The sequence below is a fragment of the Melanostigma gelatinosum genome (assembly GCF_949748355.1).
Source record: "Melanostigma gelatinosum genome assembly, chromosome: 14".
NCBI lineage: Eukaryota > Metazoa > Chordata > Actinopteri > Perciformes > Zoarcidae > Melanostigma > Melanostigma gelatinosum.
The window spans coordinates 14,164,427-14,389,003 of NC_136647.1; the positions used below are offsets into that span (position 1 = coordinate 14,164,427).

Sequence of the window (224,577 nt, forward strand, 5' to 3'; positions counted from 1 at the left end):
CTACAACAAGGTGGACTTCCGTCATTATTATCTTGGAAAAAGCAACTTCTTCAATTTCCACAGGCATAAAGTATATGATGTATTGAATGAAAGCAGTTTCAATGTTATTGATTGGCTCCAGGTTGCAGGAATGACGAAAGAGAAAACTCAGTGGAAGGAATTCTTGGAGGCAGTGAGTACTCTGCAATGGGTGATATCCTTTGTCACCTTAGGTAAGCTCCAACGACACTTACTGTTTCTGAGTTTGTAAAACACGACACGAGAAAGTATGTCAAATGATAATTTTTGCTAGTTACATTAGCTCACCTATTAATTCACAACTGAATCTGTAAAACAACAATGTATTCATTTGTACCTGCGCTAATCTAAGACGTCTCTTGTGCCACACATGGACTCTGGTACTGTCCAACACGGCACAACACACTACAGCAGTGGCCTGTATTATCTTGATGGTGTGCCTTATGTTTACCTCACTGTGGCCGCTCCCCACTCTGTACTTCATATGGATGGTGGTGGACTGGCAAACCCCTGAAAGAGGTAAAAGAAAATACGTCACTCAAGCACCCACAAAAAAATGGAAGAATCCCATACATGAACTATTTTCCCATGATGCATTTTTTTCAGTTGTTCCTCCATTTCCTTTGTGTGTTGCGTAGTGTATACACTGTTTTCAGTTTGACATTTTGTAGTGTAGGCTGGAGTCACAGCCTATGTTGATATTTTTTTTGTATACTCAGTAAAAACAGTATCCTACGACAATAAGAATATAAGGCCCTCTGTGAACAGTTAGTGTGTCGTATGACATTTCTAATGTCTCCATCAGGGGGCAGGAAAAACACATTTGTGAGGAAGTGGAGGGTCTGGGAGCACCTCAGAGATTTCTTCCCAATCAAAGTAAGTATCCCTTTGTATCCAACGCATTTGGTGTTCTCATCATCTGATTTGATTAAATTTGGTTGGAACACCACGGGACAGTGATTCAATGTGGCTGGCCAGCAGCATGACTGTCTCGAAAACAACTCTTGCAATTACCTGCTGCAATTCGTTATCAAGGCAGAATCACATACATGGCACCTTTGTAATGAGCATGTGTTTTGTAATTTTTTAAATCTTGCAATAACGACTTAACATTCAGTGGAAATAGGTCTGTTAACTCTGTTAATTCATTTTCCTTGTTCAGCTGGTGAAGACGGCCGAGCTGAATCCAAAGAAAAACTACGTCTTAGGTTATCATCCGCATGGTATCATGAGTCTTGGGGCCTTTTCCTGCTTCGGCACAGAAAGCTGTGGCTTCACCGAGGTGTTTCCTGGGGTGCGAGCCACCCTGGCGATACTGGCAGGACTTTTCAGGGTACCACTCTTTCGGGAGTACGCCATGTTTACAGGTATTTATACCAATGTTCAACTAACGAACGGAACTATTGACACCAGCCATTTCAAACCTTTGTGAAATACAATTGAGACTGCAAATGGAAGACAAAACAACATCTACATGTGATTGTTACCGTCTTACTTTGTCTGATCAGGCCTTTGTCCAGTCAGCAAACCAAGCCTTGGCCACGTCCTCTCAAAGAGAGGCAAGGGAAATGCATTGGTGATTGTGATAGGGGGCGCTGCCGAGTCTCTGGCGTCCTCTCCTGGAGTCAACACGGTGGTAATGAGGCAGAGAAAGGGATTCGTCAGGGTGGCTCTTGAGTTTGGGTGAGAGCACAGTAAGAGCTTTAAGTGGATGTCGATATACTCACCGGACACGCCGATATAACCTCTGATGATGTTCCACAGGGCTGATCTGGTGCCCGTTTACTCATTTGGGGAGAATGATCTCTTCTGGCAGGTGGTTTTCTCAGAAGGCAGTCTAGGTCGGAGGTTACAGGACCTGTTTAAAAAGATGATGGGTTTCGCCCCGTGTCTGTTCGTTGGCGAGCGCTTTGCGTTCCTGCCCTACAGGACTCCAATCACCACCGTTGGTGAGTGTTTCTTCATACTGCAGGTGAGCCCAGCTTCCTGTGCTCTGCCCGTTGTATTCTAACGCTGCGCTTCTTTCAGTGGGAAGTCCAATCTCAGTGCCATGGCGCCTCACGCCCACTGAGGAGGAGGTCGACCACTATCACGGGCTTTACATGGAGTGCCTGTCCAAGTTATTCCATGAACACAAAGTCAGCTGCGGACTTGCTGAAAGTCACAAGCTCCAGATCATTTAGACATTTCCCTTCCAAATGAACTGTGAAGCTGTCTTTAATGATGAACTTGATCTTCAATAGATGGATCCTGCAACTTTCTTTGTTCATACTCTACTGTATTTGAAAATATTTAACATGAACATGTGCCTTTAATAATCAAGACTCCCAGTGTGTGGGATTGTGAGTTCACAAAGCACTGAAACAATGTCTTGTTACGCTGTCCTGTCATGAAGTTCACAACGTATTTAAAAGTGTCGTGCATTTCTAATGTGATTTGACAATCGCTGACAACGTGCGATGAAAAGACATGCGTGAAATAAAAAATCCTTGCTTGTGTTGAATTGTATTAGCATGTTTGCTCCAAGTAACCCCGCCGGTTCATTATTAAATTGTGTTGATGAGATCCTAACAAAAGTGAGACGAGATAGTATGACAGAACCAACTTCAGAATGACAACTTTCCCATTTCATTTGTAATTGGATTAATCATACATGGCGCTATTTTTCTTCTTGCTTAAAGGAATATTGAATATTGTACCACTGCAAGGCTTCTGCAGGTATTTTGTAGTTGGCAGCTGTTTAAAACGAGATGGCCAGTGTATGTCAATGGTTCACCCAGTAGAGGGCGACATTTTACATCTGGGTTCTGGAGACATGAGCCACAAAGAAAATCATGAGCAAAAAAGCACATTGTCAGATATAAACTCCCTTGAAATAAAAAAAATGAATGCGTTTTCTTTCATTGTACAAAACGTTATCAGCGCCTCTGTTACCATTGTGTTCAACGTTAACCTTGATCTGAAGTTCTTAAATGCCAAACACTTCCTGACAAATGGCATCACTATCTTGTCCTTTAAAGTCGGACTCGCTGCATTTCTGGGTCATTTTGTTGCTCCAATCACACAATTTTATTTGATGTATCATTAAATGCATATTAATGTAGTTTGATCACAACTTTATTGAGGAAACAATTTACAGCGGACGTTTGTTCTCTGGTTGCACAGTTATCACAAAATAAAATATTTAAGAAAAGAAAAATTCTAACCACTACAAAAAAAGAACAAACAGAACACAACACTGGAAGAGAGAGACGACGGAAAGGACCAAGTGAACCTTCTAAAAGAAGTCCATGTCATCTGGAGCATCCAGGTCACGGTACTCAACGATGTTGCGGGGATCACCGCGGGACATTCTGAGGTGGTTGAGGGTGCAAGAGACAAACAAAGACCCGAGGGAAAAAGACAAGAAATGATCATAAAAAAAAAAAGAGGTTCAATATTCTCCAAACGCAAAATATAGAGACAGCTCATAGCAAAATAAAGATCACACGTACAGTGGTCTCACCTGAGGTTGCGTGGCTTCCCCAGGTAGCCACCTTGTCCGCGGAAGTTGTCATAGTTGCCTCTGCCTCCTCCATATTGGTTGGGAGGGTAAGGAGGTCCGCCTGTTGGAAAGGAGGACTTTCATTTGTCTGATTGACAAACATCTCCACTGCAGTAAAAAAAGAACAGACAGAGAACATACCACCGTAGCCCATCAGTGGTGGACGAGGCTGTCCAAAGCCCATTGGACCCTGAGGACCTTGAGGAGGAAATGGCATGCTGGGAGAAAGCAAACCTGGAGACAAAACCAGAGAAAAAAAGAGTTCATATTATTGTGGACACAACGTGATTGATTATTTAAGCTCCGGTGCACCGCAGTGAATCGATTCATTTATTCAGTCTTTGTTGAAGTCCTAAAATCTTTATTCGGCGTGTGTGAGTTGTTCCTGACCTGGGCCTGGAAGAGGAGGAAGTTTCATCTCAGGCAGCGACGGTCTCTTGGCGTCCATCAGGAAATTATTGAAGAACACCACTTCCTTTTTCACTTCGTCAATTTTGTCCCCATGTTTGTTCAGGATGTGCTTTCGTACGAACTCGGGGCCCTTGAAATTCATTTGAAATGCAAAAAAAAAAAAAAAATACACATTAACAATGAAGCAGCGAAACAATGCAGTATATCAATTAAAACATGTCAAACCTTTGAAGAGATTTTGTCAAAATCAGATAATAAAACCTCAACATGTTGTTTAACAAGCACTCACCTTAAATTTCTTGCCACTTAGTGGGCAGAGCCATTTGTCCTTCCCCAGCTCTTGCGTGTTGGCGTTCACAAACTTCTCAACCTCCTCCTCGGGGTCCTTGCGGCCCATCTTCCCTGCCTCGTCCTCAGACAGGATTTCTTTTAAATTGAACAAAGGACTCAGCTTCTCCTCCATCATCTTCTGCCATTGTTGCACTGTAGAAAAACAAAAGTACAGTAAACAAATATGCATTTCAACTCCAAAGGAACACACATTCTTCGTATAATAACCTGCTGACCTTCTCCATGTGCGATGCGGTTCGGAGGAATGGGTCCACGTACATGGATCATGCCACAGCGGTTGGGCATTTCATCCTCACTGGGGTATTCACAGGTGTTGTAGTAGTCGATTGAATGCACGACACGCAGGTACAAGATCAGACGATCCAAAACCTGGAACAAAGCAGATGCCGGAGAAACATAAAATTATAGATCTTATTCCGTAATCAGCCAGCCATCTGAATGACAGACATACTAACTCATAACTGCGAGAGTCAAACCTTGGCTAGCTTGTCATCCCTCTCCACTGTCGTCTCCGCTGGGTTGCCTTCCTTGGTGCTCTCCTCAGAACCCATCCCGCTCCCTGATCCCAGGAGCTCCTCCTCCTCAGCGCTCACCTCTTCTATCAGGTAATCTGTGATGTTCTTCAAGATGGGGTTCTGAGCCGGCAGCTGTTTCAGCACACATACGCGTACGATTCAGTTACAGCAGGATCATTCGCGAACCGATCGATTCAGATTGTAATTGCCGACCAGCGGCGTACCTCTGCGCGCTCCCTGCGCCTCTCCGCCTGGGACTTGATGCTCCACAGGTCTCCTTTCTCGTCCAAGGCGTGAATGAGTTTGGCAGCCAGCTTGATGTCGTTGCGGAGCACCTGCTTGTGCTGAGAGATGCCGTTGATATTACGCACCCTCCGAGCCAGGTCCCTGTTCACCCCTGGTGCCAGTTCACAGTCACGCAACTGTTAAAAGGTAAGAGAGCAAAACAGAGGTTTAACAGCCGCAACTGCTATTTAGGAGATTAGTAATACAAACAGGTGCAAAGGACTATGCAAGGCTACATTAACTCCAACATTTTGAGATGAGTTTAGAAAACACAAAACCTGCTGCAAGTTATTTGACACTCTCTGCAACACACACTATGCTGCATTTTACCATCTCTTGAAGACCGTAGTGTCAATATCTGAGCCCGGCACACTTACTCGAATGTTCTGGAGGTTCCAGCAAACCTCTTTGATGTTGACGCTGCGGTCAAACGTCACCCAGCAGCGTCTGAAAAACCTGCAACGGCACAAGGTTCATTCCACCATTATTGCGCAATCGTGGTACGGTCCCTTGCTTCACACTAAAAATGAATCTGACAAACGTCATTGTCAGATCAACAAGTTAAAAGAATGTTGTTTTTTTAACCGACCTGCGCTCTGGATGGGGGTCAGACAAGCACACACGCAGAAAGCCAGGGTAACGCCGGCAAAGCTGAGAGAGGGAAAAAACAAAACATAAAAGCATATCGAGTTCAAACAAAGACACAAATTATTGAGCGCCCTCAGTGATTCGACACGTCCCGGTCCATTAAAACCAACCATCTGCCATCAACTCACAGCAATAATCTCCGCCTTTGAAATAGTGGGAGCGATGCTCCTCATGAACAGAGAGCAGGTCCTGTGGAGAGGCCGCGGCCTGGGAGAGTCATCTTTGGGTTTCTTTTCTTCTTTGTTGTCTGCTTCAGCATTCTCCTTTGGTTTCTCCTCTTCAGCACCAGATGGGAGAGAGCAGATCGGTAGGAGAAAAAAAGAAAAAATGAATTGCAAATACTGGGAACATAGACACTGTACAGTCTACCTGGGGAGAAAAATCAGACACTGTGAATTTGACTCCTCACCTTCACCCTCCTCTTCCTCTTCGTCATCCTTGTCTTCCACCTCTTCCTTCTTCACGGGTTTATCAGAGCAGTTGGAATTTGAGTCTGAATCCGAGTCGGAGTCGCTCTCCGAGGCACTGGCTTCATCATCGCTGTCTCCGCTGCGCTTTCTCTTTCTTCTCGGCTGATGAATGAATAAGAGAACGATCGTGGGCTGTTTGGTTAGCTTCTTTCTCTGGTTCGCAAATCATTTTAAGAATGGAAGCAACACTCACTTTCTTGGGTTCAGGCAGCTCTTCTTTGGCGGCTTCTTTCTCTGCCTCCTCTTTCACACCCTCCCCTTCTGCTGCAGCAGCTCTTTCTGTGCCGGCCGCGTCGCTCTCCTCCTGTGGCACAGTTCACCGTCATCAACACAGAAACCTCGACCGCCTGGCGGAGACTCACAGAGAACAGAACATACCTTCTCATGTTTCTCTTTCTCTACTGAAGGCTTGCGATCGCTGTCCAAGGATTTGAGGTCTTCTCTCTTGGGAGGTTCGGCGCCTGCCCCCGAAACAGACGCCGACTTCTCCCTTTCTTCCTCCTCTTCAGATGGCAGGTCCAAGATGCGAAGATCATGATCCGTACCTCCCTCCATCTTTATCATAGCTGAAGGCAAGCAAGAGGGTATAAGGCTCATGTTAAAACTGATGACGGGGAGGGGGGGCTTTTCATGAGGGATTAGTCAGTTATTACAGTCTCACCTGCATCCAGAACCTTGATGATGACCGGGGTCTGTTCAATGTCCAGGGAGACATTATCAAACCAGCTGTTCTCCATCAGGAACGTGAAGACATTGAGGCGGTTGTGCAGGGCACTCTGGGCCTCTGCCTTCAGCCGGCTGGCCTCGTCGGGGTGATACTTGGACCTGAACCTGTGTCCAGAGTCGGGGTCCACAAAAAAGTTGGGAGGGGATGACGGGGGTTGGGATGAACGAGGTGCAAAAGTTAGAGAACAAAAATGCATATTATACATCTATATTGCAACTGTGTCACAAGATTCCAGAAATATGATTTATATGCACATTATAATTTCGTTTTTTTACCAGATGTTCAAGAAAAAAAAGCATTTATAATTTTGTTTGTTGGGAATTTAAATATCTACACAGATCACAATTAAGATTATGATTTCTGTATTGCCTAGTCCTTGTGTTAGGTCATTCAGTGTATGCGTGATTATTATAGCTAATTATTGTACATTTGACTAGATTAACTCACCAAAAAAATAAGGGAAAAACACAACAGAGAGATTATGAAATGAAGCATTCACATTCAGCATTTCACATCAAAAATGTTGATCATTGAGTGGACTACAGTTACCTTTTGCTCTGCCAGTTTATTAACAAATAAATACTGAGAGGGGGGGTCTCTTCTGTGAAAATGCGCTCCACTTCACCCAAATGGTGTGTCTGTATGCACACAAATTTGGTTTTGGGATTCGATTTGATCCGAACAGAAAAAGAAAGCGTGGAAAAAAAGCATAAAAGAAAAAAAAAAAAAAATCTCCGTGCGCGAAAGACTACTTGACTGTCTGAAATGCCTGGTACTGTGTGTCTAAGAGCAACTGCATTGTGCGCAGTGCCTGCCCTCGCTGTCTAACACCGATTCTTGCGGATGAGTTGCACTTTTTCTCATCTTCGAAAAACCGTCGTCTACGTAGTAGTGGGAGGGGAAGAAAAATGGGTTATGGCAAAACAGAATATTTTTGCATGATACCTGTGAAATAAGTGTAATAAGCATTAACAGGCAATTTTAAAACTGTGTATCTGGGAAAGCTTAGTTAAAACACGAATTAGGAAAAAGAAAATCCACCCAAACAATGAGGATGACTTTTAGGTCAAAGCTACATGTAACTGAACAAAAAACGTTCACAGGACTGTGAATAGCAGGGTTGTTACACTGCCGTAGATATACTTTATGTAGGACTTAATTTTGTCAAACAAAGGTTCTCGAAACACCCATGAAACCCTCTGTTCAACCTCTTACAAAGCATTTATAATCAAACTAAACAATTATATGTGCACGAAGGTTGCATTTGGGTCGATTTTCTTCTTCTATAAACTGCACGTGTGACAAATGTGATTGGTAACAATCTAGTGTTAGCCTGGTCCAACTACATGGGTGGAACTGTGCCTGGGCAACTGAAACATGCCAAAAAGGGTTGAGTGGGGGGGTAATGTTCTCTTGTTACAGCAACTATTCGACTTATGCGGCACCAAATAAATATAAGTACCTCAATTCCCCGATGATACACCAACCCTTGGACCAGGCCCATACTATTAGATTGTTATCAGAAAAACAATTATATCTAATGCAATAATGATGTAAACTTTGATGACGACAATCAGAGAATGACTACAGTATACTTCCTTGATAAGAATGACAATAACGCGGCTACATTTAAAGCTACTAATATTCATTATTAGTAAAGGCAACTGATTTCGTACCACTCTTCATCTTTATGAGCCAAAAAGAAGTCCTGCATCTGCTGCCGGCGGAAGTCGATCTTGTACTCATTGTAGCGTTTGACCGCCTCAGTCTCCTCCACTGAATCATCCAAGGACAACAGGAACTCTTTAAAGCTCTTCATTAAGGGAGGGGGCGGACCCAAATCCATGTCATGGATGTTACCGAGCCTGATGGAAAAGAGACACAAGTCGGATGGAGTTTTGAGCGGGCAAACAGAAGTAGTAGCTTTTCATATTCTATGCATTAACTTGTGTGATGAGAGAACAAAAAACATATCGGCATTTTGCTGAATGTATTTTCTCTCGTCTTTCATTCTAACTTCTGTACTTCAAACTGTTTGAGGTTTGACTTACTGTCAAATCTCCGTTTTCTTCAGGCTGTTGTGTTTTGTTAAAATGTCATTAACATTCACGAACGGACATACATAACAGGTTGCAGGAGTTATCGAAAAGTTTAATATTGAACCCCTAAATACGTGTAAAACAACATTTAACTCACTCAACCCCTGGTTCCATTACTCACCTCGCCTGTATAGGGATGCCATGATGAGGCTGCATGAGGTGCAGGTCAGGATGACCCCAGTGCTGTGGCGGGCCATAGCTGGGCCCTCCTCCTCCTCCCCCTCCTCCCCCCCCTCCACCTCCTCCTCCTCCTCCTCCGCCTCCACCACCACCACCATAACCCAAATCGTACCCCCCACGGTAAGGTTCTCCGCCATGATCGTCCCTGCCGGGGATAGATAAAAGACCGTAAGAACAGCAGGTAACAGTTGCAAAGACTGTTAATATTTGTGTTGCAGGTAATCTCACCAGTCTCTTCTCATGCGTTTCTGCTGGGGACTCATGTCATGTCTGGGTGGGGTGAATCTCTCCCGGCGCCCCCTGTCATAATCCCGGTACTCTCCGCGGCTGCGTCGTTCCCTGCCCCTATCCCACTCTCTGGAAGATTCATTTCAGGAAACAGGACAGAAACATTCAAACAAATATTCTCAGTGTGAGAGGGCACCAGACAGCCACCATTTAGTTGCATTTTGAAATTAGTTGGAGTTGAGATGTCTACATGGGCTTTAGCTGAATCCCCGCATCTCTCCATCTTACCTGTCGTTCCAGTCATCTCTGCGTCTGTCTTCTCTCTCTCTTGAACGGTCATAGTCACTTCTCTCCCGTCTGAATTTGTCCCGTCTCCTGCGATCGTACTCATCGTCACTGTCTCCCATCTCCGCGAAGAGAGGGGGGGAAAGTTAATTTAAGTCACGATTTGGTCTGGTAGGATTGTTGTTAACATGACTGTGAGCTTAGTCGCAAAAGCTAACGTTAACTTACACAGACACAATAAACATGCGACCATTCTCTGATCTGATCATGTAGCTACACGGCTGTGGAGGAATTGATTTTTAATTGGGAGAAACAAAAGCTAGAAGGTGAAGACATTAAGGCCCACACGGCTAACGTTTTAAGTCTGTGTCTTACACAACAACATTTACTGATGGAGTTTGACATCCAAATTACCAACAACTGTGAGATAAAAAGCTGCTACACATGTGTGGATAAAGGTGTGGAGTCCCACGTCGAAACAAAGGGAGAAGTTGTTGTAGTGCGGGTTAGCTAACGTTAGCTAACAGGCTACGTTAGCTAGCTAGAAAATAAACATCCTCGTCCGTTTTATGCAAGAGACTCTTCGTTTATTCGTTTTCTAAAGAAGAGAACGGTAACTCTTCTGTTAGTTTAACCACCCTTTACACAGTACAAACGAGCACATCGATACCTTAAGATTATTATTTTCTGGGGTGATGTGCGTGTTCTTCCCCTCCTTTTCTCGTTCCTTGTCTTCTTCTACATGCGTAAGCGGCGGAAATCAAACAACAAAATTGCGCATTAGCGCCACCAACTGGTATGAAGTGTGGATCAGAACGTTATTAACTTCCCCCTTAAAGTAACGTTATTCCACACTGTCTGCAAGTATCACATAATAATTCACTGTTTCCTCTGGGAATTAATATGTTTACACTGACATTTTTAACCCAATAAGCGTTTTTTTAATGGCTGCACCATTTCATGAAATGTAATTATTTAATTTTTTTTGTGGACAATGTTGTGTTTCTAATATCTGACTCAGTGGTGTTTAATATGTTGAAGCTAATAATTGTATTATAATGTAAATCACAGATGTGTGCATAAGATGTATGTATTCATATCAATAATAAGATATTCACTCTGTTCAAATATATGAACCAATCAACAATATTAAGTATATGTGCACTCATGAAACATTGTATTATTTTAAGTCACAGATGAAGAAAAGGTTCACTTTATGGAGACAACAACTTGAGCACAGAGTGTGCGGGGTTGATGGATAGATAAAAATGGATCATTTAGAAGAAGTACCCGAGGTTTGCAGCCTGATCTCGTGCACAACCCCTCTCCGATAAGAATGCCAAAGATGTGTTTTCCTCGCCATCCGTGCGCCGTCTCCGTCATTTCACTGTTCACTTTGGGGATATCTGATCAGCAGAGGGTGCGCAGCGGCCAGGGTTATGGGTGATAGCTGCACGGGGGATACCCAAGAAAATAGAAGGAGCAGATGTGTGTGAGACTTCTAACAGGTCACTGTGAACTGAGGCGGGAAGCAAAGGAAGACTGTTGGGCAGGCAACTGGTAATTAATCAGACAACTGATTCAGGAGTCTAGAGGCAGGGATGCAGGGCTGCTGCATCCCTGGGTTGTTTTACAAAAAAAACTCATTTCAGACGAAGATCCTGCGGTAGCCTATGAATTCATGAATCCAATCAATGAGCAAGAAGGATATATTTTCCCTGACATTTAAGCGAAAATTAAGAGAAAATGGAAATTGAAAAAAGAAAACACGAGTCACAATAATCAATTATTATTTTTACTCGACAGCATGAGCCAGAATTAGATATTTAAAGCGTACCTTTGAATTTGAGCATTTTCCATTAGGTTAAAAGATGGGTTGACATTTTTCCAAGGCTATCTTCAAATAATAATCACATGTGTACATTAAAATAGTTATCACTGGTTGCTGTAATATTCTTCCTGCATACTAAAGTTTATCCAAAGACAATATGAGGCTTCAGCAGTCGGAGTTAGTCCAATCAAATGAATATTTTACAGATCACACTATTCAGTAAAAAAAATCCCTCTTTCGATTTCTCCACACAATGCGTGTTTGCTGAGCCTCGAAAGTGGAGGGAAAGTAACAGAAGGAGAATTGTATAATTTTGGAAGACTCACACTTAATTGATCAAACTCAGACTGCCGAAGCCCTCTGTCTCCCACATCTTATATTAGAATCACCTTCTGGAAGAATCTCTTCAGGTCATTTTCAACCCCTTGTTTTATGTGCATAACATTATTATCTTCCAGATTAAATATTAACAGCAGATGAGTGGTATTGTGGAACACGCGTAAAATAAATAAAAGAGTGAAGGATTTGGTATTCACACAATATTTTAATAGATTCAACTCTTATACTATTTTATTTTACTTTCATAATCTAATAAACTGCTAAACACATCTTTTTTTCGTGGTTTTCTTTGTCCTTCCTCTGAATTTTGAATGGTGCGTCATATACTCCAACAATTGTCGTGGCCACATTCGTGTAGATTCCACTTGTGGGAATGTTTGGCCATCCCTGGATCCAAATGCAAAGTCTCCTCCGGATGTCCCACCGGCCTCCAAAGGACTGGAGATAAGGTGTGGTTGGGAAGAACTATCCGAAAAAACCTATGAACATGAAAACAATTATTACTTGCTCTATTGAAGATACATTTTAGGAATATCAAAGGGCAATACTTGACAATTTAAACTTGGTACTGACAATATGCTTTGTCATTTGACATTAAAAAAACTTTTAATGAAATGATATCTCACGTTTGTCAGAAAAATGAATGATTCACCATTTCAAACTGATTACAAAACAAGAAGTCCTTGTCAAAATGTAATGTCAGTTGTTATGGTATGTTTAATAAATCATATGATTGCATTTTCAACGATGAGAGTCAGGTGGCAAAGGCAAATTAAAGGGATGGATCAAACTAAAAGTGTGAACCTTACCTCGTTGTAGTCTTGAGGAGCTTCTCTGGAATCAAGCAGCACGAATGAAGATACAGTCAAGAACAGCAAGAAAGACGATGTCAGCACAGAGGAGCATGACGGCAGGGATCCAGGCATCTTTACTTACGACTGCATTTGTCAGTGCAAAGAGAGAAGGTCCAAATATTTCTAATGCTTTAAACCCAAAACGCAACACGCCAAAAGCAAACTGAAGAATAACTCTTTATAGGTTCTTTTGCTTCAGTCGATCACAATCCATGTCCACATGTCTGGTGTCTCAATATTCATTTCTCAGCTTGCATGGAACAAATTTAAAGAAACACACTAGCCTATAGGCCATAATCCAGCCAATGCACAACTCACACATACCGTATCTAGAGGTTTATTCAGCTCACACATGAATTGTCTTTTCTTCAAAGCAGCAGGTGACGTGATTAAAGGCACATGAAGTGGTGAAAATGAAAAGACATGAAGCTTGTTAGGAGGGATTAAAAGGATTGAATTCATGAACTGTGGGAAGTCTTAATCACTACAACTAAAGACAGGCGACTATGGACTGTGGAATGTATTTGATTAACCCAAAGACATGTGGCCTATGACTCACCACCCACTGCATTAACATATTGGTTCATTTAGAAATAACAAAGACATATTTAAGATCATAGGGTTAACTGTATTCACTGATCAGAGTAAAAGAACCTGAACGGCTCTAAAATCAGCAGGGTGTCCATGCTCAATGCTAATTAGGCACATGCCAGTACAATCAAAGACCTGCAACATTTTATGAGGTGAGTCATGCTTTTACAAAAGCTTAGTCTTTTGGTTATTACTAATGAAACCTCCTGCAACTTATGGCTCAGCACCCTGGGGTCAGAGGGTGAAGAAGATATTGAAACTACATCTAAAGCCGTAAATCTTTATTCATCTTAATGGAGAGTATTTCATTCTATAATCAGAACAGTATGTATTGGAATTATACTTTATTCATTTCAGCTATTATATCTATTTATAAATATTTAAGAAAGGTAGAAGATGTGCACGCAACATACCCATTTAGTAAAATGTGCTTTATAATAAACCTAAATGATCATGTCGGACACTGGAAGGAAAGTCCTACTTTTTACTTCGCTCACCTAAAGAAAAAAGTGTCAACAGTCCCGTTTCAATATCATTTAATCTTCCACAAATCACACATTAAATGCAGTTTCACAGACTGTGTTCAGACATGATTCTCCAACCTGCTTTATACATGAAAATCATACTCGACTGTACAATTTGTATTTGTGTGTGATACACTCGGCCCATTCTAAAAGAAGAATAGAAGAATTAGTTTGGGGATTGTATTTTTTCATTTGTCTCTAAAATTGTGACATATAGAGCAAAAAAAGAGAAACGAAACGCACAGTACAAATAATATAAATAGGGAAAAACTGTTCTATTTTAAACAGTATTGCTAACAAGTCCCAATCAAATGTTGACAGTGTTTAGTCTTTTAATCAATCCTCAGAAAAATATAAAGCTGGAATGTTATGACTTCAGAGTCCTACTGATTCCCCTCCAACACTAAATGCAGCTTATTGAAACAATCAACAGAAGGTTGCATCGTGTGCAGTGTTTCCTCCGTTATCATATGCAGTCGTGGTGTTTGGACGGATAGGTTTGGTCCGATGTGGTATAGTGTGTGGTATATTAAAAATGTCAAATTCTTATCATAGTGGACAGTTACCCTAAATGAAAATGACCGATTTCAGATTTTCCCTGATGCGGTGGAGCAAAGACAAATGAACACAGAGGAAACACATCTGTATCATCCCATCGAGGCGAATAGGGAGTGTGGGTTAGTTTGTACTGTGCTTAAAAATGTCCACACCCCGTACGGTAATTAACAGTGAAAACAAAAACCCGGTATATTTACGACGTTGGATCAAGGTATCAACATTTATTTGGAGCAGCGAAACAGTTTGGCTTGAACGTTGTTGTTTTTTTTAACGGCTCTTTATATAATTCAACAGTGTGAACACCATCCTGGTCATTTCATGAAATAGAGAAACAAAACATATCGTGTGTGACAGCTGCTGAGCGCATGTAAATATTGAGGTGCAAATCAAACGTGTCTGAGCTGGCTCTCGGTATTACTAAACATCACTAAACAGCACTAAACATCTGGAAACACAGGCCGCCGCGGTCCTGTTCGTCGCTACAAAAAGAAAAGTGGAGCACATTTACTGACAAGGGAACAAAATCAAAGCTTTCTAACCAGCAGCATTACATTCTAGCAAGACAAGAGGAAAACAAAAGGAGTGTGAAATCTTTCCCTTCAACTTCCAAACAGTCAACATACACATGTACAAGAAGGCCAATGTAAGGCAATGCTCATTTTTCCTAAAAACACTTGCAGGGTCCCAGGACTCAAAACGTTATGATTCTGTCTATATAAAAATGGAAAAACAGCCATTAAATATGAATCAAGCTACATCTTACTGGTTCAAATGACTAAGACAATTTAAAAGACCAAACCCTATTAATTATCATTTTGTTATGAATTTACAATACGGACTGACCTTCAATTTGTTACTAAAAACCTGAGTTTGTTCAACTTGACAAACTGGAAAAAGCAAAACATATGTTCCTTAAACTGATCACACATAGTCATCAATAAGAATTCACAAAGCAGCAGAAATGTATAACATCTTTGCAATATTATATTATTGCACTAGTCACGATGGAATTTGAGAACTGCAATATAGCTTTAAAAATGTCAAAAGACAGTTACCGGCATTAAAAGATCAAATAAAGACAAACATGCCCTCCACATGCACATCCTTGTTAGGAAAAGATGCAAAGCTGATAAAAGAAAAAAGGGCTGTCAGACATAAAACTATTGGGATTAAAACAGAGAACCTTCAAACTGCACTAACCTCACCATAGCCGTACACAAGTGTGAGCACAGTATTCATTCTGTTTAGCAACACAGGCTGAAGCTCACACTCTTAATTATACCAAACATTAGATTCCAGTGGCCCGTTCTTTTTGTGCAGCGCTAGTGTTTGGGTCACGTGGTCAAGTTACGGATTAAAACATGCATTAAAAAAAAAAGAAGGTCTACAGTCAGATAAAGGAGTCCAGGAGTGAGAGTGTGTGTATAGATGAGGGTTTTGGTAAGACTCACCAATGCAAGGGCTTCATGTGCTTTGACACTAACAAACAGACCTCCTCTGGTTTCTGGGTAAAAGATTCTGTTACAATAAATGTCGAGCTAACCACAAATCTGCAAACTATTTAAACGCACAGTGTGACAGCACGCCCGATGACACAAAGACCCCCTTCAGGTAAAACTAAGTAATCTCACTGCAGCCATGTTCCAGCCATCAGACCTCCACTCCATCCCTACCAATGAGCTGAGCGGTGTCGTCGTCATCAGTGTGAAGCCTGTACTCTCCCAAAGCAGCGTCATCACTTTCTGAGTCCGTGCCCTCCGGGGTGGAGTGGTAGCCGTCATAACCCAGGATGGGTGAGTCGCAGAGTACGGGAGAGGCGAGGCACTGGGCAGTAGTGGTGGCTGAATAGGCCCCTGGGGTCCCCGAGGGAGACCCTGGGTTGGAGGGTCGAAGCAGAGGAGTGCGCTCCGTGTCTGCTCCGCCCTCCCCTCCTCCTTCCTCCCCACGTCCTCCGGTTTCCCCCTCAGACTCGGACTCGGAGTGCTCCGTGGGGTTCCGAGTGACGCGCTGTTTGCACACAGGGCAGGTCTTCTTGGTCTGCGTGAGCCACGGGTCCACACACTTGCAGTGGTAGGCTGACAAAGCAGAAAGAGTGGCAGTGAGCAACAAGGTCTGCAGTGCAGTAGGAAGATTGGTCATTTTTATGCCTTATGAACATTTTGATCACTTGGGAGTACACTATTGTACTTTTGAAGATAAACTAGGTAGCGGAACAAGTGTTGACCAGCAAGAAAGGGCACATTCATTGTGTTCAAATAGTACAAAAGCTTGCAGCTGCAAGTGTGGCAGATGTACACATTCTGTGAATCAGTCGAGGTGTTTTGCACTGTAATATACACAATAACATGATAAGACCACATAGAATATTTACCATGTGAACAAGGTAAAACTCGCAGCTTGTCTCCTTCTTCATAATCATCCAGACAGATTGCACACACATCATAGTCATCCCCTACAATAGAGGAGAAACATTGTCAACAACTTTAATAATTGAAATTTAAGGGACACATTATCTATTTCGAATCTTGAGTGACATTTTGGCACAAGAACCTGTTCTGCAAGTAAAAAGCTCCACAGATCACAGAAATAAAATTCCCAAACAAAACTTTGATCACAGCAGTTGGGCCTTAATGTTCCTAAAAACAATGTAGTTGTAAAGGACCTCTGAGAATGTGTCGTGTATTTAAATAGATTGTTCCTTTTTTATGTTTTTATTTTGGACGTTTTGTCACTGCAGTCGGTGCATTTCCTGTTGCGCTTTTATTCTGAAGGTATAAAAACCGGAAGTAAGACGCCGCTAGAAAGCCGTTAGAAAAGTCACTAAAGGGACGGGAAAAGTGTTTGAACAAGGAAGCTGGATACGGTTTTATTATTTTAGCACCTGGCCGATATAGGCACAAGTTCTTACGGTGTGTTCAAGGTGTGTTCAAGGTGTGATTCATTAAAGACTTATGGACCATCAGTTCAAGACTACAGACCATGGAGTGGTCTCGTGTGACGTCACAGTTTAGCTGTCGGCCATGTTGGAGTACACACAAAGCCACTGGCATGCACGGCTGAGTCGCATAACCTATCGATGGTGAACTTTTGTGATGTCTTTGGTTGTGGCAGCAGAGCTGATAGAGACAAGAAATCATTCTTTCGTTTGCCAGCGGTCATTACACATCAAGGAAATGACACGAAGGAGCTATCCAAGCGACGTCGCGAGAAATGGCTGTCACGCATCTCTCGAGATATAAAGGAATGGAATTTGGCGTACACTAGAGTATGTGCGGATCACTTTATAAGTGCTCAGTGATTTTATTTACAAATTCGTTTGTGAACAGTATTTAATAAAGGAAATATAAATTAAACTTTTACATGAGAAGGTTACCGAAGCTTCATCGGCCCGTGACAGCAGTCGGTGCCAGAGACGTGTCGAGCGTGTACAACAGGCGAAACACATAGATGCAGCCTCAGCATTGCTTGATATGAGTTTAACGTCGGATCATATATATATGTATGTATATATATATATGTGTGGGGGGGGATGAAGTTAGGAGTTAGTTGAAAGTGAATTCCTACACACACGCACACAATGACGTGCATGTACAATGTAAACAAACACACGTGTCTGTTTGCGCTGAGTAAACATTGAATATTGCTAAATATTTGACCAGATCTGTATATATTTACCCTCCCAATGACGAGATGAGAATTCCCGACGACCGTTGCTTTGACGTCTCGGACCCATCCACTGACAAACTGATTATAAGCGTCGAGCCCTTTGTAGCACTCCAACTCGTCTTTTGTGTAAGGACTGGGGGTGTTCACGAGATACGCGTAGATGTTGCCGTAGTTTACCGATGGAAGATAAGTAGGATCGGCACTGAAACCATCTGCACTCATCGTATAGGGATCCAAGTTACCAATAACCTTCAATTTGGCCAGGTAGCGAACCTTTGATGCACTATCCAGTGATTCAAAGTATGGTATTTTCGCCGCACTTCCTTGTTTACGCGCCGCCATGTAGGTTCTGTATGTACTCCAACATGGCCGACCGACCTCGTAACTAAGGAGATCGTGACGTCGGTGAGACCACTCCATTATTCAGCCGGGATGTTACAGTCGTAAAACATCTTCTTACCTTTACAGAACCTGTGGATTGGAATCCGCTTCAGTTGTTCCTTGGACAAACGATTTTTCCTCATCCTTTTTCTGGACTGCACACATCGTATAATCTGAACAAAACAAAAAGACAGTGTTGCTGATGACGCGAGAATTACACTGATACTCAACGTGCACGGATGGGTTTGTTTTTTTGAGTTCCTGTAAGACACCACTGGTCATAGTAAGTAAGTAAGTAAGTGGTCACATCATATGCATACTTACCAAGACGACACCCATCACAATCATGATCATGCTAAATACTCCAGTGAAGGGAATTAGGTAGTACGAGAGTGGAAACGCAAACTCCGGCTTGAGGATCACGTAGGCCCTGCAGAAACCAACATTACCAAGCACCGAAAAGGTCAGTACATCATGCATTGGTCCGAAACATTTAATGCTAAATAAAGAAGAAATAAATAAGAAAAGAAAAAAAATGTTGGAATGGTTTTACTTACCCTTGTTCTGGAATTATGAAATTCCTGAGAATTTGAGAGGCATAGTAGCTGGTGAATACAGACGGGATGGCAATCTCCTCTGCAATAGTCTCTGGAAAATAAAGAAAAAATATTTACAATGTTGCCATTTCAGTGAGATGTAGTGTGAGTATGTAAGATGTTTTAAATATGTACAATTTATAAAAAGAGACGTACCATTGCTGTAGTTCATATTGAGCAGCCTGTCCGAGTACATGTTGTGAACGATCACAGCATTGTATCCAGCTCGCTGTGCGTGCAAGATCTGAAAATCAGTTCCTCACATGAGAGCAGTTCGCTTCACGGACACGAAAACATCTTCAAATGTCACTCAAACACGACTGACCTTTATGTCAAAATTGCAGTCGTAGCGTCTGATGAAAGCGATGAATTTGGTGGTGTTGGCATCAAAGGACGGTGGCAGTGGAGGAGGAGGGTCTATTGCTGTACAGCCATTCAGTGGACGGGACACCATCAAAACTCCCTTTTACACACACACACACACACACACACACAAAAAAGAAGTAATTTTAAGGACTATGGCCCGTGTTTTCATATATGCACCCTTTCTCCAATACTCTGCTCTCACCATTAGTCCATCCTTAGGAAGAGGGGAACCAAAAAAGGCAGGCAGGTCCTCAAACAGCATGGAGGTCATATTGCTATAATGCTGCAAAAATACCAAGAAATACATAAGACCTCACATAAACTCCAGCGGAATCGAAGGAATCATATTGATAGTTAAAGCTTGAAGATTACTTACAGCGTAGATATAGGCCTGTGAGGGTGAGGGAACCAGTACGCTGCAGAAAACCACGACAAGGACACTCAGTCGAGCTCCTGCACACCACACACCATGGTGAGCCATCCTCGGTCGCTTACAGTTGCACTAAACTGTGCCAAAGATAGAACAGCAACACATCGCAATCTAGAGTGAGTAATCCGTCACAACCAGGGGGGGAATGCTTCTGGTTGAAGCTGACCTAGCAGTTTGGTTACAGCCTGGCATTAACATGATAATGCAAATAGACAACTCAAGTGGTAAACCTTTGGAAATAAGCCAATGGTGATGTTAAAAAGGGAACCGTAAACTGGCTCCCCGCTCTCTTGTCATGGAGTAGCAGAGCAAACCTAAGCCACGTACTTTTAAAAGTGAATTGCAATGCTGTTACTTTGTGAGAATACTAATGTCCTCTCGAGCTCTTTTAACTGTAGTCTGCACAGGTTTGATCAATCATCTGCAAAACAATACCTTTAATTTTTTTTATCTGCAGTTGGTCTAACAAATCACTCGAGTGGTTGTGGTCAAGTGGAAAAGTTTAAACATTTGTTTATCTTGGTGCTAAACTGATATGAGTTTACTCTTAAAATGAAGTCTTGAACCAACCAACGCATCTGGATCCTTGTTGTTAACCTGTTATTGGAATCAATAAAACACTTAAGAAACGATTCTGCTCAATAACGTAGCAACGCGTAAGAGACACAGATACAGATTGTCAACAAAGCAGATTGCTCAAAAAACTAAATAGGGAATCTCTTTGTTTGCTTTTACAATTATATCTGGAAAAAAACTATAAAAGGATGACCAACACAATAGAGTGCAATACACTGTTTGACCCCCGATCTTGCTACTTTCAGCAGGTAAAATAAACGCAATCCTGGTAGGCAAGGTGTTAACACAGAGATCATAGACATGTTCTAGGGCCTGTCCTGTATGGAGCTACTTCGTGGCACTAGACAGCAATCAACCCAAAGTCCTGCCTCTTGTTTGTAACGTTACGAACATTAAAAACACGCTGAAATCTACTGTTCGTAAGTAACGCAACACCAAATGTTGTTGCAACTGCCTACGGGACGTTAGTGGAGGAATAATCTGCTGCGGTTGCTTTTCTTGCAATGCTAGTTATGTAGCATTAGCGAGCTAATGTTTTCTTCACACGTCCTGAGAAACATCACTGAGCTAACGTTACCGCTACTCCTGGCAGGCGATTCAGCTATTAATAGTGACTATTCTGAAGCGCTGGGCTGTCATTGGCATTCAGGTTAGTTACCGTTATTACCGTTATTACTTGTAACCAACGTCCCACGCAAAATACAAAAGAGCACAACAAAAGTTATCGGGGTAGTGTTATTGTGTGTAACTTTGTTAGCGACATACCTTGGTCTCCTGCGAATGTCGGCACCGTGAAGATTATGATGTGACGTTAAACCCAGTCGTCTCACCTGCGTTTCTCACATGCCACTGTGGAAAAACGATCAACGTTAAATTTGTTATTACTTACAGCATCGAGCTACTTTTTCGATGACCCTATCATCCCACTCAAGAACGACAAAGACAGGGAGGATTACCGCTAGCTGACGTTTGGCTAGTACGAGCAAAGAGCAGTTAACTACGTCTTCTTTGTATCATACGCAGTTAGTATGAACCAACAATCTGTGTGTCCACCGCAAAGGACACACTTTGCCTGTGTGATCAGATGCGTTAGCTTGCTGTTAGGTTTGTTTGTTTATTGCTTCTTGCTCCCAGGCTCTTCTTCGTGTTCTGATGGCAGATTGACTCTCCAGCATACTGGCCCACAGCGCCACCAGCGGCCACAAGAATGAACAGCAACGAACTGGGTGCCCGCGAGGCTTCATGTTCTCCCAAGAAAGCCATGCACAGTGCGTGCTCTTGGCTTTCCATGGTCCATTTCTATTTGTATTACATAGAAACGGACGCAGACAGGGACAGACTAGTTTCACGGCATTCAAATAAACAAATCATTCAGGCTCCTGTATACACACCAGCATCGACAGGTGATATGAGGGCATTTCCTGTTACTCAGGCAGTTGCAAGAGATTGGGCCCCTGATACAGTGAAATAAACTTTAAGTAACTGTAGCAAAAAATGAATAATGCCTGTCAATTAGGCTGGATTGACCATCTGGATCTATATGCTCCTCCTGGATGACATTTGCAAGTTTAAATTGATGCAAAGTCGCTACAAACAGTGTTTCTATTCTCGGCTTTTTAGTTGTCGATTTTGGAGCAGACAAATTTAACGACACACACATTCATCATAGATGCTACTGTGTCTCAGGCAGGTTTCGAACCCACTTCCTGATGTCGCCGGTTGGTTTCCTTAACCAGTGAAGAAAATTCATCTTCATCATCCTGCAGAGAAACAAAGTTTACAAACACGTTCACACTGAAACTTGTTCACACTCAAACATGTTCATCTTGACAAACCGTCAAAGTCAAATTCTTCTCAGTGAGTCACTTTATAGCTCAGCAAGTAGACGGACTGATTCAAAGTCTGAAAGTTATGGGTTTGACACCATCCTGCACAGTTTGTCTTTTCCTTCTGCTGCTCCTTAAACAATGCAGATAATCTATTAAAAGCCCTTAATAGGAAACATAGGATTGGCTCATGTTAAGAGACAGAAAAAAACACATTTTTTTTTTTTTTTTTTTTTTAAACCTTAAGAGATAACCAAACAATATCATTTGATATATTGTAATACATTTATTTGACCATTTTTAATGGATTATAGTTTTAGGTTTTTAAGCGATAACAATCCCTTATATGGATTTATGAGGATGGTTGTCTTCTTTTAGAAGACAACAACATGTACAATAAAAGGTCGAAATATGGAATTGAACCTAAGACTTTGCAGTTAAGCAGCATGTGCTGTGACCATTCAGCTACCAAGCAGCTCTAAGTGTCTCCAATTTTGGGATCAATTAATAATATTATTCTGCTTTTTGTCCAAAAGATCTTTGAATAAGTTTAAAGTATTTACGTGTTTCCAAAACATCAGTGTGAGCTCCTCCAGCAGCTGCTGACAGGTTCAAACTTCTCTGCAGCTCTGAGTAACTTCAGCTGAGGTATGAGTCACTTCACAAGTTAGGAAAGTCGATCAACTTTTTTAACTCTCCATCCTAAAACAAGAATGTGTCACTCCCACAACTTTTGTCCAGTTGGGATTGATTTCCTCCTTTCAGACGTTTTGATGAATTCAAGCTCTGATCAGTTCTGAGCGTCTTCATGAAACATCCCTCTGAGCCAGGGTGCACAGTATTCGGACGGCATGCAGCAGATTGCATTGGTCTGAAAGAAGCTCTCAAAACATTAAAAAATGGGGGTAAAAAATGAATCAAAGCGAAACACTAAACCTTTTTTTGGAGCATTGATTGTTTCTGACAGATCCTCAGCTATCACAAGGCTGACACTGGAGCAGGATAGACCGTGTGAAGCTCTGTCCAGTCGTGTCCATGATCACTGCATGCACAACCTGGTCTCACTCCCAACTCATCAAATACAGATGTAAAAGATGTACAGTAAAAGTGACATATTGCCACATGAATCGGTGGTCACCCGAGTTGTAAGTTATTCAAGTTCAATGACGCTCTTTTCCAAACCTAACTAAGTGCTTTTGTTGCCTGAATACGGACATTTATTTTATAAAGACAGGTCCCTGACATGTCCAAAGCTGACGCTAGAGCTTCACAGTTTGAAGCTTAGGGACAGTGACCAAGCGTCAGTGTTTGACGTGTTGGGAGTGAGAATGTGTTTGCAAACAAGGCAGGATTACCTTTGTTTATGCCCTCTTTTTTGTTCGCATCGTGCATCCGGCCATATTCTATTCTTGTGACGGGAATTGTATCCTTGTGCTGTGCTTTGTTTTGCACTTTTGTTCAATAAAGTTCAATATTTGATACATCCCCGACCTGGGGACCATACACTAGATAGATGTTGGAACAGGGAGATTGAACAGGGGCTTGCGCCGTCCACTCTGCCCAACGACCTGGTATTGCAGTATCTCCAGGCTGCACCACTCTCAAAACATTGAATATAAATCTCAGTCATGTCGCATACATGTTAGGTAAATGACATACATTTTGATTGTTGGTAATAGTAAATTATCAACATTTCAATATCAATCAAATTCAATTGCAGAAGTCTGATTATGTAAAGCAGCTGTACAGTAAAGTGATGGATTTGATATGGACGGCCATCATTGCTGTAAGGTGAAAACCTTTTCCCGTCAAGTACCTCTAAACTGATACAAATTAAACCACAAACACCTGTTTTATATGATTTTTTCCCAGGGTGAAGTTGACAGTTAGAGCCTAGACTATTTTCTCCTTTCTCAACTCATTTAAGTCAGATGTGTCCTTAATACAAGAGTGTGGCCTCTTTTTTAAATCACTACAGAGAGTGGGAGGAGTTATGGCCACACAACATTAATATATGGAGTGGATAAAATAAACAAAAATGGAGTTTACATCTTAATCAAAACGGTCCAGTCTTGGTGAAGGGCAGCACTGCCGTGAGAGATGGTCGAGCACTTTGAGCACAAATTACTTTTATGGGAAAATATTTTAACCTTTGATGGCTTTAACAACAAAAATGTCATGACCTGCAGTTCCACATGCTAAATAGGGCCCCATTAGTTGTTGGGGGAGATTATAATTGTATTTTAAGCAGGAATGATAGGAAAAGAACAGTTGGTAAAACATCTGTGCTATTACAGGAATACTGAATACTATGAATCAACTAAATGAATGTATGGAGGCAGATAGTTCATAAGCAATGACACATCGTTACATATTCATATTCATTGTACTTTTTACCATAGCTTATTTGCTTTGATCCATCATGCAGGGGTCATCAATAGTAACATTTATGGCAATCTATCCATTTGAATTTGATATTACTGCTTTATAAGTGGACATTTTGGTCTCACGGCGGCGGTAGAGGGAAGGTCAGGAGCACAACCAGAAAAGGATTCATCTTTGAGGAACCAACAATATCTGATTGCTAGTTCACATGATACCAAAGCGTTGGTTGGGGGAATATTTTATCAAACTTCTGTAGCATATTAAAAGTCAGGAAATCCTCAATCATTTTCATCTTTTCCATGAATGCTTTGTCAGAAGATTAAAGTCTAAACCTTTGAGTGACTGAACACTTTCCCCATGTGCTTCATTATAAGGGCAGTGTCTTTGTCTCAGCAAAGTGAACAGTGAAAAACTATGTGCTGTCTGAAAAGCTTTAATCTACCAGGTTTGTCGACATTTACCCCCAGCTGAGTTTGTGGGTAGCCTAAATGTGATGAAAATGTGAAAATCACATAATTAGCTTCCTCTCAAACATCCCAGCAAAGAGCTACGTACTGGCCTTTAGGAGTTATAAACCTCCGATGAGGCTACATCCAAACTAAGAAAGTGAGAGTGAGAGTCAGCTCCCAGAGCTATAGTAGACCCTGACCTATAGGGTCCCACTGCACCCTTTCATAATAATCATGTCACTAAATGAATATGCATTTATGCAATGGCATTATGTAAAAATATATTCTTATGGAATACAAATAGAAATGTCATGTTGACTTATAAAACTCACACACAATTATTTTTCTTCCTCCTTTTAGGGCTTTTCTGCAATCCTTCTTTAGCAATACAACTCAACGAATATGGATGGTTATGGTTGCTTTCATCAAAACCTCTTGTGGACTATTTTGCGAATGCAATTAGAGTAGCGAGTGAACTCAACTGAAGTCAGAGTTATATTGTTGGATTACATCTAAGGTCATGAACTGATGGTGAATGATAAAGATCAACCACTGGTCCTTTTTGCACAGCAGGGATTGCAATGCACTCTGAGCCATTGGCCTGTAAAGAATGCAGCTCTAACGAGTCTCTTATTGTCTCTTGTGCATCATTGAGTCTGTCTTCCAAAAAAACATGCATCACCTTTGCTTTCTATTATTCAGACAAGTAAACCAAAGTTACATGTAAAAAATACAAAACAAGCAAGGAAATTGAATGCCATTTTTTTACTCCATCTCAGCCATTTCAACTGCATTAAAAGCAACAAAAAAACTACAAGCAGTTCATTTAATAGTCCAAAGTCCACCCTGTTACATCAGCATTAAAATCGAACGATGATAATTTACAACAGCGTCATCCGTCAGTCTCATCTTGATGCTTTACAAGTCTGCTAGAGTGGCAGAATGACATTTTTCAGGACTGCAAAGAGGGACCAGGCATTCATTCCTATCTCAAGGCATTCAGCTCTCACAGAAAATGAGACACACAGCACCTGGGAATAAACAAGTAACAATGTATTACAATCAGCATCAGCAAATATATATGTTAAAATTTTGCATCTGAACATCAAAACCTACAAGAAGCCGTTTCCGCAGCCCAGCGGTCCAAAGAAGAGTTCTGTTGGGAGGCAAACCTTTCTACACACTCCACTTAGACTGGGGCAAGACCAAGGAAAGGATGCAGCCTCATTCTCCACAACTGTAATGATGGGAAACATTGAAGCTGTGTTTAACATCAAATCATTTTGCAGTAAAATGATCAATGATCTCTGGAAGCGTAAACATGCAGATTAGGGCGACAAAAAACGTGCAAAGATGTTTCATTAAGACTTACCGTTAAGCAGCAACACAACCAAGAGCGCCAAAACAACCACGCGATAACAAGACATCCTTGGGTCTGATACTGTTGCTCCAAAATGAGGACTAGGTCCGCTTGTATTTTGGTCAGTGGGGTGGAGTGAAGATAATTAGAAGCAGCATACTGGTCACAATCCTAAGGAGGGCATGCTTTTCTTAATGACATTTAAGAAACTTGCAGCACTGTGCCAAACTCGTGACCACATGTTTGTCATGAGACAAGAGACCAACGTTCCCAAGAAGCTGCTTGTTTTCCATCTGATTTAAAACCCATGCACCTATTTAACCCTCATTGCTTTTTGAGATTTAGGACATAGGCTCCACTTACAACTTCAGCGAAGTAGAATCTGTTTTTGTGGAGGGGAGCGCGTGTGTAGAGGAGAGCATTTTGTCAACTGCGTTAGCATCTACATTTCAGGTTCAGCATGTGAAACAGAAAGAATCATCATCATCAAATATGCTCAGTTTCTGTGTGTGCATGTCAACGCAAATGAACTGCAATAAACAAAAGCGATGAGTACTGCACCATTGGAGACCTACAAGAGGACTCAAGAAGCAAGGGCGCTGGAGAAAGCCAAAGCTACTTGGGTTCAGTTACGACGCGTCATTCCTTTGGAGACAGCAACTAACGACACTTACAGTATATGATGCACCCTGTAGCCGTCAATTTCCTCACCATCGCCAACGGCCTGGATGTTCAACCCTGCAAGGCCCCCATAACACAGGCCACCACCTTCCTTGTCAGTGGATTATTCATGGTACAGGGTGTGCATGCAAGGGTGAGCCCACTAACTAATTGACCATGTCAAACAGTTGCCCCCCCCACTAACTCAAGGTGCTGACATCAAGATTGACCGCTTGAGTTCGCCAACTTGAGGACTGTGGCCTTTAATTTAGCCAATGGTTAGTTTGAGGACTCCTTTGAGGGTCGCAAAATTACCATTAAAATAGTGACGCATTTAGTTAATCAAGTTATGATGAAGTCTGATTTTGAGCAGCAGTCACTGCCTCAGTGTAGAAACACAGTACTTTTGGTTAGAAACAAACCGAACGCAACAAAACCACTAGCAATCCCTTACACCTCACACCGCCACTTGATCGTATTATCAAACCCAATCCAGAATACCACTGCTTCCACAAATATTGTTGCTGTTTTAGGGTCACCAGTAAAGTAGAGGAGCTGCATCTGAATGGAGTTTTATATCACACGTAAAATACTAGTCTACAAGGTTTGGCTACCATCTAAGGTTGCCATACAATGTGTAATATGTTCAACAGGGTGTACACAAATACTCATTCACACACATTGGGGCCAGTATCTTGCCCAAGGACACTTTGTCATGCGTCTGGAGAAACTGAGGATCCAACCGCCGATCTTCCAATAAATTGTCAACCCGCTCGTCATCCTGAGCCACAGCCACCAGTAAATGTAAATGACATAAATTTGTCACCACAAAATTGCAGGTGTAAGTATGGTCGGGATTTGAAAAGATACACAGAAATAAATGTCTGAACAAATTATCGGTGCGATTTGCATTCGCTCCAAGGTCACGACCCCTCGGACAGGTTCATCAGTGTTGCATCAGAGTTCTCCCAAGGGACGTCATTAGTGCTTTTCCTCTCATCCCTCGTCTCTATTCTCAAGGTGCTGTCCAATGAGGTCTCACCTGACATGTGGCAAAACAATGTTGTCTAATTGCTTTGGACAAGTAACCTCTAATGAGTGTGTTTATGCACTTATGGCTTACATCATCGCTGCTGGAAAAATACATTCTGAAGGCATTTGTGGTATTTGAATTAGCGGTAGATTATATTCTGATTTATGTGATTGGTAGAGGTCACACAGAAAAGTTTTGAATTTTAGGGAAATTTTAACATTTGTAACACAGTAAAACAAAAGTACTACGACAAAATATGACATTTTGAACACACAGTGCTGATATTCAAGACTGCAAAGGGCTGTTACACATAAATACACACATCACTTTGACACCACACTTTCATTTTCTGATACAGAGTCAGGCATGAATGTCGAGCAGTCATTTTTGTAACTTAAACACATTGTGAAATGCTTTGTAGTGCAAAGTCTCACAACTGCCTGGCTCAGTCCTCTAGTTTTAGGAGGCCTTGTCTTGCCTGAATGGATGGAAAGGCCAGATATTAGTTCTGGTGAAGCGCTTCCTTAATGGCATCAGTGGAGGAATTCAGGTTCATCGCCATCAGTGCTGCATTTGTTGGGATGGCAGCTGAACTCTTTAACTGAACTATTTTTTGTCCCGGTTGACCTCCGATGCAAGCTTTCTGACTTCCCTCTCACAGGTGATTTGGAAAATACCTGCATTGATTGTGTCTAGTGTGTGCGTTCACATGTTTTGCAGAAAGCACAGCCTTCTCACTGAGAGTATGACTGCAGCGGCAGCCATCTTTGAGGCCGTGCTGTGACCTAATGTTTGCCTCTAGTTTTTCCTTTCTTTTCGGACCCCTTTTGGTATGTGGACAATTTTGGGTACTGCTACTTTAGGAGAAGTTGATGCCACTCTCTGCTGGTCTGGTAAAGGTTGAGTTGTGAGTTTTTTTCTTGGATTAAACATGGAAATTGGTATTTCACCTCTGGGTAGCATCAGAAAAGTGTTATGGGCCACAAGTAATGGCTGGTTAACACACATACACAAACACAGGCGAGGTGGACTGCTGTACAACGGGCACTTTGGTAACTGTGGTAACAAATGAATAACACGCCACTGGTCTACTGTGAGCAATGTTTAAAGGGAGCCCAACCTTTAAGCTGCACACGCTGCGTAGAGACGACGGTCACGCAGGTAACTCAAGAGAGAGAGAAGACTAACTGTTTGTTTCTGTACTCTGAGCCAGTTACTAATTACTAAGCAAGTACCTGTTGCAGTTTATAATTACATTGGTTAAGAAATGTTTGCTTGCCTGGTGATTCTAAGCTCAAATGCTTCATAAAAACGGTCAGGTTTGGTTTAAATTAGGTGATGTTTGCTGCCAACCACTCATTATTAATACCATGTTCAAAATACCTTTTCTGTCCACAAAATGTCTGTTATAATGCATTTATCTTCTGGCAAGTAAAATTGTGTTACATTTCAACATGTCTGTCTTCTCAGAATTGATACATGGACAATACAACAGTTCTAACATTCACAATGACTGCATACACTGTCATGGATAACTACAAACATGGGCTGTTCACTATATTCCTCCTGCTCTACTGTATTACTATCATTTTGAATTCACTGCTCATTACTGTCATACACCAAAACAAAGCGTTGCATCAACCTATGAATGTGTTCACATGCATGTTATCCATCAATGAAATATATGGCAGTACTTCGTTGTTACCTGCAATTATGGTTGTGCTCATGTCTGAGACGCATGAAGTAATTGTGAAGTGGTGTATGGCTCAAGTCTATTTCTTACACACATACGCAGCTGCCGAGTTTTTAATTTTAGCCGTTATGGGTTATGACAGATATGCTGCCATCTGTTTCCCACTACATTACCACAGCATCATGTCTAATTCCAAGGTAGCCACGCTTGTGTCATTAGCAGGTCTATACCCACTCATTGCGTTTGCATGTTTTTACTCACTAACCTTGCAGCTGAGCTTTTGTGGAAAAGTCATGCCAAAATTATACTGTGTGAACATGGAGCTGGTCAAAAATTCATGTTCAAATGATAGGCAATTGTACATAAGTACGTTGGGACTTGTACTTCTTCTGTTGTTTGTTGTGCCTCAGGTTGCAATGATTGCTTTCTCTTATGTGAAAATTTCACGAGTGTGTATGAATTTATCAAGAGAGTCCCAGAGAAATGCTCTTAAAACATGTATCCCACATTTGTTGTCTTTGCTAATCTACACCATCGGTTCATTATTTGAATTGATCCAAACTCGATTTGACATGACTCGTGTTCCTTTTGAGACACGAATCTTCATGTCCCTGTACTTTGTCATCATTCCATCTATTGCCAACCCGGTGCTGTATGGACTCAGTACTCAAATTGTAAGAATTCATATACTGAATCTGTTTGTTCGATACAAGATCCTGCCAACAAACTTAGCAAAGCCGGTTGTAGCTTAAATACATACACATATAATTATTAGTGCTTCAGACGCTATACTGAGGGCAAAGCTCTCATGTTAAAATGTGTAACAACATTTCTTAGTGATGTTTTTCATGAAGTGGTCCCTGTCCCATGGCCATCTGTGTTCCCATAACCTTTTTTTCTTGCCTTGGAGTCTTTCCCTTTATTTTCATGATGCTAAAGATAAACTAAATTAAACATCTTGTCACTCAAAGCCGTGGTTCAGATTTGGAAGCGATGAAAAGCCATATTTGTAAACACTTGAATATATTATATACTATTGTGTTAACTGATATTTATGGAAGTAAACACTGTGTCAGAAATAAATGAAATATGTGTACAGTATATCATTTTTCATTGTACAGGATTGCATTTACTTTGTCACATTTATAAAGCATGATTGTGGAGACACATTATCGACCCTCCCCTTACTAAGTTTAACATTATATTGTCAAAAGCTTTTTTTAGACCTTTAATAAGAAGAGGCAGACCGTTTTAAATGAAGGCGAAGACTGGCAGACCTAACACAAACAGTTGGAATCCCTTGTCCTCCTAATTTCATGAGTCATTTCTCATAACATTTGCTTATAATTTGTTGCACTGCATTCGTGTGTTAATTACAATTGTGCACTGTACCAGTTTGTTTTGTCATTAATGTCAACAGAAATAAATCTGAATATCATAAGAATGTGTGTGTTTGAAGAGGAAAGACATAATCAAAACTATATTTTGTTTGAGCATCCAGTTGTTCAACAATGAAAGAGTTATTTAAGATGATCTGTAGCCGCAGTTAATCGAGTTGAATGAGATCTTAATTTGCCAAACAACAGTTTTAATCCTCTAAAATCAATTGTATGCAGGTTTAGTGTCACACTGCAAAGCTTTAAAACTGCAAAAACAGTTTCAGCACAAGGCATGTCTTTCATTTATGCTGTGTTCATACCCGTCCTATAGTTAAAGCCTAATTTGTTGAGTCTGACAACGCCTGCCATAAAGCATTATGGTCCAGGAAGTTTAACACAGGCTCATGCACTGTTGGCATCAGGTACTGCCACGTTTTCAAGGTTGTTGCATGTTTGTCACTGAACAAGTCTAAACATTCTGCAGGAACCTTTGCAGCAGCTGCAGCTGTCTCAGAAAACATATCACACCAACAAACTGAAGGGGAAGCTAACATACATTTCCTGACCATTTAACATTATTAATATTATAAAATAATGAATGAAGCAACAATAAACTGCACAAATCCCAAACGTAATTCAGAGCCAAGTGGAGTGGCAATTGAAATTCAGAGGGAGGGAAGACAGGAAAAAGAGTAAAACCACATTGTCAAATTATTTTCAAAGCCTAGTATTCACTCGTCACTCAGATTCAATAAATCAATTTCAAATATGACATGTGGATAATACCTACAACCAAGAATGTACAGCACTGGATTCAAGGAGAGAGTAGCTGCTGTCAAAATATTGTAAAACACCCAAATTATACTATTGCACTCAAAAATACAGACAAAGTATTCAATATGTGTTCATCATTATGTTTACTTTTGTATTTGTGTTAGACCGGAGCATGAAAGTCGTGACAGTGAGTGAGAAAATGAATTGAAAATTGACTATACATGAGGATTTCCGCCTGTTTGGATGACCTGTGCAGCATTATCGAAAAAAAACTGAAGGCTTATTGGCCTGTGACCAGAATCTCTGATCAGGGTTTGACGTCTCTGCGTCCAGAGTGTCCTGCAGCACACGATGTCAGAGGGCTGAAGGGCATCATTCCAGGGCCTAAATTTGAAGTGACGTAACTAGCTGGTTGTGTTAATGGGGTAAACTTGACACGTCAAAGAATACGCCCAACATGTCAAACTAAAGATCTGATTGGTTGAAGACTATGCCAATCAACAATATCGTCCCCATTCACTTAAACTGCAAAGGCTCTCTAGCGGGCATCGGGCCTCTCTCCTTACATAGAGACATAGGCGCTGAATCTGATTGGATAAAAGCTCTCTTTAAAACAAGCTGTGATGGACAGAAAAAAATAGAGCTGATTACGTAGAATAATAAAAAGACACTCTGGGACACCTTACAATGATCAGGATGCTCATATGTATGCAACTATTTTATGTGATTTCTCATCATGCTTTGTGCAAACTATTGTTTGTCAACAAAGGCATGTGTAAAAACATAAGTTACTGTAGCTTACAGCTCTTCCTCTCACACTGAATCTTCCCACACACATAATCCTGGTAACCAGAACCACCGGCTATCATCCAGAAATTCAGTTGACCTTTCCAACATCTAAATGCACTCATTCAAAGGCAATGGTGTGCTGCATGTGCTGTTTCAGCCTTGAAGACATGTGTAAATGTCTGAGGCCATGAAAAGGTAAACATGTCTTCTCTTTGTGTTAGTTATACGTGTATGCCTCGCATGATTCAGTTATTATTATTGTCTCTGGAGTCAACCTTATATTACAGCACTGCAGCAAATTCTCCACTGTTTTTAAGTCACCTTTCTGCATCTTAAACCAGTTGAAGTGGAACAATTTATTCCCATTTCACGCCAACAGGTTTACTTTTTGTAAATATGAGCTTCCATCATGGATATTTGTGTACATACTTACACGGTTTCCTGTGTTGATCCTCTTCTGTGTTATTCTTTGTGAATCATCATCATATCCAGATAGGAGAGCTTGGGGCTTCATATACACTGATCGCCTGTGTATTATATTTGCACACTATTATCATCCTTTGTCTAAAAACAGTCAATGTGATTATGAGACAAAACATTTCACAACGGGTCTTACTTCAGTGTGCCCTTGCCATACTTTATTCAATAAAAAAGTAACATAGCTACAATATGGCACACTTGTGCAATGTCAGTCAATTTCCAATGGCATGGTAATGTGTTTTAGTTATACAAAGCATGCTTGTACATTAAACACTTAATAAATACAGTTACTCCTCTTAACACTTAAAAAAAAAAATCATCTTCTTGCAATTTTAAGGGGCAAATTGTAAAATAAGTGTCAAAAACACAACGCGGTGAAGGAAAGGGTCGACACCAGTACTCTCCAGACCGAACGCACTTAGAAATACAAAACTGTTTTACAAACAATTAGGTAGACGGCATGCATACAAAAATAGACAACTATTCTGATCATTCCTTTGTAATTTACAATACTAGTTCATTATTGCCAAGCATTTATTTGTGCTCCTGTTTTGAGGAATAGCTTGCTTTCTACATCTTCTCTCATCTCTCTTGGAAAAGTACAATGTACATTCACAATCACTGAGGCACAGCACTTGATTTACAATTTGTATAAGTACCCCAAAACATTGTGTAGTCACTGTTGTTGCAGTAATGTAATATTAAATATGTATATATGCTTAACACCCTGTACACTCATAGAACAAACACACCCTTAAATCATACACACATGCATAACAAAATGTTGTGTACACCCAAAATAGCGTTGCTTTTAATTCCTCCGGCAGACGTTACAGAGCGGCTGTACACAACTCCAGCATAAAGTTCAAAACGAATCAACAGAAGCGAGGGGAGGCGGCCATGCATGTGAGCGATGGATTACAAAGCTCTCCGACACGTCCTTGACACGGACACAAAGTGCTTATTTGCCAGTCGTAAACCCTGTTATTTTATCATTGTAAGAGCCCTCATCTTTGAAATTGGAGAGGGACAACAAGTCTTTATGCTCCTGCATGGTGAGCAAGGTTGAAGGAGCTGTAAAAGGGAAGGAGATGCAGAGCCGAGCGGGTAAAGGGAGGTTTTTTTGGTGCCTTTTAGCTCCAGCTAAGGGATGCCAGCAGTGTGAGGCACAGGCAGAGGCGATTGGTTTGAGGTTTAATTAGCACACTGATCCTCACAGTTTACCCTAAAAAACCCAAAGACCGGTTTGTGTCTTGAAGAGGGACATTCTGTAATAAAGAGAAGGTATCAATTAGAAATTAGCCAATAAATCACACATGGAGAGACACAAATGCAAAAAAATAAAGTTACCTTAAGGGAGCTGTTGAGGATCCGGAGACGATGAAGCTTGTCATTGAGCAACGGGTCATTTACTCGGCGGACAAATGAGCGCTTGTACTCCAGGCGGTTGACTGATCTGTGGTCAGCCGATGTGGACAGACTGCTCTGCTCCAGAGCCCTGTACAAGTCTCCCAGAGAGTCAGACTGCATCCTGCAGTCCCGTCCATGGCCTGGTAAGAAGGACAAGCAATCATCAACAAAGATTTTACTTTGAACTGAAGTCAAGGATGAGATTTATTTTTTTACAGCAAATTATAAATTAATAACCTGCATACAGAGAATTATTCTGAATTATCTCCTTTTTTCACACTTCAGAGGTATAACCTTTAACAAAATAAACTCAGCAGTGAATGTGGCCCCACTCCACTATGTGAAGATTAGCCAAATTCATTCACAAATCTCTTGGTGTCTCCCTCTCTTTGGCTTCTCCTCTATCAGCCGATTACAGGCATTCACTCTGAAGTTAACAAACCAGATTCTGCCACGATCTCCCGAAGCCAATCACATCGTTGCTGTCAAATTTTAAAAGTATGAAGCGATGCGACCGTCCTCCACCCCATTCACCTCGAGTCTCCATCATATCCAGGGCCGATCCTGCTCCTTATCTCATCATCAGATATTCAGCAACTCCCTTCACCACCACAAACACCAGTGTCTAGACTCCAGGTAGGAATATTCCTGATCTAACCACAGCGTCACTACCCTCTTTAATATACCATGTCACGATGGAGTCTAATCACCAAAGACTGGGCTGCAACTACTGGCAATTTGGATGAATCTGCCAATTATTTTCTTGATGAAAGGAAAGTTGTGTAAAATACCGTCACAATTACTAAGAACTAAAAGGACAACTTCAATATATATATATATATATATATATATATATATATATATATATAGAGTCTTCTTTACAGGCTCACAGGTACTTTTCAGCTCCACATTATGAGATTTTTAGGGAGAAGTGCACAGCTTGTACATCATTCTAATAAACTACAAGGGCACCTCTTGTCTCCCGTTTACATACACTGCCCTCTGCTGGCATGATACTAACACTACACTAGTGCCAGGTAGTCATCACTCTATTTTGTGGTTGGGAAGCAGGGTGATGCGTTCTGAAGCTCTGGGGCTGTGCTTTGAAATGTATCATGCTTTATTTGCCGCCTGTTTTGTTTTTCTTTCTCGTCTTTACAGGCAGTGATGGAGAGCGCGAACGGCAGAGCAATAGATAAATGAGGACAAGAAGAAAGGACCCTTAGGCGCGTTGCTTGATCCTGTTCAGAATTCAACATGAGCTGAAAGGATTCCTCCTCGCTTCACCATTCAAATATTGCAGAGAGGCACAATGACATCTCGATCGAGCAAGAAAAAGAGCGAGAGAAAGAGTGTGTGTGAGTATGAGTGTGAGTGAGTGAGAAACTGCCAAGATAAATCACTATCAAGTCAGATGCTAAAATTCATCTCACTTAGACAACCTGCCCTGGAGGTGTTTGAGGGAAGGCAAATGGGCTGGCTTCAAAATCAATCCAATAAAGCGATAATAGCAAGTATTCAACCTCTGACATTTGCTGATTCCGACTGCCTATAAGCAGCTTCAATATAATAACCTATGACAGAACGCTTGCTCAACACTGTGCAGAAGAACAGACTGATATGCATGTAACAGTGAGCAGGAGAGGTCCCCACATGTCAGGGTGATCTCAGTTACTGTATATTGTTAAGTGTGCGACACCTTGATCTCCTCTCATGGCCTACTGCAGTGGTTCCCACCCTTATCTGTGAAACGCATCCCCACCGCCCTCAGATTAGCTCTAGTACCCCTTCATTGACACCCAACATCTTGTTCCAAATGTACTGATCCTAAACAGGCTGTTGCCTAACACTGTTGTTGATGTAAAAAATGTATATTGCCACTTATTTTTCCATGCAAAACATAGTGATCCGGAAATTGTCCTAGTTTTGAATTTTCAGTTAAGTTTGTGTTCGCTTCAGTACCACTTGGAGTGGCAGAAGCTGGACATTTCAACCGTTTATCTGTTACTTCTTTCGACTTCTCTGCTCACTTGCAGCTTAATAGTTGTTTTCACGCAGTCTCAATCGCAGCTCGTGGTGTTAAGCTTCTAGAAAGTGGCTCAGCTTGGTGGGAAGCTTGTCCTGTGCAGTTGGTTCATAATAAATGTCAGCCAATATGTAATCCTATTTGTGTGGTAGTTTCCTCTTGAACACAAATATGTGAATAAAGGTTTTTGACAAATCAAATTTTTCTAATTCGCTGAGCTACTTTACATTCTTTCCAGGTATTCTGTGGCAACTGCGGGGGTAAACCTTGAGTTACACGTACGCACAAACAAATGTAGGGTGTCGACTAATCATTATTTTTCTATTATTTGTCTGTTGGTTATTTTTGGCAATTAATCAATGTATCCTGTTGGTTCAAAATTTCCATCACAGTTTCCCAAAATGTCTTTTTTTTGGGAATTGATTATCAAAATGTTTCAATGGATCAACTAACTGTTTCAGTTCTAGTTTGATGTAATATAGTATATTCTTAAACCTTGTTATAATCTTAAAGGTCTGTGCTTGAGGTTCATGTGAAAAGATGTAAAACAGAGATGCTGTGTGTCTGACCACTGCCTCTGGCCCGGTCCAGCGGGTAGTGATGGGGCTCTCTCTGATCCGATGCAGCTGTGGTGGCGGCCAAGATAGCATGGAGCCCGCTGTCCCTGGGTAGCGTGAAGCTGCGGGGTTTCCCTCCTGCATCTGAATTGATGCTGGACCTGTGGGGCAGAGGCAGGGCTCTGTACTGTTCTTGCAGCAGGCTGCGCTGTGTGGGCAGGGTGGACTGCCTGCGGTACTCCATCGCCAGTTGGTCTCTGTCCTCAGATAGCAGGGTCTCCTCCACCGGAAACGTCTGGAGGTAGTGCATCCTTGCGTTGTTTTCCATCTGGTCCTGCCATGAGTTTCGGTGGCTGGTCGTCTTCTGGCCGGAGGAGACGCCGTTGTTGCTGCCGCTACCGTCCTGAGGCTTAGAGTGGAAGTCGTCATGAGAGGAGCGGGACTGGAAAGTGTCGGAGGAGGAGAGGTGGCCACGTTTCGGTTCCAGGTAGGGACTCACCTGAACAAAAACAGACAGTTAGCAAGAAAAAAAAGAGAGGTTTGCCACATCTACCAAACTACGGGCTGCTAGACTCACTGAGGATGCTCTGGGGTAGGTGTCATAAGGTGGTGGCGGACTGTCCTGTTTGGGCATCGAAGGCATCTCCATTTCCTCATGATCACTCTCACTCCAGTAATCTGTCATGAACAAAGATTGTGTCATGTTTTTTTCTCTTTTTAAAAAAAAATCTCTACTGCAGAATCAAAATCAAGCTCTTTAAATGCAAATAAACTTTTGTCAAAACAAAGCAGTTACACTCACACCTGTATCAGAATCTTCACACCCGGACTTCGGTAGCTGGTAGTTTAGAGAGGCTGAGGTTCGCCATGGCTTATGAGACTTTGGTGCATGGTTGTAGTCGATACAAATAATACATAAGTACAATTTATGATGGCTTTATAAACTGTTGCGTAAGTTCATGTCCCATGAATCAGTGTTCTGACAGGTGTAGCTGCAGTGTAGGTGTTCAGGTCTAACTGTTGCGGCTGAATATGGAGACGGATGAATCACGAGCGCTTCCTGTTCAGTCCTCTGGAGGTGTGGAGAGTCTAATTTAGCAACTTGTCTGGGAAGGAAGAAGCCCCCCTCTTCATAAAACCAACGACAAACCTGATCTCACCCGCCCCCACCTTGGCAAAGTCTCTACGTAGGCTCCTCTGAATAGCACAAAGGTTGGTTCCATCATTTCCGGTCCATTCGCGTGACAAACCAAATAACAGCAGAATATGGAAATAACAAGAACGCCTTCAGCCCCTAAAATGAGCATTTATATTCAGCACAAAACAGAGATGCTTGAATCGGATACCAAGGTGAAGTGAAGCTGGAAAGAGGTGCTAAAAAACCTCTGGCAACAATGTAAAAATAAAACGTATTTATTGAATTCTCATATTTGCAGCATGTATAAGATGGGGCTGAAGGAGCAGACACATTGTGATGGAATAAAGACCTCGCCAAGAGGAGACTAGGCAAAATTATTATTCATGCGTACGTCATTACTTATTATAAACACTGAGATTGAGGAATCGCATTTAATAAGTGTTGACCAGCAACATCTAACAGCCGGCGGTTCACAGTGAGCAGCCTGTGACTAATCTCACCTTGGTCTTGGCGAATTTTCTCCTGCTCCGAGTAGCCTGCTACTGCCATACTGAGACGACTCAGCCACCTGTGGGCAGAAAATAACGGTTGTATGCGTCTCCCTGTTTGACCAATCACCCTCATAAAACTGCTCTGTTCAAGTAGAGTGGGCAGTCCTGTAGGGGGATTCAATTTCCGGGCCGGCAGGGGTATGAATGTGGTTGCAGATGTGGGATCGGGGGAGTTTACAGCACGACTATCACAGCCTCGTTAACTCACCGCGACATGTCATCTACATTTTCCGCTGCAAAGTAGAACGTCTTTATCTTCGGATGGCAAGCCTTGAAAGCACTGAAAGGGAACCAAGGGTATTTTTAATGATATGTAAGCACAAGAACGGAGACGTATAGAGCAAATTAACATATCAACACAAAAGACCGCAGAGATAAACAGGCACCCAGTCTCACTCACACACACACACACACGGCAAGACTGCTCATAAACTGCTCTGCTTATTTTTGTGAGCAGTTAGTAAGTCTGAGGCAGTTTGAATTAGCATGCATGCAAAACAATCCAGAACAGAGTTACATACATACATACATACATACATACATACATACATACATACATACATACATACATACATACATACATACATACATACATACATACATACATACATACATACATACATACATGCATGCATACATGCATGCATGCATACATACATGCATGCATACATACATACATACATGCATGCATGCATGCATACATGCATGCATACATGCATACATACACAAAGCCATGTTCATGAAACACAATGCCTTTATGATGATTTTTAAAACCTCTGAATTTGATTTTAACCCATTAGTGAACAACAAATGCATTAAATGTGCTCACAGTTATTTGCCACAAAGTATATAGTATAAAGAAGCACATTCATTACCTGAACTGTCTCTGTGGGATTTTGCAAAAAAATATTTTGGGTTTCTTTAAAAGCAAGATCCTTAAACCAGATCAGATTTAGCTGCTGATGATCTAAATATTTCATTTAAAATCTTAAAGCTGAAAGGTTCTCATGGAGTTTTTTTTAATTTGTATTTATTATCTCTAATAGTGCTCGGGAGCTGTTTTGCTATGAGTGGGTGTCCGTTTAGTTGGTCAGCTTTGTAAATGTGTTATGTGGAAAGAAATGTCTTCATCCCATTTGTTAGAGCTCAAGGATACACGCAATGTGTTTTCGTGAGTAACACTGAACGAAAGCTCAACTTTTTTTTGTTAAGAAGTTGAATCAGAAGGGCACATTTATATCTCGAGCCTTCTTTTCTCATGTAGCAAAGGAATTTAGGTCAAGTTACCTTTCTTCGCTTTAGCTGGAGAACATAAAAACAAATCTGTGTCTCACTCTTTCAGCGACGTTATAACTTCTCCACATTACTAAACCTACTCCATCAGCATTCAAACTAAACAAATGATCAGCCATCCCTGTAGATACTAACCTCAGGTCCAAAAAGCATGAATCAGTTAAATTATCACTGATAAAATGTGATCGACACACTTCTAGTTTTACACTTTTAGGTGTCTAATTTTTTACAGATATATTTCATAATATTATTGTACTACATACTGGTAATTTCAGTCTTCTGCATGCACTATTATATTATATATTTCTATTCATGATCTCAGATTTAAATTAATATCAAATACAAAAATTATAATAAAGCCATAAATGTGTTAACACTAAAATGTTACTGGTGCAATGTGCACTATGTGCACAATGTGTGTTTGTGAGTCAGACGTCCTCTGAAATTGTCCGTTTTGCATGGTCAATTCGCTAAATTATTCAATATCTATGCCAATGTTTTTCCTGCCAAAAAACTATTTGCACAAGGTTACCTCTGCACCGACAATACATTTGTAGCATTGTATCTTAATATGCAACATGAAGTCTCTGCTGTCAGCTTTGTGAGTGGTTTTCAACAAATTTGTTTCTAGTTTTATCCAATTTTGAGGCTAAATGGAAAAGCAATGCAAATCTAAGCAGCTTGATCTCTGGTCAGTACTCACTACTTCCGTCTGCATTCAGTGGCGCGATCAATCTTGAACTCCGGGAGGCTGACAAAGCCCTCCGCCTTCTCATCCTGTGAGGAGCAAACACAGAGTTAATTCACAGTGCCACATCACAGATCAGGGCGGAATGCTATGAATTTCTCTTTTGTGAAATTCATCATATTCACCTCCTCGTTCATGTACCAGTAGAGGCATGCGTCTTTCAGGATAAACCAGTACTTCTTCCACTTCTGTGAGAAATAGGTTTTCGCGTCTTTCTTTTTCCACAGCCAGCCCTCACAGTCGCCCTGACCCAAGTCTCTGCAGGAAATCCGCCGCTTGCTGATGGAAGACATTGGACTTCCAGCTGCAGGCGCCAGCAGGGGAGCAGAACAGACGAGGGGGTCAGAAAACACTCCCAGAGAAGCATGTTTGGGTTTGAGTGCATGCGAGGACTCAAGTAAAACTCTTCAAATGAATGCTCATACCTTTACTCTTCTTCTTTGACCTCGACATCAGCGAGGATCGCTCAAACACCTGCAAAGTAAACAGGAATGATGACATGCCGATCCCACGGTTGCTAAAAGCTCCCGCTTCCACACTAGCTTACAACAACAACAACAATATGAATTTTCACAGACATAAGGGACTGACATGGTAGAGGGAGGCAGAGTCAGAGCTGGATGTGGACAGGGAGACTTCCATCTGGAGGGCGGGGCCGAGCGTGTAATGGGTGGGGCTGGCTCCGCGCTCAGTCTTCCTCCTGTTCTGACTCAGGCTGCGTCCCAGCAGGAAGTCCTCTCCCGGGGTTTTATCTTCACTCACAAAACGCAGCAGGGAATTCTCTGCAAGGACACAACAGAGGCAAACTCAGTGCTACACACAATGTATGCCATTTTACTTACACTAGCTTACATACTAAATGCCTGTACAGTTCCACTGAATGTGTCTAAATTACAAGACGCTGCATCATTTTCGTAAGCTCGTTTGTCAGTTATTAACCTAGTCAAGTCATTTTACATTGACTATGAACTTTTATGTTGTTTTCTTTATGTAATCTGCTCAAAGACTAGTCAGTTTGCCTGTCATCTAGATCTCTCTCTTTGAGATCAGTGAATGCTGACGTTTCAAAAGACTTCCGAAAGAGGAAGGCTGTTGTCAGGCAGGAAGGCCTCAAAACTTCCAAATAGTGTCTGTTGTAGATAAATATAGCGTCATCACTTCTTTTGAAAAGCCCAAAGGAGCAACATACTGAATCGACAACGTCCCTAGAGGCAACAAACGCATCTCTCGAGTCTTTCTTTGGGACTGAAATAAAGCAATCCAGTCTCCTCCCACTCCATTTACCACCGAGCTCGACAGTCACCAACAAAATGTGAAAATCTCGGGATATATTTCCACAGTTGCCAAAGCAACGGTGTACTTTTTATATCCAAACCAGAGGGAAACGGCAAAGCTGAGAGCGAGAAAGAGAGGGATGACGGGAAAAAAGGAGCAGTGACAGATTGTGAACACATGGAGGAGATCGAGGCACGAACTGATATCCAGCATGTTATCGGTTTTGACGGGCAAGCTGATCCTTCTGCTTTCTGGCTCGGAGATCTGAGAGGGTGAGGATATTATGAGAAATCCACCCACTCGCCTCAGCTCCTTCTGTCCCTCTCTGTCTCCCTCCTTTCTCTCCCCCCCCTTTCTTTTTCTCTCTCCCACTGCCTCCCACTCACCTCTCCTGCTCTCTCTCTTCAGCTTGGCCAGGTCTTCGGTGTCTCCCACCCAGTTGTACTCCATCGGCATTGAGATGGGCCTAAGCCTGCCTGGAGCAAGGAGGCGCGGGGAACGTCAATATTACACAGCAGCCCACACACACACACACACACACACACACATCAAACAGCTGTAGACGTCTCAAAAACATCTCGAAAGCATACAGACGTCACATTCGCAGGGCTTTGAGCTCTTGGCTCTCACGATTACAGCAGAGTCTTTAGATGAGATCAGGGTCTTACCATAGGTGGGAGTGCTCCCCCTGCGGACTGATGACACCTCTTGGTTCTGGTCGTACTCGTAACAGCACAGTATCGCATCTTCCTCCACCAGAGGAAATTGCCGCTGACACTCCTGGTCCAGGTAGGAGTTTGGTGACTCAGATCCCTCGGCGATAAGGACGTCCGATTGAGGATCGTCACCCGACAGGTTGCTCTTGTCATCTCTGTGGTAACGGAAGGAAGGAAGTCATTTTAATGTCAGTGAAGATCTTGACTAATATTAGAGAAAATAAATAGCAATGCCACCAACAGAATATATGGTGAAAAGCATGTAAACCAATCATGTGTTAGTCCATCTCTCAATACTTTCTCACTTCTCCGGGCTCTCAGTCCCAAGCCCATTCTTTCCTATGTATATTTTTAAAACAAGATCACAGATATATAATTAATTATAGAAGAAAATATGTGTATATATATATATATATATATATATATATATATATATATATATATATATATATATAATTTACAGTCACTGAATAAATTACATTACAACAAGCCTAAATAGGAGTCTACCACCACGCTACCAGTGGGTGCTTTGAGATAACTGCTACCATCAGCATGCTCTCAGTGGCAGGTACCCCGTGGGGTTTTTCTTCGTTAGTTGTTATGTTTACATTCAGTGTTTCTCGCCTAAGTGGACCGTGTATTCATGAGACGTGACAACATGTCGACTGCATTTCCCTCCTCAAAAACACTTGCAGAGCCTTTTGGCAATCTTTTTTTATTTTAATTTTAACTCTGGCATTGTTTACGTCCATGTCTGCCAGCTACGGTATCCGTCTTTGTCTTCAATGCATTTGTGAGTGCAATACTACACTTCTTTGTGTTTTACCGCCACCATACTGTCAAAGGAGTAACACGAAACCGAAGGCAGGGATGTGTATGTGTGTGTGCTCGTTCAGGTGCCTGTGCGTCCTTGCACCCGACACAATTAAAACACTTTTAATAGCATTGCTCCACAGCTCCACTACTGGTGAAAAACTCCACAAGGTCCCTTAATTTGGTAAAACACGCGCTGCTGGTGAACTGTGTGTTTTACGTGTAAGTGTGAGTTCACCTGGGGGTGTAGGGCTCTTCAGGGGGAGGCGGGATGTAGAGGTCCTGCAGAGCACAGCTGCTCCTCCTGGATGGCGTACTTAAAGTGCTGGTTGGCGTGGCGACACTGCTGCTGGGGCTCTGAGGGAAGATTGGCTGTGTGTGAGTGAACGTGTAAGTGTGTGTGTGTGTGTGTGTGTGTGTGTGTGTGTGTGAGCATGTGCAAAAGAGTGAGAGAGACAGGCAGACAGGGAGAGACAGCAACAGTTACAGGGATTGACACACAGACAATTTCACAGCAGTCCAGTCAGTCAGTCAGTCAGTCAGGGACCATTTGTTCGGTTCAGGCTGTGGTGCTGAGCATCTCAACCGTGAAATGAGCAGCCTGCTGTACGTCGCTGATGCTCCAGTTCTAACTAGTGCACACCAGACGACGGGTTGGTGTGCAGTGTAGTTGTCCCTCACATTCAGGTCAAGGAAAACCTGGTTCTAGCCTACGTTGTCTGTTAAATAGTACATGGAGATTGCTCCTTGTTTATTCATGATGCCTGCATAACAAAATATGTAACTAATATCCTTTATATCACCCTCTAGTCATCAACTCAACTTGAATAGTGAGAGAGAAGTAATCCAATCACAAGATGCCTTTCGCAGGGACAACAAATATATTAACAAGCTTATTAAATGAGTGAAATTCTTGTTAAATGACTAACTTGTCACTGCTTAAACTATGCTAATATCTTGTGTAACTCACAGCTGACAAATCAGATATGTGCTCCATCATAAGACCGTTATGTGTGTCAGTGCTACTGCAGGGCTTCCATAGCACAGCGTTCTTTTCAGTAACTTAACAGACTACCTTGACATTGTTCATTTTAGTCGCAACTCAGGGCAGAAAACATTCTAGGTTATTTCCCCCCCCCCCAAACCTTTCTGTCCTGAAAAATGCCAGCAGGAGAGCAAATTCGATTTAGGTAGAGAAGAAGAAGAATGAGGATGTGATGTGAAGGGGAAGGAGGCTGAGCAGGACTGTGCTTCAGGGCCTCAGGGGGAAGAAAACATTTTCTCTGGCCTCGGACTCAAAGAAAGGCTGGACTACATTAATACACATCCCTCTCATTTCCACCCAGTCTGGCTCAGGCACAGTGTCCTAAAAATGGGGCTGGTTTGGCCGAAGTAGGACAACAGATGCCACTGAGGTCTGAAATGTCAGCTTGTGAATGAATGATGCTGGAACCGCCAACCAATTAGTAGCAGGCTGTGGTAGATAAGGGAGGAGGATGCAACAAAAGCAATACATTGCAAACCCCATAGCAACAACATCTCTCTGAAAAAGGTAGGTTTTTACAAAGTTAATGTGTTTTTCAGGAATGTTGTATTAGATTGCATCCTATTGTAAAAGCGCTAATTTAATTCAACCCCATCCTCACTTTGCACTCCTACATTTGGGTTTATGCGTGTCTAGTGTCTAGAGTCTGTGCAGTCGTATTCTTAACAGACACACAGAGATACACACACACAAATACACATCTACACACAAACATATCTGCAGAGGATGAAATCAGTCATCGTACTTGCAGAGCCAACGGCTTCCATCTCATGTTCTTGAGCAGTGCCGGGGTTGATGTCAGCGTGCTCTGTGGGCGTTTCTTCAGCGTCAGGGTGACACCTGCAGGGTCGTCACGCAGCAAGTTCACCAAGTTCTTCAGCTGCCAGCCCACCTAGCAAACAACAACAGCGTGATGAGGGTTTCCCCAACACACAGGCGTCCCCATGACTCAACTACAGAAATAATGAGCTGATATTTCAACGTGAACATGTAGTTAGTGACTAGAACAGGGATTCATTGATCCTTTCTCGCGTGATTTGGAAACGCCTAAGCCACTTCTGTGCTGTTGTGGTCGTTATTTTAATTATACACGTGCATTCTGATGGTTTGTAACTGAGGCACAGCCTCTGAGACTCATGTTGATGACGATGTCAAATGCAAAGTAGGACGCCAAAGGGCATCTTGTACACCTCCCGTGATATCAATCTGCAGGCGCTGTCATGACGCGGTGAGCCCCGATGTCATGAACAGCTGCAAGCCTTGTAAATAGTCTTTAACCAAGTTTTAATGACATTTGGCACAAGACGCATCCCGTCCAGAGAAGCACAGTCTGCAGCTGAACCAAATATGCCAGGTCCAGTTTGAGGAGGAGATCTCCTCTCTTGCTTGGCTGACTGCACTGACTTTCTGTACATCTAGTGTTTTCCAAGCAGCCTGAGAAACCCGGCACTTTTCAGGCACTGACCTAGCAATCACTTTGTTCCTTTCCAAGTACGGTCATTTTACACCTTGACAGCCACTACACAGAAATTCTTCACGCAGATTAAAGAGACAGACAGGCTGAAACAGATACTTGTATACTCCAAAGCCTGCTTTATTCTATGATAAGAAGACTGTTTTACTGTATATTTAAAGAAGTAAACCCCATCTTTTTTTTAAAAACTTTTTTCAATTATCGACTGCTTTGCCTTGACATATAAATATTGTGCTTTATGGTGTTTCTCATAAACTGTCAGGCCATTGGTTCCTTCTTTTTGTCTCATATCCTTTAGGGGACTCTTGGAACGCTCTCCTGTGTTAAAATCTACTGTCCATTTTTATGTGTCTGAAGCCTTCACCATTTATTGACCTGCACCAGAAATTCAATCTATTCTTGCTGCCTCCAGTTATTTATGTCTGACACGCTGTCATTGGTTTTTTTTACAGCCTTCCAATCTTGTGCTCAATAGCACCAAATAAATTGCCATTTCTTTCGCTTATCCCAGATGTGTTACAGTCAACTTTTCAAATTCAAAGATTTTTCCCTCTTCACTTTCTTTTGGTTGGTGTAACTCCTTTGCTTTCGCAGCCTTGGTAATGTCTGCGTCTCATGGAAAAGGGTACTAAAATCCAGTCAACTTTGTTCTGTGTCTGTCTGCTGAACTTCTCCCAGCTGCTTTAATTATAGATCCCTGAACTGTTTCAAGCATCTCTTCTCTTGATATTGTGGTTTTTTTTAAACCTTGATGTTTGTTTGTTGTCTCTCAGACCTGAAGATGTTTTTGCTTGCTCTACTGTTAAAACCTGTCCTGTACTTTTCTCCTCTGGTTTATAAAGTTCGTGTGTAAAGAGATGGTGCAAAGAATCCTCCCACCACAGACGCATCTAGTTCAATGCGGTTTGGTTTCAGCGTGGCTAATGCCTCCTCTAATGGGATGTTCATGAACAAACAATCAACCGCCATGGCTTTGTTCTTAACTATGGACCACACTCAATTAAATGTATGATCAATGTTTAAGCTGGTTATGGCAGTCGGTAGCAGTACAGTTTTGGATCAGCAGACACGTCAACTGAGTTTACATATTGCCATCACCCACTTAAGCTGTCACACTCACTCAGCTGCTTGACAACAAAATAAACTCTGTATTTGCACTTATTCTCTGTTAAAAAATGGCTGCATTCTGTGGGTTCGTTGACCGACTGAAATGAACCTGACTTGAGCCGTGTAATTATCATACATCTTGCTGTTGCACACACAAGTAGCAATTAGTTTAGACAAAGGGTGCTTTATTTAAATTGTGCACCACTGCATTTTTACAATGCTATGTACAAAAGCAACAAAAGATTTCTGCAGTTTAATCTCTTACAAAAAAAACAGTGCAAAGCAAATTATATTGGCTGGTTAGTGCTCTGATCAGGTTGAAGCTGGGCACAGCTGAGAATGATATGAGGTCCCTAAACAGCTTTTTCAAAATAAGGATAAACTGCTGGCCCAGGGATTTAAGGAGACAACCACGAATGGCACCAGCCAAGACCCCAAAAAACATGGAACACACAGTTTGTGAGCTGTCCCTCTCCAACAACTGCAACACAACTACTTGAAATGTGAGGAGGATCAATCAAGCACAGTCTTGTCCTGAGGAGAGTCTAATCAATAAATAAAACACCTGTGTGGATGCATTACGAGTGTTTAGGAGTTTAAACGCCACGAACAGAAATCACAGTGAAAATGGTGTTAACAGTTTGTTAAGGGCCCTAAGCAGGAACCTCCTGATTGACTGAAGGCCTCTAGTGAGCATGAGCTCAACAATTTCAATTGACCATCCAAGTGACCCTGTGACGGGAAAAGAAACATATCCAGTCCTCAAAAACAAACCTACAAGAGGCCCTAGAGCCAGCCACTTGGCAAATGGCAAATGTGAGAAAAGTGGTCTTACCACTGTCTGATGATTGACCTGAATGACTTCATCTCCAGCATGGATTTTCTTACAGCGGTCAGCCAGAGACTGATGGATAGACGGAGAGGCAGAGTCAGTAACTGCGGCTCCATTTCAGTGTCATGACAGAGCTTACTGTGATGCAAGTGACACACCTGACTCTACATATTACACCACGAGCAAACGGGCAGCGAGGCCAAGATCAACAACAGACGTAAACACAGAGAGGCTTGTACTTACTCCTTCTGTTGTCCCGGTGATTACATGCAGACCATCATATGTTGATTTGATATACATGCCCTGTGGGGAGATAGCAAGAATTTCACATCACAAAGCAAACTTTAACATGAGGCTCTTTTAACCGAAGGCATCTTGACGCAGCCATACAGATTTGCCATACAGACCAGGGTCATAGCATTATTGCAAATCTTAACATTTGTTTTAATCTGCTCGCAGTACAAAACGGGAAGGAGTTTGGATTTATCTCAATGATTTTTTTAGCAGCAGTGAATGACATAAGTGTTTTTCATATTGAGCTCAGATTTGCCTAATCGGACAAATGTTCAAATGACAGCAGCAAGGTCCTTACATACCATGCGTACGCGGCACGGTCTGAACCGCTGTCATGTAGTAGGTCTCACTCAAATGCTCCTTCGAGCAGATCGAATCAAACATGGGGGATTATGTATCTGCAAATACTGTTCATATGTTGCAGAAAAGCTAAAACTCAAAGTTTTCACTAAAAGGGGTCTAAAGGGCCTTACAAATACACACACACCCCGACACACAGATGTGCATGAGTACAAATGTGCCCTCACACACAGATACACAGAAGCAGCATGCCAGTCTTCAAGATGACTATAAGAGGTTTATTTTTAGGCCACTTGGCCCACTGTTGTGTTCAGGTTTTACTGAACGGATGAGAGAACTTCCATGCCCCCTGTTAGTATTTGTGTGGGGGTGGGGCTTTTATTGTGACCCCAAGCAGGGCGCTCGTGCCTGAGTGTAGGTCAGAGCGAAGATGGAGTCCGACCAAGTGCTGATGGTTATACAGTGGCGGCAAAAAATAAGTGTCTTCCCTGCTACTTTAGGTCTGCCTATAGTTTGTCCCCAAGGTAAATGCATAGACAGTCATTCGTTGCATATAATCTGCAAGTTAAGCATTTTGTATTTTGTTCATTTTAACACGGACATTTGTTCATTTTAACACGGACAATGCCATCTTTTTTATGTTGCTTTTTTACCAGCTGACTCATATGCCCACGAGCTCAGCTAAACCCAGTTTTGGGACAGCTACAATGAGCCTAATAAGATACTAGCAGCACACGGTTTTCATGTTTTACTTTAAATAAATAGCTGGGTCCCTTCATGGTCCCAAAATACCTACAGAGGAAAGAGTTTAAAATAACTGCGATATAACTGGAAGGAACAAATCAGGCAAGGTTAGTAATAGTGATTAAGCAACTGAAATAACATTTTTGAGTGCGATACATGCTGCAAGATAATTCGCACATGCCATATTTGGATCAAACAGACGTCACTGAACTGTCAGAAGTCATGCTGTTGTGATTTCCGTAATTAGTTTCACCATCATCCAGCATTATTAGTAGTTTTGTACTTTACTATTTTTTGTAGCTTTTTCCTGTGTTCATTTCGTCAAACCTGGAAAACAATTTAACATCTTGATATTTTCAGTATACTAAACCATACTGTGTGATGGAAAAGTATATCCAAAGCTAGTTTTTGTGAAGTGCCACATGTGTAGTGGGGTGGTTTTGGGCTTGCAGGCTTTTTACATATTGTTGTGTTTACGATGAAAGAGAGTCTGTGTGTGTGAGATTCTAGCTAAACCTATTTCTTAATCCAGATCTCAGTTATTGAATTTCCTATTATATCAATATTGTCGGGGAATTGTTAAGTTATTTTGTTGTAATTACTATGTAATTAAGCGGCCTGTAGCCCTTTCTCAAATGACTGGGTAGGATGACCAATAAGAAACTCACAAAAAAGGAGTGTGACAGAGAAGACTCAGCCTTACCAGTCCTTCAGTGGATTTTATGTTAGCCAGCTGCACAACCTCCAAATGTGCAGCCTGGGACACCATGGGATCCGAGGACAGAGAGATTATGTGGTCGCACACTTCGGACAGAGTTTTACACTGGGGAGGACATATTAGGGATGAGTACAACCTTAAAGTGAGCTCATTATAGCTTCATTTACATTTCGAGCCAGTGTGATCAAGTCAGCAACTCACCACATTTAGGATTTTGTTTTCTGTTTCGTACACAGAGCAGTCCTGGGGAACATTCAGAGAGCACTGTTACCTCAAGAGAATGTGTCAAAATGGAGTTATTATTGGCATTTCTGCTGTAGGTGGATATAAGCAAAACCGAGCAGCTTGGCACCTATAACCCCCCAACACTCCCACACAGGCATGCACAAACACAAAACAAATGAATCACCAATGCGGAGGCATGTCTCTCTCTCTCTCTGCCAGTCTTCCTCTCTCGGCACTCGACTCTCTCCCTATCGCCCTTTTTCACTCCCACCTTCAATTTTTCCCACTTACATTTTTCTATAAACATTATTCTCCTAAGAGACTGTCCTAAAACCTATTAAGCATCACTTCTCTCATTATTTACTGATCTTTCAGGGTCGTACAGGGCTGGTTGTGTTTGTCATCATGTACAGGCCAAACATGAATACACTGATATTAATATCTAATCTGTGATACATTTCCAACATTTCATCTGATCTGATGCGTCTTTAGTTTTGAAAATATCTGAACATGCATTTCAACTGTAGCTGTATGAGGAGAGGCTTTAAGTGACAGCATGTATGACGGGTGAAAAACGTGAATGTACGTATATGCGCACTGACAGTAATTCATAAAAACCAGAACCTTTGTGCGTAAACAGAATGGAGTTCTAATTCCCATATTAGTGATCAGCTAACCTCAAGTAGTTTTATGAAATTATTCAAGTTAAAGACATTTTAACAGTTGCAGAACTTTGTTGTACTTCATGTATATCTGCTGTAGTTTAAACCTTTAATATTTTCTCATGTTTGAACATATGGATGCAATATTTGGAGGAAAAAAAGAATAGGAGCTGTTAAGGTATTCGAGGCTCTAATTGGATGTGTATGAAAATAATTAAGTGAGATGATGCTTCAGTTCTGTATCAAGCATAAAACAAATTATTTACTGAACCTTCAGCTTCGAACAAAACATATGCACATATACAGTATATACATATAACATGCACACTTTAAGACTGAAACAAGGAGTAATGCATGTTGGCGTCACCATTATACTTTTATGTGGGAAATCAGGTTCTCGTCTATTGGAGGTATTTTGATCGTGAAATTGAAATAGAATGAAAACTTAAGCTACACGACTTATATACCTGTTGCACAATCGTAGTGAGCTCAAGACACAGCTGGATCACGTTGTTTCGTGTCACGGAGTAATCTGCCACTGCAGCAAATGGGGACCTGAAAAAGAAGGAGCACCTGGAATGAACCATTAGATCATTCCTCCTTTGAGACAAAGTCTTTGGTAAATGTGTGGGAACATTTACAAACACACCGTCGTGTGCATCAGCACACATACACACGCATTAAGACCGAAGTCAGATTTCAGAGAATAATATGAATGTTCTTTGTGTGTACAGTATAGCATTCACGTATAAAAACAATAATAATAAACAACATTAAATGGTTAGTATAGATGCCATTATGAGCTGATCGATCATTGTGACTGTAACTGCACACAGCCTAAAGATTACTGGTATATTTTAATTTCCACATTTTCTTCTCTGTACTCCAGAAAACATTAAACATAACACCAGAGTCCTATTTAAATCCCAAACCAGTAATGTTGTCAACAACAATGCATTCAAACACGAAAAGGAAACAGTGGATATTGAATTTTAATTAGAATAGACGCTGTGGATTAGGACTTTTCTAAATGGGAAAAGAAACGGCAGTTTACTTTGTTATTTCTGTTAAATGCTGTCTGCTTTGAACTTCCAAATTCATCAAACACACACACACACACTCGCACAAACGGATGCCACACACACACACACACACACACACACACACACACACACACACACACACACACACACACACACACACACACACACACACACACACACACACACACACACACACACACACACACACACACACACACACACACACACACACACACACACACAAAGGGATAAAGCAACATATAAATAGACTTGCTCAGTGCCTTCTTTGCCACCCTGTCAAAGTCTACTTATATAAGGCCTTTACTCATCTTTTCTTGTCAGCTGATTGGTCACGGACATAACATTAAAAACTGGTCTGTATGTGTTAAAAACACACTAGAATTCCCAAAACACACTACATGATCAAACGCTTGATGCCAGATAAAGAAGACGGCCTCATTCCATTTTGAAGCCAGTATACATAGATTCTGCTGAAAGTTATTTTGTAAAATGTAAAGAAAATATAAAATTCAAATACTCCATCATATCGAATTAAAAATGCAGAAGTATGCATCATAGATTACCTTCAGGGCTTTGAAAGAGGTGCAAAATGTGAGACTATATTAGGCACAACTATAGTGTTGCTACGTAACCTCCCAACGTCAAGACCTACAGGGAAAACGTGCGTGAATGTGTGTACATGAACATGTGGGTTTAACGTGATTAGGTGTATTACAGGGGCACCTTTTTGCAAATCTTACCTGTCCAGCCACGCCAGAAGGCTTTTGGCTGCAGCGATCAGGTCCACCACGGAGGTAAGAAAGTCGTTGGGCAGCTTGTGGGTGGCTCGGCCATCGTAGTGGCCGCTGCGCCGCCGGTCTGTGATGAAGTTCTGCAGGTTCTTGGCAGATGCGTTCAGCTTATGAGAAAGAGTCTTTAGATTCTCAGTCTCCAGCCCATAATTCTAGAGGAGAAAGGAAAGTAAGCTCACTCTGTTTGACCAGTTTGTCAGTGTTTGTTTTAACTGTGACGCAACGCAAGAATTTCTCCAGTGTGGAGACTGAAACCGAGTGTTGTCATGACATCGCTCTGTGAATAAAAAGACCCACCTTGTCACACAATAGAGGATGTTACAAACGCAAAGAGGAATGAAACCACTGACCCATCCGGCCTGCTCCGCTCCATCTGTCACGTTGCGTGTCGAGGGATAGCAGATCTCTCATTACTCCGTACGTCGCCTAATGCACGTGGAGGCCTGTGGGTGTCTGTCACGTTAGAGTTCCTTGGGAGGGGAGAGCGCGGCAAGAAGGCCGCTAATCATATTCAATAAAGCAGGGCCTGAGAGACTTTAAACTAAATCCCAGTTACATAAGGAGCTTTGGGGCTGAAGCAAGGCCCCCGTGCAGCGATGCAGGATGAGAGGACTTTAGATTCAGAGTGCATCTGTGACCTCAGTCCACTAAATCTCCATCCAGTCTCTCTCTGTGTCTCTAGGGCCAACGAGTACCCATCTCTGTTCCACCCGCTCTCCTTCATTCCTACTTCTCATACATTCTCTACCATCTTCTCCTTTTCCAGTTCCTCTAGCTGTTCACCTTTAACACCGCCACGGATGTGCATTTTGACAGAGGCAGCAAATAGCAGGTTATTAATTCTCGGTATTGACATCCATGTTTACTCTCCGATTGTCCCCTCAGTGTGCAGATAAATAAATATAGATAATAATATAAAGGAAAAAAAGTCTGAATTGATCAAACTCAGAGAGTCTTAAGAAATGATTAAGCCGAGCACAGGTGGATGACACACCTACAACCAATTAACAAAATATCCCTCAAATACAAAAGAGAGCTTTACATTTGCTTTAATTAAATTGCACTTGTTAACAGCTGTGATAAATACAATTCCTTAACTGGGATGTTAACTTCTCACACAAAATATTGTCTTATAGTTCCCCCTTCTCCAATGTGAGGATCTGATGCTGTTTTATATCATTGTAAACACTTAAGCTCTATAACATTGTTTGATATTTCCCCCTATTCTCTGACATTTTATGCACCAAATGATTAATTGACAAAATAATCTGCTGATTAGTTAGAGCCCTTATTAGATGCAATATGAATTTTGAACTTTTATGAGCCAACAGGCCGAAATCAACTAACAAACATCCCAAACTATAAGAAGGCAGAACGCAACATACCAACGAATAATTGAAAAAAGCAATGAAAGAAAAGTTTTCCCCTGAACCTGCAAATTTAAGGCCCGATTATACTACAGTGAATGCATTTAAATATCAAAGTTTGGAAAGAAATATATTTTCATGGACAAAAGATCTCTAGAATTTTGGTTACCGCTCTCCTCTGGGAGAAAACAAAGATATTCTACAAACAAAGGTGTTCTACATTATTCTACCAGAAACTACTGGGTTTCACTGGAGGAGGAGACTCTGAACAGGAAGCTACATCGTCATTGGTTAATCTTATGTCATTGTGATACTGCTGACCTGCATCAAAAGTTAACACAGGATTGAGGAGGATGGAGTGAGTTTTACAAGCTGTATGAATATCAGGCTTTCACTTCTTCAACAGCCTGATAATCACAGCAGCAGTCGATCAGCAAGAGAGTCGTTTCTTGTGAGACTAAGAGCACAAATCACTCCAGGAGGAGGCTGTAGTCCATGTCAGCACTAGTGACAGATGTAAGGTTTGCCTGTAGAGGATACCAGATTATTATCTCTGGTAGATTTGCTGTGATGTTTGAAACGTGAGGCCTAAAGCATTTTCCCAATCAACATTCCCCTATTTACCCATTTATTTTGTTAACTGATAAAACAGATTTAATGAGAGAGCATTAATAACTGTCAGTTGAAATGTTATATGTTTTTTAGGACAAAAAAACAACAACCTTATTTTCTATCTTGGGGGAAATCCAGTGAATTTTAAAGTATTTGAAAAGCTGAGACGGCACCAAATGCGCAACAGAAACTTCATCCAACAGCAGAGGTCTGAAACTCTTCGAGGAAGACAGCGTGGGACGCTTGGACTCACCAGAGCACAAAGTAAGTCCACAGCCTCCAGTATGAGCTCCTGGTGGCCGATTCTGGACACTCCCAAATCCTCCAGCTCCTGGTGGGTGATACGCAGCAGCTGGTCCCCCCCTACTTTCTCTCTCTCGAAGGTCTTGATGTACTGCTGCAGGCAGTCGTCCAGGCCTGAGGGACGACAGGGAAACTTTCTGTACAGCTCGACGACATGAAACATTTGTTTGCTGGCAGTATCAGACTTTCTGATGTCTTATGAAACATTTATTTACCTTACGTGTTCTAATAGGGCTTGATATCCCTTTTCTTGCCAGAATATGTGCTGCAAATCTGTAAAACTTGAGCACAGGTTGTATTTTGTTGTGTCTTAAGTGTGAAACCGTCTGCGTCAAGCCAGAAATCGGACAGATTCCTCCTCCTCAACAGTCCTGAGGTGCCGTTGCAGCTTTAAAGCTTTCAACTAAAAAGGGGCTTCGTGTCTGTGCTCAGCTCGTGTTCCATCTTTCGCTGCTGCAGCAGGTGTGAAGTATTTCAGTGACGCAGTCGATGAAGTGCAGGAGACTAAAACAAATTGATTTTTCAGCTCCATCAACGAATTTCAACTCATCAACAGAGGTTTAGCACTGTCTCACAGTAGGGGGTCGAGATACTTTATCAAAATAATTAAATCCAAAACAAACTAAAGATTTACCATAAACTTAAATGAACCCATCTTCATAAATTGCATGTAGTCTGCACACAGGTTATTTTGGAAGAATTGCATTGGAGAGCATTTTCTACTGGTGTTGATGACATTGTGTCCACGCTCTGTCTTCCTACCACAGAGCTAATGACAAAAAAATGATGTTGAAAGCATGTACATTGTGTGCTGCTCCAAATAATTTAACAGCAAATACATTTTGCTCTGTAAATATTTTATAAGAGGTTTCTTGACTCTAGAATTGTATCTACAGTTTATTTCTCCTTTATATCTAGCACACACACTATCTGAAAAAATAATTTAGGGGCAGCTTTTTATTATTTTTATTAACAATTAATTTGCTGATTATTTTCTCAATTAACTGATTAATTGCTTGATCTATAAAATATCTGAAACTCGTGAAAGATGTCCGTCGATAATGTCGTAGAGCTCAAAGTATGTCTCCAAATTGCTTGTTTTTATCCATCCGTCCAACACCCCAAAGATATTAATTTCACGATCGAAGACCAGAGAGGCTGGCATTTTTTCGCTTAAAAAAAAAAATAGTTGCCGAGTCATTTTCTGTTGATTTCCAAAGCGATGAATTGTGTAATAATTTCAGCTGCAACTCATTTATAGACGTACATACTGTGTGTCGGCTGAATGTCACCAGTAAGTGCTCTGAATGCTAACTGGCTGTCCTTTTACCATTGCAAACAGAGAGAGTAGCCTTTGTGAGGCTTTTTCTATACACTCGGTCTCAGTAAGAGAGGCGCACACACACACACACACACACGCACACACAACTCTTTGCTCATCTGGTGTTCTCATCGCTGCGGACCAATCATATACATGTGTCTCAGCGCTGTGCCTAAACCTGATCAAGCATTCTGATCGGGTTTAGCTGGCAGCTAAACGGTGGAGAGGAAACAGAGAGTTTCATGGTTTTGCATACAAGTTAAAGGCTTAACTAATCGGCCTCTTTACCAAGTTAATTGAGACTCATTACGTCAATGAAGTATTCCCCACATTGCCATAGAAACCATGAAGCAGGATTTTGGCAGGGATTCTCCCTAACCGCAGGACCAAATAAAGAAATACGGAGAGAAGAGAGGAGATGATGCCTTCCAAAAGATGGTGGTAGCATGAGACATAGCTGTCTGCTGAGTTCAGCAATAAACTCTCATAATATTTAAATGGTGTTGAAAAGCATCATGGAGCACTATTGTGATGCGTATAAATAAAAGGTTATGACTATAATTTTAAAAACTCAAGACACAAAAAGACTAAAACTGAAATGCCGTCTTGTTTCTTACGTGTCCTCTTACGACAGTAGCATCACGTAATAGATGGACTACACTTCGCTGGCTGTACTAAGTAATCTCCGCTACATCAATGTTCCTGTCCACGTCATGTACGGGGTCAGATTATGAGGCACGCTGAGGAGAAATTAAAAGTGCAGCACTGACACATGGTGATCTCCATTCTAGATAATCCACTGGTAATGTGAGGAGAGATATTATGGGCTGTTAGCGTTGTTTAAAATGGATTCCTGTTCATCTGACTCTTCATTGATCACTGCCAGTGGCTGACACTCTGTGCAAGACGGACTGAAAGAGAACAAATATAAAGCTGACGTACTTCACAAAACATGAATCACGAGAATACATACTGCCAGGAAGAGTAGAGCGATTACACTAAGCCTGCTTTAAATCTGTGCCTCAAAACACACACAAATCACAAAAACAATACCGAAGATGTTCATATGCGTTTGTGCGTGGTAGCGCACTTGTTTAACAACACATTTTCAGTCAAAGCTGGAATTCTTTTGTCTATTGTGAAGGAAATCTCTTCATCAAAGCTTTGTCACAGCTGGGAATAGGGCGTTTTGCTCACACAAAACACTACCGGGGGGGGGGGGATTGTGGGAAGGTCACAGGGTGCCCCTATTTGGCCTCCAGTGACATCAGGGAGCGGTATGCTAATAATGGAACCTGCGAGTGCTCACGGCAAACGCTACCAATCGTCAGGAGCCGAGAATGGATGAGAGACAAAAATGAAACCCCCTCTCCGTTTCCCCTCCTCAGTGTCTCTCAGCGCCGCTCTGTCCCTCACTTTAAATTACCATTACTGGGCTCTGGGCACACAATCGTCTCTGCTCCACTTGTCAGATGTGGGACACTGAAGAGTCCTCTCTCATATCCAATATTTGCTTCTTGCTCTCTATATTTCTCAATTGCGCTACAAGCTTATTTACTGGTCAGCTGAGATCTCGTTTGAACTGTTGTGGCCGTTCAGTCTTTGCCTGTCTCCACATCCTATCGCCGCTGTGTCCGTTTGAATCCTCCATGAAGCTATACACTGTCTTCACTCTGCCAGCACACTCACAAAAACACCCTGTTTAAAAGGCAGCATCAGATCCAGGTATTTGTAACACACAACTCATACTAAGACAGGCCTGATCCATGCAATCATAATATGTCTGAGGCAGCAGAAAAAGGCCGACAGACTTAGAATTATGACCAACAGCGTGTGTGTGTGTGTGTGTGTGTGTGTGTGTGTGTGTTGAGGCAGTAAAGATGTCGGCCTATGCGTGTGTTTAATCTGGAGCATCTCTGTAGGGCAGTGGCCTGACACGTGACCACGTGGCTCTGCAAAACACATAATACTGAAACAATTAATGCATTGACAGACAAATAAACAGACTTGGAGAGCATCCTCTTACGGAGTTCACCATCTCCTCCACCTCCACCGTACAGATTTCACAGCAACAGACCGCCAGCATTACTTTTATCATGCAAACAGACAAAAAGCAGCAAATCTGTTGACTTCGCTGCACCCCGACTGCTGGTCTGTCTTGAGCAAACAATTTTCCTCTGAGGAACTTTTTTTCATCCAACACAGCTACCAAATCTCATTAATGGTGAATTGATTTTGACAACTACATATGAGGCTTTCCAACTTAAATCCAGCCCAAGCCTCCCTTATTTGAAGTTCAGTTTAAAACATCTCTCTGTCGCTCTCTCTTGGATTGCAGTTGGCCTTAATAGTGCTTCATTAACAAACATGGCTCCCATCTGTGAGTCATGTGTATTTGCACCTCATTTGTCTGCAGGTTGTTTCCCAAATTTGAAGATATGTTCAGATGTACCCCATAAAATGCTCTTCTGCCTGAATAAATGCATAACGTGAAGTGAGAGCTAAATGGAGCATCGCCTCAGGCTTCGATGCACTATGAGGTTTTAAAACTATTTCATCTTATATAGTTGTCAGCCGGGACCTCTTCACCATAACTGAGAACATCTGTGGATCAGGATTTGGCACAGATGGCTTTAAGCTCTGACTTTGCAAAGCCATGAAAGCTCTTATTCTACACATTGCACACATCGGCTAAAGCGTGGCCAATAACTTGAAATACAGAGTCTGACCCCAGATCCCGTGAGAAGAGTCATAATTCGTGTGTAATTACTGGGATGTCCGCTATATGTTTCCCAGCCTCCCGCGTTAACAATACCCCCCCCCCCCCCCTGCATGACACAATAGAGGTTCGAATCCGCGTTGAGCTATTTGAATGTGTGGCTCTGGAGAACATGCTGGTCTGAAAGGACAAATCGTCTCCACATTGTAACAGGCTAGGGGGGGAAAAAACGATCAAATGATTTGAGGCTGTAATTAAAAGCCTTTAGCAGCCGCGTGCCGATGAGGCAAAAACCCGAGGCTCAGCAGGTGTTTTGTTCTCCTTTTTGGCATCTGGAGTGAATCTGTGTTGAAATGCGTTGATGCACGCAGCGCAACACTGTTCATTGAAACATCGCAGTTTGGCGGTGTCAGTTTTCTATTTGGCTGCCGTCGTGCCTGATGCCTTACCTTTCATCCAGTCAACCACTTGACTGGAGCTCCACTTGCTCACGGGCTCCATCACCAGTGCCATGGTAGAAGTTTGTCTTGTTCACGCGTGACAAAAGAAAAAAACAACACACCCACAACAAATCCAACACCCCACCCTCAAAAATGTTTTACAAAATAAAGAAAAAACAATAGAAATGTAGGTAAAATTAAAGGACAGTCTGTACTCTTCGCTGCTGAGTTTATAAACAAAACGAGGTAGGTCCAAAACATCCAAAATATCGCTGCGAGAACGCTGAGTACAGCCCGGCAGACTTGCACATTCCTGAGCTGTTTGCTCGCGTGAAAGAGCTCTTTTACTTGTGATTCATGTCAGGCTCAGTGGCGGTAATGCCGGTCGGTCGCTACTGTCCCACTCCCCCTTCCAAAATATATCCCAGTACCATCCAGAGCAGGGGAGAACAAGTCACTTCATACTGGGGTCTGGAAAGGTTGGGTTCGCTCTGAGCATCCTCCCTCATTCACAGACATGGAGTCACATCCCTCACCGTGCGAAGTATGTATGGCGGGTGATTAGTGCCACACACCAAAAAAGGGCAGGAGATGGGAATTAATGGCGAGAATAAGAGGAGTTCATGTAAAGCGTGGCTGAGTGGCAACACTTACATGAAGAAGCAGATATTGGTAGGACAGTGCTGACTTTTATTAAAAGAAAAATACTGTAATTGAGTTGTTTTTTTTAGGTAATTTGGGAAGTAGTGGTGGGAATACATATATGTTAATTATATGCTTCTACATCATTTAAGAAATAAAACTCTCCTCCCTACTGTTGATGTGGGTAACACATCAGCAGTGTGGACAACACACTGTTGGGCAATGGGCCAACATATAGGCACCACGCCCATTGTGGAAATGGCAATGCGGTTGTACCAGGGCCCGTGGTTCTACAGGCCGTCCATGGGCCCAACATGCATGCACTCACAGCTCTTAATTGGTTCGATCAGATTCAAATGTGGTTGCACTGGCTGTCCCGAATAACATTGTTGGTGCTTCGAAGCTTCAGCGAGGAATATTCGAATAGGTTTGCGTTATACACATTGCAGAAATTGCGTCACCAAAAGTTACAGGCCGGCTCACTGTAGCAATCTCTCTCACACAGTCAGTCACCTCTCACCCGTCACTTTGTCAGTCAGTAAGCGATACAGTTCAGTCAGGAGTGCCAAACTAAATTTGATTTGATTTATTTCCACCCGAGTCTCCATGGGCCCTTTTACGTCATCAGGCCATCGGGCTTGAAGCCGGGTAAGCACATGCATTTAAATGCCGGGGCGACGATGACAGCAACAACACAAGCTGTACTTTCCTCAAACTTCAGGCCATTATTTAATTATCGTGTACTTTACTTTGCCATTATTGTCTGAGAGATGGGAACACAAATTGGATTGGAAATTCACGGATTTTCCTATTTATTTAAGCGAAAACTGCAAAACAAAAAAAGGTGAGATAATCGCATCTAATAAATGACAGCAATGCCCATGAAAACAACTTTATTCATTTGTAGAATAAATGAATAAATTGTAGAACTGATGAATAAACTAATAGAGTGTAGCCTATATGCCAACATCCAAAAAAAAAAAAAAAAAAGACTTGGCAATGCTGAGACCATCTATCAATCTCCTTCACTGCATTTCAGTGGCCGGGACAGCGCTGAAACAGCACACACACACACACACACACACACACACACACACACACACACACACACGCACACACCCTCTACACACAACAAACAGCACACTAGTCTAAGAATAACTCATAGTAATCAATGCTGATGCATAACAAATAATGTGATTATTATTCCTTATTGCGTGGGCTATTCTAGATTTCTGGAGTAATGCACAGGCTATATAGATAAAATAAATGCATTTTGACATTGATTACCATGGCAATGGCAGAAACATCCAAGCATTCAGGTCAGTCTGAGGTTGCACCCAAGCAGGTTGTTTTTATGTCTACAAATAAATATATTTATGCAGTACATTTCCAATATCTGTGTGGATATTCATGGTGAGTCGGCTTTTTTGGCCAATTTCAGATTCGCCGCGGGGACTTAAATCCATATCACAATCTTTTGTTCATTAAAACTCTGATAGTCTGAAACCGTGATCCCATTTCTATGCAAAAATGTAGAAAATATCATCTTTAAATAAAAAGGAACAAAACCCGCTCATGTCTGACAGCCTCAAAATGGCTTTGGCCCACTAATAAATCCAACACAATGGCGATCCTGCGAATGATTCTTTTCTTTCTCCTAAATTCCTTTGGGCACTAATCATCCCTCATACCCTCCACTGTTTCCTCCTGCCGTCTTTGTCGCTGCTCACGCCTCCATCACACAAAGCGCAGTGTAGCGGTCACTAACGAGACAAGGAAGCTGACATGCGCCTCGCTTTTTTCTTGTATTGGTAAACAGCCTCAGGGTCTCAGGCTATATTCACTGCGTGGACACTCGTACAGCGAAGACGAGGCCTACATCTCAACTGAGTCTCATACCAGATCAGAAATAAATAGGCCTAGACTGATGAGCTCATGCACACTTACAGAATAACTATATGATTCTTACACAGCACAAATAAATGATGAAAAGTGTTATAGTCTGTATTGCAATTTTTAACTCTCAGGAAAAAAGCAACGAAATAGCATAACGTGATCAATTAAGAAAACTGTCAATCACCCCAGCAGTGCGAACTGACATTCAACATAATCAATAATCATAAATAAATAAGAAAGGAAGCCAGCAGTGCAACGTTTATAATATAACTTGATTCCACCTATAATTTGAAAGTAACATATAAAATGATGAAACACAAGCACAGGCAGCTCTAATAAAACACCATCTGCTGCTTTTTTTTACTTTTATGAATCATATTTTGCAGTAAATACCAACCAGAAGGACATTCACAGTACGCATTTGACACACAGTATCAGCATCACAGCAGTGTCATACCTTAAGATGAAAAGATGTGTCTTGTCGAGGTATATGCAATAAATATGCAATGGATTGCATTTAAAAAAAAGAAGCTAAAACATACATTCTCCTCATTAGCTAATGTTGAACAGATTTTGACATCGTGATTGTCATAAAGATATCTTTATGAATTGCCACACAGACAAGCGCTTCAATTACAAAGAAAGTTGAAGGAGAATTCTGCCGGTTCAACACATTGAGTTGGTTTGGGAGTGCTACTGGACATGTCAAAAAAAAAAATTGTATAAAGCAATTTGTGTTGACAGAGTTGGTTCAAGTGATGCCAGCTGAGCCGGCGTTGGTGGTGCAGAAGACTACAGGTTTGAAAATTTAAAAAACAAATGGAGGGTGTAGAGTTAGAAAGAGGTGACCTTACCTGGCCTCTGTGGCCTGCTCCTCATCTCTACGTGAGGTTACTGACTCGAGGAAACATAATAAACTCAGCTTTAGTTGCTATCATAGGCTGCTACTTTCAGCAGTCGAGTTGTATTGTGGGTCAAATGTAGCAAGACGAGTTGAGTAAAGTAGACAAAAACTCTGGTTCAGCTAAATCGATTATGAATATTATAAATTCTCTTTTTTTAACTTTATTTATTTTGTTGATTGTGAGACAAACAATGTTATAGGAGTGCAATGCTGAACGCTTTCAAGCTGTTCAAGTTCTTTTAGTTTTCACATAGGCTACTGTTCTGAGTATTTAACATGTTTGCCATCACAAACACAGAAGGTATCAGCCACTTTTTTCACAACAACTTCTACAACTATTGTATGACTTTATATTCATGGGATGATGAACAGAAAGTGGGGAAAACACATTTACACGCTGTTTACACTGTTCAGCTGCGTCATAGACCGTATAAGAAGATTGCATGTTGTTCACACTTCCGGCCTCTAGGTGGCGATATAGTCTGACTTGTATTGTTTCGCTACTCACGCGATAGGAGAAGAAGAACTGTTGACTTCCTGAAGTGAACTAAAACGAGGGTAAGTTAAGGTTATTTTTTGGCATAAACCAGAAAGTAGAAATAATGTATTTATGTAAATACATTTGCGTTGATTTTAACGTTTTGGGCCATTGTGAAAGTAATGTTATTGAGCGTAAAATAAAATAGCTTGCCTTATCTCTGGGTTGAGCCCTCCTGTTGCGACAGTTTGTCGCTGGGATGTCAACGTATTTTTCATTCCTAAATTCAGAATTAACGTTCACCTTGAATCATAAACGCATCTTAAAATCCCGTTGACATAGTCTGACACTGACATGTCACGTGTGGCGAAGTCAAGTCGGAAGTTTAAATAATTGGCTATAGCCATGACCAAAAGTCAAACTAGGCCATTTATGCCAGCTAAAGCTGCTTCTATTAACATGATCCATCAGTCAGACTGGACGATATACAGCCTCAGTTTAAAACATGTGAATACATGAGACATACGATGAAGGTAGACGCACTTTTCTCCAGAGCGAGCCAGAGACTTACAAGCGTCTTAACTTTTCATTTTAGCTTCCCAATACAGCACCTTCAAGTTAAAATGAGGTAGTGAAATGACTGTGTAACATTAACCCAGGGGTAATGACCCTGTTAACGCCACGTGTCCTTCAGACCTAAAGCTAGGTTATTACAGTGGTTACCGACCTGGGAGTAACATTTGAAATTGTAATTTATTTTATTTTGAAAGGACATTTCTGTTACCTTGAATGTAATGTGCTTGTTACAAGTTAAATGCAGTATCATAACGTAGTGCAGAAACTGAATAAGCGTCTTCTCAGTATAGAAACCTGAAAATCTGGTTTGGTGTAAAGTTCCTTACTATACGCACTCTGATGGAGAATTTGAGAACTGATATATTGCATTGTCCCATGTTCTTCTGCAGGTACAGGCAGGTTACCTCCCCGAGACCATCCCTGGGAAAACAAGAAGGGATCTCGTCATCTTAGTTGTTTGCTGATCCTTTCTGTGACATGGACGACAGTGAATTGGAGGCGATGGCCACACCGTCGGGCTCTTCCCTCGGGGATGCAGTGTCCGGCAGAGGACAGAGTATGTCTGGCGAAGGCGACGAGCTCTTCTACATCCCTGAGAGAAGACCCTCTCTGGACCTGGGGCCGAGTCCGATGGATACCAGCCACTGGTAAGGAGATTTTTGTAGGGTAGTGAAGCAACTACCCATACTATCGTTTGCTTTCTACACATGGTACAGTACAAAGTGGAACAGATATTACCTACACCTTATTATGTGTAACAACAAGGGTGGTGTGGCAGCTCAGCAGTTAAATATAGGGGTAATATAGCTGATGTAATACAGCTGAATTTAATGTGATAAATGTATATCTACTCTCTTTTTTTTTAGGCAGTATGTGGACCAGGCCTCTTCTCCAGCTCTGGGGTACAGATCAATGACAAGTGAGGACGACTCCATCCACATGAGTGACGAAGATGGATCCCCCACAAGGTACAAACAAGACGAAGTATTCAAAGCTTAATTAAGTCTATAAATGAATGCATTCATTCCTGCTTGTGGTATGTACCTTTCAATATACCGCACCTTGTTGTCACTTTCATTTTAAAGTTGGAAAACGGCAATCAATCTTGTAGTTAAATTGAAAGTAGTTTACGCCCTCTTGTCATCCTTCCTGGTTTTAGGGTTCAGCTGAACGGAGCAGATTCTTACTCTAGCTGCTACTCATTGGACAGTGACGATTGTGAAAAGATGATCCCCAAGTAAGAAACAAACCCATGTCATGACCACTTTGACGTGTTAAAGTGTTTGATTACACACTGAACTGACAGTAAAACGTGTTTTTAAATCTCTCCACTGCACACCAGGCTTAAATGCAAAGATGATACCGTCTCAGAGCTTCCTGTCAAACCTGAGTTTTTCCAAGACCCAAATGAGCCTAGGCATCCTTCCCTGACGGTGGCCTTCACTTTCAAGGTTAGTTTGCTTTTCCCGTCTTGTCTTCATCAGTTTTAAATAAATGATATAGAAGACATCCTCTTGTTGACAACGGCAGCATTGAATTGAATCTTTTCTTTGGAATCAGGCTATTTCTAACACCCTTGGGAAGCTATCTGAGTCAGACATCAGGGACTTCAAGATGCTGCTGTGGAAGCATTACTCGCACTCATTCAACACTCATCCCCAAGGCTTGGACATGGTGGACCTTGTGGACCGCTTGCTCGAGTGTTTCAACCTGGAGTTCTCTTTGCAGATCACCAAAACCCTTCTTCAGGACATTGGGCAAACAAAGATGATTGATTACCTCGAGACTTTGTGCATCAAAAGTAAGTAGGCTCTTGTATGTCTGACTGTCTGATCATTTAATCTCCACAAAAGGGATTGATACATTTACACAAGGCAAAGGAGATAATGATCAAAGTGCGTTTGGAAGAAAAGAGAGAATCTTACATATTGAGATGCACATTTTTCTTTTTTTTCCAGATGAAGTACATCATGATTTATGCGAGAATCTGAAGAAGAAATTCGGCGAAGTGCGCGAGGATGCTGACCCGCAGGCAGAGAAGAGACCCTTTGACGACGTCTTTACCGATCTTTACATAAGCTCAACATGTGACAATGGCCCAAATATTGACCACGAGGTCGTGACCGTAGAAAAGCTCGACAGCAGCGATAAAGAAGAGAAACTGCTTTCTACCAAGGACATTTTTAGCGCTGAAAGGATGAAGCACATACACTTTAAGTTTATGCTGGTCACAGGAGTGGCCGGGTCAGGGAAGTCTATGGCAGTCAGAAGGTTGGTCCTCGATTGGATTGAAGGGAAGTCCCACCAGCACATATCCTTCTTGTTTCCTTTGTCGTTCAGAGAACTCAAACAGTTTGAGAACTCTAGGATCTCCGTGGTGGAAATATTACAAACACTCTACCCAGCAACCAAGAAACTGAGGGATGAAGATTACAGTTGCGACGACGGCAACATGATGTTCATCTTTGACGGTCTGGATGAGTACAACGGGGAGCTCGACTTTCAAAACACTTCCATCCTCACGGACCTCAATGATCCCACCACCCTGAACGTCATCATGGTCAACCTCCTCAGAGAGAAGCTGCTCTTCCACAGCCTGTTGCTGGTCTTCTCTCGGTCGCAGGTAAGGAGCCGCCTCCCTTACGATACGCACTACGAAGAGATAGAGGTGCGCGGTTTCCTCGACCCTCAAAAGGACGAGTACTTTCAGAAGAGGTTCACGGACCCGGATCAAGCAGCTCGAGTTATTGCGTACATCAACTCCTCCAAAACCCTCCGCATCATGTGCCACCTGCCCTTGTTCTGCTCACTGGTGGCGGATGAGTTCCAGCCCATTTTTAGGAATCAGGCGACGCGGGCAGAGCCACCCAGGAACATCACCCACATGTACACCAAGCTGCTGCTGGCACTCATCCGACCGCATCGCGCATTTAGGGCTCCAACTCGTAGCCTAAACGACGAGAGGGACTTCCTCATGAAAGTTGGAAAGTTGGCCTTCGACATGCTGGAACGAGGCAAGTTCAAGATCTCAAAGTACGACTGGGAAGAGACTGGAGTCAATGACGTGGAGGTGGTGATTAACAGTGGCCTCTGCATACAATACATGAGGAGTCCACTTGTCTTGTGTTACGAGAAAGTCATCAGCTTTATCCATCCTACCATGCAAGAGTACCTGGCGGCCCTTTATGTGTTTCTCTACTTTACAAACCAGGGGAAGAACATTTTTGAGCAGCAGCTGAAAGACCGGTTCAAGGGGATATTCAAGGGGCACACGCCGATCGAGCTGTACAAGAGCGCCGTGGACACCAGCCTGCGACACGACGATGGGAAATATGACATTTTCCTGCGTTTCCTGTTTGGAATGGGTCTCAAGACCAACCTGGGACTCCTGGAGCCGTTCTGCACGTCGACTGTAAAGTGGCCAACGCTCGTTGAAGACGCTACTGCGCTCATCGAGAAGAGGATCAGAGAAAATCAGTACCCCGGCAGGAACGGCAACTTGACGCGCTGCCTGGAAGAGCTGAAGTCGTGAGCCTCAGAGACTGCATCCGTTTGAGCAGACTCTTAAAACGCTGATCAATGTGCAACATTTAATTTTGATTCAAAATAACTATGAAGGCTTCCAATGGAGGAAAACTCTTCGACATGTGCCTGACACGTTTCTCTCCTATTCAACCAACATACACTAATGAAGCCAATCGCTACTTAAGTTACACAGATGTACCAAAGACGTGGAGACGGAGTCTTTCAAGAGAACGCAGATTCAATGTGTGTTCATATGGATTTAAAGAAGCTTAACAATAATAAGGGGCCTTATTTTGAGAGTTCAATTTTTTCCTGTTTTTATACAATCAAATCTTTTTTTGTGATAATTATTCATTTTTTGCTTGTGTTGCCAGCTTGTGCTCGATAATGTTTTTTGACATTTATGTGTGTCATGCAGTATATTCACATTGAAGAGCTGAGAATCCTACATAAATGAAAAGTATCGCAACTCTAATTTCTCTCGTCGCTGAAAGTACTGACAACCGTTGGAAAACAACTAACAATAAATCTAAAGGGAAACAACCACAGGATTCCATCATACTTTGTCTCATCATGGAGTATATTTTTTATACGTTTCAAAAGTTTACACATTTAACACGGCAAACACAGACACTGGAACGATACACAAACATAGTAAATACCCTAGAAATTAAATATTCTATATTTATTCTTTAGTCATCTAAAATACATGAATCTAGGGTGCATTCAGTTCCACATTAAATGTTGCCTCTGGATTTATATTAGAAAGAAACAATGTGCTCCAGTTTGTTTGCTTTCACCTTTTAAAGTGCTTCCTTCCCAGAGTATCACAATGAGTCACTTTTGGCATCATTGATGGGAAACCATCTGAGAAAAACCGACGTACTCCAAACGCATCTCAAGTTTTTCACATTTCTTCATTTGATTGGCACAGTTCTCCCATCAAACAGTATAACGACAGTACATTCACAGATGCATTTGATTCTTGTAAAATATGAGTTAATTGGCAAGTGAAACATGGCACAGAGCATCCCACAATTCAGTGTCTTCTCCTTTTTCCTCTTGCCACTAACACTATGTTCTTTTGGGCCATTCCGGCGGCGTTCGTCACAACGCAGGTGAAGGTGGATTTGAGGTCCTCTGACGTGACATTCTTCAACATCAAACTCCTCTGTAGGATCGCACCGTTATCCAAAGTCGATCTAAAACAGACACGGGTCGTCACAGCTCGGCTCCGGGATGTTACATCAATCACTACTTTGTCCTGCTTTCTAACAGCAGAACTTTGAAAGGAAATGCACTTAAATGGCTAAAACTGTATGCTCTGTTAGGGTGAGTTCCATGAAAGTAAAAACTCTTTAATACTCACTCCTCTGATTCTAATATTCTGCCGCTGCTGGGCAGGTCTTCGGGGAAAGAGCCGTTGACGAGCCAGTAGATGAGCGTCACATCCTTACAGTTTGTAAACGCTTCACAGTGAAGAAACAGTTGCTCCCCTGTGAGTCAGAATACAACCAGACCCATCACACACAGAAAGAGCTTCACTAAATAATACCCAAGAACAAAGAGCTTCACTAAATAATACCCAAGAACAGATTCTGTCAGCTGTCAAAACACTTGGTGGTGATGTGCACAAGTGTTACCTGGATGAGCTTTGACTTTGACGCGATGTGGCCCGATGACCTTTGGAGATTCATCCTGAGGAACTGAAGAGCAAGTTTAAGTTAGCAAAAAAAAAACATTACATTACATTAAAATAAATCACTGTCACCCACATGTACTGTACCTGGAAGTCCATCTGCAAGCAGCAGACACAGATATCCCAAAGCTGATGCAGAGATACAACATATTCACAACCGATCCCACAGTACAGTGAAAATGACTGATGTTTGGTATTACCGAGTATTATTACCTTTGACAACCGGAGACAGCTTCATATCGACTCGTCCAGTGAGAGCTTTCTGCCGTTGACTGCTGTTTGGATCTACTATATATACACACAAACATAATTCACTTCCCTACGCCCACTTAAAAAAAAATGCATGGACATTTAGTACATGGGGGTTTCCTCAAAACTAGTCCGTACATGTTTGTTGACACACACTGGTTACTAAAATCAAACATGCTGAGTAATTTACAGCTCTCGGTCTTGTGATTCAAATTCTCTCTCCCCCTCTATATGTACATATGTCATTCAGTGGACAACAACTTGAGTTAAAGTGAAAAATAAACCTCAAGAATGCAAAGACAGATACAACCCAAACCATGTGACATTTATTAACCGATCAACAAAGCAAAAATGATCATGTTAGCCTCGTTGTACACGGCCCCTTTTCTGTTTGAGTTGGTGGTCCAAGTGAGAGAGTTGGCATGTACTGTGTACCTGCACAAAAAATATAATACAACCACCTTCCAGCATCTTTGGACAGTTAGAAAATACATATAAAGGGGCCTTGGCTTGAACAGATCACATGAAAATAAGACTGGAGTCATCAACACTCACCAAGTTAAAGGATCATTCTACAATGTGTTTGTTTACCTCTTCCAACCATTTGTAGTTCGAACAGTCAATAGTGTTAGTTAAGTTACTAACTGGTATAGCTTTGGTTTGTGCTTCCTGGTTCGCCCCAATTTCAGGACAGTTTATGTTCACCAATATTTAACAACAAACTTTGTTTTACTTACCTCTAGTGGTATTTAGCCTATGCAGATAGTTTGGGTTTTAGAAGGCAGACTTTGGCACATCTCTGAGATTTCAGCTGCCACCACAATATAACAAAGGTGAGTTCAATTGAGTTAGTGCTAAGCGTTAAAAAAATTACTTAAAAAAAAACAACCCAGCAACGTGTCACTCCAGGCATCTAGAATAATCTACAGAACACACACGTTTTACAGGAACCGTTTCTTTTGTAGAAAGTAGTTCCCAAGAAGAAAAGCTGCCGAAAACCCAGAACTATCAACAAGACAAGATACAACCACAGGTGGACTCACAATTTAAATACAAACAGTGAACCGTGGGAATGAAAACAGAAGCGCTCGTTTGGACACTGACATTCCTCCACTCATAGAAACTAGTGACACAGATATAGCACAAGGGTCAAAGTAAATCTGACTGTTTCTCCCGTTGGTATAGAAGCGTGTCCACAAAGACAGTGATGTCATTTTGAAATCCTGTAACAGTTCCTTTTTATCAACTACTCTGAGGAATTCTCTGTTCAACTACAAATAGCACTTTTGTTTCCCACGATGACGATGCATGACGCTTAGGAAACTCACTGTCGTCACTCGAGTCCGTACGAGTGATTACATGATACACACAGCGGCAACGTGTCCCCCATCTGTGGCCACTGTAAATGTACTTTGGAGGCCCAGGGAGCAATTACTTGCGTTGATTTCCATTCAATCTTTATTACTCGTGTGTGAGCGTCATCAGACAGGAGGATGAAAACCTCCAGCATGACCCTTGAACTAATAATTAACAAACACGTAAGACATAAATCAGTAAAAAGCACCTCTAATGATTTTTAGAACCACTTTACTCGGCCAGAAGTTGCACAAACCAATCAAGGTGTAACGCTGTGTGAAGCAAATCCTGGGAAATTGATAAGACATCCAAATTCAGGTTACCAATAAAATTCAAATGAACTGTAAATACAGAGAGTATGTGCCTATAAATATATACAAAAAAGTATAGACACTTTTAATTGGTGTTTTAGTTCGATGTTAGGCACTCAGTCTTTTGAGCCAGTGCATATCATCTCTGCATGGGGTGTGTGTCCATGTTGTGACAGTCGCAGGTCACTCCAGACCCAGGACGTAGTTGATGCCTTGCACAAAGCCAATAATAACAGGCTGCCAGGCCACCAAGTACCGGAGCCAGTCTAAAAGTTGTCCATACATGACGTGTGGCCTCTCCCAACTGAAACAAAATGGGTTAAGGACTCAACAGCAATCAATACCGGTTAATAAAAGGGTTCCAATATAAAAAGCCTTGATAAACATGCAGCTGATGGCACACGGCCAAGAGGAGGTAGAAGCCACTTTCACTTTCTGGGGCATTACCGGTACATTTATTACATAGTGGTACCGCTGTCTGAAGCGTAAACTCTGAGCCACAAAAAGGAACGGGAACTTGGTGTACAACCTATAAATGTTTCATGTCTCGTTCCAACTAGTCTACAATGACTACAAAACTCCCCGTTACAAGAAAGATGTCTCTCTCCTGTAACGTGGCATGACTATGGTTGCCCAATTTAAATTAGTTCCGTCCTCTATTCAGTCTATACGTGCACATTACTATCTGTGATTTATAAAATTACAACAATTAACTCAGGAATCGTTAAGATACTCACGAAATAAACAAACAGTGAGATAATGCAGCAGAGAAACAAGGTAAATTGATTAAAAAGGATACGGGTTACTGAACATCCTCTTCAGATCCACCTTCTCTTTGCAGTACGGGCACATCTGCTTCTTTCCGACGATGCACCATCCCCTTATGCAAAACTCATGGAACCTGGATGTGGAGTTAAGGCTCGGCACTGTATTGTAGAGCATCACTTCAAATGCTGGCTTAAATGGCATTGCATTGAAAACGCGTACTTTTGGCCAGCATTTGAAATGTGAAAATGTATTAATATAGTAGCCATTGTGCATCAACCTGTTTGATCGTTAATATGCAAATAAAAAAGAAAGAAAGGAAAACAATCATATTAGCACCTTATAAGGACAGAAAGAAAACAGGAACTGACCAAGCAAACAAGGCACTTACTTGCAAATTATGTTTTTTCTTGCATTTCTTTGTATAGTATTCCATTATATATTATATTATTAGTAAGTTGCTTTCTGAAGCTAGAAACAAAAGCATTTCACTTCACCTACTGAGCATGTGACAAATAAACAGGATTTGATTTGAAATTCAACTTTCATGGAATGACATAAATCCAACAATTGTGGATTTATGTCCATATTTGAGGGATATAAAAAAGACTAAACAATACACTGGCCGATATTTGTTTTTAGCAGAATTACAATGTTGGATTTGACAGGAACAGTAAATATCAGAGAGCAGCTAATTTTGAACAGTTAACTTATATGGGAATAACTACAACAATCTACACACAAATATCAAACCTAAAATATGTAAATGAGTTGCAAAATGACCAACCTGCGGCCTACAATATTCTACTGAAATATGTTTCCTATCGGCCTTTAACTGGCATATCAGCAAATTATAGCAGCCTGCAAATGTATGATTTGGGCTCTATAGTTATTACTCGCAGCATGAAATTCTCTGTGCTAATCTGTAAACGGTTGCGTGTTATTTACAGTGGACATGCCCAGCAGGAGATTTCCATGGGGAAGTAATACAAATTTAGATGAACAGGCTGTCATAACATCAACAGTCTGACATAAAGGTCAAGTTAGATAACTCCGCCAATTCCCCTTTAAGCAGCTATTTGAGTACACAATACAGTTCCGACACAAACAAACAAAGATGACTACGCATTTTATAGACGTGAAACACTCGTTTAGCTCAACTTCTCTTTCACTGATAAAAAAGATAGCATCATAAAACTACGTCCCACAGGGAAGGATACACATGGTTGCAGGATAACCTGTACGTGTTCTCTATAATCCCCTCCTCACTGACATCGACTAGGATGGGCTGACCGCACACAGCACAGATATTGTCAGAGAGGTGCTTGGTTGGCATGCCAGATGCACTGTAATACTGAAAAAGGAGACATCAGCCCAAATTACGTATTTTACAGCAGTTACCTCCAAAGAAACAGGGTCTGCCATCTGTCTACTTACCCCAACAGTTGAAGCCATGGAGTCTGCACACATCTCTGCAAAGTCCCTCCCCAGGACCCCGTAGTACAGTCCGTAGAACAGCAGTGAAACGCCAAAGTCCATCGCGTCCTCTGGTTTTATCCTGGACAGAGAAGGCACTGAATGAAGGGATCCGGCCTCAGGTGATACGTCTGCTTTATATTTTCAGTGTACAGCAAAAAAATTACATTTTTGGAAGATACCATTCATTTGCTTTAAGTTCTTGTATGTTGGTGTAAAGCTAAAATATTTTGTATCAACCAAAACACCTTTTTACACATTTGTCTGTGCATATAAAAGCTAAAAAAAAAAATCTGTTTTGATGATCAGCTGTTGCAGGAAATTGAGAAATCTAAATGCAAGGAAGTATTCAAGTTAGGGGGCATTTCCATGTAGGAAGTGGAAACTTGACCATCAAATAGGAAGCGTTTCGCTACTTTCCTGTGAGTCCATTTTGGATTATGATCAGGAAAGGTCCTCATTTTGAATGAACTGTGAAAAATTGTGCATATGTAGCTCTTCATTTAGTTTGAAAACTGTCAATAAAGAATCAGTTTTTAACCAATTAGAAGGTGCAGCTTCCCTAAACTAATGCAGCTAAAATAGATTGTTAGTTTCTTTGTCAAGAAATGAATGACCGCCTAGTAGTTGCATAACCTGTAAACACAGCCCTGAGGCTTCAGTGAGAGGACGACCATATTAGGCTTTTTTTTAACACTTCCTGTGTCAGCAGAAAACATAAAGCTCTAATTCCTCTGACCATTAGGAACAAAGAAAAGAGACGTTTGCCCTTTCCTTGTCTAAAGGGAAGTTTCTATGATAGATATGCATGTTTGTATGTCATTGAGAATGACAGCATGTTACAGTGACGGTGTTTTAAACTTATCATATTACTTCTCATACAACCAGTTTACCTTTAAACACGTACACCTACGCTCAGCCTTTATGTAAACACCATGAAACAGGCAGTCAAATAGTGTCATTTCTTCTTTTTAGTCTAATTCTATCATCCTGGTACGTGCTGGATCATAGCAGTGCTTTCGTGGTTAAAAAGACAATACTTCTAATAGAGAACGAAACGAGTAAAGCACCGATCAATTCGGGATTCAGATAACTGGTGGATGTTGCAGGAGCAGTGATGATCAAAAGGGATATGAAAGATAAGCAATACACGTGGAAGGAGACAAGGAAACTGAACTTTATACATCCTAAACTGGCAAGATGGAAACGATGACTACTCCTGTCAACAGCAGCCTGCAGTTTTGAAGGGTTATATTTTCAATGGTGTAAGTCAATATCCACCGAAATGTTTGGTTATGGTTCATTTAGCGCCACTGAAATAACATGGAACGAACAATACATACCTGAATATTAGGTTTATACCAAAAAGTGTAAACATGACGACACTGTAGCCAACTATTCCCGTGGCATAGCTGATCTTGTAGAGCAGGAGGAACCACTTATACACCAACCTACAGACGCCAAAGAGAAGGAATATGTGAAGAGTGTGTCATGGACAGTTCAATTTACAGCTCTGGATTATGTGTAAACGACGGTTGTACCTCGGCGTGGTGCAGGCTAGTGGCTTGCGAGTGGCACGGAAAGAGATGTACGCTGTGATGACAGAGAAGATAAACCACGTGGTCAGGAACCTCCACCAGTGCAGTTTGGTGGTAAAGTAGAGAGGAACTACCCACATCTGGAACAGAGTCACCAGCTACAAGACAGCAGAGCACACACATGTTAGAACAGCCGTTCACAAACAACATTGGTGGGCTGCAGAGCGCCATCTTGTGGGCTGCGGCGCTACTGATGAGGAAAGATGACCCTGAAGACAATGAAGTTTCATTCATAATGGCAGGCAGTTATGGGTGAGGGTAAGCAGATTATGTATTTTGGTCATTACAGCCAACACATTCATAGCCCACCAGATTTTTTCACCTATTCTTATTAAATCCTATATTTTTCTTTGGAAGGTGATCCTCGGAAATGTTTAAACAATCACAACTGGACACAAGTGGACGCTATTGACACCATTTCATATTTGGATGGATTGGGACAAGAAGGAAAATAACAAATTCATCCTGAATTGAGGAAATGAGTATTGATATCCATTAATACGATACACCATGTGTTGACTCACGGACAGAAAACAAACGCTGTGCTAGTGCGTGTTCTCTCACCCCCCCTTAATTATGAGTCTTCACATGATGGCATTTCCAAACTTCACATAGAAATCTCAAACAAGTGGATTTATGTGTCTTACATTGTATGACTTTGGATGTCTCTGTTTCCATTGCACGAGGACTAGCTGTGCGACAACAAGTGTGACGATGAGGATCAGCACCATCTCTGCGTGCATGGCCTCGTGACCTTTGTGTTTGGCATGCATTTTTGCATGCTCCACCCTGTGGAAACAGAAGAACATACTCAACTAATGTCACGTATCTAGGAGCAGTTTGTTGTTGTTTTTCACAACAATGCAGGATGGGCGTGCCCTTAAAGGTGTACTGTAAAGCTTTGCATGTTGGTTCCTCCTAATGGTAATCTGAACTGGTTGAAACATGTCAACTTTAACACATAAAGTTCTCCATTGGGATATAAAGAGTTATTTTCTTTACCAAAAAACTTGTGTATTAACAAATGAAAATGCCTACAAATGTTACTCTGCAAAAACTGAATTTTGTTGTACAGATTAATGGTCCGTCTATTCAAATGCATCTCAGAGAGAAAATAATCATTATAATACATTACAAAAATAAATGCATTATCCATTAAAGGTGTGGCAAAGATACAAACCTCCACTTCTCTTCTGGTGAAAGCTTGGACACATCAAACTAAAGAAAGGAAATGAGACAAAATAATGACCATGACAACAACAGAAACAATAATACAATAACACCAAACCACTGTGTCGAGCGTCACCTCTCGCCCAATTCTAAACCCCTATTCCTTACATTGCTTACCAATTACACAGCATTATGAAATAACTATTTGAATTGAAACATTTACGTTTTGAGCAGCGACACAAGATGGGTGTGCGTCACAGCTGCGTGCACACAACCCTCCCAAATATCTGTATTTGTCAGAACTCACCACCTGCATTTAGCAAGTCAGTCCCTCCCAAGGCATTGGGCTTGTTTGGCTACTTTAACCTGAATGAAACGAACATGTGCCAGCAATGTTCTCTTGTTAATAAAGCTGCCTATCTGCCAAAACAGGTATCCAGCTACAGGTTCACAACTATTTCTTGATCAAATCACACATCCTGCTGCCATGTGTGTGGCAAATTCCTGTTTGAGTCATCATTTGCCTCTTTTTAAAATTTCAACATATGCAAGTCTCTTCACACTTGATTGACAAATGCTTTTTTGAGTAATACACTCTAACCACTTTGCACAAGAGGCAAAACAACATCAATCATCAAGACATATCAAGTTCACTAGTTAGTTTTCCATTCAAACCCTTAAACTTGAATTACAAGTGAACCCAACATTAGGATGTGATGTGTAATTTGTCAGCCTATTGTGAAGCCAGCCATGCAGATATTCTGCACATTAGGTAACTACACCTACTCATGACCGACTGTCATAACTTTTAACTCGTTTCAGTTCACTTTATGGAGTTTCTTTTACACTGACATCAGTTTAACATCCAGGTTTGGTTTGACCAGAAGATTGAAACCCCGCAGGGAGTGGTTTGGTGTCCTTCCCTGTCTTGACACTGATACACACCTCTTGGCCCTTAGCACAGACACGGCACCACGTGACCTTTGACCCTGTCAGCCACATCAGCTTTATTTGTGAAGCTCATTTCAGAGCGTAGCAGTGAATATACGGGTGTGAAAAATATCTAAATAAATGCTAACTTTATTTTCAAACAACAGCGCCTGAGCTACTTTGAACAAATTAAAGCTACGAAGTTGAGTTGCAGGATTTGAACGTTAGCCGGTTAGCTAGCTTAGGATAGCTAACGCTCTCGGGGCGTTACTCGCTTGCACTGCTGTTTTTGTCGAACAAAGCACACGCAGTTACGTACAATGGACAACACATTTATATCTAGACGCCATGCATCTGCTTGGTTACAGATCGCTGAACAGTAGCTAGCTGCTTACGTTACGCTAAACCCGGGAATAAACCCTGCAGCTAGAACTCCAGTATTAAGTCACTGTCGTCTCTTGAATCTGTCACAATGCCTCGCTGTAGCTTACAGCTCTCACCTGGTGCGGTTCATCGTGATGCTGTGACCCATGGTTGTGGTGTTGTAACCCATGATCGTGCTCTATACCATCAACCTCCACCTCAAACACCCCGGCCATCTTCGGAGTGCTGATTTACAGGTCCGGGCCATTAGCATTAGCAACAAACCTAAGAGGTTCACATCCGGTCTTCTTTAGGTTTTCTTTCTTCAAAATAAAACTCGGAAATAATGTAGTAATAGTAAAGCTGTGACTTTATGTATTTGTTCGTCGATGTGTCTCGTCGAGCTATAACTTGCAAGTTGTAATTAGTGTTGGATAGTCATAAATAATCAGATTTTTACAAAACTTGAATACATCAAACTGTACTTGTGAGGGGGTTAAACAAATGAATATCAATATCAGTGCGACGAGTATGCTACTCATGCTGTCCTATTTGCTGTGTTTATTGTTTCATGTCATTTAATTTTTTTACATTTCTTAAATGGTGCAGGACGTAAAATTGATTATTATAGCTGTAATGGCTGTAACACCAGGGGTACTGCTCGAATACCTTTATTGAATATTACACATTATGTATATTCTTGCTATTTTGCTTATATTGCAGTATTGGTATCTTAAAATGTATGAGTGTCATCATGTAAGGAGGGAAATACACATGATTCTGTGAGTCACACCTATAACTTATGTGACACTCATATGTGGTTGTTGGAGATTTGTATATTGCAACACACAGCACATATGAAGCAAACCGTATTCTGCTGCTGCAATAAGGGAGGATAATTACATGCTATCAAATCTGTTGTTTTGAAATATCCAATGTCCCACCAGATTTACCCGGAAACTGCGGAAGAAGTAAATATCACTGATCGTGATGTGATTGGTTCAAAAGTCTGAGTCTCCTCTGATTGGCTGAGCCGCTGACACGCCGTCGTGTAACTGGTTCGTGGGTCGTTGGCGCCCTCCGTTTAAGATTCAACTGTGTGATTCAATTGTGCTCAGTGTAATAACCTGCTACAACAACTAACGTTATACCACAGCCGTTTTATTTGTTTGGAGGCTGAGAAGATAACATTAACAAATGCTGTCTGAGGAAAGCAGCTGCTTTGTTGCCAACATGCATGTCATTAAGAGAGGTATAGTAGCTTCACTTTTTAAGTAGTGTAACGTTACACGCGAATACTCGAGTAAATGCATTGTTACGGTGCTGGGGATGTCGAGGTCCTGGAAAAATAATTAAATGTTTTAAAGATGCGATACATGTTAATACAACAAAGAAATACTGCACATTAGTGTTCAGCTCAGTTTCTGTCATGTTTTATGTTTCTTTGTGAGTTGTGTTTTCACACCAAACAGACTTGAGTTATGAGAGGACAAAAGCTGACACTTTATCTGTCTTAGTTTGCAGGTTGGTTGCCAACTTTTATGTTGAATAACGTTTCGCATATAACGTTATATATTTAAAAAAATAGAAACAACACCGTCACAGCCGAGACTTTAAATTTAATATCACTTTCATTGTTCTCTGGCCTTTGATGTTTACCGCCCCCCCCCCCTATTTTTTATAGTAACGTAAAGGCGTTGACAACTTTCCTCTTTAATGAATGTGTAAGTAGAGTATTATTTTAAACTTGTTTGGCATCTCTGGTATTGGCGCGAAGTAGCAACGTTGGTCAATAACTGACAGGTGTTGAGCGCGAGCTTCATCTGAGATAATTGATCAGGAGAGGGGGTCAATACAACAGCTAGGGCACGGATAGTTATTGTGTGTTTACTAATCGTTAGTTATATTCATCAACTATCCTCAGAAATGAACTCAGAAATTGACTGAATAAGTTTAATAATAACAAATAATGTTTTTTTATATTTCAGATGGACGCCAGGAGGGAGTTACTTTTGATAAAATCACATCTCGCATTCAGAAGCTTTGCTATGGACTCAACTGTGACTTTGTGGACCCTGTGAGTTCAAACCACTCTAAAGCTAACCATCAAGTTCAAAAAGAAAAGAAACATCAAGTAAAGTAAACGAGCCACTCTCCAATTCAGTGATATTCTACCACATGCCCTTTTTCTCGGTTTCTGCAGACCCAGATTACAATGAAGGTGATCCAGGGTCTGTACAGTGGCGTCACCACTGTGGAGCTGGACACTCTAGCAGCAGAGACTGCTGCCACCCTCACCACCAAACACCCCGACTACGCACTCCTGGCTGCACGGATTGCCATTTCCAATCTCCACAAAGAAACCAAGAAAGTATTCAGTGGTGAGTACAAGTTTGAAGTTACCATAGAAAATACGACGCTCTGATGCAAGATGTGTGATTTTTGTGTATGTAATAAATGTGTTTATAAATATGACTTTGCATTTAAAATAAAAAATAGCACCATTAATGCACTATATATTCATTTAGCCAATCTTACGGTAAATGATGATGTTGCACATTGTGGTATAGCGATTCCCTCTGTACGAGAAACCCTGACATGATTGATCGTACATTGTTAAAGTGTTGAAATTATGAGTACTGGTATTGGGAACTCTCTTTGCTTGTGTAGATGTGATGGAGGACCTCTACAACTATGTGAACCCCTTAAATAAACGCCACTCGCCTATGATCTCCAAGGAGATGCGTGCCGTTGTACTGGAAAACAAGGGTGTAAGTCACATGCTGTGGCATTTTGTTCATGTTTCTTTTTTAATTTAAAGTCATTGTAACTATGTTAAGCATTTTTTAACATAATATATCTTATCTTTTGCAGCGCCTCAACTCAGCCATCATTTACGACAGAGACTTCTCCTACAACTTCTTTGGCTTTAAGGTAATTTATTTAATTTTACATTCAACATCTCGAGCAGATTCTTGAATCATAAACCTAATTCGGCCCTTTTGCTCCAATAGACTCTTGAGCGGTCGTATTTGTTGAAGATTAACGGCAAAGGTGAGAGTTGATTTCCCTGTAGCTTCTTGAGAAGCGTGTTTATGTGCGCAGAGGCTCAAGAAATGTGTTTTGGGGATATTTGAAATAGTTAATTTGCTAAATCTCGTATTTTTTTCTGTAGTTGCCGAGAGGCCCCAGCACATGCTAATGAGAGTGGCTGTCGGGATTCATCAAGGAGACATTGATGCAGCCATTGAAACCTACAACCTGCTGTCAGAGAAGTGGTTCACCCACGCCTCCCCTACTCTGTTCAATGCTGGCACTAACACGCCACAGCTGTCAAGGTAACGTAAGCCAAGTCGAACAAATTTCTGATGCGTTCTTTTGTTTCCCCTCTCTAATCTAATGCGTTTGTGTTGTTGCAGTTGTTTCTTGCTCGCCATGAAAGAGGACAGCATCGAGGGTATTTACGACACGCTGAAGCAGTGTGCCCTCATCTCCAAGACAGCTGGAGGTATTGGATTGGCCGTTAGCTGTATCAGAGCAACGGGCAGCTATATAGCTGGGGTGAGTTAAATGCACACCGCGGGGATTCAAATCAAACAGACATAGAGGAGCTTTGTTTTTTGTTGTTGTTATTTTTGTACGACTTACGGTGATTCTGGGTTTTCAGACGAATGGCATTTCCAATGGGCTGGTTCCTATGCTTCGAGTCTACAACAACACGGCACGTTACGTTGACCAGGGTGGGAACAAGGTAGAGATTTGCAGCCCACACTGTAATGGAGCTTGGCGTTGTTGCTCTGGAGAGACCTCTGGTAGCAGGTTTCATCACCTCGCCCTCTGCGTTTGCTTGTTCAGAGACCCGGGGCCTTCGCTGTGTACCTGGAGCCGTGGCACTTCGATGTGTTCGACTTCTTGGAGTTGAAGAAGAACACCGGTAAAGAGGAGCAGAGAGCCAGAGACCTGTTCTTCGGCATGTGGATCCCTGACCTGTTTATGAAACGAGTGGAGAGCAATCAGGTGAATAGCTGAGGGAATAACCTCCCTGACTCACATCTCACATCGGTTACAGTTTGAATGAAGCTCTATGTTCTGTAATACAGTGCATGTTTTCAGGTGGCTGTGATAGTTTTGAAGCTCCTTGAACATTACAGGATGGAAGTCTCATTGTTCCTCTCCTGCTCTTGTAGGACTGGTCTCTAATGTGTCCCAGTGATAGTCCTGGGTTAGAGGAATGCTGGGGAGAGGAGTTCGAGCAGCTTTACACTCGGTAAGGCCGGCACACCAACCTCTGTTTTTAACAAACGGCTCACTTCTTAGGGCTGACTAACCTGTCCCATGTGTCCGGTTTGTCCTCAGGTATGAGAAGGAGGGCAGGGCTAAGCGCGTGGTGAAGGCTCAGCAGGTGTGGCACGCCATCATTGAGTCTCAGACAGAAACCGGTACGCCATACATGCTCTACAAGGACGCCTGCAACAGGAAGAGCAACCAGCAGAATCTGGGCACCATAAAATCCAGCAATCTGTGCACGGAGATCGTAGAGTACACAAGCAAAGATGAGGTGAGCGGCGGGAGACCTTGTTTCTGCAATATTCACATTAGCCATCACGTTACTTTCTTAATGCTCATTTGTTTTGTTCTTCCTTCAACTCAGGTGGCCGTGTGTAATCTGGCATCTATTGCCCTCAACATGTATGTCGCCCCAGAAAGGACCTTTGACTTCAAAAAGCTTGCAGCTGTCACCAAAGTCATCGTCAAGAACCTGAACAAGATTATTGACATCAACTATTACCCCGTGATTGAGGTATGCTCTCTTGTCACGTGTTGCTTCTCTACGACCGGGTCTCATGTGCTCTGTTAACGAGTGGCTCCTCTGTCCTGCTTTACAGGCTAAGAGGTCTAACAAGCGTCACAGGCCGATTGGAATCGGTGTGCAGGGTCTGGCTGATGCCTTCATCCTCATGCGTTATCCCTTTGAAAGCCCAGAGGCCCAGTTGCTCAACATTCAGATCTTTGAGACCATTTACTACGCCGCCCTGGACGCCAGCTGTGAGCTGGCAGTGGAGCTCGGCCCGTACGAAACCTACGCTGGCTCTCCCGTCAGCAAGGGAGTGAGTAGTTCTCACAATGTCTCGACTCCATCCTGGGGATACGGTTTTGTAGTTTCTCACTCCTTTTGTTTTCCAGATCCTTCAGTATGACATGTGGGATAAAACCCCAACAGATCTCTGTGACTGGGAAACATTGAAGGCGAAAATTGCCACGTAGGTCTACCTGAATGTCTTCCTTGTTGGTAGATCTGCTGTGCTGTATGTGGAGATTGTGGCTCATCCCTGCTTCCCCCTGTGTGTCCTCAGGCACGGTGTGAGGAACAGTCTGCTCTTGGCCCCAATGCCCACAGCTTCCACCGCCCAGATCCTGGGAAACAACGAGTCCATTGAGCCCTACACCAGCAACATCTACACCCGCAGGGTGCTCTCGGGAGAGTTTCAGGTCAGCACTTCTCTTCTTTACGTCTCAGAAGTTGTGTGTCCATAAAGGGAAATGTTGCTAAGTGTCTTTTCTGCGTCTTCGATAGATTGTGAATCCTCACCTGCTGACGGACCTCACAGACAGAGGACTGTGGAGTGACGAAATGAAGAACCAGCTGATTGCTCAGAACGGGTCTATCCAGGTAAAGGATCACACTTAAAGGAACAGTGTGTGAGATTCAGTGGCATCTAGTGGTGAGATGTAGATTGCAACCAACTAAATACCCCTCAGTGTACTCCTCCCTTTCCAAGTGTGTTGGAGAACTATGGTGGTCTTCAGGCACGGAAAGGTATCTTAAGGATTCTGTTTCTACTCGGTTTCACTTTCATTTACATGTTCGTGCTTTTTGCACAGATGTATTGATCAATTATCGGCTTTCATGTCAACTCGAGTGTCCTTTAATAATTTAGCACCGGGACCCGTTTAAGACGGAGTTTCGGCACACATCCCTACCTTCAGATGACGTAAAAACGCAAAGGCTCTCGCTGGAGCTCGAATTAAGTTTGTCCGTTCTGGGCTGCTGTAGAAACATAGCGGGGTCGTAAGATGGTAGAGTCCGTGGCATCGGACACGCTCCCTATGTAGATCTAAGCCAACAAAAACACGATTCTTAGTTTCAGGTGATTATACACTGATTAAAATATAGTTATGAGACCATACACTCATGTTTTAAAGATTTACTGAGGTAATAAATCAACTAAGAAGTTGATTAAATTATTCAGTGACATCGCTCTAAATGTCACAAAAATGTTTTGGTGATCTGCAGCGTCTGACTTGTCCTCCACAGGATATTGAAGAGATCCCCGATGATCTAAAGCAGCTGTATAAAACCGTGTGGGAAATCTCCCAGAAGACTGTCCTCAAGATGGCAGCAGATCGTGGGGCCTACATTGACCAGAGCCAGTCCCTAAACATCCATATTGCCGAGCCAAACTACAGCAAACTGACCAGCATGCACTTCTGTGGTTGGAAGTTGGTAAGTTAGGACTGAGGCACTACAGGCGTGATAGATGCTGTATTAAAGTGAGAAGAAACAACGTCCTAATGCCGGTCTTCTTTTCTCTGCAGGGCCTGAAAACCGGCATGTACTACCTGCGGACGAAGCCTGCTGCCAACCCCATCCAGTTTACCCTCAACAAGGAGAAATTAAAGGAAGCCCGGTCAACCAAGACCGACGAGGAGACCAAAGAGAGTAACGTTGCTGCCACGGTGTGTTCCTTAGCGAATAAAGATGATTGCCTGATGTGTGATTCCTAAGTGAAGTGTGGTTTCCTCAGATAAACTCACTTCCCCTTAATCACCAGCTTCCCCATTAAAGATATATTTTAGGAAACACCATGTTCTTTTTTTTATATGATATTGTAATCAGGGTTTTACATACGACACGGTCTTCAAGTCAGTAATATTTGCTGTCTGTATTAAATATTTTCACGGGTTTCTTCATCAATTGTGTTGAATTTTTGTATAGAATTAATTAATAGGCGACAAATAATTAATATTTTCCCTTCGTGTTTCTTTTGATCAATACATTTTTATAATATGTTTATAATAAAAAAGAATATTAATGAATTTCATGTTTGTACGTTAGTGTAGGAAATTAAACCTGTTGTAAAATGGTCATAATTGAAGTCTCATTATTTATTATTACACTATTGTTGAGAATATGTGAAGCTTTTGTTCCACCTCAGAACCTGAGAATATACTGCTATTATACATGTGAATCCTGCATTTATTGAGGCAAAAACAGTAATTCAGCATTACATTTACAAAAGTAAAATATCTGCATTCAGAGAGAACATAGCTAAGTGGCAAGAAGCCAGCCCGCTGTTCTTTATATGTCTTGGTTATTAGGAAGTGAGAGGCAGGGGGATAGACTCTTCTGTCACCAGGGACGCTCTAACAGGATGGAGATTATGATTAGTTTAGCGAGGCATGTTCGTCATATTTTTAAAGATCTTGAAGGCTTTTCTGTCAAATGACATAAAGTGTGTTTTAATTATCTGTGGTGAAGCAGGCATGTTAGGACCCAGGTTAACAACACCAAAAAATGAAACTGGTGATGGCGTCAATCACGCAATAGTGCAACAAAGGGCTACAAGCCAAGGTGTTTTCGACTCTTGATAGGTTGTGTCTTGGGACGGGTCGATGCTGCAGGTGAAGAATTAATGAACTGCTGTGTTCATGCATGCGATCTCACGGGAGCAGTAAGTGTAAAGCAAGCTGACACCTGATCTGTCACACTGTAGCAGGGTGTTGGTCTGCCGCCTACGAAAGAAACAATAAAGCAGCACTACTTTATAACCTCAGTCTGCACAGAGTTAATGTTCCCCGAAGACTATGTTCATACAATACAGAGACACGGAAATAAACGGGATTTCAAGTGTTTTAATTGTGTTACAAAGTAAGTTAATTGAACACAAGGCTACTTTCTTCTGATATTTGAATGTAAAGAGAAACCAACAGAGGCCATTTCCTAAACAGTACAGTTTGAAAGATGGCAGTGAGGAGGGACACTCGGCACAAAACAAAGTTGCTAAAATTGAGCCCTAAATTGAACATGCAAATACGAAATATGTTAGGCAAGTGTAACATGAAGAGACGCACAAAAAAGCCTCTTAGAGGTATGCCGGAAGCCGAACAGGAAGTAAGCTATTCTTAATTCAATGTGCCGTTTTAGCGGTTAACAGGCACCATATTTAAATTTCTAATTTTACCATGTGATGAGAAGATTGTAACAACATGATCTCTGTCTCAGCAAATATGAAGCTACGGCTAGCAGCTGATTAGGTAAGCTTAGCACAACTGGGATCAGGGAAAAAGCTAAACTGTCTCTGTCCAACAAAACCCTCCTACCAACACCTCTAAAGTAAGTCAAGTGTTTGTTTACTAAGCACAAAAACCAAAGTATAAAAAGGAAAATCTGCTGTTTTACAAAAACATGGAACATTTACCTCTCATCAGATGTTGCATAATGTTACCAAAGAGCCAAGTGCTGAAAAAGTCAGCGTGGTCCTTTAAATGGGACACCACTACGATTACGGTCTCACTAACGTCCCGTCAATCGATCCCTCCCCTTCTTGGGAACCAAAGCCTGTGTCCTTGGAGCTGCTGCTGCCTGTTGGCGAGGGAATGGTATTCTTGGCTCCAGGTTTTGCATTGCTCTCCCTGGAACCAGACTTCTCTGCTACATCTTGCTCACACGTTCTACCCTTCATCCATTTTGCCTCCACTGGTTGTTCTTGCAGCTCAGTGTCTCTGAACGTGTTTCCTACTCTCTTTGCGTCCGTCTTTTCCTCGTTGACTTTGATGCTCTCAGCTTGTTGGGAGGTCGTCTCTGTGTGTTTTCCACACACCTTCGCCACTCTGAGTATCTCTCCCTCTCTTCTTTTTTCTGCCTCATCCTGTGGGGCCTCTGCTTTTTGCTTTTCTTCTACATGATCAAAACGTCTCCCTGCCACCACTTCCTCTTTCACTTCACTTTTGTCTGCCTCCACCAGCTCGTTTTTCTCCGTTTCCTTCTTATCTCCGAGCTCTATTTGAATTCTGCCTTCCTCCATTTTCAGCACATCGCAATCTGCTACCTGCTTTGATCCCTCTGCTCTACATTCGCTGACCTGACTCTGTTGTGCGTCTGACTCTTGTTTTGTATCTGAGTCTAGCTTTTCTTCATCGACACCTTCTTCGCCATGGTGCACTGTCACTTGAAGTGATGCATTTCTCTCATTTTGTCTCATGTTAAAACCTCTGAAATTGTTCTTGGCACCAATGATGTATTTCCCCAGAAAGGAGGAGCCATCTTTGGTCAATGCGTCGCTTACAGTGTGTCCATCGTCCATCAAAACCTGGTTGACCTCTTTCATATCACCGTGCATCCTGGTGACCGTTTTGGTCAGCAAAGTGATCCGATTACCGACATCTGAGGGAAGAGAATACAGCATGCAGGTGAATAATGCACAAGCAATTCATGTTTGAACATCAAACATGTTGTGGTGCCATAGCTTACCGACCGTATCGCAGTCCTAATGTATTATTCCAGACCACTGGTACGCATAACATTTGTATAATTCATAATGTTAAGACTTTTTAATCTGATAGCCAGTAATATTGAAGATGAAGGAAGGCAGAGCTGCATTTTAAATGCTTCCATTTGGCAGATTAATTCACAATCATAAGATCTCAGTCCATTGTTATACTGACGACACGCAACTCCAAGTGTCTATAAAACCAGGATCCACCAACAGACTGGCTTCTGTAACAACCTAAAGTCTCAAAGATATCAAATGCTGGATGTCAAATAACTTCCTCCAACTCAATGAAGAAAAAATGTAAATATTATTATTTGGGTCACTAGACATCTTGTCTTTAGTGATGCAAGGCAAGGCAAGTTTATTTGTATAGCACATTTCAACAACAAGGTAATTCAAAGTGCTTCACATAAAACCATTAAAAGCATCAAAACATAAGGCAAAAGAAAAGGAGATTTAAAAACAAGTAAGAACATTCATTAAAACATTAAAAAACAGTGCAAGAAATAAAATGCAGTAGTAAAATGCAGAAATGCAGGAAATTGATTAATATATTAATTGAATGTGGTTCAATTAAAGGCAGCAGCAAACAGAAAGGTCTTCAATCTTGATTTAAATGAGCTGAGGGTCTCAGCAGACCCGCAGCTTTCTGGGACTTTGTTCCAGATATGTGGCGCAAACTGAACGCTGCTTCTCCATGTTTAGTTCTGACTCTGGGAACAGATAGTAGACCGGTCCCAGACGACCTGAGGGGTCGGGATGGTTCATAAGGTAGCAGCAGATCAGAGATGTATTTTGGCCCTAAACCATTCAGTGCTTTGTAAACCAACAGCAGGATTTTAAAGTAAATTCTTTGTTGGACAGGAAGCCAGTGCAAAGACCTCAGAACTGGAGTGATGTGATCCACCCTCCTGGTCTTAGTGAGGACTCGAGCTGCAGCGTTCTGAATCAGCTGCAGCTTTCTGACAGACTTTTTACAGAGACCTGTAAACACACCGTTACAGTAGTCCAGTCTGCTGAAGATAAATGCATGGACAAGTTTTTCCAAATCCTGTTGAGACATGTTGATTTGTTCAATGCAGTTACCTAGCCCTTGTATGGGATTATAGTCCCCTGGTGACATAGTTATGTAGATTTGTGTGTCGTCTGCATAATTATGATAACACACTTTGTTGTTTTCCATAATCTGAGCAAGTGGAAGCATGTAGATGTTGAACAGAAGAGGCCCCAGTATTGAACCTTGGGGAACACCACATGTCATTTTAGTCAGCTCTGATGTGTAATCAGCTACAGACACAAAGTATTCTCGGTCCTTCAAGTAGGATTCAATCCAGTTAAGTGCTGTGCCAGAGAGTCCCACCCAGATGTTTAGTCTTTCTAGGAGTATGGCATGGTCGACGGTGTCGAACGCAGCACTGAGATCCAGTAACACTAAGACTGAACTTCTCCATTGTCTATGTTTAAGTGGATGTCGTTGAAAACCTTAACAAGAGCAGTTTCAGTACTGTGGTGCTGTCGAAAGCCTGACTGGAAAACATCAAAGCAGTTATTTACGGCCAAGAAGTTGGTCAGCTGTTGGAAAACAGCTTTTTCAATTATTTTACTTAGAAATGGGAGGTTTGATATTGGCCTATAATTTTTCATCGTTGCGGAGTCTAAACTAGCCTTCTTTAGGAGCGGTTTAATAACTGCAGTTTGTAGGGCTTGTGGGAAGACACCTGAGAGAAGGGATGTGTTTACAATTTGTAAGAGATCAGTGGTCATGCAGTTTGAAATATTTTTGAAAAAGTGTGTTGGTAGAATATCCAAGCAGCAGGAGGATGACTTCAGATGTTGTATGATGTCTTCTAGGCTTCTACGGTCGATTGAATGAAATGGTGTCATGATATTTGAATGGATGTTATTCAGAGATCGGGACAACAAATATCCTGTGGTTGGTGTGAATTTTGTCAGTAAAAAAGGAGGCAAATTGATTGCATGCACAGGTGGATTGGAGCTCAGCAGCTACCGACACTGGAGGGTTTGTTAGCCTGTCGACGGTAGCAAATAAGGCGCGTGTATTGTTCTTGTTTTTGGTTATGATGTCAGAGAAGAATGACTGCCTTGCATTTTTAAGTTCCAAATTATAATTGCGAAGTCTCTCTTTATAGATGTCACAGTGAACCTGGAGATTAGTTTTTCGGCACCTGCGCTCAGCTTTCTGACACTCTCATTTCTCTATTTTGACCAGCGTAGCATTTCTCCAAGGAGATCTTTGCTTACCTGAGACAACCTTCACTTTAGTGGGTGCAATGGCATCAATAATATTTTTTACTTTAAAATTGAAGCCATCTACAAGCTCATTGACTGAGAGGCAAGAGAGGGCTGGTGTGGAGGAGAACTTCTGCAGCCTAATGATAGAAAGTTAGGATTCCAAGATCATTTTTGATTATCATGCCAAGCAGGTAGTTCAGTCTTATTTTTAACAACTTTGAATGGTTTTCAAAAATTTGATCATTTCTATTCTTTATTTATTATACTATATTGATACCGGAAGGGGAAATTGTCTCTGACTTAGTAAAAGTTATTCATATGTCTATTTTCATCAACAATAAAGCACATTCACACCTTTAAGTTACACAAAATGCTGCAGCCAGACTGTTCCAGTTAATTTCAGGATTGACTTTCAGGTTTTATTAAGGTAATTAAGGTAGTATTAGGAGATTGTGCTTTGCGACATGTAACAAGCCAGGTTTGTGAGCAAACAAGACTTTCGATGCATTCCTGACTGTTTGTGTCAAAGTTATGCTTACCTTTCCTCTTGGTCTCCTCGAACTCCCTGCGTGCCGATTCGATGTAGCGTTGCACCAGAGCTCGGGTCACCTGCTGGCGGTAAGGCAACTGGCTGTCTTCAGATCCCTTCATATCGGTCTTGAAACACACAACATCACACATTTCAGTACACAGTGTGTAGAAGATGATTTACTCTTTACTCCAGTCACACTAACTCCTGCATGCGATCATTAAACACATACTTACCATTGAGGCTATAGCGGGATATTTGTCCTCAGAATTACAAGTGCAGCAGCAGCAGATTTGTCTGAAGATAACCCTGGAACACAATTATTTTAAATGAATAAATAAAGATTTGGATACACAATGTGGTGACTTTGCAAGTTAAAGCTTTTTTGGAGCTCACCGTAAGATGTAAAAAACAGCTTTGGGTGAGGGGATGATGTTGAAGGGTGCAGGAATGGTGAGGCCCTCTCTGAAGTAACTGAGGTACAGCTTCGATCTGGCAAATTTCCACTCAACATCTGCATCGTCCTGAAATACATATGTCGAGATGTCAGGTCCGGTCTTTGTTGTTGTTTTTTTTGCAGCAGTGACATAGAAATATCTCTTTACCTCAATTTTCTGAAAGGAGTTGGTGATCATGGCAATAAGCATGTTGAGCAGGACGATGACGATGACGAGCGTGAAGATGCCGTACAGAATCCTTCCGACAAACTCTGCCAACACAAACTGCGGCATGTCCACGTAGTCCTGGTTGGCCACGCCGAACATGGTCCAGAATAAGAAGTGGAACGTCTCATTAAACCTGCAGCAGAGCACGATGAGACTCTATTCATACCTTTTGTTTGTCACCAACAACAGTGATGTATACTGTATCTATTCTCATTATCAGCAGATTCCATATTCTTACCTGCCAAGATGTGGAGAGACGACATAAGGAACATAGACATTGTTGATGCCACAGAGGAAGGCTGTTCCAATGATCATCAAAATAAACATAAATCTAAAAAAGAAAAACATCATTTACTCCATCATGTGCTCTAAATTCTCTTCCAGGGATTGATAATATAGGAGGCCAGTTGAAAAGTGCTTTTACCTCATCATGTCATCAATCATCTTCGCTATGGAGATCTGCAGAGTTCCCAGAGACTCGTGTGCGGGCAGGATGTACGCCAGCCGTGTGAAGCTCAACATACTGGTCACTGCAAACAGCACCTCCGCAATCAGCTGGGGGTCCTCCTGAAGCCAGTTCTCACGCACTGCGGGACGATTTTTTACCACAACCAAACAGGCCCGTTCAGCATTGAGTACCTTTGAGACCACAGACAACTACTTTCTTTGAATGATGTGATCATTTCCTCACCAGTCTGAGTGAAGTAGACGCACTCCTCTTTGCCGTCATAATCGTGGCAGAGGATGTGGCCTTTGAGCATTATAAGCACACGTAACGTGAAGGACGCCAGGTACATGCTGAGCACCATCACATCCAGGCAGTTCCACCAGTCCCGGAAGTAACTCCGCAGCCCCTCGATCCACACTTCCTTACACTCGTACCAGAAGAATCCTACATGAGACAGCAGGGTATGAAGCTTGAGTTTTCTCTTTCAGCGTTATGGAAGGGGAGTCAGAAAGGAGAGGGGGAACCCACCGACCACCCACACCATGTGGAAGGAGTTGTGCAGGATGTTCTGATGCCGGGATGCAAATTTGTCTCGATAAATCTCCATCGTTATCGATTCTCCGAGTAGCGTGATGAGAAACCACATATAAGAGGCAGCGTGGAGGAGAAACTTGATCACAGGAGTCTTTAATGTCTTCCCTGCCTGGTGAAAACACAAAAGACGAGGACCTGTCAGGGCCAAGACACAAAGTGTGTTCATCCTGTTTTCTGAATTGATTGTCTCCCGTGACACGTCTGTGACACTTTCTTTCAGAACATGCATCTCTACGTTTAGAACATTTTCGTTTGATGTGACCTTTGACTTTGGTGCGATCCAGTAGACGAGGCAGAGGACGGGCATGGTGAAAAAGATCCCCACAGAGACAAACAGCTTCCAGGCCGTCCTGCTGCCTCTCCAGCCTGCCAGGTTCCCACACCAGATAGATGACAGCACCTGCTGGCAGATTGGGTGGGCCACAAACTGCACAAAAACACACACACACACACACACACACACACGGAGGGTGAGACATCAAGTTCATTGTCTTCTTTTGAATGGCAGTAGGTCCTGCATCCAGCTACCTGCTTCTGGTTGTAGTTGACAGCAAGCCGCAGACGGGACAGATTGGGGATTCCCTCCTCAAAGGCCTGCTCCTCTAAGGAGTCCTGGCTCTCGTCCCCACAGCTGTTCAGGATGGTGGTCACCTCGCTCTGGTTGCGACACATGCCCAGCAACTCAACGGCAAACTCCTGACAGAGCTCCTCCAGGCCCAGATACTGAGGCTGCAGGAAGAGAGGCACCACAGCAGAGTGAACAAGGAACGACACAGAACGGGAACAGTAAGTGGGCACATGTACGAATCTCACCAGACCTTGAACTCCGGCTCTTTCTGCGAGAGTTTGCGGAGCTCTCTGCTGAGGCTGAAAGCTCTGAGCATGGCATCCTCAGAGGTGACGGACAGGTAGGCACGGCTGGCGATGCCACGGTAGGTGTTGATACGAGACAAGGAGAACTTCAGGAGGTCGTACTGCCGGCCGTTACGACACTCCAGACAGGCACAGGATATCTTATGTGGCCACGGGATGACGTGACCTTTTTGGTTGAGCATGCTCACTATGTCATACAGGTCTTTCTGGCAGGCTAACGTCAGCGGAGTCACACCAGGGGCAAACTGGGAGTTGTCAATAGAGTGGTCAAAGATGGCCTGAGAGAAGGAGCGCACGTCCATCTTGTTGCCTTTCTCCTGGTCCAGGCGGTCCAGCAGGCGCTTCACCACTCTGGGCTGGTTGGTGTCCACGGCGACTAGCAGGGCCTCGTGAATCTGCCGGAAGTCAAACTTGACCCCCTGCAGGAGGGCGTCCATGCAGCCCTCGTTGCCCAGGCGGATGGACAGGTTGAGGGCCTCCCTCCACTGCCGATCCTCAGACTCATCCAGCTGGCGGATGATGCCGTCGCCGGTCTTCAGCAGTGCACACAGCAGCTCTACTTTCCCCTCATGAATGGCACTGATGAGCTCCGGAGGGAACTGCAGCTTCCTGTTCATGATCTCGCGCCATTGCTCAGGCTGAGGGACGGGCGGGACAGTCAACAGATGTCCGTTCACCACATTTGAATTAATGTCAGATAACAGAGAAAAGGTTAACTACCAGTTAGATTTCAGAAGAGAAATTTCAAGCTTAAAATTAAAGGACGTATACAAAATAAAAAGCATGGCACATTCTACAAATGAGTGCACGACGGGACGCATTTTATGACATCAAGTAAAACAACTTTCCTTAATAAAATATACAACATTTTTGTTACAAAACTTGAATATACGGAATGACAAATTCTACAAACCTGGTCTGAATAAGACTTTGCTTACCGTGAGGTTTTCCATCCCTGATGAGCAGCAGTGATCCTAAAGCAAAAGCACAATCACATTCTCTGGAGAAATAAATAATATTTTTTGGCAGCTATTTTGAGCTTCAGAGATGAAGATGAAATCAGTAGATTGCACCAGCAGCTCCAATAAGAGAGAGAACTGAGGACTTTGGTGTCCCGCGATCATGTGTGCTGCCGGCTGACTGCATGGAATCAGCACCCACAAACTCAATAACACACTTCCATCCCCCATGGGGTCCAGGCCAATTAAAAACGTTGCCAGTTCAAAGTGTTTCATGCTTGGCTGCGCCCACACCAAACTGTTTCTGCGTTCAAACAAGAATTAACTCTCGTCTCTCCATTGGAAACAGTGCCATCGCACAATTAAGGTCGCCGTTACTGAACAGGTAGCAGCTGTCATCGTTTCCCCCAGAGAAGCTGGAGGGACTTCACAGCCGAGGGAAAAACAAGGAGCTGCAAGTAAAAGATGAACTGATTCTTTTCACTACTCTCTCCTCATGCAGTTCCACTATTAAAATAGTATTATTATACTTTTGCACACGCAACATTTTCAAATGTACAAGCTGAAACGATTGGCAGAGGAATCGATAATTAATTGGTAATTATTTTGACAATAGTAATGCCATTTTTCATGCTTCCAGCTTCTCAAATGTGAAGATTTGACGCTCCTCCTTTCAATTATTTGAATTCATTTTAAATACTTTGAACGACCCATTGGACGTAAGAGGCGTTGTGAAGGTGTCACTTTGGGCTCTGGGTTGTGACGGCATTTCTCACTATTTTCTGGATGTGGCCAAAATACATTTTTCATGGCGCAATTCTGGAACAAATGTCAATTTTTAGTCAACCACAGCCAAAGATGACCATGTAACTCAAGAGTTACTCCAACAGTTGATCAGTCCTTGTAATGATCTGTAATCGTGTGTGGAAGTTACGCCTGACTGGCTACCGACTCCTGTGAGCATAACTGTGCACAGCAGAGGGAGGAAAGGGACCAGTGTCGGCGTACAGCTCTTTGCTGTGACTGCAATTCTTATTGAGATACAGGAAGTGATACAGGAAGTCTGGTATCTGTTATTGGATCGTAATCACAGCTTAAGTATTCAGTGATATTGTTCTGCTTGGTCTGAACTGACATTGATTTGTTTTCATTTATATATAATGAATCAACTTGAAGGTGAAGAGTATTTAAAAGTCATAAGATCATCTTAACCTTCAGATGGGAAACAGGTCGCTGACACTAGCTTGACCACAGGAAATGACAAATGTGGCCGTAAACCGTGAGAAAAGAGAACTCAACTGTGTCGAGATTCTGTTTCATCACCAACACTCCAATTGTATTTTTCTCCAAAAACACCTGACAGCATAACATAGTATATAAAGCTGGTAGAACACATAACAGCCCTCTCGAAAAGCAAAACAAACAGCATAACTCAACATGATGACAACACTTCAGTGCATCAGCTGGTACATCACCGGATACTGGCATCGATCACGGTTGGCCTCAAAAGCAACTGATTAACATAGACGATGATATGACATGTAGGCACGTCTATGCAAAGGAATACAAAAACAAAATCAGTTTTTCAAAAGAAATATTTACCGTACTACATTTTCAAGGAACTACTTCAATAAAGTACAATATAAACACATTTTAATAAAAATAAAAAAAACTCTGCTAACCGACATTTCTAGCAATGCATCTGACCGTGGTACACTTTCCTGGAGTAAAGTTGACATATTAATGCTCTATGTGGTGCGCGTTCATCGCTGTAAGCTAAACCTCCCGGCTCCAAACATCAACAAACGTATCCGTACAAAAATGTGAGAACATGAAAAATGTCTTCTAATTGAAACACGTGAGGAACCCTCAAAAGTACAACAAACGTTTCTATAAAACTATACACACAGAGAAACATTACCCGTCAACCAAATCCTATGAAACTACATGGATTTTGGTTGAGTGCAAATTATATGCTATATCTTTTTGTTTTATAATTCTCACTTTTCCAAGCCGCTCCGAGCAAGTTCCCGAGTCAAATATCACTTTAAAAGTAAAACTGCGAAAAGACGATTTCCCTCTGACGCTGACATTTATTCCTTTTTGAGAGGAGAGATCATGATTGAACTGAAATGTTGCGTCATGATTTGAAACATTTTAAAAGAATGTCACAAAAGAAAAAAGGCCAACGTATGAAGGTGGTGATGGTGGTAAAACAGTCAACCAAGTATTCAACAAGGAAAGCAGCAATGGGCATCCAACGAGAGCAAAACTAAAATAAAAGATGTCTTTAACACCCACAAATTAATATCACTCTTAAAACCAAACATACTAAATCTTCAATGACATCAATCATTATTCAGGTAAAACACACATCAACAAAAAGAGAGGAGAAAGTCCTCTATATTCACATGTTACTCCTCAACGTTAAATACAAACTAAAATCCAATGCTAAATGCGAAGAGAAACTCGTGTTTCACTTTGTGCGTGAACAAAAGCGTCGCGTTCACGTTGTGATAAACAGTGCAGGTCAGCTCAGTAGGCTTTAGAGTTACTCCTTCTTTGATTCCGCGTCCTCCTTCATCTTCTGCTCCTGCATGCGACTGCGAGTGGAGCCTTCACGAAACAAAATCATCGTTATGTTAGAGCAACGTACATCTACAAGCCGTATGATGGACAGTAAGGAAACATGAAGAAGAAGAATTGGGAATATCGAAAGATAAAAGCGGAACTTAGTAAGTGTTTCACTTACTCATCTCTGCAAGCTTCTGTATCAGCGTCGAATCTCCTCCAGATTTGCTGCAAATTAAAAAAAATATGAGCATAATTTAAATATAAGTATAAATGTGTAATAAATCCGGGCGCTGGTACGCTACGGTAAATATCACACCATATTCATGACCAACCTGCCGTCGGCTTCATCTTGCCCGTCCACATCGAAGCGTAACCTCTTCAGAGGCTTCGGAGCCGAGCCGAGATCCAGAGCCCTCTTGAAGGAGCGCTCGCCGCTGTTCACCATCTGGTTGATCTTCTGGAACCGATTGGACAGCTGCAGATGAAAACAAAACGGAAACGACAAGAGTGAGCGAAGGCAAAGAGTCACTGTGATTCTAGAGTATCCTTTGATCTGCAACAACGCAAACAAAAAGAGGCTCGTACCCCGAAAGATTCACCAATCGATACCAGCATTCTGTGAAGGCAAAGAACACCAATGAGAAAAAAGAAAGTGCAAATATGCTTTTTCTTCCCACCATCAAAACAATGTAACGGATCATGCTACTTCACAGGTGAAGGTTTCCCAGAACTCACCTGGAGCGAGGAGTCATGATACCCGGGGACATGCGTGAGCTCTTCAGAGGGGAGATGTACACGTTGTTGCTCCCAGGCACACGTAGAGGTGAATTGGGGAACTTGTAGGGGCTTCGTGGGATCTGTGGGATTGGAGAGAGGGTGGGTGGCTACCAAAAACAAAACAGCAACAGTGAGAGGGTTTAGTCACGGGAGCATTTATCCGATTGTATAAAAAGCCAAACGGGGTCTCACCCTGGTAGACGCATACTGCAGGATGTTGGTTTTCAGCTTCTGCATGAACACTTGGTTGTAGAAGACGATGATGGAGTCATAGTGGCCCTCGGTGATCAACACATGCTTAAAGGTCTGCGATACAAAAACACGTTCAAAATAATTCAACACGCAGTGCGATTACAACAGCAAAACAAACAGCCTGAAGGATGAGAACAAGAGTTGTAAGTCTTAGACGGCGTTACCTCCTGGTTGGTGTTGGCCATGTTCTTGTACGCCGTGACAATGGTCTTGAAGCGCAGATCAACACTCTTCACTTTACAGATGGCATACATGGCCGACATCATCAGCTACAAGAACAACGAGAAGCAGTTTGAGATGCCGAGAGACAAATGGAGTGAAGACAAAGCGCAAGGCCATACGAGTGGATGACCGAGTGAACGACAGGGAGCGGTGGATCGTTACCTGGTCGAGGTGACGGTCTCTCATCAGCTCGTGCTCGTGCTGCAGGGTGTGCTGGAACAGGGTCCATATGATGGGCTCCAGTTCAGGGTGGGAGGACAGCAGGTAGGAGCAGAGGATCTGCAGCCTGGTGTAGGCCAGCCGGTACACTACAGAGAGAGGAACACCACAGGAAAGAAACCCTGAAGGACTCGAGTTCTGAACAGAGCAAGCAGAAGAAATACTCGCTGTCATCTTTGAATACTTTCTTCAAGCAAATGCAATGACTCGTGGTACTATTTTAGTCCCAGTTTATCATGAAGTCAAATTGGAAATCCATCCCTGACAAAAAGTTTTTTTTTTTTTTTTTAATATTACTTATTTTGCAAAGTGGGGCTGGCCGTGTTCATCCACACATCTGGTATTATACATAAGTGGCATAACCAAAATAAACAATGTGACCGGGATCTTACATTTTTTATAGAAGAGGCTGAGCGAGTTGGACTTCGGGAGCCGTGGAGTCTGGCCGGCAGGCTGGGCCGAAGGCTGAGAGGAAGCCTGAGAGCCGGGCGTGGGCGGAGACTCGGGGGGCAAGACACGGAGGCCTGGACGCATGGGGGACAGGTATCTGTAAGGACAATGGAGAAATGGAGAAACCCATCAGTTACACCGTCAACATTAAAGTGAACAAAGGAAATTTTCGGTTACATTTACACCACAAATCACAGTTCATTCATTTAGAATGAGGAAGAAGAACCGGTTCAAAGCCACAGATAGGGACGGCTCATAAAGCCATGGAAATTAACAGATGTCGTTTTATTAAATACCACGATGCTGAGCTGTTGCTTCACCACAGAGACGAGCTCTTTCACTTGTGACTCACCGGGGTTTCACAACGGCTAAAGAAGGCGAGTAGACGGTCACTTAGCTGCTGCGTACACAAACACAGACAGAGACAGACAGACAGACAGAGGGACGTCGGACTCACAGGTCAGCTGCGGTGTGGTTGTGCTGCAGTGGTTGGCTGAAACTGGCCGGGGTCTCCACCTGATCTGCTGCTCCGCCTCCGTGCTCCTGCTTCAGCAGCTCAAACAGCGGCGAGTCCTGCGGAGACACAAGGGTGATTTTCATAATGAATAAGTTGTTTAAAAGAGAATACAACCACAGATGATGTCATTTATTTATATCAACATATATACACCTTATCTCAATAACTTCATGAACAGCCCATCGGTTTGTTTTTTCCCAGAGCAACAAGTGTAGCAATAATAAAGTATCAGTATGAATATTGTTTGTATTACATTTTACACAGCTAATTTCCTTTGCAAAAACCCAACTGTCAAATTATAACTGTGGGCTGATGTTACAGCTGTTTCTCATTTGATGGTGATCCAATGACACTCCCTATAGTATCCAATCTGATTGTAGAGATTGCCACAGAAATCCCCTTAATCTGAAATGAATCATTAATCCCAATAAAAATCCCCACCTACACACCTACACACATTATTATCCTCGTCACTTGTAAAAAAAACACATTTAAACTCAAGACTTCTATTCAGGCAGACCAGTGGTGTGCGGGAATCTCAGCATTACACAAATGTGTGATGAGATCATACAAGGCAGTGGGTGTGGTTTACTACACATTGACTGCAGGTACGGACTTGCTAATAGGAAAGTCTTCGTGCCACACACGCCACGCCCGTCTGACGCCACCTTTCACAGGGTACACTTGATATTTGATTGTCCCAACAGCATTCAGTGACGTGTAATGAATGCCACCACTGCACTGTTTCATGTTTGTCACGTCTAAGGTGATGGGAGGTTGATCTAAACACGCTATATTTCTGAGGATGACAATAAAAACCAATGTAACTTCTGATTGTGTCATTATTCAAATAAGAAGTAAGTGCAAAAACACAAAGGGCCGATAGGAGGACTTTGGCCCCGGTGGAGGCTCCGCCCTCTGTGTTCCAAGAGTCCGGTGAGTTCTTTGTGTTGGAGCCTGACTTGCAGCCTGCTACGATGTCCCTGTATTACAATCAGGGGCAGAGTAAAACCCCTGGAGCAGTAAAGTAACAATCAACGTGCACTCCCCCTCCCTTACTTCATCCCTCCCTCCCTCCCCCCCTCCTCCTCCTCCTCCCTCCCCCCTCGGTTGCTGCAAGAACAGACAGGAAACACAAGAAGGGAAGAACCACTCGACTGCTCGCAGAGTTGAAGAGAGGCACATGACTCTTCTCTCAAAGGGGATAAACTCCTCAACTGGAAAAGACTGAAAACTTAATTTCTACGAGGATTACTGGATGTGCAGGACAGCCTTCTTGTACAGAAAGAAGGGACTTTGGATACTAATACAGGTATTTTGTGGAGTTGCTGTATACTTTTCCAGTGTTTTCACAACAAGAACCACACAACCTGGTGACTCCTGGCGATTAACAAGCTGCACATGGATTTTTGTGACTGACACAAGCAACCGGGTGAGGAGAACCTTTGAACTCTGTATACGTTTCAGACGTATCAACCCGGTTTCAAAATGTTGAACAGCACGACCCAAACTTTTAACATCACTCCAAATAACATACTTTGCAACAAGACTGATGACTTCAAGTACCCTCTGTATAGCTCGGTGTTCAGCGTGGTGTTTGTGGTTGGACTCTTGTTCAACATGGTGGCTGTGTACATTTTTGGCTGTACTCTGAAGCTGCGGAACGAGACCACGACATACATGATAAACCTGGTCGTTTCAGACTCTCTCTTTGTCCTGAGCCTGCCCTTTCGGATCGTTTACTTCATCAAAGGCAAGTGGCTATTTGGCAGGGTGCTCTGCAAGATCTCCGTGGCCCTGTTCTACACCAACATGTACGGCAGCATCCTCTTCCTCACCTGCATCAGCATCGACCGTTTCCTGGCCATTGTGCACCCGTTCAGCTCCCAAGCTATACGTACTAAGAGGAATGCCAAACTGGCCTGCTGCGCAGTATGGGTGATGGTTCTTTCCGGAAGTGTACCCACTGGGTTCCTTTTGAACACCACCTCCGTCACAAATGTCGAAGCCTCCTCAAACTACTGCTTTGAAAACTACTCTAAAACCCAGTGGAGGGCTGAGCTGTCCAAGGTGGTGGTGTTTATTGAGACCGTGGGCTTCATCATCCCGCTGATGCTCAATGTGTTCTGCTCGGTCATGGTGCTTCGGACGCTGAGTAAACCCCAAACCATCAGCCGCGGAGGGTACCTCAACAAGAAGAAAATCCTGAGGATGATCGTCGTGCATCTGCTCATCTTCTGCTTCTGTTTCATTCCCTACAACGTCAATCTCATCTTCTACGCCATGGTCCGCAGCAACATCCTAAAGGGGTGCGCCGCAGAAGATGTGGTCCGAACCATCTACCCCATCGCTCTGTGCTTGGCAGTGACCAACTGCTGCTTTGATCCAGTCATTTACTACTTCACTTCAGAGACCATTCAGAGCTCCTTCAGGCGCAAGTCCACCGTGTGGCACGCCAAGCTCTTCGACAGGCTACAGGTGGACAACTCACAAAGCAGTCCGAACACGACACCCAAAGACCTGACCCTGACCAACCTCAGAACGAAAACGCTCGACAACAACGAGTCTACGATCTAGCGGCGACTGTGTTTATGGGACATGATTAATGATTCACTGATTGCTGGTGGAAACTCGATTTGAATGAGGACGTAGGTGGAAGCAGAGTGACCTTGACGATCACAACACATAAACAATGGTTACTAAGGAGTCACTCCCTCCTGCGCTTGACACCACCGAGACTTAGGACACTGATCCATTTACAGTCAACAGAAGAGTGGGACACGTCAAAGAGGAAACATTTAAAGTGTGTTGCAGCCTAAAGACCCTTTTTCAAGGTGCCAACTCACCTCATGAGTTTATGTGTATTAGTGGTGCCGACGGGTGTCGAAGCCGTGGTCGTGTGCACGGTGCTGCGAGTGAGCATCGGCCTTTGTGAGACATTGTAATTGTAGAGATTCTCACTCAGAAAGGCTTTGGCAAGTATTACAACAATGTTTTATGGAGTGTACTGTGCAGTGTCGAAGTAGCTGTGGCAGCATGTTCAATAACCGCTTTACCTGTTCTACTGAAAGCAAATAAAAGTTGTTAACTTAAAAGGTTTTTGATTTGAAATTCACTACTCATTGTGAAATATTTGACATTAGCAGGGGGCCTGTTGTTCTTTGGGTGATACCAAAACATCTGTCTAGACTGATTAGTCATACAGGTGCCAACAACAGAGCTACAGGTACTGTGCCATGAATGCACAAGAAGTCAATGTGTTTTAAAATGTAGATTACAGGTGTGGTCAATATTTGACGGCTGCATTGCACCGGCCAACGCTGCAGTAACACTGCCAGTGGCCTTATCTAAATAAGTGGACGTATCTGTGAAAAATGCTGGGACTTTAAAAGACGAGGAATTACAGAGAAACACATCGAACGTTACTGCAGTTGGATGAGAATAATCGAAGTGAAAACACACATCTCGTAGTGTGATATTCTGCAGCTTGATTGTGTTCAGTCTTGTAAGAGATGCATGCTGCAAGACCGAGCGCTACTGCATTCCTGCTGAGAGGCCGAGCCCGAGGGTCTGCGCTGACTCGTCACGGCACGTAACGAAACGTAAGCAGGCGAGCAACAACATGCCCCATGAGGGACGAGTAAGTTTACAAAACAGAGCACATGGGGGGGGGGGGGGGGGGGGGGTTGCTGCAATCTTGAGACAGCTCTGGTGCACAATGCAGGGTGTAAACTCAAAACTGGCACCCTCGAGACAAGTAAAACAATTAGCCGTTACTTGAGTCTCGCCCTGGGCTTCTAATCAAGATGCAGCTGGACTTCCTCTATCCAACACCAATCAAATATTTGTGCCTTTGAGCAGAAATTACTATGACTCAAAGCTGACATGATAATCACAAAACCTTGTAATATATCAATAACAATAATAGTGATCATGATATTCGTACAACTTAGTGTATTGTTCAAACAGACTCCACCCTGCTTCAATTACATCCCAATTTGATTGTCAGAAAATCTAAAGTGGAGAACAGATGAATTACTTCTTGTCTCAGGTGCAAACACTAACATTTTGACAGAACACACATTCTGATCATTTGTATTCATTGTGACTCGAGGACGACACACACGGTCGTGTGATTATTACAGCGCCTTCTTTCAGTGAATTATTCCTCTACCTGCGTAGTTAATGATCAACTGCAATCCCTTGTTCGGGTTTTTAAACAAGCAGCCATAAACACGACGATAATGAAACAATCTGTGCCCAACTGTAGGATGATCAAACTAAGTTGAATGTGAAAACTAGTTGGTTAAGACCAGATGACTGGCTATCCTCGAGCCAACCTAGTGACCCGTACACTCATATTAAAGGCATAAGCTCATTAATCATAAGTGGTAATGAATACAAGCCACAAGAAGTGTGCGTAGGAGTGGAGCGATGGGGGGGGGGGGGGGGGGACCCTGGCCTGTGTGCGAGTGTAGGCGTGAACGGCTCCGGTAGCATGTTGCACCGTTACAGCCTCCTAACAAGTCATCCTGCTGCTGGACACCAGCTCCGTCACACCGCCATCGATGAGAAACTCAGACCGGTGAGTGATGCTGTTTTCTGTTTCAGTATTCTGCTGTTTGAGTTTTACACGCACAGCAGAGCAACACATGGAGCCAGCAACAGACTGTACGCATATATTATCATTCAGGTTTATCTGAAGACAAGATGTGGAATCATGTTTATTTTATGCAATATTTGAGAATTTCTTGGGCTTTTACAATGAAGGGTTATGTGATGACTTAATGATTTCACAGAAGTTGTGTTCAGATCACCAAAGCACACAATAGCTTAGAACGGTTTGAAAAAAAAAAGAAGTTTTCAATTCCTTGTCATCGAAATAAAATGTCTTATCAAATAAATGTCACTGAGAATAAAAAGAGAACAGAAAAGGACAAGCTGAATGCTGACTGACAGTAAGAGTATAGTGAGGATCAGCGTTCTTGTGTTTTGTGTTGTAATTGTATTTTTGAAATGAATGTTCAAAAGGTAGTGTTTGGAGAACAGTGGGAGCGCTCTAGTAATTCCTCAGTCAGTGGTATTGTTTCAACTCAATGCTCATTTGGTGTCTTCAGTGTGTGGAGTTGTTTAAAGGCCGAAATTCCTGCTGAATTGGTCACAAAAAAAAGTATAACAATGTAAAATTGAGGAAAAAGTCCCACAAATCCTGTTACCAAACATCAACAATTGGTAAAGAATACTTAACATTAGACTGTCCTTAATAATTTAAGTTATTGTCTGACATGCGCTTAACTGTATATTTGCTTACCCGCCACAAACTACAGTCAAAAAATGACAATCAAGTTAAATCAACACTTTATAAACTTCACTAAATGTGAATTTACTGCAGGGGCCACAGTTTTACAAGGCGAGGAGATTCTTTTTTCCCCACTCTGCATTTAATGAAACCAAATGTTTGCTTGTTTTACGAGAGCAGGAAGTGGCAGTTAAAACCTCATTGACAGATGCATATCTTCTTGCATATCAAATGTAAATTGAGCTATGTTACCCGTAGTCGTGTGTTTATGTCACCTCAGCAAATTTACATTCCATAAAACAGCAGGCATCTTGAGTTTATTAACTTTTTACTTTCCACAGGTTCAACTCCAGCAGAAGCCACTGAACCTGTTCCTTCCTCCCATCTTATATTCTCTTCCACCAAACTAATTTCCTCCAGATGTGAGAGCGACACAGTGATTTAAAGGAAGCACATTATCTTGGGAGATGGAGCTGTGGAATACGACTGATGTGCCAGCCACGCCCTTCTCTCCTCTGTCTAACTGCACTGTGGACACCAGCTACCGCTTCACCTTCTACCAAGTGTCCTACGGCATCATCTTCCTGCTGGGGCTGGCCACCAACAGCCTGGTTCTGCGCAGACTGTGTGTATCTCCCCGCACCATGAACAGCACCGCCATTTACATGCTCAGCCTGTCGGCTGCCGACTTGTTCTTTGTAATCTCTCTGCCGATGAGAATCTACTACTACCACCAAAAGGCCAGGGCCTTGTCCTCCACGACAGGAGACCCGTCTAGTTGGACTCAGGGAGCGGCATACTGCCACCTCACTTTCATCCTCAAATACATCAGCCTGTACGGGGGCATCTTCTTCCTGGTGTGCATCGCTGTGGACCGGTACTTCGCTGTCGTGCACCCGCTGGCCTCAACGCTCCGCAGGCTGCGTGTTGCACAGCTGGTAAGCGGGGGGATCTGGTGCCTGGTGCTGGGGCTCAGCGTGGGTCTGCCTCTGCTGCGCTTTGCAGCCGCTCGCCAGCACCAGCCCTGTCTGCTGGACGCGTCCTCGCGGCGCCACCGTGCCGTCATCCTGGCAGCCCTGGGCGTAGTCCTGGGCTCATTTCTGCTGCCCGCCGTGCTACTCCTCTGCAGCTACTGCAGAATCCTGAGCGTGCTCCGCAGGCCGAGACACCGCGGCTGTCGGCACACCCTCACAATTATCTACTGGGTGCTAGGCATCTTCCTGTTGTGCTTCGTCCCCTATCACGTCAACCTGCTGGGATACACCCTCACACACGTGGGGCTGCTGCACCACTGTGGCCTGGCCAAGGTGACCAAGGCGGTGCACCCCGTGGTGTTATCGCTAGCGAGCTCCAATTGCTGCCTCAACCCGCTCGTCTACTACTTCTCCAGCAGCCTGGTGCACAGGGAGGCGCCTGGTAGTGGAGGCAGTGGCAGCCAGTTACATTAAAAGCACTGGACCGCTTTATGGAACAAATTCCAGACAACCAGGACTTTGTATATTCATAGACAGTATCCCATAACCCATACTGTGCGCACTTCTTTCAAAGTTAAACTGAAGAGAACTCCCCATGTGTAAATAAGTGATCTGTATTTTTGGCAGGAAGGAATGTTGAACAGGATTCATGTATTTGTTCATTTTAGCGCATCAGCCTGGGGTTCAGCACCATGCTAAGAAGCACACTGTATGCTCAATCATTTTGTTCAGTATAATTCGTCACTACAACTTCAATGTGTTTGTGAAATATTGAAATGCAATGACATTTATTTATATGAATTTGTGAGGAACCTGCCTCCTTTGACGACTAGAACTACGGCCTCAGTCAACCAATCAAGTTGCAGTTTATATTCATGTCTGTCCCAACTGTCATCACTTTATCCTCTTAGACATAAAGTGATGACAACGTGTTGTTTTACGTTATTGAGTAGCTTATATGTTGATCTTATAAATCATATATGTAACTGTAGTAATAATGACTACATAAAATAACCTGCTGATCTTTTTTTCTGGTGCTATAGAACGTGTGTGTTTTTAGTGTGAGTTGTTATGTTGTGTACGCATAAACCTCATTGACGTGCCGTGACACTAGTACCGGCATACTGTCGTGGCGATGAGAGATAAAACTGACCGTCCTCCAGGCGATTCTCTCCATGATGAGGTTCTCGCAGGTCTCCAGGTGTTTGACGATGTCTTTGCTCAGAGTGGGCTCGGCCTTGATGAAACTCTCGATGACTTTGTAGAAGTCAAAGGCGGCCAGCTCGACCACATCCAGTATCCAGGGGAAGCACAAGTCGGTTTCACCTGCGTCACCGGCACCACTGTGGTTGTATCCTCCGGTCTTAAAACTGCTCTCTGATCAGGAGGAGACGACAACATTATAACAACTTACTGCACATCTACAGGAAGTGTTGACCTGTATAACTGTTATTTCAGAGTTAGTTTGTGACTGAAGTCTGTTATTAACTCCTAAGAAGATTACAGCACACACCTCCATACGTCGCCATCACCACCTCCAAAGCGCAGGCCAACAGTGACGTGTGGAATGTGGAGTCATTGAGGAGTTTACTGGAATGGAAATCACATGACTCAGCTGAAGGCAAATCACACTTCACTACTAATTAAAGTTTCCCTCACAATTAAAACAACAAACAGCACGCACAAGTAAATACGACAACACCATTGACTGACTTCTTAACTGTGATTAAAATAAATGAAAACTGAAAAAAACAACAAACCTGAAATTTTGTACAGACAGTCGCTTCTCTTCCTACAAATTGGGAAGTAAAACCACACGAGTGAGTTATTTCAGAAGTTTATGTCATCTACAGTTCATGTGAGTTGCTTCCTATTCAGATATTTTTGATGTATTTACTGTTACGTTTAAACAATCCAGAGCTTATAAATAAAATAATGTGACATCATTGAATCAAACTGTTGAAAAATAAATAAATAAACAATCTAACAAGTACCGATTTCAGCATTGCCTCCATGATTTTGTAATACAGTCTGACACCGAGTTTGAATCTCTGAAAGACAAAAGAAATATACAAGTCAGACACAATATGAGCAGAGTGAGTATCGCCATTGTTGCTCGTCGTCTTCGTCGGTGTTCATTCGTACCTGCAAACCGAGTACGACACAGTGCGGGCCGACCGCCTCCCCAAACCGCCGGCTGAACGCCTGTCCGAGTGTCTCCAAACGCTTCAGCACATCCTGCGTCGGGTCCACGGTGCAGTTCTGATCGCAGGAAAGAGGGGAAAACGGGAAATAGGTCAAATTAAGGTGCTACGGTGCAGTCTCATGGGACATTTTAATCCGTGGCAACACTTGTAGAGACTTACTTTGAAGTACGTAGCCAGGTTAGTCGATGGCTGATCGCCACTGGAGATGAGATCGCCCCTCAGCTGCTGAATGGAAGTCATGGCCGCTCTGATGAGACAAAACAAAACACAATTAAGATTTTCACATCATCTGTACAGGTGATATGGTAGTATTTTATATTTTGGAAACAGTTATTTAAAACTGTGGGTTTATCTTGATCTTTTGTGTGACAAATGTAGTACATCTTCTGGTTTTCATATTTAAATGTTTGGGTACTTTGCATGTAAAAAAACAAACAGAAATAAATTAAAATTTTCATCCTAAACACTTGTCTGGTGATTTTTTCAGACCTTAAAAACTACGATCATTCACTTCAATAACTTCCAAATGCACCAGTTGACAGCTGAGCAGCCCACCGTGTGTACAGAGTCTCAGGTGAGAAGGTTTGAAACGGTAGAAATGAGTGTGAACAATAAACAGGTGAGTAGCTGCTCACCTGACTGGAGTCTGGGGAGGAATGAGTGCGTCTTCATCTGACTGGTTCTTCTTCGGGGTTCTTTCCACCTGTGATCTGAAAACAGGAGCAGCTCATGAAACACTTGTCTGTGAATTATCTTTAACAGATGAGCCCGACCGACATCAAAACACTGAATTGTGAAGAAAAGAAGAAATTACATCTCAACTTTAGGAGCAAGAACAGTCTCATCTCCGTCAAAAAACAGCCGCCCATCGATGTCTCTACTCTTGAGGTAGTGTTCGTCGTATTGTTGGTTGAGGTCTTTCGCCTGTGGGGAAAATTACAGGTTACCCGTTGTGCCTCCTTTATAGAACTGTACATGCAAGGTTGTTCAACAGAGACTGAAGAGTTCTCCATCAAATCTGATCTTAATCCAAAAGTGCTGAATGCTAAATTGTACTCAAACAAAAGCAGTGCATGGTGCCCTTCCTACATGAGCTGTTCATGTCAACAGTGCCAGAGCCTGTCTGTATCTGATCACATCCCAATCTGAAAAAGATTAACATCTCTGAAATGAAGCAACGCTACAACTTTCCTGCAGAGTCAGTTTAAGACTCAGGCCCAAAATCCAATTCACGGAATACATTGGTTTTTTTCCCCCAGGCCCCTCACAGGTCAGATCAATTAACTGAGTAGATTATTTACACAAGACACCTCTGTAAATAATGCATAACACCAGCTGTCCTTTAGTTGGGTAAAATAAATATGTCTAGTATCCTTCTTCGAAACGTGTGTCAGTGTCGCAAACAGTAGCATCTTGTGTCCTCTGTTTTCATAGCTGCCTCTGCAATGTACCACCCTGAGACACCACGATGGATCCCCTGCTTGAGCACACATTTCCCTGACACCTTGTATGTGAAACCAAACATGCACGAGCAGTAAAGGGAACAACCGACAGCTGCCAGACACTCAAAAATTCAAAAATAGGAATAGCAAGCAGGAAGAGGTAACTAATGGAGACAGTGGGTGAAGTGCAGACAGTGAAGCCAAACAGCAGAGCAGGTGGCCGCCCCTACCTGAGGGAAGTCTGGAGATCTGGAAAGATCCAGTGAGTCCAGGAAAGCAGAGAAGCTGGTCTGGTATACGTTCTTCACCTGCAAATACGGTTTGCATAAACAAATGAGGCCAAATACACAAAGGGCAAACAAATGTGTTTGTACGATGACTGTAAGCACTATAAGAAAAGGGGGCTCAGACCTCTTCTACATTGCATTCGTTGTCTTTGCACAAGGTTTTGAGGAGCGGCAAATCCACCTCTGGCTCCAGAGGACGGGGTTTGGCTTTGCTCTGGCTGCGGCGAGATGTTCGTGTCGGAGGGCTCTGAACTTTGCTGATGGCTGATTCTGAGAGACAAACAGTCACGGAATTAGAAAATCTCTGAGAGTCACACACAATAAATCCTTTCATGACACAGAATATTGAGATAACGGTTTCCATTCATCATTGTTTTTTTTATGTGTAAGGCAACAACCAGGCTTTACTTCAACTTTTGCATCCTAACTTTGACACGGGAGCTTACTGTAAAGAGGTTGCAGAAGGTCCGGAGGACAACGCTTGATGAATAACTCCAGCGTACAAAGCAGCAACTGGAACGATATGACCAGGTCATCCTCCATCTGCAATGCCCTGCCTGCAAGCAGCAGAGACGCAGCACATGAGAAGCAGCCTCACAATACCACCGCTGCAGACCAGAAACAACCGAACTGCAACCGTGAGGAAAAACATTCATTTGAGCTCTGCGGCCGAGCACCAGAGGAAGGAATGATGGAAAGTAGAAGATGGAGTAACATGGAATATGTTCCATCAAGTGTGTTAACAGCTTGATCCTACTTGTTGTTGTTAATATGTTTAAAGGCTCGAAGTGTAACTTTGCTGTTTTTCAACCTGGACCCTATTTCCCATGTTTTTGTGTCCAAGTGACTGATGGGGGACAACGCTGTAAACCAGCCGCCGCAAAACGAGGCATAAAGAGCAAGTGAGGAGCATCAGCGTAATGTTACGAACACAAAGTGCTCGTTTCTGCCGCCGACAGGCTCAGATTGTTATTTTCAGTTTCTGACGACTTCATGTAATGGACCCTTCACTTAATCCGGTCTGCTTGTTACTGTATCAAAGTCCCGCGATAGGAGAAGTCCTCATCCTCATTGTCTAAATACTTTGAATATTTAGCCATGACATTGAAAATCTTTTAAATAAATCCCAACAGCAGCACGCCACCTCGCAAGATTTCAGAGCAAGACTTCTCCTTGAGCGAGACTCTTTTCATAATGTTGTCAGATACTTATAACGTCTGCCATGGCAAAAACAAGCACTGTCAGTAGACATAAAGTACTGCGCCAGCTTGCCCCAATAGGATTACATTGAAGGCCAGGAGCAGCTGCCATCTGAAGTGTTCTCGCTCAATACTGGACTAGTTCCAGAAAGTGTTGTCCATATTAGTCAGTTAGTTTGGGTCCAGGTTGAAATGTAACTAAATGTATCCTTTAACTTACCTTTCGCTAAAAGAAACATTGTCCAGCAGCGCCGCATGGTCTCCCTCTGCCTTGCAAAAGAGACACTGAAACATTAGTCATGAAGCTGTATCCTATCTTCTATAACAAGCACTCAATTATCCAACACAAGTTCACACATGTGGTGAAGAAGTCTCCAACTTACTGATCATCAGAAGCCAAAGCAAAGATATTCTTGCACGTTCTGAAACAAAAGAAATGTTGACATCGATTATGATTTTGCCCGAAACTGGTCGACATGAGTGAAGAACCTGTGCTGTGTTGATGAGTTCACTCACTTCTCGAACCGCTGGTAGAGAGCCAGCGACACGTCGTACTTCTTCTCCAGCCGTGTCAGTGCCAAGTTCACCTTGGTGCTTATGGTGTCCAGGTTCACATCCAACTTCCTCACCAGAGACACAAACTGCTTTACACTACAAAAAAACAAGTTCATAACGTGTGAGACGTAGAAAATAAAAATGCATGGACCTAAACAATAAAATAAAATCTGAATTTCTTTCTACCAAACCTTGTATATGAACCATGGTCAAAAGAGCAGCCACGTCGATTCTAATGACTCATACCACATGCATTGATGTGTGCGAGTATTTGCCAATAACGTGCGTCATGCATCAGCAGTACTCACTTCAGACGGACTGCTTTCAGAACCTGAGTTAATGTGAAACAGGCGACGTCCACCTCTGTCCCCGACACAAACAGACAAGCCCCCCAGACCCTTTTCTGAATGTCCTGAAATGAAATGAAAAAAAACAAACAGTGTTTACAATTTATATACAACATGCAATATTATTTGAGTCACAGTTATCCTGGAAGGGAATGCTAATACCATATTTGAAACATAAATGTTATTCTGTCCACCTTTGTTATAGTTTAAATGTCCTTTAACAGAAGGTAAGGAATAAAACTGAAATAGCATTTGGACTGTGTGCTAAAGACAAGCTTGATTTTAAGAATTGCAGAAAGAGAGTTTTGTCCAACCACCACATGCCAAGAGCATCACACACTACACACTGTGCCACATCACCAGAATAGTATAAACTGACACGTTGGCAACACTAACAAAGATAACAACAGATCTCTCTTGTGACACTGCTTATTATGTGCAATGCATCTGAAAGAAATGCACTGCACCTTTGAGTGAGGGCATGGTCATTTTAATGGTTGTGGCCTGGATGCCAAAGTGGGCATTTTATTCTGATCAGGCAGTATAAACAGAGTGAAGTCAGAAAAGTGAGCTGTGTTCAAAAAGAGATACTTGTGTTCTCAATTTCCACTCATGCCATTTCCTTTGTTCCAGCAGGACAGTCAACATGATCACAACATTGCAAATGAACGGACTCGTAACTTATAAACACATACAGCGATTTCATCCATAGACTCTTGGACGGTTTTCCACAGCGCCCAGGCACGGTCACACACCAGGTCCGTCACGTGAAGGCTCTTACACAGGGTCACAAACTCAGCATCCTTGTCTCTGTGTCTGGAGGATGGAGGCCATACGTCAACATTATGGAGAACACATGCACCGTTTACAGGACATCAAAACAAGCGCACCGTTTGAAGACAACCTCCGTTAGCCGAAGGTGTGTGTCAGACTCAGAGATGCATGTTGTAACAGCGTTACAGCTCATTCTACACGAGACTAGATAACGCTAGTTATACTCGAGACGTTAAAGCTCACTAGTATTAGCTCTAAATGACGTTACAGGCCTGACTTAGTTCAAATAAGCTAGCTAGTCAGCCACTTGCCAAGCTAACGTTAGCAAAATAGCTCAAACTAGCTAAACACCGGGGTTCAGTGTAAACATACGTTACACAGTAAACAACACACGTTAATTCACTGACTGCTGAGATTGTAATGCGGCAAAAGATAACGTCTTACTTTTTAAATGATAACTCTGGACCCTCCTTGTCTGGAGAGACACTTTCAGCACTTTTCACCTCCTTGCTCTGTGTCTGAGTGTTGCGCTTTTTAGGTGGCATCTTGGTGCACGGTCACCTTATAGGTAATATATTTATTAAAAAGAGAACTATGTTCTGAAGGGCAGTAGATGAGGTTTGCTGAGTTTAAAGCCCAGTGCGCGAGCTCCGTGGCAACAATACAACAAAACTTAACTGACTTCCTGAAAGCGTTTTGAAGTGGATGTTCGTTTTGTATCACAGCTGTGCGCCGCGGCGTGCCGGAGCCGCCAGAGTCTCCGGTTTTAGACGCACAACCCGTCAGTGTTTACTACTCCGTGTATACTAACCAGCCCACTGGGTGTATCTGCTCGTATGAGTCTGTTTAAACCGGGCACTGGCGACAGTTTCATGAGATAACCGGGTTACAGCGTTATACTTTTCTTAAACTCCCTGTGAGTGTCCTTTCACATGGATCACGTGACAGACCACAATCGAACGAACCCAAACCCACCAGATGAAAACGCGGGAAAATATATACGCAACATCCGCTCATTAGCATTTATCCCGCCATAACCACCACCCATACTGTAAATGGAAGGTATGCGGTAATTTCAGCTAATTAAATGTAGGTGTAGTTGTTATTTGATGATGTAGAACGTACATGTCTATTCTACTGCCCCTGCGCCCCCATTTAATTTTTTTGTTTGTTTTCACTTCCTTCTATATGTTATTACGCACTGATGTTTTAACTTTCTTAATTTATTAAGGTAACATTCATATCAGCATTGTCAAGTAGGCTTCAATCAGTTCTCTTTGTAACAAATGTAAAACACATTGGATTAAATGTGCCTACTCTGCACCTTAATCTTTGTGCAACCATTGCCCTCTTGTGGTAATAATCACTAGTGTTACTATTTATTTTTCAATAAACCGACAAAAAGGGACTCCGAAATAACCACGTAATGATACCGATTTTTAGGCTACTGGTCTTCTCAATGGAGCTGTGATGGATCGGTGCTAGGCTATGCTAACATCGTAGCAGCTCCACCAGCACTCAATTACGTCATGTAGACGTAAATACGGCAGCGTCTATTCATTGTTTGTACCGTATGGTTTACACACACACACACATGTATACGCATAGTTTGGTCCGGTCTCTGTTGATATGAGGTATCGTAGAGCTCTGGGTGAACACAGACGGCTACAGGATTTATTTCCTGATTCAACAACGGCAGGAAGTCAGTGATGACAGGGGGAGCAACTCAACGCTGATAGGCTATCGCGCCACAGCGTCACGCGATTATTTCGCAGAAGTTGAAAAATTTCAACGCGTTGGCGATTTTGCGGCGTCCGCCGCGCCATCGCAAAATCGCGGCGCGCCATTCTCATCGCGTCTGTGCACAGACTTTGTATGTAATCTCGACGCGCGTCAAAAAATCGACGCGACCGGTGTGAACGCAGCTTTACACTTTGTGTCACAGACAAAGAAAACATCCTCTTTGTTACCTCAATTGAATTCCATTTGAAATAGCCAATGTTTCCCTGAGAGTATTTGTTGTGTGTATCCTTTCACCATATGATCACCATTAGTTTATTGTTTCAAAACTAATATTATATAGGGAACTCTGCAAACTCAATATACAATAAATACAACTGATGTTGACGTCATACGATCATCTCACAATTAGTTTTCATCAGACATCTTTGAAAGAAAAATATCCAAAAGTCACAAAAAAGGAATACTAATATTTAATCATTGTGCATATCAATATGCAAGAGAATGGCAACAAGGTGTATGAAGGCAAAGAGATTTGCTAAAATTAGAGTTTCATGGCGTGATCATACAATCCTAAAACAAAGGATATTAACATGTTCATCGAAGGTTTAAAAATATGATTCTGCTTTCAATATGCTCTGAGAGAGAAAACAATGATGCTTATCATAAATACACACAAATCAAAAGTTCCATGTGACTGAAAGCATTTAAAAAATGCAGGTATTGCAGATACGACAGGTTTCTTTTATCAGTCATCGTCCACTTAGTTGCAACAAGACACAAAGCGCATATGCCCTCGAAAACAGTTTTATCTGACACTTCAAAAGATAAACACCTTCATGCGACTGATGTGAACAAGTCTCATCTGGGTGAGGTCTTCTTGTAATTCTTCATATTATTTTAATTTCTTATCTATAATACTTGTTGTGATCTTGTTTGTCTTATTATGATCATACTATATGCTGCTGTAATCCTGAAAATGTCCCCGCTGCGGGACTAATAAAGGAGTATCTTATCTTTTTATCATATTATTTCCTTTATGTCCCAAGTTTAATATCATTGGGCTTTTCTAGCATAGGGTCTAATAACATTTATAAATTAAATAGTTTGGGTAATTTGCAAAATAAATAACATTCAATATGATGTTGATTTCTTCTCGAAGCAGGTCCTCAAATCAGAGTAACATTTGCGCCTTCAGAAACTTGTGAGAAATGTAAGAAAGATTGATACAATGACAATAATCACGTCCTCAAAATGGGTAATACATTCAACCAATGAGTGTCCCTCCAAGTAATACATGTAACCAATGCTAAACAATGATTAAAGGAGGGCTTTGTGCTTGTAGCAGAGGGGAAATTGACAATGAAGAACTGTCAAAGCCAAGTTCCCGTAAACATAGAAAAAAAACAAAAGCCTTCTTCTGTAGATACTCACTGACTCCATCAATTTATTTTTGAAGGAAAACAAAGGATAGCTAGACAGTCCCACTTAAAAGCCTGTCTACATTAATAACATAGAAGGTAGTTTTAAATGTGATCAAATCGATTTATCCTGAGCAAGAAAGTCAACTGATGGCTGCATTTTCTGCAGGAACTGGCAATTTGAAATCCAGATGTTCAGCGAAGGCATATGGAAGCATGGACTGTACCTAATAGTTCCTTTAATCATTCGTTTTTGAAAATATTCCTGACTCGGTGCAGCATTTATTCTGGCAGGCACATGTTTTGTGGTCACCTTTCCACGTCCATCGTGGTTGTTGAAGGCAACAGTCTAGAGACACTGCACTTTTTTGCCCCTCCTCTTTGTACATGAGGATATGACGTCTGGTCCCTTCAGCTGCTGTTGACTGCCGTCAGTGAAAATTCATTGTACTATGCTACTATGATAATTAATATAACCAACAGATACCCTTCAGGGTCATTGCATCCAAATGTCCTGATAGAGTCCTATTATACCATCTAAGATAAAGATGATCCAAACTTTACAGTTGTAACTGTACATTCAACACAATGTAAAAAAAAAAGTTACATTAATATAATTCCAACATACATAATAGTATAAATAAAGCAACAATCCACACTGCCCTGCAGGATACACAGTCTGTTCAGACACGGCAACCAGAGCCTAGCTGGCGCGAATAACATAAAAACAAAAAATCATAAATTCGTCTGTCTCCTGACAACGTAGTTTGTTCATCACAGCTCTTTGTGCTGTCACGCCTGGCTTCCCATCTCCCAGTTCATCGCAGTAAAGTCCATATCCGTGAGCGTGACGGTGAACGGAGCCTCCACCCTCTCGGGCTCCATGCGCTCCTCTACTCTATTGCTGCTGTTCAAGTTGTTCACCCTCCAGGAGTTCAGCGGTCGAATCGATTTCTGGAAACGCTGCAAAAGAGAGGCAAGAGACGGCGGTCATGAACCCTCATACACAGGTCATTTCATCTACCAGTGTTGCGCTGTCTGTTCAAACGGATACAAGCAGTGACAGTGACAGTAGGTGTGATCATGGCAGAGGTGCAACCGGACCTTCCAGTGACAGAATGACATAGTGCTGCTACGGACCTCTTTCAGTGTTCCAGTTTCCTTGCTGATGGCCACAATGGCCCAGATGGGGATCTGTAGGCAGCAGGTCGCGCCCATGCACACTCCCAGCGCTTTACCCCAGCGTGGATACACATAGGACCCGTAGTGGAGCGATGTGTTGTACATCTCAATGAAGATGTAGGTCAGGATGAACTACAGCCGCAAGGGGGAAAGGCACAGGGTGAGCAGAGGAATGTTGTCATCCAAACAAAAAAGCCACAATGGCAGCAGAAGAGTGAATGAGAAGGCCAGCAGAGAAATGCTACAGGGGGGGGGGGCTCAGATTGAATGTCAGTTTCTCCTCTTGAATTATTCACAACTGCTATTGTGGACATTCCAGCACAGTTGGCTTCATTTCAACGTAGTGATGCCGTTTAAGTTTTCTCGGTGGAACTTTTGCAGCAGTTGGTAATTGAGTTATCGTAACTGTGTTCTCCCTCAGTTAACGATGAACTCTTTAGTCATTTAATGGGATGTTTTTAACTCACTGGGACAGCACAGGGTTTCACCCCGTATCAAATTACTCTTTGACTGTAAGTGAAACAACACAGTACATTTAAAGGTTGCATCAAAAAGGTACTTCTATATCAAGTATTGCTGTAAATGGTAATCCTGCTTCTAGAGCGGCAGAAATATTAGAGGGAGTGACGTAACATGGATTGTGCAACTGACGCAAACCAACAATACTGAAAGGCTAGAATATGAGCTTTAGTAAACTAACTTTGATTTCGAAAACATTATACAAAACCTATTAATGTCAGTGCATTTTGGATTTTAGAAATAGAGATCAGATAACACAATACGCCAACTGCATTTATGATGTCTTAATAGATAGATTGTAAAAAGGCATTTGTCATACTCATCATGGATAACCAATGTGGATGTCACATTGTCCCTGCATCTACTAACAACAAATATCACCATTAATACTCGTGCGCTTACTCACCAGCAGAAGAAATGGAGTGAAGAAAGCCCAGCATGCTTTGAAGTAAAACAGCACTTTGATGCACCAGCCAGGGCAGGGGCAGATCATATCAATGATGTCCTGACAGAACTGGTTGACTCCTAACAGAAACGTTCATTAAGAGTTGCGTGTTAGGAGAAGATATCATCGGGACAACACAGCATAACAGATCACGTGTTCAATGTGTTGACAAATTGGTGGACACTGATACAGTAAATACAAATAATAGAAGGGCACTCGGAGCGATGATGTGGTGTTAGAGGAGTTTGATGAGAAGGTTAGTGGTGTGTGATGGGCTACCGTAGAAGAAGGAGATGCCAATGCACATGAAGAGGGTGATGATGATGAGGCCGAAACTAGTACTGAAGGAGTCAATGAGAGTGAACCAATAAATCCCTCCCTGTGAAGACACAGACAGCAAAGGTGAATTGGGAGAGGGATCACATTTAAAGCCTCATGCATCACTTACTCCAGCGTAGCACACTCACATTAGTCACTAACAGGAGACCCATGAGGTAGAAGCAAAAACACAGAGCGCCCAAGAACAAAGACTTGTGCAGCATGTTTGCTCTGAGGTGCGGGAACTCATCCAGCACGGCCGTAGTGATGCCCTCCATGTTGCCAAACTGTGAAAGCAGCAGAGCAGAAGGTTTGAAACGTACGGGGACTCGTACATCTTTATTTCTGCTAATGTCTCTGCGTGTGGTATGTGGCCTCACCAGCGTGTCGACCCCCAGCATAAAGAGCATGAGGAAGAACATAATGGACCAGAACACAGAGCCTGGCAGCAGAGCAAGGGCCTCTGGGTAAGCAACGAAGGCCAACCCAGGACCTGACGGCAAATAGGAATACATCAGGGTCAAAGCAGGCGATATATGCGTAACACAGAAGTTTAATACAAAATGCATGAAATTATTTGAAGTAATTAACTACCTGAATCTGCCACCTCCCCGACGGGCACTCCCTTCTTCCATGCCATGTGACCCAGGATTGAGAATATGGCAAAACCTGCAAAGAAGCTGGTGCCGCAGTTTCCTCCGGTGATAATCAAAGTGTCCCTGAAAGCCGAACGAACCACGATTAAGAGACTGAACCCGTCATGACCGCAACAACGGAGCAAATGGTACGTCAGAGTACAAACTCACCTGATGACATTGTTGTCAAACTTATTGTAAGAGGCCATAGAAAGCAGCCCTCCAACGCCAATACCTAAGGAGTAAAAGACCTGTGAGGCCGCGTCATTCCACACCTGCAATGCATCAGACAGAAATACGCGTTAAACAACGGAAATATCTAGTTCTTTATAAACAAATCCGTGTCACTGTTCAGCCTCATATGTGCCCGTCTACCATCAGAAGTACCTGTGCGTTGGCTAATCGGCTCCAGTCTGGTGTGAGGTAGAAGGCAATGCCCTGAAGAGAGCCCTCCAGTGTAGCACCTCTGATGATCAAAACAATGAGCACAACGTACGGGAAGGTAGCCGTCACATAAACCACCTGAAAGCACAGGCGGCACAGACACATTAGACACGATATGGCAGCAAAAGGGCAGGATCGTGTGTGCGTGTGTGTGCTTTGTGGGAGCTGACAATGACAACTTTGTGTTGATTCACCTTGCCAGAGCTGCGGATGCCCTTCAGTATACAGAGGAAGATGATGACCCAGGCAGCCAGGAGGCACAGGGCCAGCTGCCACCGGACAGGGCCCGGGTCGTGGAGGCCCTCGCTGTTTACCACACCCAGCACCTGCTCGCTGCAAGACACACAAGTCAAGCACAAGCATGTAAAACAGCACACCACTTACCATACCTATTGGAACACAATGTAACGCATTGACTGACGCGCAGTGAACAGGGCCCGGCCGTTAAGCTGGATCTATTAATAACTGAGTGGGAGTGAAGAAAAAGACCATTGTTCATAGCGCTCTATATTATCCATTACTTGGCAGATTTCTACATATATATTCATGAACACCGTCATGTATTACACAGTGCTTTACGGACTGATACACTATGAGGGGAGGAGAGGGATAGACATGAAGTCAGGTATTTCTGTCGTTGGAAGCATTCGAACGCAATTCACTTGAGATGCTCGACCAACAAGCCAGTGGTTTCTGTTCTCTTTGTGCCGCTACACCTTTGCTCAGTTCAATTCAATAGAATCCATTTCCTTTGACTAATCCGCGGTATTCGCAGCAGAGCACACATACACACGTCAAGTCAGTATGTGCGAAGTGGAGCTGGACAGATTCATCAAGGGGAGAGTTGCCTTTCTCAAAGACTCTGAATGCCTGCTTTGCTCTGGTGATTGGGTCAACAAACTGCCCTAGATATTGTACCTTGCCTCTGTATGAACCATTTGGTTTGTTTGCCATACATCAACAGACCCTTACCTTTACTTGAAACAGACCATTGAGGTACTGTGGCTGCTAAATGTATTCAGAGATCTGAGGAGTAACTGTGATACTTAACTATTAAGGTCATAAGGCCTTACAACTGTTGTTATAAGAACACAAGGATTTATATTGGCAAATTGGAAGTTTGAAATATATATATAGTGTAGGTGTTATGACTGTGTGATGAAATATATTTCCAGGCATCATATAGGGGGTTGCTGCAAAGTCCTGAGTACTAACAGCTGAAAAGGTGACAAAACAACCAGTTTGATGTTTGTAGTATTTGATCAGGGCGTGTCCACAGCATGCTCGAGCTATTTACAACTCTGTCAAAAAGCAGTGCAGAAATGTGTAATATAAAATAACACGACATATAAATAAACATGAAGCAGCATGAGTCATTTGTTTCACAACAGCTTGCATAAACCTGTAGAGGAGGCCTTTTCACAAATAAGAACTTACTTCCAGAATTTTTCTGTGGGGCTGAGTCTGTGACCGGTGGAGCCGTTACCCGCGGTGGCGTTTCCACAGAGACCCACATTGGCTACAGCGTCACAGGACCAGGGCAGAGGGCTCTGCAGCGAGCTGGCCAGGTAGTAAAACGTCCACGCTATAATGATGTTGTAGTATAGACACACCAGCGTGGACACACAGAGCATCCCAATGCCAATACCTACAGGGAGAGACGCAACCTTTAATATCTCAGAAGAAATATGGATATGCACTCTTATGTAAGGACACCGTTTCAGTATTCAAGTAGCTATGAACCCCCTGTTGTATAAAGTGGTAGAAGAAACAAAAATATATATAATGAACACCTCAGAGTGTATCACTCCTTCCAGTTAAAAATAAAAATACTGCTTTTGATAAAAAAAACCTTTCTGGCTCTATTGCTGGTTCTTTATCAGATGTCTATATTTAGCAGCTGCAGAGCTCTCAGGCATTCTTAGGGCCACATGATGCATTTTAGTGAGGTGATGCCGTGATGTGACTCAGCCAGTTATTTTCCTTGACTGTACGTTAGGCTGGGCTGACTGGTGTCACGGGCATATTGACGTCAACTTGAGATCCTGCTCACTTCAAACCGGAGGATCAAGATTCCAGGAGAGTTAATGTAGAACTGTGATGCAATATTTCTATTACATTTAACACCGTCTTACTAATTACATCGAGTCACCACCATGACATGATTATCTCCAAAAGGCTTCAAGGTTGTGCCACTGAATTGCAGCGTCTGTAAGTGGGGTGAATACATGGGCTCAAAAGCACGACGACACAGGAGGGGTGTTACCTTTGAGCAGAGGGCAGCATTTCCACACAGTGATGGGGCCGGCCGCTCCGTACTGGCCTAAACTTAGCTCCATGAGGAACAGTGGAACACCCGTGACGAACAGCATAATGAAGTAGGGGATGAGAAACACGCCTGCGAAGAATACAAAATACGGCAGGTTGAGGAAGGGCGGTGCTTGGGGAGACAATGGCTTGTTTAGTGCAGCAACATATCAGACGGGCTGTAGAGGCAGGTTCGCTAACGACACTCTCCGTCTAGGTGGCGCTTCACAGGCCGATGTTATTCAGCTTTACTGTTAGTCAAGCTCCAACATGTTTCAGAAGGGGATGCACAGTGCACTGGGCTGGGTTAGACAGGCGGACCCTGTGTCTGGGGTGTAATCAAGGAAAACCTGAAGGATTAGCAAATGTTTTGGGCTGCCATGGAGAGCTCTAGACCGAGTGTGGAAAGTTTGCCGGCATGAATAGGAAGACAGTGCACACCCAAGGGCGGGGCTGAGAGGGCCTCTTGCCCAAATGGGTGTAACAAATCATGACAGACAATACGGCATTTAAAGCATTTGAGACTTCAGAGGCAAGGCAAGGCAAGGCAAGTTTATTTGTATAGCACATTTCAACAACAAGGTAATTCAGCGAACGTGCTGGTAGACTTGCTCACCTCCTCCATTGCGATAACAAAGGTACGGGAACCGCCACACGTTGCCCAGCCCCACGCAGTACCCGATACAGGAGAGCAGGAACTCGTACTTCCCTCCCCACTGCTCCCTCGGGATAATCACTGGAACTGGATCAGGACTCGGGGCTCTGGAGTCACACTCTGGCTGAGGTGAAGGCGTAGCTGTCGAGTTGTGGGCATTTTCAGTGACGGTATACCCGTTCAAGTGGACTGAATTCTAGAGTAAATAAATCAAGCAACGGGGAATGAATCAATGAGGATTCGAATGAGTCATTATTGTTTGAGTACATTACCAAGTAAAAACAACAAACATTTGCTGGTTAGAATGTAAGTATGACATCAACTAGATTAATTCTTCCTCTTCCTTCCCGCAGGTCGTCCATCTCTAAAGAAGAGAGGAACTATTTTCTCATGTCAGGTCTCAGGGAGGAAGTCTGATTAACAGATAACGGCCGGACTTCTGCTTTATGTGCTGTTACCGTCATTGTTAAGTGTTTACAGATAGTTAATCAATTACTCCAATGACACAAATACAATAACCATAGTTTCATTAAAAGTAATGCATACGTTTTTAGTCATCCAAGTTGTGATGTCTTTCTGAGATTTGTTTGCATATCTCTATTTTTCCCATGCACAAAGAGAAAATGTTAACATATGGAGGCATAGAGACGTCAAAGTAGGACACAGGAAGTTAAAATGCTGCATAATGTAGTTGTCTTGACAAGATGACTAAACAGAGGAATGTGTCAAACCAATTGCAGTAACAAGAGAAAACCAAGAAGACTGAATATGATTCAATGAACAGCATCAAAGGCTGTGCTAAACAGCTTACTAAACATATAACAGACTTGTACTTATTTGAGAAGCTGGAACTATAATGTTTGGTGTTAATGCTTGAAAAACAACTGCAACAATAAATCGATGATATCAATTGTAGTCTATTACTTTTCTGTCCATCAACTAATCAATAGGGATGCACCAATACCAACATCAGGCCGATACTGACTCAAACAGCTGGATCGGGTATCGGTGACAATGGGGCCAATCAATTCACTGACATGTTTAAATAATATACAGATTATGAACTGGAATTTGAATTCAATTCATTGATTATTTGTTACATTAGGAAAGCAATGTTTACATCAAGCCTGATGCCAAATAGTTGGAATGCTTAACAGCATTCCAACAATTATTCAGTCACTTCCACACAGTGAGGGACACAGTTTATTGATTAAACACCGGCCGATCCGAGGCCCAAAGCCCAGGTATCGCCATCGGGACTGGAAAAAGTCAGATTGTTGCATCCTTACTAACTAATTAAACAACTGATCGTTGCAGCTCTATAAAACAAAACTAAATGAAAAATTCCTTTCACTGAGGACTTTCTATAATTGCAAAAAATGTATTAAATAAAAAATGACAAAATCCTGAATCTTGTAGGAGGAACGCAAATACTGCGTGAGGTCTGGGTCAGCATTATACATCTAATTGGCACAAAGCTCGAGCGAAAACTCAAATCCACAATGTCAACATGCCTTATAGTGTTAAATGCAAGTGTGTCTGTTGTGTAAAGACTTGAGAAGAGTCAGGACAAACACAGCTGCTGCTGAGTACACATGGTGTATCTCTACCGTCTACAGTGTGACTGTATCGGTACCGGAAGACTATCCTGAAAGGTGAGCGCGCGATGTGGGCGGACTGGTTGGACCGCTTCTTATTCTAAATACACCTTACCTGCCCTGTGACGACCAGTAACCTTCACCCCTATTGGACCCCTGGAGGGTAACATTCCCCCGTAATGGAGTCCCACAGTCTAACACGAGACGAGTCTTAATACACACAGTTGATGTTTGTTGAGGACCTCCGCTCCTACCTGCGCTGTGGTCGCACTGTGTACAGCGGGGCTCCCGGGCTTGCCGTTTTCTTCCTGCATTTCCCCCCAAAGTCGCCGGCCGGCACAGGCGGTACTTTACTTTACTGGTTTATTTGCCACTCGTTAATCCATTCTTCTTCTTTTTTTTTTTTACAAGGGAGAGTCCTCTTAGAAGCGCTCCATGATGCTGTGGTTTCTTTAGTGGCAGTTTAAGAAGTACAGTCGGTGTTTGCCGAGTGTTACCCCAGGGAGACGTCAGCGATGACGAGATGAGGAAGCAGGCCGGTGGGCGGCGAGGAGGACACTAGAGGCGGTGAATGAGGCAGGGAGGGAGGGAGGGAGGAGGGTGAGGAGACACCTCCTCCCTTACCTGCGTTGCTTTGTGTGAGATGACGACAGAGTTGACTCGTTGACATGTTTTGGAGGGCTGTGTTCCATTTATTTTGAAACCAAATCATACATTTTCTTATGAAAATAATATTAAGTGTAATGTTTTGTTGTATCATAAAAGTATGTGTAGGAAATCTTTATGGACCCTGGGTCACACCACCAACAGAATCAACAACATTAGTAGTCTACCAGGTAGAATGTTACTTTAAAAGTAAGCCTATACTTTGAGGTCATGAACAGGTACATAACGCCATACCTAAGAGTTCATTCTTGACAATTAGTTCTATACAGTAGTAAAATGTCCCATCTGTCTATTCATGTATTTTTAAAAGTTTGAGACGAGAGATCATTATTAAATAATGATATTATTAATACATTGATCGTGTTGGCTGCTGAAAATCTGAAATATAGCGATGAATATTCGTCTGAAATGCCAGACTTCGTGTGTGAAAAGTACATGAACTTTATAGATGCTCAACATTCTGCAGCTGTCCAGTAGTCAGTTAGTTTAGTGTCACTGGATTCAACATAACTTTATGTTTGTGGTTACAGAAAACAAAACAAAACCAGAGCAGCATTGCACTTAATGGGGTGTCGGCGAGAAAGGAGGAGAGTTTTAGGTTTCACATGGCTGAAAGGGAAGCTCAACATCTTGTGTTCATCTGCTTGTTTGTGTGTGTGTGTGTGTGTGTGTGTGTGTGTGTGTGTGTGTGTGTGTGTGTGTGTGTGTGTGTGTGTGTGTGTGTGTGAGAGCGAGAGAGAAACATTTCTGACCACACTTCTCAGTACGACTTCCTTGGGTGTGATGAGTGAGTCAGGTTGGCTCACATTTGAAAGCAATCAACCTCAGACATTCAGCAATAGCATTTCATATGCGAGCCGCTGCACTGGAAACAATAGCTCCTCCCACCAAAATGAACATAAACTGATATATTAAAGGCCGTATCGAGGAGAAAACACATCTTATCTACGAATTAACACTACAGAGGGAGACATTTTACATGACTCAACCAAGGTTTTTTAATAGCCTGTTGTCCACAATAGCTTTGATGGTGTGATGTTGAGTGGCTCTTTTTCTTTCTTAGTAGCAACTCGTGGACTCTTTAATCCACATAAGCTCCTGATGCTTCTCTAAATCCATCCAATCTGTTGGGTGTCTATACTTAACAGCCCTACTCAACAAATCTGGGTCGATGGATAGTGTAGTGAACACTGTTGCTGCTGCTGGTGCAGAGCAAAATTACCATAGTTGGAACTTTAAAGAATCACATTGTTGACGATGAAGATTTAGCCCACTTTGATCGGATCCTCGTTTGGCACCAGCCAACATACTCATTGTGGAGGAGTGCGGCGGAATAGAAACATAACTGGACGAGAGCTTGAAGAAGTGAGAAGAGGATTGATTTCATTGAGAAAAATGGATCTCCAAAACCAATTGACAGGCGATTGGAGCTCGTATTTTTCCAATCAGCCACCAGTGGGGTTCGACACAAGTGCAAACCATCATCTTCTCTGCAGTGAGTTGAGAGGCAGCTCTGTCAGGCTGGAGGACAATTCAGATCCATACTGCAGCATATGGAAGGAGGCAGAGCGAGCAAGAGTCAAGAGTTGTAACAGTCGGTCATTTGCCATGGACGCTAGAATAAGACTCAATCATTTGAAGTCAGGGTGTAATTCACTTTTGCCTTGCTGTGCCACAGATGGGATGTTGTATAACTGTCAAAAAGACCTCTGGGAAAGGGAAGAGCCAGAGGAGGAAGAGTCTGCTTTGGACTCGGTGGAGCTCCTTGATGTAGAGGACGATGTGCGGGATGAAGAGAGCTGGTAGGTGCTATCAGATCCACAGAAATAATGTCTGAGAGTGGGACTTTGGGCTAAAAAAGAAAAATTTCCTTCATATTTAATGAACAGGTCTGTTCTTGTAGTGCAGGAGTGAGATATGTTCACAGCGAGCAAAGTGTTCCTCACAGGTTGTACGAGCCTTCAAAGAAGCAGGTGTTTGTGGAGAGAAGTGATTCTGCTCTCAGATGGTGCCGACACGTCCTGGATAACCCCAGTCCTGAGATGGAGGCGGCCTGTCGCTCACTTATAAATAGACTGGATCAAAGTAAGCAAGCAGCACAGACTCACCCACAGATTCCTCTGAGTGTGATTGGTTTGGTCACAGGTTTCCCTAACTCCCACCCTCTGTATTGTCAGGATCAATCTGTCAGTTCTACAGAGCTCCTGCAGTTTTCCATCATAATGTCGGCTCCTTTACGGACAAAACATCTGTCAGCACAACACACAATATCTCTGACAGGCCAGGTAATATGATAATGCAAGTTTTACTCAACTTCCTGTGGAAATATACTTCTTAAAGCCAAATAACTTCTACATTATGACAACCTTTATGTTCACCCTGCCCCTAAAATGTAGTAGCACTTGTTATATATTCATCAATCTGCACAGATGACTCCATAACCACAAGCTACAGACTGCAGAACATCACAGATGTCCACATTATGGCTCGTCTACAGGAAGCCAGTGAGTAGAGAGGGATGTTTTCAATGATCCAGAGATGGATTGAAATAACCGTGGTCCATATTTTTCAGGTTTAACACAGGACTATGTTTCAACGCCTGCCGGGAGAAGCCCCGAGTCCTCAGTGATGTTTCCGTCTTATTCTAACAACACTGTTGAAAGTATTGGGGACTTTACTCCAGGAAATACAAATGAGGCTTCACCCTCCTCTTGTTGGCAGCATGGTCAACCGTCACTGAGCTCTTCCCCTCGCCAGTCACCGACATCAGTAGCTAAGCAGGGCTGCCAAAGTCCCAAACTGGCCAGACTTCACCAGCAAGTCACCCAGTTCAAGCTGCTGAAACTCACTCAGAATCAAGGTCCACAGCAGTTCTTCTACTTTATCTGTAGTTTTTGGTCTGACAGCTACAGACATTGATGATATGTTTATTTATGTTTTATATCTTATAATGTGAGGAAGAGTGAACTTTCTGTTCGTCAGTAGAAATAGATAAATCACTTTCAAACGCATGATATTAAATGTAAAAGTATTTTTTTTTTAAAATTAGCAGCACATCAACAGTACTTGTAATTAAAATTGTGTGTGTGAACTGGACATGCCCCTGATGTGTTTTGCAGCAGCATCACCAGGCAGGACCAGGTCGCCCATGAGGACCAGCCTCCGCTCCCTCCAGGCTGTTAGGAACAGCCGAAGTCTAGACACTGACGACTGCCAATCTGCTGACCCAATCGCTTACCCACCATCCGGTCTGTTTCCTAACATTAAACAACAAGAGAATACCAAGAAAATTATAATTTGAACACCTTATATGTCAGTGCAAGAAGTACAAATTGGTCCTAAATTGTTTTATCAGGAGCATCATCTGTCAATAATGGGTCGACTTGCTGGTCTCCATCACAATCTGCAGCGCCCATGAACCATAACAGCTTGTTGAACTCAGTGAGCGTCTCCTCCGACAGGACCACGGCTGTGGAGATCTTTGCCTGTTGTGCAGATAAATCCACCCATCTGAGATACTCTGAAATAATGGGAGTGAAAAATAATTCTCTGTACTATCAGTAATCATAAGACGCCAGTAGCTTTGCAAGCATATTGGCACAATTTGAGAACTCAAAGATTAACAGCGTGGGTCATAAAAGTGACTTTTGCAGATTTCGATCGCTGATTTGAATGTGGAAGTGCAGTCAAAACTTCGCTTCAGAGCGGCGGCTTGCAGAATAGGCTGTTGTCACAACAGGAAGTGTGCAGTTTGCCGTCATGAAAATAAAACGAGACAGGTGACTTCTGCACAATAGGAAGCGTGCTCGTGACTAAGAAAAAGACAGAGGTGTGGGTTTGGTTCCTTCCTAATACACATGCAGTGGCACTTGTTATGCTGTTGACTTTGCCGTAGTCATGAACCTTTCTTTGATTCATAGCAAACCCACCAAAAGTCCGTATTTGTTCAGCTTTCTTTGATCTTTAGTCTGCTATTTGTGCCTGAATGAGATCCATTAACATGCAGCACACATGAAATGTTCAATGATGTCATTGCAGATGTTTATTCAGGGGAATCGGTAAAGAAATCAGAGTGGGTTAGTTCAGATGATACATGTGACAACTTATAACTTATAATACTCAAATGTGTTCAGTGCAGAATACTATTACAACAGAGACATTTGATAGTCTGTATACCAGCAGTGCAGTTTGGTGTTAGAGTACCCTCTGCTGTTCATGTTTATGAACATGCTTGAGTTTTGATTATGAATTGATTCAGTGATCCATAAAACTACTTCAAACTCATGAAAACACTAGAAAAGAAACATCTGCTTATCCTACACTTACCATTTGCTATTCGTTTATAAGAAAGTGATGATAATCAGCACAAGAAAAGCTCGGGTGTACCCAATAACATCACTGATGGCTCCATTCAGTTTAAGAGTCCCAGTGAGAAGAATTACATATTTTCATGACAAATAAATAGTTTTAGCTTTGCTCTGTTTGTATCATTGTAAATATGTTTGGGTTTTGGATGGAAACATTGACAAATAATAAGTGATAGATGAATCAATAGTCAAAATAATCCTTGGTTGAAGTTCAGTCCAGCATGCCCAACAGGGCTCTGAAGCGGGTTCATAAATGAAATGCAGCCACTCATTACGTACACCTGTGCTTTGTCCTGTGATGCCATGTCAGAATATCTGGCATGATTTTCAACCACAAACCAAACTCAATAAAAATCCTAAATACCTAACCCAGTCATGTTTTAACCTCTAATCTTTAACTGTGGTTTGTTACCTCACCTGCACACAAAGCATCTGTTTCAATTTGCTTTTATGTTTTAATAAACTAATCTCACGATGGTAAATCTCAACAGAGAAAGAAAAACGTGTTTTATGATCTCTATATGATTTTATGTTTCTTTGAAGAAAGCGCTGTCTGTTATCATTCAGGGTGTTTATTCTATTTTTCAATCAGGAAGTGGGATAGGGAAGGCAGACTTGCTGAACTACTTATGAGTGCAGGATATGCACGAGTTAAAACATCTGTACACATACTTCCATGTCAAAAAACATCACGGTACTTGATTCAACATATAAAAAGGCAAACTGAGATTTACAATGTGCTGTGTGTCACAACAGAGCTTTAAACGGTCATTTACAAAATTACTATGTACAATATGTTTTCCTTTTCCATTTTAAAACTGAGATTATTAACAATGTTTTCTAAATACTGTGGATAAAAAAAGAAAATTGAACTAGATGTCAGAGTCCATGTCGCTGTCTCCCCCAATAGATCGGAATTCTTCGCTCTCCTCGTCTTCACTGAGCTGGACCTTGGGGAGAACAGCTGGGCCTCTCCGCCGTGCTTCATCTTCCTCATCGTCCTCCTCTTCCTCGCTGATGGCGTAGTCTTCTCCGTTTCCCATGCTAATGGGCTGCAACTGACTCCGGCTCTCGGTCTCCTCGTAGCTACTGTAACTGAGACAGAAGAGAGGGAAGTCAAACAGGAAGCCCAGATGTGTTTAAGTTATAACATCAAACCCTGTTTTGGGCATTTTTAAGCAACAGCCATTCAATATATTTACATTCTATAATTAACTCTCTCTATAGTAGTTTTATTGTTAGTGGTGGAGTCTGTGATTCACACGCTGGATACAAATCACCTACCTACACATTTGGGATTCATAGGAAACAATAACTGCAATCCAGCCTCACGGTTTGTGTTTTTAGCTCATTGATGTTTACTGTTCCCCTCTTAACGCCGTATTAAAGCTCCATCAAGTCGCTGCTAATACAATCGGATGATTTCCTGCTGCTGCGGCTTCACATGAAGTACAATCTACTGATGAAACACGAGGTGGCTTTTCACAGGACACACAATGGATCTGTGTAGCTGCTCAAGGAGTGTTTGCTGTAGTATTTAACTGCATTGTCTGGTACCACCAGGACTGAAAGCTTCTTTCGAACTCTCCAACCAGAGCCGGTAATTGTGGAGACTTATATTTAGTTTCTGTTGAGTTTGAATGAATGATGTTCTCTGACAATCGGCGAGGCACCATTGCGGTTTCTGTCAATGTCTGGTGGCTTTGAGGAGAGCATGTTGATTGTATGTTTTCTACGTCATTACACTTTAATAATTGTCCAAATTCCTGTTGATTTTATTGATTATATTTTCACTTCGATGCGAAAATTAGCAGGTCCAACTGTTTGTCAGGCTTCCATCACTGCCGATCGGAGCTGGGGCCGACAAATAACCGTACGTACTGCAGGGTCATTTGTCCCGGGTATAAATGCTGATTGTAACCTTTCCCACTGAAGACAAAAGCCGGATGTTAGTGGATGTTAATGGGTGTTTTTGTCTAGTGGGAAAGAAGCTTGACATTAATATATAGTGTATTGGCTCCCGGGCCACTTGTACCTGATGTTGCTGTCTTCCATGTGAGGCTCATCAGGCCCTTCCACTTCATATGACATCATGCTCTCATCTTGCTCCATGCCCATGCGGGCCGTCTCTTGCACTCTCTGTGGAGGTGCAGGTCGTACATCCAGTTCTCTGTCAGAGTCGCTACCACTCTCTGACAGTTGTATGGCTGGAGGGGACACACGACACAAAAGACTAATGATTAATGTTTGCTCACTGTCAGTTATATCACATAGAAAGAACATCAGATTTACACATTTTACAATGTTTTTGCCATTAAGTGAGTGTTTGCAGCACAATAATGCTGTCATCTTATATTCTACATTCTATCCTGCAGCTGGGCTTACAGGAGAAAGGGTTGTCGCCCTCCTCTTCACTGGCGTCGTCCTCTCCGTCAGACATGAGCAGGTCCTGGTACAGCACGCTGGCTTGAGGTGGGCGGTTAGATATTCCGTCCTCTTCCTCTTCCTCCTCCTCCTCCTGGTCGTGCATCCGTCTGCGAGGCGGCAGCAACATGTCCTCCTCATCATCTTCATCCTCTAGGTCTCCATCCGCATCCTCTGCCTACAAAGACAGGACAGACAAGATTTGTCATAGTTTAATAAGTAAGAAGTACACAAATACATAAAATGACAAATATGAAACAACAAACAACACAAAGAATTGTACAATCAAATAGTACAGGAGAATGTTTGAGAAGATAAAGGTGTGGAAAGATTTTACAACTGTTTCTTAAGAACAGTGCGAGGATTAAATAAATCCACGATGAATTAAAAGAACACCCCACTTCAACGCAACCAGGCCATCCAACTAAAATCATGAAAACAGGAGAATCGTAAGTATGTTCTTAAAGTTTGTAAAATGAGAATTTTAGGCCACACAATGGCATGACCTGAAATTGGTCGTGCCGTTGTGCTCGCTAGTTGGTACGTTTTCATCTGTGCATAAATGCACAGCCGCAGTGACCTCACAATCATCTAATAATCTTTTTCATAAATCTGTCTTTCTTACAGGAGCAGGAGTTTTGGGTTTGCCATCATCATCCTCCTCCTCAAAGCCTTCAATGTCCACATCTGACTCTTCCTCCCCGGGTCTTCTGCCGTGGCGACCCTGAGGGGGCAGTGCGATAAAAGTCTGACATCTCTTGCCAAAAGACGGAGCCAAGAAGCAAAATAACTACACTCACTTTTATGCTGTAATGTTATCTGTGATTGTCTGGTGTGAGGAACAACTTTAACTTGAGGTACAACAGAAGCCTGTGATCTAGCTGGGTGTTCTGAGGGTAGTTTGAGGAGAGGTGGCATGTGGTTGCGAGCCTTATCTCTGTCTCCCTCCGTACCTGCCGCCCTCTCTTCTCTGGAGCAACCACTAGAGGTCCCTCAGAGAAAAGGCTGCTGGGCTCTCTGGGCAGACTCCCTGAGGCCCCGCTGTCAAACAGATCAGCCGGCTGGCCAACGCCACACAGAGCGGCGCGCACACAAAGGGAGAGACGGGGCAAGACGGCAGGGACGACGGAGAAAAACAGGGTGGGAGAAAAGAGACACTACGGTGAAGCAACTAGAGTAGAAAGATGAAACGTGAAAGTCTGGAAAGGAGAGTTAGTGCAGAGAACGAGTGAAGGAATACAAGGGCTAGGAGAACTACAAGGAGTGGAAAGGAGACTAAACGGCACGGAGAAACGTTCAGACTACCTGAAGTGGCACTTTACACACAGCTGGAGGCCTTAAGTCTTTTATCGATGTAACAAGATACCCAGGAAACCACCATATACCGAGCAAGTAAAACAAAACCGGGCCCTGAATGCTCTCCTACCTGCGGCGTGTACGGCCCCGGAGTCATTGGGTCCAGACACTCCAAGTCTGCTGCATCTAGAGCGGCCTCTTTAGCGGTAGAGATGTCCTTCTCCAACTGGGTCAAGTGCTCATCATACTGGAGGCGCAGAAACAGGCGGTTGAAACAATTTGGCAGCAATTTAATAAAAGATGTACAGGAATACCACTGTGATGTATGATTCTACACTATGCCTACATTGAATATATTTAATCATTTTCTACAATAATAGGGTGTGTGTGTGAAAAACAGGAGGGTAAACTATTCATTAGACGGGAAAAGATGTATTATAAATCTACATTTTAAAAGGCAAAGACTCAACATACCTCTGCCAAGGTTTGCTTGCACACATTGACAATATCCAGGGCTGTCTTGGTGTAAGGACTTTCTGCACCTGTGGAGGACACGCAGAGAGATGCGTGTGTAACGGTGCTTCAAACAACATCTTGACTGAACGAGCGACGGTCACAAAAACAGCGACGTTGACACAATTACCATTGTACTTGATGCTGTTGGCGTGGATGTAACTGACGTCTGACAGGAACACATCTCGGTTCTGGTATTTGTGTTTGGAGATGTACTGTTGAACCATGAAATAAAAGCACACAAAAGAGGCTCAGTTTCTGTAAAAAAAAAAAACGAGTATTGCTGATATTCAAAATATCAAACGAGGATAGTTTGTATGACTCTCACCTTGCGAATGCTCTCGAGATCCATGGGGCATACGATCACCTTATAATAATCGGGCACAAACTTCTTGTTGACGGGATGGTGAAACGGCCATGACTATAGTGAGGGGGGAGGAGTTAAGGGATGAGATCGTTTACGTTTTCCTGCATGTGAACTGATCAGTGCTCCCATATTGATGAGGGTAAGAAAATGACAAGCGGGTGTGGACTCACATCGGGAACTACCATCATTTTCTGGGTCACAATGTTGTCGAGGATGAAGGAGAAGGCCACCTGATCGTCATCATCCAGCAAGGGGTTGATGGCTTTCTCCAGCCTCACCAGCCTGTCTTCCTTCTGCACACACACACAGGTTTAATAGTGAATAGGAAAATTGGCAAAAAGGGCAGGAAGATGATTTAATAGGACAAACTATTTAACACTCACCTCTTTCAGTTTAGCATCACACAGGTCCAGCATGGACTGCGCTACCTGTGTTATTGGATGTTTTGCCCCTAGTGCGACAAAAACAGAGAGCCGCCTTATAACACTTTGACGTGGGTTTAAAATGAAAGTCGAACTGAAACCAGAGTAAGACTTAAGTCTGTTTTTTCGAGAGAGGAGGTTAACTTACCGTTGTAGGTGGCGCTGTTTTTGACGATAACTTCCACGGCTTCACGGAACTCGTCCCTTGATGGGTACATCCGCTTACGGACGTTCTCCCTCAGCGTCTGCAGGTCCATGGGCCGCGTGATGATCTTATAGTAGTCCTTCACAACCTTGGCATTCACTGGTGTGTGGAATGGATACGTCTACATAGAAGAGGCAGAAGAAGTAAACAAATGGGGCAGTAAAGCAGGTGACTGGACACAATGAAATGTTGTTGAGGTGGGTGCCTGCAGATCTTACGTTGGGGTGATCCCGCATGTCATTGATGATGCTCTCCAGCACGGAGGACAATGTCACCATGGGGTCCGTGCGCCTGCGGTGGATGGCCTTGTGTGGTTTCTGTGAATGTTACGAAGCAAAAGCAGAAGGATCAGCTGAAGGCACGCCGAGTACAACATGTTTTAAGAGAAGCTGTGCAACATTGCCTACATTGAGGTAGTCGCAGTGCACAGCGTTGCCCACGCGTCTCTTCTTCTTTGGTGGGAGCTGTTGCTTGGGGAACTTGAGCACTAAAGATTTTCGGCGCACCTCATCAGCACTGCAGGAGAGAAGAAATGTGAGGAACTGCAGTGGGTGGAGGCTACGGACCATTCATCTAAAAGCACCGTCTCTTGCTGCCCCATGGACCCACATTTAGAAAATGATCAGTTACCTCTCGATGAGCTGCTTGCCCAGCACGATCTTGGTGCCCTCCACCGTGATCAGTTCCTCGTTGTCGTTGTGGATGACGGTCTTCTCCAGCTCCTCCTCCTGCTCCTCTGTCATAGCAACTGGGTTAGAAGGCGGGGCGTTGGTCTGATAGTACAGCGGGCAGAACTTGTTGGTTCTCATGTGCCCGATGGCTCCACATGCGCCGCACTTTAACTAGGAAAAAGACATGAAGGAACACGACAATTAATCTGCATGTGGTGTATGATCGTAATAGAAGAAGAACGTACACATTATCTACACCAATGGAAAGCCATTGCTTTGCATTTAGCTGGTGAGGAAAAGGAAAGTAAAAGAGGAGTACTGGATCGGTGAGCTTACTTTGACCTTGAGGTCTGGTCTCTCCTTCACCTTCTTGGCCTTCTTCTCCGGGGGTCCCTTGATCTTGTCTTTCTCTTGGTTTCTCTTTAGCCTCCTCAGCTGCTCCTGAATACGCCGGCGCTCCTTCCTCATCTCTTCTCTGTGCTGCTCGTCGAAGAGGGCAAACTTTCGTCTGCAACCGCAACGATACACACGACAGGCTGTTTCACATTCGCTGGCTCAGTTGTGATGATGGCGGTGGCCTAGATAAGGGTCATTTCTACGATATTTCAAAAACGATTTTTGGAACCACAACATCCTCAGATGTGAATAATCTTAGCCTGACATGGTGACATGGATCAAATACACACTGAGACGTGAAAGAACACAGTTTGATTGGTGAGACCCACATGAAATCTTCATCCTTGGTGGTTCTGATCCTGGTGTAGGCGTCGATGACGGAAGCCTTGCGTACGGTCTCACATCGGACATAATCCTTGCCGTCCTCGTCCCTGAAGGTGCGATAGATCTTGAGACGCCGCCCTGTGGCCGCCGAGTTTAGGCTGGTGACGGAGGACGTGTCGTCGTCCTTGTGGGAGCCGGTGGATAAGGAGCTGGCTGTAGAGTAAAGGGAAGTAAAGCTTACAGTTTAGAGACATTTTTCAACCTCACAAAGCTAATGCAGACGTGTCCTCAGAGCACCATCAAGATATCTGACTGTCAGAAACGTAGACTCACACAAGCCTTTCCGCCGCTCCTTGCGTCCCTTATGGTCACGATCGCTCTCCTCGCCCATCAGCATCCTGTGCAGCTCTTTCCTCTCCTGCTCCTCCCTCTCTCGGGAAAGCTGGGAGCTGGTCTTCTTGTTCTGCAGCATGTTCTCGATGTTCTTCCCCATCTCCTCAAAGTCACTGTCCTCCGCCGAGCTGCTGTCTGTGTCGGTGGACAGCACCTCTGTCGACTCCAGCACTCTGTGACGAGGGTGCGACAAGGAAAAGGACTCAAGGTGTGCTCGGACAGAATCCCAAAGAACACATGCAACCCTGAATAAGCGTCTCACTTGTTCTGCAGGTCAAAGATCCGCTGGCACTCTTCCTTGTAGCGCTCCTGGTGTTCCGCGACGGAGAACCGAGAGCCTCTGGCAAACTTGCTCATGGGTCCCTCGCCCGAACGCGCCTGCTCCGTGGACATGGTTCTCACCACGTCAATCACCTCCCAACGCGAGAGCTTCTTGATCTAACACACATACAGACGTGCAATGACTTTAACAAGCCTGAGAGGAAACACCCGAGCAGAGTTTTTGCAGGAGACCACTCGGCTGTCCTTGCCTCAGCCACGGTCTCACCTCTTCCTCTGGAACACCAAACTTGCGCAGCAGCTGCTTGGCATTCTTCAGTGAGAGTCTCCTCAGGTCAGCGTCCGTCCCCGTCACCGTCTTCTTGGCAGGCTGTGGCTCTTTGTCGTCCTGAAACACCGCACAGGTTCAAAGTTGTCACCCTCTATGCATTTACACAACGCAGAGCATGGGGTGGCAAATGTGTTGCTTTTAAGACAGTCAGACCTTCTGTTGAGTGGGCTTGTTGGGCACTTTGACGTAGGAGAAACCCTCTCCACAGCCCGTAGGATCCGCCACGCCTGTAACCTCCAACAGGCATTTCCCCTTCATGGCAGAAATGAAGGCTCTCGTTGTGTTCCAAGGAGCGGTCCGCACCTAAGATCAGTTACACAGGATCAGCATGGTGTGAATCTGAAAAGTCTTTCTCAAGTCATACAGACTTAACTTGATCATGAGGAGGCACATACCTCGTCGTCAATCTTCATTTGAAAGTCCTCTTCGTTCTCCTCCTCCGGAGCAAAGAAGGACTTCTCACCATATCCAGCATCCTAAAAGGTGTAAAATAAGCAGTCGCTTGTGTGAAAGGGGTAGACTGGATGTTTTAAAGTGGGGTTGTATGAGCTACTGATCCAGAGTCAGTGTATCACTAACAGTGGATGGCTGTCGGTACGCCTCTAGTTTGTAAAAGCAGACAGAAGATGACGGAGACTTTAGTTCTCCGTCAGAAAGTGCTGTCTGACAGAAAGAAAAACATATTTAAACAAAGTGTACACTTAAACTGCTATTGTTTTTTTCCCCAGTAGTCACTGTATGCTGCTGCCCCCGTCCAAATCGGTCTGTTTTTTCCAAAATGTGAAGCTGTTAAGCGGCAGATACTGTTACCTTGAGTCTCTGCTCTGCCACCAGCATGCTGTAGTAAGCGCAGCACTGCTCTGGAGACACCATGGCCCTGATCTCCTCCTCTGTGGGCAATCTGAAGTCAGGCTTCAGCACCCACCAGTTGGAGTCCATACCTGGCATGAGGACGGGACACTGTTAGACATTTCCTCGCATCTGCAACCTCTCGAAACACAGTAGGCAGTATCATAAGCAAAAATGTCACGAGTTTCCATTATAGGGATGTGTATTTTAGACATTGTAGAAAACCATGACTTGCTGATTGTAAATACTAAGCATTTGCACCCTGTGTCCTTATACTGTCCTTTAACTACATCTTACCTTCAGAGTAAACTCCACAGTTGGTGTAAAAAGCTCTTTTCCTGTCCACATCCCTGTCTGTCAATTCAAGGCACACACACTCCCGAGCTCATGCACAGTACACATCTGTATAACCTCAACATTGCCCTGACACAACACACTGGGTTAGTCCAACAAAAGATGATGATCACTGAATGGTGGGCGCACAGGGTTAATGAATGAGCGTGGGCTACCTGTACGTTTGAAGTCCGCACAGAGTTTTAGCCGTTTCCTGATGCTGCTCTCGGAGTGCGAGGGGAAAGCTTTTTTTATATCCTCCATGCGGATTCTGCGGGGCCGGTCCTTGCTCTTCCAGAACAAGCGGTAAATGAACACCTGTAGAATACAGACGTGACACTTCAGCATTTGCAACAGCAGCTCACGTTTCTGGGAGAGTTCAGGCAAATAAATATATACCTGTAGGAAGTCTCTGATGTGAGTGTTGGCTCGTTTGGAGTTGGGCCCTGGAACCTCGAATAAGGGGCACTGCTGACCAACTACGACCATGTCCACTAGCTCTCTGATGTAGAAGCCGTGTCGAGTTCGTAGAACCAAGAAATCCGTATCTGGCATCTTGTGCAGGTAGATTGGAGCACGGAAGAGGTTGTTTTCAAATGCCTACAAGAAAAGAAGACAATCATATTTGTTTGGCATGATGACAGAGCAGTGATGCTTGATATATTTACCTAATTTGAGTACTGAATATTTGAGCGGGAAGGTGCTGACCTGGAGCAGCTGTCCAGGATGAAGAGAGCCCAGGAAAGGGGACGTGTGGCAGTATACGGTCTCTCCATATTTACAGTCCGGTGCGCCAGGATCCTTTCCAGGTTTCTGAAGGACAAAAGGAACAACGTCATAATGCTGCTGCTGTCCAACAAAGTAGACAATATGGAGTCCGCCATTATCTGAAATTAACACCATGAGGAAATATCAAACAATTCTGCAAATTGAAATGAACATGACGATCAAAATGTCTTGGCTAACAAAATGCAAAGTCACGAGCGGAAAACAAAGGCTGGACTCACCCTTTTGTAGTAGTTTTTGATCTTCGTGGCCAAGCCAACTTGCATGATGAGAGGGGCGTATTCTTCACTGTACTCTGCCAGGATCAGATCGCCATCTTTACCCGTCAAGTCCTGCGGGGTCCTCATGAAGAACATGTCTCCTCCCCCTGACGCTTGCCGCTCCTGCTCTCGCATCTTTACAAAAAAAACAAAAAAACATATGCACTCGATAATTCACTCACATACAAAAATTTGCAAAACACTAGAAAGGTCATGCGAGTGTTCACAGAGTAGTAGTTGCTTGTGTTGAACAGGGCTCCACCTTGGCCTTCTTCTTAATGTGTTTGAGCAGTGGCTGGACAGCGTGGGGACCTGGCTGAGCCAAAGCGCCAAATGAGTACTTCTTCAGAGTCGGTCGATGAAACTGCCGCAATTTCATGGGCCCCATGTGAGTCGGGAAGAAGGGCTGCCTCAGCTCCAGCGCCGGGATGGAGTGCTGTTAAAGACACAAAATGTACTTAAATTATAACATTTCAGCTGCTTTGAGCTTATTTCACTGGTTAGGAGTCTACTTTATATGGTTGATGTTCAGTAGAAAAAACTATTTAAAGCATATCCTTGTTGCTCGTGTGTAGTGGGCTTTATCTGTATTTTTGCTGCTTACCTGAATGATGTTGCCACCGAACGTCCCCCTCAGGCCCTGCTGTTTAGGATAGTAGAACTCATCATTGGAGAGGTTCCAGGGGTCCTTCACTTCAGGCTGCGACATGTTCTGAGATGAGAGAAACCACATTGCCCACTAAAAGTAATGTCTTTTAAACCTTTTCCATTTTTTTTTTTTACTGAAATGTGAGCAGACCATTGTCCTTACGGCTTACAAATAAATGGCACTTTGCAAGAAATTTGCAGCCTCAGGTGCAAGTATTCGGTCACTTTCATTTCATCATTTTATCCTTAATTATGTAGCCTTGGGCTTTCTTATTTTACCATTTTCTGTTTCAAATGACTCACATCTCCACTGTGGAAGCAGACCGTGTAATCTTCCATTTCACATCATCAAATGTGTGCCTTTGCGTGCCCCGAAGAGGCAGCTTACCTGCTGTGGCTCATCTTTTATCACCCCAGTCTTCCCCAGCAGGATGCGGCTCTTTTTGATTGCCGTTTCCTTCTTATTCTCTTTTGACGGGGAGTGGGAAGTCATCTCCTCCTTTTCAGTCGGGATCTCTACAAGCGACAGCAGTTTGTCAAAAATAAGCAGACCACCTGCTGACATCGTACACTGGTTTACAGGATTTACTGACAAACTAATAGTGGATGCTCTGTTAAGATGATATAAATTACACACAAATGTATGAAACATGTATGCATAGAACAGATATTTTTTGCTTTCTCCTTGTTATTGTGATTATGAAGCCTAATCGGACGGGAATTCTGAATATACCGAGGATGATATTTTCATCATTGGGATCCAGTGTAAGAACGGGTGGCATGAGCATGCGATCCATCTCCTGGTCATCCCAGATGATGTTGTCTTCCCAGCGTCCGTACACTAACTCCTCGTTGTCAATTGGGAAAATGGAGAACCACGGACAGTCTTCTTCATGATAGGCTGCGGAGGAACAAGCACGAATGAGGATGAAACGGTCTGGGGAATCTCTTATTTGTATTGTGACCTAAATTCTCAAAAACTCACCTTGATTATCATGGATGGTTTTTTCCCGCTTCGAGCCAGAGATTGACGAAATTTTGGGCATGGGTGGAGGCGGAGGTTGCACCAACTGTGAATTACTTCTTGTGAGACCTGTCAAATTAAATATACTGTTATATTGCTTTAACAAACATGAAATGTTACAGCCTTTGCGTCACACGCAAAAGAGCTACTTCTGTATTTTTTGTGTGTCTTACCCTGCTGTGCATTGTAGGCGTTTGCATTGCGGGTCATGCTAGAGGGCAGCCATCCTGCTAGGCTGGCTCTCTGAGTCTTTGTGCCCTTATGTTTTACGTCCTCCCCGTTCCAGATAATATCATCCTCCCATTTCAGCTGCGTGACCATCAGGAAGAGCTCATTCTCAAGGGCTGATCGTTCCTTATCTCCATCATCACTGTCTTCATTGTCGTCGTCCATCCGCCTCGGAAACTAGAGATATAGCATACCCAATATAAGTAAAACAACAAGTATGATTTTCATGTTAAGGCTGCGGACATCCACTGCGTACCTCATGAGCAGTATCTGTTCTTTTTTCAGGCCTGTCCTGCTGCTGAGGCTCACTGGTCTGCTCTTCTTTCAGCCTGAAGCCGTAGTTGAAGTTGCTTCCATCCTCGGAGACACCTATCATGTCGTACCAGAGCTGCGCTGGGCCATACCTCCATTCTGCTACTTTAGGTCGAGACTCTGCCTCCTTGTCCCCGTCGCCACACGTTTGTGAGAACTTGGATTCTATTGGAGCCATCATAGTTATCTGGGCGGTGGCACAGAAAAGCATGTTCAGTGCTGGATACAGTGATAACTTGCCAGGGTACTACCAGCTGACATTAGCGCATTCAATACCCCGCAACACTGGACGTTTTACCTCATCGTCGGAGAGACACTGCTCTGGGGGAGGAGGGGGTGCATACTCATAAAGCCATCCGGACTTCTGCTCCTGGCTTTGCTCTGTTGGCTTTCCCTCGGGAGGAGGTGTCCCCGGCTGATGGTCGCGGTGCTTCCGCTTCTTCTTCCTGCGGGCACTCCTCCAAACGGATGGCATGTTCTTTCCAGGACCGAACAGCCGTAAGAATCTAAGCACCTGGAAGTACATCCGGCAGACAGCGGGTGTCAGTGAACACAAATTATGATTATAAAATAAACTTTTAGGATGTGTAATGATGAATCTCAGTCGACAGTGGCTGTAAAGACGCTTTACCCTTCCAGGCCTGAACTCTGGGAAGAGCTCTGTAACACCCGGCAGTGCTTTGGCAGCATCTTTCTCCATGATCCCAGCAAGAGGGAGGTTGAGCATATCTGGGGGGCCTCCAGCCCCCAAGCCCTGGCAGGGGCGGTCAGTTTCTGACTCGGAGTCTGAGGAGCTGCTGAAGTCGCCCTTTTCAGCCGTAGAGGATGGCGCGATGATGGAGGGCAGGATGATGCCATCACCTTCTTCCCCAACTGTGTGGAGAGATAGTGACAGGTCACATCAGCATCAGATACAATCAAACTTCACTTGAGATATTTGAGATACAAACAATTGAACCTAATCTAGATTGCTTTTGAGTTTACTATCTGATCAAGTGCACTGTATGTTCTTCAGAGACAATCTAAAACTCACAATAACATGAACTACCCTGAGCAAATTCACTTGCTTACAGACTCCAGAGTTGCAGCTTAAACCTCTGTGGAAGAAGACAAGCCACACACAATCATTATGAGTGAACATGTCCTTACCGGTTGTGCTCTGAGCGGACGGCTCCTCTTTCTTAGCAGCTGTAGGAAGACTTGGTGGTGGCGGAGGAGGCATGAGCTTTGAGTCAATATCCTCGCAGTCAGCGTCATAGTCATCGTCATCATCTAAGTCTAAAGAATTTGAAAATGTTTAAAAATATTTATCATTGAACAGTCTGAAAGCACTTTCAAATCCTTTGTAGGGTTGAATGAACATTGAGGTAAAAGCTACATGGTGGAAAAAATAACCTCAAGTGAAATGGTGTCATATGACTCTAGGGCGCTGTTAGTTGATCACCTGTATTCCTGCTGGGCTGCAGAGACCCCATGGCCTGACGGTACTTCTTTGTCTCATCCTCAGCAACCTCACTGATGTCAGAATAATCAACTGCATCTTCTGTACTTTTTACCCAACCTGGAAGAGGAGAAATGTTGAAAATGTCATTGCAGCCTGTTCCGAGCTAAATTAATAATACAAAAGTTCATTTTTAAAAGTTAAACCAACCGTCTTCGTCCACACTAACAGTCTCTCTGCTTTCCTCTGGATCATCCTCTTCATTGGCAGTGATCTCTGTAATAAGTGAGCCCAGGCCCAGTGAGCCCAAACCAGCCAAATGCTTTTTGGACTCCTGGGTGAGGAGAAACACAACAGATAGTTGCAATAAGCAGTAAAAAAATAAAAAATACTAAATAACTAAGATCTAAAAGTTTATAATGAAAATGATATATCATATAAAATGTCCACCATTCATTGAATCAACTTTGTTCAAATGATATGCTCTTTATTGAAGTAGAAATCCTTGAAACACCCACACTGTCCAGAACACTGTCATCCTCCAGCTGTCCATCTTCGTTGATGTTTCCAAAGAGGAAGCCAGTCAGAGAGAAAGGCCGGTCTTGGTCCTCGTCACTGTCGGAGTCCGACATACTAAATGGACAACAAGAGAGATGCATTAACTTTTGACTGATTTTGACATGTATTTGTAAACATCTAACGTTACGTCTTTAATATGCGCAACTGATGTGCTGTGACGTTGCACATACAAATGTATATTTGTTTTATTTTCAATAGGCGTATGCTAATCATGCTCTTATTGTAATACTTGTGATGATGCTATTCTTAATTCAATAAATACCAACAAAGTGCTTAACTTCCAATTTTGCGCTGAAGCTTTGTATCAGACTAACCTGATGCTACAATAAAGTAACGTTACCACGTCAGCTAGTTGCGCTCGTTAACGTCAGCTATATCGCCAGCAATATGATGAAAACTAAATAAATGCCATGCACTCACCTCTCGTTACCGAACTTCGGATTTGGTGAAATTGGGTTTCGGCCAGCTTGCTGTATTTGGTAAATGCTAAAGGCTAACAGTAGGCTAGCTAATGTCAGCTGGACAAAATAACTTGCAACGTAACGTTAGCTAACAGGTTAGCGTTAACTAACTCATATCTATGTGAAGATCATTTCTACGTGTCACAAAATCACAAAAATACATTTAATTCAGTCTTTACACAGCCAGCTTCAGTAAAAAACTTTTGTTTTTATTTGTGGAACAGGCACCACAAGCTAAGTAAGCTCGCTATTTACTTAGCGGAACGACCTAGTCACCCGGATGTACAGGGTGAGGCGTTCAGGCACACCCTGTAACGTGGTTAACTGTTGTGTTTGGCAAAATGAAGCGGAATCTTCATTATCCAGAAATAAATATGTGGCAGTAGCAATGCAAGTATGCATAACAGAGCGCGGGTGCCTTTCTATAAGACTATTATATCGTAGTGGATTGAATTTTATCAAATTGATAGATAGATAGATATACTTTATTTCAGACTCAGGATCCATAGAGACAAATACATAAAAAGACAGACACAAACAATAAAAGTACATAGGCCTAGCAATACCTTACAAATAGACAGCTGTACCAATGTCGCCACAGCTGGGACTGGTAGCGTCTGGTACTGAACCTTATGCTGGTTAAAACAACTATGATCTCATTTTCAGAGTAATTTAGTCGACAGATGAATTTATACATAAGCTTTCTTAAAACTGTTTGGAAAGTATTGACTCGTGCAGCCACAAACATTTCACTATCACTACTCCATCTCGGCCTCTTTAAAAGTATTCTCATGGCGTCATTGTACGCTACTTGAAGTCTCTGTAAACGTTCTTTTGTAGTTTGACCACAAGTGTGCAGTGTAGAGTGGTGTATATCAAATTGAGACTCATGGCCCTTTAAAGTTATATTTTACCCTGTTGTTACTGCTTGAAGCCTTCCTTGTATTTGCAAACCGTTCATGTTCAATGTTGTTATTAACCTACATGCATTGTTCATATGAATAGAGACATTGTGTCTTATTCTGGCCTCCTTTTGTTTGGGCTTCTATTATGGAGTATGTGGCTCAGTACTTGCTTCATCCCATCCACTCGTTCCATTTGGTCAGCAGGCTTAATGAATCCCAAAATCTGACTTTTATCAGGGGGGATTTTGTTACACTCACCAAACAAACATCATTCCCATGACAGGATGGATTGTAAAATACCAATAATGTAAAGTGCAATACGTAGTGGACAAGCTTTCGTGGTAAAACAGGCTAAAACATATTATTTTACCTCACATATGATGTCATCAGTTCTCCAAATTAGGTTGTGGGGACCGAACTGACTTTTTAAAAGTTAAACACTATTGTGGTTAAAAAAATAAATTAAAAAAAGTAGTAAACACACAGAAACAGTTTAATAGGTTTAAAACACTTGGTTTGGAAAAAGTACAAAAGTGATCCTGGACACCACAGTATGAAACCAGCCCAATAATGCAAGTTGATAGTTGTGTTCCTTTAAAAAGCATCTTCTACAGACATGTTAATTTCAACTGGCCTTACCATACACATACTGTACTCACTAAAACAGATACAAGCAATATTTTAAATACAATGGCTGACCCCAGTAATACATTTACAAGTGATTCTTAAAAAACGAATAAAGGGAGGGGGGGGGGGGACAAAAGAAGTCTGACCACAATGCCACCCGGTGTCTGGCAGTAAAATCATGCATGTATTACAATCGTTCCACAAAAGAGAAACAGCAAAGCACTACAGCTATCACACAGTGAGAAAGAGGGCAGCCAAGAGGTGTCTCTCCATCAGACAGACGTTTTAAGTGTTCATTGGTTGTTTTATGAATCGTTACTGAGAGGGGGGGGGGGGTCTCTACTGTTGCGCAGCAGCTCAGTGGTCCCCCTTCCCCAGTTTGCATACATTGTAAAGTTTCTCCATTGAGGAGAACTTTATTTTTTCTTCCACGATCGCATAAATTTAGAAAAATATAACTAATTGCTATTGAAGAGAAAAAACCCTAAAATGTGGAATATTCTCTGAGTATGTTGTGAAGAAATAAAAAAGCTAAGAAACACAGTTGAATAAATAAATTGCATTACATCCATAAAAAGTAAGTGGATACATTTGATTTGACAGAATGCTTTCCACATATGCACACCATGCTTTTTTTTGTTTTGGCCCGGCAGTGTTAAAAAACGAGGGCTCCGTCCTCCACTCCACTCCAAAGTCACATCCTATGAGCCAGTGGAAAAGTCGCCATAAAATATCTAAAATATGCTGACATTTAGAGAATGGTTTCTTTCGATTCAACAATTGACCTCCATGTGCAACATGGTCGCTGGTTTTACCAGTTAAGAAGTTATCGATGTTAATGGCAATGAGGAAACACAGGAGGGAGACTTTCACAGTGAAAACAATGAAGCCGCTCTGTGTCGTTACCCGTCGGCTGGCCTATTGTTAGGGCAACAGCAGAGAACTCCCCGTCCGGTCAAACTTCTTTCCTTTGGAGAGGGCTGCCACTTGTTTCATCAACTCCCTGTTCTTGCCCTGTGGAAACAAACGATAGAGAGTGTTAGTATCTTTTTAAACACCTTAGTGGAGGCATTTGAGAAAATCACACTGCACATTTACATGGCAATTTATCTGAAATCTGGATTTTAATGGCAGCAAACACACTTGCTGGCTTTAGGACACGGTGGTGTCAAAGCATTTACTATTATTACTTATGTACTCATCATTCGTCTGGTGCTACAAACGAAAGGGTTTTGCTCAACATGGGCTACCTTCAACTGTTTGGACTGTACTGATAAAAACACCTTTGGTGCATCAAACAGGTCAGCAGTCAGAGTCACACTTATAAAACGGCACAACAAAATAACACCACCACCAGAGTTTGACAGGAAATGGCGCAACTGCAGATCGTAGCCATAACAACAGGCACACTGATGCAACAAGTGAATCATCCCGGGCACATACCGTATATGACACACGGACACAACATGGGTCTGATTAGCAAATCTGAGCAATTCATTCACAATGGTGATCGCTATTTAACCCGGATATATATATATATATATATATATATATATATATATATATATATATATATATATATATATATATATATATATATATATATATATATGAATAAACTAAAATGCTATTGTGTGAAAGTATTTAGATAGAACCGGTATGCAGGACAAACTGATGTTTGATAGCTTCTAACAATATTACTGATAACAGACTGGTTGGCAAAATGACAAAGAATGTGGTGTGTACTCCCACGCATTGTTCTGTCGAGTACACGGGAGATACTTGTACATTTCCAATCGTGATTTTTTAATATCCAAATAATAACGTACTTGAAACAATGATAATCCCGGGAATGGAAATTTAGGTGGGACTGGTTTTGCTTGGTTATTTCTACTTGGCTTTCAGAGGGAGATAAATAAAGCTGGTACTTGAACTGATGAGATTCAATGGACAGGACTAAAATATAAGACACGCTTTAGTGAAGATTATATCACATTATTATATGATCACACCTCCTGCACATCAGAACATTGAGACTCTGTAAACCTCTTCAAACCCATATGACCTCTTTAGATGCAACACTAAGTATAAAAACAAGTGTAAAGTACATATAAATATATTTATGAGTGAGTGTTTTTGTGACATGTCACTTGTGCAGAGATAGTTTCCCACCTGTTGGTGCTCCATAGACTCTTTGTGCGATTTATCCATTTGGTTCATCTTGACTCTCATGTTGGATTCCTGGTACTGAAAGTCTGCTTTGATCTCTGTGAGCTGGAGGGAAATTTAATTATCAATACATGAACCAAAAAATCCCAATCAGCAGTGATGTGACTTTGGCTCATTGGCGCAGGAGGTCGGGCGAGGCTGATGACCAACCTTTCGCTCCTTCTCGAGAATGGTTTGATCCCTTTGCTGCAGAAGTCTCTTCATCGACATCACTTCCTCTTTCAGCTGGCTGATGAGAATGAAGTTGTCGGTTCCTCCGGAATCCATCGACTGGGTGATGGAACTGCTACTGGGAGAAAGGAGAGAGCATGAGGCCAGTACCGGCACAAGTGGTTCACACGTGGAAGGAAAAGCATAGGCAGGATGTTGTTGTTTTTTAGATGAGCCTTTCTTTTAAGTGACTAAAATACATTTTGTTGCTTCCCCCGTCCACAACAGTACATTGCTTTGCTTCGATGGCCATCTACTGTAGGCGATACACTGACTACGTATAAGTACTTTGTAAAACCCCACTTCGAAACCCTTTAATGCTTTCCCCAAACAATGACAACACTTATCATACCTGTCCCCGTTGGATGGCTTCATCTCCAGTTTTGGTTTCTTCTTTGGAGTCTCCTTCTGGATTGAAGACGATTTATGGCTGCAAAGAAAATCAAAATAACAATGTACAACTTGGGCCTAAAACCAAAATCAATACATTGTTTTCTGATATATTATGCAGTTCAAATGAGAAGGAAAGTGTCACCTCTGCTTCCACAGTCCCTGCTCCTGCTCAGGACTCAAACTTCCACTCAGTCTGCAAAAGATAAGTTAGCCGTCAGTCGGCTGGACCCAATTTAACCATGTAGTGGCAGCAACCTCACTATTCTCAACAGAGGACGTACTTGTGATGAGAGGTGCTGTGTCTGTGTTGGTGGTGGTTATGGTGAGGCCTGGAGTGGTGGTCTTTCTCATTCAGGGATGAGGAGTTGGAGGAGCCGAAGCCCTTCCTCTGCTCCTTGGTCTTCTGCAGGACACGGCGGTAGGACAGAGTACAGAGCCAGCACAGCAGTTTCCCGTCCACCTGCGAGACAAGTAGGAGTCAGTAGTTTATAAGAAATTCTGTTACGCATTCACTGTCAAAGTAGACTGTAGGTACCGGTATATAGGGTTCATACCTTTCTCCTGCCCTCCTCCTTACGGTCAAAAGCGCACTGCTGTTTGCACTGCTCACAGGTCTGTGGAGGTCCATATTTCTTCTCTGAGTTAGTACAACGCTGGCACTTTGTCCCGATAAAAGCTGCAATGATGTTACAGTACTGGCAGGGTTTGGGCTGTAAAGACGGACAAAACAAACAATGTTAAAAGTGTATTCACACATGAAAATAATAAATGTACACTCAGTGCAACTAGAGGAATACAACTGGAGTTCAAGGCGCTTAAGCAATCAAACTGGAGAAACCTGTTACTCACCGTTCCAAACTGTTTGACGTTCTGAGCACACTTCTTGCAGATTGTATTGGTTTTACTGTAAAGAATAAGACGTGGGGTTTTACGGCCCAAAATAAATGCTAAAAAATGCAAAGACATTCAACTGTTAACGCCACAAATAAGCAGTGAAATTCATCACAAGGAGCACATTATCTCACCTTTCCTGCTGAAACTCAGATCTGCAGAATGTGCACTTCACTATTGGATGTGCGATGCGACACTCCTATGGCGACAAATCAAAGAAATGTTCTCACGAGTGCGAAAATGAATCTGTGCAACAACAATGCACACAGCAGAAGACGAGACTGACGCAACTCGCTGTGTTTGGCAACACACCTTGAGGTTTGTTACACATCTCTTGGCGACATCTGTGAAACCAACACCCGACTATGTGGGTGCATACGAGAAGTGAAGACTAAAGTGTACTGTAAATGATTTTGTATTGTAACTTTGTTTCGTCAACCCAACACGTTATTGCAGTAGGGCACCGTTTACCAGAGCCATTGTTGGATAACTGTGGGTGGCTTTCTTACATATTAAAGAAAGAAAAATCGAACTAATTACTTTGTAAGACCTTGTGCTTTAACTATCCTGTGCAAAGAGAAGTTCTCTGCATATTCAGGGAACGACTTTAGTGCTTGAAGGAAGTGTACAAAGTGATAACACCGTCCATTGTTTCTAAAGAATATATGAATCAGTGCACACAGTTAAGTAAAGAAAGGTGGGAACATTAGGCCACAACAACACATTCCTCTGACAGAAAAAAAAGAAGTCTGCGAGAGCAAGAAGTATGTGCACACACAGTAATTATCACAAGTGTAATTAATTAAATGCCCCGAGAATTAAAGTTCAGCAGGTAAAGATTAACTATGATTGTGTTATTACTCATTCCATAAGCAGGATTGTCGCGGGGATGATCTAAAGAAGATTACAGTCACAGCATTAGCGCTTCCAGATTGGAAGGATGTTACATAATCTGATCTTGCTTAACTTGTAACACCACCAACACACCAAGTCGGAAATAACACCCGAGCAAACATCCACACTCGGGATTGTTGTTGTGTCTCGTTGGCGGTCATCCTCGATCACACACACACATACACACAGGTACCTTGCACAGCTGCTGGCCCTGCGACAGCTCCTCGAAGGGGTACCGCTGGTTACACTTCGTACAGGCGTACAGAGCCGACGTTGCCATTCTCCCCCCAAATGATGTCAACGAGCTAGAAGAGGTTAGCGGAGTCCAGCTGCAAACTGAACGGATTAACGGCGCTATTTCCTCTCAAGCCGTTCGCTAATTCAGCACACACAGTGTTGGCGTCCAGTGGCTAGCTAGCTCGGCTAGGTAGCGTAGAGAAACACAGAAGTAGCTTAGCTTAAGGCAGCAGGCGAAGAACAATAAACTCCAAATATTTGTGATCTTTCACCGCGCATACGTCATCCAACCAGACGAATTTCCGATCAAGCATTAGTTATGCCGTCACACAAGCAACCCGTCCACACGTATCTGTCTATTTAAATGAAGTTGCCGCTGTTCTCGCCTAGAAATGTATTTTCCTGTTTTCCTTCTCTCTTTTTTGTATCGACGCCTTCGTCGTCATGTAACCGGAAGAGGTTGACGGCTCCAGCAGAAGAAGAAAGGAAACCTATCGCGACACAACATCCGTCCGCGGGATTCACATTTTGAAATGCGCAGAGCCAATCACATGTCTGGATTCACCCGACACGCTCCACATACTGTATGGTAATGTCATTAATCAGAGCAGTTTATAACTAGTTTAATGGTAACACCAAGAGTACAATAGCACTGGGCGTCATTGCTATTATTCCACCGCGTGAAGATATATTTAAGTGTCACTGTTGAGTCAGTAATGACAGGCTACATCATCTCAAATGGAAACCATCGCTGCTCGTTGGAAGTCTGCTAATTATCAGTTTTCGACAAATGTTTGTAGATGGCTGTAAACTGAACTCATCCCAGTGTAGTCAACCACGCTGCAGCAGTGTGACTGTGAAGGTCCCGGGGCTCTAGAATGTCAGGAGCTCCAGAGAGTCACAAGATCATCACAAGTCAGGCTCTGAAACAAACAATCAGGTACTCTTACAGGGGCTGTGTGCTGTCACACGTAACTGTTCATTCTGTACATGATGGATACATGTACTGTTCATTCACAATCAGCCTGTTGGCCATGTATGCGTATACATACAAGGAATTATTATTGTTACAGTGTACAGTGTATGGCAGAGCATCTGTAAATATCAGTTTGACCCAACAAGACATCACAAACTATATATTCAGCATCATACCAACATAGGTCATGTGTGTCTCAGTGCTTATTCCAACTAGTTAGATCTGACATTTCCATAAACATTGTCAGAGTGAGGTTATTTGCGGGTTGAGTAGTTTCTATCAGGTCCAATTGTTTTCTGTAATGAATCCATTGAGGGGGTTTTGGATAACCTGTTTCAGGCGTAATTCGGTGCAGCAGCGACATTAAGTTCCATTTTATTATTTAAAAACAAAACACTTAATAAAAGACAGCTTTAACATTTGTTGCGGTATCAGAAATTGTGATGGTAAAATTAGGAGCAGGTAAACCTTACTTTACCTCAGCTGCCATGATGGATGGAGAGATAGACCCATCAGCTCCAGTTCCAGTCTCTTTGCTGTCCCCCGAATCAGTCCAACTGACTGTCTCCTCGTTTCTCCTCTCTCGTGTCCTTGTGCGACTCCTTAGCATCAGTTTCAGGTTCATTGACAACAGCAGGTAAATAAATAGAATTAGCCTTGCTGCATCACAATGAAAACTTGTAAGAAGCCGATGAACATATGCAAATAGTGTTTCCTCCAAAAACAAATATATTAATACACGTTGACACTTGTTGTTGCCTGCACTGTGTAACACGGTTTGAAGCAATGAAGTGCATACAGCACAGCAGCCTAGCTTCAATCATGTGGAAAAACTATCGTACTATTTTAACTATACGTTTTTAAAGAGGGAGCAATGCAATCTAAGTGGCAATCTAAATTAATTTGAAGTAATGGGCATGACATATCAAGGGAATAATAAGCCTGTTAATAAGTAAAAGATGCCTTAAAGCCAATTTATGGCGAGTCATCTAATATTTAGGTATAAGAGTGAAGCTTGATGATGACGTTTTCAGAGACTCTGCAGTTTCATTTTCCCTAAAGCACATTCACACTGTAAATGCCAGACTTAATTTATTATAAAAGTTGACTTTTTCTTATATCTTATGGAAAGACCATAATCATAACAAGAGATAATTAATGCCATTGGGGCTCTGCTATGATTTGAAACACGAGTAGGTAAAGGCAAGAAATAAACTGGAGGGTCTTGTGTTCACGGAACACTAATGTAACAAACCAGACTGACTCCTTGAAATTTAATTTTGGGTTTTATTGCAAGTATTTACATACACAGTGAAAAGGCTAACTAACACTGTATTTACCGTTTCCTCTTGGCAATTAAAAAAACTTGTGCACACTTCTTTCTTTTTATTCTCCCATTGTCATTCAGAGCAAGGCACAGATATTCATTACACTAGAAAAACACACAAAAGCAAATTATTAGTCGTTACACATTCTGCTGCCAATAAAAAAAATAGTCTGATAATAAGTCAGTAAGAAATGTTCACACATTAACATTTTACTAAGTAGTCGACTATTAACTGGGACAAATTAACTGGTGGCATATTCTGCGTAGCTTATTAATATTGCATGGGAACATCTCTAATCAATTCATGACACGAGACAGCGTGTGTTTGTGAACCATAAATACAGTCTGGACTAAAAGGATAATAAATATCTAGTTAGAAAAACAAAACTGAGAGGAATGTCACACATGACACATTACGTATACATGGAAAAACAAAACAAAAAAAACATGGATGTTTGGTCACAACCATCTGAAAGCACCGACTTGAGAAGACAACCTGACAACTTGTTTAATGCGCTCCGTCTATATGTTCTCTAACATTAGAAGAAGCTAACGTTACAGCCTTTTGGCTACATTTTGAATATTCAACAACCCCGGGCCATTCAGTCGTGTTTAGTACTAGAGCTCAAAATCATTTTTGCAGCGATGTACATCTTCACAAATGCTTCAGCGGTACTACTTTCAACATCTAAAAAAAATTGCAGTGACGAGGAATGAAGGGAGTGTTCCTTATGAAGTGTATCAGGCATACATATTTTACCCAAGGAATATTTTAGTGTACTTCAAAAATGATCAACACTTGATTGTAGGTGTTCTCACTATTCTGGTTACATGTCCTCTCAACCCTGGAGGAAGGGTACAATATAGCTGTAGTGAAGCAGTCTGGGACACTACATGACCTGTGAGAGGTGGAAGCGCATCAGGCCTTTGGTGGTCGTGTATTAACGGCCGGTTTGGCACACGGGTCCTTTGTGGCGCCAGGTGTGGCCAACGGACTCTTGCTGTACGGCAACTTCTCTCAGGTAGGATTCAGCTCGTGCGACCGTCTGCGCTGTCAAAGTTGTGTCAGACGAAGGTCTGCACCGGGGTGATGGAGCGTGTGGGGGAGCCCGCACGCTCAGAGGAAGAGGAGGCTGAGCGATTGGTCACCTCGCGCTGTAACTCGTCCACCCTCTTTTGCAGCTCCGCCCGCTTCGCCAGCAGCTCCTTGTGGCGCTGATGAACAGGTTCCTGGCAAAAAGCAAGACATCGAAAACAATGTGTGGAGTTCAACAATTGCAAACAATTACCCTTAAAAACGCTGAAGGCAAGCAAAGACGGGTTTCTCAACATACCTGAGGCCTCATGCGAGGGTTCCAGCGGATGTAGTAGCCAACCCAGAGCTCCAGGTGGCGTAAGCCGACTACGGGGAACAGCACATGGTTGGAGTAGTTCACATACAAAGGATTGGTAAACTCCTCCAGCTGGCTATTTATATATGACCACAACGACACTGTCCTCTTGGGAATCTCCTGTAAAACAGAAAAAGGTGTCGCTGTCATGTCACCGAATGCACAACGAACCTCCAGACCAGTAACAGGCGTTCCACTCGGTCCTGTGCTCGACTTTAAAACGTCTCATTTTTGCGAGACTAAAATCAAATGCCGTGTGAAACAAAATGCTCTTATACCTCCTTCAACCTCTGCTGTTCGCTGTTGCACAAGAAGGTCCCAAACAGGCAGCTGTAGAGGTGGTCCAGGATGGTTACCAGGAAGTATTCGTTAAACTCAAACGCCGCAGGAAACTTCAATAAAAACAGCTTCATTAGTGTCCCTGTTCAAACAGCGTCTTATTCTGAGGATATTTTTTCATTCTTCCACATATCGGCAGCAGTTATTGCCTACCTGGCGAGTCAACTGCCAGACACAGTCGATGAACTGAATGAAAACGGGTGAGCGGTCCGCGTCTGTGTGGTTCTTGTCGCCATGACCGACACGCTAAAAGAAGAGGGAAAGCACAATTGGTGACGGAACTGGGACTCCTAAACTCGATGAGTGCGTGAAAACGAGTTTACCAGCTGGAAGCGGTGACCAAAGCTGAGCCACTCTTTCTCCAGCAGCACCTCGAAGCCGCGGACGGTGCGGTAGTAACTGTCCAGCATGAGCATGGCCAAGGAGGTGAGCTGACCCGTGCGGTCCCAACCATCGCTACAGTGCACCACCACTGACGTTTTCCCAGACTCCACCTTGTCTGCAATGCGCAGCGCTCCTGCCAGGATCAGCTACAAAACACACACAAACAATTTGGTCAAGAGCCTGGGAGTTGGCTCATCTTCTAAGTCTTTCCTTTCCAAGTTTGCAATCACAGCGATGCGTCAGTGTATACGCTCACCTTGATGTGCTCAAGCCAATGAGTGGACTCCAGGTTGGAGAGCCAGTGGGAGTCCTCAATGTTGGGGTAGACCACGTCCTTCAGCTTACGGAGCGACTCTCTCATCACGTGGATATTGTGAATATCCAAGAACACCAGCTCAGCATTCTGATACGCGTCCTCGCTTTCATAACCGCCGCCTTTCATCTGAAAAGAAAAAAAAGTGGAGACGGTGTTGGTGATGCGATGGTTCATCCACGTAACAATGGAGATCCTGGGTTTCCTTTTTTTAAACACATGTAATGAACCTTATTCGCCGCGGCGTTGACGCTAGGCCTTGCATCGAAGATGAAGAGTTTGTGCGACTGAGCATTGGCGTCCATGATCGCCTGGAGGTACTTCTCGTCCTCTTTGCTGCGCTTCCCGTTCACCCCGACCATGGGCTGACTGCAGCGCGCCACTGTCGCCTGGCTCTCTGGATGGATCCACGACAACACCTACACAACAACGTACGTACGACCGAATAAGACCACAGACAGTCCGACAATCCAGCGGCACGGGAGAGGAACAGTTAGATCCGTGAGGAAGGCCGGTCACTCACAGGCATCCTTCCCTTGGCTCGATAGGCAGCTACTCTCTTCAGCTCTTCGTCCGGTATGTTGACGGGCACCGCCAGAGTCGACGGGTAAGTGTCACAAACCTCGTAGTGGTCGTTTACTTTTGTTATCCTCCAGCTTTCATTGGGTATACCCTTTTAAAATAAACACACACGAGCAAGCGATGTAATCGGCTTTCTGTAACATTGAGCAAAGCATTTGACTTTGTGTCGTTTAAAATAACAAATACCTGTCTTTTGTATTCCGAGAGAGCGTCATACACCTTCCATCCGTTCTCGGGGAAGACTTGCCCATATTCATAGGCGTATATTTGCTGTGGAGAGTGGCAGAGAAGTTCATCCACCAGTAGACAGTGCAGAGCTGCAGCGACAGTGTGGCCGACAATCACTCACCAGCCCGTTGGAAACAGGAAACGCAAATTTCACCAGCACTTCAAAAATGGACTTCCTCAGTGTGTCCTCCATTTGCTTGTGTGCAAATCGTAGATTACGCATATCCTGCAGAGAGGCAGAGAGGCAGGCCATGGTCAACAGCTGTATGTTTGCATGACACTGCAGACACGGAGCGTGTTCATACCCTCACTCTTTCTTAACGACGATGATTTCTGCCAGTGCTGTTGGCGCAGCAGGGATGGGAGGAGGATCACCCTTTATGCCTTAGCCTGTGCACCATATAACTGGCATCTACTGCGCTGTCTTAGCTCTGCAACCTGTAGACCAGGTGTAGTTATTCCGGAGCATTTCCACCGTACTCGCCTTACAAACCAGCCCGTAGGACACGTCACCACGGTTTGATGCACTTCCAATCTTTTCCACACGACTCACCACCCCAAGGGGCAGGTCCAGCACAAATGATGGCTCCTAGAAGCCAACAACATATATTACAAAAAACAGTGTGATCCTTCAAAATGCTGCGCTTTAAGTGCTTTTGTGAAAATCCATGAAGCATACCCTGTCCATGCATCTGAAGAAAAGTCTGTAGTTGGTAACTATCACCGTTCCCCTCAGTGCTCCGATGAAAGGACAGAAATAGGTCACATCTTGGGCTATAAAATAAAACAAGAAAAAAAAGATTTCGCCATTATATCGAATATATTACAAAAACCTTTTCCTTTTTGTATGCGAGCTATCGTGATTGCAGCGAAGAGAGAACGTACCCATGTCCTGCACAGTTTCATTTGGAAGTAACTGCGGCTCTTCTTTGTCTGAATCTCTGAGCACCTGCTGGAGAGATTCCATACAAGTTAGAGCTGAAAGTGGAGCGGCCTCTTGACCTGAACCCATGACATAAGCGGAGTAATCACATTAATTATTATGTTGGGTAGTGTGTAAGGCATTGACATGGCGTACCTTGGCAGCCGGTTTGGGCTTAACCTGAAAGGGGGTGCAGAAAGGACGAGAGTCACGCTTCAGTCTCTATCATTAGTAAATAATGAAGCAGCAGGATGTCGGTGAACTATGCGCAGGCTACTCACCCTGAACTCTGGGGAGAGCTCCGCAGAGGCGGCCACAGACTCGGAGGACATGGCAAAGGGTGGCTTGGCCTGGGCAGACCGGTCAGAGCGAGAGGTGGAAGTACTGGCGACAGGTAAAAAAAAAACACAAAGTGATGAAATACTGTAAATACCTTCAGTCTCAGTATGGTGGAACCACAGCCTCGTCTCATTTTGATGTGTGCTGGAGCCAATATTCGATGAGATAAACTGGCCAAATAACAAAAAGCATTGAACTAATGTTATGAATGTTGTATTTTCAACTCGGGGGGGTTTTAGTTGTTAGTCAGACTGAGTTAGTATGAGTCACCGAGGGCTCTAGGAAATAGTGACAGTCATTTTTTTCATATTTTCAGATGTTTTGTAGCCCTAGCCTTTGAGTAATTAATCAAAAACACCTCAGTCGATTATTGTTACTGTTGGTCAGACTGAGTATGCAAATATGTGACATTATTCTGCACTCTGATATTTTCTGATGAACATTTTCTTACATTTTTGACATCTCACAGTACAAATGAGTATTCCACCTTCTCATTATAAGTCCTAATAGCCGACAATAACAACCGCCGTTAATTGGTACCCAGATTAGTCATCAGTGGTTTCATGGGAGTTTGTTCACCACATCAACCAACACGGTCTGTGGTGTACCGGTAACTTCTTACGGGTTAATGACGGTGCATCAGGATTAGACACGTTAGCTCACGTTGAAACACACACACACGAAGCCTTCTGTTACTTTCAAAACTTTTCGCTGAGGTTAGCTTAGACAGCGCAGTGTTGTGGTGGGTTCAGCTACCTGGACAATGAATCAACACTTGGCTGTCGGGAAGAGGAGCGCTTCGAGCCCAAACTGTCGATGCTGCCACTCTTCTCCATGTTCCTCCTGCTTCAAAGTGTTTTGGATGACTGGCGGTGTGTACGCGACCGGAGATGTGTCTGTCCACCGAAGAATGCGTTTAAATCCCTCCTCGGAGTACAGTAAATCCCCACCAACAAAAGGAAGCTGCCATGTTTTCCCAGCAGCCTCCCAATCCCTGACACAAGGAGGCGATTGTTGAACGGAGCGCCCCCTGGCGGCGTGTTGCGTGATGCCTTCAAAGCTCGTTGGACGTTTTTGTTGTGTACAACCGTACGACTCGTTCTGAAACAGCTGTAACAGACGTTCGGTGGGGTATATTTCATAAGGAATACCACAGATTGATGTGCATTGAAAAAGTGCATAGTATAATATTTTTGAACTATTTGAGGAAAAACATACGTGCACGTACATTGCTTCGGACGTCTTTGCACATTCTCCAAGTTTCTTGTCCCATAAATGCCACATCTCGGTAACTTCATTGTTTTAGTTTTATTTTGTTGCTTCATTCCTGAACATTTATGTTATTCATATAAATGTTGAATGTGAGCAATTAAACATTGTAAATGACTATTGGAATATACGGTTTGCTTCAACACTAAAGGCAGACATGAAATCAAAACATGCCCCTCAGATGACATTAGAGAATTAGAAATATGATTCAAATTTTGTGGATGTGTTGAATCATTTTTTTGTATGAACAATTCCCAAGAAATTATTCTGAACCAATAATGATGAACCAATTATTCTGAACCTTATAAATATATTGTACCATGTTGAAGTCAGTTAATTTTTTAAGGTCCATAAGTTTGGATTTATATGAACCTATTCTGTTAGAGCTGTACCAAAACTAGATGACATTGGGGAAAATGGTAAATAACATAGCTGTGATAATTCTTTTTTTAAATAATTCCCCACAATGACATCCATTGTTCTAAAATAAATTCCTGCGAGCCATTTTAAAACACAGCCTTAAAGATGTTTATTGAAATCAATATTAAAAAAAAAATAAAAAATACAGAAAGACAGATGTTGAATCTAACAATTTCAGTCCTCACCAACTCAGTTATATTCAACATTTTATGTGTTGACTGTACAAATACTAATGCATTTGAGTACAGAATGTATCTAAATGCCATCTATCACTCTTGGGACAGAGGGCAACAGTCGGGCAGAGACCAAAGAGATGAGACGGGAAAACAACAACAAAATGAACAGACAGTCCTTTACTTTACTTTACATATTTCTCCATAAATTTCTTGTGGAACTCAGAGCGAAGTGTGTCATTGACAAAGCGTTTCTCCTTCCGTGCATCGTCTACTCCTTTGGCGCAATTCTTGAAAACAACATCATCGTCCCACCTAGAAAGATAATGACAAATTAAATGTTGGTGGTTAGAGGAAAGTAAAAGGGAACTTTTTCTTCAAATGAGACACTCGTGTTGTGCAGGCATATCTGTGTTTGTAAGATACCTTCTCTTTACTCTGAAGGTATTCAGAGTCTGGGTTATCTGCTGTTGTTGCTGCTGCTGCTGCTGCTGCTGTTGTTGCCCTGCCAAATTGATCAATGGATTGCCACTCAAGATATTCTCCATGCGAATCCGCTCCTCCTCTGCCTTTTGCTCCCGCTCCTACGATGGGAGAAGAAACAAGGTCACTAAATGAGGCATTTGCCTCCTCTCAAACTAAACCCATTATTTTGCCGTCAGCCGGGTTCAAACACGTCAGTCTGAAATGATAGTTTACTTTGCGTTCTTGCTCTTCAGCCCGCTCCTTCTTGATCTTCTCCAGTTCTGCCAGAAGAGCAGCAGTGTCGTCGTCATCACTGTCGTCATCAGAGTCCTCGTCCTCATCATCCTATAAACAACCGAGCAACATTGGTGAGGGAGCTTGATGAGTGCTAATCACCCCCAAGTGTGCAGTGCCAGCACTTACATCAGTGAGAGGGTCGTCAGCGTCGAGGTTGGCTGCTGGGATCTGATCCAGTCTGGGCCTCTTTGAAGATGATGACGAAGATGATGATGATGTGGTGTGATCTGCAAAATTGGTGTTTCATGGGTTCAAATTATTGCTCAGAAATATTAACTAAAGAAGCTGTTTAGCAAGTCCCTACGGACAGACCAACCTCTTGGTCCCCTTTCTCTGATCTTTTCACGTGCAACTACACGCTCCTTCTCCTCCAGCTCCCTGCGGAAGTCACGGGCACGCACCTCCTCTGGGTTATCCTGGGTAGGTTGCCTTATGACGGGAGAACATTTTATCAACACAAAAAAACATCCTTTGATTCCAGCATACATCCACCTTCAGACTGAGTGGACAGAAGGTGCAGCATGGAACAGTTCAGAAAGTCTCGTACTGGATGTCAATCTGTGCAACACACCAATTACAACCCAAGACTCAATTCCACTCGTGCTCGCTTAACTGACCTGTACTTTATCTTGGTGTGACCTGGAAGATCTCGACTGGAGTACTGCTTAGACAGGGCACTCAGATCCCCTCCTCCTCCTTTACCTCTCCCTCCTCTCGCCGGCTCAAACGTTGGTCTGGCAGCTGTAGTCATCTTTGATGGCTTTGCTGTAGTGGCACATGAAAGGAGAACAAACGTGAACTGAAAATCAAGTGATGTTTAGAACAGTGCACACCAACAACAACATATTTTATGCTACTCTAAGTGTCTTAACCTGAGTGAGGACATATATTGTCAACTAGCTAAGAATCCACCATCCACATCTTGTCTGCAGGGAAAGTGTACAATATCTTATAAATGAACGTTACAGGTAATATGGTTGTGTTGATGTAGTTGTATACAATATAAGCATTTATGATTCATTATGGTTGAGAGAAACTGAATGAGCTAAATTGGTGAAATTACCAATTTCACAATTTTACATTCAAACTCATTTGTTCATTCGTCAAACACGTTTTAACTGATACAATTAAAAAGGTTAACATCTAGGCTGTTGTCTTCGTGAATCATATAATCTGTTTTTAGGCAAATAAGTTGTTTACGAGTTATTGATAAAGTACAGAAAATAAGCTAGCTAGTTAGCCAGTGCAGCTAACTAATAAATTGCTAGCATGCTAGCCTGATTTGACAACGCTGTTGAGGAAAACAATGCTCCTTCGCCTCACCTGCCTAGTGTGTACAATTGGACACGAACTATTTCAAAAAGGTGTTTTATCTAAATAAAATAAAATTTCGAATTATCGGCATTTTAGCAATTATTTCTAGAGAAATAACACTTACGTTGCTGCTACCACACGACAAAAAGACCCGACACAACGTGTGACGTCACTTCCTGTAGAAACTATGGTGGAAAACATGGAGCGGAAAAGATGCATTCAAGAACACCCGGGAATTAGAAGACTACTAAATCTTCATATTTTATTTAGAAATATTTGTCTAAATATTATTCAAACACAACTGTCGCTGTGATCAGAGAATATAAGTCTTATTGAACGAACATTCTACAGTTTCTGAATGTTTTTCATATACTCTACCTTTGCTTGCAAGAACAAGTGAAGTGCCTTCATACAAATGTGCAGCGTTGTAGTGATGAATACAGGAGGCAGAACACATCAGATGCATCAAAACATATGATACAAATTAAACTTGCCTTTGAATTGTAGTAATTTGAATGCCTTGAAAGTCACATATCATGTTATGGCTGCATTGCATCCATAATGGCCAGATTTTCAAGATTGCATTGTGGTTATATTTATTCATAATGTACAAGCTATACAATGCTGAAGTAGTCGGCATATGAGTCTTATAATATCAATTCTTGAAGGCCATTTTTTGAAAACTAAAATGGAAATACACGACAATGTAAGCAGCCAAGCCAAAATGGCCACAGAAAAACAAGGCTGCCGGTAAATTTCCCCAAGGGGAGATTTGTCTTGCAGCAGGGTGAAACACAGAACACACATACTTGAACATTAAAGACAAAGCACACACACTATGATACATTTGAATTTGTATTTGGCTTTGTAGTCACAATACTTATAGAACAGTCTCCAATTTGATAGTAACAAAAGATACCTTTTGGTTTTAAAACTTGCTGAAATGTCCTCTTTTCACTTTGTCCCTTTTATTGTTTGTGGAATGTTTTAGTCATACAAAAATGCAGTGAAGGACAGAATGTACCCACCTGTTTCCGCCACCACAATTTTCATTGCGCAATACACCTACTACTGATCTTGTTTTGATAACGTGCAGGAGGAATTTTTACTGACGATAACGTTGGCTGAGGTTCAAGGAGGCAAACCAACAGAGGAAGCTCTGCTGCATTCCTCAAATATGTTGTCTCTAAAAGGTCTTCTTTGACATTGTCAAGTGGAAATGTTTCAACCGGAGACACAGCATCAAAGAAGGGATGACACAATGCTGAATTTATGCAGCTACCTGTGTCTGTGTGCGTAAGTTAGTGTGAGAGGAAAACAGATAAAGTCTGCTAGTTCTATTGACTTTTTAACTATGTTTAAGGCAGGGGTCTCAAACTCATTTTCACTCCGGGCCACATCAGCATCACGGTCGCCCTCAAAGGGCCGGTTGTAAATGTAACTACTCATAACATATTGTTAAATAACTGTAAAAATAAGTGTAAAAATATTGTACATGCAGTTATATAAATGTAAAAATATATTTAAGCACATTTCTGTTATTACAACTTAAATCCTTTTAATTTAGGGTTAATAAACCCACATTACTCTATCAAAGATCAAACTATTGAAGAAAATAGCAAAGACAAATATCAAACAAGTTATTACAATAACTTTGTTCAAAGCTTAAAATCCTTTCAAGGGTGCGTTTGCACAATCCCACATGAAGTATTTCATGTGTTGTAAAGCCACGTTTGAAGTATTCAATGTACTCACAATACATTTACATGTCAAATGTACAGTAACCAGCCAAAGAGCTGCTTCTGTGACTGTGTTTAAGTATCTCATAATTTTGACTTTCTATCAGAATTTTGACTTTCTATCTCATAACTTCGACTTTCTGTCTCATAATTTCGACAATGGGTATATTTTTATTAACAAGTCTAACTTAAAAAAAAAAAAAAATAATCTTTTTATTTGTTTTGCTGGCGGATTCACGGGCCACATAACATGACGTGGCGGGCCGGGAGTTTGAGACCCCTGGTTTAAGGGATACGTTCACCCAAATGTTAAACAAGTATTTTCTTACTAACCAGTATCAAGCCATGCCGATAATTTTGGCTGCAGGTTTTAAAAAATATATATATTACTATGTTATTTTTGTGAATAATCCACACACCAAACTGTGAACATTTCGGTTGATTACAATGTCAAATCACTTAACATTTGTTTTAGTTTCTCTGGAAAAGTTGCGCATTTTTGATTGGATACGATAGAACAGCTGAGTAGATTAAATTCCATGTAGCTTCAGATCAGGTCCTTCATGATTCCCCCCCCCCAACTGGAACAGCCTGTTTGTGAAAGAACATCTTTCTTTGGAGCCAAGAGGAAACAACACTAAAAATGTTTCTTGGGAAATTTCTTCAGTTAATGAGCTGCAAGGTGTCATTTCTGGCCACATTTACAGTACAGTATGAAAAAGAAAAACAAGCACCAAGCACTAAATTGTTGGTTTAAAAAGGTCGTCTCACACCTTAGAAATGAAATGTGAATGTGTGGATCTGGCAACTCTGCGATGTAACATTTCAAGAAACACGGAACTAAAAAACAATGTCACCTGTCTGCCCACTCCCTTGATTTACATGGAAACCAAGCCACCCACCCCCTCGATCGACCTGCATAGCATCCAGGTGCTATCAGTGGGAGGAATCTAAAACAACAGAAGGCTCGCCCGTATGAGACAAGAGACCCGGAGGAAGCTCGACACCACTCTGCTCTGACAGCGCTGACCTCAGCAGGTGAGAGCACAATTTGGTGCAAGAATGTGCTGCACACTAGTTCTGTTTTTTTGTTTTTATTTCCACTGGCTATGCAGGGGTATGGGCTCATTACAGAGCCAGCGTTGCTTTAATTTTCTATGCATAATGTATTTGACCTGGTTAATTGGTGCTGGCACATCTCCTGCGAGATTCATCACAGGAGATTAAAACTCTAAGTGCAGGTCAAAATGTTAAGTGGATCTCAAAGAGAATATGGACCAGATGCCCAGTGTGACAGGACATGCACTGTAAACACAGGGCGGGTTAAGAGCCTCAGCAAATATGTAGAATAACATTACCACAATCTGTCAGGATGACTTTCTTCACTCCAGTAGAACATTTTTCAACCGGTTTCATTTTAAGCAAATGTGGTGAGCTTTAGTGTAAATATGCAATTTCAATGCTTATCAATGCTCCTTAATTCAGATTCAAAGGAGCATAGTTGTTCAGAATAGTTCGGTCATGAATAAGAAATGCTTTGATGTCATGTTTACATCCTGAGTGAGTTGTGCTGCAGAATGCAGGTGTGACGGGTTGTGTCTGAAGTCAGGAAAAAGGGCTCAACAGATATAAGGCAGATATGATATATTACAGTTGTGTACACTGATATGACTGTTGTTTTCATTTCTATGGAAACTTAAAAACAAACCTGGAAAAAATGTGAACATTTTATCATTAAATACTTTGATCAGGTTGAACATCTGAAAAAACACCAGCATCATGTCAAATGGTAAGTCACACTTCAATCAAACATTTCAACCTTTTTTTTAAGAGTTATGCATGTATTCTTGGTACTCGGTTCTAACAGAAAGTGTGTGTGTGTGTGTGTTGTAGAGGTTAACAGAAACATGGTGTTTCAAACCACCAGGGTGCGGAATGCACTGAAAAATGACGGCTGTTGGATCCAGAAATCCAAGCAGGAGCAAGAAGAAGCGAGGTACTCTCAGAAATCAAGATGCAACATTCAAAACAAAGTCATAATTTATGAGTAAATAAAAAAAAATAAAAAAAGAAGCTACAAATCTAAATCTGATGCTATCTTGCTTTCCTGCATTTACCAATTGTTATATCACAAGCACGGACTGTCTTGAGATAAAAATGGTGCAACAAAGATGCTGCAAATCCACAACAGCTTGTTCTGTCTTGCAGGACGGACCGTGCTGTGGAGACCGGACCGTCTTCAGTCACGCACTCATACGTCCTGTCCACAGCCAAGAAATTTGAGTGAGTATGAGAGAGATGTACAGGGTGGTGTATGTAGGGTACGCACATCCCAACAAAAACTTCAACAGGAACTGGATAAAAAAAAACCTAAAAAAAGGAGAATTAAACAAGAGATCCGCACACTGCATCAGAAGCTCACATACATATTAATTGAGATCTAGATCTCTCAGAACTACAGAGCAATACGCCTGACGAAGATCTCTGTTCGACCGAAACGTTGCACAGTTAAAATAGCTGAGGGCGTTTAACGCAGTGTGCGGATCTTCTTCAAGCTGTCGACACTGCATTCACAACAACGGGAGAAACGAAAGCAGTGAAAACATTTTGTAGTAACTGTCAATCCGTCCGTACCGATGCAATACCACGGGCTGGCCAGGAGATGTCGCCAATTCTGACAGAAAGTGTTTCAAAGCAGTGGACACCAGAGCTTCAGAAAGCTCCGTTTCCCCATCACGAGTGAATGCACGAGACGGCATTAACAAACTAGCTTATTTGGGGTTGAACAAAACATTATATTTAAATATTGTGTCTGCAACATCTTAAACTGAAATACTCTGTTGTGTCAGTGCATAAAAAAAAAGGTATAAAGGCTTCAGTGATAAACCACCATGTGTGATATTATTTACATACATGAAGATTAACTGAGCCCTGGGCGGCTCTGCTCCGTCCATACAGACCAGTGCTTTAGTTGCTTGATGAAGCATTGATCTGAATACAATTATTACTTGAGCATTCCCACTAAAGGCCCACAGGAACTGCTTTACAGCTGCATGTTTGCTCTTCGATACCAAAAGGGTTCTTTTCGGCAAATGAACATAAATCACAATTTGAGCCGTATAAATATTTTACCAGCCACCAACTTTTAGTGATCGAGTGCGTCAAATACTAAACTCAGTGTTTTGCTCAGCATAAAAAAGCGAGGATCATTTTCTGTAACGCGCCATTCAAGAATCATATTCATTTACTTTGTTTAAATAGATCGAAATATGTTCTGCAACATTCACTGACTGTTTACACAGTTATCATAATTACTAATACATGAAGATGTGTTCCCCGCTGTGTGTTGTTGCCAGCTGTACCTATTGCAGTTACATTACATCACCTTGAACACGCACGCGCGCGCGCGCACGCGCACGCACACACACACACACACACACACACACACACACACACACACACACACACACACACACACACACACACACACACACACACACACACACACACACACACACACACACACACACACAACCCCTTTAGTGTTTACCTGTTAAGCTTATGGACAGATTTGTGATGCAAAAATATTTTAAAAATACATTTATTTTCTCCCTGAGATCACCTGAAGACGCCCCTCCCCAAATAATTAAAAAAAGGCTCAACTTTCCTCAATAGTTCGTTATTCAGGCAGTACATTCCTTTTATAACTAATTAATGGGCCGAGTACATTCAGAATACTCAAGCAAAGGAATAATATCATTCACAGATGAATTAACTTCATTCAGTATTAAAAAAAACATTGTTCTTATTAAGTTTTCACAACGGCCTATAGTTCCTGTAATTACGTCTCAAACAAGATAACATTTGACAATGTGGCTAAAATGTAATCCGTTTAATCTGTTCTCCTGCTTTAATATGTCAGCTGAACACACATTAAACCACTTCCATCAGTCCAGAACAGAGTTAGCTAGCGAGCTCACAGCGCTCACCTCGCACACTAATCCAACGCTTACGCCACTGAAATAGAAATCAAGCAGAACTTACTGTCCGTATTCTTGAGCTTGAGTAACTTTGTCGTACAGCAGGAGTTCTTTTGGCTCGTGAAGAAACGTCCACACGTCACGGCCTTGACTTTGCCATGAATGTTCTGTCTCCGCTTGTTTCATTTGAATGATGTTTAGAGGCCCGAAGAGGTGAAAGTTACTGATATGTGACAAGAAACAAACAATGATGAGAGAATCTCCCTCATTTTGTCTTTCTTGTTCCATTAAAAAAACATTTGACTCCTTTAGATTTGTCTTGGGGACCCCGATAGTGCTCAATACTCAAGTTGGAGTGTACCCCCATTCAGTATTTCCAATGACAGAACTACACAGGTTTTGTTCAATTATGCAGTCACTCAAAAAGTACAGATTGCTGAGTCAGGAGTCAGGAGGAGGGTCCAGCAGCTGTGAGCTCTCCTACATTGTGCACTCCCTGTGCTGATGTGGACAAGGAGGGTCCAGCTGCTGGGCACATGCTGTGCGACGCCATTAAATGACCCTCGTTGATGGCAAAGTGGTTCAGCGGGTAGATGCCACATTTCCTGTAGCCTTCCTTCACAATCCTTACACCCTCCTCCTCCTTCACTACCTGATACGTCTCTTTAAACACGGCCGAGAACTCCTTCTTACTGACTGCGAAGTGAGTGTCGGTGGCGCAACCGTCACCTACGAGTGCCGCAAAGCGCTGCTTCAGGAGGACAAAGAGACCGGCGTCGAGCGGCTGCAGGATGTGGGCGCAATGAGGCGGGAGGCACAGGAGGACGACGTCCTCGCTACGAGCCGTTTCCACCACCTCGAGGTTCAGGGGAGACCTGTGACCGTCGAAAATCAGCAGCAGCGGACGGCCCTTCGGTGCGTGCAGGAGGAAGTGCTTGAGGAACCATTTCTTGAAAAGGTCAGAGTTGACATACCCCGAGTCTGACCACCCATAGAGGGCATTCGGAGGCCCTTGAGTCTTGTAACATACTCCCCCTGGGTAGGCCTTTGAGTAGATAATAAATGGGGGAATTTCCTCTCCAGCTGCGCTAAAGCAAGCCAGGACGGAGATGTGGTCCCTCGAGCCTGGCGTTGGCTTGTAGCCCAGACTGGCAGATTTGGGGAGAATCACCCTCTTCCTGCCCAGCTGAAATCCTGTCTCGTTGCAGTTGAAGATTTGATGAGGCTTGTCTCTGAGCCCGCGAGCGTCCATGACAGTGCTCAGCAAATGTAAAAACTGATCCACTGCTTCTTTTCTCACACACGTTGACCTCCCCCGGACAGCGTTGTCCACTGGCTGAATGGTGATGTTCTTTTCTTGACGTTTTCGGAAATTGAGCCACCAGGTCTGGCCCAGTTTAGAAAATGCCACCCTCCGATGCTGCCGCTTATAAATGGACGAGGCAAAGGACACCAGCTGTTGCTTTGTTAGTGGGAAACCATGCTTGGACATGTGTAAAGAGAACTCCACCAACAGCTCCTCGTCTGCAGATGTTATGAGCTGAGCCGGCCCGCTGCGACTCCCTGGTGTCACCCGTCCACTGACTCTGTCCCCCAGTGACGATTTAGGGACTCCGAACTCTTTGGCGGCCTGTCTCACCGTACACCTTCCCGACTTCACCTCGATCAGCGCACGTTCCATGGCCTCCTCGGTCCATTTCTTCTTCTTCTTCCTGCCGACTTTGTCAAGATGATTCCTCGATGGCATTTCTTTCTGGGATGGCACAGGAAACACAAGCATGAATAACACATTCAACAAATATGATACACACAATCAGCCTACTTATGTAGTTATCTTATAAAAAACTATGTTTTAATAACCTTAATGGTAAAGGGGATTACATTCCTTCCTTATTTTGATCCAAGTTTAATTTACAAGATCGCTGTCCCAACTGTTAATGCGTACAACCTCAAGAACCAGAGCAAAATAATCTCCATCCAACATTCAAGTTCACCACTTAGATGGATGCACAAGGCTGAAGTTGTGTTTAGATTCACTAATTAAAGACAAATATGAATGAAACTAAAGTTATACAATCCCTCAGCAGATTATTTGTTCACTTAAAATTGTCATGCATTAACAGCCGTGTGATGGGCTCTTTGTTGATGGATCTCTAGTCAACCTATGAAGGCATTAAAAGGGGTCAGAGTGCTCCTCTTTGTCCATCCAGAATACACAACCCAGCTCTCGATCAAAAACAAGTTCAATCAGCATTACACCCTGTTTAATATGTGAAAACAAAAAATGCATTTTATTGCTGCACTTTCTACATCCAGACCACATAAGTCAAGGTGTAGATGTAAAATACCTGACTAGTCAAGTTTGAATTTGATAAAAATGGTGTATGAAGAAGTTTATAAGATCCTGATTCAAATCTCTTAAAATATTATTCATTATTGCAAAACAATATGCGATTCTACAGTTTTCATTTCTCTACCTACGACCTGATCTGTCTCTACGGTTTCCACATTAATCGACTGCAAACGTACGCATTTTGGTAGTTGTTTCAAATCGGATAATTAGGGGTGTAACACCAGCCGAGAAATATTAGCTATGATGACGTTTCCTTCGCGCGTTAGTAGCCAACTTCTCTAATTAACTACAGGTTCCTGTCATTTGACACAGGCACAAGACACTGACTGCTCCGCTGCTTCTCCGAAACCCGTCTGAGGTCGTACTTCGTAATAATGTAGTTAAACGATCTGTCACAAAGCACCTTCTCCGTAGGTAAACTTATTGGAATGCCAACTGACTTACTGGTCTTGGGGTGTTTTAGTTAGTGGGGTACTCGTCCTGTGCTGGTTGTGTGACGTCGCGAACCGTTACGTTACAGTTATAAACTAGCTTACGTTACAATAGTGTGAAGCCTCGTGGTTTTTGAGACAAAACTGCGCTTCAAATTACAAACCAAGTGGCAGTGTTCAGTCTACAGTCGCCGCTACATGCCTCTCGCTTTCAGAAAGTTTAAATTAGGCGGTTATGTTTAGTAAGGACCGCACACTTCCCTTCCTAGCATGAACCACCTAGCATCACAAGCCTGAGGAAGATAACCGGAAGTTAAAGAAAGGTTTCTTTCAAAATAAAGGTTCCAAGTTCCTGTTACAAAAATAAGTGTCCAATTGTACGGATTTCAGATACAATCAATAAATAGCATCACAATGCAGATACATTTACAAACAGAAATCAAATAAAGAACCACAAAAAAACAAGACAAAGTTTTTCCACAAAAGAAACAGCTCTGTATCACTCCAAAATGGTTGCATTTTTCTCTTTGGGTTGGTTTTGAATATCTTTTATTTTAACATAATCTTACCTAATTAGATATAGAGCATTCAATATCAAAATATCTATGTACTTTTCCTTGCCAGATTAAGAGACATCTTTATCTATTACCATTTCCAAGGACAACACCATGCAAATGTATTTGAATAATTAGTTCCACTCACTTATTAATTATTATTATTATATTATTATTATTAATTAATTAAAAGGTCCACAAGCCTTTTTTTCAGTGTGTTCAGACCATGACCTTACAATCTATTAAGAGTTACATCATTATCAAGATGTTTTGCTACCACAAGCATAATTGATCCAGTTCAATTTTGTGTGTATCTCGCCTATTATCAGCAATGTCAACAGATGAGATACACAAACTAGGACCAAATTGCCTAATTCATGTAATTAGATCACATTCCTTGTTCAAGAAAACAGCTCCATCCCCTCACTTCAGTGCAACATGTTTGGTGATATTTACATGATTAGTAAACATTGTGTTGACATTTAAGGCTGTCAGTTTTACTTCATCAATCATTGTAGCGTCCCCCCCTTTCTCCTGTGTGATTTGTTGTGCCCATCAAGTAATGCAGGTTGGACTTTTTGCACAACATTTTTTTAATTTGAAGGTTATAGATGAACCTGTCACTTATATAAAAGAAGAATGAGGGATATTCTGAAACTGCCACGCCTCCTACATCTTATCCTCCCTCACTGAAGGTTTTATCTTTTGACACTTTATTCATAAGAAAGTGTACGTTACCAAATGACCAAATATATAATTAGTATATTATATAATATAATTTGTTACTGTATGTCGTCTGATTTAAGCCACGGTTCTTTTCAAAGCGTGTTTCATAATCTTACCCTAGATCAGATTCGCCACTAAGCCCTCCTCTCGAAAATACACAGTTCTCTCCATCTGAAGGGTATGGATGTTCTGAATTTTAATTGAAAATAGACTGCAAACAATGAGAAACCACAAATGCACACTTGTTTTCAGGTTTGCATTATTATCTTAAGTTAAGTCTGAACATTTAAAACCCCAAATATTGAATGTTTGTGCCAGATGTATATGTTTGTTATTTTCTGCTCTATGTTTTAGAGATTCTTCTATTCAGGGAAATGGTGAAGTTATTCCTCCCCAAGAAGATGCTCAGCCTGAGGGGTCAACAGTGGAGACCTCAGATGATGCAAAGTTAGTTTGAGAGTATCTCTACATTGAGTGTAACTGCTGAGTCGAGGGATTTTTGTTCCTATGTCTTTTCTGCATATAGCTGGGAATAAGTATCTCCCTCTGTTACAGGCCCCAAGCACCCACAGAAGAACGTATCCAGAAGGATGAGGCACATCCAGAAGAAACAGTTGCCAACATAACTGCAGAAAACAAGGAAGAATATGCTGCAGTTTACCAGTCAAATGTTGAACAAAATGTCAGGGCTGCTGACGCCTCTGCAGAAGTTCATGTTGCAGAACAAATCCCAAATGGTGAACCACAGCCAGTTTCTCCAACAGAGGAACATCCAGAGGCCTTGTCTCCTGTGGAGCCAGTTGAGCAAACAGTTGCCAACACAAGTCCCGAAAACAAGGGAGAACAAACTGATAAAACAGTTGACCAGTCAAACGTAGAACACAATGAGGCCAAGGACTCAGTGGATGCTCATATGGAAGATCCGGTTGCAGAAACCTCTGTTGTCCCTGAGAAAGGTCTTACAGAACAGGCTGCAGAAGAAAGTGTTGAAGCTGTAGCGGAGGTTGCTGTGGAGCCATCACCTGAGACACCTGACGTGACAGGTGCAGCAGGAGAGAATGCTGTTCTCCAAGTGAGTGTGGACCCAGTCCCTGACTTACAGGTAGATATTGCATCTGAATCGCCTACCAAAGCTGCAGCCGAAACTGCACTTAAGCCTGAAGAGTCTACAGTCGAGTTTGCAGCCTCCGCAGAGCCGGTTTTCAGGCCTGGAGCTGAAGAGGTAGTTAAGTGTGAAGTCCAGCCTGTTGAAAACCCTGTTGTCGAGCAAAGTGTTGAGCCAACACCTGAGAGAGCAGCAGATCATGTGGTGGAGCTGAGCACGAAGGATGCTGTGGAGCCTGTAACATCTTCAGATGCTGAAGCTGCTCAGGATACGTTCTCCTGCAGACTCATTGAACTGTCGGAAGCATTAGATGTGGCGCCACCGACAATTGAAGCTGCTCCTGAGCCTCTGAAGGATCCAAAACCATCCCACACTGAGGAGACCAAGCTGAACCAACACTCTGATGATACCAACACGTAAGTGAGCTCTTATAAAAATGAACCACATCACATATTTTCTGGTTTTCATGTTTTCACTTCTTTATTGTTTGCTTATGGCTATTTATTTGTAGCTGTGACGTGTCTCAAAAGTCCAAGGAGGATCCACAATCCACACAAACTCAGCAGAAGCCCAGGTAATGTCTCAAAATGTAGAAATTCAGACATTGTCTAAGTTATGATACATACGCAAAGGTTAACATTGGTGATAATCTTTTTCACACTTTCTCTCCACAGCACGAAAAGCAATGTTTGTTCATTCTGTGAGAAAATAATGGATGGAAAAGTCAAGATCTACCTCAGCGAACCTGTGGTGGCCTGCCACCCTGAGTGTCTGAAGGTTTGTTCTGCCGCTCACCAAACAAATGGTTCATGACTATTATTGAGTGACGGGCTATTGTCATTGCATAATGTTAATATTGAGTATGTTTTTGCAGTGTGGGGTGTGTGCAAAGGCCCTGGGAGATTTGATGACCGCCATGTTCTTGCATGACCAAGTGGTCCATTGCAGTGGCTGCTTTGCAGAAGCTCTCGAGACCAAAACCTAACTGGGATGAATATGTTGCTCTAGAACACTCAAAGTGTACTGCAATTAACGTGTTGTTCGGACAGAGGACCTCACTGCTTTTGTCCTCACCCTGTACTCTGTCCTGAAAGTTTTTTTTAGAACATTTTGTATTGTAATAATTCTGAAAAGAAGTGACAGCGTACTATATCTGGTAGTAATTGCCAAAGATGATTATATGAGATACAATCAACATGAAAGATTTCTATCGTGACATACTGTATATGTTTAAATAAACACAAATGATTGATGATTAAAATTGTTTATTCAGCCTTAATTAAAAATGAGCATACACACAACCCAGCTCAGTCAGTAGCAGGGCTACAATTGAAACATGAGTCACTGGTTATTGAAGCATCAACACCTCAGCAACATAAAAACAGCTTATTTCAAGCAGCAACCCAAAAACATCCAGAAAAAAATGGATACATGTCTTTGTTTCCCTCCTACACAGCGGCATTTAAACGAAGCAAAAATGCAGTATGAGTGAATGCAAAGTACATGTGTTGTGAGTGAGAGCACAAGAGGGAGATGAGAGGATGCACCAAACCCATGCAGAGAACTTTGGTACATTCAGCCTCCCTTGCTTTAGTTCACACAATGTTGCTCCACAAGATACGCAAGATAATGAGGCAGCAGCAAAATCACACTCAGAACCATTTTGCATCAGTAAACACTGAATGGCAGGCATGCAGTTATGGCTTGCAAGGTAAGCTGTCATTGCTCTTAATTATTCATGAAACATCATACATCACGATCTGACAACAGCATCAGCACCAATTTAGCTTCGCAAAAACAACGAGAGACGCGACCTGCGAGAGGGGAATGAACAACAAAGCTAAGAGAATCATCTGAGAGGAGGACTTGAGGACGAGGCAGCTGGGTGTGAATTATCTTCATCTCTCTGTCTGTTGTTCATACAAAACAGCAATGAGAAACATTCGTCTGTTATTAGACACGTCTAAAGAAATACTATAGCAGGTGATGCTTTTTCCCAGAGGATGGATGGAAGTCCAGTGTTGACATTCTCCATTTCATAGCCAGAGGATTTTGTAGACTGGGACCGAGGTGTTGCACCTAGCGGACGCCTTTCCTGCCCAGGAACCGCAAGACTGCGTAATTGTAGGTGGTGGCAGCCAGATACAGAAACTGCAAAGAGAACATTGAGATGGAGGCGGGAAGAATAAAAAGGAAAAACATTTTAACATATGTGACCTTTTTAAAGGGTCGATTCACCCAAAAAAACGCACAAACATATTTTCTTACTTGCTTCAAAGGGTATCTAACCATGCAGGTTTGGAGTTGTCCAGGGTTTGACAAATTAATTTTTCATATTTCTGCTGCCCACCCAATAGATATCTTTTTATTGTACTCACATTCAAAACTGACTTTTATTCCTGATAATCTGCATATTTTGTGAGAACTATTTCTTTCCTCTTTCTTTTTCCATACCTTTGCATTTATAAATGATGCTTATATCATGTTCTTTCTCTTTTTCATTAATATCGTATGATGAAACTCATGGAGAACAAAGTACATGAATGGATTTAATGAGTCAACAAATACAATCTAAAATAAGAAAGTATTTCCACTGAAAACTGCTCATAGCAAGGCCCAGAAGGAGATGAAAGTCATTTTTGCATGCTTTGACGACCACAAAACACGTTTCATTAACTTCAATTGCATTGGGGCTGCAATAATCTAAGAGACACATATCTTTAAACCTAACCAACTAAAAATGTGGGTAAACTGACCCTTTACATGCGATTCAACTGGTAGTGTTAACAAGAGCAATCTTAGATGAAATATTGAATCAAACCAGAAAGCATGCAAATTGACAAAGCAATTGCTCACCAGTGCCAAGAGAGTGACCCCGGCACCAGCAAATGCAGCAATGTACAAGTCATAGGTGACGTAGAACTGTAAGACATATCAAACACAGGTTAGTTATATTCATAATCATTGCATTAAAACATTTGCTAACACACCACACAACATGCATTCATATAGTAGACTTTACACTGATTCTGCACATTGGTTTTAACGTGAGGATGCTGACACAAGACAAAACTGTGCAAAAGGAAATATTGAATCCGGCTACTCACTTCGCTGGTTTTGCAAATAGATGCCAGGGTCATTCCACAAGCCTTGCCTGGCATTGCATTCCAAGGAAGCAGACCTTAAATGAAGACAATGACGTAAGTGTCTCTTGCAATTGCTGAATCTCGATGAGTTATGACGCATTTAAGTTCCTGCTTGCATACAGCATGCCAGAGACACAGACGTGAAGAAATTTAGATGAAGCTGCAGTTATCTTCATTATTTTCATAACTTATTCAACAAGCAGTTTTGCATCCATTCCCCAATGATGAATTCCTTTGCTTTCACGGACACATTCACATTCTCGTCAGGTGGAGAATGTGCCAGTCAGTCATTATAAGGACAACGCACCATACTGCCTGGCATCCATGCAAATCCAGCCGTGCTGATTAATGCTGGGGGTTGTTTCAGCCAGGATGTTTATGTTGTGGCAGGTCTGCTCCATGTTGAACAAGAAGAAGACTGGGATAGCAGAGAAGGCAAACACTGCCAGCCAGATGAAAGCCAAGATGTACGTCACTATGATAAACTGTCGAAAAATAAGAAAGTGCAGGACGTCAGGTCACAGAGATGTGGCGTATAAGAGCCCAGGTTTCAGTGTGATGAATGTGCTGTCATTAAATTCAGCTATGAACCATAAGTCATGAATCTGTGTAGAAATCGCTGAAATAAAGAACATTTCATTCAACTTAGGAGCGAGAATAAAACCAGCATTCAGCATCTTAACAATGACATCATATTTACCCTCCCGCTTTACTCCCCCTCCCGTCCCATCTCCTTGTTCTCACCGTCAGGCTGAGGCAGCGGCCACAGTGGGTGCTCCTGAATTCTCCAAACGTCTGCTTGACCGCGCTCGTGGTGTAGAAACCCTCAGCCAGCAGCAGGATACCATAGAGGAAGAAAAACGATGCCAGGCCATAGATCACGTACTGGAAGTATTTGATACTGGGACAGTCACAGGGAGACAGTCAAGTCAAACAGCAAAAATAACCCATTCTTCAGAGGCCAAAAGTCACAATAAAGAGAATTCATTGAAGCATCACTCACAAGGAGGCCATGACCACAAAGTCTTGGACGTTGCGGGTGAAGTAAGTCTCGACGAGGACCTCGGTCTGGGACAACGCTTCATGCCCACAGCCACAAAATAACGCCATGCCGGCATAGCACAGCAGGGTGGCCACCAGGGATGGGTAGGGCACTGCCCCAATGCACCGGATACAGCAATCATAACAACCTGAGGGGGCATAATATATCAGCACACAGGCGGCACACACCGCACATATAACCACACAACACATCTACGCCACGGTGGGGAACTCTTTCACCCTGTGGGGGAGCTATGAAAAAGGCCTCGCTCTGTCAGCAAATCCATGAGCATACACCAAGACCCCGGCAACAGGCAAGAAAGCAACAGAAAAAAAATAAAAAATTAGTGACAAACAAGAGTTCAAGCAGCGATTCCCAATTAAGCGTCCAAACAAAAGCAGTCACCGCTGACTTCACGACAACCTCATGCACTTCTCTGTTGAAGCAGGTAGCAAATATCCCCAGTGTTAATAAATGCATTGGCAGAAATGGGATAGAGGGAAGCACCTAAGGCTTTGCAAAGCCAAGGCTGCCTGACCGGAAACATTTGCTGCTTCTGATCCTGTACTCCACAATCAAGAGAGATCCCAGTGCCAACCAGGGATGTACAGTGCTGTCTACAAGCTGTTGCTAAAGGAAAATAAGTCTCCGCGCTGACTTCATCTGTATGTTAAAGCTCCTCTGCTGGTACCAGCACCTCACAGCTCGGCCCCTACTAACTCTGGTCCTGCCCTCTTTGTCCAGCGGTCACAGGCGTCACCAGGCGAGAGAGAGAGAGAGATGGTGGCGAAACTCTGGCTTCAGGGGCCTGAAGAAAGAGCTTCTCTTTGTGGCTGCAGATACAATGTCCATTGTCTTTGCCATGATCAGGGAGGAACAAAGGGTAGCGATGTTAAATAAACAAAGACCATGGTGCCACAAAACACACACACACACGCACACGCGCGCACACACACACACACACACACACACACACACACACACACACACACACAGTAGTATGTGGTGGCAGAAGGGTCACCAGGACCGTCTCTACACCATAGTCAATATCACTACTCAGGCCATCCTCCCTCCACAGCTGGCTGAGACTGGTACCATGGCACTGAGTGTCAATGCCGGCGGGGGCTGGGTTCAAGTGTTGAAAGAGTGGGTAGAAGCATAGTGAACGAGAGGGGGGGGGGGGCAATTTGAATATCTGCAACAACAACAACAATAACAACAACTCCACTCAGTTTTGTCGCTACACATTTTGAAATTCTTAGGCGGCCAAACTATGTTAGTGCGATAAAAAATTCGGATCATTTCAGGTCATTGTTACTTTATTGTCTCCCGTGGGAGACAATTGTCTTGGTTTTAGGTCAAAACCAAACATTACAATAAAACACATTAAATAAGAGCACACGTGCAGTCATTAGTCTGAGATAAAACCGCCATCCTCTCTCGTGCCAACTTCACAAATTATTGGATTTTAGTTGGAAGAGGCTGTGAGTTTAACAAACTGCTACAAAAGTATAAATAGTAACAGCAGGAAGACTGCTCGAGCCCCAAAAATGATAGTGCCTGCAGACACCCACGCTTCAGCTGTGCCCTGCAACAGTGACTACAGTGATAAAGTGATAAAGGCAATCATGGCCTTTATTTCAACTCATTTACAGTAGATGTCAGATCACCAATCACGACTTAAAATGCGACTAAAATCTTCTGAGCATGAGCGATAGTTTGTGAGTGAGAAAAAAAAATGGTCAGCAGAGGTTATTTGGGTCCACAGCTCTCATGGAAATCTGCTAATTTATACCCATGAGACATGTGGGAGTTTCTGACCTCTTTTCACCTCTTTGACCTGGCATGGCCTTGGCATGTTGAGAGTCAATGCCCATGTCTGTCAGTCACTCTGATTCCACTCATTGTTTGTGGTTAAAGGAGTTAGAAGAGGTAACGGGGAGTTCCGTCTTTATTTAAAAGCAAGCAATCCTGAGCAGAGCCTTCCTTTTCAGTCTTATGAAATCACCATTGTATGTTAAATTACAGCATATTAAATACAAGGGTAAATCAGTGCTGAATCAGTGATCCATCTGTGGATCTCAAAATGCATTTGTTGAATGGAAAAACAGGATTAAATTGCAGCAAATCTTGCCCACAGTGGACAAGGGCAACATGGACAGAAATGATATATTAAAGGCAACATTAGTAAGTTATTGAAATTCACATTTTCAAATCACATTAATAATAGATGATAAGAGTTATTAAAGATTCTGTGCACTCACCCATGTCCAGAGAGAAGTGTGGGGGTTATTGAAGTTTTGCTGGGTCGCTTTGTGACTGTGATATGAGGATATGAGAAGTTATTCCCCGCCACTCCTATATGAATCTGACTCGCGCTTTTGTCTCATCAACAACAGATAGACCACATCTCCCCGACTCACATCTTAAAGTCACAAAGTCCCATTTCAGCTGCCAGTCATTATTTATGGAGCCATGGGTTCAGAACTGGGGACAGAAAGTGGATTATAAATTCTGTTATGAGTTTTGTTTCTTGGTATTTGGTGATATTTACTGTTTTTGAGATGCTTGAATTCTTTTGATTACGCAAACAAATGTGGGTAATTTAGTAGAAATGGTAGTTTTTGCATGCACACAAAGATTACAGAGATATCAGTTGATACATCCAATCTATTTTTAAGTGCAAAGCTGCACAGTTTTCTTTATTTATATGTACAACACAAATGATCTACCACAGCTGTCCTTACATCTTTACATGTCTTAACCTCAGAGGTGTTTAATTATTGCACATGTTGATTTGAAGGCTGTATTTCATTAACTTCATTAACTGTTTATCGTCAACATGCATGTGCTGTCTGTCTGCACATGCACATGCTAGATGTCAGCAAGATACAACAAGCAGGTCTCAGGGCCCTCAGAGCAGCGTCCCGAGAAACACACAGCGATGAGAGGTACGCACAGACAAAAGAGTGAAATAAATCGTATCGCCGGTGACTGACATCGATGAAGTTGCCCAACAAGGGTGACATTGACGGTCGGGTCCAGCTGCTGCCCTCCTTCCCTCCCTCCCTCATGTTTGACCCAGTTGATGTCAAAGCCGGGTTCAGTACAAAGGAGCCAGTGTGGAGCAGGAGAAAACACCATTTTCTTTATTTTTTTTTCTAGGAGAAGTCCCTCATCCTATTTTTGCTTCCCCATTTGAAGCCCATGACAAAATGGACATAAATGTTAAAAACCACAAGGGAGCTACAGACAACAATCACACCACCAATTGGGCCAGATAATAACAGTCATCTCCCTTTGCAAATCAGCACATTTGAGCGACTGATCTGTTGTTGAACATGGATTCACTCCTCTTAAGATGGTGTCAATATTAAACCAATGGGCAAAAGGACTCAAAAGCAGACTCGGGGGACAGATCAGTCGTAGGTAAAAACTGTTTACTGAAGCAGGGTTTGGTAAACAGGGGATACGTCAGCATAAGGCCAAAGTACCAAACCATAAGGCTGAGTCTAAGTCCAAAAATCCCAAAACAGATCAAACACTAGAGACTAACTCTTGAACAGAGAACAGATAAAAGGGAGAACGGACTAAACACACAAGGGAGGAAGGGTAATCAGGAGCAGGTGAAGCCAATCAAGGCGGGGCAGTGCATCACACAGGCGGGAAACGCACAAGTGCGGGAAGTGAAGACACTGAAACGAGAGAGACGACAAGTAAATGCCGAAATAAAACAGGAAATGAGACGAATACTGAAGAAATAAGAAAACTTAACTAACACGGGACCGGGATGTGACATTTGTTCACAAAATAATAGCCTTGTGGATTGGTGAATTGCTTGGTGTGAGTTTACAGTCTGTAGCCTTTTGTCTCCAAGAAAAACAGAATAATGACACACGAAGTAATTAGTATATAGAAAAGAAGTAATGAGATCAGGAAGTGAGAGAGCGGAGAGGAATGATGCCTTTGAAATCTTTGAAAAAAATATGTGAGAGAGAGAGAAAAAAGAGACGGGTAGCATTAATTAACCTCGGTACAGTACATGGAGTGTAGAATGGTTCAGCTTTACTTTTGAGATGTGAATTAGCAATGATTTTGACAAGTTAAAGGACGGGATTGGGAGGACACGTTTTGGAGACTTGGTGGCTTCGGTGGCATGAAGAGAGAGATTCATTAATTTATGAATGAACTATATTCCACAAAAACTGATGCAGATGGTGGTCGGGATGCGAGCAGCTCAGATGATGAATTATTGGGTAACTCTTAATGAGACGGCCTGACAGTTATTAGTTAATGCATGAACTGATTTTGAACTAAGCACATTACTCTCTCCGAGCAAGTATAGCAACTGCTATCATGGTGCATATATCAATATATGTTTAGCATAATCACATTGAAAATTGTACCTATATCATGATCAGCACCATGGACAGCAGTGACTGCATTGTGAGCGTACTATACATCAATGTATGTGACTGTGTGTGCAGTTCGTATATGTGATGTGGCACAGTGCTCTATCTTTGAGTCATTTTTGTAATTGTTTGCTGCGTGATAGATATTTTCTATCTACCAATATTTACGCACTGCAAGTGGTAATATGCATGCGTTGATTGCACCACCTTCTATCCCTGTTATGGTAATGTGTGTTATCTTGTGACAAAACGAACAAACAGGCACCAAACAAACAAACAAGAACTTGGAGGACAAAAACACGTCAGTCAGAAGTGAGTTCAGTGGCAATGACCTCCCGCGGGGAGTGCCTGAATTATTTGTTTTACGGCATGATGAAGCAAACGGAGGACTGAGCTGTGTTTCTCCAACAGGGTGTCTATTTGCTTGCGTGTTTGATTGTCTTTCAGGCTTATCTCAGACTCTGCTGGCTGTGACTGATGTTGCACTCTCTGATCATTTCTGTGTTTTCTTTGAGAGTGCAATCTCCTTGCACACAAATGTCCAAACCAAGGTTGTGACAAAGCGTTACATCTCTGAAAACACCAGTGAACTATTTATTCAGAAGTTCTCCTCCACACCAGCCTTCTTTTGCCTCTCAGTCAATGAGCTTGTAGATGGCTTCAATTTTAAAGTTAAAAATATTGTTGATGCCATTGCACCCATTAAAGTGAAGGTTGTCTCGGGTAAGCAAAGATCTCCTTGGAGAAATGCTACGCTGGTCAAAATAGAGAAACGAGAGTGTCGGAAAGCTGAGCGCAGGTGGCGAAAAACTAATCTCCAGGTTCACTGTGACATCTATAAAGAGAGACTTCGCAATTATAATTTGGAACTTAGAAATGCAAGGCAGTCATTCTTCTCTGAAATCATAACCAAAAACAAGAACAATACACGCGCCTTATTTGCTACCGTCGACAGGCTAACAAACCCTCCAGTGTCGGTAGCTGCTGAGCTCCAATCCACCTGGGCATGCAATCAATTTGCCTCCTTTTTTACTGACAAAATTCTGAAAATTAGACAAGCAGTCAGTGCCTCCACACCAACCACAGGATATGTGTTGTCCCGATCTCTGAATAACATCCATTCAAATATCATGACACAATTTCATTCAATCGACCGTAGAAGCCTAGAAGACATTATACAACATCTGAAGTCATCCTCCTGCTGCTTGGATATTCTACCAACACACTTTTTCAAAAATATTTCAAACTGCATGACCACTGATCTCTTACAAATTGTAAACACATCCCTTCTCTCAGGTGTCTTCCCACAAGCCCTAAAAACTGCAGTTATTAAACCGCTCCCAAAGAAGGCTAGTTTAGACTCTGCAACGATGAAAAATTATAGGCCAATATCAAACCTCCCATTTCTAAGTAAAATAATTGAAAAAGCGGTTTTCCAACAGCTGACCAACTTCTTGGCCGTAAATAACTGCTTTGATGTTTTCCAGTCAGGCTTTCGACAGCACCACAGTACTGAAACTGCTCTTGTTAAGGTTTTCAACGACATCCACTTAAACATAGACAATGGCAGAAGTTCAGTCTTAGTGTTACTGGATCTCAGTGCTGCATTCGACACCGTCGACCATGCCATACTCCTAGAAAGACTAAAAATCTGGGTGGGACTCTCTGGCACAGCACTTAACTGGTTTGAATCCTACTTGAAGGACCGAGAATACTTTGTGTCTGTAGCTGATTACACATCAGAGCTGACTAAAATGACATGTGGTGTTCCCCAAGGTTCAATACTGGGGCCTCTTCTGTTCAACATCTACATGCTTCCACTAGCTCAGATTATGGAAAGCAACAAAGTGTGTTATCATAATTATGCAGACGACACACAAATCTACATAACTATGTCACCAGGGGACTATAATCCCATACAAGGGCTGGGTAACTGCATTGAACAAATCAACAACTGGATGTGCCAGAATTTTCTTCAATTAAACAAATATAAAACAGAAGTAATTGTTTTTGGTACCAATGACGAACAATTGAAAATCACCGCTCAGCTTCAGTCACTGATGTTAAAACCCACAAACCAAGCCAGGAATCTAGGTGTAGTTATGGATTCAGACCTCAACCTGAACAGCCATATCAAGACAATTACAAAATCAGCCTACTATCACCTGAAGAATATATCAAGGATTAGAGGACTTATGTCTCAAGAGGATTTGGAAAAACTTGTCCACACATTTATCTTCAGCAGACTGGACTACTGTAACGGTGTGTTTACAGGTCTCTGTAAAAAGTCTGTCAGAAAGCTGCAGCTGATTCAGAACACTGCAGCTCGAGTCCTCACTAAGACCAGGAGGGTGGATCACATCACCCCAGTTCTGATGTCTTTGCACTGGCTTCCTGTCCAACAAAGAATTGACTTTAAAATCCTGCTGTTGGTTTACAAAGCACTGAATGGTTTCGGGCCAAAATACATCTCTGATCTGCTGCTACCTTATGAACCATCCCGACCCCTCAGGTCGTCTGGGACCGGTCTACTTTCTGTTCCCAGAGTCAGAACTAAACATGGAGAAGCAGCGTTCAGTTTTTCTGCTCCACATATCTGGAACAAAGTCCCAGAAAGCTGCAGGTCTGCTGAGACCCTCAGCTCATTTAAATCAAGATTGAAGACGTTTCTGTTTGCTGCTGTCTTTAATTGAACCACATTCAATTTATATATTAATCAATTTCCTGCATTTCTGCATTTTACTACTGTATTTTATTTCTTACACTGTTCTTAATTGCTGTTAAATCTCCTTTTCTTTTGCCTTATGTTTTGATGCTTTTAATGGTTTTAAAAGGACTGCACAATATATCGCCATTTCCTCCGGGACCGAGTTCGTGCAAGGCGTACACTATAAAACGCAGATCGGCAGAGATCTTTTCCAGACGTGGTTTGTGTGCGAGTAGTTGCAGAACTGCGGCAGTGTATGGTTGATTGCGTGCAGCGTAATGTCTCAGGGAGACATCGATTAAATCTCCTTTACTTTTTTGACTGTATAGATATAATCTGTGCATTCAGTACACTAGCCCTTGTATTTAAAGAAAAAGAAAAGAAACAAAGTTCATTATTAGGCTACAGACTTAAACAGGGTGAGCAGGTTTGGGAAAAGGAGTTGATATTTTAACTTTAGTGTTATTGCTCCTTTGGTCTTTGACAGGTGCCGTGGTGTGCTTGAGCGCGTGTTTGTGTGTGTGTGTGCGCGCGCGTGTATTTGGAAGCTAGCATTTCTGTCTTTGTTGTGAGGCTTTTCTTCAACACACACCAGAACAGCATGTTGTGGTTGAATTAAAAGGGATCACTGATTGAACACTGATCTTTGGCTGTTCGTAGCCACATATGGACCAGAGAATGATACATGATTGTAATTATGAACAGTTTAAACTGACCCACGTTTTTACATAAATATATAAAAATATATGACTGCAGGGTATTGATAACGTATAGATACTTCTGTTTGCTGCTGCCTTTAATTGAACCACATTCAATTAATATATTAATCAATTTCCTGCATTTCTGCATTTTACTACTGAATTTTTATTTCTTACACTGTTTCTTTAATTGTTTTTAAATGTCCTTTTCTTTTGCCTTATGTTTTGATGCTTTTAATGGTTTTATGTGAAGCACTTTGAATTACCTTGTTGTTGAAATGTGCTATACAAATAAACTTGCCTTGTGTGCTTGAAGCCTGGGGAAACTGCAACCAGGCGCTGTGTGTGTTCCAACATTTTTAAAGATTTTTCCCGAAAACTGCAGGAGGACCAGAGCAACAGCAGTTGGAGGCACAAGTGGAAGATTAAGGAAAGATGGAAAAAGAGGACTGTGCTATTGCTGGAGGTAGATCAACATGAGATTGTAACTGATGAGCAATTATGGCTGAGAAACTCAATAAAAACATGCAAAGAAAGAATGTTTGGAAAGTGAAGACATTCTCCGATAGCCTTAAAACAAGGCTATATAACTTAGTAATGTCAGAACATCACATTATACTTTGAAAAGGCAGCTAATATGAGCATTTGTAACACTTCGTTCACACTACGAGCGACACGGCGACATTCAACAAGTCATTCAATGGAAGGCAGTGACATGAAGCTACAAACTGGTGTCCGACACGGTGTGACGCGCCACAAATCAAGCGGATTTAAATGTTTTTGGCGCTCCAATGAAGCGGCAACCAATCATATGTTTTTGTTTTATCCTGTTCTGTTCCATCTAAAAAATTAAAAAAAGCCGTTAGCCAGTTCCCAGTGCCTGCTGTGCCGGCCACACTTGGCCATTTTGTTGCTTTTGTTGCTCATAGTGTGAACCTAGCATGAGGTTTTTTTATCCACACACAGCTTGATGCAACATATTTTACAACTGCAGTCGGACTCTCCATGAACTGTAAACAGTCTTTGATGTTTAATTCTCACGCATTAGCATACTGAAGATGCATAAATGGGGGCTAATTTAACCTCAAACTCTAACACCGACCCAGGCACTGTCTTATTGTTGGACTACATTTCACATGGTTATGAGTACCCCTTTAAACACTGTAGACTTTTAAGAACTCATTAATATCCCAACTTTGGACAAGACTCAGTTTTAGTTCCAAAAATCTTTTAATAGTCGTCTCATTTAGATTAAACAACATTATGATAGGTTCAAAGAAATCAAATCTCAAAGCTTGATGTCCATCATGTCCATTCAGTAAAGACTGACCCCTGGATATATCTTGGTACGCACGGGGTCCAAACCACTTGGAGTAGGCGCAATAATCTGGAAGTTTCATCAAACTCTTTTTTAAATGTGAATAATAGAGTTGGTATACATACAATTACAATGTAATTACAGTTATCTTTCCGAAGACTTTACAGTATTCTTAAACAAACGACAAATGAAATGTTGATCTAAGATGATTCTGTACAAAGAAGCCAAGCCAAAAGAACCATGAGTTTGTTGGAGTGGGAAAGCACATTTTAAGCAATTCTCTTTTTATAGTAAAGCAGAAGTTATATTCCTACAATGCAAAAAGCAAAATTGTAGACACGTGAAATAAAAATATCGCAAGGATACTCAAATAGACTACAATAGATTACACAACACTACAAATTGAATGGTTAATTTCAAACAATGCCTAATTTACATTTTTGTAGCGCACTTCTCAGCACACACCCACCACACAGAAGTGTTGCACTACCAGATAAAAATATTTTTGGATAAACTGGATATTTTTTCCACATGTGGGACCTGTATTTGAGTAAAATTTCCATCCATTGTTGTTATGATTCTACAGTAATGTGAGCAAGTTACAAGGCATTTTAAAGTAATTACAGTAAAAATACATTTCCATAATAAGCAATGCACCATGAGCAATATGTATAAAATAGCTTGATAATAATAATAATAATAATAATAATACGGCTTTTCAGCTTTTACCAGATCTCATCTCTGTCCACCACGAGTTATAATGTCACTTCGTTCCACGAGATCAAAATAGATATCACAGAGTAAGAAAAAGCTTCCCGTACAAATCCAACTGTAGAAACATTATACTAAGTTCTTGCTAGGTAAAGTTCCAAAAAAGCTAAAGTGGAAAATGAAATGCGCTTTTTGTTTTTGTCTGCCTTTGAAAATGAGTATTATAAAATGACTCTGCAGTTAGACTTCCTATTATGAGAGAGCAAAGGCAGAATGTTGGCGGTTGTACACCTTTGGAAAAGACAGAACGAACATATTCAATGCTATTTTACCTACACATCCTAAATATAGCTTTACATTTCCATGTTTTATGTACGTCACGCTTCTCCTCCCCACCTTGGCCTCAACTCCTGCCAGGCTATACCCGAGTGGTCGAGTGGGTGCTGGGCAGGCCTGCAGAGCTGTAACCAGCTGGGAAGGTGCTGTATGGACTCATGTTGGAGAGGCCCATCAGGGAGTTGGGGATCATGGTGATGTTGTTGGGGGACATCAGAGGGATGTCGTCAGGGGAACGGCGCTGGCTCAGTGAGTAGTCCATGCTGGGCGAGACGTGAAGAGGATTGTGAAGGGCCTCACACTGGTTCCTTTGCTGGGACAGGGTCTCGTCTATAGTGGTGGTGTGGCTCACATTGTTGCCTTTGCTATCACGCTGGGGACTGGGCTGCTGGGACCTGTCCTGCCGACTGCGCTTGTCCTTGCGGTAGTACAGAGCGGCGAAGGCCAGGACGTTGAGGAAGAGCAGTGACGCTCCCACAGCAATGGTGACGCTGAGCTCTGTGGAGTAATCTCTCGGGTTCGGCATGATCAGAGGGCCCATCTCCCTCCCCTCTTCGCCGTCTTTGTGGGCAGTGGATAAGGGAGGACGGCCGGTGCTGCCCGACTTCTTACCGTTGGACTGGGTGGAATCCAGTGGGGTGACCTTGGTGGTGGTGGAGGAGTAATGGAACATGTCATGGAGGTTGTAGAGATGGGGCACCAGGTGTTTCCAGAAGGCCACCTTGGTGGCGCGGTAGTGGTCACGGATACGAGGCTTCAGGCCAATGTGCAAGTACAGCTGGTCGTAGGGGTCGTACTTAGACCAGGCCACCTCCTCGAAGCGATTGGCCTTGGTGTGGATGAACTTGGTGTCCTGTGGCACTGGTTTGTTAGGATCCCTGCAGACACATTAAGACAGAAAACTTGAGTCATAAGAAATAAATGCGACGGAAGAAAGCTGAATGGTAGTATTATGGTTCGGTAATAAGTCAGCATTATACATTTTCAGAATATGATCATATTGTAGTGATAATTATCAAGATATCGCTCTCGAAACCTTTTTGTCCAAATGAATGATTTAGAACAGAAGATGTTTTTAGTTTTACACACAGTTTGCTTTGAGCATTAGTTTGGATATTTAACATTTTGCTTACATTTCCCATAACATAATGCATATCATTATAGGGAAAATATCCTCATTCATGCTGTGATAATGATTTCGACCCCGTAGCCCAGCCCTTGCTGGTATAAATGCAATGTTGCCATTACAAATGCAAATCAAAACAAAAGGCTCGTTTGTTAAATTGTAAAAAAGAAGAAGAACTTCATCGACATAAGTCAACACAATGTAATATCACCATCTCTCCTCAAGGGCTCAGCATTCCCTCATTCCCTCACAGTCAAAACAGCAGCCTACGGTGACCTATGCTTCCTCCTACTGCTAGTCATCATCCGCTAAGACTCGTTGCTGCTGCATTCAATATGCAGGGAGACTCCAGCAGGGCAACTCACTTATCTTCACAGACACGCAAACCTGTGCCTCTGTATGACAAATTGGAAAATAAGCTGTCGGTATGGTGCAGAAGCTGCACTTTCACAAACATGTTTTTAAATGCTGAGTCACTGTTGGTGCAGATCAACGGAAGGAAACTGAAAAACTTTCACAAGCTGAAAACGTCTCCTTTCATCCGGGAAACACTTTGAAATGTCAGTGCTTCTAATGATAATGATGATAATCCAAAGTCAGTAACTTCATACTCAAATCTATACAGTACCTTCAATAAAGGCAACAACATTTGCTTCCAGTGTAACACTATTGAGTGTTGCAAGCAACCATGGAGTATATACATATTTCTTTACTGATTATTTCTGCCGATCCTACGAGAAAGTACAACTCACATTAAAGTTCGCAGAGGTTTATGGCGTACATCTTAACAGCCTTCTCAAGTTTTCTCTTCAACGTAACCTTTTTGTCAGACAGTGAGTGACTGCTTTAAACATTTATGTGAATAAAGCTGTACATTTTGAGATCCGTCACCTTCAGGAAGTCTGCCCGAAGTGCGTATAGAGTTTATAAGGAAGCTTTAAAATAGTGACAACATGGCATTTCAAAAGACACAGCTTTCATTACATTAGATGGTGTGTGCTCATTTAATGTGACTGCGCAGCATCACCACATTTTTTTGCATTTTGCTGGGAGTGTACACAATTAAATATCCAGTGAGTGCAAATGTTATGAGTGTAAAGCAGACCTAGTTTACAGTAAGAAGTGACCATTAATGATGGATGAAGATTATTTATAGACTTTCGATGTTAAGGAATTCATATTAATTGATAAAAACTGTAGCAACCCGTTCCATGGCAGTGTTCTTGTGAACGAGCAAAGGAGAGCAGTTGATAAAGGCTGGATGACATGGCAGTGGGAGTTCGGGCTGCACTTAATTAGGCGGCACTACTTAAGGCTGGATCTTACAGTCCTTTAATCAGCGTGATAAAGGAAGGGCGAATGTAGCCGAAGTTAGAGGTTGAACATCTCAACACACATAACGTCTGCAGCACAAGGAAGGTCATCTACGTTATACCATAAGCCACGAAATGAGTGCAAAATGGGATACTGAATGCACTGCAACTATAAGAAGCCATATTAATGTTAACATGTACTTTGGTTTGTCCCTGGATTTGCTCTTACTCACCCACTCTTGGCGAAGTTGGTCCAATAAGTCATGACCACAGCGCTGAGCATGATGTCGTTTCTGGAGAAGTTGCAGGGGAACAGGTCAGTTGGGCCCACCATGGGGATGCCGAACACATAAGGCACCTCATCTCCGTGCGCTGAGTCTGACCACACTGGCTTCATGAGGCTCTGGCAGTGGTGGTAGAAGGCGTAGAAGTATGTAGGCGAGCCATAGCGGGCGTGTAGGTCAGCCGTCACTACTGAGGGCTCCACCCACTGGTGGTCGGTGAAGAGGGCCACCAAGGTCTTCCTCCTGGTCTCCGGGTTGTCCTTGTCGGCCCAGTCTGTGTACATGAATTTTATCGTCTCCCTCAGTGTGTCCTTCCCTTCCGGGTAACCATACAGACTGTCCACAAAGTCTGACACTGCGAAGTCAAAGTCGTTGCCAGACACGCCGTCTTCCAGATCCATCACGTTCTCCACAAAGCGCAGCCCTTCTCCCTGATTGACACCCAGCATTATGTCATAGTTGAGGAACTCGCCCTGCTCCATCAGGATCTCCGGGTCATCCGGGATGACATCTCCGTCAATGACAGGACCGAAAGCCACACGGTAACGGGCGGGCTGGATGTCTTGCTCCACCAGCTCCCTTGCGCTCTTCTTCTGCAGGCAGGAGACCATGTCCACAGTGTCCAGCACGTTGCAGCCGACCCTCTCGGCCAGCATGCGGGTGTACTTGACTGGTTGGTAGTTGACAGCCCAGCTGGACAGGGCTGAACCGCTTTGGATGATGGCTCTGTGGAACAAACCTTAGGACACAAAATCCACAACAGAAAGACACAGAAGACAACAGAAGCCCAGAGAACAGTGGTTAGTATTAGTATTCTTTTTCTCTTTTTCAGCAACCTTAAGGGCATTTTTGACATGATCCATTTTGCACAAATTGCGAATCACAACTAGATATCACACCAGCCTTGATGCCAAATTGAGCCCCGCTTTCTACCCCCTACTTCCGGCCCCCTTGCTTGCACCGCTCCCATTTTCAAACTCATCCTCCCTATTGATCTCAACAACACATTTGTAAAGTTTCGTGACGGCACCTTGCACGGTTGCGATGCTATCGCAGTGACAAAATCTGTCAACAGACATATAAACACCTGGCAAAGTAGGCCTACTCAAAACCGCCGTTGTGGTAGTTCCCGCTACAGTAGGTGTCTCCAGGACCACTTTTGCAATGATGACACACACACACACACACACACACACACACACACACACACACACACACACACACACACACACACACACACACACACACACACACACACACACACACACACACACGCACACATGGTGAAAACAATACCAGGGTCGCTGTCACGGCTGGTAACTAAATCCAAGGTTTGTTGACACACAACATTTCGGTAGATAAAAGCAAACAAGCCCGCTTGTGATGTACTTTGAATATTAGCCAGGGAGATAAAGCATTAGAGTGAAAGAGAGTGAACAGGCCAGATTGAGCCTTGCTGATGAGAAGCTGCTCTGTAAAGCAGCTGGTGGAAGAAATGAGCTTCTAATAGGATGTTGTCCCGTTCCATTGTTATTATAATGATTAAAAAAAAAGACTTGCTTCTCTCTGTTGATCCCCTTCTTTGTTTCTCATGGTGTCATTACTATATGCGGATGACAGTGAATACAAGTCAAATTAATGATCAATTGGCAGCATTGTTTCAGTGAGGAGGCTTTCGACAGCAGGAGTTATTCGCACGCGCACTGCAACCGTATAATCGTTAATGCTATGTGTCTAACAAGCTGCATAGCTTCGTATAGACTGCTGATGCCAAGTGTGCAGTGGAGGGGCTACGCGGGGAGATGAATATGCAGTAACCCTGATCCTTCAATGTTGATACAGTAAACACAATGCTCTGTTGACTTGTTTATATGCAGTGCGTCAACTCTGTCTCTGGGGATTTTGTATCCACCACCTAAAAATGACAAGTGATATGTACCAAGTCAAAAAGTACTCTGCTGAGGTTAAAGCATAGCCGTCGCTTGAAAAAGAGTGCGGGGACAGTGTCACTTTCTCTTGCCTTGCTGTCATTTATTTAAATTTTTTTAGGGCAGCAGCTAGTCTACTTCAAAGACAGCCGGAGGTCTTTGTGCATTCGCTGCAGCCGAGCTAGGGCATCAAATGCAAAGCTCACAAAGGACAGTTGCCGCAGCCTCCCTGGCATTGACGAAAACACACAGTTTGTGCCCTTGTGTTTCTGTCCAGCATCGATGCGACGGTCGGGGAAATAATACGGCAAAGATAAGATTCCCTGTGGGCCACCCAGATTGAAATACGCCCCTTTGATTCTTGCAAGGAGCTTTGGATAAGTGTTTACTAAATGGCATGATATCCACTAAAAAGAAAAGTAGATGAAAACAGTTTTCCTTGTCAGTGGATAACAAATACCGGTTTCCCGTGGGTAATTTATACTCTTTAAACAGGTATTTTAATTGAATTCATGTTGATTTATATCGGCATTTCAAAAGAATAATAATGTTGATAGCATGGATTTGTAGTTGAAGCTGGACTAGAATGTAACATTTTCAATTAAAGCATTGCCAATAAATGTGTGTGTGTGTGTGTGTGTGTGTTTGGGATAAAATAGATGAATTAAGAAAATATCTAAAGGATGTGGTCTCTCTCTTTTTTTTGGTCCTGCTTCATTCTCACACCAGCCTTGTCTTTGGTAAACAGTGTCTTCAATCAAGGCTTTGCAAATGCAGGACGCCAATGAAAAGGAAGATGGTGCTTGTAAATATTAGTCAGATAGAATGGTAAAAAGTGATGGACACAGGTGAACGTGATGGCGTGGGGAACACTTTAGAATGCCAGTAGAGCTTCCCATTTTAAGAGGCAAAGCTTTTAGGCTGATTAGATTGAGTAGAGGGAAACAAAAGCAATCACTTACTTAACGAATACCCCCTTTACACTACCATGTCATAACACTTCATCTCCCTGACAGACCATTTAGAGCCGAGCTTGAAACAAAGAACAAAATTCCAAAAAGATTAAAAATGATTGTTCCAAAAGTAACTGCCATCTTCAAGATAAGAAATTAACATGATTGCAATGTTAAGTTTGTGGATTTTGACGTTGCTTTTTTTAAGTGATGGCATTAATAACTGAGCAAACCTGTATTGATCAAAGTCAGAGATAACTGAGACGGCGGTCCTTACCTTCGGAGTGGTGGGACAGAGTTAGCAGACTGACGCAGGAAGCACCGATTCCAGATCCAAACACTGTGATGCGACCCGGGTCTCCTCCAAAGTAACCGATATTCTTACTGATCCAACGGAGAGCTTGAATCTGGTCCAGGAGTCCATAGTTTCCTTTTGCTGCCTGGTCACCAGTACTGAGGAAGCCTGAAGTACACAGAAAGACATCAGAGCCAGTTCTGAAGTAGAGATCTACAGTGTATGTCACAGCTTTGATCTGAAGTTGTAGCCCAGCAGGGCATCTGACTGAGCTGACACCGTTTGCCCTCAGGTGGGAATATTCCTTCTCTCTCTCCCACAGTGTCTTGACGACTTTAGTCAACTCCTCGTAATAGTCTCCAAGCAGCGGCGCCCCTCAGGAAGTGATCAGGCTCTGCGAATCGGAATTCTCTCCTCGCTTGTGACTTCATAAAATTCAATGTGCATAAATCTTTTGCCTAGTTCTCTACATGAATTTCATAAAACCACAGAGAGGTCACCGTGCTCTTACAATTGATGCTATTACTTATTCCCTTGTCGAGTCTCATCTAAACAACGTACTGTGTTTTGAATGTTAAACGCGAGGGAAACTCTTGACCTTGCGAATGCTTGTGAACGCTGCATTGCTCCATACTGTCTTTTAATAATTTTTCCTTCAACAATTGCAAAGGCTGATGATCTTAGATACTGATATCTAAAGGAAGACAAATTGCGTTTTCAGAATGAGTCCAAACAGCTTGTGTGCAACAAGGACAGACCATGATAAGTATTTGCAGCACTTTTCCTCTGAGGACAACATATTTATGCAAATCAAGCTATGCCATGCTACCGAGATCCCCGTTGCCTATATTCTCTCGAACTGCTTTGTATTTTTCTCTCACGTCTTCTTTTTATAGGTTATAACAGCAACACAAGTGGGAACTAATGAGCATTATGTTTATTCTCCCACATTAAACTGAATACCCCATTTGAAATACCATTCCATTTTACCACACAGACTTGTTGTCATCACCTAATATTCCGATTCTGTAGTTCAGCGTGACGACAACAACATTCCCATAACTGGCCAGCACGCTGCCGTCCATCATGTTCCCGGTGCCCTCCATATAGGAGCCTCCATGGATGTAAACCATCACAGGTCGAGCTTCGGAGTCCCTTATATCTGCAACACACACACAGATATGCTGAGCAAACAACGGCCGAGGCAATAGTAATGAAACACTGTTATTAAAACGTTATATCAACTTTTCAGTATGAGGTATGAGTAAAGACAGCTTAGAAAAGGTGCGAAGCAGTGGTATGCTTGTGGTTTGGAAGCTGTAATGACATTTAGAAAATGCATGGACACTCTGACGAGGGGTTTATGAATCAAAGAGTCAACTGTAATCAACAACAGATTTTACAGTGCACGGCCGAGCATGCTTTTGCCTCGGTAACGTATCGGAAATGTTTTGATGAGAGGAAGAAGGGGAAGAAAACCCATTGATTTGACTTGTGGTTCCATGTCAGTGGAGAAGAATATTCTGTAATGGTGTGATTTCACAGTTCCACATATAATATGCATGCACAAGCAAAAATAAAATGTTTCATATGTGTAGACTTGGACTTATAAGTCCCACACTGCACCGAGCTCTTGTTAGCTACTAGTATGAGCTAAAATAGAAACTTCATTTTTGCAATAAAAATAGAAAATCTACGCTTCATGCTTGGACACCAACTTGTTACATTGCCCAACGACTGTCTTTAAAAGAGACTATCAGACAGATAAGTAGATAATGCAATCAATGTGCATGGCAGCAGCGATGTAGCTCTTACTCAAAGCTCAATTCAAGGCACGAGGTGCAGGAACAGAAAACGTATGTAATCATGAATCAGATAAAAAGAACTCATACTGTTCTTCAGGCAAGAAGTAAGACTAAGAATTGTAACTTCATCCACCGAACTCAAGATAAAAGAATCCATGCATCAAGACTTTGAGCTCTTAAAAAAATACCTTCAGATATATGAGTCTCAGCATGTGAGAAAGCCGCCCCCTTTTTCTTGTGTTGGCTCCCTGGGATTCACATGAGGAAAAAAAAAAGTACAAAATTCAAAACGTCACGGTTGACTCTGCCTCTTATTTTTATATACGGTCCAATCCAACTGACAGAATCAGGAGACAAAAGATCCAGACATTACAGGCAAAGAGAAGATCATGCCATTTACATACATGTTGCACTTTTACCTGCAATTGCTTTCTGACTAAATGTAGATGCAAAATCTAGAGCTGTGTGACACAATTACATTGTAAGTTAGAGTAGAGATACAAAATAATCAGTGTTTGTAATTCTGTTTCCATCGAGAAAACCAATTCTTGTTAGATATTTGTGGGAAATGACACAGTGTGAGTGTGCGCCCACACACATGCAGAAACACACGGTTTCCTTTGAATGGTTTATTATCTGTCGTATTGATCCAGCTGCCTCAGCTTTGACTGCAGTAATATATCTTTCTTGGTTCATTGTATCTCGCTGTGCAATTATATTTTCAAACAAACTGTCATGTTGATTCTTCAGGTTAACCACTGCAGGATAGTTACTGAAGATATGAGGTATATGGTTTATTGATCAATGACTAATAAACTCTGACTGAGCAGGTAACAAGCCACAAAAATCAAATATTAAATCGTGGAAATCTCAATAAACCACTTTTTAGTTTGGCATCGCAAGAAAACTACTGGAGATCGATAAAAATGAAAAAACACAGGTTTCACATCAGTGAAACAAATAATAAAGTAACAGAATGCTCGAGGTGCATTTTAAATAAACAATGACATAAAGAAAGAAAAAAATCTCCAAAGAAAGAAAAAATGTATAAACCCGATGGGTTATGTTCCTGCCTTTAAAATGTGAATGCAAGTGTGAGATTTAATTAACCTGTTTGTTTGGAGGGCAAGGAAGCCTTTCGGCAGCAGCACTCAGACCAGGAGCTTTATAAAACATGGGCTGCACCATTTTGGACAGTTACCTCTCAAGCAGGCTGTTTATCCGTTGCTACGCTACCATGGAAAAGTCTGCCAAAGAGCGGCAGGTTACATACAAAAGCTGAACACGGTCCAACTTTGAATGCTGAATGTTTTGTGTAATACTGAATGCTTGTGAGGGAGGTAATCTATTCTGAACATATTCTATTAGAAATAGTATATTTTTTTCCCCAAACATGGAAAGCTGGCACTACTAGATCTGCTAAGTGGTTCTTCAGGATTACCTTTGATCCTCAGCGGTGACAGCCAAATATGCCATGGGCTCATCCTTTTTAAATGCTGCAAATGATTTATTTGGTTCGGTGAGTCTGTGTGCATCCACATTCAGTGACCTCAGAGTATCTCCAGCTGCCACAACTACCAATATATGAATACGTTCCTACTTATTAATGGAGAAATGACTGTTATTTCATATGGAATATGACTGCAACAAGTGAAACAACAATGGCATTGCTTTGGATGGTAAATCAGCACTTGGTGGCAGCGATGAAATGAGAAGTGGTCGCACACACGTTTTATGATGATAACAGGACGACATGGATAATAATGATTGGTAGAAATGGGTAGTTATTGTTGTCCATTTTACCACACCAACTCACCATCCTCTGTCGGAGAGTAGATGTTTAGATATAAACAGTCCTCGCTCTGATCCTGAATGTATGTGGCTACTGTGTCCAGGTTATAGGTGAACCATATGGGCATCATGATCTCCGGTACGGTGTTGTGGATGTTCTGAGGGCACACAGGCATGAAGTGGGTAGCATTCTTGATACCTGACCAAGAGGAGGGCTGGTCGGGGGGCATGAAGCGCTTCTCGCCCATGGGCGGAGCAGCATAGGGGACCCCCAGATACTGATCAACGGGCCGGAGCACCTCGCTGGGCACAGGAACCCTGAGGCCTCGCAGTTTCCCAAACTGGGTGGTCACGGTCGGATAGAATTTCTGGCTTGTTGCCTTGGTGAATGACCAGCAGGAACATAATATCCACCAAAGAAGAGCACAGTGGGTGATGGTTACAGTCCCTTGATGATGTAGCAGGTGTGCGGGCAAAAGATGGTCTCTAAACGTAGCCAGCCACATGGTCTGGTCTGGGCAGGACAGTGCCCTTGTACAGCACAAATGCACAATGTAGTGACCGCTCAGTCCCTCTGCACCGACCCTCTCAGACAGACATCACTCACTGCGCCTTCGGCTGCGACGGTTATCAAATCCAAACACACGACAGCCAGGTATGGTCCGCCCCCACTTCCGTTTTTCATTGCAGTGCACACAAATCTGAAAACAAGATGATCAGAAAAAATGTACTAAGTTGTGATAAAAGTGTTTTCTTGCTGTACCTTGGGGCTCTAAATACACACTTTTATATCAGCTTAATCGGCATGCCACATCCACTGTAACGCGTCGATGCTAATAACCTTTTGGGACAATTTGCTGTCTTAAAGGAGCAAATGTATGCTTTGACGTGTACACATCACTGAATACTGATCTCTGTGTATCAGTGGGGGAGGAGATGGGAGGAATCTGAAAAATCCATCTGCTGTTATGTTGGATTAATGCTGCGAAAACATCTCAAGATAAAAGGTGTTAAGCACCCCTCTTCTCATATAAAAGTGGCAAAGTGAACAGCAAAGAAAGATGAATATGAGCATTGAAGAAGGATTAACTGGGAAAGGAATATCTGGCTTCTGATGTTTCAATGTTTAATACATTTCTAAAACACCAAATATCTCACATTATCAATATTTGTATCTTTCTTTGTCTTACATCTAAGCAACACTGTCAACCACTAACTTGAAGATGAATAATGGAAGTGTCCCAGAAGAAACATGTCTAATGGGACCGCAAGCCCCAACCCGCCCTCATATAGCAAGTAAGGTTAAGTGACGGACTTGAGGAAGGCTTAAAGGCAGCATAAAAACAGTTGAGTTCAATATCAGAAGAAAAGGATCCTTTGACATTGAGAAATTGATTTGCGGTAGTCTTCATCTTCTGTAATACATTTTTTCCCCACTTCTCAACACTAATGCTTAGTCTTTGAATGCAATGTATGGGTTTTTAATCCACTTGCAGCCATAAATAAATTCCTGTTAATTCCACAATGATATATCTTATAATAAGTGAAAACATCCCTTGATCTTGGTTAGTTACTCCAGGAATATTTATTTAGATACAAACATATAAACTGTTTTCTAACCTGACAGCAGTCGCCAGAGCTTCTGTGTGATGATGGTTTGTCTCGTTAGTGGTTCACAAGTGTGAACGCCTCAGTAAACACGGGGATACACAGTCACCCCTATGCATGTGCATACTGTATTCAAATAAGGTCTCAAATCTAAGCTCACCCACGGAGAACTACAGAGCAAATTGTGTTGTGCGTCTTCCAATTAACTACTTTGTTATCCAAAATGCATCCCGTCTCAGTCCTCATGGTCTGGGACAGCAGTCAGCATAATATGCTCGACATCAAGTTCTCACTGGCTCGTCAGTGAGCAAGGCAAAAGCAAGCTTGTTAACCTAATCAAATCTATTGACGAGCGCTGCAAACGACTGCAGCTAAACAGCTCTCTGTCAGTCTGATGAACCTATCTGTGAACACATGAGGGGGACAATTTATTCCTCCTAATATGAGAAACTAATTAAGCACAGATGTGGTTCATTGGCTTTTCTCTTTCCCTGCAATGTTTTCTTTACATCACCAGGAAAGTACACAGAAATAAAGGCTGCTCATCCTCTCTTTCCCAGGTGTAACACATTTCCTGATATGGACACAATCATAGTTGTCCTTTAACAAAGAAAAAAGAAAGACTGAGACACATAAAAGTAATATCACACTGGTTCTTTTGAGAGATATTGTACATTGCTGCCCTAGGCCAGCTTTGTCTGTATCAATTCACACTTATGAATGTTCCTATAGCCAGAAAAAGGACACGGCTTGTTCAATCCCCTATCTGTTATGTGACAATGATGTACGGCTCCCGAGACATTCAAATGGAAAATATAGAGAACCTGATTTTTATTAAATCGGAGCACATCTCCTAGTTTGGAGCTGACAATGATAATGAATCATTTGGAGGTATGAATCCTCACTGTTCACAAAACCTGCTGTGAAATCGTCAATTATCAAATTAGCAGTTACAGTACAGTGGGCAACACCAATCACTGTGTTAGTTGTCTGTAGTTTACGAAGCAGCCCTGTCACTGCTGGGGCTGCTGTAGATCAAAGAATCAAACGATGAATTCATAAAATGAGAGGCATTTCCTTTTAACTTTCGCATGTATTCATGATATTAGTATCAATAAATGTGTTTTTTGTTGTTGTTTTGCTGTTGGACATTAAAACAACGTTATAATTTAAATAATCGGAGCAAAGCTGAGGTATAAGCTTTATACTTTAGTTTTACTGATTGTTCTGCAGGCTGCCAAAGCAGCTGAATACTGCCTTCAACTGGGCTGCAGAGTATTCTTTTTCCAACTTGTGGTCTGCGATGGGACAGATGTGGATAAAAGCTTTATAGCTTACACCAAATGGGCCATGTAATAAAAATGAGCCATCACTCAGTCGAGTTTGATACACTGCAAGTTTTTGGGGTAATTTAGACTGGCAACATGCCCAGCAACAGGGAAGAAACATGTGTGAAATATATCTTGCTAATTAAGTGCTTGCAATAACTCAGTAACTGATTGATAAGTGCAAAAACCAAGATGTCTTACAATCATAACATAGTATAATAACATATTATTTAGACAGATATTTACGCATCACAGAGGTGGTTTGGGTCAAAAGTATTATTTTTTTCTGGGACCAAATCCTTTAATTGGTATAGTTACAGACCTATTAGAATGATTGCTATATAATCATGTTTCTCTCCGGCCATTGCCATCATCGACAGGCACACAATTCAACACCAATTCACCACTAATAAAATCCCTGGGACAACATCTTATCGATTACATTCTAGTAGCCTGGGGGCCCTTGACATGAAAGCATTTGAGAAGGAGCATGTCAGACAACAGTAGGCTGCTGGGCTCCCAATGCCCTTGTAATTCGACTGGTGTGGATCAAAACCGCTTCAGTGGATTCCCCAAATCCCCCTAATTTAGCAGTGCAATAAAGAGAAGCAGGGATTGACGCAGAGGAGACTACCTTATAGGGAACCTGCAGGTAGCACTCAACATAATGGTTAGTCCTTTATAAATGGATGCAAAGACCCAGACCCACAGAAAGAAAAACAAGCCACAGCCCAGATAGCACCGACAAAGTGCTGTAGTGTGTGTGTGTGTGTGTGTGTGTGTGTGTGTGTGTGTGTGTGTGTGTGTGTGTGTGTGTGTGTGTGTGTGTGTGTGTGTGTACTGCCTCACGTTGTGACTGTGAACATTATTTAATCTGGGTCGAGGATGGTGTAATATTGGATACATTTAAAATAATAGCGAGCCAACACATTCTGCACCACAGTATATCACCGGGCAATAGCCTCGCGTTAAATGAAACAATCAGCTTACGTGTAATCAATCTGAACAAAGATTCGTCCCACGGAAAAAAAACAACACAACACACAATCATTAGGTTCACTCACCTGCTTTTACAGAGGCTGACGCGCGCTCCATCTCGAGATTTCCTCCATACCATGCCCGTCGGTTTCGCTGTAAGACAATGGGGGGCTGTGCCGAGTGTGAATCTATTTCCTCCGGTTTCGGTATCAAACACACGGATCTGTACTCTTATCTCCTGCTTTGCACGGTCTTGTGTGCTTTGCGCATATACGACGCCAAGGTCAGGAGCGCCAACGGTTTTAATGGAGCGCCCACCATAGAGCTCTCTCTACGGCGCCCACTGCCAGCGCGTTACTAGGCAACCACCGGGTTACGCCAGTGCATTAAATTCACCCCACAAACCGACAAAATCCCAATTTAGACACCATTAAGTAACCACCGTAACACCGGACAGCGCTCACGTACTCACGCGCTTTGTGCTCGAGCGAAAACCCATCTATACCTTTCACCAGATAAGCAAGTGAGGCGAAGAAGTGTGCAGGCCCGCGTGGAGAGAAGATGTCCACTCGGAATACATTAGGCTTCATTTAATTGGCATTTAAGCACATTTTAACAAACCATAAGAAACAAAAATTACAAACCATCCTCAAATATGTTTTTTCCCACAGGCAGTGAAATGTATTTCAAATTGTATTAATAATCAACTCATCTCCTTGTAGCAAGGTCAAAACAATGAGGATTCACGAATGAAAAGTCTGCTCTCTAATCACTGTGGGAATAAAAAGCGCTGCTAAGAGCCTTGCAATGTCAGCTCTGAAGCATCAGACCCACACTTGTTTAACAAGCAGATTGTACTGGTATGGAAAGCCCATCCCTAAACCACAAAAGAGAACTGCTTTGAGGCAAAAATGATCACAAGTGGCAGGAAATTAGTCCAGTGCAGGAAAGTGAAAGTTACTTCTCTCTCTATTAAACATATCGTACTAATATGAAGTACATTTCTGTATTTAGGGATTTGAGCTCATCTGTTGCATTCTTAAATTGCACTTGGAATCCAAATGTGAAAGTCACACTGAAACCTGCCCCAACCAAACACTAGAAATACAAACACTATGAGGTACGAGGTTAAGTCCAGACAGATTTTTTTTTACTCACATATACGCTTTTTGTATAATGCCCAGTGGCGATGACTGAACTGCTGTGATTTGAGCTGAGGCACCATCTTTACAGTAGCGATGCCGCCTCGTGATGTCTGTTTCAAGCATGGGTTACCAAAGCAAGGAACGCTTTTACAGAGAAAAATAGCCCATTGTCTCATGACGCACATTCAGGAAACAAGATCTGTTTGATACACTCACAAAATGGGTTTCTAAAACAAATATAGATCCTGCAAATGCGTGGAGATGATTAGCTTCCTTTAAGCAAGTTAGTCTTATTGGAATATGCATTCCAGGTCACCTGTGGTTTTAGCAGGACCTTTATGATTCCACTACGCTTTTTTAATGAGGGCATATTTCTGTGTGTGGACTGGACTTACCAGTATTACCCTTGAGGCATGGGAAGAGTTCAACAAGCACATTTTAAGAGGAAGACATTTTAATTAAAGACACAATTTCCAGTCCACATATTTGCAGTCATGGACAGTTTCTCCACTTAAACCAGTACGTGTGGACTGAGTCAGCTTGATTAGGGACAAAGACGTTGCAGTTTCCGTGGCCACGGTGTGCCAGGATATCCACTGCTTTTAAGTGAGGATAAGAAATATATTTTCATTGTCTGTAAAACTTAAAAGATTCACACCTTAACTGACACGGCCAGGACTGTTGAGAGGACTGTTCCCATGAGCATAGCAAAGTCTTGTTAGTCTGTCAGGGATCATTTATGTACTTTCTGCATATATTTGCCCCGGTACACGTACAAAAAGCAAGTGTGTGTGGTCAGGGATCAGTCTGTCAGGGCAGTGCTTTTAGTTGTCCTTAAAGATGTTCTACTGACATGGTCTCGTGTGGTCATGAGTACTGGATAGTGACTGAAACAAGAATGCTGTTACAAGTGGCCTAAATGAGCTTCTGTTGCAGCATTTTGTTTTTGCATTTTTGTTGAAAATTCACAAAACCTGTCTCAATTCCAGTTCTGCCTTTATCAAAATGCTCATTTTATCTGCCATGTGTTCTAAGCTCTATAACTTACTTTGTTGTCCTTTTTTGTATATATATATATATATATTTGTATATATTTGTATATTCTGTGTATGAACGTTGAGAGCAATGTAAAAACAAGAGTCAAATTCTCATATGCGTAGGCAGACATGGCCAATAAAGCTGATTCAGATTATAGGCAGTAAAGGTCCGCCTTGATTAGCTCTTAAGTATTGTTCAAAGCAACATAACTGCATCTTAATTCTGCTCTCTCTCTGAAAAGGGTCCGTATTGTCTTTGTTTCCTTCTTTTCCTCTGCTTTATTCTACAGGACTGCTGCAGTGTCTTTGGAGTGCTGAGAGGATAAAATATATGCCCAAATAATGCACAGCACTCCCACTGTTTTCCTCCAACAATCACTTCACTACATTACAAGGTCCACAGTCTTTCATGATGCCATTGGTTATCTGTCTTGGCAATGTACCTGCATTTTTATATCTTTAGTTATTTGTTGAGGTATTTATATAGCCAACCTCTCTGTCCTTTATTTCTTTTATGTTATTGTTTTGTCAGGTTGTATCGATATATATGGTCATTTACGTGAATTAATTAAACTAAAATGTGTCTTTGTTCATTGAATACACCATAAATAGATTCGATTATAATATATGAAACTTTAATGAACCCCAGGGGGAATGTGGATCATGGCAGCTGTGGAGAGGAGGATATACAGTAAGACAAACAGAAGTGACTCCCGAAGGCAACAGAGTAAAATAAAAGATATAACGATATATAATATGTGATTATAGACTTCTGAATCATACAACAAGCAATATATGCATTCCTTTGCTTGAAGGTGAGCTCATGTTTGCAGTTTATAGATTTACAGCACAAATGCAGTGTGCGCAAAATGTGCATCACTGCAGGACAGAAATCTGTCAAAATATGCAAATGTAAATTAGTCATATGCTTTTAATTTTAGAGTTGGAGGTAAGATTTTTATAGATGCACCTCAAACAACATATTCAGTTACATAACCAAATCATAACCAATTACCATTCAAAGCTGCACTTATTCGCTGCCCCGCATGCTCTGTGCTCCCTTTTCTGCAGGACTGGAATATTAAGCACAAATGGTCTGGTTGTCAGATACCCCTGGGTGGTCATGAGGTGAGGAAGTCCTAGGCAAAGAAGGAATGGCTTACTTTCAATAACTTCATTAGGTGCAATTACACAGTGTCTTTCCCACTAATCATCACAATAATATGTCCTAGTAAAATGTCTAATGGAAGCACATTCAGAAGAATAAAGTGCTACATTCCCCATTGTTAATTTGACATATAATTTGACAATTTTGATATGTGTGAAATTATACCCATCACACACCTCCTACTGTAGAATACCGTGTGTCAATCAAACTCACGTGCTCCACCCCTGCAACAATACTTTGTTTTAATAGACTTTTCATGTCCTGATTTCGGTCTTTCAGGTAAGCTAATACCCTGGATATATAGTGGACTTGAACCGCCCCCGCAAACTGGGCGACAGCCGATCTATATTATGAAGGCCAACGCAGGGTTCTTGTGACGGTAGCGAGACACGCGAAGCCTGAGGGAACTAGCAGCCTGCAAGACAATATTCAGGGGAAATATTTATTTACGCTATTCCACTTTCCCAAGATGCACTGCGCGCTTATAATGTTCGGCAGTTTTGCTCGATTAATAATGTCATTGGCATTAAGTTCATATATATAAACATGGTATTTGCAGTTTAACCGACGTGTACATTGAGCATCAGAAGTTTGCCTCCTAAAATAGCCTAAAGCAGAGAATAGGCGTTGTAACCTGTGGTTGTAACCTGTAACAAAGGCAACCACCATCAACTTGTTTAGCGGGAGAATAAACGTAAAGGACCACCTTGTCTTATTTACAAGTTTTGTCTTCCAGTGACAGCTTCTCTTTTGAACATGGAGAGACATAACGTCGGAAAAGAAAGGCTTATAGTTCCCACTGATTTTACGTCGTCCGCGGTTTCAAGTAAGTTTCTTCTCACTGCAGTTTTGGTTTAACGTTACATTTGCTCCTAACCTGAAGTCAAATGTTGAGTTCAAGATAATGCTAGCTAACGTTAGCCTACAATGTAACGCTAACCTAGCTAACTTCACACTAACGAACGCTAAGTTATATGCTTTAATATGTATAAATTAATATTAATTGCACTTTGATGGCGACAGCCGAAGAAAATGACCGGAAAGTGCGTCACGCCGTTTAACACCAAACCAGGACACAGAGACCTAGCGTCTCTGTGTCCTGGTTACTACACATATTTAGCTCAGGTGAGGCATGCACACACACACTTAAACATGTCATGCTTTATAGGGACTCTCCAGGAGGACCTGGTACCACCATCGCATTTCACATCCAGTGTGCATTCTGCTGGAGCACACAGAGGCGTTCAAGTCACAGGGACACCACCATCCATCTCCTGGATAAACCCAGGCCTAACTTCATCACAGCCAGGGGATCCCAGTCCCACCAATCCATGGCTCGCCATCACACAGGCCCAACAGGAAATCTTGGAACTGAGGAGGGAAAATCAGAGGATCACGATGTTACAAGGAGACAGCATAAGAGGAAGGAACCCTGTGGATCACGAGTCAGACCTTAGGGCCAGGTATCCCACACTATATTTGATATACTCAGAACTACCATTATTGTCAGTGAAGTGGCATGTTGGGTAACTTGCCTAAATAGCTCCATTCTCTCAAACACAGATGTGCAGAGAGAAGAGAGCAGTGGTCCAGATGGGAGTCTGAGTGGCGTCTGGAGGCAGAGAAGCACAAGGCCGAAGCTGAGAGGTTAAAGGGTCAGGTGGAGGCGCTGAAGGAGACTGCAGGGAGACACAGGGAAGAGATGAGAGACAGCTCCCTGAACAGGTAGAAGATGCCTTATGTTATACAACCGAGTCATTTTACATTTCGTAACTAATCATTTCGGAGATTAACGATGATGAGTCATTTATTTTGAACAAATTTAACATGGCATCATCTTCGTACGACAGACCGAGCCACGAATTGGAAGCAATGCGGGAAGAGCTATGTCGGGCTAAGACTGAACTCAGCCAAATCAGGAGGGAGCTCACTCACAGCAGTGCACAGAAGGAGGAAATAAGCTCACAGGTAATTCTATTTACAAACAAAACATTTCATTTTCAACACGGATGTTGACGGAGGTCATCTGAGAATTACTGCCATCGTGTAACTCGTTTTTGCAGGCTGTAGTCTGATGTTTTTAGTACAGTCTGGTAGTCTTAATAATAGCTTACAGTCACCTGGCACTTTACATTGTGCAAGTTTAAGATGTGATGTGTTTCTTGCAGCTTGAAAGACTAAAGAAAGAGTCTGGGGAAGAAATTAGCGAGCTGAGAAGAGATGTAATGAGGACTAAAGAGGAAGCCCAGGAGCTCACCCTCGAGGCTCAAACGGGCAGGTCACAGATTCTTACACTGTCTGTACAATTGGAGGAAATGCAGAAGAAGCACGAGGTGCAGGTCTGTGGCAAATTCATAAACTTTGTACATACTGATTTAAGTGATGTCGGCTCAAGGCCCTGCATCCAAGAAGCCATGTCAATGAGATAATGTATCATTATTTGTTTCTTAAAATGTCCGTTCTTTGGCTTTCCTCACCTTCAGCTGCTACAGTTGAATGCTTCCCATTGTGCAGAGGTGGGTGCAGCGAGAAACACAAACGGTGAACTACAGGACAGACTTCAATCGATGACCACAGAAGTGCTGCAGCTGAAAAGCACGTTGGTGGAGGTATCTGCTGAGAGAGATGGGCTGAAAGAACATTTAAGGTGCCACATTCAATCTAAAACTGAGGAGAGCTACACGTGCATTGCACTCTGATGTCAAATTCACTGTGTTTTTTTGGCGGGGGATGTTTATTTTTCAGCCAAATGGGACAAGCTTTTGAGACACAATCGGCTACACTGCACAGCCTCAGAAATTACATCGGCCAGCTTGCCCCCGAGAAAGGAGAGAAGGAACAATTAAATGAGGCAGTTCAGGTGAATACCATCCAAACCGTATTGATTGCAATCAGCCTCCTGTGAAGTAATTGCACAGGAAAAAAATGGAATATCTTGTTCTTTAAATCAGGTTAAAGGAATAATCAAATGAGTTAATATGCCCAGTATAGCAATTCATCCCATTTATGTTATCCATTTTGTAGAGGCTGAACAGAGAGAAAGCCGCTCTTCAGACGACCGCAGAGCTTTTGACTGTCCGGTTTAACTCTGTGAGTGAGATACTCACCCTCCAAGAAGAGAAACTAGTGAAGAAGGTGAGTGTCACTTAATGCATCGTACATGCATACGCTGATGACACATGGTGAGCAGTAGCACTGCTGCTTGCAGGCTTCCTATGTAGACTAAGCAGCTACCGATCATATAATTCAGGTGGCTGAACACGTCACCTGAGGTGCTCTATCCAAATGTTGTGTTTGTACAGTAGCACTCTGCAGGTGACTTATATATATATAAAAAAATTCCATTTTTACTGTGTTTTTCCTGCGTTTTGGTTAGTTTTGAATAAAAAAACTTGAAGGTTACCTGAGATCGATAATCGTCAAAGATCTTATGCTGTTTCGTTTTAGTTGCACAGTGATGAATTTGAGAGCACAGACTTTCTTGAATACTCTTCTCTGATGGTTTAGTAATGTAGCTGTTGAAGAAAGGGAAAAAAAGCACCCATCTCTCTAAAAAAAGCGTTAGAAAACCAGACTAATTAGCGTGCAATAATTCCCCATGCTCGTGTGTGTGTGCATTTACCGTCCATGAATGTGTTTCTGAAGGCCTCCACAGACCCGCTTGTGAGGACTGAATCTGAAGGCCTTCAAGTGCTTCGGCTCTGGAGAGACAAAGTGTTTAAGTTGTGCGTCCAGCTTCGCTCCAAGGACATTGAACTAAGAGGAGAAAAGGATGAAGTTCTTTCAAAAGTATGAAAATCGTCATCTATTAACATACAACGGTAAAAGAAATATGGCCAATGTGTTTAAAGTGTGGTACTGTTTTTGCTGCGTTTTTTTTTTAGGTCAAACTCCTTGAGCAGCAGCTCCTGCAGGAGCAGCACCGCGCTAGTGTGCTCCAACACGGTCTAGATGACAGGATCGCTGAGCTGGACCTGGAGAGGGTGGGAAAGGAGGTTAGTACCAGAGAGCAAGTGACGTGATTTACGTGGCTGTCCGAAATTTCGATGAGGCACAATAAATTTGGTGCTGCTTAGGGTTTGGATGAACCCTCATGCATTCTTACCACAGCACAGGCTGCTGACTATATGAAAACTTTGCTGGGTTTTAAGAACAGCAGCTGGTCACGAGGCGCTTTTATTACGTGTGATTTTCTTCCCAGACATTGAAACAGGACTTGGCCCAGACGCAACGAGAAAAGTCACAGCTAACGTCCCACAGCGAGAGAGAAGAGGCTGAACGAAAAGTCCTGACGGAGGCAGTTCGGAGGTAAACGCATTCATCTGAATTCAAAACTGACAGGATTAGCTGGTAAATCAGACGAGCAAAAGGGACAAAACAGCAGTTGTTCTTGTCAATGTTGAAAGTGTAATTACAGTCGATGCTTCATTTTCACACATCTCTTCTGTGCTTCACAGGTTTAGTTTGGTATTTGAAAGCAAGGTGGCACAAATGGACGCAGCTCAAGCAAGACTCAACACTTTCACCCAGAGGCTAACGTTTGCGAAAAGACGAGTGGAGACGATACAAGGTGCAGTCATACGAGGAGGCTGACGGGGGGGGGGGGGGGGGGGGGTTTGAATTGCATGTTTCCCGTAAATAAAGTCACAATGGTTTTGTTTTTTCAGGTTTGACCATGAGGAGGGTGGCCCTGCAGAAAGCTAAGCAGGCCAGTAAACAGACGGAGGAAACTGCTGACAGGTACGAGGTTTCACATAAACACTCTTTACCCGATGCAAGAAAGCCTTCTTTTTATCTCCTAGTGTCTACATTTGAGAAATAACTTTTTAATCAAAGTACTCGCATGAGGCTGAATGCAAATCATTTCCAAATGGCTGCAGCAGTATTTGTCACTATGTGTGCTTTCAAAGTTGTTTTGCAATGAGGTGTTTCATTATTCTGCAACTAACTGCCAATTACCTTTTTTTTTGTCGTTTTTTTGTTAATTGACCTCACTAATTTACTCTAATGGCAAAAAATAAAGCCAAATGTACCATGTGCATATTCCCTGAGCCCACGTGATTTCTTAAAAGGCCTTACCTCTTATGATCAACAGCCCAATGTCCTCCAGTTCTACTGGGACATGAAGAACGTCGCGCATCTCTTTGCACTGTTAAAGCTTTAAACAGCAGATGTTTCAGTGTGAAGGGATTTAAAATGAATCATTACTGGTCCGATTTGGAGAGCATTCATTATTATTATTATTATTATTATTATTATTATTATTATTATTATTATTATTATTATATTCATTGAATCCAAGAACCCTTTCAGCACTAATTAACAGAATTAGTGAGACTTGTTATTATAAGCTTAATGTTTACACTGTCCAAATAAAGGCTCATTGCTTTACAAAACCAGGAAACATCAGTTTCAGCTTCGTTAGGTTGGATAAAGAAGAGGTTAATGTGGTTGAAATCAATATTGTGTTATGAATAGGAATAATTTTCTGATATACTGCATCAATATATCACAATTTGTATGCAATGTCATTCGTATTAGGGCTTCTGTTATACACCACTGCTCCGCTTGACTCTGCTCCGTTATCTGCGCTGCCATCTTGTCTTTGTTGCCCTGCAGCATCACAAACCTTCAGACAGAGCTCAGTGCGGTGTGCGAGGAGAGAGACGAGCTCACACAGGAGCTCAAAAGAACCCCGGAGCTCATCCAGAACGCTCTGGCTGATCTGAAAGAGCAGTGTGAGCAGCACCCTTACAACTCCCAACACCTTATTATACCACATTATCTGTCGGGTATATCCGTGTCCTGGCAGTGAATGTGTCTCAGTTCACCTTTTGTACATCCCCCTCAGATGAAGGCAAACTCAGGCGGCAGCAGCAGCAGCAGCAGGAGCAAAGCCGGGTGGAGGTGCGGCAGGCTTCTGCTGGCAGAGAGGAGGCCGAGCGGAGCCTGCAGCAGATCCGGGCCCAGCTGGAGGAGAGCGAGGTCAACCTGGAGAAACTCCGCTCTGAGCTGCTCAGCCAGCAGGAGCACAGCGAATGCGGTGAGGCATCGGCTGCCGTAAGACGCAGGAGTGTTTTTCAGCTGCGACTTATCCACGGAAAGCAGACAAAGCACTCCTGATCTATTTCAGAAATGCCCTTCGTCTCCATATAGCCACACCTGGCCGCTCCGGTCTCCTCGGTAGCTTCACCGGAGCAGTTGGGGATTAAGTGACATTTTCAAGAGCACTGAGGTTTCCCATTACTGTTTTTCCAGGGGCCACTTGGCAGCTTCTTAGCTATAAACCTGCATTAAAGGACAAGTCTGTCTTATCCACTTGATTTCCACCGGTCTCTTTAGCTGCTAAATGCTCCACTATTTCCACTAGCAAGTCGCTAACTCTGTCTCTCTGCCGTTTGGTGCTAGACTGATGAATTTGGTGAACCAAAACAGTAAAGTTGTGGGCCAAAAAAACAAACAATGACCTGAAATTAGAAGGGAACTGTAGAGTCTGTGGTTATTGTCTCTGTGGGTTTGTTATTATGATTTACTCCTTTCATATACATGTCGTCGTGGGATCCGTTGGTGATATAAGAGTATTGATTATAGCAGCTTTAATGACGCAGACATCAAATCCGTAGTATTAGATTTTATTTCCGTTACATTTCAGGGCTGAAATTGCGGCAACTTTATCGAACGACAACATGAACAAATGTTTCCCTCGAGCTTTTTCTGACCTTTAGGCTACTGCCACCTTGCTGTGCTGCGGCGCTTGATGTGGTTGCATCGTAATAATCGAGAAATCTGAAATTCAATCAATCACTTTGGATCTGTGGAGGTCTTGCCTGTCAATGAAAATTTGCAAATCGATCCAGTTTTTACCCTGTGGTGCATATAAATACAGCATCTCATTCTGTTCCTCAGCGTGTGAGAGGCCGTATTGAGGAATGGTGCTTTTGTTGCTCCCCTTCAGCCCTGCAGGAGAGTGTGTCTGAGATCCAGGACTGCTGTGCTGAGAAGCTGAGAGAGATGGAGCTTCAAGTCAATACTGCCAAGAGAGCGCACACCAAAGCAGGTAGCGGGATTAGCACCATGCTGCCTCAGCCTGCAGCAGCTTAACATAAGGGGGTGAAGTCATATCTGTAATGCAGACTGTGATCTGATATGATGGCAATTGTTGACACAGTACAGAGCAGCATTTCCCCGCGGCTTCCAATCTGTCTGTATTGTCTCTTGCAGTTATGACTTTGCGGCAGTTTGAGAGGGAGGCGGCAAGGAAACGGGACAGAATAACAGGAACCCAACAACACACAACGAGGGAAGTCCAGAACACACAACTGAAGGAGACGGCGAAAGACACACAACCACTGCTGGTAAGACGTCTTTAATCCGTGAAGACGGTTGAGAAAAATGTCTGCTGACGACCTCTTATGACCCGAATCTGTTGCAGGCCACTATCACTGCTGAGAGAGGGTTGACCAGTGAGTATACAAGAGCTCACGCAGCAGCCAGAGAACATCGAAAAAGACCCTCAGAGAGGAGTCATTCCGGGGTACCTGCAGACGGTAAGCAGCGTCCTAACTCCTCATGCGTCAGTACACAGCCTCACAGTCACACAGACGTGACTAATGTGAACCCTGGCCCGTCTGCATCCTGTCAGGGAGACTCCTGTCTGTTTTGGAGGAGCTCCATTCTCTTAGTGCTGCTGTGGTAAACAGCTCTGAGGACTCTGCGGAGGAGGAAGAGGGACAGAATGACAGCGTGGAACCATCAACTGGCCGACCGCACAGCTGATACCTGGTGATGATGAATCAGTGGAGCCAGTGAACGCACCTTACATTTGAACGGAAGGTGGGCAGCGTTAAAAAAAAAAAACACACAGTCGGTGGAAACAATTTGTTTGAGCCAAACATCAGAAAACCACGCATGTTACATTGCTGCTGGGTGTACAAGAGGAGTGATAGCTGTCGAGTGTAGACACAGTATGCTTGAATTTAACAGGGATATAAATTCGAGTTTGTAAAAGTAATTCAAAGTATATCTCCGGGATGACTTTTAATTGAAGAGAATACTGGAAATACATTGATGGACGGATCATTTAAGTCAAAAACTGCGGTGGAATGAAAGGTTTAGAATATTTATGAGAATATCTAGTGTTTCAGCCGTTATCGGGTTTTCACTCTCACTCTTGCTCCGACTAAATCTCCTCACCAGTAAAATAAATGGTTGATAATACAAAAAGAATATACAATAATAATTTATAAAAATGAATTTTGAACAAGACAAGAAAATAAGACATAGTTGGCGGTCTATGTATTTGTAAAAATACAGGGCAGAGAGACCTGTATTGAGCAAACATGGCTAATTCTGACTTTGTCCTTTTTGAAGTCATGCAGAGACATGTATTTTACTTTTCAGTGCAACTTAATAAAGTATTTTATACTCCAATTGTTGGGTATTGATGAAGCAAGTCATTATTTGGTGCTAATTTTCAGCAGCAAGGTCCCTTTGTTATGGTGAATAGTGTTTAATGCAATTGGTGCTTCTGCCCTCTTTATGTAACACACAGAAGACTAAGATTTCCTGCTGAAGAAATCAACATGTTCATCCTTTTAGAGTGGTCAATTCTAGAATGATGCTGAAGTTGTAGGATGGATGATGGTAAACATTATGATGAACCAGATAATTGTGCTATTTGTCATGTTGTCACGCGTGCTAATAAATTCTGCAATAGTTCACGGTTTCAAGCCTCCAGGTAAAAACAGCTCACGGAGAACCGAGGGAGAGCAGAGAAAAAAAATATGGAGTAGGAACGTCTGGACTTTATTGGTATTTTCCAAGAGCATCAAAAATGAATTTGCAGGGACACTCTCATTGCTGGAGAGGTGATTCATCACGGCGAGCAGAGAATGAATGCATCAAATTAGATTATTGTATTTCAGCAGTGCACTATTGCTTACAACTGCTGCTTAAGAGTTTGCAGTACAGCACAATTTTGTGTTGTATATTTAGCCTCTGATACAATCAATGATGTCATTGATGACACACTGAAGGAATGTATGGTCTAAACCTAAATGCGTGATGATGGATCATTTTAACGGAATGTACCATCACAATGTAGTATTCCATCTTTGACCATTGGTGTTTTGTGTACTTTAGATCATATCAGGCATCAATATCATACATTCAAATCAGAAGCCATGTCAATATAACTAATATTAATAATTGTTGATCATGATAGCAAATCTTCAATTTGGCCGACTGCTGAAAGAAATAGAATTATGTTAAACAAATCACATGTCCTCGTGTGCAGTTCATAACCAGCAGAGGGCGATGTTGTCAAAGGTGAGAGCAGAGCACCCAGTGATTCCCAGCATTGATTTTTTAAAGTGCAGTTTATTCATGGCAATATAATTGAAGAGGGCAAAGAACAATGTGATTTCTATTGGTTATACAGGTGATTCTTACCGGCAACTAGGGCAGTAAGCGTGGCCAGATCTACTAACTGTAATATCTGAACTTAACTTAATTATTAAATCAATCTGAACAGTAAACCTGTCCAGAACCAAATAAATGGCAAAACAAACATGAGGACAGGATTCTGGTGTAAAACCTTCAGCACGACGCAACATTTTTGCTCCGTTCCACGCATGTTGCAAAAGTGAATGTCACGATATACAGCCTGAATAAATGCAGTTATACGTCTTCACTGCCTCAGCAGTGTGGAGAGAGCAAATGAACACCGTGGTTAACCTCATAAATAATTTAGTAGCGCATTGCAATCCAGACAAGTCATGAAATAAATGAGGTAATAAAAACCAATCAATAAGCTCCAGACAGATTTTTATTAACAATTCAGATCCAATGGCATGTAAAATTAGTGGTTCAAACAAACAAGTGAGTGCCAACCAACTGTGTTTTTACATATCTGACTCCAAGCAGCACTAACATGGGGGGGGGGGGGGGGGGTTGTGTTTGTCTTTTTATCGATGGATCGCAAAGTATTGTGTGCTTGTGTATGAACCCTCGTCTCCCCGGTTCTTAATTATTATTAATGGCCTTATTATTGCTAAACTTTATTGTGTTGAATATTTATGAGACAATAGAATCCAAATGATTACAAATGTGATTGTAAAGAGAGAGCTGTGTCGTGCATCACATTGAGAAACGTCTGCCAGAGGTCAGGTACTATTCTCCATGGTCCAGATGACCAGCTTCCGATATTGCTAGATTACGGTATGTTGATGATATCTCAAGGCACAACTTCATAGCTTGTCGCTTCAGGTGTTCTATCTGTGCTGCTCACGTGGCAAACTTCTGGATAATTGCTAACTGGCCACAGCCAAAGTCAAACTTCACCCTATACGTCTGAAGCGTTGTGGAAACTTAATCCGCCTGCGAAAAACTCTCTGTCACACTTTGCCAAATGTCCCCAAAGTCGAGTTCTCTAGGGGCCAGTCCTCATTCAAGTTTGCTGCAGCCAGTGACTGGAATATGCGACAAAAATCCTCCAAAACTGGTCAATTTTTACCACTGTATATTCTCTCAAGGACATTAAAGCTCTTCCTCAAATATGCTGTTTAGAACATCACCAGCACTCTGGAACGCTAACTCCTGCATGCAGTTTGCTTTCAGTGTAGATTAGAAGATTACAAGCTACAAAGAACATCACATCCTCAGTCAGCAAAGTTGTTGCAGGCCGGAGGTCAGTCAGAGCACGACTTGAAGCAGTGGGTGAGGTTGATGTGATCCATTAAGTCAGGGGTGTCGACCACCAGCGCTGCATGCTGTGCATCAGAGCCTGGTGCTGTGGCAGGCGATGCTACAGGGTAGGAGCCACGGAGGAGCTTTGTGAGGAAGGGCAGCCAAAGTAACCCTATTTATAGTTGCAGGCAATGTGGGGCATTGTGTGGAGGGTTGCAGTGGACTGAGGCGTCCGATCTTCAAACTACAGCAACAGTATTTACACTGTTTTCCCAGAGTAGTAGTAGAGAATTGTACTATTGTTTTTTTTGTTGTGATGCAAGTGTATATAATATAATGTGATTGAAGTGAATCATTTATAGATTTTTTTCATAGAATAAAAAACTCATAACCATTATACTGCACTGCATATGAGTACAGTGAACATTTCAAAATTTTCAGATAAATAAAAAGATTAGCTCGGAAGCCAGGCCTCTTCTATGGAAAAAGGTCAAAAGCAAGATTCCGCACATGGTTTCCTATCTTGGAAAAAAAAAGAAGCGCCGGTAAACATGGTGTCATCCATGCGTGATGAGGTCTCCACCTGTGCCAATCAGCCATCTTGTTTGCGGCTGTAATTGCAGTTGCCCTTTGGGATGATCAGTGTAATTTGGAACACAGCGGTGAAATGTTGGCGGTGTTTACCAGACGCATGAATGAATGAGCATCTGTTGTAAAGGATACGTCTCATACGTCTCATATTTTTTGTTCACACACTGCGGCAAAAGAAAAAAGGCTCTTGATCGGCATGTGTTTTAGCTGCTCAAAAAACTCAAATGGAAAGAAAAGTAAATTAGGCAAAGTCTCGATTAAAGTCATGCTCATATGACACTTTTGCTGAGGTGGAATCACTTCATTAAAGTTGTAATTGGTGACTCATTTGGAAGGAGTGATGCCGTTATCTGCACGTCACTGTGTGCGCAAACTAAGCTTTTGAAATGCATGTCAAGAGAAACACCTGCACAGGAACAATGCAGGCCTGGATCTGCGAAGAAATTAGGATTTGAATTGGTGTGCAATTCCTTATTCTTGACATATACTGTGTATTGACTTATTTGACATGCCTTTTTTAAATATTAATAACCCATAAGCACGCTCATCTGCTAGTTCAGTTGTCAAAAACCTTTAAAATATTACCTGTTTTTCCCTTGCGGACTTGCAGCCCACCTTTCAATATCTTAGATTATCTTGTACAACAAGAATAGTGTGTCACAGTAGCCGTCTGTTCACCACTTTAGTTTAGTATTTAATGAGCTTATGCTTAAATAACCTCTCTGAGCATCGACTATGCATTTAAAATACAGTTAGAGGTCCCCGGTTACTTTGTATTTGGAGCATTGTGAAATGTTGGCAGTAAACATTGCATTCAGAAAGTGCTTTGCTGTTGGATGAGATTACAAGCAATTGAAACTGGGATCAGCTTCTACTGGCACTCCTTGCATGAGGAGAATGGGGGGGGGGGGGGTACTGCAGCACTCTCGAGCCATTTCCACTATTTGTTTTCTGAAAATTGTCACTGAATATTTGTCATAACACTGAAAACTTTAGATTATCACATGACGTATCCTGTGTTCACTCCACAGATTTAGAGGGAATATGAACCGTGGAGAAACACAAGTGGAAATTCGGCCGAAGGGCAGAAAGTCTAATGTGAGTTCTGTCCTTTAAAACATCTGTTGTTGAGATCGCATCAGGCAGGAAAGGAGAAAACATAACATAGATAATTATAATTGCCAGGCTCATTTGTTTTGTTCTGTAAGCGCTTTGCCTGAGGGATAGTCACATAAAGATATAGGGATGTTTAATCAAACGTCCATTAATATTCTGTGCTGCTGCACCGTAGCGCCCTCTGGTTACTAACATGCTGTTCAAATAGGACTCCGTAATGACCCGATTTTAAGACTTTCATTTCACTCTTTTCTCCATTTGCGAGAAATTTGTCCTACAAAATATAATTTGTTTCAGTTGCTGCTACGTTTCAGAGGATTAATATGTGACAGTTTAATTACATACTCAATGTAGTAATGGACAAGTGGACTTTTAACCCCAGTGGAATAGAATCTTTTCAATTATGTTATCACAGTTTTTCAGCATGCAAAGAAAAAAGGAAAATAGCAGTTTGCCGAATCAATTCTGCCATCTGCAAACAATGAACACCTTTCAACTTTTTGCCGTAAAGAAATGAGCCCGATAATTACAAAGCGCTGTAATTTATTCCTCTCCATAAAAACATTGCCTTTAGCTTCCCTTTGTTCAGCAGATACGCTATAATAATAATAATAATAATAATAGGTATTTGGAAATAAGATGGAAAATAAACTCATCTGAAGTGATTTTACATCTTTTGTTTTACGAGATTATCTCATTGAAAAACTATTCATAGCGTACGCAGGTTTTCGAGTAAAAAGCTAAATACAGATTACTCCCAGCGGCCCTTGAGACAGACTCATATACATCATAACAGGTCGCATTAAACTGGGTTATGTGAAGATGCAGTAGGATCTTTTAGGGAGTGAAGCATAAACTTGGCATTAGATTGTGACAGATTGTGTTGTCTGCATCAGTATTTATATACTTTGCGAGTGATTTTAAGGGAGTGGAGATTTAAAGTTTGCAGCAAATGTATCGTAGAACAAATATAAATCTAGGACATCATACTCCCCAAGCATCACTGGGATTGCTATGACAACTGCTTAGGAGAGAAAGCTTGTGTCCTTACAGAGAGCTGAAATAAAATGACTTTTATTTTCAAAAGAAATGAGTCAATTATTCGATTTGGTTGTTAAATAGTCATGTAAAAAATGGATTTGAAGCAAAAACTTTTGCTCGTTCCAGCTCCTCAAATGTGAGGATTTGATGCTCACACGTCCTCCGTGCATGAAAACTTTCGGGTTTTGAAAAGATAATCAGCAGATTAATCGATAGTGAAAATAATTGTTGGTGGCAGCCAATATTCCCACTGCGTACGAGAGCAAGATCAGCGTCTGACCTGGAATGAATGCAGTCGCTGATGGGTCCTTCCATGGCTCATCACAGTTTTGGCCTTTTATTGAAAAGTAATACAGTAGTACAGTATCTCAGTCAGATACATGTTCAGCTGTGAATTGCTTTTTTAATGAGCATGAGCTCGGAGTGTAGTTTTGAGTCTGGGTCAGCTTGGTGCATTTGAAGTTGATGATTTTGCCCCATTATTTGTTGCAGATTTGCTCCAGTTTGTTGACGATGGATGGGGAGTGATCGGCTACAGTATCTCTTGAGTCATGCCAGGTCTTCAGTCAACATCTTATTAGAGTTATTTATTTTCTCATTCCTGCTCATGCTATTGTCACGGCCTGTTTAGATTATTTTGATGCACTTTCTACTTGCGTAGCACCGTCACCTTTAAATTCCTCTTCAGTTTGCTTGAAATTCTGCCGTCAGCCTCCAAGCAAAGCCTCCTTTCGAAGACTTTTTTTGTTTTGTTAAAGCCTCATACCGCTGTCTCTCTGCACATTTAAAATTGATCTTAAAATCCTGTTAATTATCTATAAGTGCTTCCTTGGCAGAGCTCCCATTTGGATTCTCCTAAATAGTGTGTATACAAGATATGTATACAGAGTCACAGTTTGAATCTGAGCTTCAAAGAATGCAGCGAAATGTGGCTTAAATACTTTAAGAAGGCATATACACGTATACATGTGCTCATGAGCACTTATCGTGAACATGATAAACATTACACCTGCTAGACATCAGCTCGTTACCATTGTCATTGTGAGCGTGTTAGCACGCTGACATCCACATTTAGCTTCACAGCCTCACAGAGCCGCTAGCTCGGCTAAAGATTTAATTGTCACACAATGTTTTCCCCAGGAGTATAGTCGCACAGAGAAACTCTTAGGTATGCAGTGACACATCAACAAATAATAATATAAGTCACAGATTTGTCTCTTTCTGACCAAAATTGCCCATTTAACATATGCAGTCCTTGTCAAAGTTGGTCTTCTAAACCAACAGAAAATGGAAAAGAAATGAAAACAACCCCAAAGGAAAACGTTGTGTAAACTTGTGTTAGAAGATCTTGTAATCCCTGCATATAAAGTGATGTCGATCTATTTAAATCTGTTTTTAACCTGTGAAGTCCGTTATGTTGTTCCTTACTGTTATGATGTCATCTATTTTGTTCTTATTATAATTGCTTTTATTGTTTAGTACAATAATTTATACATTCATTATATTCACAGGTACCCACACTGGTGTCACTGGTTCTGTACACATCATTATCACACGTGGTTTGTCTGCTTGCACTTTCTAAAAGATATGTCGGCTCCACACTAACTTAACATTAGCTGCACTATTTTTGCCCTTTTTCGTTGAGGGGCAGCAGCACATGATTTAGGTGCAACCCAAGGTTTGTCACTACAACAATACTTCTTAAGTGTATTATGTAACTAAATGATCGTAAACAGGAATACAGGTGCATATACATGTTTAGGAGTCGGATGAGGCCATCTCCGCTGAAGATGTTGGACCTGGTCCACTTGACCATGTGAATATAGTCAAGGCTATTATATGCTTAGCAGCTGTATGGTGGAGAGAGTGTGTGATGGTGGATGAACTCAGAGCAGACAGCGGTTGAATATGGAAGTAGAGAAGAAATTAGCAGTAAAGTTGTCTCGTGTTATTAAATGTACAGTGACTTTTTGCCCCCCCCTATCCACTTGAAAGGGATCAAGCGCCCCCGGTCAGGATTAGGCGTCTTACTGTGCACAGGGGAGACAGGTGGGGGAGCTTTTACCTCTGACGATGATGCCTCTGATCATTCCGGGCTGGGCCTTTTAGGCTGGGGACAAGTGTAACGAGCATTGCAGCATATTTCTTGATTAAAAAAAAAAAAAAAACCCAATCAATAGTTAATTTCATTTTGAATTACCGGTACGTTTTAAGGTTGTGATGTTGCTCTAGGAGGAGTAGGCCTACAGGGCGCGGTTTCACGAACAGAAACACACGCAGGGACAGACCTGCTAAATGTCAGGCGCCCCACTGCGACCAATGCTGATGATTAGTCGCACTCTGGAGCCCTGTGTTTGCTCTGTTCCGCTCATGAACACATTCATTTTGCGCTGAAATTTAAACCTCTATAACGGTATCAGAACTGCCTCTAATGATGAGAAGGAAAACGTCTATCATTAAATAAGATATTGAACGGTGAAGATCAAACGGACAGTCTCCAAGAGACGAGCGATAAAATGACGATGTGCTGTAAGATGTTGTGAGGCCCGGCGCACTCACTGTAACTGAAACTCTACGTTGAGCCATAAATATGAGCAATTTACAGGAACTCAGCCTGCTTTTCTTTTTTCTTTTTTTTATCTCCTGACCTTTCTGGGGAGCTGAAGACTTCTTATTGCAGTCTGGCCCCTGACCTTGGGAACCATAACACAAAGTACGATATCATCATTTCATCTCAGGAATTTTACGGGGCATTACTTTATTGTTGAGCTACACGTAAAACCTCTCTTGGGAGCCGCTTTGCAGGCATGTTGCATACTTTTGGTTTTGGCTCTGGCTCATGTATTATTAATCCTAATTAAACTGAACACTATTTCCTCAGGTCATCTCTCTTTGTATAATAGTGGGCAAATGAAAACTGTGATCGCAAAGTATGCTGATCTGCTGAGCATCCAGTCGATCGACATGTACGTCCCACTTTATTAGATTGTATTTGCTCCCTCTTGATCCCTGACCAAGAATAAATAATGCCTCTATACTTACACAGGTCACCGTTTGGTTTTGAAGACATCGTTTACAACTGGAGCTCTCATCTTTAATTATCCAATGCCAACCCTCATTTACGTTATCTGCCCCGGGAAAATGAGGCGGCGCATGCATCAAAGTACTTCTGCTGTGCACTTTTCAATTCTCCCAGCAGGCTTTGGCCCTAATGTCGTCTTAAATGTGAGATGCAGAGCGGCGCATGTCGCTGCAAAGATCCACATCCAATTTCACAGGTTCCAGCTCTGAGTAATGACACTAAAGCAGGGACTTTTACGAAACAAGCAGGGGGAGTTCCAATCCCTGAAGTGCTAATTAGATGAATTAATGAACTGTTGAACAATGAACAAAAGGAGCAGAAAATACACACCTATAGCTTTGCTAAATGCTTCAGAAATGATGAAATGTAGAGATGCAGACACTTGAGCCTGATAGGTTTTCATTTTTATGTTGCCATTTGTTTGAGGAACGTTCACACTGACTTTTAAAGAACAATTACAACAGAGTTCAAATCAGTTGTCTTTTTGATAACTTAATTACAGTGGATGTCTGATGTGTCTGATGGTAACTTTGTGCTCTCTGTTAGCAGTGCTACGTGTTAAACTGTCTGTATTTAGGCCATTCTGCTCCCTGAGGCCGACAACTGGTGTGCATAATTCTGTGGGTTATAACAAGTCATCGCTGTATATAAAACGAGGTTAAGTTCACAGACTTTGATAGATTGACAAGTGATTGGACAGGTTTGTTCTGGGATATCGGTGGTTGGTGTCACAGTAGACACATTATTCTACTTTAAATCCAGCCTAAGATTCGCTTATAACAGTGCAGGGGTTTGTGGCTCGTCATCACATTGCTCACATGGTTAGCCTCTTGGACCAGTGCCAGAACAACACCATGCTATTAATTGCACCCGCCATATGGTCGACGCCTCATAAATGCCATTTTTACTTAAACTCCAGAAGAAGTTCTGGAACGACCTGCTGACATTTACACTCAATTGAATCCTGTTAAAGAGGCTGTGTATCAGAGAGTGAGAGACTCCCTGAGCAGATCCCATTTGCCACGGTGGAGAGTGGGAAGCATGCCCAAGGTGAGCTGAGGAGGCAGTGCGATGGCAACCTGAATGCTCTCCTAAAGACTTATCTGGCACTTACTGAAATGCTGTACCGTCAAACCAACTCATTAATAAGGAAGGTACAAAAAAAAAAAAAAAGGCAATTCAATTATCTTCATTCTGTACACGTTTAGCGATTTCTCCCTTTAGATTACTTTCCCTGCCGAGAAATGTGCTTGTGTCAGACTGTGACACATGTTCATGATCTTGGGTATTGTTATTTTTGTTTTGGTTGACGGTAAGTTTGCGGGGTTTTTTTTTCTTCTGAGCACCAGCGTTTTCTTTTAATTGTTTCCAATGGTGAGCGAGTGTGTGCTGCAGCCTATAGAGAAAAGACGCTGCACCACTTTTTGTGCAGCCCTTCTGAGCACTTCAAGCTGAAAAATACTGCTGACGTTATTGAAGAGAATTGAGGAGAAGCTTGTTTTGGCCGTGTCTGTCTAACATGAGCTTTATATGCCATAAGACACTATCAAAGACCAAAGGACCATTTGTGGGAGCGGATGAAGCAAGACTTCTCCGGTTGGTGCTGATGGTGAAAAAAACATTGTCAAACAAATAGATAGTAGACCAAATAGGTAATAACAAGCAAAAAGGGTGATGCTAGCTAGTCGGTGGTTAGAGTGGTGTTTTGTTGCCACGATATTGTTGTCTAGAAACATAACAAAAAGTTCTCATGGCACTTTTTTGATGGAACGCTGGGATGATGAGCTCCCCGGCTCTGGCAGAAAAACACTGTGCACACAGGCCCTGAGTCTGACTTTTTTGGGGGTAGCTGGGGAGACTACTCCCGTCGTCCTAATTTTTAGTATTCCTTTTGTTATTAGCTTTAACTTTGACTTGTGCCACGGTTGATCAAAGTGTTTCCATAACCGATATACAAACAGTGGTGTATGTCTGCGAAAAGGTCATACCATCCAGACATTGTTTTCACTCGTGAAATTTAACTTAATTATAGTGCAGTTGTTACGACTCGCTGTGTCCTGTGAAAGATGAGAGTTGTATGCCAAGCATCAAATCACATCCAGATCAATAAGCACATACTATGTATCTGTTCTGCTGTGCTGGTTTTTCAGCAGCCTAAATAGGAAGCTGTAATGATTTCTACCACTCCAGCACACATATATTGTTTATATATATATACTGTATATATATATATATATATATATATATATATATATATATATATATATATATATATATATATATATATATATATATATATATATATATATATATATATATATATATATATATAATACACACATACACTCTTGTTCCAACAAATCTAGCTTTGTGAGCATAATTGATATTGTATTGCTCAGTTAATCTAATGGGACGTAAGAGTCGTCCACAGTGAGTAAGCAATACTGAAGGGAGTTAAGTGATTGAACTCTAATGTCTTGAAATAGATAAATGATGAAAGAGAATGAACTGCAGGCAGAAGAGTGGTCGTCCTCAAGAAAATGGAGTTCAACAACTGTTTTTAAATCACATTCTTGTACAGAAAATGCTTTAAATTTCACATAAAAAGCACTATGAAATGTCAAAAACTGAAAATCAGCTCTCAAGCCACTCTAGCGGTGTGGTTTGGTAAAACCCTACATGCAGTCTTTAGCACAGGCTGCTGACATTACCATCTATATTGATCTAGACAGAAGTAAACATAACTGCAGCCTTCTAAATGAGAAGCAGTAAAGAGCCAAACCACGCAGACCTACTTTAGCATGTTTGAGATCAGCTGTCGGTTCGCTGACATCGTTAAGTTTTAAGACGACAGATTGCCTGGCAATCAACTCGTTAGGTGATAGAGATGACTGCGTCTAAGGTTTGTGATTTCCAATTACGCTCGTGCAAGTCATGACTGCCATGGCGGAGCACAACTTCCTTGTCATGTTCATGGTTTAAATGAAATTATTGGTTTACTTTTTCGAGGTTTGGCAACTGGCTGATTGTAACGTCATTTAACTTCACTGGCCCGTTGTAACTTTTTACTGGCTCTTAATGTTGGTCCCTGTGATGGCATAATAGCTCATACATCACATATATAAACTTATATCTCACTTATATATAAACACTTGTGATTTCACTCACCCCGAAAACAGTCTGAGCCGACGACGACACTAGGGTGACCATATCCATAACACCAAAAAGGAGGACACTGCGGTATTTAGTGAAGCTGTGAATAATTGCAGAGGACTCTGGCGTGCTCCCCTCTACAATACAACTGTGTGTGATTGCTACATGATGTATGTGTCACAGAATAGGAAAAAATAGTCTTAAAGAGTCAAAAAGTGTTTGTTCACAGTATTTGTATTTATTCAACATTGTGGTGTTCAAAAACTGACCACTGTGCTGAGTGCCACAAAGCATAACATTTGTGGACTTAAAATGTACAAATTAAATCACAGGTCACATAAATAATACATAATAAACAGATAACTGAATGTTTTAAAAGCATAAAGAAAACCAAACAAATTTGGTTAACATTTAACGGCTCAAAAAGTAAAGAATTTCTAAAGTGATTCAGTCGATTGGGGACTTGTGTGCAGTGTCTTTTTTTTCATCAGACTAATTTGTACATCGGCAGTATGAAGTGGTAGAAAGAGGTATGCATGCATTTTCTCGACTCAAATGTACATTTACTTTGAAATATCTCTTAATTGGTACAATAAAAATGTCAAATTTTCAGTATGGGTGGAGTCAACGATGTCCTCAACACATACATATCAGTCATTGTCTGGGCTTATTGAGAAAATACCTTTTATTATTCCGATCTGTGCCGTTTGGTTGCGTTTACCGTGAATTTTAGCAAATAGGTACACTCACATGTAAGTGTCTGCTGAGTTGACCACGGAGATCTGAGTGGCTGCTGACTTGACCGCAGTCTTTCCTCTGAAGCGTCACGTGAAGCGACGTCGGTTTCTGATGATTGAGGCCGACTGATCAGCCGAATGATCAGCTGTCAGTCAGCCTCAGTGCGTAGATATGACGTAGCCAGCACACGGAGCCTTGTTTACGTTTTTAACTAATGATATAGAACCTAACCTATCAGATATTTATTTGACAACGCTTTTAACCAATCATTTGTTAGACTGCGTTCCAGCAAAAATATTCTATCGCGCGGCTCTTTAGGCCCAGTGGAACTCCAAAAAGGAGGACAAATACTCGTCCGGCTTGATGCTGCGCCGGACACCGGACAGAGCATTGAAAATCCAGTGTCCGGCCTAAATCCGGACGTCCTGACTATGACACAATGGATCCAGGGGACAGAACTCCAGTTGAAAGAGAAAAACATGCCTAGGGACTGTCAAGGACATCCCCAAAAAGTACATGATGGGCTAACGATTCTCACTCAAAATGACGACGAGATCAGCAGTCTGATGAAGCAACTCAGGAACCTTGCTATGTGCAACGATGTGGAGGAAAAGTCCACCAAAGACCTGAGCCTGAACCAACACGGCTTGGACACACTTCAGGCTGAGCACCAGATGGAGGAACAGATCCAGCAGAGGGACTCTGGGACCCTGGAAAGTCTTTTTGAGGAGCTCAAAATTAAGAAATGCCAGCTGAGCAGGAAAGAAGGTGAACTCCTCCAGCTTGAGAAAACCTGGCAGGAAAAGTATGACGCTCTGGAGAAGAAGTCCACCACGGACCTGGCACAGAAAGAATGGACCATAACCGACAGAATAGCAGCTTGGCAGTCCAACCACAAAGCCCTCAAAGGGAATTTTGAAAAGGAGCTGGCCAAAACACAAGAATTGAGGGAGAAATTGGGACAGGTGGAAACGGAACACCGAGAGGGGAAGTTTAAAAACGAGGTCATGACTGAGAGGTATCTGATAGAAATAGAAAGGTTGAACAAAGAAAACAAGCTCCTGGAGGACATCTGTTTAGAACAAAAGCAGAAGCGCAGAGGGTTATTTAGCAAGAAGATGGAGCACAGAGAAACGGAGTTGCTCAAGATGATGACAAAAAAGAAAGGAAAACAAAAGAAAGAGAGAGAAAGGCAGGAAGGAATGTGAGCTTCATTTAGGGTTTTCTCCTGCTCCCATTCAGTGTGATACTGAACGGGGGGCTAATGTGAGCTTCATTTAGGGTTTTCTCCTGCTCCCATTCAGTGTGATACTGAACGGGGGGGGGGGGGGGGGGGGGGGGGGGCTAATGTGAGCCTATAAATAAACATAAAAATGTACGGAGATGATTCGGGGGGCATTTATCACAAGACTGCAATACGTGTCTGTGACATGCTCTCTTTGCCTGCAGGCAAATAAATTGACATCACAACTTTGATCATTCATCAGACTCTGTTTATTTGACATTGACTGAAAACCATCACTTTCTTCTCCGAAGTCAGAAATATTCCACAACAGTATTCCTCATCCTATTTGCAATCTTGTTACTAATGAAACCCTTTGATTGTTTTATGAAGAATGTACAAACACAAGTAATTAAATATAACAGAATTTGTCTTTTAACTCCAGAACATTGACGGAACTCGAGACACTGAGTGTTGAGGTTTGCCCAGTAGATATGAGGTTTTCAGCCAACGATAGCGTTCCTTTAAGATGTTTAAGATGGGCCTTGACGTGCCTGTATTTTTAGAAAGTCGTGAGAGTTTCATTGTACAAAATGCTTCATGAGCAGAAGAGCAAAGGCCACAGGATGGGTTTTCCCAAGTGGGATTGCCGCTCGCTGTTCCACAATTAGATGCTTACTTATACATTTAAAAGTGAATACTGCCGCTTCTCCAGCTCCCGCATCAATCGCCGCCATGTTGGTTCAAATAAAATCTTCACCAGCACGCAATGCATCTCGGGATATGCTGGCTGCGAAGGCTCCATGAGATGTGTCCTCCGAATCTGGGGGCTGAAGGGCCGCATTCGTCGGCTGCATTTGAAGGAGTCTTCAACAAACATGCGAATTGGGACAGCCTAGTCGCCGCGCTGTGACGCAACCGGTCTACGAATGCAGCCATCGAAGGATGGCAGCCCCTGAATTGAGACACAGCTACAGTCTTGAAAAGACACGAGGGATCCTCTTTGAGATAATGAGGAAGGCCCAGCAGAAGAACTGACCTCTTCTTGTATGTTGAGCTCTGATAAAAAAAGAAAAAACGAACAACAAATACCAGTTATCTGAATGATGCAAGTCTATAATAGGGAGTTGAGTTTCAACAATCTGTAATAACATCTCACAATTTTGTAGTTAATTCTTTACATTTCCGAATGTTATATTTTATATTGATCACT

General features: G+C 42.4%; 24 protein-coding genes across 33 annotated transcripts in view; 9 read left to right on the plus strand and 15 right to left on the minus strand.

The window, feature by feature from the left end:
* Positions 1 to 130: 130 nt before the first annotated feature.
* On the plus strand, positions 131 to 2,201 carry mogat3b (monoacylglycerol O-acyltransferase 3b; the record flags this gene model as incomplete). The annotated part of the gene is made up of 7 exons (XM_079284084.1): positions 131 to 212; positions 430 to 537; positions 824 to 894; positions 1,181 to 1,385; positions 1,527 to 1,701; positions 1,783 to 1,967; positions 2,047 to 2,201. 7 exons carry the CDS (start codon positions 131 to 133, stop codon positions 2,199 to 2,201), a joined length of 981 nt encoding a protein of 326 aa, XP_079140210.1.
* Positions 2,202 to 3,119: 918 nt separating this feature from the next.
* Positions 3,120 to 10,486, minus strand: srrt (serrate RNA effector molecule homolog (Arabidopsis)). Of its 2 annotated transcripts, none has more exons than XM_079284102.1 (20): positions 10,432 to 10,486; positions 9,765 to 9,883; positions 9,477 to 9,605; positions 9,190 to 9,393; positions 8,646 to 8,834; positions 6,904 to 7,073; positions 6,621 to 6,808; positions 6,436 to 6,546; positions 6,182 to 6,344; positions 5,901 to 6,049; positions 5,714 to 5,775; positions 5,502 to 5,580; positions 5,064 to 5,261; positions 4,801 to 4,971; positions 4,540 to 4,693; positions 4,263 to 4,456; positions 3,953 to 4,103; positions 3,704 to 3,796; positions 3,524 to 3,623; positions 3,120 to 3,371 (listed from the first exon to the last, which is right to left on the minus strand). In XM_079284102.1, the coding sequence occupies exons 2-20, from the start codon at positions 9,881 to 9,883 to the stop codon at positions 3,296 to 3,298; spliced, it is 2,700 nt and encodes an 899-aa protein (XP_079140228.1). In that variant the 5' UTR covers positions 10,432 to 10,486; the 3' UTR covers positions 3,120 to 3,295. The 2 variants fall into 2 exon arrangements, with proteins under 2 accessions (XP_079140228.1, XP_079140229.1); XM_079284103.1 differs by having other exon boundaries at positions 3,513 to 3,623.
* Positions 10,487 to 13,906: 3,420 nt separating this feature from the next.
* rnf167 (ring finger protein 167) lies at positions 13,907 to 21,567 on the minus strand. 2 transcript variants are annotated; one of them, XM_079283794.1, is made up of 11 exons: positions 21,430 to 21,567; positions 21,239 to 21,322; positions 19,844 to 19,974; positions 19,670 to 19,750; positions 19,427 to 19,564; positions 19,258 to 19,345; positions 19,063 to 19,153; positions 18,830 to 18,935; positions 18,585 to 18,678; positions 16,830 to 16,910; positions 13,907 to 16,533 (listed from the first exon to the last, which is right to left on the minus strand). In XM_079283794.1, exons 3-11 carry the CDS (start codon positions 19,946 to 19,948, stop codon positions 16,109 to 16,111), a joined length of 1,209 nt encoding a protein of 402 aa, XP_079139920.1. In that variant the 5' UTR covers positions 19,949 to 19,974; positions 21,239 to 21,322; positions 21,430 to 21,567; the 3' UTR covers positions 13,907 to 16,108. The 2 variants fall into 2 exon arrangements, with proteins under 2 accessions (XP_079139920.1, XP_079139919.1); XM_079283793.1 differs by having other exon boundaries at positions 21,239 to 21,567.
* An 8,098-nt stretch (positions 21,568 to 29,665) lies between these two features.
* On the plus strand, positions 29,666 to 30,631 carry LOC306788031 (olfactory receptor 52D1-like; the record flags this gene model as incomplete). The annotated part of the gene is made up of 1 exon (XM_079283360.1): positions 29,666 to 30,631. One exon carries the CDS (start codon positions 29,666 to 29,668, stop codon positions 30,629 to 30,631), a length of 966 nt encoding a protein of 321 aa, XP_079139486.1.
* Positions 30,632 to 34,462: 3,831 nt separating this feature from the next.
* LOC306787577 (connector enhancer of kinase suppressor of ras 2-like) lies at positions 34,463 to 59,981 on the minus strand. Its single transcript, XM_079282757.1, has 22 exons — positions 59,856 to 59,981; positions 55,317 to 55,480; positions 53,034 to 53,236; positions 51,697 to 51,784; positions 50,544 to 50,585; positions 50,328 to 50,447; positions 48,530 to 48,589; positions 48,290 to 48,358; positions 45,619 to 45,765; positions 44,067 to 44,200; positions 42,968 to 43,170; positions 42,686 to 42,775; positions 41,616 to 41,806; positions 41,450 to 41,498; positions 41,150 to 41,328; positions 40,980 to 41,053; positions 39,192 to 39,263; positions 38,933 to 39,000; positions 37,872 to 37,972; positions 37,307 to 37,793; positions 34,652 to 34,851; positions 34,463 to 34,569 (listed from the first exon to the last, which is right to left on the minus strand). Exons 1-22 carry the CDS (start codon positions 59,917 to 59,919, stop codon positions 34,522 to 34,524), a joined length of 2,853 nt encoding a protein of 950 aa, XP_079138883.1. The 5' UTR covers positions 59,920 to 59,981; the 3' UTR covers positions 34,463 to 34,521.
* A 3,828-nt stretch (positions 59,982 to 63,809) lies between these two features.
* On the plus strand, positions 63,810 to 68,365 carry nlrc3l1 (NLR family, CARD domain containing 3-like 1). Its single transcript, XM_079284233.1, has 7 exons — positions 63,810 to 63,846; positions 64,732 to 64,989; positions 65,209 to 65,310; positions 65,502 to 65,579; positions 65,685 to 65,793; positions 65,903 to 66,143; positions 66,301 to 68,365. The coding sequence occupies exons 2-7, from the start codon at positions 64,820 to 64,822 to the stop codon at positions 67,872 to 67,874; spliced, it is 2,274 nt and encodes a 757-aa protein (XP_079140359.1). The 5' UTR covers positions 63,810 to 63,846; positions 64,732 to 64,819; the 3' UTR covers positions 67,875 to 68,365.
* Positions 68,366 to 68,443: 78 nt separating this feature from the next.
* LOC306788498 (interleukin-1 receptor accessory protein-like) lies at positions 68,444 to 69,818 on the minus strand. Of its 2 annotated transcripts, XM_079284045.1 has the most exons (5): positions 69,780 to 69,818; positions 69,654 to 69,695; positions 69,511 to 69,573; positions 69,237 to 69,363; positions 68,444 to 69,069 (listed from the first exon to the last, which is right to left on the minus strand). In XM_079284045.1, the coding sequence occupies exons 1-5, from the start codon at positions 69,802 to 69,804 to the stop codon at positions 68,907 to 68,909; spliced, it is 420 nt and encodes a 139-aa protein (XP_079140171.1). In that variant the 5' UTR covers positions 69,805 to 69,818; the 3' UTR covers positions 68,444 to 68,906. The 2 variants fall into 2 exon arrangements, with proteins under 2 accessions (XP_079140171.1, XP_079140172.1); XM_079284046.1 differs by lacking the exon at positions 69,654 to 69,695 and having other exon boundaries at positions 69,780 to 69,812.
* Positions 69,819 to 70,114: 296 nt separating this feature from the next.
* rnf121 (ring finger protein 121) lies at positions 70,115 to 78,050 on the minus strand. Its single transcript, XM_079283994.1, has 9 exons — positions 77,922 to 78,050; positions 76,502 to 76,539; positions 75,969 to 76,110; positions 75,265 to 75,419; positions 75,067 to 75,174; positions 73,685 to 73,805; positions 73,468 to 73,601; positions 72,282 to 72,383; positions 70,115 to 71,786 (listed from the first exon to the last, which is right to left on the minus strand). Exons 1-9 carry the CDS (start codon positions 78,018 to 78,020, stop codon positions 71,666 to 71,668), a joined length of 1,020 nt encoding a protein of 339 aa, XP_079140120.1. The 5' UTR covers positions 78,021 to 78,050; the 3' UTR covers positions 70,115 to 71,665.
* Positions 78,051 to 78,911: 861 nt separating this feature from the next.
* Positions 78,912 to 84,811, plus strand: LOC306788127 (ribonucleoside-diphosphate reductase large subunit-like). The gene is made up of 19 exons (XM_079283504.1): positions 78,912 to 79,036; positions 79,773 to 79,861; positions 79,988 to 80,165; positions 80,455 to 80,555; positions 80,659 to 80,718; positions 80,799 to 80,838; positions 80,960 to 81,122; positions 81,204 to 81,345; positions 81,452 to 81,535; positions 81,640 to 81,801; positions 81,972 to 82,051; positions 82,141 to 82,342; positions 82,436 to 82,585; positions 82,671 to 82,892; positions 82,969 to 83,045; positions 83,139 to 83,274; positions 83,360 to 83,455; positions 84,101 to 84,289; positions 84,382 to 84,811. The coding sequence occupies exons 1-19, from the start codon at positions 78,982 to 78,984 to the stop codon at positions 84,568 to 84,570; spliced, it is 2,415 nt and encodes an 804-aa protein (XP_079139630.1). The 5' UTR covers positions 78,912 to 78,981; the 3' UTR covers positions 84,571 to 84,811.
* Positions 84,812 to 86,348: 1,537 nt separating this feature from the next.
* LOC306788576 (short transient receptor potential channel 2-like) lies at positions 86,349 to 93,653 on the minus strand (the record flags this gene model as incomplete). The annotated part of the gene is made up of 13 exons (XM_079284148.1): positions 86,349 to 87,229; positions 90,131 to 90,248; positions 90,357 to 90,429; positions 90,517 to 90,644; positions 90,726 to 90,918; positions 91,024 to 91,116; positions 91,210 to 91,372; positions 91,477 to 91,677; positions 91,762 to 91,936; positions 92,090 to 92,254; positions 92,356 to 92,556; positions 92,646 to 93,338; positions 93,639 to 93,653. The coding sequence occupies 13 exons, from the start codon at positions 93,651 to 93,653 to the stop codon at positions 86,349 to 86,351; spliced, it is 3,099 nt and encodes a 1,032-aa protein (XP_079140274.1).
* A 1,312-nt stretch (positions 93,654 to 94,965) lies between these two features.
* rb1 (retinoblastoma 1) lies at positions 94,966 to 112,402 on the minus strand. Of its 2 annotated transcripts, XM_079283825.1 has the most exons (27): positions 112,199 to 112,402; positions 111,676 to 111,796; positions 110,942 to 111,045; positions 110,595 to 110,729; positions 110,462 to 110,500; positions 110,299 to 110,348; positions 109,326 to 109,436; positions 109,004 to 109,149; positions 108,823 to 108,900; positions 107,965 to 108,074; positions 107,786 to 107,860; positions 107,310 to 107,397; positions 107,089 to 107,205; positions 106,938 to 106,994; positions 106,704 to 106,735; positions 106,457 to 106,533; positions 106,097 to 106,320; positions 98,611 to 98,726; positions 98,096 to 98,250; positions 97,647 to 97,792; positions 97,427 to 97,531; positions 97,203 to 97,316; positions 96,969 to 97,117; positions 96,819 to 96,849; positions 96,566 to 96,708; positions 96,412 to 96,458; positions 94,966 to 96,275 (listed from the first exon to the last, which is right to left on the minus strand). In XM_079283825.1, the coding sequence occupies exons 1-27, from the start codon at positions 112,297 to 112,299 to the stop codon at positions 96,211 to 96,213; spliced, it is 2,736 nt and encodes a 911-aa protein (XP_079139951.1). In that variant the 5' UTR covers positions 112,300 to 112,402; the 3' UTR covers positions 94,966 to 96,210. The 2 variants fall into 2 exon arrangements, with proteins under 2 accessions (XP_079139951.1, XP_079139952.1); XM_079283826.1 differs by lacking the exons at positions 110,942 to 111,045; positions 111,676 to 111,796; positions 112,199 to 112,402 and having other exon boundaries at positions 110,299 to 110,344; positions 110,595 to 110,685.
* LOC306788339 (lysophosphatidic acid receptor 6-like) lies at positions 99,849 to 101,747 on the plus strand. Its single transcript, XM_079283827.1, has one exon. It carries the CDS (start codon positions 100,159 to 100,161, stop codon positions 101,245 to 101,247), a length of 1,089 nt encoding a protein of 362 aa, XP_079139953.1. The 5' UTR covers positions 99,849 to 100,158; the 3' UTR covers positions 101,248 to 101,747.
* Positions 104,437 to 105,417, plus strand: LOC306787940 (lysophosphatidic acid receptor 6; the record flags this gene model as incomplete). Its single annotated transcript, XM_079283267.1, has 1 exon — positions 104,437 to 105,417. The coding sequence occupies one exon, from the start codon at positions 104,437 to 104,439 to the stop codon at positions 105,415 to 105,417; it is 981 nt and encodes a 326-aa protein (XP_079139393.1).
* Positions 112,403 to 115,648: 3,246 nt separating the features above from the next.
* On the minus strand, positions 115,649 to 123,395 carry slc6a7 (solute carrier family 6 member 7). Its single transcript, XM_079283166.1, has 14 exons — positions 123,273 to 123,395; positions 121,382 to 121,616; positions 120,725 to 120,856; positions 119,896 to 120,106; positions 118,653 to 118,791; positions 118,402 to 118,536; positions 118,186 to 118,289; positions 117,974 to 118,098; positions 117,760 to 117,872; positions 117,529 to 117,666; positions 117,341 to 117,440; positions 117,023 to 117,141; positions 116,056 to 116,229; positions 115,649 to 115,878 (listed from the first exon to the last, which is right to left on the minus strand). Exons 1-14 carry the CDS (start codon positions 123,330 to 123,332, stop codon positions 115,708 to 115,710), a joined length of 1,956 nt encoding a protein of 651 aa, XP_079139292.1. The 5' UTR covers positions 123,333 to 123,395; the 3' UTR covers positions 115,649 to 115,707.
* A 5,380-nt stretch (positions 123,396 to 128,775) lies between these two features.
* On the minus strand, positions 128,776 to 142,740 carry taf1 (TAF1 RNA polymerase II, TATA box binding protein (TBP)-associated factor). The gene is made up of 40 exons (XM_079284053.1): positions 142,553 to 142,740; positions 142,072 to 142,186; positions 141,764 to 141,887; positions 141,557 to 141,673; positions 141,262 to 141,390; positions 140,744 to 140,985; positions 140,411 to 140,626; positions 140,057 to 140,299; positions 139,746 to 139,977; positions 139,534 to 139,641; positions 139,282 to 139,449; positions 138,937 to 139,064; positions 138,505 to 138,612; positions 138,163 to 138,336; positions 137,862 to 138,035; positions 137,563 to 137,667; positions 137,254 to 137,454; positions 137,031 to 137,172; positions 136,483 to 136,613; positions 136,068 to 136,148; positions 135,826 to 135,975; positions 135,610 to 135,729; positions 135,325 to 135,500; positions 135,003 to 135,235; positions 134,675 to 134,882; positions 134,286 to 134,457; positions 133,909 to 134,120; positions 133,686 to 133,794; positions 133,497 to 133,595; positions 133,222 to 133,399; positions 133,035 to 133,102; positions 132,822 to 132,944; positions 132,613 to 132,705; positions 132,415 to 132,499; positions 132,246 to 132,313; positions 131,902 to 132,018; positions 131,101 to 131,199; positions 130,437 to 130,653; positions 130,087 to 130,258; positions 128,776 to 129,146 (listed from the first exon to the last, which is right to left on the minus strand). Exons 2-40 carry the CDS (start codon positions 142,183 to 142,185, stop codon positions 128,924 to 128,926), a joined length of 5,859 nt encoding a protein of 1,952 aa, XP_079140179.1. The 5' UTR covers position 142,186; positions 142,553 to 142,740; the 3' UTR covers positions 128,776 to 128,923.
* A 1,239-nt stretch (positions 142,741 to 143,979) lies between these two features.
* On the minus strand, positions 143,980 to 149,406 carry fam76b (family with sequence similarity 76 member B). Its single transcript, XM_079284205.1, has 10 exons — positions 148,936 to 149,406; positions 147,983 to 148,047; positions 147,807 to 147,861; positions 147,512 to 147,667; positions 147,239 to 147,417; positions 147,100 to 147,150; positions 146,917 to 146,994; positions 146,505 to 146,640; positions 146,298 to 146,399; positions 143,980 to 145,139 (listed from the first exon to the last, which is right to left on the minus strand). The coding sequence occupies exons 1-10, from the start codon at positions 149,020 to 149,022 to the stop codon at positions 145,050 to 145,052; spliced, it is 999 nt and encodes a 332-aa protein (XP_079140331.1). The 5' UTR covers positions 149,023 to 149,406; the 3' UTR covers positions 143,980 to 145,049.
* Positions 149,407 to 151,299: 1,893 nt separating this feature from the next.
* mtmr2 (myotubularin related protein 2) lies at positions 151,300 to 156,721 on the minus strand. Of its 2 annotated transcripts, none has more exons than XM_079282932.1 (16): positions 156,537 to 156,721; positions 155,723 to 155,825; positions 155,598 to 155,621; positions 155,405 to 155,468; positions 155,199 to 155,293; positions 155,004 to 155,108; positions 154,641 to 154,745; positions 154,478 to 154,561; positions 154,233 to 154,382; positions 153,940 to 154,128; positions 153,653 to 153,838; positions 153,336 to 153,542; positions 153,166 to 153,258; positions 152,952 to 153,065; positions 152,617 to 152,793; positions 151,300 to 152,512 (listed from the first exon to the last, which is right to left on the minus strand). In XM_079282932.1, exons 1-16 carry the CDS (start codon positions 156,614 to 156,616, stop codon positions 152,348 to 152,350), a joined length of 1,941 nt encoding a protein of 646 aa, XP_079139058.1. In that variant the 5' UTR covers positions 156,617 to 156,721; the 3' UTR covers positions 151,300 to 152,347. The 2 variants fall into 2 exon arrangements, with proteins under 2 accessions (XP_079139058.1, XP_079139057.1); XM_079282931.1 differs by having other exon boundaries at positions 155,405 to 155,471.
* Positions 156,722 to 157,559: 838 nt separating this feature from the next.
* On the minus strand, positions 157,560 to 159,891 carry cwc15 (CWC15 spliceosome associated protein homolog). 2 transcript variants are annotated; one of them, XM_079284026.1, is made up of 7 exons: positions 159,843 to 159,891; positions 159,022 to 159,169; positions 158,721 to 158,833; positions 158,531 to 158,631; positions 158,342 to 158,452; positions 158,069 to 158,226; positions 157,560 to 157,957 (listed from the first exon to the last, which is right to left on the minus strand). In XM_079284026.1, exons 2-7 carry the CDS (start codon positions 159,153 to 159,155, stop codon positions 157,828 to 157,830), a joined length of 747 nt encoding a protein of 248 aa, XP_079140152.1. In that variant the 5' UTR covers positions 159,156 to 159,169; positions 159,843 to 159,891; the 3' UTR covers positions 157,560 to 157,827. The 2 variants fall into 2 exon arrangements, with proteins under 2 accessions (XP_079140152.1, XP_079140153.1); XM_079284027.1 differs by lacking the exon at positions 159,843 to 159,891 and adding an exon at positions 159,728 to 159,840.
* Positions 159,892 to 163,236: 3,345 nt separating this feature from the next.
* On the plus strand, positions 163,237 to 171,591 carry LOC306788032 (uncharacterized protein; the record flags this gene model as incomplete). Its single annotated transcript, XM_079283361.1, has 6 exons — positions 163,237 to 163,246; positions 163,351 to 163,453; positions 170,057 to 171,022; positions 171,118 to 171,180; positions 171,281 to 171,383; positions 171,481 to 171,591. 6 exons carry the CDS (start codon positions 163,237 to 163,239, stop codon positions 171,589 to 171,591), a joined length of 1,356 nt encoding a protein of 451 aa, XP_079139487.1.
* Positions 165,244 to 168,496, minus strand: LOC306787736 (uncharacterized protein). The gene is made up of 2 exons (XM_079282985.1): positions 168,235 to 168,496; positions 165,244 to 167,190 (listed from the first exon to the last, which is right to left on the minus strand). The coding sequence occupies exon 2, from the start codon at positions 167,182 to 167,184 to the stop codon at positions 165,886 to 165,888; it is 1,299 nt and encodes a 432-aa protein (XP_079139111.1). The 5' UTR covers positions 167,185 to 167,190; positions 168,235 to 168,496; the 3' UTR covers positions 165,244 to 165,885.
* Positions 171,592 to 171,854: 263 nt separating the features above from the next.
* On the minus strand, positions 171,855 to 177,198 carry plp1b (proteolipid protein 1b). 2 transcript variants are annotated; one of them, XM_079283168.1, is made up of 7 exons: positions 177,059 to 177,198; positions 174,756 to 174,942; positions 174,497 to 174,653; positions 174,060 to 174,237; positions 173,714 to 173,787; positions 173,463 to 173,528; positions 171,855 to 172,757 (listed from the first exon to the last, which is right to left on the minus strand). In XM_079283168.1, exons 1-7 carry the CDS (start codon positions 177,060 to 177,062, stop codon positions 172,686 to 172,688), a joined length of 738 nt encoding a protein of 245 aa, XP_079139294.1. In that variant the 5' UTR covers positions 177,063 to 177,198; the 3' UTR covers positions 171,855 to 172,685. The 2 variants fall into 2 exon arrangements, with proteins under 2 accessions (XP_079139294.1, XP_079139293.1); XM_079283167.1 differs by lacking the exon at positions 177,059 to 177,198 and adding an exon at positions 175,302 to 175,514.
* Positions 177,199 to 183,992: 6,794 nt separating this feature from the next.
* Positions 183,993 to 198,610, minus strand: nlgn3b (neuroligin 3b). The gene is made up of 7 exons (XM_079283972.1): positions 198,472 to 198,610; positions 194,497 to 195,172; positions 192,869 to 192,928; positions 191,888 to 192,037; positions 190,858 to 191,043; positions 187,649 to 188,438; positions 183,993 to 185,854 (listed from the first exon to the last, which is right to left on the minus strand). Exons 2-7 carry the CDS (start codon positions 194,975 to 194,977, stop codon positions 185,059 to 185,061), a joined length of 2,463 nt encoding a protein of 820 aa, XP_079140098.1. The 5' UTR covers positions 194,978 to 195,172; positions 198,472 to 198,610; the 3' UTR covers positions 183,993 to 185,058.
* A 3,695-nt stretch (positions 198,611 to 202,305) lies between these two features.
* On the plus strand, positions 202,306 to 215,759 carry cchcr1 (coiled-coil alpha-helical rod protein 1). Of its 3 annotated transcripts, XR_013772565.1 has the most exons (20): positions 202,306 to 202,561; positions 202,904 to 203,198; positions 203,299 to 203,460; positions 203,586 to 203,703; positions 203,904 to 204,074; positions 204,219 to 204,382; positions 204,481 to 204,595; positions 204,760 to 204,870; positions 205,381 to 205,524; positions 205,620 to 205,730; positions 205,937 to 206,043; positions 206,193 to 206,305; positions 206,403 to 206,475; positions 207,355 to 207,473; positions 207,587 to 207,778; positions 208,691 to 208,792; positions 208,957 to 209,090; positions 209,168 to 209,282; positions 209,378 to 209,568; positions 215,662 to 215,759. XR_013772565.1 is itself a non-coding variant. In XM_079283116.1 (19 exons), exons 1-19 carry the CDS (start codon positions 202,492 to 202,494, stop codon positions 209,509 to 209,511), a joined length of 2,550 nt encoding a protein of 849 aa, XP_079139242.1. In that variant the 5' UTR covers positions 202,306 to 202,491; the 3' UTR covers positions 209,512 to 210,159. The 3 variants fall into 3 exon arrangements, 2 of the variants coding, with proteins under 2 accessions (XP_079139242.1, XP_079139243.1); XM_079283116.1 differs by lacking the exon at positions 215,662 to 215,759 and having other exon boundaries at positions 209,378 to 210,159; XM_079283117.1 differs by lacking the exon at positions 215,662 to 215,759 and having other exon boundaries at positions 203,904 to 204,068; positions 209,378 to 210,159.
* Positions 215,760 to 222,732: 6,973 nt separating this feature from the next.
* gria3a (glutamate receptor, ionotropic, AMPA 3a) overlaps positions 222,733 to 224,577 on the plus strand; it is a gene marked incomplete at its 5' end in the record, with an annotated part of 59,625 nt that continues 57,780 nt past the window's right edge. Inside the window, one exon of the mRNA XM_079283362.1 lies at positions 222,733 to 223,160. Coding sequence (XP_079139488.1) covers positions 222,733 to 223,160 — 428 coding nt within the window. The remainder of the gene's footprint in view (positions 223,161 to 224,577) is intronic.

Excerpts from the sequence above, each read along its gene's own strand:
- rnf121 (XM_079283994.1), bottom strand. The coding sequence starts at position 78,020 with ATGGCCGGGGTGTTTGAGGTGGAGGTTGATGGTATAGAGCACGATCAT. Across the intron at positions 75,420-75,968 it reads GACATCCAAAGTCATACAAT|CTGGTGACTCTGTTCCAGAT; the intron begins GTAAGACACATA and ends GCTGTCTTGTAG. Across the intron at positions 73,806-75,066 it reads GGTATAAACCTAATATTCAG|GATAAAACCAGAGGACGCGA; the intron begins GTATGTATTGTT and ends TTCTCTGTCCAG.
- LOC306788498 (XM_079284045.1), bottom strand. The coding sequence starts at position 69,804 with ATGAAGCTGTCTCCGGTTGTCAAAG. Across the intron at positions 69,364-69,510 it reads CAAAGTCAAAGCTCATCCAG|GGGAGCAACTGTTTCTTCAC; the intron begins GTAACACTTGTG and ends TCTGACTCACAG. Across the intron at positions 69,070-69,236 it reads AGAATATTAGAATCAGAGGA|ATCGACTTTGGATAACGGTG; the intron begins GTGAGTATTAAA and ends TGTCTGTTTTAG.
- plp1b (XM_079283167.1), bottom strand. The coding sequence starts at position 175,341 with ATGTTTCCGGTCAGGCAGCCTTGGCTTTGCAAAGCCTTAG. Across the intron at positions 174,943-175,301 it reads TTGGCTTTGCAAAGCCTTAG|GTTGTTATGATTGCTGTATC; the intron begins GTGCTTCCCTCT and ends ATGCCCCCTCAG. Across the intron at positions 173,529-173,713 it reads CTATTTGCAAAACCAGCGAA|TTCTACGTCACCTATGACTT; the intron begins GTGAGTAGCCGG and ends TATGTCTTACAG.
- srrt (XM_079284102.1), bottom strand. The coding sequence starts at position 9,883 with ATGGGAGACAGTGACGATGAGTACGATCGCAGGAGACGGGACAAATTC. Across the intron at positions 5,776-5,900 it reads CAAAGGCGGAGATTATTGCT|CTTTGCCGGCGTTACCCTGG; the intron begins GTGAGTTGATGG and ends TCCCTCTCTCAG. Across the intron at positions 3,624-3,703 it reads ACCACTGATGGGCTACGGTG|GCGGACCTCCTTACCCTCCC; the intron begins GTATGTTCTCTG and ends CCTTTCCAACAG.
- cwc15 (XM_079284026.1), bottom strand. The coding sequence starts at position 159,155 with ATGACTACAGCTGCCAGACCAACGTTTGAGCCGGCGAGAGGAGGGAGA. Across the intron at positions 158,453-158,530 it reads CTGACGACCCTCTCACTGAT|GATGATGAGGACGAGGACTC; the intron begins GTAAGTGCTGGC and ends GGTTGTTTATAG. Across the intron at positions 158,227-158,341 it reads CTGAAGAGCAAGAACGCAAA|GAGCGGGAGCAAAAGGCAGA; the intron begins GTAAACTATCAT and ends CTCCCATCGTAG.
- mtmr2 (XM_079282931.1), bottom strand. The coding sequence starts at position 156,616 with ATGGAGAAGAGTGGCAGCATCGACAGTTTGGGCTCGAAGCGCTCCTCT. Across the intron at positions 154,746-155,003 it reads CCTACGGGCTGGTTTGTAAG|GATATGCGTAATCTACGATT; the intron begins GCGAGTACGGTG and ends GCCTCTCTGCAG. Across the intron at positions 154,129-154,232 it reads GAGCCAAGGGAAGGATGCCT|GTGTTGTCGTGGATCCATCC; the intron begins GTGAGTGACCGG and ends GTTGTTGTGTAG.
- LOC306787577 (XM_079282757.1), bottom strand. The coding sequence starts at position 59,919 with ATGGCACTGGTGATGGAGCCCGTGAGCAAGTGGAGCTCCAGTCAAGTG. Across the intron at positions 55,481-59,855 it reads AGTGGTTGACTGGATGAAAG|GCCTGGACGACTGCCTGCAG; the intron begins GTAAGGCATCAG and ends GTCGTCCCTCAG. Across the intron at positions 37,794-37,871 it reads CCTACCCCAGAGCATCCTCA|GTGAGTCCCTACCTGGAACC; the intron begins GTGAGTCTAGCA and ends GTTTTTGTTCAG.
- LOC306788339 (XM_079283827.1), top strand. The coding sequence starts at position 100,159 with ATGTTGAACAGCACGACCCAAACTTTTAACATCACTCCAAATAACATA.
- LOC306787736 (XM_079282985.1), bottom strand. The coding sequence starts at position 167,184 with ATGCCATCGAGGAATCATCTTGACAAAGTCGGCAGGAAGAAGAAGAAG.
- nlrc3l1 (XM_079284233.1), top strand. The coding sequence starts at position 64,820 with ATGGACGACAGTGAATTGGAGGCGATGGCCACACCGTCGGGCTCTTCC. Across the intron at positions 64,990-65,208 it reads CCGATGGATACCAGCCACTG|GCAGTATGTGGACCAGGCCT; the intron begins GTAAGGAGATTT and ends CTTTTTTTTTAG. Across the intron at positions 65,794-65,902 it reads CGGTGGCCTTCACTTTCAAG|GCTATTTCTAACACCCTTGG; the intron begins GTTAGTTTGCTT and ends CTTTGGAATCAG.
- nlgn3b (XM_079283972.1), bottom strand. The coding sequence starts at position 194,977 with ATGTGGCTGGCTACGTTTAGAGACCATCTTTTGCCCGCACACCTGCTA. Across the intron at positions 192,038-192,868 it reads TGAGACTCATATATCTGAAG|ATATAAGGGACTCCGAAGCT; the intron begins GTATTTTTTTAA and ends TGTGTGTTGCAG. Across the intron at positions 191,044-191,887 it reads CTACAGAATCGGAATATTAG|GCTTCCTCAGTACTGGTGAC; the intron begins GTGATGACAACA and ends TGTGTACTTCAG.
- slc6a7 (XM_079283166.1), bottom strand. The coding sequence starts at position 123,332 with ATGCAGGAAGAAAACGGCAAGCCCGGGAGCCCCGCTGTACACAGTGCG. Across the intron at positions 121,617-123,272 it reads ACAGTGCGACCACAGCGCAG|AATTCAGTCCACTTGAACGG; the intron begins GTAGGAGCGGAG and ends TATTTACTCTAG. Across the intron at positions 115,879-116,055 it reads AAACTGGAACACTGAAAGAG|CGTTTCCAGAAATCGATTCG; the intron begins GTCCGTAGCAGC and ends TCTCTTTTGCAG.
- taf1 (XM_079284053.1), bottom strand. The coding sequence starts at position 142,185 with ATGTCGGACTCCGACAGTGACGAGGACCAAGACCGGCCTTTCTCTCTG. Across the intron at positions 133,103-133,221 it reads AAACAGCGCCACCTACAACG|GGGCAAAACATCCAATAACA; the intron begins GTAAGTTAACCT and ends TTGTCGCACTAG. Across the intron at positions 130,259-130,436 it reads GGGCGACAACCCTTTCTCCT|CCATACAACTGTCAGAGAGT; the intron begins GTAAGCCCAGCT and ends TGTCCCCTCCAG.
- LOC306788127 (XM_079283504.1), top strand. The coding sequence starts at position 78,982 with ATGCTGTCTGAGGAAAGCAGCTGCTTTGTTGCCAACATGCATGTCATT. Across the intron at positions 80,719-80,798 it reads ACAACTTCTTTGGCTTTAAG|ACTCTTGAGCGGTCGTATTT; the intron begins GTAATTTATTTA and ends TTGCTCCAATAG. Across the intron at positions 82,586-82,670 it reads ACTATTACCCCGTGATTGAG|GCTAAGAGGTCTAACAAGCG; the intron begins GTATGCTCTCTT and ends CCTGCTTTACAG.
- fam76b (XM_079284205.1), bottom strand. The coding sequence starts at position 149,022 with ATGGCAACGTCGGCTCTGTACGCCTGTACGAAGTGTAACCAGCGGTAC. Across the intron at positions 148,048-148,935 it reads AGGGCCAGCAGCTGTGCAAG|GAGTGTCGCATCGCACATCC; the intron begins GTACCTGTGTGT and ends TTGTCGCCATAG. Across the intron at positions 147,418-147,511 it reads AGGAGGAGGGCAGGAGAAAG|GTGGACGGGAAACTGCTGTG; the intron begins GTATGAACCCTA and ends CTTGTCTCGCAG.
- cchcr1 (XM_079283116.1), top strand. The coding sequence starts at position 202,492 with ATGGAGAGACATAACGTCGGAAAAGAAAGGCTTATAGTTCCCACTGAT. Across the intron at positions 206,044-206,192 it reads CTGACGGAGGCAGTTCGGAG|GTTTAGTTTGGTATTTGAAA; the intron begins GTAAACGCATTC and ends TGTGCTTCACAG. Across the intron at positions 209,091-209,167 it reads AAGACACACAACCACTGCTG|GCCACTATCACTGCTGAGAG; the intron begins GTAAGACGTCTT and ends AATCTGTTGCAG.
- rb1 (XM_079283825.1), bottom strand. The coding sequence starts at position 112,299 with ATGCCACCTAAAAAGCGCAACACTCAGACACAGAGCAAGGAGGTGAAA. Across the intron at positions 111,046-111,675 it reads AGTCTATGGATGAAATCGCT|GACATTCAGAAAAGGGTCTG; the intron begins GTATGTGTTTAT and ends ATTTCATTTCAG. Across the intron at positions 107,206-107,309 it reads ACCTGGCTACGTACTTCAAA|AACTGCACCGTGGACCCGAC; the intron begins GTAAGTCTCTAC and ends TCCTGCGATCAG.
- rnf167 (XM_079283794.1), bottom strand. The coding sequence starts at position 19,948 with ATGGCTCACCATGGTGTGTGGTGTGCAGGAGCTCGACTGAGTGTCCTT. Across the intron at positions 19,346-19,426 it reads ACTGCAATTTTGACATAAAG|ATCTTGCACGCACAGCGAGC; the intron begins GTCAGTCGTGTT and ends ACTGATTTTCAG. Across the intron at positions 19,154-19,257 it reads CAATATGAACTACAGCAATG|AGACTATTGCAGAGGAGATT; the intron begins GTACGTCTCTTT and ends TTTATTTTCCAG.